At 40.0% G+C, this 288,358-nt stretch overlaps 1 protein-coding gene across 2 annotated transcripts; it reads right to left on the bottom strand.

Moving 5' to 3' along the window:
* Positions 1-84,986: 84,986 nt before the first annotated feature.
* On the bottom strand, positions 84,987-218,879 carry PRR16 (proline rich 16). 2 transcript variants are annotated; one of them, XM_020803631.3, is made up of 3 exons: positions 217,493-218,879; positions 138,094-138,992; positions 84,987-87,863 (listed from the first exon to the last, which is right to left on the bottom strand). In XM_020803631.3, the coding sequence occupies exons 1-2, from the start codon at positions 217,673-217,675 to the stop codon at positions 138,234-138,236; spliced, it is 942 nt and encodes a 313-aa protein (XP_020659290.1). In that variant the 5' UTR covers positions 217,676-218,879; the 3' UTR covers positions 84,987-87,863; positions 138,094-138,233. The 2 variants fall into 2 exon arrangements, with proteins under 2 accessions (XP_020659290.1, XP_072848527.1); XM_072992426.2 differs by lacking the exon at positions 84,987-87,863 and adding an exon at positions 131,504-136,572.
* Positions 218,880-288,358: the final 69,479 nt, after the last annotated feature.

Below are 288,358 nucleotides of genomic sequence, written 5' to 3' on the forward strand. Positions count from 1 at the left end.
CAACAAAAGGATCACACGGGGGGGGGGAGAGATTAACTGATTAGCGCCTAAAAAGTTATTGGGAGTTGTGTGCTCATTTTCCCCTCTCTTCACAACAGTCTTCATTGCTCACACTCATTGATGCAGGGCATTGTATGTATGCCCATGCATCTTGTGCAAATAAATGCCAGATAACACATTATTGCTTTGTGCAATTAATACCATTGAGGGTTCACCTTCTTGTTATGTCTCTTCCTTATGATTCTGACTTATGTAAATTGGGCCAAAAGTTCAATATAATGCATCATAGCAACCAACAGGAGAAATCATCCTTTAATAAAGAAGCTCAGGTCTCAAAACTGCAAAAGATGGACAGTTTCCTTTATAGCTGGAGATTGGCTTATGCAATGCAAATTCAATCAACTAGATAGAAGCACAAAAGAGTTTTCTTTATTTGATTTCGATAATTAGAAAGCATTCTTTTGCAAAGTCATGTCAGAAAGTAAGCTTTGGAAAGGGAAAAGAGGCAAAGTCTACTCAATCTTGCAGATGTGCGGTTGTTAATATGATAATTCATTTCACGCTCTGTTAAAAGTTAGTCTGACTCTATTGACATCTACACTTGTAATCAAAGTTTCAGAACAACTCATTATGTTTTTACAAAATCAAAGAATGATATCTGTTTGTGATGTGTGTTTTTCGCATAATCAAGCTCTGATTTTTTTAATTGAATGATTTCATTTGGTTTTTAATTTTTTTTAATGCTTTAATTAATCTGTTCTCTGCTTTCAACTTTTTTTCTTCATTTTATTGCTAACTTCTTGGAGTCCCATTCATGGTAAGAAAAGCAGGGTAGATATCAAGTCAAAATAGATATAAAGTCAAAATAGAGTTATGTCAACTTCAGCATGATTTCAGTCAGAACATTAGAACTGTAAAATATCTGGATTAGACTACATTGAAAACACAAGAAACAATTGTATTAAAAATTATTCCCTTCCCATATATGCTGCTTCTGCATGCTTTCTATTGTCGCATAGGTTTGCTTTCTCTGCATGGTATGTTCATGTAGGAAATAGGTCTCCAAAATACCTTGAATTAATAAACACTAATAAAAGTAATTCCTTTAATCAATACTTATCTTCTTCACTACACAACAAATTACTGTCTTCTAATGGTAAAAATCCTGTTGTTTAGCATAGTAATTTGCATTAAAATAAGTCCATTAATCAGTCTTTGTCTTTTTTTATTTTTACTTTGTTTTTGCCTGAAATGCTAGCACAGATTAACATGGTTACCTCTTCTAAAACTCTTACTTTAGCATAGTAAGTCACAGTTAGAATTGGTCTACTTCAACTAATGGAACCTATGAAGTCGTTGACTCACTAAATCCCCATGGATTCAGTGGGCTTAGTCTAGTGCAGTTTACTACACTAAGCAACAGTATTTTGGCTGGAATATCAGTTTTATCCAGACAGACCCATAAGAATACAGTTCACTGACATATATCCATTTATCTCTGTTTCTAGTTATCTATCTTTCCTCACACATAGTGATTTAAAAGCTAGCACATGAACCATATCTCTCCCAATGGATCCAGATAAATAGTTAGATCCTTGGAAAAAGTTTTTATATTCACAATTACTAAGGAGATCCAGGGATCTGTTCTTAAAGAACATCCATATACCTGTACATATACACAAATATGCTAGCTGAGCCCTTTGGTACGCCTTAGGATCCTCCTGAGAGAAACTAGCACAGTTTCTTGACTAATTTGGAGCAACTGTACACACATAAAGATAGATGACACTCCTATTTATTGTGCTGCATTACAGCCCTAGAGTGTAACTCGGAATAAGTTCCATTCAATCCAGAAGGGCTCACCTCTGGGTGCACAGGTACTAAGTTGCACTGCAAATGAGTTTTCCAAAGGCACATGGAAAGTTTCTGATAGGCAGAAAAGAGTATCTTAGAGGAATCATTTTCAAATCAGTTAATGGACACATAGATTTTGACAAACGGCACAAAACAGTTGACACTGAACAAAATGTCAATTGTTAGAGCTACAGCACCGAAAGACCTCCCATTCAGTGCAACCCATAAAGTCCAAGGCCACTGCTTAGAAGAAAAGGGCAGGGAACAACCTCCAGACCCCATGCTTTCTGATTTAACCTGGTGAATATGTGGATGGGGGTGAGGAGAGGCAATCAAAACTAGCAGGAGATTAAAATTGATGCAGCCTCAGTATTGGCTTCATAATGTGCTTAGAAGAGTTAAATTTAAGTTAAATTTAAGAAATCAGAGCACTGTTGTAAATAAATTAAGCAACAGCCTTACACACTATAAAAACTGTTTTCATTCCAGGCTACCACTCAGATCATTTCAGGGAGTAATTAGGACTTCTTCGCATACTATACTGTACTGCTATTTGCTCAAACAATAGTATTTATTTACTCTGGGATAGCTTAGGCAGTATATCTTTTGCCTACATTACCTTGTTTTCCACACATTGCAATCATGAGAAATATAATTTTAATTGCTGAGTTTATATGAGTGATTAATTGATAATTGGCAACTGCTCTGACTAATAACAGGCAGGACCCATTTACACAAACAATTACTCCAATGTAGCTCACACAATGATTCATTGATGGATTGATTAATACAGCTACCAGATGTCTGGGCCATCATGTAAAGAGATTAACTAGTTACTTCCAGACTCTGAGCATATTTAAAGATAATCCTAAAAATGGGCAGATATAATAGGCTAGCATTCACAAATGCTCTTCAAAATGAAAAGGGTTTTCAGCTGCTGGGAGAAGCTGAAATGGTTGATACTGGAGAGTGTCAACCATTGTTCTTAAGTCCATTGCGTTAGATTAAGAGAGGAATGGAGTACCTGAATGTAGATGGCTCTGAAGTTGTGTATGGTTAATCATTTTCTAGTTTCAAACCTGTGACAGTTTCTTAGTTCAATAACCTGCTCCCCTATATAAGATCATAGCAGAAAGGTATCTCCTCAGAATCCTCTTTGTCTGGTTTACAAGAAAATCACAATAAAGATGTGGTTTCTTTTTTAGCCTGTACCTTTAAAGCAAAGGTCCAATCTAACAGGTGATAGATCAACCATTTTCTACCACTACTGTTGCAACAGAGGCTCTAAAATAATACTTCCTTATGACTGACAGAAAAATGAGATCTTTCACATGAGAGGAAAAGGCCTTTTCAAGCTTGTTCCTTTTTTTTTCCTCCCACCCACAGACATCAGATAATAACATGCAATCAAATGCAGCAAAAGTCATAGTTGTCAATTTCTCGCCCAGCCTGGAATAATGAGACGAGACACAGCATAATGGATTTAAACTAGGGCCACAACTTTGTTAACTCTTCAGACTCAAAATTCCCCTTTCACAGAAAAAGAGTCCTATTGTAGTGCAAACAGGTCTGGAACCGGGCCCATTCCCAACATTCTGCTCCAGACCTCCTGTTCCAAAAGCATGCCATTCTGCTTTCAGTCCCCATGCAGGAGTACCCTGAGGCCGCCTACCACTGAAGCCTCGAGACCCTAAGTGCCAAGTATCCTTTGGGGTCACCCTGTTTCCCCTCCCCTCCTCTACACCTCTGTTAATGTAATTCTGTGGGGAGGGGTGCCTTGCACCATCTGGGTGCCCCCCCAGTAACTCACCTGAACTCATCCTTTTTGCACTACCCAGAGTTGTCACCATTTAGTGTGGTAACCTAACCTATGAGCCCTAACACACACCTGGCAATAAGAATGGGATGGGTGAAAACTCACCTGCACCTTTTGACCAATTCAGTGTAGGTCAAAAATTCCCATCTGGCCCTGAAGCGACCAGCTAATCTCACTCTTATTACTCGGTGGGCGGGTGGGCCACTGGAGAATGCAGGGGAGATGACACAACAGGCTAGGGCCAGTCTAAAGGCTCTCTTCTGCCCTGCCTGCTCGTCCGATTTGATGAAGCTCCCTGTGTTCGTCTCCTATTATCTATTATCCTATTACCTATTATCAAAGAAGCCCCGCCCAGGCAGCTTTGTGCATTAATGAAGAGGCCATTGTCACTGAATTCCATCTCCATAGATATCAATAGGTCATTAAAAGGAAGAGAAAATAGATCCTGAATAATGAAGTTATGTTTAAAATTGAGATGAGAAATATTTTTCTTTTTTGCATATTTATTTATTTATTTATTTATTTATTTGATTTATATCCCGTCCATCTGGTCTGGTCAACCACTCTGGTCTGGTCGACCACTCATGCATATAATGCATGAAATATATATATTTTAAAATAAAATAAGGAACTTATTAAAAATAAGTAACTACTGAGAAATTCAATTCACAATTAGTATCTGAACCCAAAATATATCTGCATCATGCAAAGCAATCTGGTTTTCAAGTACTAATGAGTACCTTTTCATTTTAAAATGAAAAAAAAACCATATTCTCAATATTTTGACCTCTTCATGGCAAACCATTTACCTTCTGATATTTGCAGTCATTCTCAGCAAACATTTCCTCCCATTTTGCCAAGTCTTGTGATAGTCACACACAGGTTGAGTTTGAAAGTATGAAAATCAAAGAGCTGTTCTACAGCATTAAGGTTCTGCATGAACACCACAATGCTATACAGCACTGAGAAGAATATGCCACATCAGGGGAAAAATATATGCTCAGAAATTATGAAATATTTGTGAAAATGACAGGGACAATACATTCTCTGCAAAAGTGCATGCAATGCATGGATTGGTAATGGAACTGATCCAAAGTATGAGATAGGTAAGGGAGGTGCTCTTTAATTTTATTTTATTTTTAGTGTGGAAGCTCTTGCAACATGGCCCTTTGTCCCAATCCGCACTGAAACCAGAAGATAATGTGCAGGTATAAATGGACACAACTTTATTAACATTAGACAAATGGCAGTAACAAGGTAACATGAAACTAATGTGGGCAACCTGTTCTTTAGATACACTGTCAGTCTGTAAAAGGCTGAAAACAACATGGCTCCTAAGGAGAAACAAAGCTATAGATTTGTTGCATTATCATAACCCGTTCATTATATGTTTAGGGGGCCTTGTTAGGTGAACAATAATATGTTCAGGCCGTAGGTGTTATTCAGTTCTTGGACCAAAGTCCAAAGATAATTCCCCCTTCTCTTGTCATTTAAATATGAAGCATTACCCAATGTCAGTCAAAGCAGTGGAGGAGGGACGAGGGAGACATGTGTCTAGCCCTGATTGGACATTTTTCTTATTCCCCCCCCAAAAGAATATAAAACCCTTTCCCTTTTCTAAAATGAAGTGGGTGAGTAAAAGTGCATTCCCCACCCAATCATGGGGAAAGAGTAGCATTTCCACATTGGTCTAGTAAACATCAGAATCCCCACAACCCTGCTTCTGCCATGTTTGTGCTCCTGGAAGCCGGGTAATCCTTGCACGGCAATGATCCCTACTGTAAATGTCTCCCAAATATCCTCAATAAATTTTCTGAGTGAATCCAGAAGTAATTTCTCTGTTTTGATTCCATAAGCGAAGGTAATACTGGTCTCTAAGAAAATTAGGCAGATTTTTTTTAATTCTGCAAAGCTCTTTGTTCAACTTACACATTGCTCAAATCAAAATAACTTTACAAAGGTCAAAAGAAGCCTATTGACACCAGGATATTTATTTACCATTTTCTTGAAGGTTACTAACATATTTACAATATACAAAACAATATACAATATATAAAACACAAATACAAATGGAAATGATAGTGCAGAAACAGCAAATGAAGGCACAACACTCTATTTCAAAGCTAAGAGAGTAGAAATCAGGCAGAGCCAGGACTCACAATTTTGGCATCCAGGGTAAGTGGTACTATCTCCCACCCACTCTGTCCTAAGGCATGAGCACAAATCCCCCATGAGAAAAGAGGAGGAAAATGTGTCATCATCTCACAAGAAAGAAAATGTTTGTGCTTTCAAAAAAAGAGGATAGTAATAGGGCTAGCAGCTGTTGACGTTTATTTTCCTAACATGCGCCAGTAGATTTAACTCTAGATTTTGGCACCCTCAAAATTTTGGTGTCCCAGAGCAAAGCCCTAGTTGCTCCACCCTAATTATAGCCCTGAAACCAGGACAAACAATTGCCCAAATGTGACACACAGGCATTCTCTATACACGCACAAGCTTCTTTATGAAGGCATGTCAACACTTCTAGAATGGAATAGCTGCTATCTCTGTTCAGTTGTTGAGTGGGGACAAGAGCTTTTTCAGGTCAAGAAGAGAGAGTGGGACCTGGGAAGGGAAATGTTAAGTGATTCAGTCCTGCTTTATTCTGAAGCTTCTTTTCTTTATCAATGAAGTTTGTCTGGCTGAAGCCTATCCTGCTTAGTTCTCAAAAGACATGCAGAAGTTTGCCTTGCTTATTTATAAGCTGACATGATTTTCTTCTGAGAAAACATACAGAAGCTTGGTCTTTTAGCATGCTGTGGAGCAATTTACTCTTGCTTTCTTTGAGTAGACTTATCACAGCATCTTTCCCCAATGTCAACTGCCCAACCCACCAGGTCATGTCAGAAGAGGCTTCTCCAGGTAGCCACCCTGATGGAGGCCCATAAATCTTCTAACAGAGGTGAGGGCTTCTTCATGGTGGCCCCATACTTGTGGAATCAGCTCCCAGACAAATTTCCCTGGCAATATTTAAGAGGCAAGACATGGCTCTTTAGGGAGGTCTTCTACTCTGACCCTAGTTGAGTGAGGCAATTTTATACCTCCGCCCAGTCATTTGTTATCTGTATTTTGGTTTTATTTTTTGTTTCGTGTGGCTTTATTTATGCTCCGGCACCTTCTGTTTTTATGTGATTAGATTGTTTATGTTTTTACTATGTTAATTGTTGGATTATGTATTTTACTGGATTATGTATTTTACCCAGAGTAGTGCTATAGCACTAGCAGGAGTGGTATATTAAATTGAAATAATTAATAAATAAGTAGACTTTCAGAGGTTTGCCCTACTTCTTAGCAGGTTCAGAATATTCTGCCTTTCACCCCACTCTCAAACAAGAGTTTTTCCATGTTGGAATTTAGCCAAAGCCAGGAGGGTGAGGGGGCACCCATGAATTTGGAGATACACACATACACCCATTGCAGTCCAAAAGCTACCTCTGAATTCAGCCACTGGACGTAATACCCTAGCTTTCATGGAGGTTTCCAAAGCAAAAAGGTAGCATTTGCCAACTGTATCTAGCTTAAGATTTCTACTTCACATTTTTTTTTATTTCATGTAAATGAAATGCACAGATTCAAAAAGGCTGCACTCTACCTATTCTCATTTTCTCTTAGTCATTTTTAGAGATAAATAATTAAATCATTCCCAACTAATCAGCTTGCTTTTGGAAAATATTCCTGAATTATTCATTGCCATGTTATAAACCATTGGACTGTATTCCAAAGATATAATTATAACCTGTTTCCCCAAAAATAAGACAGGGTTTTATATTAATTTTTGCTAAAAAAACACAAAAACAAACATTAGGCTTAATTTCAGGGGATGTTTTTTTTAATGTACAACAATCTACATTTATTTAAAGGCAGTCATGTCGTCTTCTTCTGGTTGCTGCACAATGGTGGAGGGCAGGGTTTCACTTCACTGGAGCTTATTTTTGGGGTAAGGCTTATATTACGAGCATCCTGAAAAATCCTACTAGGTCTTATTTTCAGGTTAGGTCTTATTTTCAGGGAAACAAGGTAGCTTTATTCCCCCCCCCCCCCCCAATGTTGTGAATTCATGTTTTACTTGTTAGGTTGCTGATGCTGCACCATATGTTGTTCTTTCTACCTGCACTAAATTGTGATGATGTCTGATCTGGAATGGGATGTCTGCCAGGAAGGTGTTGATACTCCCCACAATCCTTCTGCTATTTCAATGTGGAGTTTGTTTGTTTGTTTCCACATGAAAAGCTGTCTTCACTTTGTAAACCTTAGCCAGCAAAAGGTCATGTACTGCAAGGATGATGACTGTATCCCCTACCCCCCTTGCATGTCATCAAACAGCAGCTCTCATTAGCTTTGCTGTCTGGCAGTGGGGGTGGAGGGGCTGCAGCACAACTATGTCTGGAGATTATATGGTCCTGTGACACTGTGTCATTATGGCAGGCAGTATCCTGTTAGACATGACTAATGCCATTTAGTTCAGAAAGAGAACCTTAATTCACTCTTAATCCAACGTGAGGATAAAATGGAGCACCTCCTCACTGCTCAGGCAATTAGCCCTTCTCTCTGTGTGTCAGGTCTGAACTGTCAGTCTCCTTGCTTAATTCATGGCAAACATACTTGCTCATGACTTGTTGCGGCACAACAACAATGGATATGCACAATTAGAGGAAGACAAATGGGACAAAACTTTAATACAGTGGTGCCTCGTATAACGAGTGCACCGTTGAACGATGAATCCACATTGCGATGCGGATTTCCCCATCGCTAATGCGAGGGCATGCTCGCATTATGATGGGGGAACAGCTGTTCAGTGGTTCCAAAATGGCCACCGGAACACAAAAAATGGGTGCCGGTACACCCAAGATGGCCGCCGGGACTCTCAAAATGGCCACCGCTACACCCAAGATGGCCGCCAGAACACAAAAAATGGGTGCCGGTACACCCAAAATGGCCGCCGGGACACTCAAAATAGCCGCCGGTACACCCAAGATGGCTGCCAGAACAAGAGAAAACATCGGAGAATGGTGAATTTTGGGCCCATTTGGAATGCATTAAACTTTGTTTAATGAGTTCCAATAGGTTTTTTGGATCCGTTTTACGATGTTTTCCCATAGCGAAGGTTAATCTGGAACGGATTAACCTCGCTATGCGGGGCACCACTGTACAGTGTTCCAGTCCACCCAGCTGGACAACCTGGTTCATTGCCCTCCAGACGTTTCAGGCTGCAACACCTGTGAGCTCCAGCCAACATGACTAAAGGTGGTGGAACCTAGGAGGTGAAGTCCAAGACATCTGGAGAATACTACATTGGGGACAGCTCATAAAAGATTAGTGCTCCCATATAGGACTCCAGTTAGAAGCTTTGTGCAGTAGAACAGTTGTTTTACCTAGTGTTGTTCATGATTCCCAGGAGATTTGGTTTGAGGTTAGGGCCTCTTTCTACTCTTTCTTCTCTGACTTCCTTTGCTGTGTGTGTGTCCCAAACATGACAGTTTAAAAAACTGCAATTAAGATCATTTTATAAATACATACCAGAGTCCATGGGAGTCACTTTCCTATGGAATTGTTTAAAAATGGGCATCCATTGCAAAGACTTAGACTAATACGTAGACCTCTCACACTGAATTTGCACCCCAAAGGAAGGGAAGATATCAATTAAATCTCTTCCACACTCTTCAGAAATACTGAATTGCACTGCAGGATAATTAATAATCAGCATAAGAAAGGTAGAAGGGTAACAGTTTCACCTCTTTCTGAACAAGAGGCTAATTAACAAGGAAGTACAGTGGTGCCCCGCATAGCGAGGTTAATCCGTTCCAGATTAACCTTCGCTATGGGAAAACATCGTAAAACGGAGCCAAAAAACCCATTGGAACTCATTAAACAAAGTTTAATGCGTTCCAAATGGGCCCAGAACTTACCGTTCTCCGATGTTTTCCCTTGTTCCGGCAGCCATCTTGGGTGTACCGGCACCCATTTTTTGTGTTCTGGCGGCCATCTTGGGTGTACCGGCGGCCATTTTGAGAGCCCCAGCAGCCATCTTGGGTGTACCGGCACCCATTTTTTGTGTTCCGGTGGCCATTTTGGAATCGCTGAACAGCTGTTCCCCCATCGTAATGCGAGCATGCCCTCGCATTAGCGATGGGGAAATCCGCATCGCAATGTGGATTCATCGTTCAACGGTGCACTCGTTATATGAGGCACCACTGTATTTTGTTTTCTTTTAATATAATCATTAAGATAGTAGCATTCAACCATTGAGAAAAAGTAATGATGTCCATCTGTCTAGTCCAATGTTGATCTGATGCAACATAATAAAACTTTTCAGAGACTCGGTAATCATAAACTCTATATAAACACACTACCGAATTAGCATGGATTCTCAACATCATTTTCCAGTCATCTGGCTGCTTTGTACATTCTTATTCCCAAAGAAATCTGTGAATAAAATGAACTACTGTAAATTGATGAGGCAAGTACTGGTGGTAACCCAGGTTTGCTGTAAGGAATCTATGAGCCTCATCTACTTCATACATTCCTGTATTTAGTGAGCTATGTGGCATTTTAATCAAAGCATGAAATAATCTGTTCACATAATAGAATGGCAGAATGAAAACAGAAAAGGTCCAGATAATCATTATCTGTTGTATGCTCACTCATTAATCACTGACAAAAGGTAGCTAGTTTGCTACAAGGTTTCATATTGCTTATTTGGAAAGATGCCCTCTTCATTTTCTAATAATGTTCCATTAATTTGCTAGTTCTAATGTATTATTGATCCTCTAGATAAGTGTAAATTAAATGCACCCGTTAGGTGCAATCCATTGCGAAATTTAGTTTCTTAAAATTCCTTCTGAAAACACAGCTTGGCCACAATCCTATTGTTTGCTTGCATTAGTGTAAGTTCAACACCATAAATCACAGTTGTAAATTACTGCTAGTTAAGGAATTGCTTGCTTGCATCTCTTGTGACAGTCCTGTCATGTGAGCCGGTGTGTGATGAGGAAAACAACTGGCAACTCCTTAACTCAGTGTCCCTAAACTTTTTGGCACCATGGACCAGTTTAGCATGTGTGTGGGGGTGTCTGCGCATGCGTGTATGCATGCAGGAGTATGTGCGTGGGGGGGCATGTGTGCATGCATGCATGCGAGGGGGCATGTGTGCATGCGTCTGTGCATGCAGGGGGCAGGAGATCTATCTCTGTAGCTTGGTCCTGCTGGGGTTGGGGACCCCTACTAACTGAAATCAATTTGCCATAGTGATTTTTGCTATTGCACTTACATTTGCATGTGTAAGCAATAAGATTCTGATCCATGGCTCCCTTTCCAGTCAAAGCCAAGCAAAGTGACTGGCTTTTAAGCTTCATTTATATGTACCCCATTTGCATGACTCATTGAACAACAATATGGCTGTGATGAGATCAAAAATGAAATGGGTAACTGTAACAGCTGAATGGCCAGGTGAATGCTATAGAACAGTGGTTCTTAACCTTTGTTACTCGGATGCTTTTGAACTACAACTCCCAGAAACCCCAGTGAGGACAGCTGGTGGTGAAGGCTTCTGGGAGTTGCAGTCCAAAACTCCTGAGTAACCCAAGGTTAAGAACCAGTGCTGTAGAACAATGGTTCCAAACCTTGGATAACTCAGCTGTTCTTGAACTGCCACACCCAGAAGCCTTTACCATCAGCTGTACTGGCCAGGGTTTCTGGACATTGCAGTCCAAGAACACTTGGGTTATCCAAGGCTAGTAACACTGTTCTAGAAAACAGCACAAAATTCACAGAGGAGAAGAAATTGTTTCATATAAATTTTGATCCTTCTCCGCTGTTAAATTGGGATGGGTGAGTGAAATAAAAGCTGACAGGGTTATCCAACTGAGTTCTGAGTTCGTTCTTTCGTTCATTCATTCATTCATTGAGTTAAAATGTTTATATGCCTCTCTCACTTTGCACAATAAAACAATTTAAACACAGCAACAGTAAATGACACAATATAGCCACACAATGTGCCCTCAACTCAGAACTGGCCTGTAGTGACCTTAATAGGGTTTTCAGGGTAAGTGAGATATTTAAGGAGTGGTTTTATCAGCCCCTCTCCCTTCTCTGTTAGCTTCCATGGCCAAGCACAGAGTTAACCCAGGACTTCTGAGTCCCACGTAGTCACTCTGTCCAATATACCACTGGTTCTTAACCTTGGGTTACTCAGGAGTTTTGGACTGCAACTCCCAGAAGCCTTCACCACCAGCTGTCCTGACTGGGGTTTCTGGGAGTTGCAGTTCAAAAGCATCCAAGTAACAAAGGTTAAGAACCACTGCAATATACCATATTCAAAATTATGAAAATATTGTCCCCCGAATAAAACATGTAACAAAATAATGGTTGCCATTCCACTTAGCCTTTTTTCATCCAGTCTACCAAACCAAGAATGTTCAATGAAATTGTTATTTATAAGGGAGAAGAATAAATATTCTTGCTTTAATTTTGAGAGGGTCACCACTTAACATAATGAAAAAGTTTTCTAAGCTGAACCTGACACTGATCAGGTTAATAATGCCCTCCAATGTTTTTATGGAAAGGATACAGTTATTTAAAGAGAGAATCACTGGAGACCTTCTGCTGGGATCAGCCAAGCATTTTAAACTTCTTGCTGTCACCACTGAAAAATACAAACTGGGGAACCATTCCTAGATGACATCAGACTACAAGTAAAAGTTCATATAATTAACCCCCCCTCCGATAAAAAAATACAGTGGTGCCTTGCATTACGACGTTAATTCGTTGCAGCGAAATCGCTGTAAAATGAAAATGTCGTAATGCGATTTTAAAAAGCCCATAGAAACGTATTAAAACCCGATTAATGCGTTCCTAGGGGCTTGAAACTCACCGTCCAATGAAGATCCTCCATAGTGCTGCCATTTTAACTGCCTGTACAGTGAGGAATCCATGCCAGAAAAGAGCAGGTGGCCATTTTGTTTACCCAGTGGCCATTTTGAAACTGCCGGTCAGCTGGCCGAAAATCATCACTTTGCGATGATTGGTTCCCGAAGCAGGGAACTGATCATCGCAAAGCGAAATTCCCCCATAGGGAACATTGTTTTGTGATTGCTTTTGCAATCGCAAAAACATCGACGTCTAGCAATTTCATCGTCAAATGGAGCACCCGCTAAGCGAGGCACCACTGTATTATGATATGAAAAAGTAGCTGGGAGAAGGATCATAGTTTAGTTTTCTTTGGTCTAGAGAACCATTTCAATGTAGTCTCCTGCACAATTAGTATAACTAACAAGGATTTGTTGTTGCTTGCCTCCAACTTATGCCACCCCTATGAAAGAATGACCCCCAAAACATCCTATCAAAACAGCTCTCCTCAGCTCTTGCAAACTCAAAACTGTGGCTTCCTTATGCAGTCAATTTGGTTGCAATTTGGTCTTTATCTTCCCTACTGCTTTCAACTTTTCTTACCATTATAGTACCGTATTTGCTGGCGTACAAGACGACTGGGCCTATAAGACGACCCCCTCCAACATTTCCACTCAAAATATAGAGTGGGCAGCTCTACTGCGGTGCCAGTGGTGACTGTCTGGAACTCTGCCCGGGCCCGCCCTGGAAGTTTATGGCCGCTGATGAGGAGGGCAAGGAGGAGGGGAAGCGGCCAAGCGGGCGGCGGCAGCAGAGGAGTAGGGGAAGTGGCTTTCGGGCGGCGGTCAGGCGAGCGGGCAGCTGGCTCAGTGGCGCGGGGCAATGGGCAGCCTGGCGGTGGGCTCTGGCCGCTCAGGCATGGCTGGCTCTGCTTCCCTCCCTCCGTCTGGACTAACCACCTGCCTGCCCACCTGCCTTCCTCCCGGCCGGCGCGGCCCCACATCACTCACTCAACGGCGGCAACGGCGGGTCCTTCCTGGCCCAACTGAAGTGCACCCAGGATTCATTTGTTTTACAGCAACCCAGGATATCCATAAAACTCTCCTCCAGCAATGGATTTCAAACAAAGCACTTTTGTATCACATGCTATATCTGAATATAATCCTGAGCTTCACTGTCTAGTAAACTGCTGCGCTGATCAGTGGTTTAGGTATCTGGATGTAGAGTCAGAGGCTGGGAGATTCACTGTCTAGTAAGTAGATGTTGTGTTGTGTTTTCCTCAAGCTATGTTTATTGTACATGGATTAAACCAAAAACATCCTGCCGAAAGAGAGCCAGATAATGAGGCAGACAGAACTGCACAATTCATGAACATCAAATAAGACTTCCTGTTTGGTGGAAATGTACCGTTGGAAGATATAGGGCCTGTCCAGAATAGAAAACAACCCATTGTAGCCTTAGTCAGTTGACAATTAAGTGCTCTGAAAATGATCAGGGAAATGGCGTATTCAGATCTCCCCCCCCCCCGTCCCATTCTGTTTTCTCCCTTCCTGCTTCTCTTCCCTCATTCTTCCCCCACTTTCTCAGCTGCTCATCCAAGACTAACAGGATATATGGGGCTTGTTGTTTATTTGAGTGAAGGTTGGAGAGAAACTTAGGGAGTTGGAAAATGGGGCCAAGTTTAGTTCTTGGTGGGGAATTGCCATAGAAACCAATACATACCCCAATGTGCTGGAGGAGGTTTCCATGACATTAGCTCACCCAGAGTCAATGCTCTTGTGAAGGCTAAAAATACTCACTTGAGAGAACCTACCCATCACAAGGTAAGGGATTGGGGAAGGAAGGCAACAAGCGGTAGAGTGCCAAAGCAGGCATGTTGGTGGGGGAGAGGTGTAAACACCTGTAAAAGCCTCAGATCTTCTGGAAAACTCCCAGGGGTCCTGTTATGCAGACCTCAAATGGCTTACTCCCCCTTGGAATTTTTCCCTCAGTGGAATCTGCAGCCATGATGTGCTAAACCGGCTGAATGAGCATGCCAAAAAGAATGCATGCCCTACTATTGAGCCAGAAAGGTATGCAACAGTTCTTAAAGGGGAAGGATGGCTCAATCTAACTATAAACATGTGAGGACATGTTTTTTTTCCAATCCAAGACATGCCCTCAGTGAGCCATATATCATATCTGTGTGGCATTGTGGACATGCCCTATGACAGGGCAACACTCTCCAGAATTACACTTGGTGTATATACTGGCATAGGCCTTGTGATCCAATTGTTGTTCAACAGCTATTTCACCTTGTTCAAGATGACATTGCCCAAGATCTAATCCGTGCAATTCACGTACCTACCATCGTCTTAGAAGTGTTCATCCCCAACTGTGACAGCTGAAGAAGCATGGCCACATGTCTTTCTCAACCATGTATCAAAATCCAGTACTGCTACAAAGATGGAAGCATAAAGAAAATGTATGTGTGTGCTTATTGAGCACATGAATATCTTAATGCAGTCTGGTTAAAAATAACATATGAGCAAGCAAGTTAATTCCCTGATATTTCTAAAGCAGGTACTTCAAAAACAGACAACATTTTAAAGAGATTTACATGCCACCTGTTGGTACAAAGCCGTTTTCTCCTGCAGTGATATAACACGATTTTATGAAGCATCTGAAAATAGTATATTATTATGTAGAACACTACAATACAAGAGAGGTCATTTGTTAGTGGGCCAATCTAACACATGCTTTTATCACCCCAGGAATATTTTTTCTTGATGTGAAGTTGATTTTAAAAAACAAAGATAGTGGCAAAAGGAGAAAATGTACTCTATACAGGCCTGAAAATACTACACGGCCATGTGTGCTAGTTATCTCCTGACCTGATGTGTATCCATATATTGGTCCTATAGATGTGAACAAACCCACTCTAAGCTGCTTTGTACATGGCCTGAACTGATTTATTTTCAGGTTTTTATGTGTATTTTTGTGTTTTCGTATCATATCAGTGTTTTTTTTGAAAAAAATGCAAACAGTGAATGGGGAAAACCAAATGATAAGATTTGGGGTGGGGGTAGGGATTTTAGGCAGTACCATTAATCTTAGGAATGTGGTGAACTGTAAATAAATGGTTTGGTGTGCTTACATTTCAGACAGGCATGTGCCTGTCCAGATTTGATGGAGAGTTCCCTCCAAAGTAGCATTGTATACTAGGAAAAGAATAATTTACCATACCATTCTTAAGTTCAAAGTGGCATCTCCTCTTCAACCACATCATATTTCCACAGAATGCAGCAGCGCTGAATGATCTTTTCACCTGTTGAATTCACCAAGCTAAGTAAGTAGTATCTGAATAGGCCATCTGTGAATATCAGTTTTACAACTCAAATAGTTAAGAGGTTTCATTTACCTAATACCACACAATGTCTGAAACTTTGTTAACTTATTTCTGTGGAAGTGTTATGATGTCAACAGAAAGGAGTAATTTCCAAAATTAAAAATGACCTAATTTTATCTTGTGGTTTTCCATGTAATGCCTTTCATTGTGTGGGAGCCGTGGGGGCTGTGGGACAGGAGGAATAAGTCTTTAATTGTTGGATATCATTGTATCTGGATGATAGAATAATAAAATTGGAAGTGGTCTATAAAGGCCATCAAGTCCAATTCCCTGCTCAATGCAGAAATCCAGATCAAAGGAGATCTGACAGATGGTTATCCAATTTTCTCTTGAATGCCTCCAGCGTTGAAACACTCACCACTTCTTGAGGTAGTTGGTTCCCTTGTACTGATCTAACAGTTAAGACGTTTTGCCTGATATTCAGCCTACATCTGGCTTCCTGTAGCTTGAGCCCATATTACCAGGGAGATTTCAAAATTGCCATATTTATTGCTTATTTGCATGTAGTTGAAAAAGTGGTAACATTGAATGGATTGTTTATATCTTTGTGATCAGGCAACTGTTCATCTGTACTTCCTTGTTGCACGTGTACACAAAAAAGAGGAAAACATTAGGTTTGCTTGGAGCCTTTTTTTGCACAAATTACAAACAATGTGATTGCCTTTTTTACAAATTGCACAAATTGGTAAAAAAAATGATTCTGTGATTGATATCTTTGCCTCATGTGCAAGGTCTCAGTGGTGGTGAGGTCTTTAATGTGGGTTGGAGAATTCACAACAGCCCGTCCTGCCAGATTATTCTGAGACTGAAAGGAAGACACTGGTGAGATTTCTTCATATCCCTAAACCATGTATGGAAGGTAATATGTAGATTGGGCCTCTGTCTCTGGCACATGAGGCTCACTTTGCATAAACAAAAGATCCTGTGGAACCTATTCATAAGCAAAAGTATGTGGAGGATTTTCCACAATGTCACTAATGTAAACCGTAATACCCATACTATAAGATTATCTTAGTTTGATTTGGAATACCTTAAATATTTTAATGCAGAAGCCCAGCTGTAGGTGTAGTGTGTTTGCATCTGACTGGTGCTTAATGACACTAGATTGCGTGCTTTTTATGACTGGCAGGACTGAGCTCCTTGGAGGCACTCTTTGCTTTTGACCTTCAGCCTTGACTGACTTTTCTGCTGATTCAATAATGTGTGTGTCACACACCATTTTATCACCCAATATGACCATGTACACTCTGTTCTGGAGGTCATAAGATCAGACTTTCAGTAAACTTCCAGAGGGTAAAAAAACCAAATAAGAAAAATAATGTGGAGTTTTCAGCCTCCCCTCCTTTTGAAAAATATGTTAAGTGACTTGCTTTTATGTTAATCTTCTGCTTAGCTTTATTTCTCCTGATAGCTATATAACATAAATATCCAATGTTTTCCAGTGCTGTACCTACATAATTATAACCCTTGTAGCAATCAGTAACATCTTTGCTCTGGAAAACAGAAATCAATCCTGCGAAACTTGACCCTTTATTTCTTTCTGAGTTTCCAGTTTCAGCTTCCCTGAGATACACAGAGAAAGCTCACTCACTGGCTAGCGTATTTTTCTTGTTTTTTTAAAAAAATCCCATAGGGTTCTTGATATTTTTCTTCTGGGCGGAAAAGAAACAGCTATATATACTGATATACATAACAGCAGTGGACTATAAGATATACATTGTAGTCGTGAAGGCTTTCACGGCCGGGATCTAATGGTTGTTGTGGGTTTTTCGGGCTTCTTGGCCGTGTTCTGAAGGTGGTTCTTCCTAACGTTTCGCCAGTCTCTGTGGCCGGCATCTTCAGAGGACAGCAAACAGTTTGCTGTCCTCTGAAGATGCCGGCCACAGAGACTGGCGAAACGTTAGGAAGAACCACCTTCAGAACACGGCCAAGAAGCCTGAAAAACCCACAACAACCATTATACATTGTAGCTTTAATTATTTGTGAGCCACCTTATATTCCTTATGGTGAGAATTATTATTATTATTATTATTATTATTATTATTATTATTATTATTATTATTATTATTATTATTATTATTATTATTATTATTATTATTATTATTATTATCAGCATCAGCATCAGCATCAGCATCAGCATCAGCATCAGCATCAGCATCTCTGAGAATTCAGCCAACAAGGCAACCTCTGGCTCATCTAAACGTGTAACTTCCATAAACTCTACATGTATACTCAGGTTTTAAGCTCTACCTACTTATCACAATGGTGCCCAAAACTTTGGTAAGAGAAGAAGCAGCATAAAAGTTATGCGCCCAGCCTGTCTTCACTCCCAACCTCCCCCTGTTGGTAATAACAAAGATGTAATTGTGTTCTGCTACATATGGTTATAGTGCTGCATGTGAACAGAAAGCTCATGTCATAAGGGTTTCTGTTCACACAGGGAACTGTAATCTGTTTTAGCGGAAGTTTCAGCTGATATTAAGTGCACATAAATCCATCTTAAACTAATGGGACTTGGAAAAGTATGCATGAGCTGTGCGTTGTCTAGTAAGCAGAAAGTCTCACGGTCAGGACTGCAACCTTACTGTTGCAACCAGTTTCAATGAACTTACTGAGACTTCCTTCTGTGTATACTCATTCTCAGGTAGCACCTGTGGTCCTGTTGAAACTGGACCAAAACCAAACTTAAATGTGGGCTGACTTCCCAAGACTCCATCTTCCATTCTCTGTTTATTGCTATATTTTTAGTTAAAACATTCAGATCACACCTTTCAGTTTAGCAATAAGCTTCATGATGACACTGAGTGTGGTATCACACATAAGAAATGTAAAATTATTTTCCAAGTGGTGATTCATGAAGGCTTAATACATCTTATTTCTAGGCCAAGCACAAGGAAGTCTGCAGGTTGCATCTGGTCCCCAGAGCTAGTTTTGCAGCCCCTAGGACTAAGTCAAGCCCACCCACCCCCAAGGGGGAAAGATTTTTTTAAAGAATCCAAAATGTCCTTGGAAAAGTGCTTTTTCTGGTTCTAGGGATTCTCCTGAAGACTTCACCTTTCCAAATCAACACACACACACACCAGAAATGGCCATCCACACACCTCCTGTTTGATTTTTTAAAAATGATGTAGACCTGCCCTCCTCCTTTCCAGGTGTTGTGTAGTCCTTGCTGGGGGCTGAGTTTGGCTCCCAAGACCTGGTACTTTGCTTATCCCTTCTCTAGGCCTGTTGCCATGTTAGATCATTCCTCACTGTGTCTCAGCAACCTGTTTCCTTATAGTTTGACTTAATAATTTGCTAAATGAGACAAGATTTAGTTCTCTTCTCATTGATGCTTTCAGTGATGCATGGAAACATCACTGGCTTATGGGAGATTGTCATGGAATCCATTCCTTTTTTTATCAAGGTGATTCAGAACTTGATAAGTCCTAGACCTTTGGTTTTCCATTTTCCATTTCAGAGATACTGTATATCTTTCAAAAGACAGATATATCTGGTAGCAAAACTTGCTTCACCAGAATTAAATCTAATCAGGGGAAAAAGCATAAAAGCATCCCTCTTGTGTTCAGTATTTTTTAAAGTGCAATGATCATGACATTGCCCTTAATGAATAAAAATAAAAAAGAAGAGTTAGAGGGGGAAGAGATTGCATTGACTGCAATAGTACAGCAGCCAACAAAAATAATTTCATGAAATACAGGTAAACGAGGGAACTCTGCAAAACAGCCATGAGTTCGGTTCAGAGCTTGATTTGGCTGAGTATGTCATGATTCAGTGTGGGCTGGATCACATCCATCTGACTTGATTAAATGTGAAAGCCAAACTGAGATTCAGAAATATGGATCTTCAGGCATTGATTTGTATTTGAAACCAAAATAGTTGTAACCTAATGATATCATGCTGTCCAGATGGGAAGAAAGTCCTATATATCACCCTTTAATTTGAGGCATTATTCAATTCAGTATCTGCATCTAAACTTCTCCTTGATTGCTTTATTAATAAATTGCTAGATATGCAGAAAAAACCAATTTAACATGGTCATAAACTTCAAATTTTGAAGACATAATATTTTTGTGGTTGTTTCACATTCTCATTGGAAGTATTGTTCCTTGTGAAATCGAAAAGAAAATCTGCACATTGCCCACACATCCTATAGTTTCGTAAGATTCATGAATAGAGATGGGGACGAATATAAAAACATTGGCTTTTTTGACAAATATAGCTGATTTGTCATATATTTGTCAATATGTTTTCATCAAATTTTAAGTCTCAACAAATACGGCTTGATGAATATTTTCCCGGTTTTATTCATCGATCCGTCAATTTGTCTATATTTGTCTATATTTGTCTATATCCGTTATCCTTTTCGGGGCCTCTCTATACCATCTCTGAGCTTGCTGGACAGTGCTAATCAGAAGTTCTGGCCAATCAGGAGATCTTGGATTGGCATGTCAGGCAGCCAATAGTGCTTCTGAAAGAGCTGTGGGGTGTAACTTTTACAGAGGCTTTATAAGCTTTTCCCTTGCAGCCATTTTCCACTTCTGTTCTGATTCTCTCCAGAGTGAGAACAGTTGCTCTTGGCTTGTGTGCTATATTGCTCTACTTGCTTACTAGTGGTGGCTTCACTTCTGTGGCAGCAAAGCAAACATTTCGTTTTGTTTTTCTTTTCTTTTATTAATAAAACTTTACTGGGAATTTGGGGAGGGATTTCTTGCATTACAGTTAGCTTTAGGCTACTTATTTTTTGGAGGTTTTTGTTCATAGTAGGGGGGAACTTGCTGTGTGACTGTGTGGAACCCCTTCCCCAAAAATGTATTTCCTTCTTATTCTGAGTGTGTGTGTCTCTTCTGAGACTTAATTGGCGGGGCTTTAAGTTCAAAAGTTTTATTTTAGGAGGCTTGTGGTTGTGTCTTCTTCAGGCGCAGTGGGGGGGATCCCTTTCCCCAACACGATTTAATTCCTGGTTGTGTGTATGTGTTTGAGACTTTCAGTTAACTTAACAGTTATTTTTGGAGGCTTGTGTTCAGCCACAGTGGGTGCATGGAAATTTGGTGTGTGACTGTGTGCTTTTCCCCAACAACACTTACAGTGGTGCCTCGCATTGTGACATTAATTCATTCCGCAAAAATTGCTGCAGAACGAAAATGTCGCAATGCGAAATCAAAAAGCCCATAGAAACACATTAAAATGCGATTAATGCGTTCCTATGGGCTTAAAACTCACCATTCAGTGAAAATCCTCCATAGCGCGGCCATTTCTGGTGCCTCTTAAGCAAGGAATCCATCCCTAAACACAGCGGAAGGCCATGTTTTTTTGAAACAGCCAATCAGCTGGCCGAAAATGGTCGCTTTGTGATGATCGGTCATCGCAAAGCGAAATTCCCCCATAGGGAACATCGCAAAGTGATCACTTTTGTGATCGCAAAAAAAGTGTCGCAAAGCAATTTCGTCACTAAACGGAGCAATCACTATGCAAGGCACCACTGTAATTCCCTGACTGATTGTGCTGTGTTGTGTGTGTGTTTCTCAGAGACTTGGCAGGGCTTTGCTTTAAGTTTTTAAAACTTAGTTATTTTGGAGGCTTGTGTTCAAAATTCATTCTTCTTATTTCATTACAGTGGGGGTTGCTTTGTTTAGGCAGGTCACATTTTAGTTAGAGAAACAATTAGTCCACCACTTTCCAGTCCCCACCATCATTTAAAAAATAAAATTTACACTCTCTCTGACCTTCTATATTAGTTTCCTTCCCCATTGCTTTATTATTTGTTTAGTTGGTTTGGCAGGCAGGTATAAGGGCAGTAGAAAATGAAGGGAAGTCTCTACCATGGGGAATTGAAAAGGAAGATGCCTGTGAAGCTACATAGGCTAGGCAGTGGCACCACCACCACCATTCCTTCTCTGGTGGCCTTGAAAGCAGGCATGGAAGCGAAGCTTTCAGAGGTGACCCAAGAACTGCTCCTCCTCTTCCTAGAGGAATCTGAAGAGTTACTGGTTTCTGAAGATCCCCAGTCTGAGTCGGAACCAGTAATGGCAGGGCAGGCTTCACAATCCCCCCACCCCTTTCCCCAGAGTCATCTCTTCCCTCCTCCCAGACCAGCAGCACTACTGGGACACAGAGTTCTTCCCAGGCCAGCAACAGTTGGGGCAGGCAGTGGGTCATAGTTCTGGCAAACATGGCAGAGGGGCCATGTGGATCACTTCATAGCAGTCTGCAATGACCCATGGCTGGCACACTGCAATGCGTGCCTTGCGATGGTCCGGAGGGGGTCAGACCCCAGGCATCTGTCCTCCTTCCAAAAGGGCAGCCACGGGGGTTTCTGGGGCTGGGAACATGACACAGGCCACACTCTGTGAAGTGGCACCAGTTCGGTCTGCGATGACCCCAAGCCAGCAGTCAAAGGGCAAGGCCCAAGAGGGGGGCGCTTGTTTCATCATCAAGATGATTGACGTGCTCGGACTTCCACTGTCCACCATGGAAGCCCCAGCCTTCTGCCAGTTGCTGCATTTTTTTTTACTCCCTGGTGTGACCTCCCCTCACGGAGAACCCTCAGTTCTAGAGGGCTGCCCTCACTCTATGACTCTGTGAGGGAGGTGGTCCATGACCATATTTCATGTCTCTGCTGGTCCTCCTCGATATCTCAGCCATCTTTGATACAGTCAACCACGGTATCCTCCTGGGGAGGCTCTCCGAATTGGGAATTGATTGCCCTGAATTGATGGCCGGGTTCTTGCCTGGCTCCATTCCGTCTTGGAGGACTGTCCTCAGAGAGTGCAGATTGGAGAGAGTTTCTTGGCCCCATGGAGGCTCAATTATGGGGTTCCGCAGGGCTCGATTAACTTTCCAATGCTATTTAATATCTTTATGAGGCCGCTGGGAGGGGTCATAAGGGGATGAGGGTCCTCATGTCATCAGTACACTGAAGATACTCATCTCTACATCTCTTTTTTTCCAACAACAGTGAATGCTGATTCGTCCCTTGAGCACTGCCTGGGGGCTGTTCAGCAATGTATGCAGGTGAATGGACTGAGGCTGAATCTGGGCAAGACATGGGTCCTTTGGGTGGGCACCCCAGATATCAGTGGTCTGGGAAACTCCCTTTCTTTTGGGGGGGTGACTCTTACCACTGAGTGACATTCGCAGCTTGGGTGTACATCTGGACCCAGCGCTCACCATGGAGACCCAGGTGTCATCAGTGGTCAGTTCCACACATTTCCACGTTTGGCGGATTGCCCAGCTGTGTCCCTATCCTGATGTGGGGGTGCTCACCACTGTGGTCCATGCACCCTTTTGCTCATTGATGCTGAAGATTTCTGCCACTACACACCCAATGGGCAAAGCCTACTTTACTGCCAATTGCCTCAGTGCCCGATGCCTATACATGCTTTCCTGCCTACTTTGCTACCAACTACCTCAGTCCCCAAAATTTAATTCCTGAGTGGTTGTGCTGTGTGTGTCTCTACTGCCTCAGTGGGTTGGCAGAAGCGGGGACAAGCAATGGGAGCTCACCTTGTCACAAAGATTCAAACTACCGACCCTTCCAATCGTCAAGCCCAGCGGCTCAATGGTTTAAGCCGCAGCACCATGATCTACTTTGCTGCAATATGCCTCAGTGTCCAATGGGGGCAAAAAGCCTGCTTTGTTGCCAAATACCTCATCGCCTCCTGGGGGCAAACTCTACTTCATTGGCAAATGTGATGTTGCTGAAGACAAACTCAATGCCTCATGCCTCTGTGTGCCTGCCAGAGACAAACGAAGCTATCTCGGTGCTGAAGATCTCTCATTCTTCTGGGGCCAAATATAACTCCCTCAATGCCAAGGGCTTCTCTGCCATGTGGTAAACTATCCTGGGGGGGGGAACCCAATTTGTGGGTGAATAATTCAGATGTCCAATATCAAATCTTCACCGAACTTTGCAGGCATGTTGGGGGGAAAATAGGAAGCTTTGTTGGGATCTCAGGTTCTCTAAGTACCTGGAGGAGTTTTCCTGGGGGTGTCCTCCTTGTGACATTCACCAAATGTTCTGGACTTGTAGAAAACTGTCTGAGGAAGCTTCCCTTCAAATTTGGTGTCTCTACCTGGTTGGGGGCAGTTTTATAACCATTTAAAGCAAAGATGAATTGATAGATCGATTCGTAGATTCATCAGAGAATATTCATAAATTTGTATTCATTGATTCATTAACCTTGAGCAAACCATAGTTCAAAATGACCACTAGGGCCCTCTAGCCCCTGTGTCCTCCTGAACCCCTGAAGATTTTAACATAAAAAGTTAGAAATACCTCCTAGGGAACATCACCATGTTTTGAGCCTTTGCACACTGTTTCAGGTCCATGTGTGGCTTTTCTCAGTGCCACAAGTGACCAGAGGATGTTTTAGATTCAAAAAAATCTCCTCCCTGGGCCTCACACAGGTCAGGGGATGCCTAGAAACATAGTAGAATTGCCTAGTCACTCCTCCAACCCCCATGAAGTTGCAGAGAACCTTTTAAATTAAAAAGAAAAAGAAAATTGCATTCTGGGATGCAGAATATGTAGATGTCGCCCTCCAGGATTCAAGGAAGAATGTGCACTTGAACTTCTAGAAGTTGCTAATTTTCTTTTCATTGGGCTTGATCAGATTTACTCCATGACCATGCAGTCTTACATGTCTTTCCATGAGATACATGCTTTCACTCCTGTATTTGAATCTGAAATCTAAACGTGCCATGTGTACAGTGTCTTTTTCCCATTTCCAGTTTTCCATACCCATGCCATCCTTAATCACACAATCATGTTGACAATTGCAGTTTGTTGAATATGTCATACTCTGGTGACTCTGGTCTGTTAAAATAGATTTCCACTGTTCCATCAGTCTATTGGTGGCTAATCCTTTTCCATCCTCAACCTTCTGTTTCCTAGGAATTAATTTCAATTTTCTACTCTTTTGTAAATAATTTATCCTTGTACTTTCTTGGAAGCCCTACCAGTTCACTGACCTCTTGTGCCTTGTCATTCTGGATGTGATTAGTCCTGACAAGCTGTCAGACTAGAGATTAAGTAGAGCATGTACGGTATGTTAGAAATCTGTCTAGTAGCATTCCTTAGAAAGTAGCTGTGGAATTTTTAAAGATCTCAATTTCAGTAATTAAGTCTGTTCAGTCTATATGAAAAAGGTATGATGCAACTACATTCATGGTGAACATGGAATACAAACATAGATTTAAACTACCAGTACAGTAATCTTTTTTTTAAATTTTATTTTGGCTGCTTTCACTTTTAGTCATTTTCATGAACCAGTTAACATAGAGTACTACAATAACAAGTTGATGGGGCAGCTCAGTTGTTTATTTCCATTATGCTGGGAGCGCAGATGTGCTTTTACTACATAGGTCAAAAACAAAACACAGCTCCATGGGCCATGTGTGCAAAACCCCGAACCAGTGATTTTTTAATTGGATCGCTAAAATATCATGAGAAGACAACCTCTCAGTCCTACAGGACTTTTAATCAGGCTGGTTATTGCAGGGTTTGGCCAAGTAGAGGAAGAAACAGAAATGTTCCCAAATCATCCTAGGTACATATATATGTCAGGCCAAACAAAACAAAACAAAACAAAGAAGATAAACATTATGGCATGTTAAAAACTAACTGCTACTTTTCAATGTGAGCTTTCATGGACAAGTCCACTTCTTCAAACAGAAGAAATGTGCAGCAGTGGTCTGAAGAAGTGGACTGGTCCATGAAAGCTCACATTAAAATGCAGCAGTTAGTCTTTAAGGTGCCACAATGTTTTGTCATCTTTATTTATTTATTTATTTATTTATTTATTTATTTATTTATTTATTTATTTATTCCTTACATGCTAACACAGACTAACATGGCTTCTTCTGAAACTACTGGCTAGATATAGGAGCTGCAGGATTTGTACCAGTTACGGGGCAAGCTCCTGTGCACTTATAAACTCTACTGAAGATATTTATGCAACAAATGAAAGCATTCTTAACGTGGAGCTGGTGATGTTGGGTTCTAATGCATATCCTCATGGATGTGTAAAACACAAGCACTTGACTGACCCTTGTCAGAAATCAAATCTATAATCGAGGGTCATGGTATACCTTGTCAATAACTGAGATATTAATTTGTTTACAGGAAATATTGACATACAGTTTGTTTACAAGAAAACACAAAGACCCAGAGCTTTACAAACATGTAGTTGCATTGTAGAAGCAGATGGAAAGGGATACAAAAGAGGATGGGGAAATAGTAGGGTAGGAACTAATATTTGAACTGGTCTGGCAGTGAGCTCCCGTTGCTTGTCTCAGCTCCTGCCAACCTAGCAGTTAGAAAGCATGTAAATGCGAGTAGATAAATAGGTACCACCTCAGTGGGAAGGTAACAGCGTTCAGTGTCTAGTTGCGCTGGCCACATGATGACAGAAACTATCTATGGACAAACACTGGCTCTACGGCTTGGAGATGGGGATGAGTTGGACACAAGTGGACTAAATGTCAAGAGAGGCAACAATGTATTGGGGACTATATTATATATGGATTAGTCAGTATAGAGATAGAATGATTGAAGGCAAGGCAAAAGCAGTGTATTCCAGAAGCCATCAAGGGAGGAAGGAACAGGAGCTTTGCTGGAAATAAAGAATTTGGAGGCAAGGTGAGTGGTTAGTCAAGAAGTCTGCCTTTACACAATGGAGCACATTTGAGGCAAGTGGCATGGGGCCTGGGTTGGCCAAGATAATGAGGAATTAGATTTGAAGAAGATAGGAAGAGGGAGGGAAAGAGGAAGGTAAGGTAAGAGCAGAAGTCCTCAGAATTTGAATATTAGCCAGCTTTGAACAGAAGGATATCAGATCTTCCCTTCTTTACTTTACTTTATTGGACTTATACCCCATCCCCCTAGGCAAAGTCTACTCGGGGCAGCTTACATGAATAATAAAACACAATGTATAACATAAATAATAAAAACCTACAAACTTATTTCTATATACAGTGGTGCCTCGCTTAACGAGCGCACCGTATAACGAAGAATCCATATAGCGATCCCTTTTTGGGGATCGCTATATGGAGCTGCCCCAATCACTGCACTCGCTTTGCGACGATTGGGGCGTCCGGCGGCCATTTTGGAGCTGCTGAACAGCTGATCAGCGGCTCCAAAATGGCCACCGGATGACCCGAAATGGCCCCCTGTCAGTGTTTTCGCGCCCTCCCCTTGCTTACCGAGGTTGCGAAAACGCTGCGGGGGGCTATTTCGGGTCATCCGGCGGCCATTTTGGAGCCGCCGAACAGCTGATCAGCGGCTCCAAAATGGCCGCCGGACCAGCGAAAACATCGCTGGAGGGGTAAGTTTTGGCGCCTATTGGAACGCATTAAACTAAGTTTAATGCATTCCAATAGGCTTTTCCTGCCCCGTACAGCGATGTTTTCGCATAGCGAAGGTTAATCCGGAACGGATTAACCTCGCTATGCGGGGCACCACTGTACATTGTCAAGATAGAATAAGTAAAGAAACAGAAAATCAGTTAATTGACTGGAGGGAAGGCCTCCCTAAAGAGCCAAGTTTTTAAATGGCTTTTGAAAACACCCTTCTAAGAGGGTGATAATAGCGGAACACTGTAAAGAGATACACACTTCATTCCAGAGTTAATATTCCATAAGGCAGTAGTTGAGTGAATGGGGGAGGGCATGAAATGTCCTTTAGCTTGGGTGTGTTATGATGATTTTTGCTTAAAAGCCTGGATGCTGAGAGTTTCTATAAAACCACAGAGAGAGGCAAGTAACAAATACAGTATGCACTGAAAAGAAAAACAGAGCAACAGTGATGCACCTGGGCATTCATATGGGGATTTAAAAAAAATTCATTCTCTGAATATGAGAAGGAGGGTCACCTCAGAGCCAGATGCCACCCCTCTTGGACTCCCACCTGCGTTGGAGCTTCTTTTGCTGCTCTTTCCAACCAGCAATGAAAGGAAGAGAGCTATTTAAAGCCCAGGAATTGATCTCAGATATGCAGCCCACAGAGGTGTTGTTTACTTGTTACCTGAGATGTTATCTACATGCATGCATGTATAATGCTCACTCTTTTCTAAACTCTCAGTGTGGTGTTTTGAATAATGATTTATTGAATTTATTTAGTGTGCATCTTACTGTATGTGCTATATTTCATCTTGAATCTGCTGGTGTATAACTGAATAATAAAGGCAACCTTTATTGTTGTATTTAAAAATACTTTATTGTGTGAATAAATCAGAGAGAGAGAGAGAGAGAGAGAGAGAGAGAGAGAGGACAGAATTATTCTTCAGATCTAGTTCCTAATATTCTTTTTAATTATTTAATCATTTCCAGAACCAATCTCAAGTTTCTTTGCTATGAGAGATTTTCCCCTTCTAAATTAGATAAATAGCAACAGCAAAAGGGTTCCACTTCATGTTTCTCATCTTCTGTTATTGCCTATTCACTTCTGTTCACTTGCTTAGCGATATGTGTCATATTCTCTCTTTTTAAAGTTTGTCAGTTTTAAAATAAAAAGACGAACACATATACTAAGTTGCCTTTTTTGAAATATGAAAAGAAGAAAAGTTAAAAGGAAGAAGGGAAGGAGAGGACACTGTGATGCTGTGTGGATTTCTCAACACTTGCTAAATGACTTTCAAATATATTCAAGGTTACTATTCTATCATCAGGCTTATTAGCACAGGAGAGAATTTCATTCCTCGGTTGACAGTCTGATTTCAAATTGAAATATGACGGGGCCGCAAAGGAATTCAAGAAAGACATAGACCAGCAGGAGAAGTGAAGACACAAGGGAAGGAGAATGAGAAGAATGAAGAGAGACAGGCTGAAGGGCCGATCAGGGAACAGCAGAGAAAAACCTATAAGTTGTCGAAGACATTAAACGACAGCAAGCAAGCTAAGCAGCCAATTAAAGAATAGCAGGTAAAAACTAAGTTATAGAAACATTTCACAATAGCTATTGCGCTGCCTGTTACGAGTTTTTCCTTCCTCCACACCACAGGCTTTAAATGGGAAATAGAGAATTCTACTAAAGATGTAGATTGTGTCTCTAAATTTTTATGATACCACTGCAGAAAACCACAGGCACCTTATCCACTTATACTCAGGAACAGTTTAAAAGGAACACATAATTTTATCCACAAGGCTGTAACAAGGTCATAAACCCTAAAGAGTTCAATTGTCAGTATAAGCTGCAGTAGTAGCTGCAGTTGTATTTGGTGATGTACCTTCTCTGGACTTTGATACAATGTCATTTACAATGACACCACATTCAGGCATCCACTTACATTCCCCTTTCTCTCGCAAACAGCACACAAACTTTCCCATATACATCTCTCTCACTCCAGAAAAATACAATCTCTTTCATGATCTTATTCAAAACTGTCCAACGTAGAAGCTCTCACCCACGACATCCTCTGCCCCACAACTGAACAATCCTTTACACCCTTCCAAAGAAGGTAACTGGGCGGGTCTGTGAGGTAAAGAGAAGAGAGATGCTAAAGGTGTCTGTCACACTTCCAAGGCCTACAGGCTGAAAACCATTGCCCCTTGGAGGTCTCCGGCATGATGTAAAAAACAAGGAAATAGACCTTTTTGGCACACACATACATGCATTTATGTATTTTTTTCCTCCACTGTGGGCTATGGGGCAGCCATGGTTGTTATGAGCAGAGCACAGAAGAGCTTCATGTAATCCACAGGCACCATGCTGTCCACTCCAACTATAACAGAAAAAAGATTTTGACAAGGTGTTGTTGATCAGTCATGTGTGAGGACAAGTGCACACACATCGGATCTGTTGCCTTCTTTATATCTCAAATGACAGAAAATATTTCTGCCCTGCAGTTCTATAGCCACCAGACCAAACCCCTCCAAATTCTCCCAGAATTCACATCCATCTGCTTATATAGGCCTTCAGAATTAAAGAGGTTTCCAATTCCTGTGGTGTAGCTTTCCTACACAGAGTACCCAGAGAGTGTATCGATAAAAGGGGTGGCGGAGGGAGAGAAAGAGACAGAATGCAGAGGCTTGTCACTGTCAGTTATGTTTCCTGTCAGTTTTGAGCTGCTATTAATAATGAAAATGACACTGAGCATTGTGTTGAGTGGCAGCAATATGAAACTGATGAGATATAAACCAGTCCACTCATGTGATCCCTTCTCAGCCTCCATTCCTGATTAAGTACGGAAAAAGAATTGTTCATTTTCCCATCAAACTGTCTATTTTGCACATCCTGAAACTGGGAAGGAAATGGAAAGCATCTGTACCATGAGTGTAAGGTAAAGGTAAAGGTTCTCCTTGACATTTTCAGTTCAGTCATGTCCAATTCTAGGGAGCGGTGCTCATCCCGTTTTTCAAGCCGTAGAGCCAGCGCTTGTCCGAAGACAGTTTCCATTATCACGTGGCCAGCGTGACTAAAGAGTGCCATTTTACCTTCCCACTGAGGTGGTACCTATTTATCTACTCACATTTACATGCTTTTGAACTGCTAGGTTGGCGAGGAGCTGGGACAAAGCAACGGGAGCTCACTCCATCGCGTGGATTCGATCTTATGACTGCTGGTCTTCTGACCCTGCAGCACAGGCTTCTGTGGTTTAGCCCACAGTGCCACCACGTCCCACCATGAGTGTGCTTTCCCCTAATTTAGTACAACATTTCAAGGCAAGTTACGCAACATGCAAGAGAGCCCTGTTCTTTTGTTTAGAATTTGGGTGTCAGAAACTCCCAAATTCTAAACAGCTGAATGCCCTTTCCGGGAACTTTCTATACAAAACACTCCTATTTGCATAAGAATTGTAATTATTCTGCATCAAGTAGGGTTTCTTCTAGCAAAAAAAATGATGACCTGAGGAATCCCACAAGGTTTCCTGTGCGACTTCTCAGAAAAAGCGTACACTGAGTAATCTCACGGTAATGATAAAATATGTTGTTTTGTTTTTGCAGGGGGCAAGAGACTGCATTATTTGCATCCCTCCTATTCTGATGTGGAGAAAAGAAGATGAAAATAAGAGAAATATTTTGCCCTGAATGAAAAAGAACACATTTACTGTATGGTTAAATTTATTTTGTCTTCTAAACATGAAGAAATTGTTTTACTAATTGAGTTGGCTGTGGTGGTTAACTCTAATATACTACAGAAACAAATCCCTTTCCGATGTATACCTTCCCACACAGAAAAGCAAGTAATTAGAATCCATTACTGTGCAAAGTATGATAGAATGTACTGAAACAAAATGCCAAAACAAATATTACATTTGAAAATAGTGAGGATACTTATATAATGAGCTATTTTCTACTGCATTTCTGTTGTTGAGGGTTTTTTTATATGTTTTAATAAGCTTCAGGAGTTAATTTTGGCACATGGTCTGAGCAGAGAGGTGCCTCATTCTGACATGTTGTGGGGAAGAACCCCAGTCACAAACCACCCAAGTATTAACTGCCTAAGGATTCAACTGAACATGATAAGCTTAAGAAGTATTCATCTGAGCCTGACTTGGAATTGAATCCAGGAGTTTAGAAGGCTTACATTCAAACCAGAAAGCTCAAAATAAGGGTACGTAGAAAAGGAAGTTCTGTGACCTCTTGCCACCCTGTCACTTCCACCATCTAATGAAAGCTGGGATGTGAAGAATTCTCACAAACCAGCAAAACAGTCTGTCAAGAATTTGCTGACCTCCATGAGATTTCCCACTCCCAGTGTGAGAATGAGATAAGAACAGCTTACTCTGTGGAAGTTTCCACAAATTGTGCAAAGTGCTTATGTGCCACTTCAGTGTTTTTTTTCCCCTTCAGAAAACTAAGCACACACTCAAACACAGTAAGCACAGAGGATGGGCTAGTGGATAAAAAAATCACAGTAATAATAAAAATCATGTGCTGTCAAGTCGATTCTAATTTATGGTGGCCCTTTTCAGGGTTTTCCAGGTGAAGAATATTCAGAAGTGGTTTATTGTTCCATTCTGGGGATGCCCTAGGACTGTGCAGCTTGCCCAAGGCCACACAGGCTGGCTCTACTTAGCAGACTTAAAAACCCATTGCTTCTTGACATGATACTGTTTTTCACAAACCAGTGAATGTATCGCTGTTATAATTCTTCTACTAGATATTTTGTGTTTATTTTATTGTTCAGAATTTCTAGACAGGAAAAACAGAGCCTTATTTAAAAAGCAAAGCGTGCTGCTTATATACCGCCCCATAGTGCTGGGCAGTTTACAAGTTAATTATGCAGGCTACACATTGCCCCCCCCCCCCCGGTGAGCTGGGTACTCATTTGACCAACCTCAGAAGGATAGAAGGCTGAGTCAACCTTGAGCCAACTCCCTGGGATTGAACCCCAGGTCGTGAGCACAGTTTTGGCTGCAGTACAGCAGTTTAACCACTGTGCAATGAGGCTCTTTAGATGTGATTTGGTTTAATATTTTTTTTGTGTGTGTTAATAATTTGTGTGTGAGAGAGCTTTCTTCATTGTCCAGCTTTCACGTCCATACATAGTGATTGGAAATAAAAGAAAGTGGATGATCTTGGTTTTAGCCTCCAATGACACATCCTTACACTTCATGAAGATATTTCTAGTTTCTTCACTGCTGCCCTGCCCTTCCTAATCTCAGCGTTCTTCTAATTTCTTGGCTGCACTCTCAATTTGGACTGATGACTGAACCAAGGTATACAAAATCTCTAACTCTTTCAGTTTCTTCATTATCGGCGTTAAAGTTGTGTAGTTCGTCTGTTCTCATGATTTTTGTACATTACAAAAGTAATTTTTGTATATTACAAAAATAATGAAACACTGCAGGGCATACATTAATGGAGCCATCTATGCAATCAATTCAATTTTACATTTTGTCATAATACACCTGAGGCATAATGAAGTAGCCCATTAAAATAATTTGGGATGTTATTGCTGAGAAAAGAGTCTAACATATTGAAGACGATCCCTAAGGGAAATAAGTATTCAGCAGGGCTGCTTCCATACTTCTATCTTACCCACAGTATCTGCTGATGTTCCTCTAGATTGCATAAAGCTACAAAATGACCCTGAATGGAGATATCTCAGAGCAAAGCCTCTCTATTCATATGGAGGGCAGAATTTAACACTACTAACTTTTTGACTGCCGCCAAATTAAAAATGCTGTGTCATCACACAACTCTGGACCAGCTGAATCTGGAGGGAGAATGAGGCAGCTGCCTTACACAGAAGATTCTGAGTGGCATGAAACAGTAGCAACCAACATACCCTCTAACTTTCAGCTCAACTGGGCAGGGCTCCACCTCGCATACGTGCAACTTTGCTCCTGCACAAGCATGCGACTGAGCGCGTGACTCCGCCCGCTCCCTGTGAGCGGAACCTAATGCACTCGCTGCGCAGAGGGGTGAGACAGTTGCACAGAGGCAGGGAGAGGCACGCGCACGCACGCCCAGCTTAGAGGGGACCTTGGTAGCAACCCTACCTCAGCAGCAACTTGATGGCACATAACATATAGTGCTCACCAAGCCACTCTTCACAACTGACTTAAATAGTATTGACAATGAAAGGCTTTCTCTTTATTTCTCTGGCCATTATGGTAGCTATGTCTGAAGTTACTTGGAGTACGACATTTAAAATATTTCAGAAACGAGAGATTTGTAGTCCAAAAAGAGGGGGATTTCTCCTGACACTATGTGCTTCTTGCCAACAACCTGCCTCATGAGCCAGTACCCAAACAAGAATACTAAAAGCTGGTTAAATTGGAAAAGAATGTTGGAGAATTACACTAGTTATTGAAGATGGAACCTAATTTTGTTTTCCAGACTATATTTCAGTTCATCTTCAGAAAGTCAGCTTTTTTGCTCATCATCAGTCCTGAATATTCCCTGGTGCAATTACGGGAAAAATATACATAAAAGATACCAAAGCATCACAGTCCCAGAATGTATAATTTTATTTATGTAAGGCTTTCTTTTGTTGTCACATCCAATCAACTTTTTAATATGTATTTCCTTGAAATATGTAAGCATTCCCATAATCCTCTCAGGGAACAATTCTTTTGATTACTTAGTCCTTGTTTTTATCTACATAAAAGCATCTTTCAAAACACAGATAAAGAAAATCCTACACATGACAATCATATAGTTATTTCCAAGTACATCCCAGGCTCACTGTCTGTAAATTACTACAACCAACCTTTGCTAACATATTATAGATTTAAAGACACAAATATACACACACAACAAAAATAGAATCATAGAATGATTGCGTTGGAAGGGGGCTAGAAGGCCATTGAGTCCAATCCCCTGCTCAATCCAGGGATCCAAATCAATGTATATCCGACAAATGATTGTTTAATTTTCTCTTGAATGCCTGCAGTATTGGGGCACTCACCACCTCCTGAGGTAATTGGTTGCATTACTGCATTGCTCTAACAGTTTGGAAGTTTTTCCTGATATTCAACCAAAATCTGGCTTCCTGTAACTTGAACACATTATTATGTATTCTTCACTCTGGGATTATCAGAAACAGACTACCTTTCAAGTATTTGAAGAGTGCTGTCATATCTCCCCTCAGTCTTCTTTTCTCAAGGCTAAACATGCCCAGTTCTTTAAAGCAGCAGTCCCCAACCTTTTTGGGACCACGGGCTGGCTGAGCCTCTGAGGAAGGTGGGGGGACCCCCGCAGGTGTGCGCACTCTCAGGCACATGCGCGAAGCAGTGGGGGAGTGCCCACCCACAAGCGCCAGTGTGAGTGCTCCCCCCTTTGCACAAGTGCAGGGGCACCTGTAGGCCCACCCACCCCTTTGCGCGGCGCTCGGGCAGGCGGGGGAAGAGATGGAGCATGAGGTGAAATGGTGGATTGTCTTCCTGCTTTTGCTGCAGGGGAAGGAAAGGTGAGCAGCATGTTACGGAAAGCGGTGCTTGGAAGATCCCAAGTGATACCTTTGCTTCTTTTTTTTCTTCCCTCCTTGTAGCCCCTGTGAAGGAGGCATGTTAGGAAAATGTGTTTCCTTCTCTCCGGCTGGGGTGTTTTTTCCTCTTGAGATTTTGAGGAGCAAGGCAGGAGAGAGGAGACAACCCCTTGGATATGTGAGGTAGAGAAGCAGTGCCAGCTTCCATTCGTTACAAGCCGGGTTGGTAACACGCGGCCCTAGGAGTGCCCGAGTGCCCAACCCTTTGTGCGGGTGCTCAGGCACTCGGGCACATGTGTGAAGGGGTGGGGGAGTGCTCACGCCAGCACTGGCATGTGCACAAAGCAGCTGTGGGGAGGGGAGTGCACGCGGGGGGAGGTCTGTCTTCACAGCCCGGTCCGGCTCAGGCCACAGACCAGCACTGGGCCGTGGACTGGGGGTTGACGACCTCTGGTTTAAAGTCTTTCCTCATAGGCAAGGTTCCCTCTAAGGTGCAAGTACATGTGACTCCACCCCCTCCGCACAATGTACCTCCTTCTCTGTGCACCCACAACAATCATTTCCAGCCCCTTTGGTTCTGGCCATGATGTAACCCCGTGCAGAGGGTGGTGAAAATTAGAGGGAATGTTGCTCATAGGGCTTCATTTCCAGTTCTCCTTGTTGCCCTCCTCTGAACTTGTTCAAATTTGTTAGAAATCTTCTTGAAGTGCAGTATCCAGAATGGTACACAGTACTCAAGATGAGGCCTAATCAGTGACAAATAGAGGGAAACCAGTACTTCATGAGATTTGGAGACTATACTTCTGTTAGTGCAGCCTAAAATAGCGTTTGTCATTTTTGTGGCCATATTTCACTATTGGCTTATTGTCAGCTTGTGGCCTACAATCATTCCAAGATCCTTCAAGTTCTATCTTGTCAAAAATTGACAACAATGCAATTTTGAGTTAAATTCAGTATCTTTTCCAAATATATATCACATATTTCCTTAAAAATTAATTTCCTAAATTTCTGAGTCAATTTACACTCCCACCACATATGATAATATGTGCCGATTTCCTCATCACATTTCCAGCAGGCCTTAGAATAGTCTGAGTTTATTATGTTCAATTTCACTAGAGTAATATACTGTGGTGCCTCGACTTATGAACGTCCCTAGTTGCGAAATTTTCGATATATGAAAAGCTCCAGCCGCAAAATATTGCTTCGACTTGCGGCCAGAGCTTCGAGTTACAAAAGAAAAAACTGTGGGGGAGGCAGGGAAAGTGCAAAATTTGAACTTTCTGTTAACTGCTGGCCAGCGAAGAGGCTGCTTGTCTGCTAACTCACTCATCCCAGCGATTAGAGAGTGGATAGGGAGAGAGTCTTCAGACTGCCTGGTACTGCCTGGTATTGCCTGGTACTGTACAGTACTGCCTGGTACTGTATTGTACGGACTGTATTTTTGTTTTTGTTTTTTTATTTTTATTTTTGGATTTTTACTTTAAAAAAACAGAGAGACTGCTTGTTCTGGGTGAGTACATACACTGTACAGTATTTACTGTACAGTACAGGATTTTTGCAGCTTGGTGGGGGAGGTATGGCTAGGTGGGGGGTTATGTTTCTGTGCTCTGGGTCTTGCAGTGTGGATTTAAAATGTGAAAAGTACACTGTAATACTGTGTTGAATTAAAATTAAATGTGAAAATTAGTCTGCAATTTTAAAATGTAAAATTTATTTATTTATTTTTTCATTCTGTGGCTCCTAGGGTTTGTGTACTGTGACCTGTCTTTTGTTTTAAAAGGTGTGTTTAAAATGTGGCTCCGAGGTCTGTCTCTTTTAAAATCAGAAAATATTCTGTGAGGGGCTGTGGTGCTTGTTGATGCAGCCAGGCTTTAAAATGGAGTTTAGTGTAGACTCAAAGGTGCTTGGTTTTGTTTAAAAGCTGCTTGTTTTTAAAGGTGTTCTGTTTAGAAGGTGTTCCCTCCCTTCCCCCTCCTTTCCTGCCCTTTTTTTGACCTAAGTTCATCTTAGGTCAAAAGAAGAAAAAAATCTCCCCCTAGTGGTAGAGTATGGATTAACCGGCTTTGCATTAGTTCCTATGGGAACTAATGCTTCAACTTAAGAACGGCGCCTCTACATAAGAATGGAAAACAGCCGGAACAGATTTAATGGTTTTCAGTGCATTCCTATGGGAAATGGTGATTAGACTTACAAAAATTTTGAGTTGTGGCCACCGTTCCAATACGGATTAATTTCATAAGTCTAGGCACCACTGTACCACCTTAAACTATTTTTAAAAAAATCTCCTTTATTCTTACTGACATTTTTTTCCAATCCTTTGTTCTGATTTCTGTCTTTAAATCATGTTCCCAAATTGATTTCAATCCTTCTGTTTCAGTCTCATTTTCCACCTGATCCAAAACCAGGTTATAAATTCTACTTACTATTCCCTTCCTCAAAGCATCCTTCTGCATGTCTTCGTGTGATGACAGAAATTGTTCATACTTAGTACAGTGGGGTCTTGACTTGAGAACTTAATCCGTATTGGAAGGCGGTTCTCAAGTCAAAAAGTCTGTAAGTCAAGTCTCCATTGACCTACAGTGCATTGAAAACCGATTAATCCCGTAACAGGCCGTTTTTGTTCCATTTTGGTTTTTTTCTGGTCTGTAAGTCAATTCTCAGGCTGCAAGTCAAACCTAAATTTTGCGGCCAGAGAAGTCTGTAACTCAAAAAGTCTGTAAGTCAAGCCGTCTGTAAGTCAAGGGTCCACTGTACATTCTCTACATTTGCCATTAGTCCTCAACCATTTATTAGTCTGTCTGTCTAATTGGATATAATTATACCATGATAGTTTATTAGTTTGAAGTTTAATTATAATCTGATCCTTTGATCTCATTTTAATCATCCAATCCTTCAATCTGACAACTTTTTTATCCTTAAACAAATCAACAAAGCCCTTCAAATTTGCTGGGAAATTTTCTATTTCAGTCACTAATTGTAGTGGTGAAGTAAAAAAGCAAAACTTCTTTTTATATCTGTTCCAAATATTTAACATGTTTCTTTAAAAGGGGTTGTTCACCTACCATAATTTATTTTATTTCTTTTTATGACATTAAACAAATATTTTTCAATATTCCTGTGTATTTCTGAGGATTCCATATCCCACCAAATTAATCTTCCTTCGTTATATATTTGCTCTCCCAACCCCGGAATAAAGACACGAGACAACAATATGGATTACATATGTGCTACTTTATTAGAATTATGCTAAATGTTAAGACTTGCAATGTTTTAGCAAAAAAGAGGGTGCCTGCAGTAGTGCGGAAACAGGTGAAAAACAGGGGTATGCCGATACCCCTATATGCATAAATGGGCGAGTCCCCAGCCTCAAGTTCCAGCGGTCATCAGACAGCAGGAACCCGGTCAGCTGCTAATAAAACACCCCCAGACCTCAAGCCATCTTTAATTGAATACCATTGGTCCGGAAGTGGCCCAGTGCATCCATCCACCACAGGCACTGTAATCGCATGATCCGCAGTGTAGGGAGGTTGTATGCGCTGTTGGCTTTCCAGATGTTACAGCTGGGACATACCGAGAAATACCTGTTGTTTCCGCACTAGCTGCCACAGCATAGGGACTAGCCATGCTAAGTTCCATGCCCGCCACAGAGCCACTCGAGCTCGACCAGCAGGCCCCCTATGATGTCTTCTAAGAATATGACCAAGCCTGCACTTGACATGTGGGACACCATTGCTCCTGAATATTTCAGGAGTTGCAACATGGATCCTGTGGTGACATACCACTGATCTGAGGCCGCAACTGCAGACACGTCCATGTACTTCACTGTTAATGCTCTGCAGAACCTTGTTAGCAGCAACAGTCCTCATAGGCTAAATGAGGAATAATATGGGACCATAAGATCCACATCGTAGGATACCTGGCATTCAACCACTTAAGGTCATGCAGAATGTCCAGGATCAAAGCCTTACCTGAAATCCTAGGCAAACCTCTAACTGCTGAGCAGAGTCACTTAGTTCTCAGCCAGGTCCTGTCTAAATTTCTTCCTCAAAAGCCAAGCTCCTTTATTAAGAAAGCAACACCCACAGACAAATCCATGAGCTATACTCAGAATAATCTGGCTCTGAAACTTTGGTAGCAACCACACGTGGCCAATTAGACATTCAGCTAGTCTGTGCAAGAACTATACATGCAGATTTAATCATTACTGCTTTATTGAAAAGAATTGCTTTAGAAAAGATTTCAGTTGATAGTAAAATAGTTTAGTAGGTACATTTTCATATCAAGGCAAACGGAATACTCCACTCCCCCACTCCAGCTGGAAAAATAAAGAAATAGAATTATGCTAACTAACAAAAAGCATAACATAGTCCATCTCACGTGTCTTGGGTCTTCATAGGTTGATGTTAGATGAAAACCAGTTGACTTCCATCAGTCCATGGTAGGAAAAATAGTCCATTATGGGAAAAGCACGTGTCTGCCCTTTCTCAGACCAACTCCATCTTTTTTCCACCTCCTTACTAACTTCCTTCTTCTTCCCAGAATGCTTCATAAGGAACACCCCCTCCTGGGTCTTGTTGTTCCGCCTAACTTTCTCATCAAGCTTCAGTTGTTATCATACTTTGTGGCAGAATTATTTTGACTACGAAAGTCTCTGCTCTCTACTCAGCTTAGCAATGAGATAACCAGAGAGCGAAGCTTCTCTGAAACAGCATGTAAAACTTTCCTACTACAGAACAGACTTTAAATCAAAATGGATGCTATTGGGACAATCTTAGGACTACATATCCCATTCTAATACACATAAAAACACAAATCATCACAATATGTGCCCAGGCTCGAAGCCCAAGTCACTCCCCAACGGGGATGTGGAAGCATAGTGCTCTGCCCAGTAAAATGACTATGTCTGGCGATCACTAGTTGCCATCGCCTTCCAAACTGAAGGGTAACTGCAAAGACATCAGCCATGCCCCTACCTACCCATTAGGTAAGGTCCTGATGTATGTTTTATAACTTTCAGAAGATCATCAGCCTAACCATTTGATATCCTCTGGATCGCTGTAGTGGATGCCGCCCCTATCCTGGCTAAATGAGTACAGTGGTGCCCCGCTTGACAATTACCTCGTTAGACGAAGAAATTGCTTTACGATGAGTATTTTGTGATCGTTACAGCGATTGCAAAATGATGTTTTAATAGGGAAAATGCGCTTTACAATGATCGGTTCCCTGCTTCGGGAACCGATTTTTCACTTAACAATGATCAAAACAGCTCATTGTCAGGCCTTCAAAATGGCTGCCCACTGTTCAAAATGGCTCCCCGCTGTGTTTTAGGATGGATTCCTCACATTACAGGCACCGGAAAATGGCCACCCTATGGAGGATCTTCACTGGACGCTGAGATATTTCACTCATTGGAACGCATTAACCGGATTTTAATGCATTTCAATGGGCTTTTTACTTTCACTTGATGACGATTTCGTTCTACAGCGATTTTGCTGGAATGGATTATCCTCATCAAGCAAGGCACCACTGTATTGAACTGTAGGCCTGAAACTCCTGCCCTACTTAAGAATAAGTCGGTCACTTCCAAAACTGATACTTAGTCAAGTAACTGATCAGTGTGTTAAATATCCTACTTTACCCTTGCCTGGCCACATCTGCTTTTGCACCATGAACTGAGCGTATGCCAATGATGTTGCCTTGGGCCAAAACGAATTCCTTCCTTTATCCATTTGGTCGGCCTTGGATCATCTAATTGAACTCTCTATCGTCTAAGACTCTAACATCCTGCTGCTGTAATGCTGACCTCAGTTTGCCTGACTTACCCCCATCAACAGATCCTTACTCTTAAGGGCGCCGAAAAATGCCATTAGGGAAATTGCATTAACAAAGCCCACTCATAAAAATGTCTTCACAGGAGCACCCACTACTCACATGTGCGTACTAAACACAAAATAGAGATGGGGACTCAGGCATCCCTTGCTTTGCCCATCTCTTCCTCAAGCATTCTCTTAACTCCAAAATCTTCTGAAAAGCCCCCATGCTGATTCGTTTTGCGTAGAAGGCCTGGCCTATATCCTACCTTGAATGGTACCTGGGGCCAGCCCTTTCCCTTGAGAAAAAAACCTCTGTCATTTCCTTGGCTGCTGGAGCTAGCTCCCTGACCACTTCCATCTGTTGGTGCAATATAGTCTCAGCTTTTCTGATGTCAATGCCTGGAACGTAGCAGGCATGTACCCAATATTAAATGCAAAGCCCGCAATGTAAGAACCCTAACTAATCTTATTACCCGCAACATAAGGTTGCCTAAAGTATAAACAACTGCCACGTTGTCACGCCAGAATTGGACAACTGAATTTAATTATTTGCCAGCCCAAAGCTGAAAGGCACCAACAACTGGAAAATCCAAGATAAATCTCTCGTGGTGCCGTCCCAATGTCATTCTGACAAGTTTCTCTTCCTCCTTCTCATCCTCCATGTCCAGGTATTTATTATCCACCTCATTATTCATTAGGTGCACTAGCTAGGTTCTCCATTTGATCCTGCATGTTGGATACAAAATAGGGCAAGCCACAGGCACCCAAGTATGGCTGCCATTGTTCCCCACATTTCCGTTGTGACTGTCCAAGGGAAAATACGGTGTCAATTATGGATTTATTAGCTCAAAATCCACACTGTGGTTCTGCACAGACTCTGTCTGCAAGAACCTGGAGTCTCCTTGGCACATCATGGACAAGCAGCTTCCCTGCCACACTGAGAAGAGCAGTGTCATGGTATCGATAACGCTGAGAAGAGAGATGCCACAGATTGATAACCCTCTGCCATGGTAGTCTAAAATATCAGTTGCATCTAGCAATAGCTATACCTCTGGATGCAAGTTATTGGGAATCACAAAAGAGGGCAAGTGGCTTCTGATTGGATCCAAAATAGCCATTAATAAACTAGAATCACTGAATTAATGTTCTGGCATAGGGCCAAAACATGTTAGCCAGCCCCCATGTTTATGTTTTGCAGGATGTGTTTGCAGTGAATCCTGATGGGGAGCTGCTAGATGAAGGCCATGCATGTGAAGGTGTCTATGTGCCCGGTGCAATGGTGGACTCATGTAAAGACGTCATGGCCCTACCGGGATCCACACAAGGTTGTGGGGTGCTGAAGCTGACCTCCTCATACCCGTCTTGAAAGAGGACTGCTGGCTCAGATGCTACAGGCATAGATCAGTGTTGTTTCTCCATAGTATGAGCCCTCGGAGTTGCAGATGCTGTGTCTTCATCACCTAGCCATGGTCTCCGAAACCTGGTCAGCAAACTGTCCTCTGAAGATGCCGGCCACAGAGACTGGCGAAACGTTAGGAAGAACCACTTTCAGAACACGGCCAAGAAGCCCGAAAAACCCACAACAACCATTAGATCCCAGCCGTGAAAGCCTTCGCGAATACTTTGATAGATCTATCCATTAATATATGTCCTAACAATTTAAATCTGCCTTCATGATGCTTTAGTTTCCTCAGCTGGCCTATGTGGCAGGGCTTCACTCTACCATGGAGAATATTTGCACACCTGCCTTATTGGCCATGTATCCTCATTCGAAGAGGATTGAGGTGGTAAGAGCAGTGGTCAGAAAAGTCACCACAGAACCCAACTACTCATCGGGGTCACAATTCCAGGCCTAAATGCACTTCCAAAGACCTAAACCACTGAGCTATTCAGCAGGCAACCCAGTAGAAGCATGCAGATCTACATCTACCAGGTGCTAATAAACCACTAGCCAAACAAACAGCTGTTCCCAATATAAACTGCACAAAGCACATTTATTAAGTCTTAAATAATGTTAAATGTGATAAATTCACAATCTACTAATTGTTATCAAATTTCATTCTTAAAACCAACGAGCCATAATATATGCTCAAACAATTAATACTCAAGAAATTAGCTCTATAAGAAATTGGCTCTTTAGTTGTAGCAGTAATTAACACTGGTCCACTAGATAACAATGAAATAATAATTATGTAATTATTAATTAGTTGAGAACAATTTAGCCTAAATATTCTTATTATTTCTATTAACGTTTTAATATATATCCAATTAGAATTAACCTGTCAAATGAACTTAATAACATTGACTATCTTAATTATCCACTAATTAATAATCCCTATATTAGCGAATGACTAATTATGGTTGTGTAACTACTGAATTTAGCTTAATGTAAGTGGGACTCTCAAGCAATTAATAAATTTGTTATGCTAACTTAAATAACTAGTCCAACCAAATTGAATAATACCACAAAGTGTATAAATACTAATTCAAATTAATTCAGTATGTAGCTACTAAATATCTTTACTCAATGTATATTTAATATGGTTTTCTTATTTATGTTGTTAATCAATTTACCTATTTATTACCTATTCTAAATTCCCCAGTGCAATGCAGCTGGCAGGCCGTCCGGCCAAGCAGCCCCAAATTGGTGACTGTTAGTCTTTTCTGATTAAAATGCCACAGGAGGAAAACTAAAAGTGGTGCGAAAACAAACAAATTGGTGCTGAAGCAAACACCCCCGGGTAGGTGCCCTGCTCCCCTAAAGCTCTTTCACAAACCAAAGTGATTAAAAACAAAAAGAGAGGAGAATCGTGGGAAATAATAAAATTAAACACAATCCAGAAGGAGACCCTTTAATACAACATTGAACTGACTAGGCCCTGATTAGTTTTGCTTTCAACTCCCACTATTAAATAAATGAGCTCTTTACGTGCACTGATACTCCAAGCCCTCTGTGTTTGCACCCAAGCCTTTGACCATTAACAAAATAAAACCTTTCACACTGCGCTGCAGCGGTGTGAAAATGCGCCACCGCTTTGCCTTCAAACAAACAAACAACATTTATTAAATATTAATGGTATAAAAAACAGGTTAAAACAGCTAAAACAACAACTCTAAAAAGGTCAAATTAACCAAAAGGGGGGGGGGGAGCCAGAGCTTCCCTCCCAATGCAGTAATGAAGTTCACTAACACCGCTGTAACCAGCCAAGTCTCACAATCTCCTCCTTGCTCAGTCAAATGCTCCTCCCCCATCTGTCAGGAAAGAGCTGACGCAGTGAACCAGTGAGTCAGGCAGCACGATTCTCTACTCTCATTTGCCCGAAAAAACAGAGCCCTTAAATAACCTGGACTCTTCACCCCCAACACAAGATATCATGGTTCTTTGAACCAAGTCTTGGTCCTTTCCGGAGTGCCAGGCAAAGAGCGCTTACACCTTCAAAAGCCTGGAGGGACTTGTCAGCGATCGCTGCAATCGCCAATAAATTTTAGTTGATTCACTATATAATAATTTTTTATATTAGGAATACATAAACCTCCAATTTTTTGAGCCTTGTACCAATATCTTTTATTTATTCTTGATTTTTTACCTTGATTACAAAAGCCATTTATTAATACCTGCCAATACTGTCTTGTACCTCAGCGTAGAAAAATCTGTTCTGTTAAACCATCATTAACTATTATTTCTGAAGTATTATCTGAATATAATTGATTTATAACCCCAAGAAATCTTCTACCAAATCCCCAATGCTTTAAAAGCAGCTTTAATGTTAGCCATTCCACGCAAAGGCTTTAATATGTCTAATGATAAAACAATTGCCTTTCTTTTTTCCTTCTCTACCTCATATATAATATTCAAAACTCGCCCACTTAAATTATCCATTTGTCTTCCCTTTATAAAGCCACAGTTGATCCTCTTTAATATAATTTGGTATAAATCTATTTAATCTATTTGTTAATATAGCAGTCAAATTTTTGCATCTTGATTTATTAGAGATATAGGCCTATAAGATCCTGGGTTTATTAAATCCTTTCTGGGTTTTGGAATATGAATCATTAATTAATGTTTCCAAGAAGGTGGTATTGCCTCCCCTTCCAATATTTTATTATAAAAAACTTTTAGCTTAGGTATCAAAATGGAACTAAAATGTTTATAATATTCTGGACCCAGTCCGTCAAAGTCTGGTGTTTTACCATTTTTCAATGTATTAATGCTTTCAGCAATTTCTTCTTCTTTAATCTCTTCTTATAATATTCTTTTGTCACATTCCAATAATTTGGTTTTTAAGGTCTCATTTATATAATTTTCTATATCATCTTTCAATACATTGTTTCCTTTATATAATCTCTGATAAAATTTTAGAAAAATCTCCAATTTTTTTTTATTATATTACATCTCTTACATGTTCTATCTTTAATTATCCCGGCCTTTTAAAAAAATCTTCTATTTTTGCACATTCTAGCTAATAATTTTGAATTTTTATTGCTAAATTCACAAAATTCCTCTTTATATACATCAAATCCCTCTGAACTTTCTCTGTCTCTAAGTTTTCTAGTTCCTTTCTCTTTGCCTGAATTTCTTGCAATATCCTTCTATCTCTTTCTAAAAACAACTTGCTTTCCAAATTTCTCAATTCTTCTTCCAATTTATTGATATTTATCTCCTTGGGTTTTTTTTAGTTTGCAGGATTCCCTTATTGCTATTCATCTTGAAATTACTTTTATTGTATCCCACAACAGGACTAATTTCATACCTCCTGCTTAATTTATTGTCCATAATTCTAATCAATCTTTCTTTATCTTTTCTATTACCTCTGAGTACTGGAAAATGTAATATCCATTCTCCATCTTTTAGAATCTTTATAATGTTTTTAATCTCACTCTCCATTGACATCAAAGTATGATCTGTTATTTTTATAGAATTGACCTCATTATTAACTATCTTAGAAATTAAATCTTGATATGTGAACATAAAATATACAGCGGTGCCTTGCTAGACAGTTACTCCGCATGACAGTTTTTTCACTAGACATTGACTTTTTGCGATCACTATAGCGATTCGCAAAACAGTGATTCCTATGGGGGAATTTCGCTTGACAATGTTTGGTCCCTGCTTTGCAAACCAATTTTCGCTAGACAACGATTTTGACAGCTTCCTCTGTGCTCGCAAAATGGGTGTTTTCGGGACCTAAGCTTCGCAAGACAGCTATTTAAACAGCTGATTGGTGGTTCGCAAAGCAGCTTTCCTGTGGCTGATCTTCGCTAGACAACGACGATTCTTCCCTATTGAAACAGGTTTCAATGCATTCCAATGGGGAAATGCTTTTCGCTATATGATGACTTTGCTAAACAGCGATTTAAGTGGAATGGATTATCATTGTCTAGTGAAGCACCACTGTATTCTGGAATAACTATTATCTACTGCTGAAAATTAAGTATATCTTCTTTCATCACCTTTCATTACCCTCCAGATATCTTTCAAATCATTATGTTTTACCTTCTTGTTCAATATTGCTTGTTAAATATCTTTCTGTTGTTTTCAGCCCAGTGCCCAAGACTATCAAGATCTTTTTGTATTTTGTTTCTATCTTCCAGAGTATAAGCTATTCTATCCAATTTTGCAGCATCTGCAAATTTGATAAGCATTCCCTGCACCCTCTCATCCAAGTCATTAATAAAAATGTTGAAGAGCACCAGGCCCAGAACTAAGTTTTGTGGTACCCCACTTGTTTTCTCTTCCCAGTTTGAGAATGAACCATTGATAAACGCTCTCTGAATACAATTCTGTAACCAATTGTGGATCTACTTCACAGCTGTTCTATCCAGCCCATGCTCAGTTAGCTTGTTAATCAGAATGTCATAGGAGACTTTTTCAAAAGCTTTGCTGAAGTCAGGATATCTACAGCATTCCTACCATCTACCAGGGAAGTTACCTGATCAAAACATGAGATAAGATTAGTCTGGCAGGGTTTATTCTTAACAAATCTGTGTTGGCTTCTGATATTATTGCATTGTTTTCAAAGTGCTTGCAGAGTGACCACTTTATAATCTGCTCTAGAGTTTTCCTTGGGATTGATGTCAGGCTGACTGGTCTATGGTTCCCATCTCCACCTTTTTTGCATTTTTGGAAGATAGGGACAACATTAGCCCTCCTCCAATCATGTGGCACATCACCCATTTCTCCATGACTTCAGGAAAATAATAGACAATGTTTCTGAGTTCTCCAGCCAGTTCCTTCAATAGTCTTGGGTGCAGTTCTTTGGGCCCCGGAGATCTGAACTCATACAAAGTAATAAGATATTCCCTGACTCTTTCTATCTCAAGCTGCAATCCTGTCTCCTCCACTTGTAATTTGTATCTGCCTGGAAGGCCATACACTGTCTTTCGGGAAAATACAGAGCTAAAGGAAGAATTGAGCACTTCTGCCTTTGTTTAAGAACCATTTTTTCCATCCCTACTTAGTAATTGAACTACTACTTCTTTTCAATGTTTTTTGCTATGCGTCTACCTGAACAATACCTTTTGGTTGCTTTTAGCATCCAAATTGCTAACTGCAGTTCTTTGCTTTGTACTGTGTTCTGACCTTCCTTCCACTTCCTACATATATCCTTTTGTTTTCTTTTGCTTTGTCCTCTCTGAGCCTTTTCTGAAACCACATTGTTGTTGTTGTTGTTTTTCTGTCTTTCACCTTTTTTTCTTGATGGAGTTGTGACTTATGAATTTCTTTTTTAAACATACTCCCATTCCTTTTCTTGTTAGGATCTCCTGCCATGGGACTTACTTATTACACTGGTCTGCAGCCAAAATGTTTCCAAAATAAATGTAGTCAAACTTTACTAATTCTGGGTCACTGAGAATGGACATGATTCCAAAAATTGTTGATTGGCTCTAGTTTTTAAGAGTCAGTATATATGACCCTTGACCTGGGCATGGTGGAGGATAAGTGAGTTATAAATGGAAGGGATCTCAATTTAAACCATAAATGACTAAAATATATCTTTGACTGGACTGATGAATAAATCTCTGTCTAGGTTTGGACAATACTTGGTTTTTAGGCAGAACAATTCTAGCCTACCACAACATCAATGGTGTGATGGTAGCCCTCAACATTGCTTATGATCTGGATGAGTGGAGTGTTCACTGATTCATGAAAGAAGAGTCTTAAAGCTGTTTTGCTGCATAATGGCACTGTTTTTCCATCAATTCCAGTTGGTCATGCAGTCCATATGAAGGAAATGTATGACAACATGAGACAACTATTGAGGTGCATAAACTATGACCGACATCAAGGGCAGCTTTGTGGCAATGTGAAGGTTGTTGCTCTCTTGCTTGGTCTGCAGACCAGATACACAAAGTACGGCTGTTTTCTCTGCAAATGGGATAGTTGTAGAAGAGATTCCCACTACATCAAGATAGATTGGCCACTCCAACAGTCATTGGAGCCTGTGAGGAAAAGTGTTGAGCATCCACCACTTGTTGAATCAGGGAAGATTTAGTTACCACCCTTACACATCAAGCTGAGTCTGATGAAGAACTTTGTCAAGGCCATGGACAAAACACAAGCAGCTTTCAAGTACCTTTGTGAAAAATTTCCAAGGTTGTGAAGCTAAGATAAAGGAAGGTGTCTTTGCTGGTCCTCAGATTCATGAATTTCTTCGCAATGATGCATTTGACTGTGCATTTTGTGGCAAGGAAAAGATGGCATGGAAAGCCTTCCAGTTAGTGGCAATATTTTTTTTCTGAAACAACAAGGCAGACAACTACAGATTGGTGGTGAAAAACCTCATCAATACCTTGGTTGCAACATAGCAATAAAGATACTGCAAAGCAATGAGCAATGAGCACAGCAAGCAATTTCACCAGGTCATAGCAACAATGGAGAAACTCTATCAGGGAAATGGAGCCCACCCATGAATGCTTGCAGACTATTGCTCGACAGTGAGAAGAGAAGAAGCACCGAGTAGACACTGAATAGGACCAAACTATGTACATAATAGTTTTTTTGTCTTTTGTTTCATAATGCATTTTATTTATATAATCCGTTTGCTGATTTTTAAAGTGTTACATATACAGGACAGGTGAAATGTTATCATGTAAAGCAATCATAAACACATGAAAATACCTAGGTTTATGATTAAAATTGTACTATCTACACAATATACATAGATGTAATGTAAAATGTAAAAACTTAATAATTTTGGAAACAGTGGCCAATCAATAGTTTTAATTGTCATATTTAATTCAGCACATCAAAATATATAATAAATAGCACATTTTATTTCTGCAGCATATGACTTCTAAAAATGATTATTGTCCTGAGTCTACTTAAATTTCTTGGAAGGACCCCAAATTTGCCTCCCAACAGATATCAGAATAATTGAAATATCTCATTACTACTAAACTGTGTCCCTTTGAAATTCTTGCAATTTGTTTTTCAAAGGTTTTCTTTTCATCTTCTCCTTGATTGAGTGGTCAGTAGTATACTCCAACTTCCTTTTATATTTTTATTCCATTTATATTACTCCAGATGCTCTTGATGGGAGAACCAAGCTCATCATCCTGTATTTCTGTGCAGGAATATGTATTTATGACATATAGTGCAACTTCACCTCCCTTTGTATTCTTTCTGATATTTTTGAACAATTTTTAATAGCTGCATTCCAGTCATGGGAGCCATCCTACCAAGTTTCAGTGACCCCTATCAAGTGGTTTTATTTATTTATTTATTTATTTATTTATTTATTTATTTATTTATTTATTTATTTATTTATTTATTTATTTATTTATTTATTTATTTATTTATTTATTTTTATTTATTTATTTATTTATTTATTTATATTTTGTTTTATTTATTTATTTATTTATTTATTTATTTATTTATTTATTTTATTTTATTTTATTTTATTTTATTTTATTTTATTTTATTTATATCCCGCCTATCTGGTCGGTTACGATCATTCTAGGCAGCTGGTATTTATCCTCCTGAACTAAGATCTCAAGTTCTTCTTGTTTGTTTCACATACTCCTGGAATTCATATATAGGCACCTGAGATAGTGTGATTTCTGACTTGCTTTCCTTTGTAAATTTTTATGAAGACTGTTGTTGGGCCCCATTAGAGCTGCTCTTATTATGAATAAGCTTTAATCTATCTTAATGCATCTCCTTCCCCTTACAATTCAGTTTGAAGCCATCCTGATGAAGGTCTTCATGCCGTGGCCAAACATATATTTGCCAGACCTTGCATGCTGTTGATTTCAACACACTGTTGAAGTATTTATTTAAACTCTGTTTGGTTGAACTTTTTCTTTTAAAAAGTGCTATGCACTTTTATGGCTCAGTGAGTTAGATATCTGGCTGTGGAGCTAAAGGTTAGGAGTTCAGTTCCCTACTGCTGTTGAACTCTACTGAAGAGAGATACAATATGTGTTCTGAGAATATGACCCAGATGACATCCTCTAATTGGCATAGGCCTATGTTAGCCATGATCAACTGTAAAGATAAATGCAGAGAATCTAATAAAAAGTTAAAAAAAAAACCCAGCTAGTCTATTCCACATTATGCATTAGATCAATCTTTAATGTCCTTGGGACAATTTAGTATTTATCTAAGCAACTAAAGCAGGGCCAGCACTATTTTTTGGAAGAATAAGGCAGGTGCCCAGGATGGAAGATGCTGACAGACACCAGTGATAGCCTTCCCCAGTTCTCCCTCCTGAGCCCCCTGGCCATTCAGATCTCTTTGAGGACTGAACTACATGTACCACACAACTTGTCCAGCATCTCCTAAACTTTGAGGTGGCAGAGCATATTTTCCAGCTTGCACCTCAAAGTAAAGTTTACCTATCAGTCCAATTGGCTTCTGTATGACAAATGGAGGGCCCACCATATTATCATTTGCCTCAGGAAGGCATATGGAACTGCAACCATAGAAGCTGCTACAGCAGTCTAATGAGATGGTGGCCACGTGCTGCCAGCACTTTGTGAGACTGTCATGGCAGCCTCCATGATTGCAGTTCTATGTGTATGTAAATAGAGAACAGAATATCGCCCTCAGATCTTGGGGCAGTCCTGCATGGAAGACAATCAGAGGTTTTCCCTTTTTGGGTTCTGATTCTAACCTTTTTAAAAAAGAAGTGCACTCTATTCTAACTATGAGTGTATCTACATTTACAATGGTGCCTCGCTTAATGAGGAAATCGCTTAACGAGGAAATCGCTTGATGATTAGGTTTTTGTGATCGCAAAAGCGATCACAAAGATGGTTTAAATGGGAAAAATCCTCTTCACGATGATCGATTCCCTGCCTCGGGAATGGATTTTTGCATTACGACAATCTAAAAACAGCTGATTGTCAGGTTTCAAAATTGCCACCGGGTGTACAAAATGCCCCCCCCCGCTGTTTTCTAGGATGTATTCCTCACTTTACAGGCACCGAAAATGGCCACCCCTATGGAGGATCTTCACTGGACGGTGAGTTTTCAGCCCATTGGAACGCATTGAAGGGTTTTCAATGCGTTTCAATGGGCTTTTTTATTTTGCTTAACGAGGATTTTGCTCTACAGCAATTTCGCTGGAACAAATTATCCTCGTTAAGCGAGGCACCACTGTACCTTGCCCTGCAATAAGCTCCATTCTAAAAGGATTCAATTTAAAATCAAGTTGCCCTGGCAAAGTAGCCTGGGGTTGTATTTGCATAATGGAAACAACTCTTTTAAATATCGATACATTTGAAGTTAAATGCAATTTAAAATGGGTTTCTTTTGCCTATATAATCTAGACCACAGGATAGTTAAAAACAAAAAACAAAGCACATTTGCCAGCTAAACTTGCTAGTGAGAGAAATAATTGAAAGACCATTAATTATGGCTACCTCAAGCCGATCTCCACTACAGGAAATATATTGGTCTGCACAGATAATAGATTGTAAGGTCATATTGAATCAGTCTACTGTAATTTTTGTGCTGACTTATAGTCCATGTAAGAAGAGTGAATTATTGTAACTCTGCAAAAGCAGAAAGAATGATATACCTGCCAGAGGTTTTAATGAGACTTTCAGTCCCTGAGACTTCCATTCATTCTTTTTTCCTTCCATTAAGGTGGCCATTTCAAAATACAAACTCAAGGTCGACTAAAACCAGAAGATGGATCCTATATCCAAGCCCCAGAGCAACAAAATGTTCTGCCTTTTCTGTCCTTCCAGTCCTCCTCCCACACATCTTTCTCTACCTCCTCCATCACCACCCAAATACTGGTTCAGGAAGGCTTCCAGACCCAGGCATTGGGTCCATGAGTGACGACAATAAGGAAGCTGATTTCTCGATTCCTGATTATGCTGGTGAAAGTAGTAGCCCTTGGATGCTGGCATTATTTTCATGCTAACAAAGTGCTACTGTGGTAGTGTAATATATATATATGGATGTAAAATCCTTGTGTTACAAGAAGCAGTAGTATTACTTCCTGTCATGGCTCCCTATCAATGGGGGATATGGGCTGTTAGCAGCAAGTGAAAAAAGTTACCACATGCCATTTTATTCACTCATATATGGAGAACATTTTAACCTTATGTCTACCTTAATTTTATCTTTCCTGATTTGAAATAATGCTTTTTTCCTGCCTTTTCCCCCCAATGAAGCTTTTCTGTGAATGCACTCCTGGATGGTCTCCTTTGTGATCACAATCTGCTCGTAGGATTCTAAGTGATTTTCCGTAGATTATCACGTAAATAAATGTAAAATAGCTGCAAAATAGCACTATTGTTATTTGGATCAAATTCTGCTATTGAAATCAAGAGAAAATATAAAGTAATTGGGACTGACCTTTGGTTCAGTTCTGGTATTCAAAACAAGTTTCCCTGTGCTCAGAATCTTTTCATTTAATGTGAATACCTTTTGTGTCAGTCTCTAGTTGATTGATATTTGGGGAACTAAGAGAAACAAAATAGATCATGCAAGTCTAATGTTTGTTTGATGCCATATAATCACCACAGTACCCACCACCACTACTTTGCCTTGGAACTTTTGTCACTTGGCCAATGGAACTGCTTCCTTCAGTAGATGGATGGGTATCTCTCTCACACCTGCTGTCTCTAGACTCTCTGAAAATCCATTTCAGAGGACTGGGAAACTTTGCAGACTAGACAATCAAGTAGAATGGAGAGCTGTGGGGAGAAAGGGTGAGAGAAACACTGGATTTAACCCATGGTTTTGCATCTTTTTTTAAAGCATATAACTATGGACAGGTGGAGATAATTCACTAGAAGGTTTCATTTTTTAAAAAGGGGGAAAGTAATCTGCTAGAGAAATGTTTGTTATCATGATTCTGTAAACTAAACTCAGTTTCAAATGATTTAAGAGTGATAGGACAGGCCTCTATTGTAATATTATTTTTAAAAAATCTGTAATCTTTAAAAGATAGCACATTTTAAAGTATAATGATCAAACGCATTTGGGTAATCAAATTAAGTAAAAAAAAAGTCTCCAGTAAAATGCCATTCCTCAAGGGCCAAAGAAAAGAAAGGACACACAGCGTTTGAATAACATTTGTGAGAAGAAACAGGAAACGACTCATACATTTGCTTAACTAATTCATGTAAATGTACATCTAGCATTCTCCTTTGACAGCTCAGGGTGAATGCCATTTTAAATTTATCTTCATGAATTCATTCTTGTTTCCCTTGTGTAAGAGAGCAAGGGTCTCTATTTCTATGCCTTCCACAACCCCTCAGGGTACCTGTCAGGGAGAGGGCTCAGCTTGTCATCTGTCACCATAGCTCTGGCTACGCTGAACCCTCATTGGGAAACACCTCAACAGCTGCATGGGAACCAGAGGTGCACAAAGGTAGAAAAACAAAAAAACAAATAACCTTTGGGTGGGGAAGTGTAGGAAGCTATGGAAGGGGAGGAATCTGGAGCGGCAGGGAGAGCAGTAAAGAGGAAAATACAGATGATGTATGGGACCGATGCTCTGGAGCTCTAGGATGGCTCATGGCACCCAGAGGTCCTCTCCTACTATTGCTACACTGACTTTTCTGTAGAATGCTGTAGTGAACACCCTGTTTTATATCCCCTCTTTTATATTCCTCCTGGTTTTTCTGGCTCCACTTCCCAACAGCTCCCATCAGTGCAGGCCAATACCATTGAAGGGGTGAGTCAGAGTCTAGTCAGTTCAGTCAGAGAGACAGAGAAGAGAAACAGTTTGGGGGTTGAGACAGAGAGAGTGTTTAAGGAGTCAGAGTGTGAGCTGTATTAATTAAGATAGAAGAAGTTAAACTAAAATACTGAAGCACTGTGTAACTTTAAGAATGTGATTAAGAACTATTCCTAAAACAACTGATAATCAATAAACCTGTTTCTGTTTAAAAGTTCAGTACTGAATGGACCTCAGTCTTTCATAAGAAATATAGTTGGTGAAGAGATCAACTGGTGGCAGCATGTTAAAGGGTGTGTTGGGATAACTTTGTGAGCTCTGTGTTTGGTGAAACAAGCAGGGGGCACGGGGTAAATGTCATACATGCCCTGCTCCAGGAAATAGTAACTGAAGGGTCTGTGTGGCCAGGGCAAAAATATGCATTTTGGGAGGAAGAGCAGGTTTTGGAACTATCTGAGATGAAGGAGAGATTTACCATTCCCACAAAATAGTTTTTGTGGAAGTCAAATGAAACCATCCAAATGCATGAGTGAGTGCACCCCTTCTCACAACACTAAGTTTGGCATGCTAAAGCTTCTGTCAAAACATATAAAGTGTTCTCCCTCCAGTTTGAAAAAAAAAATGATTGGGACACAGCAGAGACATAGTACAGTGGATCCTCGACTTACGGAATTAATCCGTATTGGAACTGTGGTCGCAGGTCAAAAATTCCATAAGTGGAAGATCCATTTCCCATAGGAATGCATTGAAAACCCATTAATCCGTAACTGGACAGAGAAAAAAATCTGGGGCTTCCAAAGCTGCACCCGCTGACCTCTGCCTTCTGTCCCCACTGTCTGGGGGGACAGGAGACAAGAGGCCCTGGGCACCGGGGACAGGAGACAAGAGGCCAGTGGGTCCAGCTTTCTAAGCCCTGAAAGCCGAAACCTGAGACCAGGTTGTTTGAGATAGTGAGTCACACTATTGTAAGCCCATTGGATAAGTGGGGATTCGGTGAGTCAACTCTTCTTTAAGTTTCATTGATTCAAAGGAGCCAACTCTAGTTACGACTTAGTATGCTAAAGTGAATCACAACTAGACTAGGCCCATTTCAGTCAACAGAATTTAAAGAGGACTTTACTCATGAAATTCCCACTGTTTCAATAGACTTACACTACTGTGACTTGCAATCTCAAGAACAGGATTTCAGTCACTGAATGCAAGGTCCACAATAGTAGAAACACATTGTTCTTAATTTTCTTAAAGGGAAAGTATTTTGTACTAAAGTGCCAGTAATTTGCCGTTCATCTCTCAAAGGAGCTTGCATTGTCTACAGAATTAACTGATGGTTTCCCACAAAGGAGAGCCAAACTGGCTGTGTAGTTTACCAGGGAGCTGGCGACAATGAAACAAATGGGACATAGACAATGCTGGCAATGGTGGAAAACCCACAAGGAATCTGACCAATGCCAAAGAAGTCATTCTCCTCTGCTACTCTGCACAAAGTCACCCAGAGAAGCTTTTTCAAGTGATCAAGGGCCTCTTACATGTTGGTCTGCAGGAACAAAATGCAGACCACGCTATAACTTATTGTGGAGAATTTGCACAACACTTTGCAGACAAAATTGCTCAGATCTACTTTGACTTAGATGCTGTACTTGATACAGGCTCTGTGAATATAATTACCACCGCTATTTGCCCTGTGTTGATGGATGAGTTTCAATTTCTGCAGACTGATGATGTTGACAAAACCCTTGGAGAGATAAAGGCCAGTCCACATGTCTGCTGGACCCATGCCCTTCCTGGTTAAAAACAACTGTCAGAAAGAGACTGGTTGAGTGGATAAAACCTGTGCCGAATCTTCCTTGAAACAGGGCAGGATCCCAGCATGTTTAAAGAAGGCAATAGTAGACTGTTGTTGAAAAATGCCTTCTTTTTCAGGGCTGAATAACTACTAACCTATCTCTAATATTCCATTCTTGGGCAAGGTGCTGGAGTGGGTTGTGGCTTCTCAGCTCCAGGGGTTCCTGGATGAGAGTGATTCTCTAGATCCATTTCATTCTAGTTTCAGGCCTGGGTATGAGATGGAGACTGCTCTGGTTTCTTTGGGGGATGACTTACACCTGGGATTAGACAAAAGGAGTATGTCCCTGTTAGTACTACTGGACCTCTCAGCAGCTTTCACTACCATCAAACATGGTGTCCTTCTGGCCTGTCTCTCTAGGATGGGGCTTGGAGGTACTGATTGACAATCGCGCAGGTCTTTCCTGGAGGAGAGAACTCAAAAGGTGCTGCTGGAGAAGCCCTGTATGACATGGATATGGAGGGAATGTGTTTATTGCTGATTTTATTGGTTGGTTGCATTCAGCAAAGTTGGATCCAGACAGTATGAGGGAGGCAAAAAGAAGCCTGCTCACCCAGAATAGTAAAGAAATTTCCCTGTATGGAAGGTTGGGGCAGGGTCATGGTCTGGCCCAGCTCACATGGAAAGTTGGCTTGGACCTGCTTGCAAAGGGCAGAGAGTCATGGACTGGTTTACACCCACATGGTCTCCAGAGGACTGCCACTCTTGGTTGAGTCTTCAGCAGCTGCTGAAGCAGATCATGGTGGATATCAGGGCGGCACTTGGGTCTCTCTATTCATTAGATCCAACTCCCAATGCTGGACTAGGAACTGCTGCTATAACCAATAAAGTTGTGGCCTTTTTCTCTCAAAAAAGTTGTATGTTGTGTTCTCTGTACATATGTTAAAGAGGCTCGCCCCCTGCTCAGCAATAGGCTAGCAAAAGACTTGCATCACTGTTTAGAGAACACTTTGTGTTCTGGAATATGGAATATTCTTCTTTTTCTTAGTTCTGTCACTTGGTTTAGTTTACTGAAACTTCACTGAACTGTTACTGTGCTATTAATATGGAGTGCATGTGTGATTGTGGAAAGATTATTGTTGCATGCATTTGTGTGGATATCACACAATTCAAGTATAGTTCACTCCATATAACAGCTGTTTGCAAACTCTCATTTCATTTCATTTGTTTGTTTGTATGTTTGTTTGTTTAGGAAATCCAGAAATTGAGGACCTGGACACAAAGTAGGTCAGAACATCTCCCACAAGGTGTGGGAGGGGACTTACTCTCATCTGTACACCCTTTATAGAGGAGCTTCCCTATAAATACTCTACAAACACACACAAAAGCTACAGACCCCATCCAGTAGGCTTACAACCTGCAATCTCAGAAAAGCTTGATTCTGCAACTGTACGGACCTGATAGTGTCGAGTAGAAAATGTCTGCTCTCAGTGTCGTGGCAATGGTTCCCAACCTTGATTCTCCAGATGTTCTTGGACCAAAACCCCCAGAAGCCTTCACCACTAGCTGTGCTGGCCAGGACTTCTGGGACCTGTAATCCTAGAACATCTGGGGACCCAAGGTTGGGAACCACTGGTCTGTCTCCTTTTGTGATACTTAAATGTCAACATGAGACTTTATATAAGCACTGACATGGCCTTCTATTTTATTCATGTATTTTATAAGGATATGATGAATTCTCAAAAATAGACTCCTTCACAATGCAAAAACTGCCCCTTTAGAAATCACTGACCCCAATAGGACTTTTTCCCTACCAGTGTGAGAACAAAACAAGTAGTTTTTCTTCTGAAAAAAATTTATCTTCACTAAGCTATTGTTTTTTCCATTTCTGAAGCGAGGCGGCCCGCGCGCGCACACACACACGCACGCGCACACACACAAGGACAGAAAAGCTAGCTCATTGATCAAACAACAGCAAACTACCTCTATTCTGTTTTATATTTTTGAGGGGAAAGTCCATGCAACAAGGCAGCTGCTATCATTATTTTGCACAATTTATCCAATCTGCACAAGAATGTTTCTGATAAATGTGAGAGCTTTCATTAATCCAGACAGAAAATGTATTGCTATGTCTAAAGTGACAAGAAGAAATGGCAGTTTCTTATTCTTCTGCAGGAGAATGAGGCAAGCGAGTGTTTAGATCTCTCTTTTTCAATGTACTCTACAGCTGTCAGAGAATTCTGGTTATTGGCCAAGTTAAAAATTCAATAAATGTACTAAATAATGGGTAAATAATGTTTGTTTGTTTTTTAAACTCTATTGTGTCACTAAACTTATCTCTGAGAAACTGAGCAAATATAAAGGGCTTGCTCGCATGAAATAAGCATATGGGAGGAAAACCCAAAGCTTCTAGGTTGTATTTACAAATTATAATTTCATACTGCAGTAGCAAGAGTCCTGCATCTTACAGAGTCTTTACATTTTATTTTGAACATCTCTTTGAATCAGTGATATATGAACCCATTAGCATACAGCACATACTTCAGTCTTAATTATATCCCAGTTATTTAAATGTTTTTCATTAGTAGCTGCTTACACATAAGCATAGTTACAGCAGTTTAAATGCATAAATGGTCTGTGGATATAGAAAGAACTAGGGAAAAAAGCTCTCATGGGAACAATGTATGTTTAACTAACAGTTGCTGTTTCATGTCTGTTCTTGGAGTGGAAGATTAATGCTAATGTTGGACCTTGAGGCCATTATCAAAAACGTCAGCCATACTTTAATAATCTTAAGGCTCATTGAAATTAATAGTGGGCCTTTTTTCCATATTTATCCGCTCAGTAGTCCCCTTGCACATAAACAGATTACCAAATATTGAGGAGCTCACATAATTATAAATAATGACATCAATGAAGAAGTAGCAAATGTGCTTGACTGGAAAGCTCATAGACTAACAGAATAATGGAGCTGGAGGGTCCTATAAGAACATAAACTCCAGCCCTCTGCTCAAGGCTGGAATCCAAATCAAAGTATATATGACAGACAGTAATCTAATTTTCATTTGAATGCCTCCAGTGTAGGAGCATCAGCACCTCCCAAGTTCATTGGTTCCATCGCCATACTGTGAACTCTGACTATGTTTGAACTCCAGCCATGTCGCCTTGAGTAAATGACATATTAGATTGATGATGTCACTCTCATCACCATGTTGTCCTTTCCATCTCTTTATTAGCTCTATCCTTCTGCCCTTTTTTTTTTGTTTTGTTTATTGTTTCAGAACCAGCAGAAGTGGTTCTGAGACCAGAGTCAATGACTTGGTCTACATGTTCCAAAAGTATAGGATGTAATTGGGGGGGGGGGGGAGGAGGAAGTGACTGTTATAGGGGAGATTGTAGAAGGAGATAGCTGAATCAGGCTATATATACACATTCCAGAATATGTCTAAAGGCTTGAATACAGATTCTTTGCTCTTTTTCTGAAACAGTTTCTGGTATAGATACTTGAACATAAACAAGGCTGTAGATAAAATATATATGCGTACTGATGTCAGTATGCATCTATATTTTATCTACAGCCTTGTTTATGTTCAAGCATCTATACCAGAAACTGATTCAGAAAAAGACAGGCTGGTACCTGATTCAACATCTTTGCATTTCAAGCATAATTCCATGCTTCCCTAAGAGACATGCATGCATTTTAACAGTACTCAAGATGTTTATGCAGTCAACATTCTCAGGGCTCATTATTATGCGATAATCACTTTGGTACCGCATTTTCTGTCTACATCTATCTTCAGTCCTTTCTCACAATGTACATTGTATATAAACTTGTAGTGAAATAACTCACTTCATGTATCTCTTGAAATGATTGTCTTCCAGAAAAGCTCACACTGAAATAAATGGAAGTCTTTTGTTATGGGCCATCAAGTTGCCCCCAACATGGCAACCCTATGAATGAATGAATGACTTCCAAAATGCCCTCTTCTCAACAATCTTGCTCAGTTCTTATAAAGTCAAGCCTCTGGCTCCCTCATGGCACAAATCCATCTCAAACTTCATCTTCCTTGTTTCCTTCTGCTTTCAACCTTTCCTAGCACTATTGTCTTTCCCAAAGAATCTTGTCTTCTCATGATGTGATGAAAGCATGACAGCTTCAGTTTCATCAGTTTTCGTCCAGAGAAAATCCAGGCTTGATTTGATCTCTCTTTCTGGCAATCCAGGATAGCGGTCAAGTTCTCCTCTATTTGAAAAGAATCACATTTTTCTTGTCAGCTTTCTTCACTATCAAGCTGTCACACCTGTACATAGTAAGGAGGAATACAATAGCGTGGGTGATCTTGGTCTTGGTCTCCAGTGACACATTCTTACACTCGATCTTTTCCTTCTCATTCTAACTGTTGCTTTCACTCACCTGAATCCTATTTAGGTTGTTTTGGCAATTGCATTCATAGCGAGAAATGCCGCAGCCTTCGTGCTAGCAGTAGCCTTCTGGTGCTTACTTTGAAGGTCTCAAAGGAAAACACAACTATGTTTACCAGAATGCAATTACTAAGCTCTATGGGATTGGGAACCCTGCTTTTATCTTCATGCAGACCTCTGTTAGCATGTTCACTGGAGCGAAGCTACATTTTCCCTTCTGACCTCCTCCTGCCACTGAATTTTCTACTTTACAAAAGTATTGTTTTTATTTTACTTTCAGAGCTCAAGAGAAACTGGACAGAGAGGGGAAAAGAAGTCTGAACCATCTCGGTGTTTGTGAGAATGCCTCACATTTATTTGCAAAGCCTTTTGTGTCTTTTTTGGTCTCCAAGACTTGCAAGAAATACTTGCAAAGCACAGATTGTATGTGAGGTGAGGGGAAGCATCACCAGCCCTTCTTAAAGGTAAGGTTTGTTTCTTTGCATGCTTGTGGGGAAACCAATGAGGAAAGAGGTGCATATTTCACCTGGTTTCATTATTTTGCCCCCAAGGAGGAAAAAATTCTTGGAAGTTGTATTCCTTCAGGGTTTTTCAAGGAAAGATAATAAAGAAATAAATTTTCAAGACAAAATAGAATTTTCAAGAATATCACCATGTAGTGTGCTGCAACACAAGGCTTGATCAGTCAGACTCTTCTTTATTCTGAGTTTACCACCATAAAAAAAATAAGATATTAGAATATATGGAAACAAATCATTTGGAGAATATTTCACAAGGATTGCTTTTACATTCCTTCAACCATTCTCATTCAATGTAATAGAAAAGAGTTTCCTTCTGAAAAATATTCAGGGAGGAAAAATGTCTGAAAATTTCAAGAAAATCCATTGTGGAGTTTCACATCTTGTGCTTACCTAATGTGAGATACCAGGAGTATAACTGGAAAGAAAGAAAGAGCTACATACCTTTTAAAATGGATGGGGCCCAAGGAAGGTCCAGCTCCTGGGTGCACAGAGAACTGGATTGCCTGGACATCACTTAGATAGGTTACGGTCTGGATTTGGCAGAACTAAGGCGAACCCAAGAAAATGGGGCTTTTGCACTGACACAGTTTTTTGTGAATGTGGATAAGAATAGTCATATCTACACCTTAGATTAGGTATCCGTCAGCCTCAAGCTCAGTGTATTCTGAGCTCCTCAACAGGTGCTATGGGAAATTTGGTGCTAGCTGCCCCAAATGATCTTGATATCGTTACTAGACAAAAATTTCCTGATATATTTATTAACTGTATTATGGCGCTTCTGATGCAAAGAAAGAAAGAAATAATTTTGATATGGCCTAGGAATGTGACTTGTATAATTATTTCTGTGTGAACTGGTAGCCATCTTAACTTCCTTCTCATCTTTAATACAATTCAAAGAGATGTTTGAACTAACTCCTTCCCACGTGGTAATAGCATTAAAGGTTGACAGCCAGAGGGGCTACTGACTGATGGACAAATGTGTAATAAAAGGGGGGAACATATGCAAAGCACAGTCAGACATTTTGCAATTGTAAGGCAAGCTCAAAGGACACTGCCCAAATAAATTTCAAAGACATTCTGAATGGTGTCAAAAAGAAAGGACCAATTGTGCAATTGTTATCACATCCAACTTATCCCTTTGTATAGTGCATTATGAGAGTTTAGAGTGTACCTGTGTAAACGTACAAGGAACCTATGCACATGGACATAAGATGAGACCTAAAGCCTGCTGGATGAGACCTAAAGCCTGTATAGTTTAGTGTTCTATCCAGCCAGTTGCCTACCGGAAGCCCACCAGCAGGACATAACTGTAAATACTTCCTTCATCTCAGCAATGGATGACAGAGACATAAAGCATGGATACGGTAAATAGTCACCCTGAATTAGAACTATTGAGGCTCATAATGTCCACGTGTTTATCTCATCCCATTTTAAAGCTACCCATTGTGACATCTTGTGGTACTAAAGCCTTTACAAGTAGATGGAGAACCTCAGTAAACTGCCAATAACCACTCTTTTGTCTCTGTGCCAGAGGCAGGAGGGGCACTGCCACTGCAGGAAAGATATTTTCTTCCCTCTGATGGGCAGAGAGACCTAATAAACAAACAAACAAACAAAAAACAAGCTAGAAGTAGAAGAAACACTGGGTAGCTGGAGTTTACCTAAAAAGGAATTAAAGTTTGTTACTGGGAAGCTTTCTTTTTAAAATTACATTTGAATGGCCCAGTAAAAATCATAGAACAACTCTGATTCTGTTCATATACTACACATCTCTGTTTCATGTTTCTTTTTTTAAATAAAGTAGGTCATGAGGAGATAGAGACTGGCTAAAAGTCATTCAATAAGTTTCCCTGTCCCTTAGGAATCTGAGTCTGGATCTTTCAAGGCCCTAGTGCCACACCCTAATTCAATGTTAGTGACTCAGGATGGTTAGACAGATGTGTATTTCAGACAAAAAGTATTTCGTAAAAAACATCTGCAATTATATACATCAGGTATTTCTTTTACTTTGGTATGTACTTTATATGGATTACAAGTGTTTCCATAGGTCTTCTGAAAGCTACTAGATTTTACAAATGTAAAATATCTACTTTCCTAATATGAATTCCTTATTACTTTAGAAATGGGATGAGATATGAAATCAGCAATGAAGCTGCTAATCACAAAAGTGCTTTAACCCATTTTATGTCATGGGAACTGAACTAGTCAGTTTGCCAGCATTCCAAAAGGTTGGGTGGTGCTAGAGTTCCTCTTTTCAGATATGCCTTATTCAGACCTTCTACAACTCAGTGCTATGGACAACTTAGAGGAGAGTGCCTAGCCCTGCTCTTTTCATCATAGTGCTCTTCATGTGCCAGGTTTGAAGAACAGAATAGTCCTGTTTTAATGCAAATTGTGCATAGTAGCAAGAATTCAGACTACACACAAATAAGAACCTCTCTTCAGACCCAGTTCTGTCACCATGAGGGAGAAGAAAAGGGGAAAGGATAGGTGCTCCCCTTGTTCAAAGCATCAGAACACCTGAATAGAGCTAACAATCTTGAGATGTGGAAAGCTTTCTTTCCACTCACCTGTGAACAGGAAGAGAGAGGAAGTTTTACATTTCTTTTTAATTGTTGCTATCAGGCATAGTACCCCACAGATACATAGAAAGGGTTATTAAAAACAGAAATGGAAAACTTCCTCTCCCTTCCCATCTTTAGGTGAGTGGAAAGGAAGCTTTCCATTTCTCAAGATTGTTAAGCAGCTTAAGCAAAAGGACAGTTTAATCCATCCACTTTGGTTCAATCCCAGTGATCAGACATGCTGGAACCAAACCAAAACAGAGCAATCCTACCTGCACCCCAAACCTAACAAAAACAAAAAATCAAGGATGCAAAAAGATGTAGATGGAACATGAATAGGCTGCATCATGACGGCACATACCTCATTTTGGATGCCAGGAAAAAAGACTCAACCAACTCATTGCCAACCCAGCTCAAACTGTGGGACAAATGCCCATCTGATTACTCACGTAATTGATTGTAATGCCTATCTCATTACTATACCATTATCCTTTTTCTCTGCAGTATTATGAAACAAACGGGAAGGGAATGGTGAGTATAACTGATCAGAGGGAGATATTGTCAAGTATTTATAATGCTTGCTTCATTGCTATCTGGAATGAATGTAGTCAAAATAATTTCCAGACATCCAGACATTGTTTTCTCCTGATTCTGATCCAGAAATGCTACCAAAAATTAAATAATAGGCATCAATGTCATAGAGAAGTAATTGGCAGATGGAGCAAAAAGAAGAATCTAAAGTGACTCAAACAACCTTTAAGGATTACAGCCACTAAATGGCTAACAAGATTCTCAAAAGAAATATTTCATTATGTTGCAGCAATTCAATCCTGACCTAGATATTGGCTCTGCTCTAGAGGGTAGGAGGCTGACTCATTGGCACTTAATGTGAATCACCTCTCAACAAACACTGGGGGGGAAATCAATACCCACTTTAGCACTGTTCTAAAATGCAGCAATACAGTGCATGCAGAAAATATCTGTAAAACGTGGTGCTGGTTGCAAACCTTAAGTGTTCCATTAAGTAATTTTATTAGCTTGCTTCAAAAATAAATTATTGTTTGTAAGGAGGTGGTGTTATGAAATAGTATGGTATTTGAAGTACCAGACTAGTGTGGTGTGGCACTTCAAATGTTTGATTACAGCCAGGGAGAGTTGGATTCAAATTATCTTGGGACTGTTGTAAGGAAATAGGGAGCCGGATCATATTCATGGAAAATGTTTCTTTTTCCCGTGCAATCACCACTGCAGGTACCTTCTTCTGCCGAATTTCCTTAAGTGAACTTAAATTCCAAGTCCACTTTTAGGCAATTCTGACATTACACACTGATAGCAGGGGTGGGTGGGAAAAAGCTTTCCTTCCATGAATTTCCTTAAGTGAAGTTATTTTAGAGTCAGCCTGTTATCCAGTTGAGTATATTGGGCACCAAGAAAGAGATACCAGTGCAATACCCTCACTGTGGATATGTGACTCTGATCACAAGTGCAATGGTTTTGTTGCCAGCTGAAAACCTATTGTTTGCCAAGGAATTATAATCAGGCATTTGATTCAGGTTTGAAAATCAGTTGGAAAACAAAGTGGGGTTATTTGTTTCTGAATTGGTCCAGATTGAATCAAGGAAGCCTGTTGTGGTGCATGAATCAAATCAGTACAATAGAAAGCATCAAATATTGTTTCAGTGCTTTTGGGGTTAAAAGAGCTGAGAATCTATTTGATTGGGGGGGATTGGGGGGAATTATGGCAAACGAAAGAAAACTTAAACATTTGGACAGATGGGAACACATGTAGGAAGCTTGAAGATCATCTGAAATATGAAAACACCTTGTGGAAATCAATTTTTCTAATTGCCCTGCTTCCAGGTACAGTTTTGAGCAAGCATAGCATACAAAGAGGCAAATCACTTTGATATGAATTACCATTTCCCACAGATTTAATCTCTCTCCATTCTGACCATATTTCTTCACTTGTCAGGTGGAAGTGAAACATTGCAAACAGTTGGTGCATCATACAGCTGTTGATCTTGTATGAAGCACCAACCTGGTGTTCCATTTATATTAGCTGTGACAATGCAAAGGGGGAAAAAAACTTACAAAACTTCACAGTGCTATATGTTGCTGTAGCAACATTTCCAGAACATTATTGATTGTTTTCTTCTAAAAACTGACGATGCCAACTTTCCGGCAGAGAACTCAGTTTTCATAGCAGAACATGTGTCTTCTTTATAGGACTTATTTCTCACAAAACATGTATTTCAATATAACTTGATGCACATTGGCTTTAAGCTGCTTTCCAAACAATCCTGCAGAAAACTTTTGAGTAGGGAGTATTCAGCTGCTACAGTTCAGGTTTTTTCAATTCCACTGGGTAACAGTGTCCCGCTATCATGAACTGCAAACTGTTGTCACAATATAGAGAATGTGATGTTTTTATAACTTTATTTCCAGCATATTGAAAGCCATCCAGAAAGTACATCTGTATCTAATGGGAGACAGCTGATGAAATCAATCTTCTTATAAACAATGCAAATGGATTACCTCTGCTAAATGAAACAGAATTGAGAAAACATGCACTTCAATGCTCTAAAAAGATAACAAAACTCCCAAGTGAGCAATCTCTCTCTCTCTCTCTCTCTCTCTCTCTCTCTTTGAATGAGTATATAGGCATGCATTTTTTTTAAGCTGCTGCTCCTAAATGGATGCCTTCAAACAATAATGCTGAAATCAAATGTAACTGGTAATCAACATTTGCCCTGTTGCTTTGGGTGAACTCCATTGAAATAAATTTGTTTTGTTTGCAATGCGTATTTTGACACCTTATCTAAACCTGTCAGTGCTGTTTGTTCATTTGCATGTTTGTTAGCCCCCTGCCAGCTGCACTATTGTCATTTCAGGCAACAGTTTCCACGTTGGCCTTTGCCTTTTATTTGGAAGGATACTTTGGTTAATGAAAGATGACCAAACATGTCAGATTATATGGAGCAACAGCATTTTTACACAAGTCAGCTGAATGTTCTCAGATTTCAAAGCTGATGTTTAGCACAGGTTGTGGCACAGCTTCGTATTTCACTGCTTCCACGCTGGGCAAGCTTGAAATATATTTCAATTTGGACAATACAGATAATACTGTTATTCACCTCATTCAACTCTGACCAATTGTGAAAGCAAAACATGTGGGTAGGCTTCACTGTCATGCTGCCTGAGAAAAGAGGGAAGCAGCTGTCTTGGTTTATTAATCCTGTAATAATGTATCTTTTCAAAAATCTATTGGAAGATGTTTAGACAAAAGAACATTAGTTGGGTTAGATGTGTGTGTTCTGTGCTGTCAAGTTGGAACTGATTTATAGGGCTTTCGAGGTAAGTAAGATATTTAAGGATTGGTTTTACCAGTTCCACTCCCACAGTGAGTTTCCATGGCCACATGGTGATTTGAAACCTGTACTCCAGAGCCCAAGTCAGTTACTCTATCCACTACACTACACCGGGAATCTTAGTTGGTTAAACGGTCCACTTCCAATTGACCAAACACATCAACCATGCCTGTTGATAACCCCACTTTTCTCTCCATCGGGGAGACTCTTGCCTAAATAGTCAATAGATACTTTCTGAATGAAAAGAAAGTACCTGGATGACATGCCCCCTCCCAATTCCTAGCTAAGAATGATGTGCTCTAAGAATCAATGTATTTAGCCTGCATTTAGAAATGGTGCTCTCCCCAGTGGCAAAAGGCATCCTTTTGTCCAAGCATGTGTCTCCAAATTGTACATTCTGTCATGTTTTGTTTTATGATTGGTCACTGGAAGGTACACATGGGTTTAATGTACTGTATCTCTACATAAATCATACTGCAGAAGGAAGAATTCCCAGTCCTCTTAACATCTGGTTTGAGATGCATACATGGAAGTACTGATCAAAGACTGGTGATGAAATCTCAGTATGATCATGCATACCATCACATCCATATTACAGAGATTTCCCCCCCCCATTGTGTTACAAATGCACATTTGCATTTTTAATAAAAAGAGAAAGGAAAGATGAAAAACAGAAGGATCTGGATGTGGAATGCACACATTCTACTTCTGGAATGTATTTCAAAAATTCGTCTACTTTACGAATGCAATAAAGAATAAAATCAAGTATAAGAACAATAAAAGCTAAACTATTTCATGCCTAATTCCGGGTGGTTCCTTCAGCTCTCACTATGTGGAAGTGTTAGATATGAGGATGAGACAATAACTAGCACTCCACACAAGTTTTTATTGGAATGAACAGAATATGCGGGACAACAGTGATTCTTGGGTTGAGCCCACTATTTATGATTCTTTGGCTTGTCAGTTACATAATATACTGGAAGGCTGATTAGTTCACAACTTCACTTTTTTGGGGGGGGGTGAGGGGGTAACATGTTTCATGTGCTGCAGAGCAGCAAAGGTGATTTTTATCCATTGGTTAACAATCACCAAGAACAGCTTGTGTCTCTGCCAGAAAGATGAATGTTAGGGAAACACCGGACCTGATTTCAGGAGATTAGCCCAAGGTTATGTGTGTATTTATTATGGGGTTACTTTGCCCCCCATATCTCTCACTTCTTCCTTTTATTTGGTAAGGTTAATTCTCAGTAACTGGATGAATAATCCCTGATGTTTTCTCCCTAAGACTTTAACAGACACACGACACAAAAATCAATAATGTTCTCTTCCCTTGAGAAACCGTCTAGCTATCCAGCCATCTATCCATTTATTATTTTAGAGTACTTGACTAGTACAAATCCAGCATGTAAACACAGGTAATTCAGAGACAACAAGAATGATTCACTAAGCCAATACCATATTGAAGAAATAATCTGCAAGACTATGGAAGATGGGGACTGGAAACAAATATTGGCTAGCATCCCGTTTCATAGCCCTGCTGGTGTAGAAGGACATTACTGGCAGTAATTAAAGAATTCCTGCTTCAAATTTGGGTTGCTTGCCACTTTTGAGTGATGCCACATAGTGGCATGCAACTTGAAATTGAAGCACAAAACAGTGACATAATTCATTTATTTATTAAGTGTTTATTAAAATATTTATTAATACATTTATTAATTATTACTATTTATTAAATATTTGTTACCCCACCTTTCTCCTTAAAATGGACCTTAGCTTACATCCTTGAAAGATAATATTTAAAGCTGAAAACAATGAGTATACCATGGTGGTTTACATCATTAAAATACAATATTTAAAGCTAAGAACAATGAGTATAAAGAGGCAGCTTACATCATTAAAAGACAATATTAAAGCTAAAACAATAAGTATGCAAATGCTAAAAAGTAACAAACAATACCACTCTGAGAGATGGTAAACACAAGTAGAACTAAAGACCCAGTCAGAGCACTAATGCATAACAATCCATCTAAAAGTCACTCATACAGTGTACCCAGCCATGTAGCCAGTCACTTATGTAGGCAGTTACTGAGAGAAAGCTTACCTGAAGAGAAAGGTCTTTGCCTGCTTTTCGAAGGACAGCAAAGATGGGGCCAGTCTGGCCTCCTGTGGGAGGGAGTTTCAAAGTCTAGGAGCAGCAACAGGGAAGACTCTCTCCTGTGTCTCCATTCATGCTATGCTGACAGAGCTATGGGATAGGATACTGGTCACTGCCACCCTTACCCTGGAATAATGACAGGAGACCAGAATTATGGATTAAACACAGGCCACACTTTATTGAAATAATCAATGTTACCCATCCCTTGGCAAAGGGGACTCCTGCCATAGTGTGGAATCAGGTTTAAACTCTAGACAGATCCTTTAACAACAAATGGGAGAGTCCCTGCCCAAATTTTCGCAGCCATGAAGACAGCGAGAAACCCAGCCGGCCCAAATTTGATGACCCCTGGACCTTAAGCCATGCTCTCCTTGTTGGCTGTTGGTCCAGATATGGCCCCAGTGCATCTCCCCCCCCCCCGCCAGCACTGTAATCACACGATCCGTAGTGCTGGGAGTTCAGATGAGCTATATCTTACCTGAGATTGCTATGGGACTCACCAAAGAACCAGTTTTTTTCCGCACTACCCACCACAGCATTGGGACTAGTCACGCTAGATCCCATGCCTGCCATCGAGCTCACCAAGCTCCAAAAGCAGCCCCACCCCCCCGATGTCTTCAAAGAAAACCTCCAAACCTTGTTCGGATAGATGTACGCCATCTGACCGGAAAAATCAGGCCTATCCATGCGGATCCTTTGTTGACCAATCACTGATCCAAGGCCGCTGCAATCAGCTCTGCAGACTACTCTGCTAACACTCCTTCGTGCAGCCTTAGCGGGCCAAAAATGCCTCGCATTTATTTATCAATTTATTAAATTTATACCCCGCCCATCTAGACCGAATTCTACATCCCTCCATGCTGGCCAAAGGATGATCATTGACCATACAATGACCATAGCAGGGTATGTAACCCTCAACCATGTGAAGTCACGAATCGCCTCAAGGATCAAGGCCTTTCCACAGATCTCCTGCTCAGGTCATTATCACCAAGGTGTATTACCCACACAACTGGGGGATGTTGATCAAAGGCAGCCGCATGGCAAAGTTGGCCTCACAGCATCCCATGGCTTCCTTTCCATTCGATATGGGCTCTAGCTCCAAGGCCAAGACTGCTCCCCCATGGAGACGTGGCAGCATACTGAGCTGCCCAAAAAACATAGCTGTGGCCAACAATCACGATGTGCTACCTTCTCATCATCATTATGGCATCTGCAAGATAAAACAAACCAGGCCCCTGCCTAGAAGTTAGGGGATGCCTCATTAATTGGCCTTGGATCGGTGGATGTGAATCTGCACTGTCACTTTGACTACCCAGCATCCTGTCCTTGTAAAGCTACTCTGGTTCTGTCTCCCTTTCCAGTGACTAATCCTGAGGGCGCTGAAAAAAAGTTATTAAGGACACCACCCTGAAGAAAACAACTTCATAATCATCTCTACAAATAACCTGCCACTGCTCACAAATGCTTTCTAATAGTCCTGGTGATGTAGATATCCTCGAATCTTTAAATCTGCCTCTTTCCTTAGACCAACCTTCAATCATTTTCCTAATGCGGTAGGCTGAAGAATAATTCTGGTACCATGGACTGTAGTGTAGAAAGCCTGCACCAATAACCTACCCTGTATAAGTCCTGGACACGTAGGCTCTAAATCAACTAAGTTCCTAAGCTCCCTCTATATTCATTTATAAATTGATCTTTTAGAGTACTGTCCAGAATATACAGCAGTAATAATCCTTACTGGATTCCCTTAGTTAACTAATTAATTCTGTATTTAACTAATTATGTATTTATTTTTTGCTTGGTTAAAAAGCTACAATTGCAGTGAAGCAGCCTATTGCACAATCTGCTTATTTAAATAAGAGGAGTTGCTCCCGGTCCAAAGCATGCTCAACCGAAGGGTGAGCACGTGGTTCGAATTGAATGTTGGTGCCGCCAAAGATTTCCTCACAAAAGTTTGTGTGTGGGGAGTGCAGCGCCAAAAAGCTGATGAACCATGGCTGTATCCTCTCCCAATGCCCAGTAGCTGGGTCCCAAACTAACTTATGTATTACTCCGAGAACCTGGTCATCCCTAAAACTAACAAGGATAAGTGCCCAACGGCTGGGTCCCGTGAAGCCGACTCCGTTCTCCACTGCCTTGTGGACAAGCCTGGCCAAAAGGTAGCATGCCTGAATGCCTTGCTATGTTTACATTTCCTCTCTTTGTTGTTTGTTTTTGTTTGTTTGGTGGGCTGTTTTTTTAATTTACTTTAATCTCACTAGTTAAAATATTGCTCCTAGCTATCAGTCCAAATCACTCCCCTTCCCACTCAGTCGCTAATGAACAGCAATTCACACTACATGTGTCAATCAGGTCAACCAATGCAGGCAGATCTGTGTTATTATCCATGACTGTTCTCTGAATGGACACTATTAATTATCAAGGCCTGAATTTTCTGCACTTCAATTCCTATCTCACAGCTTTCACTCTCATTCCTCAACCTCCAGCCCTATTTCTGTTTATCTGCACTGTAATTAACAGGATGACATTTCATGGAGCTGATGAAACCTGCTGTAGTCCCAACTTATGGTATAATACATTGGGTACATCTAATAGACTTTAAATAGTCACAAGAACCTGTTGTTGTTTTTCACTGCTAAAATATATGGTTGAAAGGTATGGTTTGCAAGTCTGGAAACAGAATGAGATTAAGAATTTTTGAGTGTGTAAAACAGAGAGAGAGAGAGACAGAATCTATATTTATCCATACGGAAGAGGAAGAATATAAAGGGAAGAGAAGCAGTAGGGAGGAAAGTGGATAAATGTGTGATGATACAGAAGAAAGAGAAATATACTACTAGGCTCAAGGTTTGGGAGAGCAGGAGGTGGTAGAAAACTATACCGAGACCAAGGGTTATTTCCTCTCTTTTGTTCTTTCTCACCTTCTTTCAATTTATTTGTACATTTCCACCCATAGGTTGTTGCCTTTGCATGCATAACTGGACATCAGACAGCTCTCCCCACACAACCCATTCATATTACAACTAGAAATTATAAGCAGAAAAGAGAAGTGGAGCAAGAAAGAGACGGTACTGCACCATGTTGGATAGCAGTTGTCAACATGGGAGCCAGGGCTCCCTTCCTTTGAACTGAAATAACAGATGTAAAATACCAGCAAATGAAACACAGTCTCACAAAAGTTTCAGAGAGACAGCACAGTTTTATTTAAAAAGAACGTTCTGCATTAAAAGGCAGACTTTTATCAGTTCATTTACTGCCTAATTGAAAAGAAAGCAAAAGAGACATCTCTAAGCTTTAGTTTAGATTGAACACACGGGGCTTCTAACTTTCAGGCTCTTGTGCCTGAAAAACATGGTGTGCTACTTCATTGCAGCAAGCCTCAGCCATGATGTGAGAAATACTATTCTCTGTCAGTTCTGGAGCCCCCATCCAAAGCGTACTAGTGGCTGTGCCTCAGCGTTGTCTTTTCGCAGTAGGATGTGTGTGCTGTACAAAGGCGCTGTCCGAGCCACAGTATGGCCGGGAACAGTCTTCTGGTCCAGAGAGAATATTAAAATCAAGCGGGCCAAAATGGAATGACTCTAGGCCACATGTCACACAAGGCCAACCTTACCCATGAGGAGCCCACCTCAGGTAGCTCTTTCAGGTTGTGTGAAAGACAGACAATGCTTATTGTTTATTTTTACTCTGAGGTAGAGCCATGCATGGGACTTTTTAAAGTGACAAACTATCCCGACTAGTCTTGGACAGTATCCACCTTTCCTGGGTGGTTGGGTAGGGGAGAATTTGGTATTCTGCCTTTGGCAACAAAACATTTTGGCACTGCTGTAGTTACAGATGCTGGGAGAAGAGCCCCCCTCAAGCCAGACATCTTCTCTGTAATACAAGCATTTAGATGCCGGGCACAGTCTTTTACACATTAAAATGAACATTTTCCAGTGGGGCCACTATGGTTTGGCAGGCAGCATTATACAACTGTGTGGCCCAGTTATCCAGCTTTCATGTCTCTGTATTTGGAAGATTTGTTAGGTAGACTTGGTTGCCAAAGATGCCCATTTCATCAGCGATTCCTCCTTTTCTCTTGTGAATTCTGTTTGTACCATGCTGGAAAATGCAGTGCGGAAAGGGTATAACTCTTCTAAATGTGCATTGTCAAATTGAGCCATGCCTTGTAATGTTCCTGCTCTGCAGTGAACCACAGTCAGGCCCAATTATTAACCTTCTGTCTTGAACAGAGTTTGCAAAATGCCTCTGACTTACAAGTCTCCAAAGTTTCATTAAAATCCTGTTTATTCCTTCGTGCAGGGCATTAATGAAGACATTAAATTACATCAATTCCTCTCCAGTTCAAATCCTGGTATACTTTACACTGCTTGTTTAAATTTGTTTCTTTTAGATCTTGGGGAAGCTGGATTTTGTTTTTTGTTTTTGGACTACAGCTCCTAGAACCCCCTGGCCATGCTAGTTGCAGGGATTCTGGGCATTGTGGCACCCAAAGTAACTTTTGCAGGATATGATTTCTTTTTTAAAATTTCATTTATTTGCCCTTAAAAAAATACTAGAACTTTTCTTAAAGACATTATCTAATATTTATTGTTCTCAACCATCATAAGTTCCTTGGTTCATAAAGTAACACTACACAGGGGGAAATCTGAGAAACTGACTCCTTTTTTTCATCAATTAACCGCCTCTCACCCAAACACAAAGCAATTGTCAGGACTGTTTTTTGACAAGTATGAATAGTAGTGAGCACAAGAGGGTATCTTATAGACCATCTAGACTGCAGCCATTAGCGTTGTCAATATTCAAGCTGCCCTTTCTTATGTAAAGCTTGACATCTTTTTTGCTACTTGCAATGCTGACATGATATTGCGCAGCAATATTGGGGCATTTCTTGGCATTTTAAATAGCTTACACAGAAGCACAATATCCCACGTTCTGAAACTGGAAGGTTTTCGAAGAACTGAATTTCCCTGCTTTTTAAAAACATGTGACCAGTCCTCACCTGGCTAATCAACTTTAAACTATGCTTTACTTTCACTGGGCTTGCCTTAAGTCCAGATCATAAGAACCCATGCAGTTTAAAATTGAAACATAAAAGTAAGTTCTTTATTGAAATATAACAACTGGTGAACTGCATATCCTTTAGCTTGAGGTTACATTAACACCACATGCCAACTTTCCCACACTAGACCTTGTTCTACCTGTTACACAGTATGTCTCCTTCACAGTCCACTCTGAAAACCAACCTCCCTCCTTGGGAAATGAAATAAGACTGTGGTCACACAAGGGAAATGTTTTCTAGTTCTTATGATACTTTCTATACCTCTGTTGTACTGAACTGTGGGTACGTGCTTTATATCCCAGGATGAATGTCCCAAGAATTTTTATCAGTACCAGTTTATTTCATCCTATTTGAATCATGATGGCCAGCTGCACTGTGGTAGCAGTTTATTTTCTCTCTTGCTTCAAGAGGTAATTTAGCACCTTGATTTATACAAAATTTGATTTTGAAAAATAATATTTATTGATACATCAATTTATCAGGAACAAAGTTTGCTCTAAGGTGCACAACTGCTCATGATCCCACCCCCCTGTGCACCCAGATTTCATTTCCAGCCCCTTTCATTCCGATTGCAGCAGAACCCTGCATGGGGAAGCAGATTCGCATGTGCAGCAAGGCAAACCCAGGCATGGGAGGGTTCAACCCCCGACAAGCATGGCTAAAAATTAGAGGGCATGTTGATTGGGAAGGGGTTTTTGTTTAGGAAAGTGTTGCACTGGCTGCCCCTGCAGAAATGCATTGCACACAATGGACGTGGAATACCTGAGCGGCAGTACTGGCGATCACCCCTGTCCTGGATGACTTGGCATACCAACAATTCAATGTATCCTGCCAGAGAAATATATAAAAAATTACTTGCCAGTAATGGAATGGCAGCAGCCTCTCTGTGACAGACCTTTACCAACGTATCAGGCATGAAAAATATAAAAATATTAATATGTGCACCACAGTAATGGCAGCCGCCTTCCTGGCTTCAATTCTGAAAAGGAGCAGGGCAGGCAATCCCAGTAAAGAATACACCAGTACAACAAATGTACAAAACAACACAACCCTCCTGGCGATGGGAAAATGTTCCATTATTACACTGCTGGCTGGGAAAATGTCTCAATCTTTCCTGTGCATCATGTGACCAAGAAAAAAAAAGGCAATGAACTAACTGGGGAATGACTAGAGAATATTTCCCTCATGTGACCAAGATCTAACTTTCTCCTTTTGTCCTCTTCAGCTCTTCTTTATATACCCCCTTTATATACTCCTCTAGATTGACTCTTGTCCTACTTTATTCTAGCCAATCTCTTTATTTCTGTTGTTGCTGGGTAGATTTGGCTATGGTTCAAACACACATAAATATACATACTGTACACTACACACAAATTCCAACAGAAACTTCCGTTGTTTAGAATTATCCAATGCAAGAGGATCTCAGAAGATGAGCACATGATCTAAAATAGGATTGCTGGGGGGGATGGAAGCAACAATAGCTTGTATGCAGCTGTAGTCCCTCTGTGGCAAAATATTTTGGACTTAAAATGGTGAGGAAAAGGTTTGATTAAGTGCAACACAAACAATGAAAAAACATACACACAATAGGAAAGACAATACTGCTGCAAAAAGGGGACAGAAGGAGGAGAGGACAGCCTAGTACTCATATGAGACAAGTTGTCTCAATGAAGAAAGTCACAGCTGTTGGTTTGGGAAAACTTGATCAGAACTTACTGGAAAAGACAGCATTGTAGGAAGGGTGGGCACAATAGGAAGAGGGAACAACCTAACATGAGATGTTGTTGGTTTGCAAAATCTGAGAAGACCTGTTAATGAGAGGACTTTCTGGAGGTCATTATCTGATATAGTCACCATTCATTAGAACTAATTTGATGACACCTAACATTTTGTCACTGTTTTCTTAATTACCAGACAATTGAGCTGGCTGTATTAGTAAGGCAGCCCATAGAATGCATAAATATATCTACAATATAAGAGTTGCTTTTACTGGACACAGCCAGAGTACATAAATACATAGCAGGAGCATGGACCACAGGAGGTCAAGACAAGTTAGGACCTACATTAGTTAGTCTGTTCATTTCCCTCCCTGTCCTGGTGCAAGCAAGCTACAGGTCATTGTGACATGGGCATTTATCCTCTCTGTAATCCACCACTCCTAAAAGGATAAACAATTTTAATTCCTTAGAGCAATGAGTTGATTACTTCATTTGTTTGTACTGGGAGGAAAATGAAATATGTGCAAATAATGTACTTCAAGATTGCTTCTTACTCTGTAATTATTTTTCAAGCCACACCAGCTCAGATTCTTGATAAAAAGACTGGATAATATTTGCCAGAATAAATATAGTAATTGTACAGGGAAGATTGATGTTTATGTCAATATAAACACTATGAGATAGGAAAGCTGCCAGGGTATTTATTTCATACACCAGCTGGATGGGATTATGTTAGTATATCCAACAAATTGGGAAATATCTCAGAAAAATACATTGACACCATGGGGCAAGGGATATTATGACAATTAATTGACAATGTATTGTCACATAAAAACTAATTAATTACATGTAAACAGAATTTAAAATTTGAAGCTTTTCAAACAAAAGTTGTCCAATGCGAATCAGACCTATGTATAGATTTCTTACATTTTTGGGTTTTTTTTCCTAATGTGCTAGCAATTTTCTTTTAATCCATTTTTTAAAGAGAGAGTCTAAGCAGATGGTCAGGATTTTATATAACCTGCCATGGCTTGCTGTTATATATCCTCTTTGAAAATAAAAATGAAACTTAGTCAGATTAAATGAATCAAACATTAAAGGAACACAATCCAAACCCTGTGCTAAGCAAGTGCAAATAAAATTAAAAGCTGTTCATCGGAACCTCATCTTTCTTTCCCACATCAGCTTAGATTTTTCAGTAGAAGCCGGGACGGGATATAGACATTAATAATTTTAGATCAATGACTAATCTCCCATTTTTCGGTGAGCTGACTGAGTGAATGATTGAAGGTCCACTTCTGGATGATACTGAGTGGTATCATCTACTGCACTGGTTCTTAACCTTGGGTTACTCAGGAGTTTTGGACTGCAACTCCCAGAAGCCTTCACCACCAGCTGTCCTGACTGGGGTTTCTGGGTGTTGTAGTTCAAAAGCATCCGAGTAACAAAGGTTAAGAACCACTGATCTACTGTATTTTATCTGAGTTTTAGAGCTGGTTTTGTATGAGAAATCCACTTTGGTTGTGCTATGGGATAATCTTTGCTGGAACAAAGGCTGGGGCAAGTCTGTTCCTGTGGTTCTTCTAGATTTCTCAGCAGCTTTTATTAACCATGGTGTCATCTGGGGCAGTCTGAACTTAGAGGTGGAGTGCAGACCTTGTTGACAGTGTTCTTCCACTCCAGTTTTGAAAGTCATTTCTAGAAGGTGGTACTAGGGAACTATTTCCCTACTCAGTGATGACTGTTTCAGCTTTCTTCAGGGCAGTATGCGGCCACTCCCATGGCTTTCAGTATTTACAGGAAAACCAATAGGAATATTTTTCAGAGGAATGGAGGGAATTATTGTCAATATGTGGATGACCCTCAACTCTGAGTCTCTTTTTCATCAAATGCAAGAGGGGTGTTAACTATTTAAGAACTGATGCTTTGACTCTTTGATAGTTTCGATAGAGGGCCAATAAGATTAGGTTTGTTCCAGACAAGACTAAAGTGGCTTTTTGGAAGGCAACATGTCTGTCCAAGACCAAGTTTGCAATCTGGAGGTTCCATTGGGGACTGATTGTTTTGGACTAGTTGCCAGGCAGTTTCTGGACCCAATTCAAACTCTTATGTACTGAATTTTAAAGCTTCTAGTGATTTATAATCAGTCTACCTGAAGGAGAGCATTCTCTCATATACTCCCATATATTGCTCCTAAATTATTAAGATAATCTCTGGCAGTCTTGATGTTGTCACTGTGCATGTTGTTGCCCACAGTAGAGTTATAGGTGATTACCTAAGAAAGAGACTTCTCAGTAGTGGATTCCCATCTGTGGAATAACTATCCAAAGGACCTCTATCTGGCTTCCTTATTAGTAAGAATTGGATACCAGGCTAAGATATTTTGCTTATGACAGGTATTTGGACCTTGATTTACCTACTTATCTTTGATTTTACAATATAATTGTTATTGCTGTTGTGCTAATATGTTAATGTTTTATGAGTGTTTCATTTACTTGTTTTGGATTTGATTTCATTACTTAGGGTTTTTATATTTGTAACCTTCCCCTCTCCCCAGTTGGATGCTATATAATTCTTGGGCACAATGTAATATTTTAAAAACAAACTAATTAAAATGAGTCAGCAGGGCTGTAATGCATGCTGAGAAACTATGATGCTATTTTACAGTACAGTATAAGAAAGGATTGGGATCTTATGATGACACTCAGTGGAATTCTGATAGCCTGGCAGCCACTCAAAAGCTGAAGCTCCCACGTCCAGTGTGGTGAATTCTTTACATGATGTTTTGACGTTCTGGAAAGAATTAGTATATCACATTTCATTTCTTCTTGAAATTCCATTGGACAGTAAGCTAGGAGGACAGTAGCTCTTCTTTTCTGGAGGTCTTCAAACAGAGACTGGACTATCATCTATTGAGGATGCTCTAGCTTTGGATTCTCTGGATCATGGGTTAGTGGGTTATGACTTTCCTCCCAATTCTGTGATTCTCTGTTCTAAAATGTTATAATTGTAGTGTCAGTGTAACATTCAAAATACATATAAATACACCTAGGATCTCCTCCAGCTGTTCCACAATCTTCACTGGGTATGCGCTATTCAGTGTGCGCATGCATGTTTTGGATTCTAAACCCATTCTCCACTCTGGATGTTCCACCTGCTTGATCTACAGCTACATTGAGCTCTCCTGGAGAAAGATCAAGCTGGAGGACTTCATGGCCTGGGATAAGCAGAGTTCCAGACAAGCTTCCTCTTAGAAAAGGGAGTTAACCTGGTGCTTGCTGGGAAATCTATATGAAGACACACACACACCCCATCTCTTTACCAGAGATAATATTATTAAAATGCATGAGGACAGGAATGGTGGACACTTCCATAGCTCCTGTGTGCTCATCCACTAGCTGCACAAAAGTCACAGCTGTAAATTGTCAAGAGAATTATTATACGCATTTGGTAACTTATGACAGTTTTCAACATTCTGGAAAACCTGAGAACCAGCCAACATGGACCTTTGTACCTTTTGAGATATTGCAAATGTGTGTGTATGGGGCTGGGTTAGACTGCAAATATTACTGACATTTACCAGTAGGCCTGCCAAAATGTGAAGGACTGTCACTCAACAACTTTTTGATGTTTATACTGTAATATATGAAGACATTTTCCCCCTGAGGTATACACAGCTGCTGCATTCTGTGATAAGCAGGTTTAACTGTGGCTTTTCTCCACAGTTGTCATTTAAGTTGGCTATATGATTATGCATGCATATTAGTAATAATTAACTATTTATTGCTACTAACATCCCAATTCAGTCAAATAGTGCTGAGAAAGCAGCTTGATCGTTGTTAAGAAAATAATTTATTTAACGAAGAAGCCAGAGCGCCTACACAAATTTGCTTTTAACATCTTAAAAGCTCTGTGTTAAAATGTGCATGAATTTGACGCACACCTGTGAACTACATGTGAAAGGATGTCTCCTGCAGTGATGTAATAGTACATTTTGAAATGCAGGCACCTAATGTGACGGTTGCCATAGCTATATCCTCAAGAACAAAGCACAAGTGCAGGTAACCATATTGATCTGGACCAGTAAGGTTCTTGCAGTTTTCTTATCCATCAAAATCAAGTATTTTGTACAGCTGATAAGTTTCAGTTACCCATTTAGAACCAAACAGCCCAAAACATCTTTCTTTACAACAGAGGTAGCTCATAACAATGTACAGTACAATTCATCATTAAAGAAATGAATCTCTAGAAAATAGTAGCAACGGTTGCTTGATATTTTAAATTAAGTTTTAATTTAAGTACAATTTTTTATTATTCTTGAATTATTTTTTAAAAAATGCAAAAATCTTAAAAACCTACAAATAGAGAAGTAGGAAAACAGAACTAATAAAAATAAAGAACAAATTATCCAGACATTGAAAAAAGGAAGGGGGGGGGATAACACTTTTTTAAAAAACAAATTTTTCCCAGGTAAAAAAACAGACAAAAAAAATCTAGCTATACACTGAGATGAAAGTAGGCATCGGTACTACATATTCAGGCAGATACCTATATGTGCAGTTCTCATTTGTATGTTGCAGAATTGAATCATGTTGTGTTCAGTGTATGAACCGTAATTGGGAACTCCAAGGATGTTAGCTACCCCCCCCCCGTCCCAAACTCTGACATGAGGAACATGATGTGGAGCTACTGTTTTGCTCTAATGGAAAATGTCCACAGGGTTTTAAAGGGGCCTTAGCTATAATTGCAAAGCATGGCACCAAATATTCTAAATCAGTGGTTCCTAACCTTTGTTACTCAGATGTTTTTGAGCTGCAACTCCCAGAAACCCCAACCAGCACAGTTGGTGGTGAAGGCTTCTGGGAGTTGCAGTCCAAAACTCCTGAGTAACCCAAGGTTAAGAACCAGTGTTCTAAATCATATGCCTTACTCAATCATCATTTAACCAGATTTCTCATAAAGTATCAGGCCACCCTGACATATATCATATGCCATGACTAGTACATCTTTTTTTCACTTTTTTGAAAGGCATCTTAACAATTATTGTAGCAGGTATAGACATTCAAACTCTTCCACCTGCTTTTATCTTGTTCTTAGATTTATTATCCTGCTCACTGTAAAGTCTTTTCTTCCCCAGAAGAAAAAGAATTAAATTTCTTTTCCAAGCTCTAGACCAGAACCATTTTTCTGACTTGCTCGATTTGCAGTAGTAACCTATTTAGCTGGAGAAACTATGGGCAGGTTATATCTGTTGCTTTTGACACTTCTTCACTAGCTTTCCCATTAGTTTCAGGATCCAGCATGGTATTTGTGTACATGTTGATATATTACCTATGATTAAAGATTAACATCTGTATAAATCTTTGAGATTTAGACCCATCAAAGACATTATTTGTAACAATACCTGCAAATCCTTTCAAAACACTGCCAGAAAGATTTCACAGATGTTAATCTGCTCCTGCATAAAATTGTTTTAACTTGTAATACAGGCGTTTGCTCCCCTCTTAATCTTAGGTTTAGCAACAATCCAATCTGAAATAGATTTAAAATGCGACTTTATTTTACTTTCCAAAATCTTCACAATAATTGCAGTTGACCCTGTTTCTGTTGACCTTTCTGTAGTACTGTGTCCATTCCCATGGAATATGAGAAATGTATGGATCAGATACTGACTTTTTCAGCCAAAAAAGAGAGGTTTTTTGGTGCCTATCTTTTAAAAGAAGCTAAAATTTCTCAGTTCCCTTCTCTCTGTGCTTGAAGACTATGGGTTAGATTCAGCTTTAGCATCTTGCAGGATCCTGCTTTATGATCCACTGGGTGAATCTCAGTGGCACCATCTTCACTCATTTGTCCCTCCCCTTTCCCTGCACTCTGAAGCATTTGGGGACTTTTTGCTGCATCGTAGAAAGTGCTTGCAGAGAAGTGAGATTATTAAAGATCGTCTCTCCTTCTTTTCCATTAGAAGTGTCTGAATATTCCATTCAGTGGAGAAGATGAAGCCAACCCTATGGGCTTTATTTTTATATAAATGTGACTAGTGATAGAAAGTTATATTTGAATCTATAATAGAGCTTTGCAATTATTGAATTGCACACAAAGCTGTCATGTGTTCAATGTCCCTTCTAGCTGAAGTTAATAGCAGTGTAGCTTAACATTAATGAAATGTTTAGCACTATCAATAGCAATTAGCACAATATGGGTTTTTGCTTCAGTTGTCATTTGTAAGTTGTAAGTGGGAAGCGTTGCTTTGTTTAATGCAGTAACGAGCATACATGACAAATGCTACAGCACATCAAAAAATGAAACCCACTCCATCAAGAGAACAGCATGCAGAATACTATATAAGTACTCATGAAACACATGAAAGGTTTGCTTGGAATCATTCCGATATGTACCAGTGCTTCCAGAAAAACATCTACTATTATGCAACTGTAGTCACATTCGCAGTTCTGCAGGAGGAAGGCCATTTCACTTGATCATCTGTTTTCAGGTTGTCAGAATGTGTGATGTAAAGCAGGACAAGCTTCCTAAAAGAATCAGTAATAAGAGATTCAGGCAAGTTCCATAACTGCAAACATTATCATTTTTCTAATCATGTAAGTCATCCAGATCATTTTCAAAGGGATGCGTTTTGTAAATATGAGGCGTATCTCATTAGAAGATACACAATTTTGTGCTGAATTCATACGGTACCTCTTTAAGTATTATAAACCAAAGTTAAAAATTTCAGTGAACCCTTAGGGCCAATTCATCTGTCATATTTTAAAGATATAAATTTACACTAAAAGTGTTTATCATGCAAGCAGATTCATTGGGTAGAAGCCTCATGTATATAGCTGACAAATCTCAGTATATCTTTGCATCATATGTAATACAAGCACAAAATTAGCAGTATTGTGCCTTTTAAGAGTTCTCAGATAATTCCTGGATTTGCTGGCAAAGATTTAGGTTGAGACTAGCCTGGCATTTGTCTCACTGTTTGGTCCATTCTGGTGATGGGCTGATTCACTCCTTTCCCCAGAGACTACACAATATGAGGGGCATCACAAATCAGCCTGTCCTTTATGCCTTCCTACCTACACCTTTTTTGGCTCCCTGTTGGAGGCTTCTAGGGTTTTATAGGTGCAGGTAGGATCACTCCATTTTGGTTTGATCCTAGCACGTGCAGTCACTGGGACTGAACCAAAGCAGATGGCTTAAACTTTCCATTTCCTAATATCATTAAGTGGTGTAAGTCACTAAAAGATATAGAGAAACTGAAAGCTTAAGCCATCTGTTTTCAATTTCCCAATATTGATTATGATATTAGGAAACTGAAAGCTTCCTCTATGTCTCCATGGAGTGGCAAAGAGAGGAAGCAAAGGGTTTGTTTGCTTAGGGCAGCACTGATGCGCTATGCCTTTTAGATATTTTTTTCTATAATGGAAAGCTTCCTCCTAGAAAGAAAAGGAGATAGGAGGGGTTTTTTTCTTTGTTTTCTTTCTTTTGTCCTTTGCATTTAAAAGGACATGGCCAACAGGGTCACTTGAGCTGCAGTGTTCTTTCTTGACCTGAAACCACCCAATCCTTGAATATAGATGTAAGAATCGCACCAAACAGCATACTGTACTTCCGTGTGACTTTAAGTAACCCTATTCAGCCCAATCCAGTCTTCTCCAATTTGGCTGTCTAGCCAAGTCCTAAGATAGCATACTGGCCACTCCAAGAGCATAACTGCATTGCATAGGCTGAAATCCTGTTGCTTAGCATAGTAAGTCAAAACTAAAGCAGGTCCACTGAATGAGCAAGGATTTGGAGAGTCAACTCCTCCATGAATTGCACTGCTTCAATAAGCCTACTCTGCTTGTCACTAAGCAGCAGTATTTTAGCTATAGTATATTAACCAAATTCACTATAATTAATTTTATTGCTGGCACTCTTACCTGAAGGTTTAATGGATCCACATGCAGCATTAAGCTCCTATCTATATTTGAGATTTTTATTCTTTGAGCTACACATGCATGACTAGAGCAGTTCTCAGGTCACATCTTTCAGCATCTCAACTGAATGTGCAATGTTCAAAAAACTAAAAAATGAATTTACCTAAAAATAAGTAAAGATAGAATAGCCTTTTCAGTAGTAGCAATGAGAGTTATCTGTTTAGAAGTAGACAACATCAGAACTAATAGAAGAAATGTAAAGAGCACAGCCTGGAAAAAATATTTTGTTGACTGCAATTCTCAGAAACCCTCAGGCAACATTCATCTCAGGCTACATTGTCTATGGGATTCTAGAAGGTATAATTTGAAAAACAAATGTTTCCCGTCTGATCTTGCTATTCCTAGTGGGGGGAATTCAGCCTTCTAGTCCAGGTTTTGACAGTTTGATAAGTATGTTCTTTCTGTAAGACTCTCCTCTGTTTCTCCTCAGACTCTATTACCAGCTGAATGAGCATGGAATCTTGGTATTAAGTATACTTTATACCAAAAATCTAGGTGGCGAGGGTGCAAAAGAAATACTGTCAATTGTTTGGGGCTATTAAATTTCAAACTGGCATTATTCGAACTTAAAATGCTTGCTGAAATATGCTGTATATGATGAAAGCATCAAGTCAAGCAGACTGTCATATAAACACACAATAGGGGGCTTTGAAACTAACTCTTTTCTGTCAAATAAAAAGACAACTTGAAAGTAGTATCTTGCACGCTGCTTTTGCTTAAGCCAGTATTGTACTCTCAGTGAACATTTAAGGCCATGGAAGCCTTAACAGATTTCTGGAAATTGTGGTAAAATATACGTGGCAAAGTTGGGGACAAACTCCATTACAGTTTGATATAGAAAGTAGGTGTTGTTTGGATTCAAACAGCAATGCTGAGATATTCCTTGCATCTCAGTTCCACAGTAATGGAGAAGTGACTGACCCCCAGACAGTGCTTTCCTCTTAACCTGTTCTACCATTTCTATCATCCCCAGTCAGCACACTGCAAAATAATATGTGTTGTAGGTTAATACACCTGTAGATATAATAGGCAGGACCTTCTGCTTCCTCTTCTGACACTGCGCCATTAGAGACTTTAGACAGTTTTCCTCAGCCTGCTGCTCTCCAGATACGGTAAGACTACTGCTCCCATCATCCCTGGCCGCTGGCCATGAGTGGAGAGCAACAGATTAGAGAATGTTGCTCCATGTTTTAGAAACCATCCTGGAAACATTAAACATGTCAGAATGCTCTCTTTGCCCTCCAGAACTGGACCATAAGCTTGTATGGCTTCATTTATTTGGTGATTTTAGAGGAGCTGGTATTCTCATGTCATATTTTTATTCCCTCTCCCTCAACCCCCTTTGTGTGTGTGTGTGTGTGATAGATAGATAGATAGATAGATAGATAGATAGATAGATAGATAGATAGATAGATAGATAGATAGATAGATAGATAGATAGATAGATAGATAGATAGATAGATAGATAGATAGATAGATAGATAGATAGATAGATAGATAGATAGATAGATAGATAGATAGATGGATGGATGGATGGATGGATGGATGGATGGATGGATGGATGGATGGATGGATAGAGAGAGAGAGAGAGAGAGAGAGAGAGAGAGAGTTTATAAAATGATACGCAAGCTAGAAAACTCTGGAAAAAGGAAAAATATATTTTTATTTAAAACAACTTTAGCATCAAAGGAAATCTATGAACTGATAATAATAAAATACTGCATTGGGTGGATACAGTAACTCTTCCTGTTCACAGATTTTGAATAAGATAATCAGATAATTTATCATTCTTTGATTCCTCAGATTGTAACAGAACAAAACCAACAATTTCATTTTTAACAGCACCATGTGTTATAGTCTAGAAACAAGTCTAGACTGCTGCGCAAAACTCACATGATGTCATGTATAATTTAGGAATCAGACCATGATCAAAATGATTTTCACTTGTGAGATCTAAAGCAGGGATGAGCCACGCACAGTCACATGGCTGCATGTTACATTTTTGCAAGTAAATAGTGAACATTTGTTAGAATCCCAAGATTCTGAGTTGTTGCACAAAAACCAATTAAGCTTTTAGCCCTCATTGTTGCAAAGAGAAGACTGTAATGGCAATCAATAAAGAAAGGCTCAAAGTACCTGTATCTGAAGGAATAAAATATATGTAGAAATAATAATATGTCTTTGTATCCAAATTCACCTCTAAGGAAGGAAGGCTGATTGTAAAATTGGTTTTTAGAACTGTATGCATCCATAAATCAAATGAAAAGCCCACATTTACTAGAATAAGTTGATTTTAAAATGGCTCTTTTCTCCTTTCTAGATTGCACTGACAACATTCAGGAGTGACATATAAGAGGAGTATCACCTCTGAATGCACCTGAAATCCACAATAAGATTCAAAATATTTGAATTAAGCCTTCTGCAAGCTTTTCAAAACTAGTGCAATCAAAGCAACATGCCTACTATTGATCAGCATCAGTTGAAATCATAGCATGGGCTTGATCCAGCCCTTCTGTATTGGTGGGAGAAAGGAAATGCAGGCACTTATGCCCTGATAGTCATCGATCTGTGCCACATTTCCTGCTAAGGTCTGAATTGTCCCAACAGCATTCTGACATCTAGGAAAGTGTGTGCCCTGGCATCTTGGACCAAGCAACTAGGAAACCACCAGTGAATGGCTCCAGATGGGTCCTTCACAGTTGATCTGCCGTTCCCTTTCCAACTCCACCCTAGCCCTCACAATGCGTTATAATTAGGAATGTTCTATGCCCGCAATCTGGCCCAGATGACTAAATGCTCTGCTGGACTCCAGCAGATGAGTATATCTCGTTGTAGCACAATGGCTTGCTGTATAGGTGAAAGTCTATGACACATGTGGAACATACACACACTGTTTCTTTGCCCAGGAAACTAGTTCTTACTGTATTCTGCACTGAATCTTAGCATCCTTTTGAACATACATAGGCCTTGGTGCTGGATTATGACCTGTCTCATATGCATGCAGGCTGATAATGTTTGAAGTGGCTCTTTTCGTTGAAAACTCTCAAGTTCTTGAGCCAAGATTTTTTTTATATATAATTTTCAAGCAAACTAACTAAATACTTTTGTGGAATATTAAAAATAAGCTATGTACTGAAATTAAAGATTAAAATACAGCCTTTCTTGCTTTCCATACATATTTTCCAGTAGAAATATATTTTATGATAACTACAAACAACATTTTATATTAAAGCTTTCAGTCTGCAAATCATTATGATTTAACATGGCAAAACAAGTGTTTTGGTTCTTGTCTTGAAATCTCCCTTTTTGGTGAAGGGGGGAAGGGTAGAACATGGGCTAATAATGAAAATCAGCAAAAGTAAGTGATTGCAAATAATACAAACACCACATTTATTTAGAAAAATAAACTGAAAATGCCTGTTTAGCTGGTACATTTTCCATGAAGGACAGATAACGGGCTATAAAAATGTTATGTGTCAAATATGTAGTATAAATGGGTTTTTTCCTTCTTCCTTGTATTGACTGGGAGGATATTGTCAATGTTCATTAGGAACATGTGAGTTTTAAAGTAATTTCTCTTCTGTTACAATGATATAAAAATGTATTAAAAATTAGATCCACTCTGAAATCCACATTGGCCTGTTGATGCTTTTTAAAAATTATCTCAGTCTTAAGGAGCAGGAAATTTGTTGTGTGAGAAAGGATTCCAACTCTGAAGGGACAGGAGGGTACTAAATTTTCTTCACTTTTGCCGGTGGATTTCATTTCTTCTAGAAGCCCATCAAGGTACATTTTCCCGTAGACTAAAATTTCACATGACCATCTGTGCAAATGATGGCCTACTTCATTCCCCTGAATGGAAGTGACAGTGCAAATATTAGAAGTGCATTGAGATGTGATCTGTAACAGCTGGATTATTTTGGCAGAGGACTGGAGAACACCTCCTTTCAAGCATTTTAGAATCATTGGCCCTCTCTTCTATGGCTTTGAATTTGCAAAAAGGGACAGCAGTGGCCTTATGTTTTCATCCAAAACAATACCTTTTTTTTCCCGAAGGGAGTAAATATATAGATTTCTCTGGATTCATTCAAGTGCTTCACATTTTTGTTCATCTATTTCCAAACACAATCTTGGGCATTAGCTAGACCACATCATTTTTGTTAGCTCTTCTTGATTCTTAGCATTGAACTCCTTTAACAGCAGTCCTTGGCAATGGCTCTTTCTGTACAGGGGCAAGAAAGCAACTCCTCTTTTTTCATCAGTCAGAGTGAATGGTACTTAAGGCTGTGGCTTTTGTCAGGGCTCTGCTCGCAGCTTTTAGAGATGAGGCCAGTGGTTTAATGTAGGTTGCACCAGTGATCAGTTGTGCTCAGGCTCAAGGGTTTCCATGCTCTGAGAAGGGTCCCTGTTGCTGTAATCAAATATGGCCTAAAAGAAGTTGCAGGGTCAAATCTGTCATGGGGAGAACTGGTTAACATGCCTCCAAATGCTGACATTCCTTCCAGCTTGAAGGAGCTGCAAGAGAAAGAAGGGGAAATTTAAAATACACACACACATATATGTACACACACACATGTACCTTAAATATACCGGTTTTTTTGCACCATAAGACGTACTTTTCCCCCACAAAACAGGGGGGTGGAAAGTCTGTGCGTCTTATGGAGCGAAGAAAACAGATTATATTTGCCTGTTTTCTTCTCCTAAAAAATTGGTGCGTCTTATGGAAAGGTGCGTCTTATGGAGCGAAAAATACGGGTAGCTAATTCACAATTCCATCTCTTTTAGTAAAAAAACCCCCACATTCCTGATAATAACCTAGACTGCTCAAAATTATGAACCTATTCTACTAAACATTTCTTTCTAGCTCTTAGTGTTCTTAATGAGTCTCTACTGAGTTCTATATCCTCTACTGAGTTATATTGGCCAAAGTAAGCAAAAGGCATGCAGCAGCACCTACAGGACTGCAGCCTTTCTAGAATTCCATCTCAGTAACCCTCATCCAGCCCACCACTTAATCAAGCCATCAGTCCAGGTTCTGGATGGCCAACATTTCATTCACATGTAACAGATGAATAGAGCTGAGTGTCATCTGCATACTGGTGACAACTCCACCCAAATTCTCTAATTTCCCCCAAGAATTTCAAATAGATGTTTGGAAGTAGCAGTATTGTGACCAGTTGAGCCCCATAGCTCAATTGCTGATGGACAGTTCCCCAAAGCCACTGTCTGGAACCAACCCTATACCTGAACGAAGGCATATTTTAGATACTCATAATATCTTCAGAGATGGGAAACATTTGTTTTCTGGGCTACAGCTTCCAGAATCCTGGAATTCTGGGAGCAGTATGTTTTTTTTTAAAAAAAGTTTCTTATATGTTGCTACTCATAAGCATGCTCCACTGAACCTCAGGAGAGAGGTGCATGCCACTCCTTCTTTCAAGAGACTACTAAAAACGTGGTTGTTTAAACAGGCTTTCCCGGACTTTAGAACATCTTAATACAGCAGTGCTTTTTAACAATTACACCTTCAACCCCTCCATCAGGCCTTTTTATTACTTTAATTTATATTGCAAGTTGTTTGCTGTTGTATTTTGTTTTTAAGTTGACGTTCAATTCATCTTTTGTACTGTTGTTTATATGTTGTGGAATTTGTAAACCACCCAGAATGGACTTAGTAGCCAGATGGGCGGTATAAAAATCAAATCAAATAAAATCAATAAATAAATCTTACAAGCTAGCTTTAGCAGGATGTTCTTTATGACATTTTGGGTAGCATGAGATGCTATCTTTGGATGAGTTTCTCACTGATATCTAATACTTTCTGATCACAGACTAATCAGATACTTATCATGGAGAAAGTAGCAACTGTTTAATTCAAACCAAGTCTCATTTAGTGTAGCAGGGCTATTTTCAATAACACGGCCAGGCTCTGAAAGGATCTGTATGTTTAAATCAGCTCATAGCACTTTGATAGTAAAAACATTGACTTACTAGAGCGGAGAGCAACTGGAAAGTCAAACATCATTGGAAAAGGAGCCTAATTCCCATCTCAAACCAATAAGCCTTGGTACACTGCTGAATATAAATATTTCAAAAACACTTCCCATTAAATAATCCATTGTAGGAGTCCATTTATTCCCTCAGTCTTTTTCTATGCTAATGCTCTGCTGCACATGCCATGGGAAAAACTGTGATTTGTTGAGAGACTCCAGTATGCCTGAATCTTCACAAAGACGTATATACCAGTGCTACATGGAGGGTCATAATTTTACCATAATGACCTAGGGAAGCAATTTTGTTTTTTAAGATTTTCCAACCTCTGGGCAAAACTTTGCCAAATCTAACTCCAAACATATTTTTGCTGTGCCCAGGAAATATATCAGTGATTAGAGTGTGAAAGAACTATTACTTTCATTTCCCCTTGGTCCAAAGGCACTGGCCACTGCGTGAACCCATTTTTAAAAGTTTAACATATAGTGTGGCATCCACGCATGTCATGAAGCCACACCTGTGATGAATACTAAAGGTCTAAATATTGATGGGAAATAGGGCTCACGTTTGTCTCTAGAAACCAAATTATTCCAATTGCTTGCCACAACCCTAGATCAGGTAGGCCAGCAAAATACAAAATTCACCCTATCAAACAAAGCCTATCAGATTTATGGCAGTCCATGAAAACTCCCCAACACTCTTGATTTTGCTGCCTGTTTCAGACTTCAAAGACAGAGTGATCACCACATACACGGGCAACATAAAACATTGTGCTTATAGGCTGTATTGAGCTTACTAAGTCACACATCGTGCAAACCTCTTCCAGAATAAAATAGATAGGTGATCTCAGTTCACTGGCACCCACTGCAAATTCATATATTCTAAGGTTGAAGCTTATCTTTGATAGAAGCAGCAATTAAGGTCAAGAGATGCAAACTACTCAGGAAAAGACAGGACATAGAACCACCCTTTCTTATAGGTCTCTATAGAAAACAATTCAGGGCAGAGAATTTTGAAAGAATATGACAGAAAGTTAACATTCCTACTGACGCTGGGGTCGAAAGCTGAAACAATAAGCTGTAGCTTATCTTTAAAATTGTTCTGTTTATGCAAATGTCAGAGCACAATTCATTCTGATGTCTTTGCTCATTTTGTAGTCTTAAGAGCCAGTGTGATACCCAGTTCAAATACATCCACACCTAAAAATCCTATTTAGTGTCCGGGACAGCCAGTTACCATATCTCAAGTTAAACTACTTCATAGAACATAAGGAATTGCCATGTGCCATTCAGTGCTCACTACTCAGAAGGGGCAGCAGCTTTCCTAGGAATTGGGCACGTGCTTAGGAGTTGAAGCCATAAAACATAGAAATTTTCAGTGCCAAGATTTAGCTCTGCTATGGTATGTAACTATCCTGCTACTTATGATGATGATAACTGTATTTCTTTCTCTGTGTTACTGGTGCAGGAGGCAGATCCATGGGCCAAGACCAAAAATCAGAATTCCTCAAAATTCTACATTCTTTTTCTTTCTTGCCTTAATGTTTAGTAATTCTGTAATTTTTTTAACTTTTTGTACTTGTGAGGTTGCTTCTTGATATATAAGCTGCTTCTATAAGCTATGCTCTTCTTTGTGGTTTACTTGGAAGTGTAATATCTAGGGTATTAGAATGAACTGGTTTATCTCTTATAACTTGCTTATCCCAGCATAGCATTTCAGTTTTATTTTCTAAGACTGGTAGAGACTGGAATTCATGGAGGAAAAATGTGAATAGTATAATTTGTATAATTCGAATACTCGAATAATATGAATTATGCAAATAACATTAATTCGTATTTACGAGGGTAACTCACGTGTCCGCTATTGTCGCTGGCTCCGCTCTCCCTTCCAATCGCTCTGGAAGGGAAAGCAGAGCTGCCGCCAGCTGCAACAGTGGATGAATGAGTGGACGGTCCGGCTCCAGGGGGCCAGACGCTCGTTACGTCCACCTATGAATAATCTATAAAATTTAGACAACTGCTGAAAAACAATCTTAGCAAATTGGTTATGCTTGCACATATAATCTGCTGATGCTAGTTTAGGGTATCCTGCTATATGATGAATAGTTCTTTACAGTCAATGACAAGCCCTAAATATATCACTTACACTTTGCTTTATAATTATTTTTCGATAGTACTGAATCCAAATAACTTGGTTTTGGATTGTACATAATGTGCTCTACATGGGGCTGCCTTTGAGACTGATGAGGAAACTTCAGATAATACACAGTGCCGCGGCCAGAATTCTAACTGGGGTGAATAGGCACCAACATATTTCCCCCACACTCGCCACCTTGCATTGGTTGCCCATTCGTTTCTGCGTTGATTTCAAAGTTCTTACGATTATTTATAAAGCCCTAAATGGTTTAGGACCAAAATATCTGGCAGAGCGCCTTCTCCCACACATTCCTGTCAGAGACACTCGTTCTAGCCAGGCCAGGCAATTGAGGGGCCTAATGCTGAGGGAGGCCTGGAAGGAAAGAACGAGGAACTGGGCCTTCTCAGCAGTGGCCCCTCACTTCTGGAACAACTTGCCCATAGAGATCCACCTGGCTCCCTCTCTGGGTATCTTTAGAAGTAAAATTAAGACATGGCTATTTAGGCAGGCTTTCCCTCCTGCTGTATTTTAATATTTACATTTTTACATCTTGGATTTTTGCATGTTCATTGCTTCTATTGTTTTTAAACATTGTAATGCCACCTGGAGTAGACTATTTGTCTAGATGGGCGGGGTATAAAGCTAATTAAATAAATAAATAAATAAATAAATAAATAAATAAATAAATAAATAAATAAATAAATAAATAAATAAATAAATAAATAAATAAATAAATAAATAAATAAATAAATAAATATGTTTAAATCTCTGTTTCTGCCTGAATTAATTTTTTTATATTTACCAACACACATCATAGGATCCTCCTGAGCATTTGTGAAATTAAATTCCATCACACAGTTCCATCTTTCCAGCCAGTGATAGTACTTATGCTTTTTAAAATTAGATCTTTCTCTGAGTAAAGTGATCATGAACACTGGAAACAGAAAACCAAACTAGAACAAACTTATCCAAACCAAAAAGAGCGAGTGAGCGAGCGAAGCCCTGACAGGGGCTCAAAATGTGCGGGTAGGGGCACTCTGAGGACGGATTGGCTCACCTGAGCAATTACATCATCTGATTGCTGTAAAAAAAGTGTGAGCCAACCGACACCCACAGCAGACCAAACAGTGGAACAAAGGCCCATTTGACTGAGATTTAAATTTAAAAAGAGGATCAGATTATAAGAGAGGATGGAAGATAAAAGGAGTGTTTTGGTGGAGTGGGCCGAAAACTGGTTTTCCAAAATTTCAAGTACCAATTTCCTTCTTCCTAAGCCACTAACAAAAGAGTGGGAGGAGTAAAATAACATGTGTATTCTCGAAGACTTTGACAACTGCAAGGCTCAATTTCAGTCTGTCCCCAGCGATAGTGAGCAAAATGCATGTTTAGCTACAAAAAACAGCACCCACACCAGAAACAAAAAACACGAGAGACACTGCAGACTAAAACAACTGGGAAAATTGGCAGTAGTTGAACATGCCCTAAAACAAGCTGGACATGAAATTCTATTTCAAAATACTGAAGTATTGGACAACACCAGCAATCATTATGTTAGACTGCACAGAGAAGCCATTGAATTCCACAAACACCAGCAGAGCTTCAACAAACTTAACAAAGCCTGGCTCCCAGCACTGAAAAATACAGCCTGCAAAAGGTCAATGAACTCTACCCAGCTACAAGGACCAGTGATCATTGCACACAAAAGACCAGCTAACGACACCCATCAATCACAGTGACAGATAATCTCTCCCTCTTATCACAACAATACACCCACAACAAAAAGCACGCTGATCACCACAATCACCCATTTCCTGAAAAGGAGAAAATCTGATCCCACAGCTATAAATACTCAACTATCCAACTGCAGCAGAGCACAGAAATTCTGACTGCTGTCCTCTGAAGATGCCGGCCACAGAGACTGGCAAAATGTTAGGAAGAACAACCTTCAGAACACAGCCAAAGAGCCCAAAAAAAATCCACAACAACCATAAAATAACATAGGTTATTTCTACCTCTTTCAGGTAAGACTTAACTGCAGACACAAACTGAAACAGCCATTCAACATCCACTTAATTGCTAAAAAAAGTGTCCCCTCCCAATTTAAAATTACCTGAATTAGATTTTTTTGACTCAACCAGAGTTAACCAACAATTTTTCTTCTAACTTGCCCATCTTTGGGGTGGTGAGGGGAGTGGAAAATCATGTTGCATTAATAAGTGTCCACTGCCATGACACTGGATTTTGATCAAATGTAGTTCTAAGCTCTGGAATCAGAGATCTGCTACCTGGATCTGGCATAGCATGTTCTCTTCCAGTACACCAAGTATTCTGTTCCTAGTTTCTTGGAAGATGGGAGGAGTAAAATGAAACACACAGAGAGACATACATATACACATACACAGTTGCTGTACTTCTGCTTTCTTGAAAAAAAATGGAATCCTGGGCACATTTTAGACTGATTTGAACATTGCTGAACTTACACGTTTAAAAAAGGTTTCTGAAATTTCTGATTGCGCCTAGAAACAAAAAGTAAATGCATGTTTTTTACAGCTCACTTATTATCATCAATAATGAATATTCTGTAATTGGATCTTAGTTAAAAATTCTGTTGATGCAGAGAGCCAAGAGAGAATCCATAGCAGTTCCCTGCAGCTATTTTGGTTCTTCCTCTCTCCTGGGCTGTTAGGCAGTAACATTTCTTCCTTTCCAGCAAATAAAGGAGTGGGATTTGCATCACTAAGGCAGATTTCCAGAGTAATGTAAGAATGTAACTTATTTTTAACATTGTAGTTCACTGATTTTGCTTCCTATATATATGTTGATGGACTCCAGTTCTTAGACTCTTTGTTGATTGGTTGCATTTGCTGAGGCTTCTTGACACTGAAATCCAACAAGTGGTGGGAAGCACTGCACTAGTTGTTGCACTGATGTAACACAGTAAAAGCGCAAGGGCACTGTCGTTACGTGCTGTCAAGAAACGTCCAACTTACAGCAATGAGTGACCTCCAAAATATCCTATTGCCAACAACCCTGCTCAGCGCTTGAAAACTCAAAGTTGTGTCTTCCTTTATTGAGTCAATCTAGCTCTTATTTGGTCCTCCTTTTCTGTTGCCTTCAACGTGTTCCAGTATTTCTGCCGTTTTCAATGAGTCATTTTCTCATGATGTGCCCAAGTATGACAGAAGGCATCGCAGATCCACTAGATTCTACCCTAAACTCTAGAACAAGTTTGTGCAGTTTTGATTATACTAAAAGTGATTTTAATTAATTCACAATTAACTGAATTAATTCTATATTCACTGATTGTATGAATTAGTGTGGTGCAGTGATTAGAGAGTTGGACTAAGATTTGGGAGACACAGCTCCCAATCCCCACTCAGCCACAATATTCACTGGGTTACACTTGACCTGCTGTACTCTTTCAGTTTGTCTAAGTTCGCAAAAATATTATTTGGATAAAGGGAGGAGATTTTAAATAGTTCAACTGGAATGCCATGGCCTTGTTGTTAGCTATGCTTTCTAAGGCACACTTGACTTCACTCTCCAGGATGTCTGGCTCAAGGTCAGCAACCACACTATATGGGTTGTCCGCCACATCCAGATCTTTCTGGTATAATTGTGTATTCTTGCCATCTCTTGATGTCTTCTGCTTCTATGAAGTCCCTACCATTTTTGTCCTTTATCATGTCCATCTTTGCACAAAATGCTCCTTTAACATCTCCAATTTCCTTGAACAGTTCTCTGGTTTTTCCCTTTCTATTCTTTTCCTCTATATCTTTGCATTGTTCATTTAAAAAGGCCCTCTTGTCTCTCCTTGCTATTCTTTGGAAGTCCGCATTCAATTTTCTGTAACTATCCCTACCTCCCTTGCATTTTGTTTCCCTTCTCTTCTCTGCTATTTGTAAGGCCTCATTGGACAGCCACTTTGCTTTCTTGCATTTCCTTTTCTTTGGGATGGTTTTAGTTGCTGCCTCCTGTACAATGTTACGAGCCTCCATCCATAGTTCTTCAGGCACTCTGTCCACCAAATCTAGTTCCTTAAATCTGTTCTTCACTTCCACTGTGTATTCATAAGGGATTTGGTTTAGATTAGACCTGACTAGCCCAGTGGTTTTTCCTACTTTCTTCAGTTTTGCTATAAGAAGCTGATGATCAGAGCCACAATCTGTTCCAGGTCTTGTTTTTGGTGACTGCAGAGAGCTTCTCCATCCTTGGCTGCAGATAATATAAGAGAATACAATCAATCTGATATCAGTATTGCCCATTTGGTGATGTTCATGTGTAGAGTCACCTCTTGTGTTGTTGGAAAAGAGTGTTTGTGATGACCAGTTCGTTCTCTTGACAAAACTTTACTAGCCTTTGCCCTGCTTTGTTTTGAACTCCAAGGCCAAATTTACCTGTTGTTCCTTTTATCTCTTGACACCCTACTTTAGCATTCCAGTCCTCTATAATGAGAAGAGCATCTTTCTTTGGTGTCAGTTCTAGAAGGCGTTGTAGATCTTCATAGAATTGGTCAATTTCAGCCTCTTCAGCATCGGTGGTTGGTGCATAAATTTGGATTACTGTGATGTTGAAAGGTCTGCCTTGGATTCATATTGAAATCATTCTCTCATTTTTGAGATTGTATCCCAGTACAGCTTTCCACACTCTTTTGTTGACTATGAGGGTTACTCCATTTCTTCTACAGGATTCTTGCCCACAATAGTAGATATGGTGATCATCTGAATTGAATTCGCCCATTCCCATACATTTTAGTTCACTGATGCCCAGGATGTCAATGTTTATTGTTGTCATCTCCTGTTTGACCACATCCAGCTTATCAAGGTTCATAGATCTTACATTCCAGGTCCCTATGCAGTATTTTTCTTTGCATCATCAGACTTTCCTTTCACTTGCAGGCGCGTCCACAGCTGAGTGTCCTTTTGGTTTTGGCCCAACCACTTCATTAGCTCTGGAGCTACTTGTACTTGTCCTCCGCTCTTCCTCAGTAGCATTTTGGACACCTTCCGCCCTGGGGCTCATCTTCTAGTGTCATATCTTTTATCCTTTTGTTTCTGTTCATGGGGTTTTCTTGGAAAAGATACTGGAGTGGCTTGCCAGTTCCTACCTCATGTGGATCGCATTTAGTCAGAACTCTCCACTATGACCTGTCCGTCTTGAGTGTCCCTGCATAGCATAGGCCATAGTTTCTCTGAATTACTCAAGCCCCTTCGCCACGACAAGACAGCATAAATTACAGCAATGTAATTTATGTTTTCTCTATTCAGCATTTAAAGAATATTAATATTAAAACAAACAAATGTTATAATTCCCGAGTCTTGCTAGTTCCATAAATATGCACTCTTAGAAGTTGCTCAAATTTAAGTAAATTACATTCTTATGACTTATTTATTTGCCGTTGCTTAATGATATTAATGTTTGCTTTGTTTATAGAAAATACAATTTCATTTCATTTAGGCTACCCTCTAAAACAGAGGTAGGCAAATGTTAGCCCTCCAGATGTTTTCAGACTGCAACTTCCATGACCCCTTAACCACTGGCTGTGGTGGCTAGGGCTAATGGGGGAACCACATCAACAATGTCCCTTCCTCACAGTGTTCTCATATAGAGGGTGACTTACAAAACATTTTATCTTTTACTGTATTTTAGTTGAATTTTAATTGTTGTAAGCTGCCCAGAGACCTTTGGGTGGAATGGGTGGCATATAAGTTCAACAAATAAGTAAATAAACAGAAGAAAGTTCTTCAGAATATTACCTTCCATATAAGAGCAATGGAAGCATGTGTAGAGGGAGGCTTATATTTGCCTGGTTACCAAATATTTAAATAAGCTCGATGCAAGCATTTGAATTCATGCTCAGGACAAAACCAGGAGCTTGCTACATCCATTCTATATGTCAGTCAATCAGTAGGTCTTTATTTCCGACCCAATAGGATACATATATATAATACTTAAAATAGATAATATGCAATTAAAACATTTCAAGACAGCTAAAACAGTATAAATTAATAAAATAGATTACCCATATATTATTTTATGATGGAGTTAGGTAGAGGTCAAGATTGTCTTTCATATTCTTTGGGCAGAGAGAAGGAATTTGGCCACTGATTCAGCGGTTATCTTGTTCGCGTCGCATAATAAATATTTTGTATGCCAAATCAGAGTCCTACATGGGAAGACATTCATTATGGGCTTGAAGACTTTGATACGCTCATTTCTGTAAAAATGACACTCAAAAAGGATGTGCTACAAAGTTTCAATTTCTCTATCCTTACAAGGACACAACCTTTTTTCGTAAGGGATGCCAGAATATCTCCCATCTAAAATTGCAGATTGGAGACAGTTAAATCGGGCTCTTGAAAAGACGTGCCTGTATTTTGGCATAATCAGATTCTCCAAATACCTAGCACTTTGGGAGAAATTATAGTTTACGTCAAGGTGCAAGATGGAGCATGTTTTGCGAGCCTTTGAAATAGAATATTGAAAGTCCCTAATCCATTTTTTCTAGGGTAGAGTTGGCTGCCTTGGGTTCCTGGGCATAACGAAAGTCCATAGAGAGCCCTAGTAGATGCAGTTTGGCTGGAAAAGCTTTGAGCCATGAGCTATTATGGACATCTTTCTGTATAAGGTTAAGATATCCAATGAAGGGATCAGCATGTATTACCTTGTTCCAATATCTAAAAGCAAAGAGCCAAGCACTACATTCTAGTGATGTTAGACCAGTCCCTAATCATAAAGCAGCTGCAGGGATGCATCTTGAAATTCCCAGAATGGATCTTAGAAAAATTGAAAGAACACTTTCTATACTTGTGTGAAATCCGAGAATCCAAGTTGGTATACCATATAACAGTTGGGGAAGAATCTTAAGCTTAATAACTTGGATAACAATAGTGAATACTATACATAGCATGGTAAAAGGAAAAAATTCCAGAAAAAAAGTTTTTCACCATGTATTTCCAGAACAGGTCACTAGAGGGAGCCACGGACCATGCTAAGAAGAAGAAGACATAATATGGCTCTGGCTCCTTCTAGTAGCCAGTTGCAATAAATATATGGGGGAAATATGTATTTCTAGGTTTTTTTTTAGTATTTCTAATATTTTCATACCATGGATAAGAGAAACCACGGATACCGATCCCAAAGGGCATGCTCTTTCGACGAGGAAGATAAACAAAAGGTTAAACAGAAGGTATATTTGCGTATGGGAAGAACCTGCTCCTAACAATATTTGCACATACTAGCTATGTAATTTCCTAATATATTTCTTAAAATCAGCAGATATATTTATTGCTTTATATTTCCTGCTTTAAAGGAATGCATGCCATTGCAAGGCTGTAACAATCCAGTACTTTAAATCAACCAAGAGACAGTGACTTGGCAAGGTCACATAATTTTATACATACCTACTCAGATGTCAGTCTCACTGAATCCAGTGGAGCTTACTCTCTGGTAAAATGGCACTCGACTGCAACCTAAATAAACTTCAGCGGTAAATGGAGATTTGAAACTTTTGAGCTTTTCCTTTTGAAGTCCTAACATTAGCTGCTCCATTTTATGAATGTTTCATCTTTTGACAGCTACTTGTTTCTGCCGAGATACAACTGAACCAACATTCCACTTTGTAAAAACCCTAAGCCAAATTTACTTGAATGGAAAACAGCACTTTCTCCTGTTTTCATCCATGAAGAGCAATCCATGTGATTGTTTTATGACATGTTTTGATAATTATAATGACGATGTTATATTATTATACTTTATGATGTTTTATAACTGTTTGTATGCCGCTCTGAGTAGACTCTAGAGGGGCGGGGTAGAAGTCAAATAATCAATCAATCAATCCACCCATCCATCAGTAAAGACAAATGGGAGGTATAAAGCTATAAATGTTGTTTACTTCAGAGCCCAACATTTATCTTGTTGGCTTGATTTCTGTCACTGCTCTCTTCTTTTTGAACATAATGTTTTATACACAGCTTTTAAAACACAAACCTCTGCCACAAATATGCAGCAATATAATATGAGCAGGAGAGGCAGATTCATTGCTTTACTTTTCAGATATTTGTTGTCATCCGAGGTGTTCTCTGTGGCATTCATCTTCTGGAAGACAACGTGAAACTCAGTCTTTGTCTCAGCTCTAGCCCTATTCAGGCATTTTGTGCAAACACATAGAAGACTCTCATAAAGGAGTACCCTCTACCCATAGATCACTTTCCATAGGCACAGAGACCCTAGCTAACCAAGAAACACCATTTCTCATAATTTGCAAGACGAGCTGCTTGAAAATTCCACTTCCATACTCATTTCATGCTTTTCACTAATGGAAAGTTCATTAACTAATAAATGTTTGGAAACTACACATTTGGATAGACAACGAAACAAAATGCAGTTCCATAAGATGGATTTAGTAAAGCTTTCAGGACAGCTTGCCACAGAAAAACCAGCAATGAGGACTTTTATCCAAGCACTATATCCACAGTCTTTGCTGGATATTCCAGGATTTGTAGTCTAGAAAATATAATCCTTCCATCCCAGCTGTAGATATGCAAAAGACTGCATACAGCGGGCATTTAATAGTTGGATGATTTGCAGGCTTAACCTACTGTTTGCATATTTTACAGAGGGAGACCTCTTTCAGTGTTTCAGCCCAAGCAACGGTTCTTCTCAAATGAATTAAAACCCTTTAAACCAATCCACAGATGGTGCCCTTGCTGCTTCAAAGTCCTCATGGAGCATTTCATGCTCTTTGCAGGAAAAAGGGTTGGATCAGTCAGAGGATTCTGGCACTTGATTTGATTAACCAAGTTAGATGGCAAAAATCAATACAGCAGTGAAGCAGCTCTACTGAACTGATTATATGAATTGATATGAATGCATTTTGTTATACAGTACTTCTGTGCTTTCTATATACCTGCTAAGAGAGGCTGGAGACAAAGGATAACTAGACATATAAGAAAGCAAAGAACAATCGATACAGATTAAAGTTCTAGTTGTTGCCTCTTTTTAATCCCTAAGCCCCCTTAACATTTGTTAGCAACTGTTCTACACTATGGGAAAAAATGGAAAAGCAGTGGGGGTAAAATGAAAGATGCCCTTCTGTGAAAACCCACTTAAAACCATATCAATGAGGTAGCACAAGAAAACCATTGTTTAAAAGCATTTTAAGAAGCTACAAAGCCATTGGATATAAATGCTTTCCTCAGACAAAGAGAGAGGAGAGAGGTGGATATGAGATCATTATTAAGATGAACAAAATTATTATATCACAAACTTTCATAGATTACAATCTGTGTCCTCAGACACTTGGAGTATAATCTTAGAGGTTCAGGCACAGGCATAATGGATACAGTTGGGAGTGAGGCTTGAATTTAGAGTGGAGTTTGACACTGAAAGTTAAGACAGGATAATTCTATCACAAACTGTTGGAAGTAATTAGTACAGTGCGAAGCATTTCTCTCATGAGAATTTCAAGTGCACTCATTCAATATGAGAAAGGAAATTCCTTTCAAAAAGAGTTCTAAACAAGGAACAATTTCAGAGAAATTCTCATGAATGAAATTCAGGATTCTTCTCATTACTTTACTCATGACGTGGCTTCGCGAGTGCTTGTGTATGTCATGTCTTTCACTGTACAGTCTCTTCTGTGGCAGTTGACACTGCCACTCCCCTTGCACCAACCTGTCCCTCCCCACTTGTTCCATTAAAGACCAGAGGAAGAAGTCAGCTCTTTTCAAAGGGTTCAGACAGGCAGGGAAACTGAAGAATGATGAAGGAATTATAATCATTTTATCAGAAAGCAATTTTCTATGAAACATTCTGAAATTTCTTTTCATTATTCCACAGAAAATAGAAGTTCACTGAAGATTCCCCCAACTTAATAACTGCACCCATTTTGAGGTAGTGTATATCCAATGGGGTATAGTAGACAGACTGATGAACTAGGACTCTGGAGACCAGGATTTGAAACTCCACTTGGGCATGGAAACTCACTGGTGGCGGGGGGATAGAATTGGTAAAAACACTCCTTAAATATCTCACTTACCTTGAAAACCCTATTAGAGTCACTATAAAGTGGTGCCTCAACTTACAAACGTCCCTACTTACAACCATTTCGAGTTACAACCAGCTCTGGCCGCAAAATTTTGCTTCTACTTGCAACCAGAGCTTCCGCTTATGAACAGAAAAAGGCAGCAAAAAAAGGTGGGAAATTCAAATTGATAACTGTAGGTGGCGATAAGGCTGCTTCTTTGTAGCTCTTTCGCCCCAGCAGTTAGAGAGTGTGCATCGGAGGAGGAGTCTTGGGACTGCCTCCTTTTGCTTCTGAGAGTGTGTGTATGTGTTTGCAGGGAGGCGTTCAGGCTGCCTTGTAAGGTTAGGTGCTGTTTCCTGCTTTTTAAAAAAACTGTTCTGGGTGTTTTTGCAGTATGGATTTGAGTTGGGGAGATTATGTTTCTGCGCTGTGATGGGTCTTGGGGGTTTTGTTGCTTTTAGGATTGTTTTCCCCCAGTTCTGATGGGCCTTGGGGAGTTGGTTTGTTTTTGGCCTCCCCCCATTTCCGATGGGTCTTGGGGGGTTTTGTTGCTTTTTTGGTTTCCCCCCATTTCCAATGAGTCCTGCATGCTTCCCTTGCTTTTTCCTTTTCTTTGCATTTCTGACCTGCCCCCTTTGTTCTCTGTGCATTTCCGATCTGCTCCGTTTATTTTCTGTGCATTTCCAATGGGTCTTGCTCATTTGATTGCTTTTCTTTTCTTTTTTCGGCCGGAAGGGATTAATCGCATTTCCAATGAGTCTTGCAGTGATTTTTTTTTTTTTAATTTGGCTGGAACGGATTAATTGCATTTCAATGCATGCCTGTGGGAAATGGTGCTTCGACTTACGACCATTTTGAGTTATGTCCATCGCCTGGAACGGATTATGGTCATAAGTGGAGGCACTTGACAGCACATTGCTGCACCATATCGATTGTTAATGGTGAACATGTGAGAAACTGACACCATCTGTGAGATACTGTTGGCCAGTCTCTTTGAAACTGTTGGGATAATTTTTCTCTGTAATGGTACTCGAAATTTTTATGATTCTATGTACATATATGCAGCATGCAGAATTTTGAAAGGCCATTTCCACAGGCTTATAGGAATAATAGGCATATCTTGGCAATAAATAGGATGATTAATACATATGGTATCATAAGTATCAGTCATACAACATCTCAAAAAGAGGCTGAGCAGATGACAAGCTTTCCTAAACACAGTCTACTTTTATTTTGTAGCTGATGAGAAACTGATTACTGGTTTTAAGTGTCATGCTTCAGTCTTCTTTTCTCATGACCATCAGCTGGAGCAGTAATACATCTGTATCAAGTGGATAGGCCTCACCAAGCTGGCAATGTGACATGAAACATCATCCACTTGTCCTACTCCCGAAACAGCATGCATTCAGCGGAAGCCTTGGAAGAGAATTCTACATCTGTAGAAATCTCTTTTGTGCTTCTTGCTGAATATGCTATACTTGAAGGCAGGATGATCCTGTTTCTCCTGTTTTGGCACATATACGGAGAAAAGGTATGAAAATACCTGCAGAGTCAATAGATGATTACATTTCTCAGTCCATCATATTATCTATTGTTCTGCCTTAGATAAAAGGGAAAGAGTCAACCCACTGAAGGCACACAGAATAATTACAGCTCTACTAAAATGCAAAAGGAAAAAAAAAAGGAAAAAAAGAAAGTGAAAAGAATGGGCAAAATATTTCATTCAAGTCAAAATAAAGATATATGAGAGTTTAGTTTTATGACATGGATTAAATTCTTCATTAAGGACGAGAAACATTATTATTTGTTACAACCTTACTGTAAAGAGTTTACTTTAATGCAGAGTAATGGAAAATGACAGTCATATTCTTTATTGGGAGACCGTTAAAGATTCCACCCGCCATCTGCTCTTGCATTTTACTTTGTTTCTTCATTCAGTTTTTGTTTGTTCTTCAATAAATATTTCATAATTAGAGCTTATAAATCATAGATAGACTCTCCCATCCTTAAAAGCAGGGAAATAAGTTTTAATTGAGATCCAGTGACTTCCCTGTTACTTTAGTAATTATTGGATAATTTCTTTAAAAATATGCACACAAAACCCTAGCATAAGAAACAATGAAGTGGACTGTGATTTTATATCTGGAGTATTAGTGCTTTCTTTGCCTTAAATGTTTGCTGAGGTCAACTCGTAATTTATTCCCTTGCAAAATAGAAGCTGTTTCCATGTTCTGTCAGATTAAGATGGTGTTACCAAGTACACTGGAAGAAAACAGGGCTATTGATTAAATATATTTACTTTGTTATACTTGCAATTGTCCCAGTAATAAATGCTACATTAGAAGGATGAATCCCCTTAAAGTACATTGATCTTCCATACTAATTCGGCATAATCTGTCCTGAATAAAACAAGGGCATTAATAACAAAACACAGCCATCTATTTCTTTATAATTACAAGCTTCTCAGAGCATTGTTCACAGGATGCTGCTTTGCTAGAGAATGGAAGTCTGTGAGAAGGGTGTACTGAAAATTAAGAACTGCACCCTTTATCTGCAACGGACACATAAAAAACACTGAAAACCTTTCCAGACTTTGTCTACAATCAAGACTACTGCATATCCAGGCACTGCGCCCCAGGCACAAATATTCTGCAATGCTTTAAAAATTATTCCCCATTGAGGAAAAAACTGTTTTTAAAAAAACCAAACAAGATTACATTCCAAAGTTATGTGGAGAAATCTTAAATCACAGAAAAAAGAAACAGGATAAAGCAATTTAAGATAGCTTCTTGGCTTCTTGTCACACATTTAAAGAGTTTTGCCCTAACTGTCATATCCTAATAACTGGAAGGCACAATGTTTTTACAAGAAATAACCTAAAGTGACCTCCTGCTGTTTTCTTCAGTTGTGAGAAAGATCAACATTATGTTAGAATACAGATGGTAATAAATTTGCTGGGTTTGCATTTTCCAAAAAAATAATAATAATCATTTTGCAGTTCCTACAACTAAGCAAGGGCATGAAGTGCTTCACATCTTAAAAATCTATACAGGCAGCATGCTTCCTGAGGGTTGTGATATATTTCAGTGAAGCAAAAAAGTGCACAAAAGCATTCATATGTTTGGAAAACGTATATTATTAAAATGTCCAGTAGTCAATGGGAAAATGTAGTGTATAAAATGTATAAAAAAGAATATATATTTTTTTTAAAAAAAGAACAACACTACAAATAAATTTCTGGATGGGGACTAAAAAAACCCTTGCAAAGCATTAACAGACTTCATTTGACAAGAATGCTGGTGGGATTCTTGGAAATACAATACAAATAACATAAATTAATGTTGATGTCCCTAAATATGAACCAGAACTGCAGCATCTTGAAATCTGAAGGGAGTCTGTTTGTCTGATCACATTGCACCAACCAGCAACAGTTGCATAGGTCCTAATTATTTCCCAATTTGTACATCAACTAAAAGGGAACCTAATCAATATTTATATAAGTCAGGTATCTGCACAACTGAACAAAGCTTCAATCAGTATTTCAATCCTGCAAACTAGGGTTGGGTAAAGTGTGGCTCTCCAGATATTGGACTCCCAACATCCCTTACTGGTGGCTACACTGGTTAGAGCAGATGCAGTTCTATAGCATCTACCCATTGCCCAGCCCTATTCTAAAATGGTAGTAAATTATTTCCTCCGGTTCTCCTGAATTTCCAGTTCTCTTAATGAAACGGTAACAAGAGGCAAAAGAAAAGAACGACGGTTGAAGACTAACAGCCTGTCTTTTTTCTCCAGTAGCGATACTAGTTCCATTTGCCAATGGAATAGTTCTTTCTGTTCACAGAGGGGCAATTTTGTATTTAACCGGTGTTTTGAATAAAAAAAAAATGACTGAGAAACTACACTGAACAATTCTTGAAATAATAACAATATCCCTGGATGCAGGGAGATTTACTTATTGTACCATCCACTCATGCCGAGATGGTGGTGGTACAGCAACAGGATGTCTACCTGACTTCCGAGCAAAACATTAATGACTATTTAGAACAGAAGCTGCCATGATTTTACTGTACTTTCTTCAAGTCTCTGGCCCCACTCATCCTTCCAATCACTCCTGACCACCATTCTCTTCCTGGTTGGCTAGCCACTCCTGGCAGAGGAAGGGAGGATGAGTCTCCCTGCAAGGCTGCCGAGTGGCTAGCCGAGTGGTGGTCCAGAGCAACTGGAAGGAAGAGAGGAAGAGCCGCCACCCATGGATGCATGAGTGGACAGTCCGCCTCCAGGGGCCGGACCCTCGTTAACTCCAGCTACATACTTGTATTCGTATATGAATATCCCCATCTCTATTTATAAGTACAACAGTGACACATGCTGTCAAGGCAACTGGGTGTTAATTGCAGGTGGTAATAGTTACATGACTAATGAATAAGAAAACAATGTCCCCAAAAAAGGAATGTGTTTAAATATCTTTTACAAAAAAATAATTATCTACCCACATACCTCTTAGCAACCACAAGAAGAGCTGATTCATTCATTTAGTATCATATGCTGACCTAGTTTACTAATGATTAATTTAGTGGGTCATCAACTATAATCACCAACCTTTTCCACAACAAAGGAATCCTACAATGTCCAAAAATGGATGATAAAAGCTTTCCTTCTCTTGAAAGCTTTCTTCATTGTCCAGCTTTCACAATCATACATGGTGACTGTGTACAAGAGTGTGGGTGATCTTGGCCTTGGTCTCCAGTGACACATCCTTACACTTGATTGTGGGGAAATGCCCCTTCCCAAAGTTGCTAAGCTGTTGGCTCATTCTACAGTAGCAGGGCAAACCCTCCTGGATGATGCCACAGCTGCTTCTGGGAAGAGCTGCCTCCCATTCTTCTTTCTCATAGGTGACAGAGAACTTGCTTAATTGCCTTTCCTTGGGCCAATCATAATGGCGTTATGTAACCGTTGTCCTATCTGAACTCTGTCAACTATCTGTATACTGTCAACTATCTCTGAGCTTGTAAGGTTAATAAAACATAGTCCTCCTGGGGGCAGGGCAGACATCTTGTATGAGGTCCTCTCCTTCTAGTTGCCCATCAGGAGCACTGCTGGCAGACATCCATCCTTGTGTGTGGCTGACTTCTTTAACTTCTCTAAGACTATTTGCTATCCTAATTACTTGTGATTACATAGACAATCAGCCTGCTCATTTCGTGATTCCAACACTTGATAACCTTTCTACTTCTTTCACTGCTGACCTTCCTAGTCTCATTCTTCTTTGGATTTCTTGGCTGTGGTCTCCATTTGGATTGAAGATTGAACCAAGGTATACAAAATCTCTAAACATTTCAATTTCTTCATTGTCAACACTAAAATTGTGTAGTTCTTCTGCAGTCATGATTTTTGTGTTCTGCAGTCTCGCTTTGACACTTTCTTCTTTCACTAGAAGTCATTAGAAGACATTGCTACTTTCTGCCCTGAAGATGGTATCTGCCTATCTTATTGATGTTTTTCCACCAATTTTCACTCCTCCTTCATCTGAATCTAGTCTTGCTTTCCATATGATACATTCTGCATACAAACAGATAAGAGGATAAAACACACCCTTGTCCGACACTTTTACCTACAGGAAATCATTCTGTCTCTCCATATTCTGTCCTAACAGTAACTTCTTGTCCATAACACAGTTTACGAATCAGGACAATCAAGTGCTAAGGCACACCCATTTATTTCAGAATAATCCCTAGTTTCTCATGATATATACACAAAGGCTTTGCTGTAGTCTATAAAGCATAGACTGATCTTCTGAAATTCCTTGGTGCTCTCCAGTAGTTCACCTATATCACATTGAAAAATTAGCTTACATCTGCACAGCTTGATTCTTACTTTACCAAGAATGTTTTCGTTAGGATCTTTCCAATTATGTTTTGCTAAATAAATAATCACCCAAAAGCAAGTTCCTTAAATTACAGTTAGCAGATGAGAATAGTCTAGGAATAGTCTCCATGTTATATAAAATCAAAGAATCTTTAATTCTTTCTTTCTGAAATGCATGCATTAAATCCTTCCAGAGGACCATACATTCACTACTGATGCTATCACTAATATGGCACAATGCTCCCTGGATGACAAGACACACATTTGTACTGGCCACATATCCTATTACCACACTTGGAACAAATATATAAGGACCATAAACTCATCTCTTACAAATTTTCAAAGAAATCTTCTGCAGCCTGGAGCCAGCCAGAAGTGATAGCCAGGATCCTCACTGTCTTTTAGAAAAAGTTGGCATGAAGTACAACATCACTTGCTAGGAAGCAGCTACCAAACTGGGTGGGCAGAATGAGGAATGATACTGAACTATTCTTTTTTTTATCTCAATCAAGTATATGTGGAACAATCTGGTAAAGTTAATCTAGCAGTCTGTCCATTATATTCTTCCCATTAAATTTGCCAGTCGAGATACAAAGGCTTTCTAGAAAATACACTAAGTCTTTCTTCCAAAATCATCTGCTACCTAAAAAAAATAATCATTGTTTAAAGGACAATCAGTTGTTAAATGGAAGATGATAAAAAAGAAATGTGAGATAATAATTACCATGTAATATCTAAAGAGACAAAGACTAGAATCCTATTGGCAGGCATTCTTTAAACTACAATATCTGCTCAACATGGGAGAAAAAGCAAGCTGGCAAAAGACAGATTGGCATCCAGGAACAACTTGCTGCAAAACAGACCCAACAGAGACAACAACAGAATGTTGTTAAACAGTGGGATTTGATATGCAATAGACTAAATCCTGTGGTTGTTCTGAACTACAGAATACCCATTAATTCAGTGAGAGTTCCAAAAAAAAAAAAAAAAAAGGCAGAGAGAGAGAGAGAATCATTGTGGCCTCTTAAAGACTACCTGCTATATTTTAATGTGAAATTTTGTAGCTCAAGTCCACTGAGCCCTGATCTTCAGTACTGTGCCTAATTCTAGTCACAACCCGTTAGGAAGATGCTAAAAAATTGGAACAAGTTCAGAACAGTGGAACAATGATGATCAGGGACTGGAAACCAAGCTCTATGAGGAAATAAAGAAAGAACTATGCATGTTTAGCTTTGAGAAAAGAAGACTGAGCGTAGATATGATAGCACTCTTCAAAGCTGCCATACAGAGGAGGGGCAGGGTCTGTTCTCAATCTTTCCAGAGGGAATGGTATGCAAGGACATGTCCCCAAGTTGCAAGAACTTAGGTTTCAGCTGAATATCAGGAAAAGCTTTCTAACTGTTAGAACAATATGACAATAGAAGCAATTACCTCAGGACATGATGAGCCTTCCAATGCTGGAGGCACTCAAGAGAAGGTAAGACAACCATCTGTCAGGTGTATTATTACTGGGATTCTTGCATTGAGTAGGAGGTTGGACTCAGTGGCCTTACAGGCCATTTCCAACACCATCTGCCGGCCACAGCCCACTGGGTGAGAGGCAGTGGAACTGTGGTTGGACCCCTGCTGGCTGCCAGCTCATTCTCAAGGGAGCTGGCTCAGCCTCCCTCTGTGCCTGCAGGACTGGGACCAGCTGCTCCTGGCTGCCTCACCCCCCCTCTCAACATGAGCCACATGGCTGGGGGGGGGGGAGAGAAGGGGCTTTAGAAAGGTTTTATTTTATATATTTTTAAAACTTATTTTAAATTGTGATTAATTGCCATCAATTAAGAAGAGACCCACAGTGGATTTTAGGGAACAGGAAGGGGGGAGAGCGTTGGAGGGGGCAGCTATTGAGGTGGTGTTGGGTAGGGAAAGGAATGGCGTTGGGGGTAGAACATGCCCGCGTAGGAGGTTAGATATCTTACATCTATCCCCTCTTCTAGTCCTACCCCCAACCAGATGGCATCAAGTGACCATATCAGCAAACCCTTGAGCCACACGGTGCTGTTGATGAATGCCAGGTCAGTACAAAATAAAACTGCCCTCATCCATGATGTAATTCTGGATGAGGGTGCTGACTTGGCGTGCATTACTGAGACCTGGGTGGGAGAGGAGGGAGGTGTCCCCCTCTCCCAGCTGTGTCCCCCTGGGTACTCAGTCCAGCACCAATGTTACTCGGAGGGTCGGGGAGGGGGGGTTGCTATAGTCTATAGGAGTTCTATCTCCTTGGCCAGGCTTCCTATCCCTTTGAGAGGAGGTCTTGAGGGCCTGTATTGTGTGTTGGGCTTGTGAGACAGATTGGAGATTCTGTTGGTGTACCGTCCACCCTGCTGCATACCAACAGTCTCCCTGCCTGAGCTGACGGAGGTAGTCTCAGACCTAGTGTTGAGGACTCCCAGGCTGTTGGTGCTGGGAGACTTCAACATCCATGCCAAGGCTGCCTTGACTGGGGCGGCTCAGGACTTCATGGCCACCAGGACAACCATGGGGCTGTCTCAATGTGTCATCGGCCCGACGCATGAGAAGAGCCATACCTTGGACCTGGTTTTCTCAATGGGACTGGAAGATGGTGGTTTGGATGTGGAGGGGCTGGTTGTGACCCCATTGTCATGGTCAGACCACTTCCTGATCAAGTTTAGTCTATTAGCTTCTTCTCCCCTCTGCAAGGGTGGGGGATCTATTAAGATGATCTGCCCTCGGAGACTAATGGATCCAGATGGATTCCTGAATGCTCTGGGGGATTATCCATCTGAAATGGTCGGCGCTCCTGTCGAAGCTCAGGTCACCCTATGGAATAGGGAAATGACCCGGGCAGTTGACACGATTGCACCTAAGCGCCCTCTCCCTTCTCGCCAAGCCCAGACAGCTCCTTGGTATACTTCTGAACTGCAGGCGATGAAGTGAGAGGGGAGACTGCTGGAGCGCAGGTGGAGAAAATCCCACTGGGAGTCCGACCGAACACGACTTAGAGCCCATTATCGGGCCTATTTCGTGGCAATACGGCTGGCGAAATGGCAATATTTCTCCAGCCGTATTGCTTCCTCAGAATGTCGTCCAGCAGAGCTGTTTCGGGTGGTCCGGGATCTTCTTCAACCGGGAAATCGGGTGGAGGTCCTGGACTGCTCATCAGCTCGCTGTGATGAGTTTGCCATCCATTTTGAGGGAAAAATCACTCAGATTTGCAGTGGGTTGGACTCCACAGTTACTGCAGAATCAGAGGATGTGTCCAGTGCACCGTGCTTAGGTGAAGTATTAATGGATGAGTTTCAATTGTTGAGACTCGAGGATGTGGACAGGGTGCTTGGATCTGTCCGTTCTACCACCACTCCGCTCAACTCTTGCCCATCCTGGCTAATTGGAAGATCAGCCAGGGGGGTTCGCACCTGGGTCCAGGAGGCCGTGAATGCCTCTTTGAGAGAGGGAGTGGTCCCTACCGCCTTGAAAGAGGTGGTAATTCGACCACTCCTTAAAAAGCCTAACCTGAACCCAAGGCTGGTGGTCAACTACCAACCAGTGGTGAACCTCCCTTATTTGGGCAAAGTGTTGGAGCGGGTTGTGGCCGGGCAACTCCAGGCACTGCTGGATGAAATGGATTTTCTGGATCCATTTCAATCGGGTTTCAGGCCGGGTTTTGGTATGGAGACTGCCTTGGTTGCCCTGTATGATGTCCTTTGCTGGGCGAGAGACAGGGGGAGGGTGACGCTGTTGATACTCCTGGACCTCTCAGTGGCTTTCGACACCATCGACCATGGTGTTCTTCTGGATAGGTTGGCTGGGTTGGGAGTTGGGGGCACCGCTATACGGTGGTTCCGCTCCTTCCTGGCTGACCATGTCCAGAGGGTGGTGCTGGGGGACAGCTGCTCTGCCCCATGGCAGTTACGTCATGGGGTTCCTCAGGGATCAATACTGTCCACCACACTGTTCAACATCTACATGAAACCGCTGGGAGAGGTCATTAGGAGGTTTGGGCTGAGGAGTCAGCAATATGCTGACGATACTCAGCTCTACCTCTCGTTTTCCACCAATCCACGTGAGGCAGTTTCTGTGCTGAACTCGTGTCTGGACCTGATAATGGAGTGGATGAGGGTTAATAAATTGAAACTCAATCCTGACAAGACAGAAGTGCTGTTAGTGGGTGCTTCACCGGACAGGCTGGAGGGCCATTCCACTGCCCTGAATGGGGTTACACTCCCCTTAAGGGACAGGGTCCGCAGCTTGGGGGTGCTCCTGGACCCCAGGCTAACACTGGAAGCCCAGGTGGACTTGGTGGCCAGGGGTGCCTTCTTTCAGCTGCGGAAATTATACCAGTTACGGCCCTACCTGGACAAGCGGAGTCTCATGACAGTTACACATGCACTGGTAACATCCCGCATAGATTACTGCAATGCACTTTACGTGGGGCTGCCTTTGAAGACAGTCCGGCAACTGCAACTGGTCCCGAATCGAGCTGCGTGGCTGGTGCGTGGTGCAGCCGCCAGGGAACATATCAAGCCGATTCTGTATAAGTTACATTGGCTACCAGTTGCTGCCTGGTCCCAATTCAAAGTGCTTGTATTGACATATAAAGCCCTAAACAGCTGGGACCCTGGATACCTGAAGGACCACCTGCTTCCATATGAACCTACCTGGCAGTTAAGATCTAGCCAGGGGGCCCTTTTGAAAGAGCCGTCCCTTAAGAAAGTAAGAGGGATGACTTGTAGACAAAGGGCCTTTTCAGCAGCTGCCTCCAGACTATGGAATGCCCTCCCGACTGAGATTTGTCTGGCGCCGACGCTGATGACATTTCAGCGCCAGGTCAAAACCTTCCTGTTCCACAAGGCTTTTAATTGAAATAATATTAGCTGTGGGTCTGATGGCAATTTTTATATATTTTTAAACTGTATTTTAATTGTTCTAAATTTTATTGTATTTTAAATGTTGTAAGCCGCCCAGAGACCTTTGGGCGGCATATAAATTAAATAAATAAAAAAATTAATAAATAAAAAATTTAATTATTCTGTGATTGTATGATTCCATGAAACTTCACATTAAAATAAAGCAATGAGTCTTTAAGATGCCATCATATTTTATCTCTTGCTTTTTTTTCCTGATATAAAAATTCCAAACTCAAAAATGATGGAATTTTTGTGGGTTTTTTTTTTTTTTACAACCTCTCATGCTGCCTCTAGTAGGTGTGGCTGGGAGTGACCTTTCTTTGCTGGAGTAATCAGTAACAGCACCAATAGCTCCTTCCCTGCCTCTGACTTCAAAGAGAGCCCCACCTCTCTGCTCAGGGCTATATTGCTATCTGTTGACAGTCACGTTGTTGGGTCTGTTGCTGACAAGAGTCATGTTTTGTTCTTAGTTTTGCTGTTTGGTCTGTTCACAAGTATAAGTAAAGACAATGATTTTCATTGTTTCTGCTATTAATATCTCAAGAGTGATTTATTAAGACTGAAAGTGCCAGTTAATTAGAAGAACAGGTCTACTCTGGGGGACTTGAAGCTATTCTGCTCTGTGAATCCCAGCACTTCTGCTGTGCAACTAGAAGAATTTAACCAAAATTCAAAATTGCAACAGAAACATCCCACTCATTCATTTGTTCTAGTTTAGTTTGGGACTAGAATAGGATTAAGCTCAATATACTGCATTTTCATATGAAAAAACAGATATCCTGGGAAACAATAACAAACAAACATACTGAATTTCACACACAATTTTTCCAAAGATTTTAAGATCTGCTTTCAACTTCCTCCCCTCAAGAAGAAGAAAAGAAATACAAATTTCATGTAATTTTAAATTACTACAGAAAGGTTTTAACTTGGGAAGCAATCAGACTGGAGCTCTTATGCAATTTTAAGCCATTTGCATTGCTACTTGCTTCCAGCACCTTAACCATCTTTCATTGCTCATGAAGTATTAAAATCTGCATGCTCTCATCTAGTCTGCACATTTTATGTGGTATTACTTGGATGATCTAATCATATGTATATATTCTGATGTCTCAAAGAGCTGGGGTATAGATATAAAATCTATGCTCTGATTATGAACAAACTATCTTACAAAATTTGGTTCTGCATTAGTAATTAATATGGAACAACTTATATTTGACAAAATTTACAACAGATGCCTTCAAATGTGTCCCAGTGTGTTAGAGTACACACCACTAATAAATATTAATACAGTCTTGTTAGTAGGTGTCCCCAAAACAAAACAAAACAAAACACTTCTCTCTTTTTCAGTTAAAGTAGGGACTAGAGGAAGGAAAAACTTGAATACCTGGAAGAGACTTCAAGGAACTCCGTTAATATTGCACTGAACAAAAACATAGGCTTAGACAGCTGATGAGCAGCTGGTTACTTGTTGTTGTTTAGTAATTAAATTGTGTCTGACTCTTCGTGACCCCACGGACCAGAACATGCCAGGCCCTCCGATCTTCCACTGCCTCCCAGAGTTTTTGTCAAATTCATGTTAGTAGCTTTAATGACACTGTCCATCCATATCGTCCTCTAATGTCCCCTTCTTCTCTTGCCTTCACACTTTCCCAACATCAGGTTATTTTCCAGGGAGCCTTCTCATGAGATGGCCAAAGTATTGGAGCCTCAGCTTAAGGATCTGTCCTTCCACTAAGCACTCAGGGTTGGTTTCCTTCAAAATGTATAGGATTGATCTCCTTGCAGTCCAGGGGACTCTGCATATAAGTTAAATAAGCAGGGACACAATATACAGCTTTGTTATTCTCCTTTCCCAATTTTGAACCAATCAGCTATTCCATATCCAGTTCTAACTTGCTTCCTGTCCCACATATAGATTTCTCAGGAGATAGATAAGGTGGGGAGGCACTCCCATTTCTATAAGAACTTGCCATAGTTTGCTGTGGTCCACACAGTCAAAGGCTTTTGCATAGTCAATGAAGCAGAAGTATATGTTTTTCTGGAACTCTCTGGCTCTCTCCATAATCCAGCGCACGTTAGCAATTTGGTCTCTAGTTCATCTGCCTCTTTGAAATCCAGCTTGTATTTCTGGGAGTTCTCTGTCCACATACTGCTGAAGCCTGCCTTGGAGGATTTTCAGCATAACCTTGCTAGCGTGTGAAATGAGTGCAATTGTACAGTAGTTGGAGCATTCTTTGGCACTGCCCTTCTTTGGGACTGGGATAGAGACTGATCTTTTCCAATCCTCTGGCCACTGTTGAGTTTTCCAAACTTGCTGGCATATTGAGTGTAGCACCTTAACAGCATCATCTTTTAAGATTTTAAATACTTCAGCTGGAATGCCATCACCTCCACTGGCCTTGTTATTAGCCATGCTTTCTAAGGCCCACTTGACTTCACTCTCCAGGATGTCTGGCTCAAGGCCAGCAAACCACACTATCTGGATTGTCCGGGACATCCAGATTTTTCTGGTATAATTCCTCTGTGTATTCTTGCCACCTCTTCTTGATGTCTTCTGCTTCTGTGAGGTCCCTACCAATTTTGTCCTTTATCGTGTCCATATTTGCACAAAATGTTCCTTTAACATCTCCAATTTTCTTGAACAGTTCTCTGGTTTTTCCCTTTCTATTATTTCCCTCTATATTTTTCTACTGTTCATTTCAGAAGGCCTTCTTGTCTCCCCTTACTATTCTTTGGAAGTCTGCATTCAATTTTCTGTAACTTTCCCTATCTCCCTTGCATTTTGTTTCCCTTCTCTCTTTTTTGAGTTTTTTTATAAGAAGTTGATGATCAAAGCCACAATCAGCTCCAGGTCTTGTTTTTGCTGACTGTATAAAGCTTCTCCATCTTTGGCTGCAGAGAACATAATCAATCTGATTTGGTATTGCCCATCTGGTGATTTCCATGTGTAGAGTCGCCTCTTGTGTTGTTGGAAAAGAGTGTTTGTGATGACCTACTTGTTCTCTTGACAAAACTGTATTAGCCTTTGCCCTGCTTTGTTTAGAACTCTAAGATCAAACTTACCTGTCGTTCCTTTTATCTCTTGACTCCCTACTTTAGCATTCCAGATTATTCACAAGTGGAAAACACTCAAGACAGATGCCAATCTTTCCAAGAGTGGATGTCCAACAAATTCACCCCAAGGTCAGAAAAATTGTCAAAAACCTGAGAGTTCAGCTCAGATTCTACAGGCCTCAGTTAGCATGTTAAATGTTAAAGTTCATGACAGTACAGTTTGAAAAAGTCTGAACAAGTGTGGTTTGTTTGGAACGGTTGCCAGGAGAAAGCCTCTTCTCTCTAAAATGAACATGGCAGCAAGGCTCAGCTTTGCAAAGTTGCAGCTGGACAAATCGGAAAGCTTCTGGAACAATGTCCTTTGGATAAACAAAACCAAAGTGGAGATGTTTGGCCATAATGCTGAGTACCACACCAGGCAAAAACCAAACACAGCATATCAGTACAAACACCTCATACCAACTGTCAAGCACAGTGGTGGAGGGGTGATGATTTGGGTTTGTTTTGCAGCCACAGGACCTGGGCACCTCATTGAGTTGACCACAAAATCCTCTTATACCAAAGTATTATAGAATCAAATGTGAGTCTATCTGTCCAACAACTAAAGCTTGGTTGAAACTGGGTCATGCAACAGGACAAGGATCCCAAGCACACCAGCAAATCTACAACATAATGGCTGAAAAGAAAAGAATCAAGGTATTACAATGGCACAGTCAAAGTCCAGACCTCAAACTGATTGAAATGCTGTAGCGGGACCTTAAGAAAGCTGTACGTAAACAAATGCCTGCGAACTTAAATGAACTGAAGCAACATTGTAAAGAAGAGTGGGTCAGATTTCCTCTCTCACAGTGTGAGAGACTGATAAATTCATACAGAAAACAATTATTTCGAGTTATTGCTGCTAAAGGGGGTTCTACAGGCAATTGAAAAATAAAGTGTATTTAGTTTTTCAGACATGGCTTCTCCATTTTGACTTCATTTTTACAAAATAAATCATGACACCGTGTAATATGTCATGTGTTGTTGTTCATCTGATGTTGTATTTACTTTCCTGTGAAGGACCAGACCTGTGAAGGACCAGATGATTTTTATTATGTCCTGCTGCACAAAACCACAGAATTTAAAGGGGGTGTATTTTTTTTTCCACATGATTGTATAAGGCTAACATTTTTTCTTTTCAACCTGAAGTTTGATTCCATTCCACTTCTTCAGGCAACTCGATATCTGGGCCACAGATTTATATACAGTGTCTATGCAATGGGGATGAAAGTGGGACCAATAGGAGTGACAACTGCATATTAATACAAACTAATGAATCTCCTGAAAACTCAAGTCCTAAATCTCATATCCTGAACATCTTTCTTTTTTTTTTTCGGGATGTTATGCTACCCACACCTTGAACATTTCCCACCTCTTCTAAAAATGTCATCATCCCTCTGGAAGATCGTTGCTAGATGTTAACATGCAATTATTCTATTTGGTTTCATTCTCATCTCACAGCATATACTCTGTATGTAAACCCTATGGACCAGACAATGGTCTATGTGTTTGAAGAAGTTGGCTGCAACCCATGAAAATCACACTAAAATAATTTTCTTAGTATTAGAGTTGCAATGAATGATAAAGAAATCATATAAATAAATAAACATGCAAGTGATACTAACCCATACACCAGTATGTGTATGGGTTAACAGGAATAAAGTGTATGTGAAAACAGGAATAAAGGTCAATCTAGTGTTTTCTTGCTTCAGAATGCATGCTCTCTATATATAAGCAGTCAAAATAATTTCTCCGGTAAAATTATTAATAGTAAGAAACAGAAGTTAAAGATTACAAAAGGGTAGAATAGCTCAGGTTGTATCTTAAAAGGTTGTACTAAATTATTATGATAATCAATAATTAAATGTTTACTATCATTAAGCTCGTATTGCTTACATTTTTAAAAAGTGATGACACATCTGTTATGGCTTGCTGGTAAACAAACTTCATTCATGATAAGCCAGTCCATTTGTAACATTTTCTAAGATAAAGTACTGCTCTACTTTCCTGTAATAACTCAATGTGTTGAAATTGCTGCAATTTTTGTGACAACAATTTCCGCATATTCTGTTTAGTTTTCATAATAATTCATGTTATTTCCTGCATTAAACAGATTGTGTTGAAGTATTTATTGTTTTAGCATTACTGCCTTAATTAATGTTCCAGAACTTGTCCATTCCATGAAGCTATATCTACACAGTTTATAATTTGGTTTTGTCAGGTGCTGTCAGTCGAAGTATGAAATCAAGTTAGAAAAATATTATGTTCCAGATTATCTTGTTTACAGACTACTAGGAGCACAAAGCAAAATAACTGTTATTGTGATCTGTACTAGATAACTTCCCCTTCATGGATTGCTGCCTTGTCGTGGTGAAGGGGCTTGACTGCAAGGAGAACAAATCTATCAATTCTGAAGGAAATCAACCCTGAGTGCTCACTGGAAGGGCAGATCCTGAAGCTGAGGCTCCAATACTTTGGCCATCTCATGAGAAGAGAAGACTCCCTGGAAAAGACGCTGATGTTGAGAAAGTGTGAAGGCAGGAGGAGAAGGGGACGACAGAGGATGAGATGGTTGGGCAGTGTCATCGAAGCGACCAACATGAATTTGACCCCACTCCGGGAGGCCGTGGAAGACAGGAGGGCCTGGCATGCTCTGGTCCATGGGGTCACGAAGAGTCGGACACAACTAAGTGACTAAACAACAACATAATACAATAAATTACAGGGAAATAAAATTATATGAAATGAAAGGGCATTTACTTTTTCGTTCAATTTAAATTCCATTTTTCCTCAGAGTTACTGAAGGCAACACTCAAGGTCCTCTAAACAATCCTGCGAAGTGGGATATGTGGGGAGATCTCCCATTTACAATTTTTGGGGCAAAATAATCTACCTCTTTGCCTAGGGCCAAGAAGACAAATGCTAAGCTAAGGGTTAGCCAGTGAATCAGTGGCAGAGGGGTGTTGAAAAGAGTGTTATTTTCTCCCCTGCTACATATTACATGCCTCACACTACAGACTGTGCACAAGCCCTGACCCTAAGCACCCTTCTGCCCCTCTAAACCACTCCATGAGACACTGCTGGGTGACAGGGAAGCTTGTTCAAGAGACTCTTGGACATCACCAGCAGGTAGAGTGGCCAGCCTATCATCACTTTACTCTATGTCTCTGCCACCCTAATGACCTGGCAAAGGATTTAGTTTTTTTTACTCACATGCAAATTAGAAAGTAGTTGAGGAAATTCAAATACAGCTTCAAACTGTTGTGTTGTGATTTCTTTTTTTGGAGAACATGCGTGAATCTCCATTGCCAGTATTAATTTAATTTCATAGCATGGGCTAGAAATCTTTCCTTGAATTTAACTTTCACCAAAGCTAATGTCTCTGTTGCTTCTCCTCACTGAATTGGTGAGGGACTGTACAGAAAGAAAGGTCAAGCAAACACCTATGAACTGTTGTACTTTCTGGCAAGTTTCTACTGAGTGTGCTCAACAGTTAAGAAATGGCTCTTTTCCTGTTTGAAGGAGCCATTTTATAAATTTTTCTACAACTACTGGATGGATTTGCTTCAAATGAAAAAAGAGGCTAGGGTAATTACTGTAATTTCAAAATAAAAGTTAATAGTTTGTGACCTACTACAAGTGAACTTGTATGAAGACAGAATACCCAGTATTTTCCCCACCACTTATTTGGAAAAAAATTGAATAAGAAAAAATGAGAAACTATCTGCTATTTAATTTTTATTTTTATAAGACATAAGAGCATCTTTTGGCTATAGCTAGAGAAACAAGTGCTGGTATCCTTGATTCAACAGATGAACTTAAATGGAAAATGAACATTAATAGTTGATTTCTAGCGTTCAAGATAATATTTGAATATTTTCTTCCTTTTTCCATGATCTGATGTAGAATTAATTTTTCAAAAAAGCAAACAAGCCTTTTGGATAAACCAAGACACCTGTCCAGCAAAACCGTAACTGAAAGCACAGTCTCAAGCTTCGTATTCCAGCATTTTGTTATGTGGTGTAATTCTTACTGCTGAACTTAATAGCTGAGGAAGTAACATGGAATGCTACCTTGTAACAGTTTCATTTTAGAGTGACAACTGCTAATTTTATGTGATAAAAAGAATCATCTTTGCCTATCTTGGCAATTGAAAGATTCCCAACAAATCTGCTATGAGATCCACTTGAAAAGTTTGTCCTCACAGGTCAAACTGAAAAATTTCAAAACTTCTCTCATCACTCCATAAAACACAGACACTCTTATATCTCCTGCATTTTCATATATTAACTTGCTTTATTTTGCAAACAAACAAACAAACCCCAGTAATAATAACTGAGGCATTTTTGTGTGAAAAAAAAGTTGTATTTCCCACAAAAAACACACATCTTGTGCAAAATGCAAACATATTTATGCAAAATAAAATATCTTTTAAGGTTATATAGTCATGCTCCATCCACAAACACTGTTCATTTGCTAAGACTACTGATGCTTTAAAAAGTGCAGGCTTTTTCATTGTTGTGTTGAACTGAAAAATCTCAGTGTTTGACCAATTTTCTGATGGGATGTTTCAATGTGTAAAGGCACCCTTTTAAACCGAGGGTGAGAAGGTTTGCAAGTATTTGTCACATCCGTAGAGTGAAGAGGGGATCCTTCTGTTTTGGTCTACAGAGTGAAAATTTCAAAGCCTGGTGACAGGTATTTTAAGTTTTCAGTAAGAGGTTCTCCAAGGATTTTCCCCACTTTCTTTTTTCCTTCCTCTACCTTCTTTCTTTTAATTGGAAATAAAAGACTTGCAGACATGACAGAAGCTTGCCTGCCTTATATAGTGCCGGGTAGTGTCCCAGGTTCCTCAACAACTGTAGAGAACTCGTGGTTCTCCAGATGCTGTATTACATTTCCCACCATTCCAAAATAATAAATCCAGTCCAGTAACATTATGAGCACCATAAGCTACACTGAGACTGGATCATGAAGTAGTCAAAACAGCACATCTCTACATAATAGCACAGTCTTGCTGTCAAATGTAAGGATCAAGACTGATCTGTAGGCACAGAATCCCAACACTGCAGATGGTGGTTGTGGAAATGGAAAAAATATTGCTGGTTGTTTGGCATCCTAAATGAGAGCACACCACAATGCAGGATATTGATTCAAGTACCACTTGTTATATATAAGTAAGTTTTAATGCTTACTTATAAAGCCCTAAATGGTTTAGGACCTCGATATTTGGCGGAACGCCTACTCCCACCAAGCTCTACCTGGATCACCCGTGCAAGTCAGGAGGTGAGGCTGAGGGGCCTGACGCCCAGAGAGGCCTGGAAGGGAAAAACACGAAATCGGGACTTCTTGGCAGTGGCTCCTTGCCTCTAGAACAAACTTCCTCCGGAGATTCGTGTGGCCCCTACGCTGGGTATCTTTAAAAGCCAAGAAAAACATGGATGTTTATTCAGGCCTTCCCTCCAGTCAATACTTGATTCTCTCTTCTCATTTCTCTTTAATTTATTTTTACTCTATTTTCTTGGTTTCCACATTTTCATTTGTAGATTTATGTACCTATGTGTTTTTATTAATTGTTTGTATTATATTGGAAGCCGCTCTGAGTGGTCACATAGACCAGATGGGCGGGATACAAATCAAATAAGTAAATATAAATAAATAAATAAATAAAAAATAAAAAATAAATAAATAAATAAATAAATAAATAAATAAATAAATAAATAAATAAATAAATAAATAAATGTCTTCACATTTTTAATACTTTGCAAATATTTATTAATTCAGTCATAAAGTTAATCCCCTAAATAAACCAGTTAAGAGGAATTCCTGCATGTTGCAGGAAGTTACTCATTTTATTCTGATATTCAAACAGATAATCTATGCTAAATTAGACTTATGCTCCTTTACTGATCTTTTTTGTTAACTTAAGTTTTTTGCTGGTCATAATACTTGATAGAAAACTATTGAAAAGTCGAAGAAGCAATTGAAATCTTATTGTCATAGCGTGTATGATAAAGGGGAGTGTGGTTCTCTGTGGATATTTTTCTTTCTTTATCCTATTAAAATTGACTTTCTGTACTCCTTTAAACACTAAATGAATTGTCTGGAATGATTTTAGGTTTTGCAGGAGAAGCAGGAGAAGCTAACTTTAAAAAATGCCACACTGCATCATGGCGGAAATCTGCTATGAATTTGAGCTTTTACCAACATTTCTCTTTAGAATAAACTATTCCTATGGTTAGGTCAGTTGTTTTAATATTTATTTCCTCACAGCTAATAGCAATTGAGTCTCACCTTTTTGCCATAAATTACAAATGTCAGTACACTATGTTTGTACTTTGCAAACATAGCAAAATGTCAGTGATATTCTTAGTTACAACTACACCTTTTATTTTGTTACTATATAATTATGCTTTTTAAATATATTAATGCAACAGACTATCTCTGTTCTCTTGGGCATCAGAGTATATGAACACAGCAAACAATCCTATGCTCTAATAAATAAGTACTCATGGTAGTTTTTATTTCCACCCAGCACGGTTCAGTAAGAATTCATTCACAACAACATGTATTGCCTCAAGACATTTCCAGTAATGAAAATGTATTGTGAGTATCCAGTGGTTACATGCACACACAAAAAGCAAAAAGCGACAAGATCACATCCCCCCCACCAGATTTTTCTGCTGCTTGAGAAATGAATGGACTTTCAGTGTTTCCTACTGTTCAATATAAAACAAACCAACTCTATAATTGTAAATATATGTTCTGCAGCTAGGTTCAACGTCCGAGGTAAATCTGTGGACCTTTGATTTGTTTAATTCACAGTTCTGCAAGAAATTCCAGCATGAAATGTGTCCAATAGTTAGAACAAACAAACACAAAAAAAAAAGGTCAAAACCCAAAAAAAACACACAATACTTTCCATATACAGTTGAATCCCAAGCTGTATGGGATCAAAAAATACATGGGAAGAACAATCTTCACATTTTAGGAAGCTTTTCTATCTTTTTCCCCCTCAAGAGACAATATTTCCTCACATCACATTCTGCATTGACAGCCAACCATGCTATTTTCTAGAACCTAGCAGATTATGCCACTATTTGGCATGAATTCAGCATTGCTGGCACTGATGTGAGAATTATTCACTTCTGATGGAACTCTAGTACTGAAAAAGTACAGGTTGTGTTAGTTTCGAACCGGTGATGCTTGATAGTGTCAGCGGTCTTGCTAAGGAAAGAGCAGATGTTGGGTTTCTTTTGGAGGACTAAAGATGGGGTTTAAGGAATGAATACAGAGAATTTGTATCACAGGTGTTTTGCAGGTGCATAATAGTGCATAATGAAGGAGTGAGGAAAAGTTGGAGAGATCCATAATGTTAATTGTCAAAATGGTTGCCATATTGTCATTTTACTTCATCTCTGTGGCTAAAAGCTGGGTGCAGTTACTATTATTTATTGTATTTGTTAGTACAGTTGGTATTGCTAGTGAAATTGTCTCCAACAGATCCTCAGATGAATAACCGTGCTCTATGCCTGACCTAGAGTTTCAAGTGCAACATATTTCAGAAAGTAATTAGATATTTCCTTCCTCAAGTCTAGAAAGGTAACAGAAGTCTCATTTGTAAATGTTTTGTAGGCTTTTTCAGGCTACTGTAAAGTAGCCATCTGAAGAGCTAATTAGCTATATTAAGATAATTGAAAATTGTTTGTCTAGTTTTCTACTATGAGCAATAAGTTCTAACTATGTATTCATTGCTGAAAGTTTTGATAGCATTCTCTAAATTCTGGTTTTCTTAAGTTTGAGTAGGGCCGGAAAATAGAACTGACAGATAATTTTGCCTGGCATGGCCACTCAAATATAAAATGAAAAAAGTTAAATTTGTATCTGTTTTATATAAAGGATTTTTCTTGCACTTCAACTCCTAGGCAATACATAGCATCCCTCCGGAATCACAACAAGCTATTCAAATCTCCTAGAATATAGGTATCAACTTTATGCTCCACATTTTGAAGTAAGTCCCTCCATTTTTTGTTTTGTTTGTTCCTATTTTGGTATTGAAACAGCAGTTGCTTGAACAGTTCATCTGTCACATGGAAAGCAGAAGGAGGTGATATCTGAACTGTCCTAAACAGAACACCTCCTACAACTACCAAACATTCCTAACTAAAACAGTTGCAGTGTTTGTTAAAAGAACTACATACTACTCAGAACAAACTCTCAAATTTGCTTACAGACAGTGTCCTATCTTAAACCAGGAACTTATCAGGATCAGTCAACTGGTGCACAAATGCAGGAACCAGCTCAATAGTGAAAGTTTATCAACCTGTGAAGTGCGATGATTTTGAGAGCCCAATGAATCTGCTCTGAATTTTACAGAACCTATCCAAAATGCTGAACTCTGTCCTCAAAATGGATTAAGGCTAAAGCTGGAGTGCATTAACTGAACCTGCAATGTCAGGGTCACCAACCTTTACTGTTATGACCTCTGTTCCTTGAACAGAATAACCTGAGGAAAGTATACTATCTCTAAGATTAATGCTAATGGCTTGACCCGACCTACTGTTTTCTGCCACTGCCTTTTAACTATGGCATGATATTTACTTCTAGAGGCCAACCTTCGCACAATCTTAAGCATGTTTACTTGACAATTAAGTGTAACTGAGCTGAATAAGGCTCATTCTAATTATTTTTGCTCAGTACTGAATTGTAAATAGGGAGTATTAACAACGGGAAAACATAAGAAGCAACGTGTAGCATCTTCTTTCTCCATGTGTTCTCTCTGAGACATTAAGATATTGTACTTAATCTAAGGTCAAGAAATGACAATTCAGAAGTTAGAGAGAATTTTGTATATCATACATTAAACATAAGATTATGGCTATCTGATACTTCAAAATATGCAAATAACCCTATCCATATTTCTGTCAACATTATGCATTTGATGAATTAGACTGAGATATGTCAAAAAAAATCTTACTAGGCTTTTTACAAAGTTCATAGAATTTTCTTTTTTCTGCAACAGATGTATGAGCTGTATATTATAAAATTATCAGTATACCCAGGCTCAGTAGATTTAGGTCATGATTTAAGTCACGGAGGAAAAAACCTAACATTGTACGACTGATTTAAATCAGATTTCCTGTTTTGTAATGTATTTAATGAACAGATTTAACACAGATTGTTGCAACATATCATAACATCAGCTTGCAACTGAATTAAGCCTTTAAAACCATCCAAAAACATTTACAACTCTTGCTCATGCAATGAGATTTCTCCTTCCTGTCATCCCCTACAAACGTCCCTACCCTTGTAACTCACACAATCAACTAGGAGATACAGGGTAGAGGCAAACTTCATCTTCCCAGCAGTTGTAGATCATTTGGCAAAGAGACAGCAATGATTAATTAGCCCACATATAGGAATTTGGCAGTGAAGACAGAAGTTGGGAGTTTGATTCCCCGCTGTGCAAATCAGGAGAGCCAGACTGTGTGGCCTTGGGCAAGCTGTACAGTTCCAGGGTGGCCCCAGAAGAAGAGAATGGTAAACCACTTCTGAGTACTGTATTATTTACCTAGAAAAGCCTGGAAAGGGCTGCCGTATGTCAAAAAACACATGACAGCACATTGTTGTTACTGTTGATGTTCAAAAATAATCAAAAATACCAAGCACAATCAATCAAAATTATATAAAAATATTATATAACAGGTGCAAGTTTTAACCAAGAACTTAAATATCTGTTAAATATCAGTGCAGTACGTATGCTGTTCCTAATACTGCCTTTTTTAAAAGCTCTGATGGTGTCATTTCTGAGATCTGCAACTGCTTATAATACTGAGTTAAATTTCTTGTTTCCAAAGACCTGATGATAATGGGGACTACTGTGTGTTTCATCCACAAGTGAGAGATTTCAATTGCCAGGTCTCTGTATATTGTTAGTTTTTCCAATTCTTTATCTTCAACTCTGGCATCTTCTGAAACTGCAGTGTCAATGATCTAGAAATTTCTTTGTTCTATTACTACTATGTCTGGTATGTTATGTTCAAGGTTTCCATCAGTTTGGATCCAGAAAATCCACAAGATCTTGACGTCATTTTCCAACACCTTCTCTATCTAATGTTGCCATCATCATCATCATCATCATCATCATCATCATCATCATCATCATCATCATCATCATCATCATTTAAAATGGAAAGATTGCTGATTCATACCCTCTAAATATATTTATTTTATTTATTTATTTTGGCTCCCAAACACAGCTCCCTCCTGCCTCTGCTTCCTCTACAGGAAAGGGGCTTAGAGCTTCTGCAGGCACTAATTTAAAGCCAAAGCCCCGCCCCCTCAGACCATGTGGTCAAAGGGTCAGCCTACCAGGAAGAACTCACCAACTAAAATGGCTCCCAAGCACAGCTCCCTCCTGCCTCTGCTTCCTCTTCAGGAAAGGGGCTTAGAGCTTCTGCAGGCACTAATTTAAAGCCAAAGCCCCACCCCCTCAGACCATGTGGTCAAAGGGTCAGCCTACCAGGAAGAACTCACCAACTAAAATGGCTCCCAAACACAGCTCCCTCCTGCCTCTGCTTCCTCTTCAGGAAAGGGGCTTAGAGCTTCTGCAGGCACTAATTTAAAGCCAAAGCCCCGCCCCCTCAGACCATGTGGTCAAAGGGTCAGCCTACCAGGAAGAACTCACCAACTAAAATGGCTCCCAAGCACAGCTCCCTCCTGCCTCTGCTTCCTCTTCAGGAAAGGGGCTTAGAGCTTCTGCAGGCACTAATTTAAAGCCAAAGCCCTGCCCCCTCAGACCATGTGGTCAAAGGGTCAGCCTACCAGGAAGAACTCACCAACTAAAATGGCTCCAAAACACAGCTCCCTCCTGCCTCTGCTTCCTCTTCAGGAAAGGGGCTTAGAGCTTCTGCAGGCACTAATTTAAAGCCAAAACCCCGCCCCCTCAGACCATGTGGTCAAATGGTCAGCCTACCAGGAAGAACTCACCAACTAAAATGGCTCCCAAGCACAGCTCCCTCCTGCCTCTGCTTCCTCTTCAGGAAAGGGGCTTAGAGCTTCTGCAGGCACTAATTTAAAGCCAAAGCCCCGCCCCCTCAGACCATGTGGTCAAAGGGTCAGCCTACCAGGAAGAACTCACCAACTAAAATGGCTCCCAAGCACAGCTCCCTCCTGCCTCTGCTTCCTCTTCAGGAAAGGGGCTTAGAGCTTCTGCAGGCACTAATTTAAAGCCAAAGCCCCGCCCCCTCAGACCATGTGGTCAAAGGGTCAGCCTACCAGGAAGAACTCACCAACTAAAATGGATCCCAAACACAGCTCCCTCCTGCCTCTGCTTCCTCTTCAGGAAAGGGGCTTAGAGCTTCTGCAGGCACTAATTTAAAGCCAAAACCCCGCCCCCTCAGACCATGTGGTCAAAGGGTCAGCCTACCAGGAAGAACTCACCAACTAAAATGGCTCCCAAACACAGCTCCCTCCTGCCTCTGCTTCCTCTTCAGGAAAGGGGCTTAGAGCTTCTGCAGGCACTAATGGGAGCCATTTTAGTTGGTGAGTTCTTCCTGGTAGGCTGACCCTTTGACCACATGGTCTGAGAGGGCGGGGCTTTGGCTTTAAATTAGTGCCTGCAGAAGCTCTAAGCCCCTTTCCTGAAGAGGAAATCCTCTCACTCTATTTTTTTTACTTTAATCTGCTAAATAGGATAGCCAAATAGTATTTCTTACACCTGGCGGCAGGAATGTTTCAGGAGTAGGATCATACTTCCACACTATTAGGGAGCAGGCCGGGTAGGTGGGACTCGTCAGCCATGTAAGGCAGCCCATCTAGGAGAAGGAAAACTCTGATTTCAAACCTCCACTGCCTTGTGGCTATATCCACTCATGGGAAAGGCTTCAGGAGATAACCTCGAGGCAAAATCCGGAGCCGGAGTCCCGTAGACAGTTCGTGTTGTTCTGCCAACTCCTGCGACGTCGCTGGAACCAGTTGTATTGGCTCTTGCCTCTCCATTGGACTATTTCAGTGACGTGGAGAGGGGGGATTTGCTGCTTGGGTAACAGCCTATCCTCCATATTATTCTACCCAGGCTTTGTGCTCTGGAGAGGACACTCCAGCTTTGCATACAGTGTCGAAATAACACAGGAACTAGCAGTTACTGGTTATACGTTTTGCTCGATTGGCACAGAGCATGATGCCAGGGACTACTGATGGTCAGAGAGCCGAAAAACAGATCAATAACCATGCACCACGCAACAATCAAAAGAAAACATCTGCCCTAAAGTTGGGAACCTGGAATGTTCGGACAATGACCCCTGGCTTTTCTGACAACCTGCAGGAAATAGACGACGTGCGCAAGACAGCTGTTATCGACATTGAACTGAGTAGACTGCGGATGGACATTGTTGCCCTGCAAGAGACGAGATTGCCAGGCATGGGATCTGTCAAAGAAAAAAACTTCTCATTCTTCTGGCAGGGAAAACCATTGAACGAGACCAGGGAATATGGTGTTGGCTTTGCGGTCAGAAATACTCTGCTGAGATCCATTGTTCCACCTACTGTGGGGAGTGAAAGAATCCTGTCTCTGCAGCTCCACTCATCAGCGGGACTGGTCACCCTCATCAGTGCATATGCACCAACACTGTCATCCACAACAGAAGTCAAAGACAAATTCTATGACGATTTGGCAGCTACTATCAAAAAAGTCCCTGAGAGAGAGCCGCTGTTCATTCTCGGAGACTTTAACGCGAGAGTTGGTGCTGATCACAACTCTTGGCCCACCTGTCTAGGCCGTTTTGGCATTGGGAAGATGAATGAAAATGGCCAACGTTTGCTGGAGTTTTGCTGTTATTATGGTCTTTGTGTCACCAACACATTCTTTAATACAAAGCCTCAACACAAAGTTTCCTGGAGACATCCAAGATCGAAGCATTGGCATCAGCTTGATTTGATCCTCACTAGACGTTCTAGCTTATCTAGTATTACAATCACACGCAGTTACCAGAGTGCTGATTGTGACACTGATCATTCCCTGGTGTGTAGCAGAATAAAACTGCAAACAAAGAGATTGTATCACACTAAAAAGGAAGGAAAACCACGTATAGATATCAACAAGATTCGCAATCAAAGAAAAGTGGAGGAATTTGCCCAAGCGCTTCAGGAAACCCTTCCAGGCCCGGCTGATGCGAATGCACCTGAACGATGGGAACACTTCAAGAACGCTGTTTATAACACTGCCTTGTCCACATTTGGCAAGAAGACCAAAAAGACGGCTGACTGCTTCGAAGCCCATTCAGAGGAGCTGATTCCAGCCATCGAGGATAAGAGGAATGCTCTAGCAGCATACAAAGCCTGTCCTAGTGAGTACAACTTGCAGGCTCTTCGAGCTGCTCGTAGCCAAGTCCAACAGACTGCCAGGAGATGTTCCAACGATTATTGGCTTCAGCTATGCTCTCAGATACAGATAGCAGCGGACACAGGTAACATCAAGGGAATGTATGATGGTATCAAGCAGGCTTTAGGTCCAATACAGAAGAAATCTGCTCCCTTGAAGTCTACTACAGGCGTGATCATCCAGGATCGAGCACAGCAGATGGAACGCTGGGTACAGCACTACTCTGACCTATATTCTAAAGAGAATGTAGTAACGGAAGAGGCACTAAATAACATTGAGTGCCTGCCTCTCTTGGAAGAGCTGGACAGTGAACCAACTTTAGCAGAAATAAAAGCAGCCTTGGATTCCCTTGCCTCTGGCAAGGCACCTGGAAAGGACAACATCCCCGTTGAAGTTTTGAAGTGTTGTAAAGAGATCATCACCACTGAGCTGTATGAACTCTTTTCTCTTTGCTGGAGAGAAGGTGGAGTACCACAGGACATGAAGGACGCAAACATCGTCACATTGTATAAGAACAAAGGCGACAGGGGCGACTGCAATAACTACCGTGGTATCTCTCTTCTCAGCGTTGTAGGGAAGCTGCTGGCCCGTGTTGTGCTGAAGAGACTTCAGGTGCTTGCAGACAGAGTGTATCCAGAATCACAGTGTGGTTTTCGAGCTAACAGATCCACCACTGACATGGTATTCTCCCTCCGACAGCTGCAGGAGAAATGCAGGGAACAACAACAGCCACTCTTTGTGGCCTTCATAGATCTCACAAAGGCCTTTGACTTGGTTAGCAGGGACGGACTTTTTAAAATACTTCCCAAGATTGGATGTCCACCTCAACTCCTTACTATCATCAGGTCCTTTCATGAGGAAATGAAGGGCACTGTAGTTTTTGATGGCTCAACATCAGATCCCTTTGACATCAGAAGCGGAGTAAAACAAGGCTGTGTCCTTGCGCCAACCCTGTTTGGGATCTTCTTTGCTGTCATGCTGAAGCAGGCCTTTGGAACTGCAACAGAAGGTGTCTATCTCCGGACTAGATCAGATGGAAAGCTTTTTAATCTCACTAGATTGAGAGCGAAGACCAAAGTCCAACTGAAATGCATGCGGGACTTCCTCTTTGCTGATGATGCAGCCATTGTTGCCCACTCTGTTGAAGACCTCCAACAACTCATAAATCATTTTAGCAAGGCCTGCCAAGACTTTGGACTAACTATCAGCCTGAAGAAAACACAAGTCATGTGCCAGGGCGTGGACTCACCTCCCTCTATTACTATCTCCATGCAAGAACTGGAGGTTGTTCATGAATTTGTGTACCTTGGCTCAACAATCTCTGACACTCTCTCCCTAGATGTCGAGCTGGATAAACGCATTGGGAAAGCAGCTACCATGTTCTCTAGACTCACAAAGAGAGTATGGCTTAACAAGAAGTTGACGGCATACACCAAAATCCAGGTCTATAGAGCCTGTGTCCTGAGCACACTCCTATACTGCAGCGAGTCCTGGACCCTTTGTGCACGGCAGGAGAGGAAGCTGAACACCTTCCATATGCGTTGTCTCCGACGCATTTTTGGTATCACCTGGCAGGACAAAGTTCCAAATAGAGTAGTCCTAGAACGAGCTGGAATTTTCAGCATGTATACAATATTGAAACAGCGCCGTCTACGTTGGCTTGGGCACGTCGTGAGAATGGCCGATGATCGGATTCCAAAAGATCTCCTGTATGGAGAATTAGTGCAGGGAAGCCGCCCCCGAGGGAGACCACAGCTGCGTTACAAGGACATCTGCAAGCGGGATCTGAAGGCCTTAGGAATGGACCTCAACAGATGGGAAACCTTGACGTCTGAGCGTTCAGCCTGGAGGCAGGCGGTGCATCATGGCCTCTCCCAATTTGAAGAGACACTTGTACAGCAGACCGAGGCAAAGAGGCAGTCCCGAAACAAGCAAAACCAGGGAGCTGGACAGGGGACAGATTGGATTTGTCTCCAGTGTGGAAGGGATTGTCACTCTCGAATTGGCCTTCTCAGCCACACTAGACACTGTTCCAAGACCTCCATACAGAGCACGATACCATAGTCTCTTGAGACTGAAGGATGCCTACACATTTATTTATTTTATTTATACCCCGCCCATCTGGTCTTGTGACCACTCTAGGTGGCTAAGATACTAAGCAATCTCACTCATGCGAAGCTAAGGTTGCAACTCTAAACATCCCAATAGATAAAGTAGGCCTCTCTTCTCGGTCAACAAGCAAAAGATCAGGATGCAAGTATCCAAAGCCTTTCACCAGCATATGTTGGCAGTCATTGGATGGAATGGCATGTCCCAGTGAACGAGAAAGTAAATGCCGGTGCTATTTTTAATAATAATTATTTGTAATTTGACAACTAAGTCCATTAGACTGCTCAGGAAGTTGGATGAACAAAAGAAGAGATCATTCACATAGGCTGTCTGAATAATCCCAGGACAGATGCTTATCAATCTTTATTTCTATCTTGTTTCTAAGGCACGAACCAAAGTACCTGCAGGGACTCACTATTCACTGTGTCTAGTAGAAATGTCATGACGATACCTATAATAACTCATTTATAGTTATGTATATAATGCTAACTGTAGCATTCATGTGCCCCCAATGCTATAGCTTCTTCTGATCCTTTACAAAGAAATGTGACCATCAGTGTCATGTGTTTAAAAGATCATCACTATATAATTTTGACTGGACACAAGTTAAGTTTTCTCATTTTAAAACAGGTTTGTTTTTTCAAAAAAAAAGAAAAACTATTAATGATATTTAAATAAATAATTTTTAAAAGACTCTTGATATTGTTACGTATACACATATACATACATACATCTCACGATGTCTGTTGTGCCTGTGGTTCACATTTTTTAAGGTTGGTTAGTACTATGGTGGTATCAAACATAATTCTCCATTGTACAAAAATTTGTGCAACTGCTTCTACTACATTTCATGCAAATGGAGAATTTCTTGTACAAATCCTTATGTAATGCTGCAGGCCAGTGTAAATTGAAATTCATAGGTCAGCCATTTAAAAGCAAGGCAAATAAGAATAATCTCAAACAGACTAGTACATGCAGGGACAGATTAAAGACCTCATTGCTACTATACAATGCAACGATGGCATGCTCCATTGCTGTTTATAGAGTGATTTATCATTTACTTCTTGTTGCACATGCCACCACACAGAATTTGCAACCATGACTGTAATTTTGCTAGAAAAACCATAAGGAAAGTTTACATAATGCTTATCAGATTTGCCAGATAATTTTTTAAAAAATAGGAGAAATATGTGAATTCCAAATATTTATATATAATAAACAATATAATAAAACCTGATTGCCAGTCTAAATCACACAAGATTGGAAAGGACAAAGCCAGCACAAATAAGGAATGCATGAGTATCTTCCTTCTAGCAAATTAGATGGTAACATATTCAAACAGGCCAAGGTAAAGGCTCTACAGTCATTGCGGAATTCTGTGTTACAAAGGTAATCTGCCAAGTTTAAGATTCTACCACTGGATAATGCAAGATTTGAGCTCTGTCCATCTGGAAAACATCCCGTATCCATTGTTGGATCATGTCTTTGGCTCTGAAGTGCCCGTGCTGCAGTACAATGGATGGACTGAACCCATAAGTTAATCATTTTTCCTCAGTGGCTCTCCCTAGACTAAAGGGTGGTTATCTGTTAGAATCAGGGAAACTGATCTGAAGAGTTAAAGCTTAGTTTAAACTAGAGACTGATATTGTTGGAATCAAACAATACAATTACTATCCTTCCTGATTCTGTTCTTATTAGGACAATAAAATGAAGGACACCAAAAATTGTAAGAATTTATATTGTATCACTCCAAGATGAAGAGTACATAACTGTGACCCATACATAAGTTGTGCCTTCCACCTTTAAATGAAAAACATTTAGGATGGATGGCATATGTGAACCCCTTGTGAGAAACAGGATATCAATATGGGAGTAAAAGTTCTTTGAGCACTTTTAGTGGCCTGCTTGATCTGAGATGTTCAGTGCCTTGTTCAATATCATGTCCCTCTATGGGTCAAACCCAATAATTTTATTTAATTTTATTGGTATTTAATAATAAGGTGCTTCTCTGAACAGTAAGCTGTAAATATCCAAAGTGCTCTCCTAAGCCCTATTTGTGAGGTGGGTAAGATGTCATTTGCATAGACTAAGGCAGGAATTGATCTATTCACAAATACTGCTGTATGGATAAAGTTTTTACAAGTTAAATTGCACGGTGGCCAAGACACATTCCTGTTTCCTGCCCCTCCTGACTGGAACTCTATGGGATGATTAACTATGTAGGGTACACTTCATTCTCAGCAAAGTATTGTAGTGTACTGAACAAATAATAAGAAGAAATCTACAACGTAGGGAAGTGTTTTGGAGTCTGGCCCAAAGTCTGTCCTGAGGGAAACTGTTAAATGCTGATTACAATCCAGTGTAATTAACTAGCAGGGATTTTATATATGTGTATGCATGCTGCTTTGAGAAGCAAAACAGGGAGAACAAGCAAAGAACAGGCTGATTATTGAAAGAAATGCAAGCATTCTCTCCAATGCTTCTAATCTTGAAATAATTCATGCCATGAAGTAGCTGCCTCAATCAATTGCCACAATTTGCACTTAAGTGTTGTTTTCATTAAAGCACTATTTGCCCATTTTGGCTTAATTTGTCCCAAAACAGCTCCTTTTCTCATTTCCTTTCCATTCAAAGAAGTCTACAAAATACCTAACTGTATTAAAAGGAATAAGAAATAATGTTGTGGTTTCTTATTTTTGTCTTTGGAGATGAGACAGCAAGGATTTGCATCCTTAGTCAAAATTTGTGATGGAACAATGAACTCATCTGAATTTGTCATGGAAATTACAGCACATGTTATTTGGGGATGCATATTATACTGAAATGTCACATACAGGAAGGACGTTACATTCAAACAGTTAACTTAATTCCCTTTTGTACATTAACAAGTGAATGTATCCGTCTGCTGACAGAGACAAAGAACGCACACAGAAGGAGCTTTGGGATGAGGGAAAGACTTCAATCTGGCCACGAACTGCGGCCAGATTACTGCTAGCAGTCGTGATTCCAGCAGCAGTGATCTGGCAGCAATGTTTAGCTATTAAACATAAAAGGGAGGCTTAGGAGCTGGATAGGTTTAGGTATCTAGCTGTGGAGCCAGAGGCTGGGAGTTCAATTCCCCACTGTGCCTCCTTGACAGGGGCTGGACTTGATGATCCAGAGGGTCCCTTCCAGCTCTGCAGTTCTAAGGTTGTTGTTGTCGCTGCTGTTACTACTTCAGTGTAAGTAGCATAACAAGATTTCAGCCAGTGTTACAGTTTATTTGACAGATCAGTAATAGGAAGAAGAAACTACTACCATGACAATGATCATGGCTCATTAAAAAAAACAAGCCAAATAGCTAAAATTACACACGTACACATGAAATGTTTAAATAGTTAAAACTGTACAGGTATCACTAGTGGAATATTCCACAGATTATGAACAGCTGATGTTTTGTCTGTTGCGTCTGCTTAGTTTCAGACTTGTCCGTTACTATCAAACCAAATTATAATTCAAAGAACTATTAATCTGCAAATCTGTAGCAACCTTATGATCTGGGAAACAACTCTTGGAAAAGGGATGAGCTTTGCCTGGAGACTTGCTGACAGAGCTCATAAATCCCGAGTGGATTCTAAATCAAGCTAACAGAGCTCACCCATCAATATCCAACTGTGATAAAAATGTTATTATTGGTGCACAAAGGTGCAGCAATGACCTTGTGCTGGCAGAGCAAATCAACATTCAATAAGGCCATTCTAAAACTGGGGGCAGCCCAAACAAAAAACAGTAGCTTTTAAACTGGGCTTCAGATCAACACCAAAATTGGCATCACAGTAGCAGCCAGCCTGTTCTTGCTCTGTGCCAAGCTTGGGGAAGTGTGGGCAAAGGATTTTTGAGTTACAGTGTTTAAAATGTTCCCCTCATTCAGAAATAGGCAAACAGATCACATAAATTGAAAAAACACCATAATCTTGCTTATTTTTAAATAGAATGTTTTGCAGTACGTGCTTTTTTTATTTCAAAAGAAACTGGACTTCAGGGACCGGGGGAAAAAGGCCTTTAAAGATGGAAAACAACTACTTTGTTATAAGAACGCATGGTGCAAGAAAGCCAACAGGAGCTTCATGAAATGAAACACTGTATACATCCCTGGAAAAGGCCCTGATGTTGGGAAAGTGTGAAGGGGCGAAAGAGGATGAGATGGTTGGACAGTGTCATTGAAGCTACCAATATGAATTTGACACAACTCCGGGAGACAGTGGAAGACAGGAGGGCCTGGCATGCTCTGGTCCATGGGGTCATGAAGAGTCAGACATGACTTAATGACTAAACAACAACAACATGCATGTCCAGGCAAGGGAGGGAAGAGAGGGAAATATTTAGAGAGAAAGGTCACAAAAACAGACTGATTAGATAGATTTTCTTTAAAGAGGAAGAAACAGAGGTTTGCTTTAAAGAAAGTAATGGAGTAACAGTCTTACAGAAAGAGGGATAAACATTCTCTCAGGATTTCTGAGACCAAACAGTCTCCTCCCCTTTTTTAAAATGGGAAATAAGATCCACCACTGGGGCAATCTAAACTTTTTTAGACCCTGACAATCAGGATGCAACTGGCTGACACTTAGCTTTTAAAGTCCTTCCTGGCCAAACAGACTTATCAGAATCATGCTCACAAGGGGATTCTGTGTCTGCTTCTGTATCTGACACAAAGAGAATATTAAAAATGTGTTAAAATACAGATACTGAAAATATTTTAATATATATTTAAACAAAGAACAAATATTCAGAAGCTCGCTCATTGAAGCCGTGAAATTGTTTGCTTTGTGGCTCGCGATGGTCTTATTTGCTGTTAGCAGAGCTTTGGTGCCTATATGTTGTCATGGCCTTCCATAGACTATCTTGACTGCTGACATAAGTGTCAGGAACATTCAGGCTGCCCTTTGCGATGTAAAGTCTGGAACCTTTGCTATGTAAAGTTTGAAATATTTTGTCCTGCTGGCAAGCAAGATATTGTGCAGTAATATTGGGGCATTTCCTGGCATTTTGAACCATGGGTAGAGAAACACAATATCTCACATGCATAAAATGAGTTACACTATTGTTCACTTAATTGAAATGGCAGTTTTTGCATTACTTATATCTTTCCCTTAAACATCAGTAGGATTTAAAAGGCTGAGGTCTGATGTTAGTTTTTTACTCTGTGTGTAAATCTGAAATAACAAATGTTCGAATGATACATATTTTGCTTATTACTTTCAGTGCCCAGGAATATACAATAAACACAACCATTTTCCTTTTATAAAAGTATCAGTCCATGCTTTCTTTGTGAAGCCTGCGAAGGGATAGCCACATTTGTACGAACACCTCATTATTTCAAAAACCTCAGTTCCTTTTGATAGGGGATCTGTTCCATCAGGCAGCAGAGGGGGTCTTTGATATATCAGAGAAACAGAGACAAGGAAACATAAATGGGGAGTCTAGATCACATCATAAGGTATGAATACATTCCCTGACATCATGAAATCTGTGGCTCTGCTACACATGTGTTTTTTTTCCAGTTTAGAGGCAGTAAAGCTATTTTTGAGAGGCAGGTGATGCAGGACTGTTTCCAGAGTTGTCACGTGGGACTGTGAGGCCTTTGGTGACTCCACACCCTTCACCTCTAATCCATTTGGAAACAATGGGAGGGACGCCCTCTGATTTGCCACTGTATTTTCACTGCAAGTAACATTGAAGAATCATCGCTATTGACTGATCATTGGCAATAACAAAGATCCCTGTCTGATTTGCATTCAATATTGTAAGGAAAAAATGAGGGGATGATAGACATGTAATTTGTTCATCCTCCTGAAAGCTTCTTAGCCCTGCTGGCAGGAAGTTGTAATCCAAAAACGTAGACAAGTACAACATTGTCTACTATTGATAAAAGGTCCTACATTTTAATATTAATTTGTACAATCTCATACAATCCCCATACACAGAATATACTCACCATCATTAAGGGTATTTCAGGATCCTTAGTAAACAACAAAGGAGACTAACTTCATATGCTCCAACTGTAGATGAGCAAGCCTTTCTCATTAATAATTGTTTAAAAAAGGGAACAAATCAAAGACAATTTGAGTTACTGTCTGAGCCAACTGGAATGTAAGAATTTCGAACCTTTAGATCTTTTTAAAAAACTCCTGAAGATTGTTATCAGACATATATTGGGAGAACTCTGCTAACTCCACTAACATCTCATACTTGTTGGGACAGATAACTGCTTATTATGTGGTCTCCTAGCACTCATTTTTAAAGCCAGTAAGACATCGCGCTGGCACAAACGTCTCATACAATTATGATTAGAGCCTGTCATTCTAGTGGGAACACTCTCGTGTGTTCAACCATGTTTGGCACACTTAGTCTTTCTGCCACCACAGTAGTGAATTAACAGTGCTTACGCACTGAGATTCATCCTGTAATATGTAAAATGCCATAAAAGGCTACACATAAGCACCAACAGAAGAAGGTAGATAACTGAACTAATGACCAAGCAATAGGTTGAGATGAGGACACCCAAGGTCAGAGGGGGTACATTGCTTGGGGTGAATATTAAATTGAGAAAGGGACCCTATGTATTTCTACTCCCACTGAATTCAATTGTACTGATTCCCAGTATGTTACACAATTGTATCCTAACAGTCTTTTTATTTGGCAACCTTTGCAGAACTGAACAATTTGGCTTTCTTATGAAGCATGTATGACTTGTTTTAGTTATGAAGGCTCAAAATGGAAGTTGGTTTAAACTAATAAATCTAGAGTTGGTGTAAAACATTGCATCACAAACACTATCATAGTAAACTACAATGTTTTCTTTCACTAAAGACACTGAACGTAAATAGTCTGAGCGGTAAAATTGCAGTTCATGTGTTCCTGAAGAAAACGTTGTAATGAAATAGTCTATAACATTTTTTAAAAAAATTCCTACAGTGTTGAGGGGAGTAAAGTTCTTTGCTGTTTAGATCATTTTCTGTCATTGTACATTATTTTTCTATTAAAAAGTGTTTACTTTCCTATCTGTTGCTGCCCATGTCAGGTTCCCACATGAATTTTTCAACACATAGGCTATGGCTAATGATATCTTGCTTTAGCCCATATACCAGTGATGACCTATGCCACAATCATTATATCAATTTCAAGAATGAAGTTTTTGCATGTTTACAACAAACAGCATTAAATAATTTCCTTTGTACTTACCATATAATTTTTATGCCACTTCACAGAAGAAGGGGTGTAATATATTTGGGCTTTTTATTGCTTGAGTAGAAAGTGCTCATTACCTCTTTTTTATGTTCATACATAAGAAAAAAAAACCACAAAGTTTTCCAAGTGGGACATCACACTGTTGTAGTGGTCGATTTCCTCAAGATGGTCTTCTGGGGTTTTGGTGCAGTTTGTGGAGGCACAGTTGCAGGTCTGAGTGGGGGAAAACTACTACTAGGGCTTATTCCCACCCCTCCATTTTCTAACGGAAAAGGAGGAAGTGGAGGAGGTGGAGGTGGTAAGGGAGGACATTGGGGAGGAAGCTTTCCCGGCATATGAGTAGGTTCACTGTGCAAATGGACCTCCCTGTTCTTAATATTATATCGGACATCACAATCTGCACAATAGCCATGGTACTGCACATTTTCGTTAAATCGTACCCGTTCTCGTGTTCCAGGCTGAGGACACCTGTCCTTTTCAGATCTGTGCATCAGAGGTTGCATTGGAACTTTGTCCACGTTACTATTAGACATACAACATATATCTCCATTTGGAATTTTATTTGGTCCCCCTGGTAAACCTCCATTTCGTAACAGAGTCCCATTAGTCTTTACAGGGTTGGCAGGAGTAAATGACCGGTGAGAATCTTCACACTTCACAGGAGTCAACCGTGGAGGAGGTGGAGGTGGATTGGGCTTCCTTAGTACAGTGAGAATGGCAGATGGATGGGCTGGAGGCCTGATGAGTGGTGCATTGGTTCGCACCTTGATTTTTTCCAGACTTGATGCCGTTGTGCTACTTGAGCTGCTGTTCAATGTATCTGTTTTTGAACTGTCAGTCATCTCATCTTCCAGCTGCAGGTCAGAAGTCAATGTGTCAATCTGGTCAACTACCTGCATGAAAACCAAAGACAGATTATAATCAAAATTCATGAGAATGAAAGGGAGAGCAGGAGTCTGCATACACAAATTTTGCCTTTTGTAAAAGTATAATTTTTTTTATATTTACTGTAACACATAGTTTTCTCAAACATATTTAACAGAACAGTAGCATATACATTTTATATTTTAAAAATTCCAATGAAACTATCTCAAGATTTTGTCAAAAATAAAGGTGAGGGAGAGAGATAAAAAGGTAAAAATACCATAGCACCTTAAAGTATTTTTTAAAAGAGTCTTTAAATTGCTACAATATTTTCCCCCTTTCTTTCATCTTCTACCTTTACTTCTGCCAACATTTTGGATGTTCATACATGTTAAAATATCAATTCATTTTCCTTGATATATCCACTAATGATTCACTATATGATCACTGCAAAAGAAACAGTTCAACTATGTTTATTTGCGTAAAATTATTTCTAAATACGTCTAGCGCAACAGATAATTCAAGACATAGCACTAGAAATCAAGGCCTTTCTTGAAAATATAAGTGTGTTCTGAGTTGGAGGATGAGGGAGAAGATTATCCAGAACAAATTAATTCAAGTTTACATATAAGTAAAAAGAAGGGGTGTCCATTTTTAGAAGCTGACAGAAAATATCTACATTTCCCCCTCTCAGACATGATAATAAATCCATGAAAGAAGTGTCCCTGATGATGTTTGGAGATATTCCATTATGTTAATTGTTTGTGTGTTCAAATCTCAATGAATTTTAGGGTATAAAAAGGCCTGAAATATCTATGATGGGACTGCATCCATGAAATCTCACACTGAAATAAATGTATTAGTCTTAAAGGTGCCAGAATGCTTTTATTTCCACTGTTGCTAAAATAGTCTAACACAGCTACCTGACTATTATTATACTGTATGTTAAGTATATCTGAGCAGATTAAAATATCTGAAGCGTCTCCATGAAGACACTCATCAAGCCAATGTTAATGCCACAAAAATCTTGTTTACTTTGCACATTTCTTTCTGCTAAACGGCTTTATATGTGGGCTTGGAGGTTCACACTGTAACTCAACTCTCAAAAGCCATCTTTAATGAATACTCACACTGTAATTTGACCACCATAATGTCAAGCAGAGCAGAACACCATACTTTTACTACTGTGGCTTTCCAGGTATTGATAAACCCCATTTTTGCGATTTTGCAGCAGTGCTAGTACTCAGTTCATACATGATCATAAAACATCGACTTTAAAATGGAATCTTGCTACGTGGGATTTTTGAATTTGATTCAAAGCAGTTTATGCCATTACCAAAAATGCCATCTCAGTTGCCACAAAAGCAAGAACAACAGAACGTTGTCAGCCACTCGTATAGAGCTGGCTTGTACTAAGTTGAGTCAGTGGCAAATCTAGGTCAACATTCCTTACTCAGGTAGCAGCAGCTGTCTTAGATTTCTTGTGGGTTCACTATTCAGAGATTAAAGAAATGCATAGTGGTTTATGGAATTAGCAGGTATGGTGACCTCATCACAATATAATGTAGGAACACTCCTCTTCCTCACTCCATGAGGTACAACAATGGACAAAGTCGAACGATGATCTGATAAGGCAGATTCCTACATTCCTAAAAATAAAAAGTCAATCTTTTTGCTTTTAACAATTCTTTTTCTTTGCTTTAGGTCCAATTGCTTTCCAGTTCTAATTTCTCTCACACAAAGTCTGACATCACTTACTCCAGATGTTCTGGACCACAGTAGCCACCAGCCTCAGCCAGCATGGGGTGACTGAAGTTATAGACTATGTGGAAGGCTGCAAGCTGCCCACTCCAGAGATTCAAAAATAATTTCAGGTTTGAATAAACTGTGAAATTCACAACAAAAATTCCACAACACAAGTTTCTTCAAGCTCCATCTTAAAAAATAAAAAGTCATAAATAATGCATGTTTCTCATGTAAAACAACCTGAACATAAAACTACAGTAAAAACAATGTGGGATAATTTTACCTTAGGGTAGAAATCATACATCAGTCATAATCAAAGAATGCCATGTTGACTTATTCATTCTATTCTGAGGTACAATTTCACTGTAATCTTCTTATAAGTAACAAGGAAACAAATGCACCCCTAAACATAAATCCTCACACACCCCTCTATCTACTCTAGCAAAATCCAGCAATTCTAAGACCATATTTTCCAGATTTTATTTACTCTCATGTGGATATTCAAGCACATTTTGGCCATGTCTTCCTTCCATGTCCTCAAACATCATAATCATACTGTACCATGATGTATTCTAGCTGGCTCACATGCTAGCAAGTAGTCCAATGGATAGTCCACATTGGAAAAGACGGATTTTTATCTGCAAAGAAGAAGAATGCATAATCCTCAAGATGATGCTGGACTGCAGCTCCCATTATCTCTCACTGTTGGCTATGCTCACTATTTATTTATTTATTTGTTTGTTTGTTTATTGAATGATTGATTGATTGATTGATTGATTGATTGATTGATTGATTGATTGATTGATTGATTGATTGATTGGATTTCTATCCCGCCCATCTAGACCAAAGGACTATTCTATGGCTAATATGAGTATCAGACCAAGAACATATAGAGGCCAAGAATAAATGGAGGCCAACATGTTCACTGCAACATTCCACTAATTGCATGTTCTTGCATAACTGTACAGTTGAGTTTGTAGAAAATGTTATATAACATTGTCGTTGTAACAAAGAATTCACAGAAAACAGAGCTCTATGTAGAATGTAGAACAGATTATGTGACTGTAGGCAGGTACTCTTCTGGTATAACATTTATCAACATAGTTTAACTTGTGTTTAATGATGTAAGTGCTGTGCTGTATTACAATATGGGATGTGTACTATCTCCAAAATTTGAATTAGGATTTGGAATTCAGAAGTGCAGTTCTTTGGAATCAGAATTTAGAACTGTAAACATTTAGAATACCAGGATACCCAGAACTCTTGTTACAGGCAATATGAATACTATATAGTCAATATTTTTCCCTTTAAACAAACACAAATAGGCAAACATTTTTCAAGGATTTCTCTGTGGTCTCCGATGCCTTCCCAGGGATTGTGGCAAACAAAAAAGAATGCAAACTATCCAGCATGTTAGTCAACAAGTACTTCCTTCCTCTCAGGTGATCATATATTAATTTGTATGTTGTATTCCTAACAACTCCAGCACTTCTTGTAGTGCATGCACATGCAGCAATGTGAGCATCTGTTGCACACTGTTGAAAACATTTCCAGATTACAGTGGTGCCTCGACTTACGAACATCCCTAGTTGCGAAATGGCAGTACTGCTGCTGCCGCCAACACTAAGTGTCAATCTGAGGGCTGGTGCCATCCCTGTCCTTCTCTGGTACATCAGCTCTTTAGCAGAAAACTGCCTTTTTCACCATCTTTTTTGGCCCCTTGCTATGGCTGCCTTGACTGGATTGCACAAAGACATATCTGGAATATGTCTGAAGTTTACTCATATCTGTCCCATCTTGAGTTAGAAACTTGTCTGCCACCTCTCTGGCACACACGCATACACATGCATGTGTGTACACTGTACTGCTACCTGCTATTCTATCATAGTGTCAGATTTTGTTTTGGGTCTGTGGTAGGCAGTCTTCTTCCTCTTTCCTCTTCCATTCCCCTCAGTAGAAGCTGTTGCAGTGAGGGCAGACAGCATTCCTGCAGTCTTCCTCAAGTGCCTACTTCTGCTACCAAACCCATGTGTTATTCTGCCTGAAAACTCTACCTAAAGAACAGTATTTGATTCTGCTACAGCAGAACACAAATTCTTCCAGTGAAAATCACAGACACACAGAATATATCAACTTAATATATTTGTATTTATATAACAAAATGCTATTCCCCCGCCTGATCTACTCAAGAGGCCTAAAACTAATATATCCCTGTTGATTTATAAAGTAAGAATCTATGAATCTGCTAATTCTAAATCTTATTCCTAAATGTATTAAGTAAGCAATACATCATGAAATGTAGAGAATGTAAATGGCAGTTGAGGGTTCAGAAAAGGGAAAACTGCTACAGAGTAGGCTTGCACCAGAGTATGTCCTAAAAGCAAAAGCTCAGGGGATTGATAAGCAGATATGTCTATCTTTCAGTGTGAAAAAAAATGCTTTATGTTGTCTGTGCCTGCTTCTAGATTTCATGGGTGCAGACAGACATCATTTGCTGTCATCCTAGCCCCCCTCCCTTGGGAAATCCATGGCAACCCTAATCAGAAAACACTGAGTTTTCTACTAGCAGTAACCTTGATGCCAGAGTGTCTTTAAGTTTTATTTCTCATGAAATCACTCCAGGACGTCTGAGAAACAGGATTCACTTTCACTTCTTCCTCTAGCAAGCAGAAGCCTAGCCTTTTGCTTTCTAATCTATAAAAGTAAATGGGACTCCAAATATTAAGAATTATTTTTACAAACTTTCAGATCTATTAAATTTGGATTCAGATATATTCAGAACTATCTAAATATGACATTATTTGTTAAATTCCAAATATTTCCAAATCCGCAAGCACCTCCCTTATTACAAGATAAATATTGATGTGAACAACTTCTGCATTCCTGTGCAAATAATGAATAAAGATAAATATTGAAAAGAAGGATATACATTAGCCTGTCATTCTTTAAAAGTCTGAAATAATTGATATTTTATATCTTTTGAAATCTTGTTAAACTAGACTGACACTGTTCTCTAACCCCTTACAACTGAAATTACTTTATAGTCCCAACAGAAACCCAGTCACTGTACATATTAAATAAATTATTACAAGGAAGAATAATGCTGCTAAGACTTGATCATGACTCTGTTCCAAAAATGTGTAAACTCCAAGGAGGTAAAATATAAAGATAAAGTAACTAAATCTAAATGAAGAACCTGATTTTTAAATTTTTATATATCCCTGAGTATGTTACCTTAAGAAATACTTTAAATAGTAGGTTGCCATGGAAATTATTTGTAAAATATCTGTTGTTCATGTGAAATGCATAAAGTCTAAATTACAGTAAAGAAAAATCAAACCACTTTGCCTTAAACTTCATCTGTACACATAGGCTTGGGTACTTATTTAGTCGTACAGTGGGGTCTCGACTTACGAAGGGCTCGACATACGAACGTTTCGAGTTACGAACTGCTCTCATAGGAATATATGGACTCGACTTACGAACTTAGATTCGAGTTACGAACTCTTCCCCCCCCCCTTTTTTAAAGCTAAGTCATCTTAGGTTAAAAGAAAAAAAAGAAAAAATATCCCCCTCTAGTGGCAGAAGGTGGAATAGCAGCTTCCCATTAGTTTCTATGGACAAAAAGAGCAGATATGGATTAAATGGTTTTCAATGCATTCTTACGGGAAATGAAGATTCGACTTAAGAACTTTTCGACCTGAGAACTGCCTTCCAATATGGATTAAGTTCGTAAGTCGAGACCCCACTGTAGTTAGAAGAGCCCTGCTGAAATCACTGAGATTTACCTCAGTCTAGAGCAAGTTACCTCACTGTTTCTGAAGAGTTTATCCTAGGCATGACTAAACATAGAATAAACTAAGCCCCATGAACAACATTCATTCAGGGTTTTTTGTTTGTTTGTTTTTCTTATGGTAAAATCAGGAAAAGGCTGCATGGTCATGGAAACAGCACAAATGCAAGAGCAGGTGATACCCTTAAACAACCATGAAGAATATAAAACAAAAATACAAGGTGAGTTTTCAATGATGAATCTTCTTCTTCAAGGTTGTGCATCAAGTTCTTGTGGGTAGTTCCAAACTTATATGCTGTTATTAATGTCCCAAATTCACATGGCTTATGATGTTGAGGCCATGTTTGCTTCTCAGATGGAGACAGCTGCAGTATGCAAGTTAGTTTCAAACTTGTCCTCAGCTAGCAGTTCGGAATTTATGGTCCATCTCTTAAAGGAATTGTAACAATCATAAAGATAATATAGGTTGCAGGTGTCAGCATTCAAACAAGACCTATTTTCTCACACAATGGGAACAAAGCTGTGGCTTCATCCATGGCATCCTTATCTATGGACATTAGGCAAGTATCCTCTTACATATAACAATATGCAATAATATTACTGAGCTTTTCAAATGCTCACAATGGTAGAAATACATTCAAGTACAGTAACAGGGACTAAAAACCTCTCCCACATATATGCAAGTGAATTGCACATCAAAAAGCATAGTAATTGTGTTAGGTGGATTTAAACTAATCTATATGGGTCAATTTCTCCTACTATTCCTGCTACTCCTGCCATTTCCACAAGGTGGAAGCAGCTAACCCTACACTTTTAATTTGGTCTCTAACAAACGAAAATAAGAGATCTGAAACAAATTTGAGCCTACTTATAGTTCAGTCTGTACTTTTAAGCAAACTGACCTGATTCATAGTTCCTTGACTAGAACTGCATTGAAATAATTATCCTTCAGACTGCACATTTCAAATTTTCACAGTTCGAAAAACAGCCTGATCTCATAAAAATGCATATTTTAGGATGAAAATGTCTCTGAAAATGTATATTTTTCAAAAATAGATGTGAAAACTGAACAGAAGATAATTATAACTGGTAAAGGTAAAGGTTCCTCTCGATATTTAGTCCAGTCGTGTCCGACTATAGGGCACGGTGCTCATCCCCGTCTCCAAGCCATAGAGCCAGCGTTTGTCCACAGAAAGTTTCCGTGGTCACGTGGCCAGCATGACTAGACACAGAACGCCATGACCTTCCCACTGTAGTGGTATGTATTTATCTACTCGCATTTACATGCTTTCAAACAGCTAGATTGGCAGGAGCTGGGACAAGTGATGGGAGCTCACTCCGTCGTGTGAATTCGATCTTACGACTGCTTGGTCTTCTGACCTTGCAGCACAGAGGCTTCGGTGGTTTACCTGCAGCACCACCACATCCCTATAATTATAACTGAGGACATGCAAAAGTGACACAGTGGAAAATTATTGATCTGTCCATCTTAAAACTAATACAGTACGACTGCTTTAATATTATCAGAAATAAATTAAAGAATATTACTTATTTGTTATGGTGCCTTTTATATGTTGGATTTGGCTACAGTGACACATGCCTTAATTACATCCCGTTTGGATTACAGTGGTGTCCCGCATAGCGAGCTTAATCCGTTCCGGATTAACCTTCACTATGGGGAAACATCGCTATACGGAACGGGGAAACCCATAGGAACGCATTAAACAAAGTTTAATGCGTTCCAAATGGGCCCCAAACTCACCGTTCTGTGATGTTTCCCCATCCGGCCGCTGCCATTTTTGGTGTTCCGCCAGCCATTTTGGGTGTTCCGGCGGCCATTTTGGGTGTTCCGGTGGCCATTTGGGGTGTTCCGGTGGCCACTTTGGAACCGCCGAACAGCTGTTCCCCCATCGCAATGCGAAGAAACATCGGTATGCGATCGCATTAGCGATCGCAAAATCCGCATCACTATGCGGATTCATCGTTAAACGGTGTGCTTGTTATGCGAGGCACCACTGTACTGTAATGTGAAGCTGCCTTTGAAGATGATTTGGAAACTTCAGCTGGTGCAAAACTCTGCAGCCAGACTACTGACTGGGGCCAGATACAGGAAGCATATAACACACCTGTTACAAGAACTGCACTGGCTACCTGTCCGTAGTGCGGGTCATTACCTATAAAGCCCTATACAGCTTGGGTCCAGGCTATCTGAAGGATCATATCTCCCTATATGTGCCTTCTCTGCAATTAAGATCAGCAGAGGAGGCCCTCCTCTCAGTCCCATTGCCAGCACAAGCACAGCTGATGGGGACATGGGAGAGGGCCTTCTCTGTGGCAGCTCCCAGGCTATGGAACACTCTCCCTCAGAAGATCAAGATGGCCCCTTCCCTTTTATCCTTTCGAAAAAAGCTAAAGACCCATCTCTTCAGGCAGGCTTTTAACAATTGCAACTGAATCCTTGAACCGCATTTTAGAAGATACTGTAGTTTTAATCTTTTCCATGTTTTCTGTTTTAATGTTTTAATTTTATTTTAAATCATATATTGTTTAATTTGTCTTTTAACATTTAACTTATTGTGTTTCTAATTGTGTGAATTTTAATGCTGTGAGCCACCTTGGGTCCCTTGTTGGGAAAAATACAGCATACAAACAAATAAACAGACAAACAAACAAACAAATAATAGTGCTGTTATTTAAATTTTAACCAGTGTCTGGGACAAGTGGGCCACCCTCTATAAATTCTGGGGTGATGTCCTCCCCTCCATCCTAGTCCATGAAACATCCATGGGCCTTGGTTTATTTTACATGCAAATATACATAATAAATTCCCTAACTAATTCTGTGCATTTTTGTTTGTTTGTTTCAGTTCACTGTACCAATTACTTTTTGCCCAAGAGGCTGTTTGATTCATGTTTGCAGCTGAACCCCATGGGAAGAGAAGTTAGAGCAGCAGCTTTATACCAGAACTGCGGGCGACACAAACATATCAAATTTAGTTTAAATTTAAATATAGTACCGGTAGTGACTCCAGATTTATTGTAGGAGCACTGCTGTAAGAATAGTATTTAATGAAATGCCAAGAGAAGTCCTATCATCCATTCACCCAAACACCAAGTTTCTTAAAAAAAAAAAAAAAAAAAAAAAGCAACGGTCAGTTTCACAGATCATACGTTATTCCATCTCTGATGCTCTGCCTTCGGCTTTAGCTAAGGTTTTAACTTTTAATTGAAACTGTAAATAAAACAAACCCACCCACTTCCTTATGAAACATATATGTGATATTTCACTCCAGTATTTTTTTGCTATTACCATTTGCCCAGCACTCTTTTTGGTAATAAAAAGCCAGAAGCACACATTTTAAAATAATGTCCACTCCTTTAAAAAGTTGTAAAAGCATGTTCTATGGCATTTACAACCAGGTGAGTTTCAGAGCAGCAGCAGTAATAAGAATAATTTCCTGAGCATGCATTAACAGAAGGAAATTAATTTCCTTTTCATGGAGCGTCTCCCCTGCTGCCTAGAACCAACTGCCTTCATAAAGATCGGAACATGCCTTACTTGCTGTTAACTTTAATATCAAAAATATTAGCAGTCAAAAGTTTTTTCAGTCAATTCCTGTGATAGGCCAGAAAAACTACACCAGTAATACTAAAATGACATTTTATCTTTTGATTTTATAATTGGATGGCAAAGCACACCCTCAGCATTGATTTGCAGATGACGACAATCCAGACTTCTGAGATGGTTGGTGGAATATGCTTTATTTGTTTTTATTCCAAAAAGCTTCAAAAGCTCACAAACAGGATACGTTGTTTTCTTCCTCTACCACAAGGCTTTCAAAGGCTATCCAACTATTCAAAGAACAGAGAATGTTTGTGATTACAAATAATTCTCCTCCTGCCTAATACTATACATACAGCATAGACAATCACATCAAACCCAATTGAACTACTGTGTGTGAAATATGCCAGCAACCATAGGTGGCATTCCTCCTGATTAATGGAAACTATACATGAAAAAGGAATAATTTAATAATAATAAAAAAGAAAAAAAACTTTTCAACTATAGCAGAAAAGGGTACCAGCTTTCTCAAGCAGCACCCAAATTAATTAGTATCGCAATATTATTTGTTTCACTTTTATCATGGTCCAACTCTAGGAAAAACCTAAGATAACCAAGACTAGAAGTCTGGTTGTGATTTACATCTGCCTAAATTGTACAGCAGAGGCAAATTACTGCTAACAAATGAGGCACTGGTCATGTTACAAAACATGTTCTCACCGCAAAACAAATGACTGACACGTAATGTGGCCCACATTTCATTAGTTAGCAGCAATTGACCACAATGAGTTCACAATTTAACTTATGCATGTGTAAATCACTAAAACGATTTTGGACATTAGCTCTATGCAAGGGTTATTTAAAAATGCCCTTAACAAAAAGAAGTTCCCAAAAAGAATAAGGTATTTTAAACCTCAACATGTCAGAAAACTAGATGTTCTGGGTGGGTGGGGAGGTAAAAGAGACAGAATAAGGAGAAGCAGATGGTTAATAAACCAGAAGACACCACTGCAATTTACAAGAAGTACTAGTTGTCATAAACACTATATAGAAATCCCATTTTGGAGAAGTGGGGAGTGAGGGAGCCAGTTTCAAAGAAGGAAAGTGACTTAATGTCCTCCTTGCGAGCCACAGTGCCACCAACTATTATAATAAATCACAACTCCTTGGACGTTTATTTCTTATTCTGGAAATGGACAGTTCCAATGGGCAATAGAAGATGAATGGGATTATACTTCTGCAATGCATACTGTTGACAAAGGCATTAACTGACTTGTCATCTGTTGCCAGATACTATTCAACAGTGACCCTAGTTAATCATCTCCACTGAGCTGGTGTGTGTGTGCCCTGAGGATACAGAGCTCCAGGAGGGTCCAGCTAGCAAGTTAATCAATGCTTTGAACTGCTGCTTCGGAAGGGAACAATAACAGAAGCTACTGGGATATGGTTTTCTACTTTTTCTTTTTAGCTGTGGCTTCAGAATTCGCTGTCACTCTGGCCTACTTCAAATACTTCAAATACAAACTACCTACTTCAAATACAAGCCGATTTTTCTGCTTTCATAGTGGAATGAAAAAGAGCAGATGGTGAAGAGGAACAGAGTAACACACTAGTTCCCAACCTTGGGTAATCCAGGTGTCCTTGGATTGCAACTCCCAGAATTCCTGGCCGGAACAGTTAATGGTGAAGGCTTCTGGGAGTTCCAGTCTGAGAACACCTGTGTTTCTCAACCTTGAGAAACACTGGACTAACGTCCAAACTGCTCTTTTATCATGTAGGAAAACTGAAGCCTTACATAAATATAGGTGAACCACAGGCAGTTATTTTAGTGCAGTGATTCCCAAGCTTGGGCTCCCAAATGTTCTTGGACTACAACTCCCAAAAATCTTTGCCAGCACACCAGTGGTGAAGGTTTCTGGGAGTTTTAGTCCAAGAATATCTGGACGCCCATGTTTGGGAACTATTTCATTGCTTTAGTGCAATGAATTAGTTTATTTAATGAGTTTAGATGGTCTTGATTATACATAATGAACTGGATCTGACTGTAATGTCAAAATATAGTGCTATTTGGATTATATCTCCAAATAAAGGGCAATTGAAGCTATATTAGCTTTTAAAAATTTAATATGACACCCTCATGACCTGATGGAAAAGTGTCTGCTAGCTACTGCAAAACTCTATTTAACTTCTTCCTGATATATAACATAATTTATTTGATATTAAATTATCTAGTTGGTAAGGTTTGGTATAAACTCTTTTTTTTTCTTAATAAAGAGGAATTATCAACAAATACTACTGCCAACAAAGGTCCACAAATGTAGTAAAGAATATGATTCTGATTAACTTTAAAAATAATTTGTTGAAAGTTTATATGAAATCTTACTGCACATAAGATTAAGAAGATACATTAACTTATTGTATAACTGGAAATTTTAAGAGCAAATGTGATAATTATATACACATGTTGAAACTATGTTAAAATCAACCCAAGATAAAATCTTTTATAGAAGCAATGCATAGAAGATTGCATGTCTAGGCTAAAGATCTATTCCACACTGATGCTGAAAACTGAAATAAGATCTCTATTCTTATTAACGTAACTCGACTATATGTATAGCTCAGAAAATTCCTAACAACTACCTATCCAGCTGTGCCTGAGGAAAACTTAGAATTCGTAAAGAATTGTTAGTAAGCTCTCTATGTGACATTGGCCAAAATCCTTTTACTTAGCTACGCAAAGAGTGTAATGTTTGGAGGCAAATTTCCCAAGCTAAGAACTAACTCACTGGAGACATTATTACTTGCACACTGAGCCATACAATTCAATATGCAAGTGGTAATGTCTTAGGTGATTTCTTAACTTGGGGCAATTTGCCCCCCAAAATTATGCAGTTTGTGCGATTTGGGCTACTGTAAGTTTAGTTCAATAAAATGAATTTCAGAACAGGTGTACATTGCTGACTGCAAAAGGACATCACAAGGAAAGGTGACATAAAATTATGGATTATTTTGCTGCAGAGCAATCATTTAGATATATTTTAATCCACTCTCAAGAGATAATGCACTGGTTAGATATGGGAGAAATGATGGCTCGCTCAGTATGTCAAAATAGGATCCACTACCAGCACAGAAATTATTTATTCACAAAATTTTTCATCAAATCAGTTCTAGCTCATTTCCAATATATGCCTATTTGCACTTATTGCTGCCAAAACAGAGATTTCCATGCAATGTTGTGAAAACAGACTTCCTGATCTACAACAAGACATCTCTCTTTTCCTGCCTGCATTTCCAGTGCACCCTGATGCTCTTAAGTACATGTTTTTCAGCATTAGACTAGTGGGTGAGGAAATCAACTCCATACAAAGATAGCCATTGCACTGTGGGTGAATGCCACTTCATTTCATGCAATTAAACCTACATTTTTAAATATACTTTCATTCACTGTGATGGAAAACAGGCACACACATCTTTTTCACTTTGCATCCCATTGGTTCATTGATTTCTTTCACTTGTAGTAGCCTTGCAGTTATTGCATAATTCTTCACATTGTCCTCACCCCTTCTTTGGTCTTATGACTTGTTTTATGGTGCTGTAGTGTCTTCCACTCCAATGTGGATGTATTCAGGAACAAATGAAGCCATGCCCATGACAGCCATAGCCTCCCTGCCCCTGTATATGTTGCATGTCATCTGAATTCATGTCCGTGATGGCCAAGGTGAATATGAGGAAAAGTCAGAGTAATACCATGCTTCCTTTCTGTCCTGTAATCATTAGGGATCAACCTTAGAGGTTAACTTTGATGGGGGGAAATTATGAAAGAGGCTCTCTTTTCGATTCTCAGATTCTTCTGTGATTTCTGATGAAGAGTTCCTGAAATCCATTTCAATCAGTTTAATGAAAGAGAGTATCACAAAAACAACCCAAATTGGCCTGAAAGAGGTGACCCCTTTTATGATAAATAAACAGAGGAGTGCTTTAAAAATCCTAAAATGAAGGAGGCACTCCCCTCAGGGAAAAAAAAAACCTGAACTGAAATAGAAATGAAAGTTCCCATCGTGAACATCCTTAGTCATCGTATCATCAAGAAATGCACACAGGGAATCAAACATATCAAATTCACCATCAGGCCAAAACCTGACATTTGGATCTCAAGCTGTGTGCCCAGGGCCAGTTAAGATTTTCACATCAATTTACTGATATGTTGTCATGATGGCACACACAGTCAATGCCAGTGGGAGAGAATAAGAGTACACTTGAACTGGAGATGTACCCCGATGAAACATGAAGTAGCAGGATTTAGCTGTGGTGAGAATGGAGGCAAGGGTCCAGTAGCAGACTTGGGAAAACAGGAAGACAGACCAGAACTAGGAATGAAGATGCGGTCCAGGAAGAGACTGTATCCTCCCCAAGAGATTGCAGCACTCACTAAAGAAATGTGAAAACCATGTCGTCATAACCCAAAATAGAAGAACATGCCCAGTAGAATGCTGAGATCTTGCATAACAGAAAGTCAAATGATCACCCAAAATTTTAAAAAAATCATCACCCACTGAGGTAGTTCGCTAGGCTGCGTCTTTTTGGTTTAACCAATTACAGTTCGCTGCACTGTATACATCTGAACAAGGCATACACTGTGTGTTTCCAACCCACCTGAAAACACTTCACAAGGCTAAAGTGCCGGTAGTCTTCCCTTGTCTTTGATTATATTCCCTTTCCTAGAACTATCCTACTCAAACTTTCTATTTCCAACTCAGAAACGTCTCATGGAGAAAACTATTAAAAACGAACAGAGTGCCAACTAACATCCAAAATGTTTTCAATAGGAAACACACCAGTTCCCTTTCCAAAAATACTCATAGTGGATTAGCTACATCTGCTTCTGACAACTTGCCACAAAAATAATCTGGCAATTTTTTTTTTAATTCGCAATCACTATAGTCTGCTTTTTCTCAAAAGTTCCTGCGTTCATTATTCTAAAACCTGACAGGTATGATTTCCTCAGAGGAAAAAAACAGTCCTTGCATATTTCATCCAGTTCTGTGTAGAAACTTAAACAAAATTGAATTTTAAAAAATAAAAATAAAAGGTTCATAGCACCAGATGCCAAATCTTTCTGTCTAATGTTTGGTCAGTATAATCCCTTCCTGTGGGGCTACCATAACAGCAAATTCTGACATACAAATAAAAAGGTATAACTATTTCTTGTGTTTCAAATAACAGTTAACAAAGTTGACAGGAAAAAAAAATTATTTGAAATGTGGTGCTGGAGAAGAGCTTTGATACCCTGGTTGTCCAGAAAGAAAAGAAGCGCATCCTGGATCATAATCAAGCTTAAACTATCTCTGGAGGCAAAAATGTTGAAACTGAAGCTGTTCTACTTTGGGCACATCATGAGAAGTTAGGATTCTCTGGGGGGAAAAAAAACAATAATGCTGGGAAAGGTTGAAGACAGCAGGAAAAGAGGATGACTGAAAAAGAGATAGACTGACTCCCCAAAGAAGTCCCCAGCTTGAATTTACAAGAGTTGAGCAGGGCAGTTTGGGTCAAGGCATTTTGGAGACCACATAAGGTCGCTATAAGTCTGAGACAGCTCAATGGCACATAACAACAAGAGGAGGCAAAGATTTGGATTTCAAAATGAAAATCAGGATGCAAACCCAGGTTTGACCAGCCGTCCTCTAAATCTGTTCAAACTTAATTGCTTTCTGAATTGCCAAATCAGGGTCCAAATAGAATCATGGGTCTGGTACATACAGTATATCTATGAACATCAAACATCCAGGTATGTTCCTATGCCAATACCCTTTTCCCTGCTGATGAAGAACAATTGACCCATAGGACAAACATCATCACCCAACTGCTCATCAGATCTTCTTTTTCTTTATTGCTGCTCCCTTTCCTCATTTTCAGATGAACTAATATTTTTTTTCCTCTCTTTGTAGGTTATCTGTGTTATTTTGTGGTTTCTCAGTTGTTTCCTTAAAATAACTGAGAACAAAGGCTGGCAATACATTCATTAGCCCACTAAATTCTCACAAAGAGTTGCTAGCTTTCAGGTTCTGTGGGACCTAAGATCAAATTGGGCACTGCAGAAGAAAGGGTATGCCAAACCAAACCATATATGTCCCACAGAACCATGACCGTCTCAGCAAAGAGACAGAAAAATCTGCAGCACCCCAGCTGGGTATGGCAGCACCCTGGTGCACACTTTGGGAACCCCTGTTCTAAGTCATAAAGGGCTTTAAAGGCCACAACAAGCACTTCAAATAGGGCCTGGAAACGAACAGCCAGCCAGTGAAGATGTTGTAATGGCAGCCATATGATCCCAGAAACCCATGTTTTGGCCTCAACTATGCACTATGTGCAAAGCTAATGTGTTTTGACTTACGATATCTCAGGAGCATGGCAGAATTTTCTTGCTTGATATTGCAAACAGTGTTTATTCTTTTCACACTTCTGAGACACCAGTAATTGGCTGAACTCTCGGTCTGCTCAGAACTTTTCTCCACACTTAAAAGTATGCAAAACATACAGATTAACTTGGGGGAGGGAGAGTACAGCTGCCTGGAACAGCTCTTGTGTGCAGTTTATTGCTCAACCCTTTGATTTCAAAATCAATATTGTCAATGACTAGGAAAAAATTTTCGCACATGACCACATGATCTATTACTTAATGGTCTTACAATAACCTTTGACAGTAAGTGATGTCTCCTTTCTATCAGCCAATTAAACATTGTAAAGATGGGTTAGTAATGCAAAGCTCCTATGCAGGTGTGGCTGGATTTTACTTTTATTTCCTCTTGGGGGATGGAAAAATAATTGATTTTCAAATGTCCTACTAAGATTTTTTTTAAAAAAAAATCATAATAAATCACACTTAATAAAGCACCATAAGCAATGAAGACTACACAGATTAAAGCTGTATGCTTTTATCAGCATTTTTCTTTTTATATCTCTATTCTGTCCCACATGATCAATTATTCAAGCCCACATTTATTGTTGGGCCATAATACTGTACACAGAGGAATTCATGTAATCTCCCCTGTGGAGATTGTTGAGTTTTCCAAACCCAAGAATTGGGGGTGGGGGGGAATCAAACAAGTACCTTTGAATTGTTTTTAAAATTACATCAAGAACTCTGACGATCTTCACAAAACATCACAGTGATGCTTCTTTAAGAAGGCATGTAGCTAGCAGTTGCAAAGAAACAGGCAGGAAACAGGAATTACAGAGAAAAGTGAAGTTCTAACAACTATGAACACAGCTGTAGCACTCAAAAAGAAACCCAAGCTTTCAAGTCATACTCCTACTAAAGTTTGTAGCTGCTGTTTGAAAATATGCAACAGCAGCTCTCACATGCCTCAAAGCAGCTATTCTCCTTACTGAAAAACTTATGACAAACTTTTTGGGCAGATGACTTTAATGGTTTATCTAAGAAGGCTGAATTAATAACATGGGAACAAAACGTAAAGTTAATCATATTCTGCCTCATCTCTCTGGAGCCCCAGCTCTCATGCTGCCACTCCATACATTCCTGAATGTCAAGGCAGCTATCAGTGCAAAGAGGGGGAAAGTAAGATTAAAACAAAATGAGCACTCACATTTGCAGGTCAAACTTGAACCAAACTATTAGCTTTGAAATGGATAGGAGCAAAGAATCCATAACAGCAGCCAAGGCAATTAATTACAAAAGATAAGATGACAAAATTCAATTGGTATTTGACAGAAATATTCATGAAGAATGAGACTCAATAATGTCACCAGCTATAACAAATGGTAGAAAGTCTTATTAATTGAAGAAAGAGCAGTAAGACTGACATCTTCGGAACTAAGAACCACAGCAGAAAAAAAACACACTCAGCAATGCACAATACACAGAGAGCATAATATATATGCACCTCTCAGACCCACTAATTTCAATGGGAGATTTAAGTTTACATTTAAATTTCTTCCATTCCATGGGCACCTTCACTGCATCTCTCTCCCTGAATTGTGTCATTAGTTTCAGTAAGAACTGATAATCAGAATTGCGATACCGGCTTATGGCAACCACTCCAGGGTTTTCTAGGTACAACGTGCACAGAAGTGGTTTATTACTCCTTCCCTTCTGGTAACAACCTGGAATTGTAGAAATTGCCAAAACCGTACAGGCTGGCTCTTCCAACTGGAGGCACAGTGGGGAATCAAACCCCTGAGCAAGTGCTTCATCTCAATGAGCTATCCAGCCAGAATCATCAGTTTTGGGGTTTGTCAAAAGGTGGCGGTGGTGGTGGGGAAATGTCTTAGGGGAATATGCCTTAGAAACACAGCCTGAGTCAGAGATTGTTCTTCCATACAGCTGTCATCTACTGTTGTGGTGGGATATTATGGGTGCTTCCAGACAGAAGTCTCCAAGTGCTGCCAATAACGGCTTTCACTCAAGCGAAAAGGTGGTGATCAGAGAGGACCAAGGAAAAAAGGAAGGGGGAGAGGAATATCTCTGATTTTGACTGTTCATACTTCAGGAAGGTGCTTTTCTCTATCTTCTATCTACATTATAGACATGATATATCTAAGAAGAAACAAAGCACTCCCTCACCCTCTTGTCTGAGCCCTCAAGGTCATCACATACCCCTTCTTGCTCAAGTTTAAATTTTTTGACCACAACTCACAGAATTCCCAGAAAGCATGGCTTCTGGCTGCTTCTGGAAATTGTTTAAAACCTGTTTTTTCCCCCCAAGGGCTGTTCCCAACCTTGTAAGTGGCTATTTTTCAGTACAAGTCTGTCTGTCTGTCTGTCTGTCTGTCTGTCTGTCTGTCTGTCTGTCTATCTATCTATCTATCTATCTATCTATCTATCTATCTATCTATCTATCTATCTATCTATCATCTATCTATCTATCTATCTATCTATCTATCTATCTATCTATCTATCTATCTATCTATCTATCTATCTATCTATCTATCTATCTATCTATCTATCTATCTATCTAGTCATCCATCCATCCATACGCTGCCTTTCTCCTCAAAAGGACCCAAGGCAGTTTACAAGAATTAAAAGACAATATTTAAAAGCTAAAAACAGTCAGTATACAAATATTTTTTTAAAAAAATGAAATAAGTTTCATATTTAAAATGGTCAATAAAATCAATACTAACATTTTAGGGCTTTATGGATTAGAACCAGCACTTTGAACTGTGCCTGGAAATGGATTGGCAGCCAATGGAGCTGTTGTAACAGGGGAGACCGTATTTTTCGCTCCATAAGACGCACCTTTCCATAAGACGCACCAAATTTTTAGGAGAACACAGGAAAAAATTATCTGCTTTCTTCTCCTAAAATTTGGTGAGCCTTATGGAGAGGTCCATCTTATGGAACACACCCTAGGGTCCTAGGTTCCTAGGGTGTGTTCCAGGACCCTTTGGAGCCTCCCCCTGCCTCCCTCGGGGGCCAGAGGGGGTGAAATCGCCACCTTCTGGGGCTCTTCTGAAGTTTCCCAAGCCTCAGAAGAGCCCCCAAAGGTGGCGATTTCATCCCCTCTGGCCCCCAGGGGAAGCAGGGTCAGTCTCCAAAGAGTCCTAGGGTGTGTTCTAGGACCCTTTGGAGACTCACCCTGCCTCCCTCGGGGGCCAGAGGGGGCAAAATCACCACCTTCTGGGGCTCTTTTGAGGCTTCTCGTGAGGGGTGGGGGGGAGCCTGGCAATGGTCCTGGGAGGCTCCCTTGGACCCTTGCCACCCTCCCCACACCCCCCACGGAGCCGGGGGGGGTAAAATCACCAGCTTCTGAGAGTGTTTGGAGGCTTATCAAGCTTCCAAACACTCCCAGAACCTGGCGATTTCGCCAGGGCTGGCCCCGTGGGGGGTGGGGGGAGGGTGGCAAGGGTCCAAGGGAGGCTCCCTTGGACCCTTGCCACGCTCCCCCACCCCCCCATGGGGCCGGGGGGGTAAAATCGCCAGCTTCTGGGAGTGTTTTGAGACTTGGGAAGCCTCAAAACACTCCCAGAACCTGCCGATTTTGCCAGTGCTGGCCCGTGCGTGGGTGGGAGGAGCATCGCAAGGATCTGAGTGAGCTTCCAGGGCCCTTGCGACGTTCCCCCCACCTGGAAGCTGGCGATTTCGCCAGTGCTGGCCCCGTGGGAGGGTGGGGGAGCCTCGCAAGGGTCCTGGAAGGCTCACCCGGACCCTTGCGACGCTCCCCCCCCACGGAGCCAGCAGCGACGAAATTGCTGCATTCACACCATTAGACGCACTGATTTCCCCACCCACATTTTGGAGGGGAAAAAGTGCGTCTTATGGTGCAAAAAATACGGTATATGTTCCCTGTAACCAGCTCCAGTTAGCAACCTGGATGCAGCATTTTGGACTTGCTGAAGTTTCTGAAACTTTCCAAAGGCAACCCCATGTAGAGTGTATTGCTGTAATCCAGCAAAGATTTAACTAGGGCATATGTCACCATGATCAGGTCAGACCTCTCGCATCATTAGGCTGCAAAAATTGAAACTTATCCATCAACACCAGACAGGCAGGGGCCATGATGAGGCACTGGAGTGCATCTTGGTTGTGCAATCAGATACCTTACAAGGCATGCGATTCAGATATGCCCAGGATTTTATCACTTTATGGCTATTACCTACAGCAAGTTATGCAAACCTTATGCAATAGGGTGTTAGTCATTAGACAGTATCCCCATTTTTCTTTCACTTCTCTCTCTATAACATCAAGTCAATTAGTAAACACGGAACATGTCACTGTACTGCAAATGCTTATTCCACTTATTGCCCTTTTCACAGACAAATAGACAAATCCGAAGATGCACTTCCTCACATACACATTAGTTTATAAGTGGTTGTAAGGAGAAGGGGAGCAATATCTAGTTTAAGCCTATGAAATTACTTTTGAACTGTGCAAGTTTTAAAACAGACTACTGAAATATTCATCCCAATCTTATTTCTGAGCAATAATTTAAACTTGGGGGAAGAAGAGATGTCTCAAAGTGTAACCAACATTTCCCTTCCCTACAAAGTCTGCTGTTTGACAGTAAGGATTCAACAACTGAATAGGCCAGCATAGTATCTTTTGAGACTTTATTTATGAGCATCAGGCAACGAATCTGCTTTTCCTTACCACCATGTTTCTTTTAAAGGTTTATTGTCTAGAAAAGCTTTAGAATGGGATAACTAACATATGTGCATTATACTGCCTCATATCTCACCCTTTATGCATCTTGTTAGTTTATAAATGTTGATAACATTTGAATATTTATGCCTACTTCAGAGCACATTTTAACATTACAGTATCTGTTAAAATATTCTACAGATATTTCCTTGGAAGTAAACAGATTTAGGATTACAGCTGTGCTTACTCAAATAGTTACATACAGTTGGGAGATATTCATGAACACATCTGGGTGTACTGAACAAAGTGTAGCCTATTTAGCAACTTTTCTTTTCATATCAAACAGCCTACCCACCGTCAGCAGAACAAAATAGCAGTGACGATGGAGTGCTCAAGATGTTGATCTGTGGCTTTGTTATACTTCATTTGCATGCTGTATTTTAAGAAAGTAATATAAATGAAGCCCAAAGGTACTGTTTACTGATCAGGGCATAATTTATATCACTGACACGAGCATGGAGATACAGCATTGAGACATGATTAGGGGGCATATTTTGTAACCAATTTCTTTGGCTATGAATTCATTTTCCAGCTACATCAGAAAGATCACAGTCTTCATAACACAAACACAGTTTTCAGGCTTGTGAAGTCTAGTAAGTGGAGATGACTGTTCGGATCATATCCCTAGAACTATTACCGCCATTCTGTGATTTCTACCATCAAATCCCCTTAATGAATATATTTTTATACACTGTAGAACATGTTACAATCACATATTTTTGGAAAAGTGCTACATAACATGGAGACAGTTACAATTCATCCAACAAAAATTCAAGTTACATATGTGTCATAGTTGGGCAGAGGAAGCAAAGATGACCCTCCTTTGTTTCCTTATTATTCCTCTATGCTTCTGCTTCTTTACAACATTTTCCCATTCCTACACAGCTTTATTTCCCAGCAACCTGGTCACTCTCTTCTTCTCCTTCCTGTCCTTTCAATCTCTATCATTCACTCTCTTCCCCCACCCCACCAGAATTTTTCTTGAGCTCCTCCTTTCCAGTCTTAGCTTCATATTACCTCTTGGTTTTGAGAAAGAGCCTTTACGTTGGAACTTGGACAGGATTCCTAGAGTGGGTGATATGAATAAATGTCACAAATAAAGTTACTGGCCTTCTAAAGCAGTCATTCTAATACACATTGCTGAAACCTCATTGAAATCAAATGTCGAGCACATGGAAGAACAGGAAGCATGGTAAGAGAATAATATTGGGATATCCTCAATATGCCAGTTTTGGTAAACATGGTAAGAGAATAATATTGGCATATCCTCAATTCAACTATGGTATCTGCCTTCCCTTACATTCTATTCTGATTCTCAGCACCAGTTACAGACAAGAATACAAAACTGGAATTCCCCCATCTCAGCACTTCCAAATTGGTTCACACCAGTCCATGAACCTTTGCCTGGTGGCAGATGCTACCTCTCTAGCTGGTTCTCTTCTCCACCCTCCTCTCTCTCTTTGGTGTCTCTCTTCTCTTTGTTAGCGCTTCCTCTTTCTGGATAATGGTAAAGGGATGTTATTTTCCTCTCTCCATCAACACCTCTAAAGCTGTGCAGCAAACTCCAGGAGCTCTGGGGATACATTGTTTTGCCATGGTGGCTAATGTAGTAAACTTTAAAAGAAATGAAAGTTTCCAAGCCCGCCATAAAGATATCTAGTCCGCATTGTACAATCAGACCAACAAGATCACCCATGACAGAATGATACCATCAGCACAGGACCAAATATTGGCCAAATATCAAACATTCTGATTTCTGGAATATATCATATTCCAAGGAGGCAGGGGGAACCAGACTTTCCATATGTATGAAACATTAAATCATATTTCTCAAATCACTTTCTAGATTGCTTCAAACATCACAGCTTAAAGAACTGGATCCAGACATGGTCACACATAGAAGACATTTTGACTTAATATAGTCAAAATGCTATTGTCCCAACAATTTCAATGAAGTTCAATAATTATTCTGTAAGCATGACAAGTTTGGGTCCAGTCCACAAACTCCTCCTCTGGAAATGCCTGTGTGTTGTTGATGCAGCACGGAAGAGTCGCTTCACTTTTCTTGAAATTACTGGCAGTGAAATTCCCCATTGCTATGAAGCAGACAGACGAATGTTTGTGTACGATGCAGTCATTTCCGAGGCCTACTGTGGCTCTTACTATCCCCATGTAATCTCCAAGCAAGACATTTCATATTCAACCTGACACAACGAGATAGTTGTATCAGTGGAGATTAATGGCAACTGCTTTCAGCAGTCTCACTAAAATCATGGTCCATGCATTCAGAAAACATGAACGCTTGCTATCAAACATGCACTGATAACCAGCGAGACAATACGCGGCTGCATTCCTTTACCTCCTCAGGAGAGGCCTCTTCCACCCATTCCATATCCAAGAGGAACATTATTATTTTCTTTACAATCATTTCAAAAATCCAATCTGACATCCTGTAACATCATTACAACAAACAACCATCAACTGAGCTGGCTCATGTACTGTATTCAGGTGCTTCAGTCTCGACAATAATTCAGTCTGGCAGTGATTACTACTTCAGCTCTTTAGGAAGATATACAAGTAGAATAACTTCCTTTGGCAACTGCCTTGGCTTTATACTTTTCAGCTCCTGTAACTGCGGATAGTGTTGGCAAGGGACATGTGCTTCTCCCCCATAAGCACATATCTTAGCACACACATACAGTACCTCTCCCTGTGCTCCTGCTCTTTAGCAACATATGCTGAGATGTTGCTAGCAGTTGAGTAAACATCATTCTGGGAAGTTAAAACTGAGTTTTCTCCAACTCTCAGTAATAAAAACTGTTGGTGTAAGTTGGCAGAGTTTTTGTCCCAGTCCAGGCAGTCTAAGTGATTCACACAGACAAAGACAGCTTCTTCCAGGTGTATTTACAGTATATATAGAAGTTCAGCAGTACAAGCCGACAGCATAACATTCATTAGAAAAGATCCATACATCTTCTCCACAGGTCCATACAGTTATACCCATGCACATTTACATACAGCAAATCAGTGCAGACATTGCATCATCCCAGACTGCATGATTCAGCATTTTTCACACTTGTCAAGTATGGCTGCTGATTATCATAGGTCTTGTTCTGCCTCAGTGTGGAAATTATCCTTGACAAAACCCCTAATACACCAGTAATGATAAACAACTCATATGAACACCGTCTAGAAATCCTTATCCACCAGTTCAGACTCTGAGGACTTTACAAACTTGCAAGGCACTATGTCCTCACAACTGAGATACATCTTACCTTAGGTAAAAGATAAAGGATCCCCTTGACAATTTATCCAGTTGTGTCTGACTCTAGGGGGCAGTGCTCATCTCTGCTTACAACCCATAGAGATAGCGTTTTGTCTGAAGACAATCTTCCGTGGTCATGTGGCCAGCACAACTAGACATAGAACACTGTTACCTTCCCACTGTGGTGGTACCTATTTATCTACTCACATTTTGCATGTTTCGAAGCGCTAGGTTGGCGGAAGCTGGGACAAGCGGCAGGGGCTCACTATGTCATGTGGATTCAATCTTACGACTGCAGGTCTTCTGGCCTTGCAGCACAGAGGCTTCTACGGTTTAACCCGCAGCACCACCACATCCACATCTCACCTTAAATGTCCTATAATTAATTATCACCTATCTATCAGAACATTATAGAAGTTACGATCAACTAAGGACAGAATCCTCAAGTCTATAGATTACTGAAACGATAAATCGACCATTTGAAGTTTACAACCCTAATATAATAATTTGGTATCTTTATTCAACCACTATTTTAAAAGTAACTGAAATTCCTGAAATGGAAACTAGTCAAAGCTGAAGTAACTGTGGTTAGCTGGTCTTGTTTATGATCTCTAGATTGAGTTCCATCACACAAACCTCCACTCAACCAGGAATATCTTCCTGATTTCCCCCTACAATCTTGTTAATTTAATCTTATCTCAAGCTCCCTAACCAAATACTATACCTTTTTTTTTTTTTTGCAACATAAGATGTGCTAGAGTTTGCTCTTTTTATGCGTCTTGAACCTTTTAAAGTCAAAGCTATACCAGGTATGATGGTGACATTCCAACATACTAGGTGTTTCATATAATTTTTAGAACGTGAAACATAGCTGATTATATCAGGATTTTTATTATCATTCTTGCTGGCAACCCCCCCCCCTCTCTCTCTCTCTCTGTGTGTGTGTGTGTGTGTGTGTGTGTGTGTGTGTGTGTGTGTGTGTGTGTGTGTGTGTGTGTGTGTGTGTGTGTGAGAGAGAGAGAGAGAGAGAGAGAGAGAGAGAGAGAGAGGAGAGCACACTCTTTAAAAACCTCTATAATACAGAGGGAATTTTTAAAAATCTTGTTCTGGGAAGACAATAATGCAACTGGGAAAACAGGGAAAGAATAGCTCTCATTTTGAAGTCAACAAGCAACCCATATGGCTTGTATAATTATTTATTATGAAATAATTAGCCACATATCTCACTGTGCCATCTTAATATATTTTTTGTTTATATAAAGACCAAAAACTACTGAATAATTATTAGTAACGTGCCACAACAAATGTAGAGACCTCTGTGAATTATTCAAGTGTTTCCCCCCACAAATAAATGCTTTGTATAGCTACAATATCACCCTTGATCATTTCTTTTCTCAGAAAAACTGATCTCAGACACCATGTCTAATCTGCAGAGTAGCCCTGCTTTCGCTGGCATATAAAATGGCAGTATTATTCCACTCTCTGTACAGAGCACTGAGCTCTTAAAAACAATTTTGAATATAATATCTACAATATTAGTTTTTAAAGCAATCATGTTTAGCCAGAAGCAGTTTCTGATAGGGACAACAATATTATGAGCTATTTTCAATTAAAAATTTTTTTACACAATTATTCAAAAGGCAAATACAAATAATAATAACAAAACAGAGAGAAACAGCAACAACAAAAAGAAAGAAAGAAAGAACATCCATGATAAAACCTCCCCTAAGTCGTCTCTCATCTCCCAGTTCAACTGGTCCCAACAGACCTCTCTTCAGAGTTCCATGTGGATCTATAAGTTGCTGCCCATTTTCCTGCCTCTGCTTGGTATGCACTATAAATGGAGGTCATGTCACTTCAAAGTCATTCAACTCTATTTGTTTCCTGGCCCTTCAAATTTCATGCATTAACCTCTCAACTGGAGCCACATCCCAAACACATTTATAACAACTATTTATCACGTACAGCTTCTCAAGAGTTATTTAGCAGCTATTCAGAGAGGAGTTATTTAAAGATGTCAGGGAAATTATACACACACATACCAGAATACAGTTCAGACAAAGTCCTTAAAACAGTGGAATATTAAGTTCCTTATCTACATTTCATTCTTCTTGTTAGAGATTTCCACAAATATACCAGCTATCATATACATCAGTAACTTGAACCTTGGATCTCTCCTGATTTCCGTTACAAAAGCAGCAAAAATTGCTACACAGCAGAAGCTTTATTTATTTATAAAGCAAATGTCTCTGGATGGATTTTCTCAGACCAGTTCACAGTATGCTTAAACAGAGCCAGTGTGTTACTTTGGATACATGGTCTTGTTTCTCACCTCTGGCAGCAAAATGTCTTGGGGCAGTCTAAAGTGGAATCCACATGGAACCCACCCTGCTCTTAACACGATCTGCTGCCTGAATCGGATGCAAACTTGTCTTCATGTTCTACACAACACCATCCATTGTGTAATGGGTAAAAACAACAGAGAGACAATCTGCCTCAATGTTGCAGCCTCACACTCACAAAAAGTATGCTCCAGAGAGATGGAAACTTCTTCAGAATGTATATAGAGCCAGAGAGAGAGAGAGAGAGAGAGAGAGAGAGAGAGAGAGAGAGAGAGAGAGAGAGAGAGAGAGAGAGCTGTATGAGGAAGATGTCAAAAATTCTGATGAGCATTACACAGGATTTAGACTTTCATTCATGGTGGGGAAAGGTGAGCCAGATACCTTTGCACTGCTGCACAGCAATACAAACTTAGCCCTTGGGATGAATGCAACTTGATTGTCTTAAGCAAATCATTACCAGTAGGCCTCCTGAAAGTTTCTGTTAATTGCAAAAATACAATTACTATTATTTCCGTTATTATCACCAGCATGAGATTAAAAAGAAACAGAGACTTATATACTCCAAAGACAAGGGTCCAATATACAGCTGGTAGTGAAGGTTTCAGGGAACTGCAGTCCAAGAACACTTGGGTTACCCAAGGTGAAAAACCACTGCTCTAAAGCAGTGCTTATATTTCTAATCCAATAACCTAAAACATTCAATAAAATTAACATACTATGAAACTGAGGCAGATAGCATTCAGGATGCATTATGAGGCTGATCTGCTAAAAGAGCCAAGCTGAGATACCACTGGATGCATGTAAATTTATCAACTACTGTAATTTCTTTGGACAAACACAGATTAAAACCAGGTCCATTCAAAAGAGTTGAACTATATGCGAGGGTGGAGCTGCCTCCATGTCATTGTACTAGAAATAAACAAACAAAACTCTTCCACCAACAACAGCAGGAAACTGTGCAGCTGAATTCCCATAATAGACTTCTGATAAAACAGAATGAGTAAATGGTTCTGGTGTTGATACAGCATTTTCACAATTAACAATAGACAATGTAAAAACACTCCAGTTTTGACAAGTGCCAAGAAACAGTCCATAATGGTTTGGAAGAGGTCATTGACTGCAAAAAGAATGCTTGTGCTTAAATATTAAGGCTCTTTTATTATCAGTATTATGAGTACATGGTTAATGTATTGCAGACTAAGAATCAGAGCTCATTGACAGCATTCTTGAGATATTCTAACTCACTACTGCCACTTTCCAACTGTACACCTTGTCACAATATGTCATCCAAAGTTGATCAGTCCACCTCCAGCATAGTCTATATGCAAGCAAGACACTGATATACATATATAAATATTCAATATTTAATGTAAAATATTAGTGGTCATTGATAAAGAAGGGGTAGATAGTAATAATATGTATAAGTACAAAAAGATAGGAAAGTGATAAAAACCCTGATAGAATTTTGTCAGTAACAACAACAAAAAAAAGATTATGGGATTGCCTACTCAGTGTAGACTCTTGACTAAAATCTTAAATTACTGACTGTCTCCATGACACCCGATCCTCCATGTCAGTGAGGTATCAAAAATAGTACTGACACTGACAGCTTTTAAAATTCAATCACAGCACAAACACATCCTGTTTTGGATAGGAGTGTGATGAAAAATGTTTTGCTTATACTTTTTCTAGGTTTGCTGGTCGGGTATTTTCTTCCCACAAAAACAATCCACAGAACCAAGGGTTGAACTTCTACTGTAGTTGCTGAAGTCTAAAGTTACCCCTGGAAAGGTTTGTGAGGAGTTCTGTCCAGGCAGTCCACATGTCTGACTGGGCAACCGGCCCCACAACCCATTTCACAATGAACTGTGCACCTGCAACTGCACAACTGCTTGCTGGATATGACTTTGGTTTTGATGCAAATTTCACAGTGGCTTGTGTAACCTTGAATAGGACCCCAGCTTATGTTCCTCCTTACTGTTAACAACTTTTGTTAAATGCAGTTTACTACAGTTCTCCTTGATTCATACAACCTCTCTTTCAAAAGAACTGGCTCAGAAACACCCAGCAAAAATTGTACAAAAAATTAAAACATTATAGCAGAAACAGATAGTGTATTCTCTTACTGTATATCCCTGCTGTCACATAATATTTATAGAACCATATCAGATCTTTTTGACACCACACCTTCTTTATTCTGTGTGATAAAGGAGATTCTTATAGATACATGTTTATCAGGCAATAATTATCTGACAGTGCATTCCCATGTATAAACCGAAGTCATAATGGGTTACTCCTGGAAGGCAGGCACACATCTGCTGACCAAGTGACTACAGGGCAATGTGTTTTACAGCTGTATATTGCATCACCATACTTGGATGTACAGTAATCTGTAACAAAGAATATAAACCTCTGCGCAGTTTTTGCTACAAATATTTGTGCCAGTGTTTTGCTACAAATATTTGTGCCAGTGTTTTTGCCATTGGAGAGACAAGCTCCTTCTTAAATTGAACAGTTTGTTCATTCTGGCCTTGTATCAGACACATTAAAGCCTGTGTTGCATACATAATTATCTCCTGCACAATAATAATCCCTCTTACGAACTTGGTTGTATCCACTGCCCAGTTAGGTTCCAAACATGATTATATGTGAAATCAACTTCCTAAATCCTGCAAGATTTGAGGCAGGGCCTTGCATGAGTTACCATTATGTTCCTGAAAAATTTTTCGGTGGCATCCCAGCCATTTGCACCAAGGATACTGAACCATAACAGCTGAACATACTTTCAGCAATACTACAGAGGCATTATCAAATGTGATGAGCAATACAGCAGCTGTCTTGCTAAGCAATGTTTAGAAATCTATAACAGTAGACATTAGCATAAAATACCATTCATTTCTTTAAACAAACAAACAAACAAAAGAACTATCATGCTGGCTCTCCTGAATTACACTATGCCTGCTCATAACTGAAAGTTCTATAATAAATGTCTTGTTTGATAAACAAATTGTCTTTTGAGTTTGCTCCACACAAGAAAAAAAGTTAATTCTAAGTTTATGGCAGTGGCATGTTTCTTTGTAAAGTTTACAGTTTGTTACTGTTTCTACATCTAAATGGTTTAAGACTTTGGAGATATAGCAGATATTTTTGCTTTAAATGGTTTAAGGCTTTGAAGATATAGCAGATATTTTGCTAAAACTGATACTGCAGCAAAATAAGATTTATCATTCAGAAGTCTGAATTTCCTTTTATGTTCTCTTTTCAGGACAAAAGTTTCTTAAGCCCAAAAAATTGAAGTGCAGTTATTTCTTAAGACATTAGATTTTGTATACTAGAAAACTTATAAACCTCGTCTCATTCCTTGTTTTAAAAAACCTGCATACATTTGGCAAGGAGATGAGCGAGTATTCTTTAACCTTTTCTGCTTACACTATAAGATATGGAACTACATCATGTTTGTATAGCATATATGGAAGTTGAGTCATGGCAACTGGACTTCTTATTAGGTTGAAACGTTTCATTGCTCATCCAACTCTCTTAAAACTGAAAAAGCTACTTGGATGAGTAGCAAAATGTTTCAACCTAACAAGAAAGAAGTCCGGCTGTCTTGACTCAACTTCCAGATAACCTCACCTGGATGACAGAATCTTCACAGATGTTTTTATAGCATGTTTATTACAAAAACCTCTGTAAAAAAAATAACTCTACCACTATGCATTTTCTGTGACAAACCTGTCTGATTTTAAAATAGCTGTAAACAAGGATGTATTTAGCTAAAACATGTTTGTTTTAAAAAGACAAAAAAATGCTATTACCTTTCTCCAATTTTTTGATGAAATGTCACTAACAATGAACAGTTAAATAATATTTTGAATATAGTAAATTGATACCTTTAAAACATAGTATCAATATTACAGTGTGTAGCAATGGGAGCTATGGTTGGTTTAAGACACTGCTACCATTTAAAATTAAGACTAGAAAACACACTGCTCATGTAACTTTATAATATTTTATGGTTTCTACTTGCAATCACAAATTTATCAAGTGAGTGAAATCACCAGGTATTTTGTTTGTTTTAAATTTTTTTTTCAAGATATCTTAAGCATACAACTAAGTCTTGGGTTTGCAGACTCCCATCTCCCCCTTCACTCATCATCATACTACATTTAAAAATAATTTACATACCATGAAATGTCACATTTATTTATCACAGTTTGCTGACCTCATAAAGGAAAAGCCATTTTCTAGCACTTTCTCTTACATGAGGTCATGAAGATCCCACACTGAAATAAGCATGGAACATGAGTAAGAGTGTGAGCTACTGACTGGGTGCATGCGAAGGAGCAAGAAACCCTATTTTATATCACCACCCATTCCAGAAGCGAATTAACATTTAACAGAAAGTCCATGCTTGATTTAATGATCAGTCTGACAAAGTTATGATACTGTGGAATGTGGAACATCCCTGTGACGTGCCCCTGCGTGTCCCCAGATTATTTCACTAGCTTGAGGCCCACGCCATGTTCCCTCCTTTACACTGCCACCAATTGAAACATTTATTGGATACAGTTCACATAAATGGGTTCCTTAAAGACTTTAAAGTATTCAGTAGTTTTGTAATAACTTGTTTCACACTTAATTCTCTGTAAGTTCCACACTCTCAACTGCCTCCCTTAACTCCTCACTCTCTAACTGACTTCTCACGTCAGACTCTCTCAATACCTAACTCTAATTCTCTGACTAATTGACCAACTGGTCTTATCTGCCTCACACCTCCCTTCCAGTTTCTATGGCTCCACCTCCCAACAACTCCCATTGGTGCATGCAAATAGCCTCATACATAACCAAAGCAGGGTGATCACTACAGTCCCCTTATAATAACAATCCATGAAGTGAGAGAGGCCTGATGATGCCAGATGTAGAAGAAGCTTATGTCAGTAGCCTAGGTCAGAAGCAGAGAGACTTTAGAACAACAGGCCAAGCACTAGTATCATTAGGCAAAGGTAGGTAGTGGCTTCAGGCAGTAAATCTGGGATGTCATGAAAAAGCAGCAAAGGGATAGTTGCTATGATACTTTTAGCACCAAGGTCAGGAGATCTGCATGTGGGATTTTCTGCCTCATGCCAAAAATACTTTGGTAGATGGTAAGTACCTGCAGAGCTTCAACAAGACAAACACTGGCCAACGTCCTATTGAGGTATTCCCCCACCCCATCTACCCCCCATATGCTCCCTGACAAAATTCTGCTAAATGAGTAACACTTTCAACCAAATTAGTGGGCTCTCATGGGCTTATTCTTGTAGTTTTCTTTCTTATAATATCAAACTGTGGTTTGGCAATACATGTGACTGACACCATAAAGATCTGTTCAGGTCCCCTAACTAGCTAGTTAAAGGAGAATGCCCTCCCTTTAAACCAGTGTTTCCCAACCTTGGGCAACTCAGGAGTTGGGAAACACTGCAACTCCCAGAAGCCTTTACCACTAGTTGTGCTGGTCATGGTTTCTGGGAGTTGTAGTCCAAAAACACCAGGGTTACCCAAGCTTGGGAACCATTACTCTAAAGTAAGAGTAGGATGCAAAGTGTTGACTGATCCAATGTCAAATGTAGCACTACAATAAGTATATAAAAATGCCTCCTGCCTGCTAGCCTAGTTCCATTCCCAGGTACTGTAGAAATCTTTGAGTTAAGGAATGAAGAGAGCATGGCAGTTTAGCCACAAGCTGAAGCCACATGCTTTTAAGAAACAAGACCCAGCCCATCTTCTACAGTCCTAGCATACACAAAATAACTGGAAGGGGAGATAAAGGGAAATGACAACTAGTGGCTTTCAATAATGATATAGTTACTTTATTTTTTCCTGCCACTCCCAACTCCAAGTAGGAGCAACAATGTTATCTGATCTAATGACTTGACTTCCAGGTTTAAAATACATAGGCCTTAGAAAGCAATTCCATTTAAAAAATCTCACTGTCCAGTACTTATAAGTAACACTGTAGCACAGATGCTTCATTTCTAATTTCTGACAGCTGTGAACAGCTGCTGTGCCAAAAAAAATTTAAGGCAATCGTGCAAAAAAGAAAATTAAAAAAGAAATATGGGTCTCAGGAGAGAAAGTTGACACTAGGATAACTAAAGGCAGATTCATCATGCCATACATTTGTGTTAAGGTGCCTCAACACAGGTTGTCTCTTTGGACCCACAAATTATTTCAGTTCTTGGTAGTAGTTTAAAGAGAAGTATATCCAGAAAACTAATGTTGTCTTTTAAATCCACATCCTGAAAGGTTCTTGCCATCCTAAGTATTACCACATACCTGTTTGCAGACAAAATTATTCAGTCCTCAGTAAATTCACCATGAGAACCTGAAGCCATTATATTATTAAATGATTATATGATCCTTTCATGCAACCTGCTAAAATGTTAGACCAATGTTTATGACAATTTAGATATTTAAAAAAGGTCATGATGCCTTTCTTACCATCGAAAGCAGATTTGGACACAGTACATGAGATGTGAAGTATATTTGGGGCAAAATCATTGTTTGTAAGGAAGGAACGAAGGGCGGGCGGGAGGGAGGAACCTCGTGCAGTTGCATCTGATTGCAAGGAAAAAAGCTATCTTTTTCTTGTCAGTTTTCCACCAACCACCAGAAGCTTGCAGTCTTGTTCTCTAAGCAGGAATAATGGGGGTTTTAAATAAAGTTTTATATATTTCATATTCATTTATTTCTTCATTTTGTTCACAGGGGCAGTGTAGTCACAGAAAGCACACTGATTCCCTGAAATTGCTGCAGATAAGATTCATGTCCTGTTTTTAAAGCATAGCACAGGACCAGATCATGCAATACCATCCAAAACATCTCCTCTACTGAGGGAGACTGTAGTAAGTCACTGTCACAAGAGCTGCTTTAAATCACATTTCCATTAACTTGGCTGAAACTGAAACTCAGAACCTAATTTTAAGGATACCTGCAATTTAAATGGAAAACAAATCAAGTACTCCAGCATCCATCAAATTATACATGATGTACAGAATTAAAGTTACTTCTCTGCCTCCTTTTGGAGACTGCTCTCCTCTCTCAAAATGGAGGCAAGCAGGTCCCCCACCCACACAGAAGATTTAAGTCTTAAAACACTGTGATATCACAAACATGACAATGGGCAAAATCCTGTTGGCTGAACTTTGTGCTGGTGTAACCAAGACTGGGCACCAGAAACATTTAATTTAAACTCATGGAAAGTTTCCTATCTTCCTACACACACACCTTCAGGTTCTGAGGTTTTCTATTGCTCCCTTTTGGTCTATGAAAGTCTTTGGAGACCTCAGAAGAGAGGGGAGCCTTTAATAGTTACCCCTCCAAAACAAACAAATAAACAAACAAAAATCAGCAGCCACATCACTCCCAGTGGTCTTGATCATAGTGATAGTGATCCAGTGGTGATTTTTTTAAAAACTATTGAAGTCTTCTTCCCTCCATGCTGTGGCTCCCAAATGCTTCTGTGGGGCAAAAGAGAGAGCCTCAGAACCTAAAACAGGGGATAGGAAACTTTCCATGAGTTTAAAATAAATATTTACAATATCTGATCCAGGTTGCACCAGTTGCACAAGAGGATTTTGCCCAATATATCAGCAAACATTTTATTATTTTTTCAGTCTATCTACATTCCATTCATGCTTGTTAAACATTGTGTTACACAGGGTGCTTATAATTGTTTTTTGTGTCTTGGTGTCTTCTTAGTTGTCTCTTCAAAACCTATACATTTTTTAAACATTTAAACCATTCATATGTGTATTTTAGTATACAATATTGGCTACTATCATAATATTGCTCTCAGAGTTTACAATGTTCTCAAAATCCTCTAGAAACATATCTAATAAAAGTAATTCCAATTCCAAATCTTTATAATTTTGAGGTGATTTAACCAACAAACTTTGTATTTTATACCAATAATAACTGAGTATGTTCCTAACACATAATAGATATTATCTAAAGCATTTTATACAGATTTTCTTTATAAAATTGCTTAGCCATTTCTATATCCACATTTTCTATCATGTCTATATCAATATCATTTCTACTGTACATTCATTAAATACTATTTGTTTTGCCCCATCCTTGTATCTAGCTTCAATTATGCCTTTATTTACTGTGATTAATGATCCCTTATTTCAGTTTAAATCCCTTTTTTAATATATAAAGCAAAAGCAAAGCAAAAAGCAAAGCGTGCTGCTTATATGCTGCCCCATAGTGCTTCAAGCACTCTCTGGGCGGTTTACAAGTTAATTATGCCGGCTACACATTGCCCACCCCCAGTGAGCTGGGTACTCATTTTACCAACCTCAGAAGGATAGAAGGCTGAGTCAACCTTGAGCTGGCTACCTGGGATTGAACCCCAGGTCATGAGCACAGTTTTGGCTGCAGTACAGCAATTTAACCATTGCACCATTTGGCTCTTGTGTAAGGTATGCCCCTTTACAATTCCAGAAGTTAAGTCTATACATCTTTCAACGTTGAGGCCACCTTAATATTTTTCCCTTTTTCATCTTTCTAAGTGACTCCTTCTCTTATTTGTCTTTCCCTAATTCTTGTTTCTATCTCCCTAAACATTCTGCCACATTTTACACACTTGATCTGTCTCCAATAGATCTTTATGCACTTGATCTATCTCCAATAAATTTTCCAGGGTAATTTTTTCAGGGGGGAAAAAGGAAAGTCAAAACACAGTTCCCGGTTTGAGTATTCAAGGTCATGTTCTGGGCTTTTTGACAACCTGTAGATAACCATTAAAGTTTTACTCCCAGCGTTGTTTGGCTAAAATAATTTTAAGAGTAACATTTCTTAATTTTAACACCAAAGTAATACCAGACTTCCTTCCTTGAAGTATCATTAAGTGTTTAATTAATGTCCAATTTATTTTCTTTGTCTCTCTTTGAATCTCTTTCCCATTCTCCAGATCCACCGCTGCTCAACTTAGTGGTTGGGTTAGAGATGCTTTTTTTTCTGTTAAGGGGTTATTGTTGTTGTTGTTTAGTCGTTAAGATGTGTCCGACTGTTCGTGATCCCATGGACCAGAGCACACCAGGCCCTCCTGTGTTCCACTGCCTTCCAGAGTTGGGTCAAATTCATGTTGGTAGCTTTGATGACACTGTCCAACCATCTTGTCCTCTGTCGTCCCCTTCTCCTCTTGCCTTCACTTTTTCCTAACATCAGGGTCTTTTCCAGGGAGATGGACAAAGTATTGGAGCCTCAGCTTCACGATCTGTCCTTCCAGTGAGCACTTAGGTTTGATTTCCTTTAAAATGGATAGGTTTGTTCTCCTTGCCATCCAGGGGATTCTCAAGAGCCTCCTCCAGCACCACAATTCAAAAGAACCAGTTCTTCAGCAGTCAACTTTTTTTATGGTCCAGCTCTCACTTCCATACATCACTACAGGAAAAACCATGGCTTTGATTATTCGGACTTTTGTTGGCAAGGTGATGTCTCTGCTTTTTAAGATGCTGTTGAGGTTTGTCATGGCTTTCCTCCCAAGAAGCAGGCATCTTTTATTTTCGTGGCTGCTGTCACCATCTGCAGTGATCATGGAGCCCAAGAAAGTAAAATCTGTATTAGCGAAGGCTTTCACGGCCGGGATCTAATTGTTGTTGTGGGTTTTTTGGGCTCTTTGGCCATGTTCTGAAGGTTGTTCTTCCTAACGTTTCGCCAGTCTCTGTGGCTGGCATCTTCAGAGGACAGCACCCTGGTGTAATTGGCTTGGGAGTGCAGTATTTATGGCTGTGAGATAGGCTTATACATGGCTGTGAGACAGGACTTGCCATAGTTTGCTGTGGTCCACACATTCAAAGGCTTTTGCAGGGATAGCCATAGAGTAGCATAATTAAGATTTTGTATCTCACCCAATCGTAATGCTGATGTTAAATTGCCAGATTTATCGCTTATTCTTTTGCTGGCTGCTGTTGACCTTATTAATTAATTAATTAATTAATTAAGTAATTAATTAATTACTTTATTACTTACTTACTTAATTAATTAATTAATTACTTTATTTATTTATTTATTTATTTATTTATGCTCCGCCCCTCTAGACCATGTCTACTCGCAAGGAAGCTAATTCAGCTGCTTGTTTCCACCCACTGGTTGATTGGAGAGTTTCCTGGATCAAACATGGGAAACCGCCATCTCCCCCCCCCATGATCAACAGGCTTGTCCCCCATTTCACCACCTCTTTGGGGTGGTTTTAACCCCCCGGGGGGGTCCCAAACAGGCTCCATCCTCCTGCTGGTGTCTTGTCTAAGTGTCAAGCCAGAAGTCTAGGATTTTGCCCAATATATGTTAATCAGTATTGCATAGACTGAAAATCTTGGGAAGATCAATCTACGGGCAAATGCAAAGGACCACTAACAGGAAATAACCTGCAGTCCTACGTGATGCATAAACATCTTTGCAATTGTAAAGAAGATGTAGGATCATTTCTGAAGTAGCAACAATTTAATTAGGTCAATGAATATATTGAAACATCACATCTAAAGAAGAGATTTTTTTTAACTTGCACAGTGAATTTTCTCTCTTACTAGCTAGCCTAATAAAGGCATAACCACAATGTGGATTTCTGAATTAGCCTGACGGCCAATGCAGCTACCACTACATTATTTATGAAGTACTACCCTGCTTGCTCAGAAGCACATGTATCTGAAAAGCACCTTAACCTAATTCTCTGCAAGTAGCACTACTCCCCAAGGAACAATTCGCCACTGTGGAATTAATGTGGTACTACGGGAGTCTCTGTAGCTTCTGCCGGTGCTTATTAAGAACAGGCCAGAAAACTGTCCAGAAAAAACAATCGAACAACAACAACAATGACCAGTAGTCCATCAACAGGAACCACTGTACTAACATGGAGCAAGGCATCTGAGAAGAAGAAGAAAAGGAACCAAGACTTCAAGACATGACCAGTTAAGAGATTACTAAAAGAAAAAAAAAGAACCAACAGCCACAATTTATAAATACTTCATTACAATACATATTGAAGGTATGACATTAAGGAGGGCGAAGGAAGAGAAATGAAGAGGAGAGGAAATAGGAAGAGGGATTCAAGATGCACTAAGAACAAGAAAGGGTGAGAGAATAGCATAAGGGAGAGGAAAAGGCTTGTTACTACAGATGGGCATGAAACAGAAAATGGTGATTCATTTTTATTTGTTATTCATCAAGGTTGACAAATCACAAATTACAAATTTACAAATTTTTCTAACAAATTGACAAAATTCCTCAATTTGTTTTTGACTTTTGTTGTTGTTTAGTCGTTTGGCCGTGTCCGACTCTTCGTGACCCCATGGAGAAGATATTGGAGTGGCATTGCCAATTCGTACTCCAAGTGGATTGTGTTTAGTTGGAACTCTTCACTATGAGCTGTCCATCTTCGGTGTCCCTGCACGGCATAGCCCATAGCTTCTCTGAATTACTCAAGCCCCTTCACCACAACAAGGCAATCCATGATGGAGAAAAAGTTTTTGACTTTAAAAAGGTCCCGAAAATCGCTATGCAAATTTCTCCATTGGAAACATCGCTAAACGGAGTGCAAGATCGCTCCAAAAACCTCATCGCTAAGCAAATACATCGTTAAACGAGGCAATTGCTAAGCGAGGCACCACTGGTGGCTTCCAGGAAAGGAAGGATGGGATTGACTGTTTATTACAAATAGATATTTCAAGGGAAACTGCTTCTGAATGAGAAGCTATGAGACACTTGATGGGGGAAACGTTACTAGACTAGACAGTCAGAATAACACAGAATGGCAGGCTTGTCAATTAATGACTTCCCTGATTCTACCCTGATCATATCTGGGTCCAGGGAAGAGAATCTGTCTGGGAGCTCCACTCCTTTGAACATTCATCAGCTAAGACACTTGGATATCCATTCCACTGGGATCTTCCAGGTGAGCACTAACCACAAAAAGTAAGCAGTACTGCTTTAATCTGTCAGCCTTTGCCAGTGCAGTAGCTACAGAAAATCAAGATGGAGTCTTCAAGACAAAATGGGAAGGCTCTAAAGAACCAAAACCACAGGTTCTTTACTCAGCGTCCAAATCAAGCACCCAGCACCCAACCATAATCAACTAATGTGTCAGGGACCTACAGCAGGATCCCGCTATCCACGGAGGATTGGTTCCAATAATCCCCTGCAGATGCCAAAAGCCATGGATAATAGCAAATGCTATACATAGCATGGTAAAAGAAAAAAATATATACAGAAATATGTATTTTCACCTGTATTACCAGAACTGGCCACTTCAACAAGACGAATACATAGCATTTTCAGATTGCAGATAACTTAAACCATGGATACTGATCCTGTGGATAGAGGGGTTCAAAAAAAGTAAGTGAATTTTGACAAAATGATAAAGTAGTGCTACAGTGGATCTTTGTTTTTAGGTGTTAAAACCTGTTATAAAACTAAGTGCCATACCATCTCCAACACATCAATATATCCTAAATCAAGATCCAGAAATTAAAAGCCCTCTCATTTCTACTTCATAATGTTATAAGCTTTTGTAACACTTGAATGAAAATTACAGCAGCACCCACCACATCAACATTTTTATTGCAAATGGGACAGAGCAGTTCTTACCTACATTTAGTACATTTTTTCTGCACTAAAAAGTAGTATATTTTTGTATGTAGATTTTTAGTTGCTCAATTTCAATCCATACTACCATTATTTACTGTGTCATCTTTTTATGTCCCTGACATGGAACTGTTAGTCATATCATAACAATGTGACTCTTTAGGATTATATAATATTTTGAACCACACAGCTAAGATTTCTTTAAAGGTGTGATAAATCTGTTTTGTCCAGAGCAGTTAAACCTTGGCTCATAATAAATTATCCAACAGAAAAAAACAGGGGCGGGGATCCACCAGATTTAACCCTCCTGAAAACTTTGGCAATAATTTTTCATCAGTTAATTAAGCATTAGATCTGATAAAACTGATGCAAAACTGTTGCTTGAAACCCGTGCTTTGCCTTAATCCACGATTTTGAACGTTACAGTTGTTGTGAACAAGTAATGATTAAATTAATTTCCCTTCCTATCTGCAAGCAGATTCTACTACTGTGTCCTTTCATATCATTTATGGAGGCATATCGTAGCTCAACAACCTAAAGTGTAGCTCCATTGTACTTCTGGGATCTCAATTAAGTCAACAAGCCATGATTAGCATTACCTTTCACAATGTCTACATCACACCAGAGAGTGATCAAGAAAAACACAAGATAAACCATGATGCTAATTCCATTCTTTTATGCTTGCCCTTGGCTCTTTTCCAGTAGCTTCTTCTTTGCGCTACTAGCTAGAGTGTCAGTCTGTTACCTGTGAGAGATCCTCAACCAGCCTCACCTTCTGGTACCACTGCTGCCCAATAGCTGATCTCAGAGATTCCTCCACACCATCACCATTGGAACTACTCCATTCTTTTCTGCTGATCTGGCTTTTACTCCTGAAGAAGGTGTATGTGTTTTAGTCTTGTGCCTCAGCTGTGAACAGTCCACTTTGGATGATCCTGCTAGGAGTCCAGGCTCCTAAATGGAGTCTAGGATCCTAACAGCACTACGCTCAGCTTCTCTGGCATCCTCAAACCCTCTCACCAAGCACTTTGGATTAGTGGTTGTTGTGGGTTTTTCGGGCTCTTTGGCCGTGTTCTGAAGGTTGTTCTTAACATTTTGCCAGTCTCTGTGGTCGGCATCTTCAGAGACTGGCGAAACATTAGGAAGAACAACCTTCAGAACACGGCCAAAGTGACCAAAAAACCCACCAACAACCATTAGATCCCGGCCATGAAAGCCTTCTTGAATACTTTGGATTAGGCTTATCACATTATCATTGTTCTATCAGCAGCAGAAGTGGACAGTCATACTTTCCCCTTTCACCCCGTCAGCACATACAGTAAATGTACTGTATATTATCTTTCATTCAAGAATAGTGTTATCATTGTAGTTACTTTTTTTCCTCATTTGACAGGACTGGGGTAAAAACTGAGTAAGGTTTGCTGTGAACCACCACTCAGCTGTCATTGTTTCTCTAGACTCTTAACCATCAGAATTCCCCAATCAACACAGCCACTGGCTAATGTTGGCTGTGGAATTCTGGGAGCATTTGCAAATTAATTTTCACTCTGCCTTCCCTAAATCTGCCTCTGTCCCAGTAATACACACAGATCCACATGCATAGTATATCTTCCATTGGAAAACCATGGGTTGGATCTTGATTTAGATTTGCAGAATGGGACTGATGGGGAAAGATTCCTCCCCACTTCCCCTACCCACAAAACATATCCTGCTGGAAGAGATAGGGTGCAAGGAGAACTGCTATACAAATGGCAGACCCCTTAAATATGGGTCGATGCTCTTTCTGCGACTCCTTCATCAAGAACCCCCAATTCTCTCTGTAGCATGAGGAAAAAACCTGGGGATATTTACTTCACTAGCCTGACTGCACAAACGTATTTAGATTGAGTTTACTCAAAACTCTCCTGAGAAAAAAATTAGGGGGTGGGAGTGGAAAAATGAATGCTGAAGATATTTTCACTTACAGTATTTTCTGTGTAGAACTTCTTTCACTGAGAAAAAGGAAGGACTTGACAGTTAGCCAAAGAACTTGCATATATTCCAACTCTTGATATGTCATACAGTTATTAAAACTTTTGTTCAAGTGTAAGGGAACATTTGTGAATACAACAAAAATTACAGGTTACCCGTAATTCTTTCCTAACATACAGTACAAAATAATATGTTTGGGAAAGTAAGACACCCCTTTCACCCTGCTGTGTTGCTGCTATCGGTTCATTATTGTTTTATTTTCCTGGGCATTTAACAATATTTACAAATTCAACATGACATGTAAATGGCTCTAGCTGATTTATCAGAATTATCGTCCTATGTCGTATCCTATTATTTCAGGGATTTAACCAAAACCTCCTTGTGTTATTTGTTCATGTTCTCTTGCCTGACACACATCCTCTTTCTCAAGCATAATTGCTTCCAGTGAACTCTCTAATAAAGCCATCCAGGAATGACATTTTATCCAGTTTGAGTTCAACAGGATCATTAAACTTTATTTAAAAATAAGGTAAGGAAATTGGCCTGTGGAATAGAATACAGGTTACTTTATTTAGACTTCTCCTTTAAGCAGCCTAAGCAAGTATATGGTTAATTATTTCCTAAAATACATGTGGGTCTTAAAGTAATCTCATACACCCGCCTCCAAAGTAGCCATTACAAACAGATTACAGGAAAAACTGGTTTTGTCAATTTTATCAATGGAATTATTTCAAAGTTTTAATTTAAAATTACACTCACAAGTGAAAAATAGTTCCCCTTATCCCTTGTATATATTTTAACCTCATATTCTGGCTCACTGTTTATACAGGGATTAGGCAGAATCAGGTGGGAAGTGCTGGAGTGTGTTGAATACTTGGCCACTCCCTCTGCTGGAGAACACCTGTATGTACAATGTGTCCAGTCCTAAAAGCCTTAAACCAGGCTTGTCCAACCTTGGCCCTCCAAATGTTCTTAGACTAGAGCTCCCAGAAGCCTTTACCAACACCTATGCTGGCCAGGATTTCTGGGAGTTGAAGTCCAAGAACATCTGGAGGTCCAAGGTTGGACACCACAAGTGCCGTCAAATGTGATTCCAGATGTTTTCACGTGGCTAGTACACAAAGTTACATTCAAACAGTGTGAGTTGTATTGCAGTTAACTTAAGACCCTTTTGTCCATTACGTTTACTTTTGTTGGAACTAACAAGTGAATGTATCTGTCTTGTAACAGAGACAAAGAACGCATCCAGAAGGAGCTTTGGGATGAGGGAAAGACTTCAGTCCGGCCACAGATTGCAGACAGATTACTAGCAGTCCTGATTCCAGCAGCAGTGATCCGGCAGCAATGTTTAGCTATTAAACATAAAAGAGAGACATAGGAGCTGGATAGTTCAGTTGTTTTGGAATCTGGATGCAGAGCCAGAGGTTGAGAGTTCAATTCCCCACTGTGCCTCCTTGACAGGGGCTGGACTTGACTGCCTCCTAATTAAGTTATTATACATTTTAAAAAGCCCCTCCCCTACAACTCAGTTTTCTGTACGGAAGAGTATTCCGTCATGTGAGTTTCCGCAATGATACAGCCTACACAAGCCGTGAACATTAGGCTTAAATTAAAGCTAACAAATCTGTCAAGAATGACTGCAAAATCTCCAACTGATGACTCCAACAATTAATGATAGCTATATTAAAATGCTGTTCCTAATTATTGTGTTTCGATTCCTTTCAGTGTATGACTTCATACAAAGCTGTTTTACCTGTCTAACATTTCTGTACTGCTCTGAATATGGAAATTCATCAAAAGTAACATTATTTTTACAATTAGACAGGGCCACTGAATTTCCCATTAACATCTTCCCAGGATGTTACACAAAGTGTTCAGTATATTCCTTTAACCTCTTCTATACTTAACTGATAAAGATAACACTCTGACTGTAAACTCACTAAAATTTCTCTCTGCTACAAAACTCCCAAACTCTCTCTGTCTCCTCAAACTCTCCACTCCTTTTTTTCCTCCATCTCTCACTCTCTGCTCCAGCCCCCCTACTATGTAGCTGGCTCTGCCTCCCAACAGCTCCCTATTGGTTCATGCAAATACACTTCTGAATACACATGACAGGGTGACCATTACCATACGTAAATTGCTTGTCAAGATGGCTGAAGCACTATGGCTGATAACTGTTTAAGTACAAAAGCAACAACTTTTCAATTACCTACCAATGCAATTTAATCAGATGTCTTGCATGGAAGAATGGGATTAAGATTATATTCCACCTTTTCTCCAAAAATAAAAAAGTAAAACAAGCTCATCATTTTCCTCTTGCTTGCCTCTCCCCCTTCAGTAACCATTCTTGATATAGTTTAGAAAGTACTGTACATGCTAATGTGGCTTTTATATAGTGAAGGAAAAATCTAAGACCTCAAAACCACTGAGACTGAACATTTTCTTCTTTGAGTGTAGGAAAGATGCAACACACATGATATTGAAAAAAACATATGAGAGTATAAGAAAATGAAGCATCTTCACATTACTAAATACTTGCATTTTTTCCAAAAAGGCAACTTTTCTGACAGTCAAATCATGTCCCCCAACTATTTTACAATTTCAACTGTGCAGGTTTGTAAATATTTATCATAAAATGCCACAAAGGAGCTGTGACAAAATTAAGAAAAACCATTCATTTTGCAGTGAAAAGACAGAAAAGTCTTTTTTTTTTTTGGGCTGTTTGTGGTTTTTTTTTGGGGGGGGGTCAGGAGTAAACAATGCACTTGGATAAAAGAAGCCTGCACTTTCTGCCCAGCTCATCTAGTTTTGTATCAAGGGCTCCCTCTCATGTTACTGCTTAAAGACATGAAAAAGCATCCTTAGAATTATCACACACATCCTATTTCAAGATTTGTACGGTATTAAGTTCTGCAGAGTGTATCTCCTGGACATTCTCTTCTGATGAAAAACTGCTGCAGGGCATAGTCACTGGAATAAATCCAGTTTTATCTTACACACCAAAATCAATGAAAATTGCTAGTATAACAGTGAATGCTAGTAAAACGGAATAAATTCATGACAGTGCATTTACTCAGCATTTGCCAGAAAGAATGAATAGGGTTATTATCCTAGTAGGGACTGGAGCATGTGTGTAAACCCCACTCCTGCATTCCCTTCCACTAAGAAAGCAGTCAGATCTGCATGCATTCAGTGTGAAGGTCTGAAAAGGATCTTGCAACAGTTCAGCGGAACACCTTTTCAAAGCTCCCATAACTGGGAACCCTGCTAAGGCTTCCAATCAGGGAAGGCCTGTACACATGTTCAGCTGACTGTTCCTCTTCCGATCCTCACATAAAATAGATCTATGAAAAAGAAAAGAAATTTATAAGTCACCGCTAACTTTCCAATGATTCAATGAATCTTTTCTACGTAAGTCTAACATTGGATTTAGCTAACAATGTTTACAAAGTAGTGAGGCTACATGCAAGAAAGATCGTTTTCTTCAGATCCTCACTGCTCAATGAGCAAATTAATGAGGCAAAAGAGAGGGCTAGCTTCTCTCCTGCAACTATGCTGAAGAGTCCAGATTTCAGATGATACAATAACGCCATAGTTGAAAGAAAAAGAAGGAAAAATGATCTAGTCCAAAATGGCCAAAATCCTGTTGTTTAGTGTAGAAAATCACACTTAAACAGTGAGTCAACTCCTCTGCTAGTTCAATTGATTCAAATAGGCCTACTCTAATTGTGACTTACTAGGACTAAATTAAATTGCATTTAGTGAGGGCCCATTTGAATCAATGGGACTTACAATGGAAGTGACTCACCTCCATGGGCCTATTTTCACAGGAATTACTATACTAAGTGTCAGGATTTTAGCCACTGTTCTAAAGTGGAAAGCACTTTGGATTAGGCTATACTAATTACTATGATTGGTTTCCAGAAGCAGGCAGATCTCTCCACCTCCTGAGGCAGAAAACGTTATGTCAACCATGAAGTTCAATGGATAACACCAGATTAAGGTTATCCTTAGGAAAAAATAGAGGGTAGAGAACTGCATATATTATTTGAGTTCTATGGAAGAAAGGCACGATAAATACAATTTTCCTTGTGTCTATGCATCATACCTTCAAATGTTTCTTTTAAATTTTAGGCCTTCCAACTAAACACCAAATTCTTCTATTTTTAATACTGTTCTTTTATACTTTTCTCCCATCTGGCAATCACTGAAACAAAAGGTATTCACATACAAGTCCTTTTTTAAAAAAATCATATCCAAATGAGTTGTACAGAGTGTGACAGTCTTCTGTCATTTATTCACACTGAAAATAATATTTTAAAAATGCTGTCAGGATATTTCTCTGACTTCTGAAGACAAGCAAGACAAATTTGATGGTGAATGATTCAACAATTATTCAGTATTGAGATACTGTGACAAAGGTGAATGTAACAAATATCCTGGCAGGTGCAAGATAAAGAATATAAATATTGTAATAATCATGATCTGTTAATAAGAACATGCATACTTTACTGTTAATTACAGTGTGGCAGATTTAACATTCTAAGACTTCAGCAGACATTCTGATGCCTGACCTATATGCGAAAAATAGGTAATTTCACGATGTAGTTTTTGAAATCTTAAGAAAAAGGTTCTCCCTTCTATGAGGAGGCTATCAAGGAAGATTCTTTGCTTTTTCTGCCCATGAACACTGCATCCAACAAAGAAACTAGTATTCTTCTGAATCGGGTATATTCAAAACTGAAAGGTATAAAAAAAACTGCCACCCAGAAAGATTTGTGCCATTATACTTCAGATGTTTTGTACTGCACTTCCTTTAATTCCTTGCGATTGGTCAAAATGTTTTGGAACACCAAAACCCCCAACCTTGACTAAGGTTAAACAGGACAGTTATCACGCAGAAACAAGGTGTCAACTGACTCTTAGGAGGAGTCCAGATTAGCATTCACTATGATTCTAGTGTGAATGCATTGTGGACCCAGCAGGACAATCACTTAAAAGAGAAGTCCTCCTGCAATTCACCTTATAGTTACAACTGCCTCATCTTATTGCTGGCCTCTTCACAGAAACCACTGTTAGAAGAAGAATGAAACTTTGTAAGAGATGTATCAAGAAGAACATTGGCACAGTATGGAAGGGCTTTACATTCAGGCGACTTCCCATTATAATGAATCAGAATGAAAATTATACTACAATTTCTAAAGAAAGGCAGTCCACAGCTGTTCTCAACAGGGGTTGATGAAAAATTGCACTGCAATGAGAAGAATATAAGGAAAAAGAAAGCAGATGGAATTCACATTGCTTAAATAGTCTACAACAGAAGTAGACAGGTGCATATAACATATTTCAGTGTCAAAATCTAGTAATGAAAAACACTCCCTAGAAATTAAGGTGTTGACAATGAGTGTTCATCCAAACTATACACTGGAAGAAAAGCCACTGCTTCAACTGTAGCAAATTACTGACTCAGTATATATCGCATGAGACTACAGGAAAAGTGTAAGAATTTGGTCCAGGGCATCTCACCATAATATATTATGACTAAATGCAAGCCAAAATCTTGAAGTATATAAGCACATGGCAAAGAAAAGACTAATACAAATATAAGAGAAGTACATTTTCAAATGATTACAATTTGTTATAGGAAGCATTTGAGTGCATTTTATTGTTATGTCAACATTATGCCTCCACATTCAATCTAGAGTGACAAATTACACAATGTTTATATGCAAGTCTTGAAAAAGTATTGATTACTAAAATGTAATGTGTGTTAGCTTCCCTTTGGAAAACTCAAGATTTCTTTACTAAACACAAGTAAGAGGTGCGGTATTGCCAAGTATACAAATCCTAAAATAGTCAAGACCTGTGTGCCAATCTAAATGGGCTTTATGCAGCTAAAAAGCTTTTAGAATCTGCTAATAAAAAGCCATTCACAACTAAATGCAGTAAATATCTAGGAGGATGGAAGACATTGGGGAATTCTAACACAAAATTTACTTCAGGTATAAATTAGCTGACTCTGAAATGAGTATTCACAGAAGAAAAATAAACAAGAAAACTTCCAAATACAACACACATTAGACTGCCACCTATTAAGGGTTATTTTGTTGCACAATTTTTTTTCATAATCAAATATTTATACTGACTCTACAAAAAGTCCCTCAGTAAGCCTCGCCTCTTTACTGACCTAATGTTACCTTTTCTGGCTTAATGTCATGCCTTTTCAATCAGTAACATCTCATCATTTCTCACCACCCACTATATTAGCATTTTTCTTGCTCACCCCCACTGGTCCTTCTTCCATTCCACTCTTCCTTCCTTCATGTACCTTTTGTATTCCGTTACTTATTTTCTATATGCAATATCTTTATTTTACCAGTTACTCTACCAAGGTCTTAACAAAAAAAGAAGTCAGAGGGCAAGGCAGATGGGTTGCTAACTACTCATACTAGCAGCTGCAGACAGCAGTGGCAATCAGAAGCAGATGCTTGCAGACTGACTGCACAGACTGCTATCACATTCCATCAGCTAGCCTCCCTGCTTTTCTTCTCTACACTATATCTCTGGATCTCTAGTGGCCTGGTCCAACTTAACTAATCAGGCCCCTCTGCTAGTCAGTCCTTCTCTGACGACAATTCACTCCTTTTATCTCTCTTTTTTCTTCTTTTGTTGTTGTTGTTGTTGAAGTATGGAAAATACTTCTGCTTGTAATATTTTAGCAGTCTAATGAAGGATTCACCCACTCTTCTCTTTGAAGTGAACAGAAGGACTACAAGACTTTGCTGGATTATGCAAGACAGCCTGAGTAACCAATCAGAGCAGCCCTCAATTGCCTTGAAAAAGAAAACATGGATGTTGCAACCTTCATATTTCTTCTGTGCCATAAAACCAGCTCTGTACTGCTCAGCCAAACAAAGATTCTTGCAGAGGAAAAAAAAACTAGATTCTACTTGAGATTTTCGGTGGTCACCCACCCTTATAATCTAAAATACATTTAGCAGCATAGATTATCCCTGTCCCGCAAGAGAACAATTTGTCAGGTGGAATGGAAATCCCAAATATTAATTGATGGTGAAAGTCATCTGAAAGCGGGTTTTGTTTCTTTGGCAATTGTTCAAATTATATGTGCTTTACTTTGTGAAAATGATATTCTTTATCAAAACCACAATTCAGAGATACCATACTTTTGCATATGAGTAATCAAATAAGTCATAATAATTCTTCATGATTAATTGTAAACAATTTTTGAACACAACCATAAAAACCTTAGTGCTGTAAGATTCTCCAACCCTAGCATTTCTCTGTATCACGATAAAGGGATCTCAATTTTTTTAAAAAATGCATTAATTAACCCATATCCCCAAACCAAACTATTTAACTAGAAATGATATACAAAAATGTCCTTTCAGAAATGTACTGTCTGGACTGTTGAACTCAAGATTCTTTAGTTCTGTGTCCAACACCGAAAAATACACTTTCTACTGACACTTGCTGCAATAATTAGAGCTTAATCAAACAGCAGGCTTGATATTTGACCATCAGAACTGTGCCAAAGAAGGCATGTAAACAGTTGACATCTAATTGAAATGATTTCAGCACATTTGCTCATGTCAATATGCACACATCCTTGATATCAAGAGCAAGGCAAAGCTGAATATTTTAACTAAACATTTTCAAATCTGCTTTTCATTACATTTGTTGTCCATTGAAAATTATCATGGGAAACTGTCACTTCCAACTGACAAAGAAAATGCCAGTTAGCATTTACATACCATAATTCTTACTACAGTATATGGACATATTAGAAAAGGAAATGGCATGTATTAAACATAAGATCAAACTTCTCTAGAGATCTTCTAGCCACACGGTCAGATCAAGTTCTATCCAATACTGTTAAAAGTGCTTTAAATGTTATTTTTTTGCACACGGGGGCAAGTGTCCTACCCACCTCCCATGAAAGCTGGAGTGATTTCTCCATATGCCTGCAGGGCATTTGCATGAGACAGCAGTAGCTGAGAGGCAGCGCTCACACAAATGCAGATTGCAGAGAGAATAAGGGAATTACAATAAATGAGTGTTTACTCTGACACATTAGACTTTTGCAAAGACAGCAGAAACGACAAGAAATCTTATGCACATTTGACTAAGGGTCTGTCCATGATTGATTTTATTTAAATCAAATTAAGTTAAATTACGATTTTTAAAAAATATACCACACTGGCATATACTGTAGATATAGTATATGGATTGCTGATGGCTCAGTTTGGATTTTTTTAAAAAGGCCTCGACCACAAGTGTTTCTACTGAGAATGGTCCATCCTTCCCCTTTAAGAACTGTTGTACACTTTTCTGGCCTAGTGGTAGGGCATACATTCTTTTTGGACCCTAACTGTTCAGACTGTTTAGCTGGAAGAAGCAGGCTCCAGCCACTGTAGTAGTAGATTCTGAGCAGAATGAGATAATGGAGATAGGGTGGGAGGGAAGAGAAGTCGGGGGGGGGGAGAGATAAAATGGAATGGTACCAACTGAGGGAGAGAGGAATGATGTCAAAAATAACACACAATAATTTCACTTCCCTTGACCTCTGCAGAAAATGGGGGGAAGCACTTAATTGACAGCTGATCAGGCTATAAGTGGACATTTGCTGTTTGGATGAGAAGATCATGCCGAATGGTGCATCACTCCTTCCACCCACACACACACCCCTCAATAAAACCTTTGTAACCCAATCCACCCCACACAAAAAAGAGCCAGCCTGGACAGGCCCTAAATCAAGCAAAAGAGCAAGACTCCATTCTCATGCCTTAGAATTCCAGGAAAGTAGGTCTCAAAAGTGACTAACTAACTTGTGGATCAATGCTGTGAAATTACTATTAAAAAAAAAATTACTGTTATTTTCCCTATGCCTTTAGAAATTGTACCCCATGTTCACATCTCCTAGAGCAAGCACTCCAAGTTAAACAACACAGTAAAGACAAGATTACACATCATGTGAATAATACATCTGCTTTTGCTCTGTTTCAAAAATGGTATGCAATATTCAACCAATACAGAATATGATTCTCTTAGGACTGCATTACTAGGCAAATGGCTGCACTAAAATTTGCCTTTTCTGTTCTGTGTTTTAGGAGCGTTTTACTATCCAGTACTATGTACCTCAAACATTTCTCTTTCTAAAAGGTAGGCATCTTAAATCAAATGCTGTTGATAAAATGAGTAGTTTTGATTGTTCCATGTCTTACAAAAAAAACATAATAAGAATTCATAATAATAATAAACATATAATAATTCAGCAAGCATCAAGTTGCAAATGAAAGTATGCAAGTGAAGAAAGGCAATATTCCTGAGTTCTTTTTTGAAAGAAACAAAGCAGAGAGACAGAAGGGAATGCATTAGAGTGAGGGCATTCTTCCTTTCCTTGATGTTTTCTAGTCTCTCCATCCATAACCTCTTCCCTACTTCAGATACAGAAAGAAAATGAAGTGCAAAACCAATGAATCCCTGACAAAGCCAGATTTCGTTCAAGTTCCAAGATATCAATGAAATAATCTGCCATCAGGTATATGCAAGGTTGCCTCACAATCCACACATTTTGCCAGAAAATACAGGCCAGGGTTTGAAGAATGTCCAGAAAGCTTCTAGTACTGTACTTTGAACACAATACACATTTTATGAAAAAAAACACGATTATAGAGCACATTAAGGCAATCTAAATTGTTCTACATTCCCTTTTTAAAAATGGATCCTTTCAAGGAGAAAGGAGGGCTAAAAGTATTTTAAATAAAATGAATAAAATAAACAGATAATGGATTACTAAGGAGCTAACAACAATAACATACATTTTATAGTATACTGGAATGTTTTTGTCTCCAACATAAAAGTTTCTACACATTTTTATCAGCCAAACTAGCTGGTAGCAGCTATACTCTTAGAGGGCTCTGTATGTAAATCAATTCTTTTTTTAAAAACACCTCTAGTTCATGAGTCTGGGATACTGTGTTTCTCTATCCATGATTCAAAATGTGAGGAAATGGTCCAATATTGCTTCATAATATCATGCCCATATTGCCAGCAAAAAAAAAAAAAAAAAGATGAAAAACTCTGCATAGCAGAGGGCAGCCTGGATGTTGATGACACCAAGGTCAGCAGTTAAAAAGGTCTACAAGATGTCTTCTTGTACTTGCTACTATTCACAAAGAGATATCAAGCAGGGGGAAATCCCAGAACCTGACTCGGTTTTTAAAAAAATCTATTAAGCACGTCTCACCCAAACACAAAGCAAATATCAGGGCTATGTAATGAAACACAATGTTCCAGATTTAGGCCTTTGAGGTCTTCATAGCTGAATAAATTAGAGAATGCACCTGAAGAACTCAATAAAGTGCTTCAAATCAAACACAACTGAAGGAAGAACAGATGAAGCCTGAACCTACTACATCAGTAGAAGGGAAATGCAGTAGAAGGAGCCTTCCTGAAGAGTGGAAAACCACTGCAAACACACGTAGGCATCCCAGGTCAATGGCGTGCAGCCAGCAAAATCTTCAGTTCCAAAAGCCTTGCACTGGAACAGCACCAAACCCAATCACTTCATAGACCACGCTCTTGACAACGGCTAAAATCTAGGAACAGTTTTCTGCACGCATCTCAAACTCTGTCTGCTTCTGGTCAAAAACAATATCATTATCTTAACATTTTAATTTATTTTTATTTTGTTTTACCTATATATCATATGTGTCCATAATTTCAAATTGTGCAACACTCTAATACAAATAAAGATAGCTACATCAACATCGTTCATATTTCTTCACATACTATTTTTGATAAAGGAAAGATATTTCACAACCTGAGCTATACATACTGTACTTTCAAAGTCTGTGGGTAGTGGGAAAAATCTATGAGAAGTGTTTATTACCTGCCAAGCTTTATATCTCTCACCATTTTAGAGAATAAATACAACCAGGAAGAAGAAATTTTAAAAATGTTCTGTTGTTTCTCTCTTCTTGGCCTGATTCCAACAGTGTTTTCCTCAACATTTACCTTCCAGAATTCTGCCTTTCTTTCCCAAGCTTTTTGGCCATGAAAAACCATGTTGTGAAAAGTCACACAGTTGTTCTGCACAGACAATTAACGAAATGTTTTACTGGTAACAGCCTGATCCTGGGGTATGTAGAAGAAAACAAAAGAAAACCTACATTATGAAATATCAAAGCTACACAAAAAGCAGAATTTCTCATAACAGCAACCATTACATATCCAACATGCTTTGTTTTTGGGAGAAAATGCAAAAGAGAGCTGAAGACACAAAAGTAATTTTTGCAAGTGTAACAGAAACCAGTATGAGAGGAATGTTCTCCTTAGGGGTAGATGGTCCTGCATATATTCATATTCAGATTTACTTGTTCAAACGTTGCACAAATAAATGTGTTTCTTCTTCCTCAGATAACAATGTCATTAATTTTGCATGGTGTTGTTCACTAAAAGTGTATTTGCATGGTACTGCTACTAAAATCTTTCTCCACTCTGAATAACAATTTTGATATGCCATCTCTCCTACAGCTCTTTGGCACTCCTTCCACCGCAAGTGGAAGTATCCAGAAGGATACTGTTTTATTCTGGGCATTTATCTTCAATGCATACATTATTATTGTTCCCATGAATCTCTAGAGGTGGTTGTTGTAGATGCATAAGCAAAATAACGGGCATCAAGACAGAATGTCCTGAAAAGTGTGTGGAATTTGAGACAGGAGAAACAGCTTCTGGAAGGGCAAAGGCATCAGGGTGCGATCAGAGAGAGAAATAAGTTGCAAGGAGGAAAAGGAATGAAATACTAGGCAAAATCCTGTTCGTAACATAAACTTATGCCTGTATAAATGGGCCCAACAACAGAGAATTGTGGCTACTGAATTGCAGTTGCCTGCCATCCCTGGCATGACCAATTGTCCAGGGTGCTGGCAGCAGTGCTTCATGGATAGCACTTCTGTTTCAACATTAGTATTACTACCTTGGGCGCAACTTCAAGTTTCATATATGTAGTGGTGCAACTGGATTTTTGGCAATGTTTTGTGGCTACTGCGAGTCAGATTTTACTATACACACCCTAGGACTTGCAAAGCAACTTTACTGACAAATGGGAAAACAGTTCAGAACCCAACATTAATTAGTTCATTGCAGAAAGTTAGAACTCAAGAGTGTGAGAAAAAAAATGTAAGAATAACAGAGTTTAGCATACAGAAGGGTAGCTGCCCCAGAAATAATCTATATTTGCATAAAAAGTAAAGACACAAGCATTTTGAAAATACATTCAGCACTCAGAATATCTTTAAACTTGTAGACTTTGTCTAAAAGGGTGGGATAGAAATCAAATAAATAAATAAATAAATAAATAAATAAATAAATAAAAAGAAAGAAAGAAAGAAAGAAAGAAAGAAAGAAAGAAAGAAAGAAAGAAAGAAAGATATTACACGGGGGAAAATCTGACAAAAAATTTGAATCCAGAGAAGTTAAATCATTGTGATCCAACTGATCTTACACACTGCATCTACAATACATTGAACAGATGATTAAAGAAAGAAAGGGAAAGCTCAATTGATACAGTTACACAGTAAGGATTAGATTTTATCTGTATCATTTCAATGGCTCAAGCTTCTGTTTTCTCCATCCAAGCTGATCAGAGCACTCTATCCAGCTCAACTGCGCAAGGAAAGGAGGGACTAATTTGTTTAATTTGCCAATCACTGCTGGGGCCAATTTATCAACAGCAGCACTTTGGATAGCTTTACCCTGCTGTCTTGCATGTAACTGATGACTGGATCTATCTCTATTTAGCTTAAAAATCAAGAAATCACAATGAAGAATGCAAAATGAGGGGAAAGTTGCATTTTTATGTAATAGGCAAAGACCATCTTCACATATCCCAGAGTTTAGAACTCCTTCCCACCAAAGGTTAGGCTGGGCCCATTTGTGCTGTCTTTCTGCAAGGAGGAAAAGAATCTTTTTCTCTTCAGGCAAACTTTCCCTGGCTAGCAGGGGGAGGATTTTAAATTGATGTATCTTACTGTTCTGAATGTGTTTTGCTTTTGCTTATGTTTTTATATGGTATTTGATCCTTTTTCATATTTGTATACTCACTGCAGTTAAGTTTAATATCGTATTTTAATGATGTAAGCTGCCTTGGGTCCTTTTAAGGGGAAAGAAGGGGTAAAAATATTCTACATAAATAAATATGCCACTGGTTATTGGCAAGGTTGAAAGAAACAATTCTACAGTTTTTAAAAACTTATTTGTAAAGAGAGTTTGTTTCCAATGACTTTTTCCTTCCAGATGCTTCTGAGTCTTCTGCTGCTGACAACAATCTTTCAGAACAGACTGCTATATTCAAAGGGGTCAACAAAAGGTAAAATGTTTCCTAGCAGTGAACGTGACTGCTTTGAAATTTCTTGTTTTTCTTATAATCTGATTTAAAAAAAACCTTCACAGCTTTTTTTGTTTTGCTCATTATTTAGGAAATGAAAGGTTACTGGATCCTAGATTTTATGAAACAGTTTAGAATCTTCCCCTGCATGCATTCTCATTGTTAAAGAATATTGGTGCGATCAGAGTGAGAAAGAATTGCATCTGATTATGCTAGAAAATGTTACTGGGAGCAATCTCTAATAAAGCAACCTTTTATCCCTATAGGAAGCACTCCAACCTGGCCCCCAATGAATTGCCCTGTCATTGACCCAGAAATGCCATTTTGGGACACAAAATAGGTTTGGGTGGCTCACAATCTCCTGCAAGTTGTGTGATTGCTGGAAAATAGCTTGCACCAAACCTTGCCACAAAATGCAAGTTATTTCTCTGTCTGATCACATCCTGAGTTACATTTTGTCCTTATAGTTAAAGTCATTGAGATTTTTTTTTATTTTTATTTTTTGGTAATCTAGCCAATCCAGCTGGAATTGCTTGGGGGTGGGTGTTTGTAACTTTTCTAGTTTTGACAAGGAAAGCAAACCATACTTCTAGAAAATCCATATTTTCAAAGGAGCTTAGAAATACATATCTAAGACACCACATAAGTTTAGAGATTTAGTTCAGCTGCCAGTTCTAGTTTCTTTCATGAATCTGCTTTGTTGTTCAAAGCAGATTTTAGACCCAACTGTGAGACCCAGTGCAAAATTTAACTTTCCAATCGGGGTAAGAAAAGAAGAAGTAAAGAAGCACCTTGAAATATTTTGAGGCTCTGATTATTAGTAACACTACAGGCTGATCGTAAGGAGACATCTAGCAGATGCTGTGTCTTTGTAATAGCTTAAAAGCACTATTTGCTAGGAATTTTGGAGAATAAAAAAGTGTAAACAGCAACTGGTTGGAAAAGAGAGCTTTTCAGAAGTTGGGTGAAAAATATCATTTGTGTGTGCATGCATGCACATGTTGGAGATACCAGTTTCAAAGTCAGCAACATTGTAACAGAATAGCAAGAAAAGATACTGTCACAAAGATTTCCTATGATCCAGGGTTATTTATTTCATTGATATACTGCCCCATTAGCGCACACAATACTTTGTGAGGTTTACAAGTTTACAACTGAGTCTTTTTGATGCTGTTAATATTTTATTTTAATTTTATCTTTTAAAAAATGTTTTCCCCTTTAATTGCCATATATATAAGATAAAATTAAAATAAAATATTAACAGCATCAAAAAGGCTCAGTTGTCAAAGGCAGCTTTGAATAGTTCTATTCTTAACCATTTCCTAAACATAAGGAGGGAAAGAAACTGCCTTATTTCTGCTGGTAACCTGTTCCAGAGAATAGGGACCACCATCAAAAAAGCCTAATTTTTCATCTTCATCTTTCTGGCCTCCTTCAGTATGACCACAAAGACTGAAGTGTGTGTTTGGTTACATGTCAGGGAGAATCCTGTGGTGTTCATGTAAAGTGCATGAAACCTGACAAGGTTAATTCTGGCTAATTGATGAGGGGTGAGATACATTTTAATCACGCAACCAGGCATACAAGCAGGCATGTGACCAATACATGTTCAAGTACTTTGGCGATTAGCCATAACAAGTTACAGTGGTGCCCCGCGTGATGACGATAATCCGTCCCATTGAAATCGCTCTTTAGCGAAATCATCATCATGCGAAAACCCTTTCCCCATTGGAATGCATTGAAACCCGGTTTAATGTGTTCCAATGGGGAAAATACCTCGTCGTCCAGCGAAGATCGCCCACAGGGAAGCCATTTTGCGAACACCGATCAGCTGTAAAAATGGCTGCCCTGCGAAGCATGGGTCCAGAAAACACAGGGCAGCCATTTTGCAAAGCCGACGATCAGCGGAAAAAAATCGTCATCTTGCGAACAAACAGTTCGCGAAGCACGGACCTAATCAACATCCAGCATAAATCCCCCATTGGAATGGCTGTTTTGCAAATCGCTATAGCGATCGCAAAAAGTCATCGTTATGCAGATTCGTTGTTTAGCGGGATTGTTGTCTTGTGAGGTACCACTGTATTCGAAATACATGAACAGCCAAAAGATGCTGGCCAAGCAATTGTTCTGTTAACTGCTACTGTAATTGGGGAGAAATATGGAGACAAAACCAATATTAATAGGGCACTGTACTGCCTACTTAAGCTGTGGCCTTGAATTTGTAAGATGCAAAAAAAGCTGTTATTGACAGGATCTTCTAAAGTTCAGCTAACTAGAAGGGTCAGCTAACCTGGAATTGACTTGATAGCATGTAAGAGCAACAACAATAACCACCTGTTGGCTTTGGCTCTAACTATCATTTTATCCACTCATGGCTGAGATGAATCTGTACTTTAAATGTTCACTGTCACTTTGCTTAGTGCCTACTCTGTCTGTCAGACAGAATAACTGATCAATGGATAAGGATGATTATGTCCTGTATTACTACAGTGAGTAATTTGCTAATGCCTCAAATTACTTTGAAATTCTAACATGTAATTCAATGTTATTTTTTTCCTGAATAATATTAGTGTAGACTGCAAGAAGAAAAATTGGGAGTACTTCATTTGTATTAAAACAGTGGTGCCTCACTTAACGACGATAATCCATTCCCAGAAAATCAACGTTAAGCGAAAACATCATAAAGCAAAAATAAAAACCCCATAGAAATGCATTGAAACCTGTTCAATGCATTCCAATGGGGTAAAAACTCACCGTCCAGCGAAGATCCTCCATACGGCAGCCATTTTCGCTGCCTGTATAGCGAGGAATCCGTCCCTAAACCCAGCGGGGAGCCATTTTTGAAACCGCCGATCAGCTGTTTGAAAAACGTCGTTTTGCGAAGTATCAGTTCCTGAAGCAGGGAACCAATCATCGCAAAGCCTGGGGCAGTAACAGGCATCTTACTTCTTGATTGTTACACAGTTTGCTGGCCTCTGTGTGTGGTTCTTCACTGTTCTTTGTGACCTCAGCTGCTGTTCTTGACTACAACCACCTTCAGATACAGAATGCTGGATCCAAAACAACTTCTACGGTCATTAATATGTGTTTTGAAAAAATTCCCTTATAGTGCCCAAAGATATCACTGACAGTTGAAAACCAACATTTACATAAACTTTTGAGAGAAATCTGCTACAATTAGTCATAAATGCTAAGTAGGAAAGTGTCTTCTCCAGGTACTATTAAAAATAATTAGCAGCTGTGCAAGTGCCAGAAGTTGGCAATTACTCTCTTACATGCAGGCATATTGACATTTTATCTCTCTCATTAGCAGACCTAAGGCATCCTGTTAAATGTTCAGCATTTACAACTTGTTTTAAATGATCAGGTCAAGCATCACTTCCAAAACATCATATGGTATGAGATGGTATGAAATCCCCTAAACATGTCACTTGACCAAACTAAGCAAATATGTTGGAAGATGCTCCGTGGCTCTAACATTAACATTTCACAGATCTACAAGTTCATGCCCTCCCATCCTCTTTTCCTGAATTCTATAGAAGGGTCAGGAAAAAACATCTGAAAAGACATGCTTCAGTTTACAGATATAAGAACATTCGAAGCTGCCTTGTACGGTCAGAACAGTGGTCCACCCAGGGTAGTTTCTCAAGTATCTTAAGTAGTAAACTTAGGGTTCCATGTAATGAGCCACATCTGGGCAGGCATATGCAGGATTGACAAGAAAGAGACACCCATAAATGACCTTTTATGGTGCTTGCCATTCTGAAGACTTACTGTTCATCACTGTGAGACCTGGGAGTAGCGTATACATCACTGACATTGTTAGGTCATAGCAATGTTTCCTGAATAAGCTCTGGACAAAGTTGGCAGACGGATCTGACACAGGATCTGAATCCTCTGTACCTCAGTTTGCAATGTCCACTGTTGCTAACAGGTAATATTTTCATGTTGGGTGACTGTAACCAGATAAAAGCACACCATATAATCTGTGAGGGAGATGTGTCATAGTCCAGAATGGGCTACAGTCCATGATGTAGTCTTCAGTCTGCAAAAGTGTGTGTCTAAATAAATGAAACTAATTGGTATTTAAATTGTCACTAGACTCTGTTTTTGATAGTGTGTATGAGTCAAAACTAAAACAGGTACAGTAGTCAAACATAAATGAATAAAATTTAGCCATTAATGATTTATATGACCTATTAACACTTCCTGAGTTTTCAGTGGACATGCAAAATAAGCACGGTTTATTTCTGGTCCAGAGCATGCAGGCATTGCTATTAGCAGTTGCATTACCAAATATACACCAGTTACTTTTCCACATCTTTGTGTATCACATACTGAACATCAGCATTCCGTGCTGTGTATTTAAATATTATCAGTTGTCATAAAAGTATTTGTGATTCTCAGTGTCTCTTGATGTTAGTTGTCTTCTCTTGCAAGTGCATCAACACAAAGTTCATGGATAACATTTCTAATTCAAGGTAAACCTCCACAGGCAGTCATACCCACACTGCACCAAAATCCCTGTTGTTGCATGGCTGACAGCTGCCAGACTGCATGAACACAGCACTTTTCAGCTCAGAAGAATGCTTTGCCACAGCAGCATTACTTTGTTTGAGAACCAGAATTTATATGCTCTAATTAGCTCACAGTTGTACAATATACAGCACTTTGAGGTACTCTGCAGTCGCACAAAAGGTTTGAGTGCAGCTGACACAAATGTTTAGAAAACAAAATAGCTCACACAAATGTGACAGCATGCAGCATTCTGTCAGGCTGTATGATGTTCATGAACTGCACCAAACGTATAGGCTGGTCTTTCTTTTCCGTGCAGTTATACTAGAATTAAGAGCCCTTGTGGATTGGGGCACAGTGCAGGCAAGCTGATTTCAGTCAGCTTCGGTTTAGCAACAAATGTGTTTGTGAACTTCCTGAACCATGCACAAAGAGGTCAGAGGCTACTTGTGAGCTTGGGTCTACATTCATGTTGCTACACATCTAGAGCAGCTGCATACTAATACACTCTTAACATGCTTCTATGCATAACACAATTGTCTCTAGATTTCCAGAGCAGCACAGTGGCTGACCATATTAACAGCAGTGACAAAATGTCAGGTAAAAGGCAGCGGGACACATTTATTCAATTCATGTAAGTCATGAATTAATTGACAACTCATCAGGTGAAGCCAAGAGGAGGGCACAAAAAAGGAGCAGAGTCCCAGGAAGATAATCCTTTGTAAACATATCAATTGGTACAGCAGCTTTGCACATTCTCTTTGTGTCTGAGGCAACAAGGGAAGTACTGATGCCATGCACTACTCCTCACAACACTTGGGGGGGGCAACAGTAGTGGTGCTTTTCCCACTACCACTAACTGCATGAATAATACCTTGGCCAAGCCATTATTGCATAGCCAGCTGAGGACTGCTTAAGGGTATACAGGCGAGTGATGAAGAGAAGGAGGCTTGGGCGGTGGCAGTTGTCTCAGGCAGCAGAGATTGGTTGGCAACTCTGTCACTGCACCAAGGGGTCTGCCACGTGAACAACCACGAGCTAGGCCAGTCCTGTTTCATGAGCTAAATGCAAGAAAGATAATCCTGCAGGAACTTGATTCTTGAAGCTCTGCACTAGGAAGTTGCTGAAAAGTTCATGTCCTCACTAAATGAGACACTGATTCTGCATTAAAAAAAACAATGTGCCTTTAGAATAAACAGTATTTTGTTCTTAGTATAAGTTTGCCTCAGTCTGCATTTTGCAAATTAGCTTACTTTTGTTTCATAACTGGTCCACTAGGAGATTAGTATGGCTTTCTTTGCATGTCACACATCTCAGGCAGGTAGCTCTGAAGGATTTTCATGCCGAGATGGATAACATTGTAAGAGCAGGAAGTGCACATTTTCCTTAACTGTATTACGACCCTGAGACTCTTGGACTGAACCCATACTCGGAAAGGGGCTAGAAATGTAATGCACAGTACTAAACTGACAGGGGGTTGTGATGCACATGCAGCCAGTGGCAAAATCATGATCTTCATTTTCAATTGATACTCATTGCAGGCTCCGTTTCTAGCTACTTAACCGATGCTTAAAAGGTAAAATTTAGATATAGACTTCAGATTAATATAAGGGTTCAATTGTCTACTCAGTTTTTTGAAACCAACTTTATAAACAAAACCATAAGTGTGGTTCAGCCCCCCCCTCCCAATTCCCAAAGTTACTCAGCTTATATCATCTCCTTTATTTTCTATCAGGTGAACGAAAATATCAAATCTCAGGGGTCCAACTTATCTATTTCCCTCTCACTAGAGATTAGCAAAAAACAGCAGCTGTTTCATAAGCAAGACCATCTTAGCTGCAACAAACATTGGACAATTATAGGCAGGGGTATAAAAGTAGGACAGATTTGCAAAGAAGCCCAAGGAGAAGCTGTGTGACAGACCATCTTCGCCTCAGAGTATATGCATGGTAAAAGGCAGTGAAGCACATATACAAGGAAAACACCTGTAAGGGTTTAGCAATAGGGAGGACAGTGATGCCTGCCCCCCTACTTCCCTGTCTTTCTGACAGCAGTTAAATACTTGGAAAGCTTTTTCCCCCAAATAACAAAATAATAATAAAAGCCAGTCTATGTAAGCAGAAAGTCAGCAGACATTTGGGCATTACATTCCTGTCTTCTTGTTACAGCTAATATTGGAACTCAGTCCACAACCATCCCACAGATGTGAATGGCAGGTCAACAGAAGAAGATACTTCCATACATTGCTGTACAATGCAATGATGACAACATAGATGGCTTTAAAGGAAGATTATACAAGTTTATAGAGAATAAATCTCAGAACAGTAGCTAGATATGATTACTGCCAATTGGCACCTATATGCCTCTGTATAGCATCTGGTAGAAAACCCAATAGGGAAAGTGCTAACATACTGATATCCTGCGTGTAGATCTTCTGTGGGCATATCACTGGCCACCGTAGGACAAAAACTATAGAACCCTTTGATCTGATCCAACACAGGTCTTCTTAGGTTCTCATGAACACAAAACAGATTTCATAATGGCCAAATTTCACCTAATCTAGGCAATGCTTGCTTCTCACATATTTTAACAAACAAGTATCTGCCAGATTTCTTCTTAGCATAAGGAGGGGACTGCAGATTCAATAAGCAGGAAGCATGCAAAGCAGAAGAACAGCCGTAATACTGCCAAAGTTGAGAATAAGAAGAGCTTTGAGGAACATAAAGATCGAACTGAGGTCACAAAGAGTCATAAAACTCTGTGTGTAACTGGCAGATTACAGCTTTCCTGGCTAATGAAAAAGCCATTAGCAAGATTCTGATTACTGCAAACTGATTATTGGGTTCTAGACACAGCATTTTGAGCTAAGCAAAATTCTCACGGTGATCAACTGTTGTTATGTGCCATCAAATTGCCCTGACTTATGACAACCCCTGAAGGAATTATCTCCAAAATGTCCTGTCCTCAACAGCCCTATTCAGCACTTGCAAACTCAAGCCTTTAGGGAATTAATCCATCTCGTATTGGTCTTTCTCTTTTCCTGCATGTTGGTCCTCCTCTTTCCCAGCATTATTTTCTTTTCCAAAGAATGTTGTCTTCTTGCAGTGTGCCCAAAGTAGAGCAACCTCAGTTTCACAATTTTTATTTGATCTACAATCCACTTGTCCATCTTTCTGGCAGTCCAGAATATCTACAAAGCTCTTCTCCCGTGTTGTATTTCAATCGAATCAATTTTTTTCTGTCACCTTTCTTAACTGTCCAGCTTTAACACCCATATATGGTGACTGGAAATACAAGAGCATGGATGATCCTGGTCTTGGTCTCCAATGAAACATCCTCACACTTGATGATCTTTTCTAGTTCCTTCATTGCTGCCTTTCTGAGTCTCAGTCTCTTTCTGATTTCTTGGCTACAGTCTCCATCTGGATTGATGACTGAACCAAGTTATACAAAATCTAGGACTATTTCAAATGTCTTCATTGTTAACATTAAAATTGGGTAGTTTTTCTGTAGTCATGATTTTGGTCTTCTTAATATTTAGCTGCAGTCCTCATTTGGCATTTTTTTTCTTTCACTTTCACAAAAGTAATTTCAAGTCATTGCTGCTTTCTGCCACTCAAATGGTATCATCTGCATATCTTAAATTATTTCTTCCACCAATTTTCACTCCTCCTTCATCTGAATCTAGTCTGGCTTTCTGTATATATTCTGCATACAGATTGAACAGATAAAGGGATAAAATGCACCCTTGTCTGACACCTGTGCGTCCACAATACAAGTTACGCACCAGGACAATCAAGTGCTGAGACACACCTATTACTTTCAGAACAACCCATCATTTATCATGATCTACACAGTCAAAAGCTTTGCTGTGGTCTATAATGCACAGACTGCTATTCTTCTGAAACTCTTTGGTGCACTCCAGTACCCAGCAGCAAATATCTGCCATGTGATCTCAAGTGCCTCTTCCTTTTTAGAATCCAGTTTCAACATCAAGCATTTCTCACTCCATATAAGGTAACACCTTGCAACACCTTGAGCATCACATTGCTTGCAGGAGAAATTAAAGCAATGGTCCAGTAGCTACTGCACTTTTTGGCATCTCCTTTCCTGGGAACTGTAATATATATTGAGTGTTTCCAGTTTGTGTGGCATTGTTTATTTTCCGTATTGGCAATCAACTATCAAATAATAAATACATCTACTCAAAAGCTACTATGGATGAGACCCAACTGATATCCAAAGCCACTGAAACTGAGATTTCCTTTCCCTAGCTCTCTTGCTGCAGCATTCAGCAATGCCTCCTCCAAAAGAGAGAGAATGAAAGAAATAAATTTTCCACAGCATTCTCAGATCTCTAAAGCTGGCTCTTAGAAGGAAGATAGGTCACAAATCATAATGGAACCACACAATGAGATGTTGACCTACATATGAAAACCATGTCAAATATACTATATCCTCTCAAATTGCTCAGTTTTAACTACAGTTAGATTCAAACGAGGTACAAAGAAAGAAAAAATGCATGTTAAGAATAGTGATTCACAGTTACTTCTTAAAAACTATACACAAAGTGTGCAAGCACACATTTCCTGAATTTCTAAATTAATTTTTATTCTGCCTTTCTTCCTGCAATCTCACAACTAACAATATAGCTAACGTAATAGAGAATGCTAAAAGTGTAGCCTAAACCTAAAATAAAAGTAAATGCTGTGTTAATGTAGCAATATTGGAAACAGTAGTAAAATCCACCATAAAACCAATGTTCTGGAACAGTCTGCTGGAATAAAATAGTGATTAGCTGAACATACAGATATGCAAAATTCATTCAAAATACTTGGTACAGAACAGGTCTTGGGTACTCACATCCTCTCCTCTGCCCAGAATGGTGGCAGACCTAAAAGTCCAGGTGTGATTTTTCCAGGAAAGGGTACATTTGGCCTTAAAAAATACACCTGACAAACAATAAAATAAACAAAAAGCCTTTCACCTGGGATACATCTGGATCTAGGAATACTCCTGAGCTGTGAATTTTATAGGGTAGTGCATCCCCTTCCAGAATGAGTTGAACACCTAATCCAAAACCAACAAACAGCACTTCCGCTTTGTCTGGATTGAATGTCAACTTTGTGTCATAATACCCAATTCCTACCATAGGTTTACATAATAGGAAATACTAATTTCACAATAAGGGCAACATACAATTATCTCCGTACAACACAGGTAAGCAATATATGGGCTTGCAGGTTTCAAACAGCTTGTCAAGATCTTTTTTTTTTCCCATGCAAGCTCTGCCTCTCACTGGATATAAGTCTATAGCCAGTTTACACTTTATGTTGTCGTACACATAACATAACAGCAAGAGAACACATAGAACAGGAGTAATGTACCATGAAAGTGACTTATGGCAACCCTAATAGGGCTTAAAATGTAAGAAGGATATTTAAGGAGTGGTTTTACCAATTTCACTCCTCTAGAGAGTTTCCCTGGGTGAGCATGAAGGGCAATGTGAGAGACAGTCTTCTCTGTAGCTTCCCAGGTTGTGAGGTCCAAAAATCTGAACCCTACTCCATGACCCTTGGGAGGCTAGGTTGGTCCTTTCTTGTTGTTCTTAGAATGACAGGTGGACACTATTCTTTTTAGACAGGACGTTAACAACTAAGTAAGCAGTGAAGAATTTTGATTAGGGGTGCTACACTTCATCATTAGTCTACATGTTTTAAGTGTTTTAATGTCTTTCAAATAGTTTTATATTACTATATATTTAATTGTTTTTAATGAAATAATTCATCATAGTTTTAGTTGGTTTGATCTCAGTAATATGTGAGCTTTCACTAGGAGAAAGCAGAATAAAATGCAATAAAGCACAGACATAAATAAATCCCTATAAATAAAATCAAACTACACAGGTAAAACACACAAAAATACTGGTCTTAGGTGCCAATAAATTGCAATATACTCTGTATATATTGGAATATACTGAAGATAATTTAGTTCTTCTTGGAGCATTAGACAGTGTATGTTTCAATGTACAAATGTACGTGGCTACAAATCATTTGTGTAAATACATGAGAAAGTAAAGAAGTGAACTGACATTCTTTATATTTTTTTGATGGGTGACCGATCCCACCTCCTCAAATTGGAAACTGAGAAATGTTTAGAAATTGAATTATTCCCCCCTTCTTCCCCCCACCCCACCCCAAAAACAAAAAATCTTGAAAGAGCTTGGCTCACTCTTGAGCCCCTTTGATCCTTCAATGTCTTCAAAGCCTGAACTTTACTCCGTGACCATAAATCTCAAAATCACTTTTCCCATGAGTTCATATGATTGCTGGCTTCAGTGGTGATGGCAGCATGTCTTGCCATCTACACAAGTACCATGTACAAGTGGCACCTAACACTTCACACACAATTAGACCTAGAAAGGTTGTTTACTATAGGGCTATTGGAGATGTTAGTGTCTTGTGGGGGGGGATTCTTAGGGGTGAGTAAGAAGCTTGTTCCATTCGATTTTTGATAGCAATTTCCAATATTTGTATATTTCTTCATATATGTAAATAAAATGACACTGAGGGGAAAAAGAGAAAAAGAAACTTACAGATTCGCCTATTTAGGCAGAGTGCTCAAAATGCCTAGCTCTTAACTATCCTGGCTTGCATACATGTGTATTCGACCATGTCGCAATGCTGATAAAGAGTTGCCACCTCTCTTCTTCTGAACTGCTCCTCATCTTTTAACAGCTCCATGACAAGCAGGTACAACATAACTTCCCCATGCTTGGAACAGTTTAACCTACAATATTGAGTCAGTCAAGTTTTATTGAGTAAGAAGTAATCAGAATTCCAGCACTCCAACATGATCAGGATGGCAAGAACTTGGGAATTAAAAATCTGAAAATGAGAAAAAGTGAAAATGATAAATTTCTCCATCCCTCACACTGGCTGAAATCCTGTTGCCTAGCATAGTAAGTACCAGCTAGAGTAGGCCCAATGAATCAGAGGGGATTTGGTAAGACAACTCCTCTGTAAATTCTGCTGATTCAGTGGGTCTACTCTAGTTGTGACTTACTAGTCTAAAGAATAGAATTTTACCCACTGTGCCTTCACACTGAAAAGCAAGAGGAGACCCTGAAATTGGAGCATCCTGAAAATGGTGGCCATCCAAACAAATGTTCTCGTTGCTGAAAAGGATGACATTACATTTCCCTGAACTCTCATCACAAACATAACAACTACTGCACTCTGAAAATTTCCTTTGTTGTCTTTACCCTCTGGTTTTATTTATTTGGGTGTAATACTATGAACCGCATAAACATCTTCTATTCTGTCCCTATTCATATACTGATGTTCCTAAATATAAACACCTGGAACACATTTCAGTTTTTTATATGAAATTGTGTACATAGTTTCTGTCCCTAAACTTCAGCTCATACTTTTTTCTTCCTTAAAACATTTATTGCAATGGAAGAGTCAACAACTTTAAGACAAGAAAAATGTTCAGTAACTCAATCAGAACAGAGCAAGACTGAGGCATAAATGGAAAATTCAGTGATGCACAGAAACCACAAGTTTAATGGCAGGCAGTCAACTGAACAAATTGCTCATGTAGGCAATCCTTTCATGAAGCCCAAAATAATTATGAATACTAGTCATTATTTCTCTTCTACATCATACAACACTGATATCCTCCATTTTGGATTGATTTCTACAGATTACTGTCAAAAGCTACCATGTCTGGTCTCTTTGGATAAAAAGCTAAAGAACACTCATTTGCTTATTGAAAGTTATGCAAATGTTTCACAAATAATAACTTTCAAGAATTTGTTCAGGTTGATGGGGTTTTATATCGACAAAAGTATTTAACAGGTCATGCGATGCACAAAAATTCTCTAGTGCAATCGACTGAAAAGCTAAAATATGCACATTATCAGAAAGCTATGAGTGGAAAGGAAGGGAAAAAAACCCTTGAAAATGTCAGTGTCAGAAAAACCAGCTATATGTCTGGCCCACAGTATTACATCTCACTTAATTTTGTTTAATTTGTTTGTGCATTGACAGATTCATTACCTCCAAATCACAAGCTCACACTTTTGAAATAGTAGATATAGAGTCTGTATCTAATCTGCACAAGCAGCAAAAATCTGCATGCAGAAATCATTGACACTATCAAGCTCCAAAAACAGGATGGGAAATATACCAATTGGTTGAAGATGCATAATCATAATCATATACACATTATTGCCTGGGACTAAGCCCTACTAGACTTGCACCTCAGTCAACATGGATGGGACTGCACTCGTGGCACAGTGGTTAAACTGCTGTACTGTAGCCAAAACTGTGTTCATGACCTGGGGTTCAATCCCAGGTAGCCGGCTCAAGGTTGACTCAGCATTCTGTCCTTCCGAGGTTGGTAAAATGAGTACTCAGCTCGCTGGGGGGGGGGGGGGAGCAATGTGTAGCCTGCATAATTAACTTGTAAACCGCCCAGAGAGTACTTTAAGCACTATGGGGCGGTATATAAGCAGCACGCTTTGCTTTTTGCTTTAAACTGGATGAAAAGACTGCAGATTGAACTATCATCCTAGTTACAAGCACAAGGTGAGTCCCATCTCTACTTTCTCACATAAACATTGTGTGTGTGCTGCTGATACAGACATAAACAGTACAGATATGTTTTTTTTTTTTCTTCTCTGGAAGACACGGGTTGTATGGGACTTCACCCAACGCCTCTTCTATGGACTGGCTAATGCCAGAATTGAGATAAAATAAAACTCCATAAAGCAATTTATTTGTGTGGTCAGGGAGTGTGATCACTTTGTAGAAGCACACAGAGCCACCACTGAGATTTAGACTGAACTAAAATCCAAACATTCTTGTGGCCATACCAATGCCTCCCACCATGACTGTATACAAAAGTGCTGCCATCACCATAAGAATGTGGCCACTGATACATGACACACAAAGAAACACCTGCGGCAACTCCAAGTGAACTGGCCTTATCAGTCTGCAGTCCAAACATGATATTGGACTCACATTCATAGCACTACTGATCTTTTTCAATTGTAAATATTAGATTGTTGCCAAATACATAAGTCCATTACGGCCACATTTGAGACCCACTCTTCTCGGCAGTTCAAACAACAGTACAAATATTTTTCTAAGGTTTGCTTGTCCTGAAATATCTCCTAAACTATGGGAATCAGAAACACAAATTTAGCATGGATACTACTGATGTCCCAGTTTAAATAACTGAATAGATTATATTTGTTTCCCCAAAACCTAGTTTGGGCTCACTCATTACTAGTGCATGACCACTGCCAGATTCTTCTGTAAAATATGTCAAATGAGCTTGCCCTATGACAGGGGTGGGCAATTAATTTCTATACGGAGCCACATGAAAAATCTGAACTGTGTTCGGGAGCTGGACCAACTTTACTTAAAAATAAAAGATAAGCAACTGATCAACTTTAGACAAAAAGCTATAAATGGTTTTGGTGTTCAACTTGTTCAATGAGAGAAATCCAGTCTGTCTTGGGCTTGAACAAGTGCTTGAACACCAGACTGGAGCAACGACCGGCAGGCCAGACAGGAGCGGCTCACGGGTTGCATGTGGCCCTCGGGCCGCACTTTGCCCAGGTCTGCCCTATGAGTTCCTTTCGTTGTGGCTACAAATAAGCAGTTACAAATATCTCTCAAAGTTTGTCACGAAAGATCTCTGATATAGTAACAGCTAGAAAAATATAAACATGCACAGATACTATTGATGTCCCAAAATACCTGGGTTGTTTATATCTTGAAACCAGTTGCCCAGAGCCCTAGTTAGGCCCAGTGGTAATTAACTTTCAGAAGCATCTGATCAGAGGGAAGTGATCAACTCTTCTATTAAGCATGACACATAATTACTGGATGGCTCAGTGGTTAGGTAGCGGTTGGCAGTTTGATTCTCCACTGTGCCTCCTTTACTGGGAATCGACTTGATGATCCATAGGATCCCTTCTAGCTTAGTAAACAGTCTTCCGAACTAATACAACATCTCTAATTCCTCTGACACAACTTCTAAATTTCTTACAGATTCTACATATGACTGAAGAGTGTCTACAAGTTGTTCACATACCACACTATACAGAAAAACTGGTTTAGACAATAAAGGTATATTCCAAAACTGACGGATGTTGAGAAGAAACAGACCAACATACATCTATAATAGAGCATTTTATTACACATCAGTAAAATCCACAAAAGGTTATGAAGGAAGAAGCACCTATAATCAAAGTATTTTATTAAAAAAAAAATTAGGCCTCTGTTCATCTGATTTTCTTCTATTTTTGCTGCCCATTTAGTTTAGATTAATGACATAATCCTAACAATTTAGCATCAAGTCAAATCCCAACTTATTCAGATCATTTCCAGGGCTTTCTAGGTACAGAATACTCTGAAGTAGTTTACAGTCATTCCCTTCTTCTAAGGACATTATGGGATCATGTAGTTTACCCAAGACCCCACAGGCTGACTTTTTTTCCCATAAGGCACAATAAGGACCCAAGTGTTTGACCAAAGCTTTGAAGCCAGATGCTCCAACTTACTGAGTTATTTAGCCACACAGAGATCCTCTTTTCTAATCCTGTATGTTTAAGCAGTGTCAAGCCACACTATATTTATGGAGTAACATTAAAAATATATAGGCCTCAGCTATATCAGGCTTACCATCCAGGTACCTATCCAAATGTTCTATTTGCTCCTGTTTAAGAGGTGGTTCAGTTCTCTATCGATTCAGATTAGTTTAACAAATCTACAGGATATTACTAAAAATTCAGACCAATCCCTCCTACTTCCCTTCCATTTTATGGTCATTTGGCCCCACATGGGAACTTGTTTTTTATTGCAGCCTGGGCTTTTCTAGATTTGCTATTCTTGTCTATTCCTCCCTCTCAAATAACATCATTCCTATGGAGAGGTATACAATTAAAACTCATTCTGACATCAAGTGTGTTGCCAGTGTAGGAGTAGTCTCCTCACCATGGAGCAGGGTTGACTCTCTAAATGAGGGGCTCTGGGGTTTTTGTCCCCAGCATAACTGCTTCTCACCCTCTGCTTCATACCTGGCAATATCAATGTAACATGCTGTTTTACCAGTTATATATATATATACTGTATTAGCTTTAAGTTCTTCAAACTCTGCAGACATTTCTCCTTCTTAGGAAGAAACCAACAGTCCCCTTGACAGAATAGAAACCTTCACTATCAATTCAGACAATCTCAAGTGAGGGAAACAGACAAGGGATGGAGATAAGGTACAGAATGGGAACGGCATGAAATGGGAAGAGAAAAGAGGAAGGGGATGTGTAATGGCATGGAAACTATCTGAATTATGCTGAAGGAAAACTGAATATAGATATGAATGTTTGGTGTGAATAAACCCATATCAGTGGGCGAAACAGACCAGCATTACAATCCACACTGATGCAAAGCAACAGTTTATTTGGAAGGGCCCAGAAATTCAACATATAAAGGCAATAAACATATGGATGGAAAGTAGAGAAAAGAGTTTAAAAAAATGAAAAAAAAATCACTCAGTTCAATGTATTAATATGTTATATACTTCATTTCAGGAAAGGAAGGGTTAAAATACTATGATTGTTTTTTTCCTGTTCTCCTGAGAATGAACCATTTCAGTTTTATTCTGCTTTGTGGTATTTTTCATCTGGGATTTAGCTTCAGCTTAAACCTTTAAAAACTATCTCATCTACAACATTGTACTCTACAGGTAGGGGGTTACACGAATGCTTCCTTATATTTAAAGCTTTTTATTTGTGAAAGGTAACTTGCCTTGCAAAAGTAAACTGTTTGAGGAAAGGCTACCTTAGGATACTGGATATTAGAACTGTGAGTATGAAATGATGTTCTTGTTTTCTAGATATTGTAATTCAAGTAATAAAGGTACTATATATCAGCCTCAAGGACCAACTTAGAGTGCATAAGCAGATGGCTCCCAGATCCTGCAGCTATGACTCACCCTTCTTAACTGGCTTGGATGCCCACTAGCATTCTTGAACATGATAGTATAGCCAGATGCTCTTGAACCTTTGATATATCTACCTGTTTGAAAGCCCCTTTTCTCCACAACTATTAAAGTTGCAAGAACCAGGTTCTTTTTTCAAACACTGCCATCTTTTAATGACCCTCAAGGGAAATCTGAAAAGAGAAGTAGCACCTTTCTAATCCTAGTGATCTATGTATTTGGATGACTTTTTCAAACACTCAGCTTTAGTATAAAGTCCTACACAAGCCTATCCAGAAAAAAATTCCATTGATTTCAGTGGGGTCTAGATAAGTGGGCATACAATTGCAATCTTACAACAGCACCGTCTTATTCTTTTACATTTTAAGTCATTGTGCCAACATTCCCTTACTTGCCTTGATGGGCTAAATATTGTGTTGCTTCCCCAACCAGGACACTAAGGCAGATAGCGTAGTGAGTCTAAGCTGAAATTGCTTTGTAGTCCCCTAACAGTCTATCTGGAATCTGACTTCCCATTCTTGTTCTTGTGGAATGCTTCCTGGCACTATATGTGTGGCAGCTGGGTTCTATCATCTACATCAGTGGTTCTTAACCTTTGTTACTCGGATGCTTTTGAACTGCAACTCCCAGAAACCCCAGTCAGGACAGCTGGTGGTGAAGGCTTCTGGGAGTTGCAGTCGAAAACTCCTGAGTAACCCAAGGTTAAGAACCAGTGATCTACATAACATTTTTCTCCGACTATATAAGCCCCCTATCTTTGGTCTAGACCAATGCAGTCCAGATGTAGATTTAGTACCTCTGAGAACTAGGCACACATCAAAAATTCATTAAATTCATGAGCAAATCCTAGTCTGGTAAGCCTCACAAATCAGATTTTATTAGTTTGCGGTCCTGAGATTTTACATAAATCCTTCCTGATCTTTTAATATTGACATGCAACATACTACCATTATCAAGTTACTCAGTTTGAAGGATGTCATATTACTTTTTTGCTGTGTGGCAAAGTCACTTGAAAATTCTAAGAAAGAAGCCATGCTTCCAGTGCACATTCATTTAATTGTTTTCAGAATTGTTCAGTGGTGCTAGGCACATGTTTAAGAGTAACTGATAGGATATTTAGAAAAGAAGAATGTAGAAAGAGAACATTATTGACAGAAAGTATGAATATCTGCCCAGTTTACAACATATTTCAATCCCAAAAGAGAGATGTATTCCAGTTATTGCACATCAGGATTACTATAGTGATTTCATATCTGGGGTAAAACAGGGGTGGGGGAGCAAAACATTCTGCTCCTCATTTTTTTGTTTGTTTTGTTTTTCAGTTGATTTGCCACTAAGCTAAACTCCTGAAATAGTGGAACTCAGACCATTTAATTTAATATGACTGATTCTAGAGTAATCATACAATTAGGTTAGGCACTGGTTTCTATAAGACAATACCTTTGTCCATGTTCCAAACCTGTAATGGTATTTTAACCAGAAGCCTGAAGTGAGGCCACCATCTGGGAGTTATACCTGAGAGAGCAAAACAAAGCAAGGAAGGCCTGGGCTGTTTCTTATTCTCTCAATTATACTTTTGCTTCTTCTGTTAAAAGGGAGAACAGCTTTAACTGCAAAGAAAAACAAAACAAAGACTGATGCTCAATGCACTGGTACCTCATGCCCTACTTATCATCATCATATCATCATCTTAGAACTGCAGAGTTGGAAGGGACCTTATAGATCATTGGGTCCAGCCCTTGTCAAGGATACATAGTATGGTATCTGCCCAGAGCAAACCAGCTTAAAATATTCTTCAGAATTCTCTGTGTTAGATTGGTCTGGTTAATGGAGCAGCCCAAATCATATTTGCATCTTCACTGTTCTCTGCATGTCCATCTGAAGACCCTTTCTCATTGGCATCATTCAACTCCTTGTCCTTTCTTCCTACGTTTAGAAAATATCTGTCTCCTGTGTTTACTCTTCCTTTCAGATTCTCGTTTCTCAGTACACCCTTTCTACAGCATTTTGTTCCTTGTGCTCCCTGTCCATTAGACTGTCTGACTCCCAGAAGGGTTCATGCTCAATGTCTAGTTTTGGGACACCATTAACTTGTTTTCCACCCTTACTGTCTACACAGACAATAATCCTAGAAAGCCGTGATTCCCAACCTTGGATGACCCAGGTATTCTTGAACTGCAACTCTCAGAAACCCTGACCAGCACAGCTGGTGGTGAAGTCTAAAAACACCTGGAATTGCAGTACAAAAGCACCTGGGCTGCCCAAATTTGGGGACCACTGCTATAAAATGTTCTATTATCCCCTTCCTCTATAGAAATTATACTGTTCTGTGCATTTTATTTCTGAAGCATCATCTTCTCAGAAGATGATATTATTTAACATCACAAAAGGTCATGCAAAACATGTCCAAAATTTTGCTATTACTGATTGCCTACTCATGGAACATTAAAGCATAGCTGCTATTTGCAGTCCCTCTCTTAAACAAAGGAAGGAAATACAGTTTTACACAAGATTTGTATGACAGATTTCACTTGAATAAAGTCATGAGATTTTTAGAATTTGTAGAGTACAAACCCTAGAAGTCTGCAGAAATTTCCACCAGACAGACTTCTGGGGGCTTAATTAAAAAAAAATCAAAGTCCTGTTTACAAATTCTTAAACTTTGAATTCAGATTCCTGCAGCCATTTTCATTCTACAGAAAAGACAGGGAAAATAACTAGGTGGGGCTAAGCTCCATGAAACTACAAGGCATGGACAGTTTTTTTAAGAGCCTTTATGTGCAGTGCTAGTGAGCAGAGACTACTATACCCACAATCCCTCGTAACCTCCACAGAGTTTAGCCCTGCCCACCCATCTTCCCCACAAGATGAAAATGACTGCTGGAGCCTGAATTCATTAGCTTTAGAATTTGAAAACACCTCTCAGAACTTTGATTTCTTGATTAATGCCCCAAGAAGTCTGGCTGGTGGAATTCCTACAGACGTCCGGGGCTCGTGCTCCATGATTAAAAAAAAACCATGCCTAAAAGATTGTCTCACATTACTGATGCACACTTGTAGAAAAATAGAAGCACCACAGTCCCTGATTCTAAAGCTTAAGATCCACTGAAACATCCATGTACAAAAAATCTCAACACAAAATAGTAGAAGGCAATGCAAAGTGGACATTTAAAGATGCAATCAATACCAAGGTTCAGCATAGACTACTATTCCCCAATATGCTGTTCTGAGAAATCTGAATTGCAAGTTGTTACTGCAGTGCTGACATAGACCAACACAGCAGGTGTATGCAAACTAAATTGTGGGTAGAGTAAGTGCCATTTATACAAATACCTTTACGGTCTGACCCACTATCTGGAAAGCCAAAATACAGTGGTGCCTCGCATTACGACGTTAATTCATTCCAGCAAAATCGCTATAGAACGAAAATGTCGTAAAGCGATTTTAAAAAGCCCATAGAAATGCATTAAAACCTGGTTAATGCGTTCATATGGGCTGGAAACTCACCGTCCAGCGAAGATCCTCCATAGCGCGGCCATTTTCACTGCCTGTGTAGCAAGGAATCCATCCCAGAAAACAGCATGCGGCCATTTTGTTTACCTGGTGGCCATTTTGAAACTGCCAGTCAGCTGTTAAAAAATCATCGCTTTGCGAGAATCAGTTCCCGAAGCAGGGAACAGATCATCGCAAAGCGAAATTTCCCCCATAGGGAACATCGTTTTGCTATCACTTTCGCAATCGCAAAAACATCGACATCAAGCGGTTTCGTCGTTAAACGGAGCCCCCGTCTTGCGGGGCACCACTTTACAATATAAGGAGGAGATCAAACAACCTCAGAAACAGAATTATACTTCAGATAACCAAGGGCTTTTCATGTTCAAAATAAGTATGTCACAGCACAGTTAAATGAGGAAAGTCACAAAGCTGCTTTAAAGTCATATTCTTAAAAGCAAGTTTATATCCAGCTTTCTTTTAAAAAGAAAGAACACCTACTTGGTTTTGACCATATATTATTCCATTATTTTAACTATAAAAGGAGAACAGATCAAATATTTTCCAGATGAATACAAGGCCAGGTCCCTAGCCTGCAATGAGATTTTCTGTATACTTTCTAGCTTACATCTATGACTACATCAATAATTAAAACTTAGGTATTAAAATGAACTAGCAAAAACTATTAATCAAGCAGTTCATAAGTACTTTAACACACCTTAGCTACAGTACACTTTCTTCAAACTATAAGGAATTTTCCAAAATCTTTCAAAGTTAATGATAAATATGATGCACATCAGATATAGCAGTTCTTAGATTTACACTGGATGGATCCAGATGCAAGGCATATGCTTCCTGAGTAAGAGAAGCATCACTGGCTCCAACCCAGTGTTCACCACCACCATACATTCCTCTTTTTGAAACCAAACACAAGGTCAGAGTATTTTCAAAGAAAGTTGCAGAAGTTGCTAACAAGGAACTGGACATTTGTGCAGAAGACTTTTTTTTAATGTGCCAAGCACATTAAAATTTCAAAGAAAACTTATGCTCCAATTTAAAGATAACACACGAACTGTGAACTACTGAGCAATGATTTCAAAGTGACAAGTACAGTGGTGCTTCACAAGACGAATTAAATTCGTTCCACGGTTAATGTTGTCTTGCAAAAAATTCATCTTGCGAAACGTGTTTTCCCACATGAATGCCTTGAAATCTAATTAATACATTCCTATGGGCAAAAAAAAAGTCAGAACAAAGTCAAGTTTGGTTTACATAGGGTATCATAGAAAAATATTTAAAAATCAGCAAACATGAGGCAGGAACAAAAAACAGAAAACATTCGTCTTGCGAAGCACTGCCATAGGAACAGTTGTCTTGCGAGTCATCAACCCCATTGCCAAAACCATTTGTCTTGCGGGTTTTTTGTCCTGTGAGACATTTGTCTTGTGAGGCACCACTGTATTTTAAACATGACTAATCTAGGTGCACAAAGTTATGACTGCAAGCTGTAAATTTCCTGGAAAGGCTTTTACAGTGTATCTTCATTTCTCCCATGAAAGGCACCACAGTTGCAGCCAATCTAGTCCTGGCATCATAAAGCAAATGTTATAACATTAAAAAAAAAATCAGTGGCACTGGCACAGCCAGTGTTAACATGCTTGATTCCTTAAAATGAAGTCATGGTGAATCTTTAACAAAATTTAAATTCTATTTTATGTATAAATACCCGGCTTAATTTTCAGAGAGAACTATCAGAGACTACACATAGAATGGATCACACAGATGAGTTAGAAACAGTATAGATGCTACTGTAGAAGTGGTAGAAACTGTAAAGAAGTAATGGCACATTTGAAATTGCCAAAATGATACTCTTAACTCTGCTGCAGTCTTCTACAACTTGTACACTCCATACGATTTGGACATTGACTCCCATGATCAATGACCATTTTAGCAGGGGTTGGTAAGAGTTGCAGTTCAAGACATCAGGTGGGGGGAAAGCTATTCTAAGCGTTCATTTGAAAACATCAGGTGTATCTAAATATTTGAAGACTATATGTCCTCGTATTCAGGTAACAAACACACTATTGACATATGTTGCAAGAAAAAAAATGTGTTGAAAGAAGAACAATGAGTTGTAAGGTAGATACTTTCTGAAGGTTTTATGCAAATTTCTTCAGAAAATGAAAAACTGGCTCTAAAATTTCTTAAAGGAAAAAAAATATTTTTCAACCTCTATGAAATTAGGAAATGGCCTGGGAGGGTTGTATAATGTAAAGGATTAGAAGGAATGCTTTGGACTTGATTTTCAGTGTCTAATCCTACCATCTGTCCACTAGTTGTGCCACCAAAACACAGATACACAAAGGACATTCTCAAAAGGATATGTAAGTGCATTATTGAATTATAGTGTTTTGTTGCTTCACAGTAGCCTTTCCCCCCACCCAACCCATCCCAAAAAACCTCCCCATCTATAAATTAAGCTATAGGAGATGACAGTTGCCACTGACTAAGAATATGCTTCAAATGTGCATGAGACAAAAACATGAGAGATACAACATGTATTCTGTTATACAATCCTGGAAAAGAAAATCCCACCTGTTTCTACTAATTATATTTCCAAAACATGACTAGCGTCTGTTGCCACTTACAATTGCTCTATTCCACACCCCAACACGTTTACAGCCCATAAACTGATCATCCAACTGAGAAGCGCTCAGTTTCTAATAAGGGTCATAGAGAAAGATGGGAAAAGTTACTTTTTTAAAAAAAAAATTACAACTACCAGAATGTCCCAGCAAGTTGGAGTAGTCTGGGAACCATAACCCAAAAAAGTAATCTATCTTGTAGCCTTTGTAGAAAAAGTCTCAGCTTGTACTTATATGTACAGTATTCGAAATCACTCTTGTTATTGAAATTTCAGCCAACTCAGGCATGTTAAAGTTGCAACATAAAACAATGTAATAGAGTGGTAATGTCTCTCCACTTCCTTTTAAGCAGAACTCAATGAATGAAAAAAAAAAATCCAGTCTACTGAATCTCCATAGCAATTGCTAATAACGTATTTCAGCAGTTTCTTCTGCCTCAGTTGCTCTAAAAATCCCACGTTTGTCACAGCCTCAACCATCACAGCAAAGCAAGACTAATTTTAAAAAAAGTCTTCTACAAATAAGTATGCAAAACTCAATTGGGAAAAAGAAAAACTCTATCCCCCCACAACCTAAACATCCATCAAGATCACATCCAACCATTGTATTTCATGAAATCTGGGGAAACTGGGAAAGGAATATTTGTACACACACCCTTTCCGCATGTTAAAAGTATACTTTTATTTAGCTTGATATGCTGAGGCAGTCCCTAAACTGAGGGAAAACTACGTCTTGTGTCCTGCGATCCTTTCGTGCACGTTCGTTGTGTTGGTTTTAAAGATCACGGGATCATGCCGGTCGTCACGCACGGAAGGCGACGTGGAATTTAAGAAATCCCTCGCGTCCAGAGAGCACCCCACCCTACCCCGATCCGGTCAAAATCCAGCACAAGCCCCGCAGATCCGGTCTGCCTAATTGGTCCCACCCTCTCCCCCTCCTCCCCCTCCAGGAAGGTCCCCCTTTTTTGCTTAAGACGGAAACTTTAATGAGTTTGACAGGCTCCGATCGGCGACCTTCTCCCTGCGCTTCTTTTTGCCAACCACCTAAAAATAACATCCGCGCCAGAACGAACAGAAATAACCACCCTCGGAAAAGGAACCCAAGGCGTGAGAGCTGCGTCGCTCGCTGTCAGCGAAGGAAGCATCTCCTTAGTTAGCAAACGGAGTGACTAAACGCTAAATCTGGATCCCAAGACGGCGGGGAGGGGAGGGGAGGGGAGGGGAGGGGAGGGGAGGCAGGAGAGAGCGAGAAAGAAATGCCCACACAGCCCTTCGGAGGAAGAGATGGAGAGCCAAGCAACTCCTCCCTCCCTCCCTCCCTCCGCAACCCAAACTCAGGGGTGGGCGGAAAAGGGGAGCGTTTCCAAACCCACCCACCCACCGACCCCGCTGTTTTCTTGCTTCGTCCCAAAACATCCATCCCTCTCCGAGCAAGAAATTCGGAGCCCGGGGTGGGGTAGGATGCTGTTAGTCATCCCCCGAGGAAAACTGAAGCCTGCGCCGCCTTCCTCTCCTCCCCGGAGGGCTTGATCGCAAGAGACATGGGAAGCGGGAGCCGAGCGAGCAAGCGGGGAAGCGGTCCAAGTCGGCTACAAGGCAGCGGGGAAAAAAGGGGGGTGGGGGGGACAGCGAGCGAGCGCGAAAGCAAGCAAGCGCGCCACGCTGCTCGGGCCAATCTTCCTCCCTCGCTCGCTCGCTCGCTCGTTCCCAAAGAGGGAGCCACTAGTTGATCGCTGGTGGCCAGGCGAGCCTCGAAAGTGTAACAAGTCTGGCCACGCGCGCCCCCCCCCAAACTGCCGCCGCTTCTCTCGAGTTGCCAAAGAGTTGACCCAGGTCTGCCTGGCGAAGGGTCGCCCTCCCAAGCTGCCGCTTCCCCGGCCCAGGTGAGGAAGCGGTGGGCTGCTTGGGGTTCGCCTGTCGGCGATGCTGCTCCCATTCACTCACTCCGCCACCCAGCGACCCACCCACGCCTCCGCCTCCTCCGCCGCTCACCTCTTTCAGCTCCTTCGCCACGTCCTTCAGGTCGCCCAGGACTAATTCCAGATCGTCCACGATGATCTTGATCTGTTCCTTCACCTTGGTTTTGGAGGCCGCCGGCACTCCTTCGGCGGGAGAGGAGACGGACGAGGAGGTGGCCGAGGAGGAGGAGGTGGTCCCCTTGGACTTCGCGGACATTCTTCGGGGGGAAGCGCCGGGTGGGTGGGTGAGGGGGAAAGGACCGGCGGGCAGGTTAGGGGAGCTGCTCGGGCTGCTGGCGGAGCACCCAAGGGCGACAACGACGCCCGTCCCCGTCCCTCGCCAGCCCGCTGGAGGAGCTGCTGCCGCTGCTGCTGCTGCCGCCGCCGTCCTCCGGGCTGCCCATCTTGGGTCCCCGTGGCGCTCTGCTCTGGGCGCGCGCTGGCACTGCCATCAACTCCTCAGCAACTGCACTGAGCGAGGGAACCCGGGCTGCGGGCAGGCGAGCCGACGGGCGGGCGTTGCGCCTGCGCCTGCCTGCCTCCTCTCCCTCACACAGGCGCACAGGCACGGGCATGCAGGACCCCTCCGCTCGCTCGCTCGCTCGCCCGAAGCTCGGCCAGAAGGCGGAGGAGGAGGCGGCGGTGGACGAACCCCCCCCCCCCCTCAGCCAGCGAGCCAGCCAGCCAGCGGGCGCGCGGCACCGGGCGCGGCACGCGCGCGGCTTCCCTCAGGGCTCTCGCCGCCACATGGGCTGCCTTCAGATCCCTCCACCTCACACACACACCCTCCCCGGGCAATCCGCTCTAATCCTCCGAACGACCCGCCGATCGCCCTAGGGGGCGGCGGACGGGCTCGGAGGAGGGAAAAGGCGGAGAGGAGGGAGAGGGGGAGAAGGAGGCCGCTCCTATGCCGGCCTCCCGCGTCTCCTCTTCCCGTCACTCCCGCCAGCCCTGAGCAAAGCAACAGTAACGCTATTCACAATAAGTGTTTCCTTCTCTTAGAAAGCCCCTTTTCCCGGAGGGCGGGCGGGCCGGAGGGGGGTGTAGAGGGTTCCTCCGGAGTCTTGGAAGAAGAGCGGGCGGGGGTGTTTCTTTGCTGTGGTGCCTGCGACCGGGCAGAGGTGTAAGTGCGTAAAAGCTGAGGGGAGGCGGAAGGAGGAGGGGGGAAAGCATTCCTCCACCAGAAGGCTCGCTTCCCGCTCTTCCCCGTCCGTTCCCCCTCCTCCTTCTCTCTCTCGCTCTCTCTCTTTCTCTCTTGGCTCCCCTCCTCGGCTGGCTGGCTGGCTGCCTGACAGCAGGCACGGCGTCCCCGGCTCGGAGGAGCACGCGCGGTCGGGTGCGGATCCCGAGGCGCGCGAATCACCTCCGTTTCGGTGCCTCCCTTGCGGTCGGAACCGCTCGGGCGAGCTTCCTCCAGTGCTCTCGGGGTTAGAGGGAAAGCCAAGCCAGGAGACGAGGCGGGCTTTTTTTTTTTTAAATGGGTCCGGGAAGAGGCAGAAACGGGACTTTCCGCATCCCGGGTCGGGGCGCTGCCTTTCTCCTTTCCTGAAAGAGGCAGCCAGATCGGGAGATCGGAGGGGGGTTTTAGTGGGGAGGGGGGCATGGCCAGGGACAAAACTTCTCGAATGCCCCCCTCTGCGCCTCTGCTCACGCTCTCTGGCCAAATGAGAAAGGACGCCCCGATGCGAAGTTGTTTGTGATACAACCTCAAGGCTAGGGAATGGATGGGTATGTTATGATGATCACGTTTGCGAGAGACCGGCGGAGCGAGAGAAATAACAAAATCTCTAAAATGAAATGATGGGCTGGGTGGACATGGAGATAAAATATTGAGGCTGGGAGGGCAGGGTTCATTTTGACGTAAAAACTGCTGTTTAAAAAAATAGCACTTTCCGAGGAACTTTCTGAGGTTGCAGAAGGATCAAAAGGAAAAGCCGTCAGTGGGAAGGAAGGAAGCCAGCCGTCATGTTCGGAGGAAACCATAACGGAGGTCGACGGTGAAGCAAAGTGAGATAAGAAGAAAAAGAAGCGATTGTTTAAAAAGAAATAGTAAAAACCGCATGACTGCCATGCTAGGAGAACAAATCATGTTTTTTTGACATTTTAAATATACAATATAACAAAGGAACATTAAATGGGATACTCTTCAGAAGCTCTCTGAAATGCTCACTGACAGCTACAGAAGAGAAAGAATTCCAGCAGAGTAATTTCAAAGAGAGGTTCAGATTGCCAGCATCCTGCCAACTTCTAGGGAACTGGGTTATTACTAACCGGATGAGAAACAAGAGGTTGTTTGCTGAACAATAAAATGTCAGTGGTGCAACAGTAGGAAAATATAACAGGGAAATATTTCCTGCCTTCAAGTGGACAATCAGAGAAATTAGTAGAGAAAGAATACTTGTTAGCATTCAACTTTTTTTCTTGTTTTTCCATTACTTGCAATAACAAGATGTGCCCAAAGTATTCAAACAAGAATACTGAACTGAAGATTATTCCTAAAACAGTTTGGTAATATTCTTCAGTTCCATCAGAACTTTTTACCAAACTAACCTATTTGAATAAAGTAACCCATAAAGCTGCACCTGGCCTTATGCAGTGTGCAGACTTCCAAAATACAGACTTTGATTTCTGAAGAATGATGAATATTAACATATTTACAGCCGAATTCTGTAAATTCCTAGTAGACCCCCCCCCCCAGTGGTATTTTGGATGTTATTAATCAAAATAAGTTTTTATCTATATTCATGTTGTTAACTAGTATTTGACCAGAGACTGTAGACATTTCAGAAAAGGACAACTTGTTTCTTAAATGCTTAACAAAGTTAGCAAACTTTCTGTGTGCCATTATTTCTTCCTATATTGCCCAGCATACAATATGGTTTTGTCAATAATAGAGTTGCTCTCACCAAATGTCCTAAATACAACACTGTGTTAACAGCAGGATGGGACCTGTCCCTGCTCCCTCTGCCCAAAAATCTGCTCTAGAGCAGTGCTTCTCAAATTTGGGTCTCCAGATGTTCTTGGACTGCAACTCCCAGAAATCCTAGCCAGCACAGCAAGTGATGAAGGCTTCTGGGAACTGCAATCCAAGAACATATGGGAGCCCCAGTTTGAGAACCACTGCTCTAGAAGATTTTGCAGCCCACTGAACCATGTTTACAGGGTGTAGGATAAGGTAGCAAGCAGGGGTAGGACAGTGAGAGGAATCATGGTGTTTTGTTTAGACCACTGCAAAGATTATCATCTAGTCTAGCCATTCTCAATGGGGGCCATAGGGCCCCCGGAGGAACCTGGCACATTTGAAGGAAACCAAAACTGGAAATAATTCTTCACACACTACCTCACATGGTTTGTTATGCGGTCACACTAACAAAATGTTTTCTAGTACTCTCTCTTTAAATTTGCATTAAAATGTTCAGTCATATGATGCACGGTCATTCGTGTATCATCTACCCAGCAAGTGTGCTAGCTGCAGACCATTTCTCACTAGGCAAGAAGCTTCTACTTTTTTTGTTGCGGACCTTTTCAAAAATATGTTGCATAGCTCTGTGTGTGAACAATTTTCTTGCAGCTTTTTTGAACTACAGTCACCGTGCATGTCCTTTTAAAATGTTTTAAATTTTTTAAAAAAATTCTGTGGCATTTGTGTCAATGCATCAGTTAACATTTGTCACATGATCTCAACAAGAAGCTCTAGGTGTTTACTGAACTGAAATGAAAAGACTTGGTAACCCAAAAACACATTGAGATGCACATCCTGGAATAAATATCAGGTGACCTCAAAGCATGACAGGAATACAATTCAAGTCGCATAACCACAGGGGGACATTTCACTGGTGTGACCACAGCCTTATACAATCCTGATTTGGCCTGTGTTTCTTTCATATTGTTTTTATGGCTGTGTTCCCCCCCCCCCCAAAAAAAGGTTGAGAATGGCTGATCTAGTCATTCGACCCTTCTGCATAAACACACAAAATTCCACTGTTATTTTGATCTTTATAATGCAGGTTCAGTCAAGGAAAAGTCTTGATGCATGTATGAATCTGTAACAAATTATGTGCCCTTTAATGTGGGAGGTTTTGTGTGTAAAAAAGCAATTGTTGAAAAATAAGATTTAAAAATCAGGTGATTAATATTTAGTATTTAATCACCAAAAAGTGCAATTAGAAGCTTCACTAATCTTCCAACAACAGAATTTGCAGATGGCCACATGGCCGCAATCCAGATGATCTTAGAAGAACAGAATTGATCTTAAAACCTCATCCTAATAAGCTGTTTGTGGAATATTGTGTAATAAATATAAATAAACATGTCTAATGGATGCCCGTTAAATATGTCTTGTGTACAACAAGCCCCTGACAACTGTGGTTTCATTAACTGTCATGAGCTAAGCTAAGTTTACACTGATCAGTAACTTGGATGACTGAAACTGTATAGTAACCAAGTGGATGATTTTTTTTTCCCAGTAGCTTCCCAGTTGAACAAAGCAGAATCAGTACTACATCTGACAGCAATGATACTGAATAATCTGAGCGCAGGACATTAGTTTTGAAATCAAAATGAACTTAAACAACAAATAACTATAGAATTTACTCTGACCTTTGGCCACACACAGAGAGACACAAATAGGAATGGGTGATCTGGAATGCAGTATTCAATAGTTCACCTAAGAAGTGAGTCCCACTGAGAGTAATTGGATATAAACTCAAATAAATGAGTACAGAACCACAGCTTTTTAAATGTACTACAGCCAGAATATTCTCTCAGAATTCCACTGGCATGGCTAAAGTGATAGTAACAGCAAACTGTAACTTTTAAAGTTCCTTTTAAAATTATGGAACGTGTGCAGGTCATGTGCAATGAGGCAAAAGTTGTGTATACCCTAAAATCAAAAAGGAGCTCTCTTTAGTGGCAATCTGCCACAGTCAGTCACATCATTCCCATTGCAGCAGCAAAACTCTTAGCACCTTATCTTTTGATTCTCTGTACTGAAAACAGCCTTTCAAGAGTACTGCAAGGTGGTTGAGTTGGGAAAGATATCAAGAGACTACCTCATTATTTAAAATTTGCTCATGGATGGTTCTCATACTGAACTGTTCAGTAAAGAAAGGATGTTGACATTATTCCTAGACAGTGATAAATAATTACTGCATAAAGAACTGATAACTTTTTAACTTGCTGCACATCAAGAAATTGCAAATGACTGGAAAAACAGTCAAAATCTTACCATTAAAAACTGGAACCAACAGGTTTGGAACTTTAACACTACTGGAAAAACTGACCAAGGGAGGCAGACAGATCTTGAAACATATGTTTGGATAACTCAAGAGTGTCACGACTTACCATAAAGACTGTGATAGTCAGATATGAAAATATGAGATCTATACATTTAAAAGACAAAATTTATATTATATTTGCTGTTACAGATAAAGTTGTACTGTTATTGCTATGTCATATGGCATTAATAATAATTAATTTTAAAATTCACAACCACCACTATGAAGGGGGGTCAACTTATGGTGTAAATAATTCTACCACATTTGTGGATTTCAGCCTTGCAAAATCTGAATCTCCTTTTAGTACCTCTAAAAAGCAGCAAATGCATAACTTTTTATGCTGTATCTCCTTTTCTATTTAATGTTGATGGTATATTCTTCCTTACTGTTGTGGGTTCAGTCTTCAGTGTTACTGATTGTAGAATTGTATAGTTCAAGGATTTTGTATGCTGGAAGAAAACAATATTAAGTTGAAAGGGACGAGCACCTGAAAAATTATTTTATCTGATCACAAGAATCATCTAGCTAGCGGAGAAATATAGTCCAAAACAGGAACTTTTCTAAGCTCTGAATGGCCCCCATGGTACGGGTTTTACAGACTTCAGATGGGACTGCACTGGAAAACTGAATCTATTTTATCTGTTTTGGAATTGGGTTGAGTTGCAACCTCCCATGGTCCTCAGATTTCTGTTACCATCCTCATGGAATTGGATCGAGAATCAACACGGCATAGCTTAAAACGCTGCAATTCATGATTGGATCAACCCCCGTTGTTGATGCTACCCTCTTTCACTGCCCTTCCTTTTATGCACATAAGCACACATACATCAGAAGTACAAAACTTTGGTCTAATTCCTTGAGATTTTTTTAAAAAAAATCTTGCAACTGCTCAAGCACTAATTTGATATAACAAGCCCTTGTACTATTGCAGAAATGGTTCCCATGGACATCTTCCTACCAGACATGGCACTTCAATGTAAATATTATGTTCAGGTACACTCTGCTGCTAAATACTGGCCAATATTCTGTGGATTGTAAATCACATTAGAGTAGGCCCATTTGAGTCAAAGGAGTTGATTTACTAAATCCACATGTATACAATGAGCCTGCTCCAGTGTGATATGCTGTGCTAAGCAACATGATTTTGGACATTGATTAATAGATAAGGGGGGGGGGGAGAGATGAAAAGAAGAATATTGCTTTCATGTCCATGCCTGTGGGCTATTGTGGTGGTTGACTTTTGTTTGAACAGGATGGCTCTTTGATCAATGCAGTAAGAAATTCTACAGAAGCTCCCTCAAAATGAGTGACATCTGTGCAAAGTTCCCATTTATTGCAACAGATGTGTAGGAATGTGTAAGATAATTTCTTTTTGTCATTTGAACTTGAGCACAGTAATTTTAACATGACATTAATGGGAGGACAATCCTTTTAGTCAGTGCGAGGCTACTTTTAGCTTGCAGGACCTACATTTATTCTAGAAAAGATCAGAACATTTCTGCTACTAGCACATGACGATCAACTAACTGGATACCAAAACAAGCATAACTTTAGTCTTCAAGCATTCAGAGTACAGAACAGCACAGCACAGAATTTTGTTTTGTGTGTGCCTCATGGCACAGTAGAGGGATGTGGTGGCGCTGCGGGTTAAACCGCAGAAGCCTATGTCCTGCAAGGTCAGAAGACCAGCAGTCGTAAGATTGAATCCACACGATGGAGTGAGCTCCCATCGCTTGTCCCAGCTCCTGCCAACCTAGCAGTTCAAAAGCATGTAAAAATGTGAGTAGATAAATAGGTACTACCACGGTGGGAAGGTAACGGTGTTCCATGTCTAGTTGCACTGGCCATGTGACCATGGAAACTGTCTTGGAAATGGGGATGAGCACTGCCCCCTAGAGTCAGACTAAATGTCAACGGGAACCTTTACCATGGCACAGTGGTGAAACTGTGGTATTACAGCCAAAACTCTGTTCACAGTCAGCGTTCGATACTAATGGATCTGACAGCTGGCTCGAGGTTCACTCAGCCTTCCATCTTTCAGAGATCGGTAAAATGAGTACCAAGCTTGGGAGGATGTGTGTGCAATGTGTAGCCTGTATAATTTTAAAAATTGTAAACCACCCACTAGGCACTATGGGCAATATATAAGCAGCACACTTTGCATTGCTTTGCTTTACCAGAACAGACCACTGTGTGGATAGAATGTAGCACATGGTCTATCCCCAGATCTTCTAATCCAGCATTGTCCTTTTTATGTTTTTAATTTATTTAATGGCAACGCATACCATTCTTATATATAACCTTACATTTTACTTGTTTCAGTGGTACAAATTGGGGTGACTGAAAAATTATTTTGTTGTGAGTGGTAGTTACATAACAGAGAGTCATAAATCATTGGCAACCTAGTCCAGTCCTTCTCAGAAGCCTCCTTATGGATCCAGATCTTCTTCCCACTCCTGTTCTAAACATCCCACTACTAGTTTGTTTTTGTTTACTGAATAACTGCCAACTACCAAATGCCTTCTCCCCCCCACTAAGAAAGAGAAACTGGTTGGTGTCAGATGTAAACTATTTCCTGTGGAAAAGTACCCTGTTACCATGGACATTCATTCAGTTATTGCAAACATCTGGAGCTGTGCAGGGTAATGCTAACTGTGTTCTTTCCAAAAGCACCATAGTAAAAGCAGGCGAAGGAGGAAAAGAAAAAGATTGCATGGGTAAAAACAGGAAGAGGATGTGGGAAAGAAGGGTATGGCATTACATTGTTTATAAGAGTGGCAGAATAAACAGAGTGTAAGCCATAGCAAATGTACATGCAATTTCTCACATTCCATTCTTTTTGTATCATTCACTGTGAAACTGTGGTAGAAAGGCAAACATTTATACAATGTAATGGAAAGGTCAGACATATAGATTCCTTTCACATACTCTCAGCATTTCCTTCCACAAGTTCCTGAAATCTAAACTATTTCTAAGCATGACATACAAAATTAACATGAGTTCCTGCAAATACATACTGTGTTAGTTGTTACATGCTGTGAAGTTGTCGCCAATTTATTGCAACCCTATACTGTCCTGCCCTCAACAGTTCTGCTCAGCTCTTGTAAACTCAAGCCATGGTTTCACTTCTGGAATCTCATATTTGGTCTTTCTCTTTTCCTGCTACTTTCCACCTTTCCCAGCATTATTGTCTTTTCCTTCTCATGATGTGCCCAAAGTAGGACAGCCTCAGTCTCATCATGATTGTCTCCAGAGATAGTTCAAGTTTGATGTGCTCTAGAGTGTTCATCTTGCTGGCAGTCCAGGTATTAGAAAGCTCTCCTCCAGCACCACATAGCAAATAAATCTATTCCACACCCCCGTTAGCCTTCATGCCCATATATAAGGATCAGGAATAGACATATTTACACTTGATGATCTTTTCTAATTCCTTCATTGTTGCCCTTCTGAGTTTCAATCTTCTTCTGATTTATTGGCTGGAGTCTCCATCAGGATTGATAACTGAGCCAACATATAAACAAGTTTTCAACAATTTCAGTTTCTTCATTGTCAATATCTTAAATTACAGTGGTGCCTCGACTTACGAATGTCCCAACATACGACCATTTCGAGTTATGACCAGCTCTGGCCACATAATTTATCTTCGACGTGCGGCCAGAGCTTCCATTTATGAACACAAACAGGCAGGGCAAAAGGCAGAAATTCAAATTGCTAACTGTAGGTGGCGAAGAGGCTGCTTCTTTGTAGCTCTTTCACCCCAGCAGTTAGAGAGTGTGCGATTGGAGGAGGGTGCCCGGTAAGGTAAGGTGCTGCTTTCTGCTTTTTAAAAACTGTTCCGGGTGGGTTTTGCAGTGTGGTTTTGGGCTGGGAGGGTTATGTTTCTGTGCTCTGATGGGTCTTGCTGGGTTTGCTTGTTTGTTGGGTTTTTTTTCCCCATTTCCAATGGGTCTTGGGGGGTTTGGTTGCTTTTTGGAGTGGTTTTTCCTGTTTTCAAGGAGTCTTGGGGGTTTTGTTTGTTGGTTGGTTCCCCCCATTTCCGATGGCTCTTGGGGGTTTAGTTACTTTTGGGGGGGTCTCCCCATTTCCTATGGGTCTTGCATGCTTCCTTTGCTTTTTACTTTGTTTTCTTTGCATTTCCGATGTGCTCCCTTTGCTTTTCCCTTTGTTTTCTTTGTATTTCCGATGGGTCTTGCACGCTTGTTTGCTTTTCTCCCCCCCCCTTCGGCCGGAAGGAATTAATTGCATTTCCAATGGATCTTGCAGTGATTTTTGTTGTTTTATTATTTTTCTTCAGCCGGAACGGATTAATTGCATTTCAATGCATTCCTACAAGAAATTGTGCTTTGACTTATGACCATTTCAAGTTAGGTCCATTTTCTGGAATGGATTATGGTTCTAAGTCGAGGTACCACTGTATCGATGTTTCTTCCACCAATGTTTTACTTCTTCTGATGTGGGGGTGCTATTCCCAAGGTTGCTAAGCTGTTGGCTGATTCTTAAGTGTAAGAGCAAACTCTCCTGGATGATGTCATAGCTGCTACTGAGAGGCATGACTACCCACCATTCTTCTTTCTCATAGTGATAGAGAGCATGCTTAAAGGCCTCTTCCTAGGCCAATCATAATGGCATGATGTAACCATTGTTCTATCTGAATTCTGTAAACTATCTGTGAGCTTGTAAGGTTAATAAAAGCACCGTCCTCCTGGGGGCAGGGCAGTCGCCTTATTCTGCCTCTTCTACTAGTCGCCCATCAGGAACACTTTTGGCAGACATCCCTGTGTGTGGCTGACTTCTTTAACTTCTATCTTTAAGAGACTATTTGCTATCCTAATTACTTGTGATCACAAAGCCCATCAGCCTTCTCATTTCGTGACTCCAACAAATTGGTGCCCAATGTGGGACCAGAAAAGAGACATTGCAAGCTGTTAATTGAGGCACAAAAGACAGGCTCCTGAGAAACTCTCTATCACCTATGAGAAAGAAGAATGGTGGGTAGTCATGCCTCTCAGTAGCAGCTTTGACGTCATCCAGGAGAGTTTGCTCTTACACTAAAGAATCAGCCAACATCTTAGCAACCTTGGGAATGGCACCCCTACATTCGGAGTCTAGTCTGACTTTCTGTATATGTCTTGCATATAGATGGAAGAGATGGGAAGATAAAACGCACCCTTGTCGGACACCTTTGCCTATAGGAAACCATTCTGTTCCTCCATATTCTACATATTTTGTTCTAACAGTAGTTTCTTGTCTAGTGAGCACAGAGTTCTGATTCCTGTCCTCTGAAGTTGCCAGCCACAGGGACTGGTGAAATATTAGGAAGAAAAACCTTAAGAACGTGGCCAAACAGCCTGAAAAACCTATAACAACCATTGGATCCAAGCATGAAAGCCTTCGAGGATACAATAATCATTTTTACTCACAATTAACTGTTTAGTTACAATTAGAAGAGTAAGGAATAATAAAAGAAAGGAATGTCAACCTCAGCCATTGTGGGAGGTTCAGTTCATATGACAAAAAGTCAGAAGCAGAGAGAAATCATATCTGCTCTCAGGGAAGAAGAAAGGGTAATAACACTCTTCCAAAAGTAGAAACTAGCAAGAAGAGGGGAGGGACAAGCCTCAAGCCCAGGAAAATAAATTCTGTTAAGTAATTAGGGGGGAAAGATCGTCATGTTAGTTTGTGAAAAATTCTCTCCTCCCACAAATTCAGTATTAGGTTTCATTCATGATTATTAATTATTCCAACAGAACATCATGTACAGAAGCTGATCAACCAGATTAACAGATCTATCTTAACTTCAATGCTAGCAAAGGAACAATAGTCAACCGCTGAATCTGAGGGTGCAGTTACACTGCAGATTTGTATTGATTTCATCTCCAATGTATTTTAAATTAATTTACAGTCATGGTTTTTGTATCGTTGTGTGTGTTCACTTTGAAAACTATTACTCTGATATAAAGTAGTGCTTAAACCACTTTAGGAAACTACACATGAGATTTAAAATCATGTCATTTACCAGCACATTTGCAGACCATTCTTCAAGTGTTGTAATCCATTTAGAATTGTTGCATTTGAAGCTTTATCGTGTGCCTGCCTGCCTTCATGCTGGCTGCCACTCACAGCCATTTGCTGCTACTGCAGTGAGGTTATTTTTAATTTTTAATTTGTTTATTTCCAAGCAGGATAGCAATAGGCTGACCATAGTTCTTTGCAAAGTTAAACTGACCAGAGAAATGTACATTCTTTAGGGTGCCATCCTGTTCAATTTGTGATAGAAGGGGGAGCAAGAGCAGATACTCAGTTGACTTATTTAGATTAGGCATCCTTTAGTCTCGAAAGACTATGGTAGCGTGCTCTGTATGGAGGGCTTGGAACAGCGCCTAGTGTGGCTGAGAAGGCCAATTCGAGAGTGACAGTCCCTTCCACACTGAAGACAAATCCAGTCTGTCCCCTGTCCGGCTCCCTGGTTTTGCTGCTTTTGTGACTTCCTCTTTGCCTCGGCCTGCTGGGCAAGGGTCTCTTCAAATTGGGAGAGGCCGTCATGCACCGCCTGCCTCCAGGCTGAATGCTCAGATGTCAGGTTTTCCCATCTGTTGAGGTCTATTCCTAAGGCCTTCAGATCTCGCTTGCAGATGTCCTTGTATCGCAGTTGTGGTCTCCCTCTGGGGCGCTTTCCCTGCACTAATTCTCCATAGAGGAGATCCTTTGGAATCTTGACTTATTGCTGCTGTTGAATTGCAGAAGGAAATAGCCACTCTTTAGATGGAGAATAAAGAAATGAGAAACATTCATGCTTCAAATGTTATTACAAAATGAAGTTCTACCTGTGACTTCAACTAAGAAGACAAGGAATCTTAAACATTAGCTATTCCGTATTATTAATATTATTGCTAAAAACAGAATTAATTAATGTATTAATATTGGAGGATTATTTCTTTCCATTTTAAGCCAATATAGTCCACAATCCTATTGTGTAATTTATGCCATGCGATTTGAATAACGTCATCAAATGCAATTGTTTGGGAGCAATTTAAAACTTTCTGATCATCTCCCACAGGTTCTGAAGATGTCTGGGAAACGTGCAGAATGGGGGAAGGGGAGGGATGATCTAAAGCTGGAAACTTAATTGCTGCCCATTTCAATCCAATCACCACAACAAGCAGTGGCAGTTCTCACCCAAGTTTCAACATTATCCGGGTTGGGTAGCATAGCTCTGCCAACAGAATTTTAGCTGTAGAATATTTTGGAGTATTCTGCAATTGCAAATCTGCTCATCCTACTTTGACAGAATTATCTGAGTAGCATGAATGCTGGCCCATCTTCTCTCTCTCTCTCTCTCTCTCTCTCTCTCTCTCTCTCTCTCTCTGTGAAATACTGTCGAATTCCCACCACCACCACCCCAACTAAGATGAATGGAAGGTGAGTAAGGGAAAGGTCAATGGAGCTTACATTTCAGGTGAGAATGTACAAGTAGTCTCATTGCCATTTTATACAGGAGCAGAAGCTCATAAAGTTAATGGAATATAATGTACTATAAAGTGGTGGATGTCAACAGATCAGTACAAATCATTGAGTTTTTTTGGATATACTTTGCTTTTCACTTCTATCAACAGTGCGATACTTATTTCAGATTCCTAGCTTTCTTCTAATTGCAAAATGAGAAAACAAATTAAAAATAAAGAATTTTCCCTATTTGGTTGATTGCTGTTCTTGTTTTGCTATAACCTGAACTTGGAAATTGTACTTTTTTGGACCACAATGCCAAAGAGCATTGCCAAAGGCTCAAAGAGCCTTTTAGCTATTGTCAAGGGGGTTCTGAAAGTTAAGAGTACAAAAAAAAAAAAAAAGCAGTATGCCTGGAAACCCCATTAGCAGTTTTCAGACACCTGGCTATTACCTTCCTTTTCTAGTAGGCAGTTTGTCCCTGTTTTTATTACTGGTGCTACAATTTACATTTCCTTGCTGTCATTTTCAGTGTATTAAGTTTTTAATACTTTTAATATATTGATTTCATTTTTGCTGTTTTATAATTTTTTTATTCCATTATTTCTTATTTGTGGTTTTATGATTTCAGTTTTACTGTTTGTCCTTGCATGAAACTAGAAGACACCGGAAATCTTGCATTTTTGACTGAAACTCAAAAGAGGAACAAATGAAGATTTAAAATCCTACTACACTTGCCAAAGGATTTCAAGGCAGTTGTATGATCACTTTTTTACCCAGCCGATGGAGAAGAAAAGTATGAAAATATTTAGTCCACTTCTACAATAATAATAATAACAACAACAACAACAAAACAACAAAACAACAACAACAACAAAACAACAACAACAACAACAACAACAACAACAACAACAACAACAACAACAACAACAACAACAATAATAATAATAATAATAATAATAATAATAATAATAATAATAATAATAATAATAATGACATAACCACATCCACATATGCATCACAATTCTAGTTCTCAGATCTCCCCACCATTCACCAGCCTTCAGTTTAAATGTTGTTGCAAAGGTTGGTTTTCTCAGTGTCACAAGAAAACCTGAGAATGTCCACACAGGTCAGATTAATAGACCATCTAGTCCAGCATTATTGCTGCATGAACATGCAGTGATATTATGCAGCAGAATGAATCAACATTCTACAAGACAAATCTAAATATGGGAGTAGTCCAACCAAAAAATTATAACATTGAATCTGGACTTCAGATCAGCATCAAATTTGGCATAGTTGTAGCATGTAATCAGATGTTGCTCTGTGCCAAATATGAGGAAGTTTGGGCAAAGAAATTTTCAGTTATGAGATTCTAGAACTAAAACTGTTCTCCCACTATTCAGAAATAGGTGACCCCAAACTACCTCAGATTTAGAATAGCTCACATATATTGAAAAGACTAGTCCTGCTTATATTGAACGAGAATTGTTTGCCCCACTTGCTTGTCTTCATTTGGAAAGAATTCAGGCTTTAGGGGCTTAAATATTGGTCCTCAAAAAAAATCCCTTTCAATTGGCGGAAACAGCGATTTGTGCGAACACTGAACATGTGTGATGTAGGCTTTTGAGCAAGAGCTTTCCAAATGATAAGTTGTAGCTTGATGTACTGCAGGTCAATTAAAGTTCATAGATAAGCAGCCATGATGACTGCTTTGTGTTTGGGTAAGAAGTGATTAAATGATTTTGAAAACCCTGATGAATCAGGTCCTGGGATTTCCCATTTGATGTCTCCATTTTAATCCATATTACAGTGGTGCCTCGATTTATGAACGTCCCTACTTACAAACATTTCAACTTACAAACAGCTCCGCAAAATTTTGCTTCAACTTGCGAACGGAGCTTCGACTTACGAATGAAGGTGGGGAAAGCGTGAAATTTGAACTTTCAGTTAAGCGTTGGCCAGCAAAGAGGCTACTTGTCTGCTACCTCGCTCGCCCAAGCAGTTAGAGAGTGTGGATACTGAGAGAGACTTCAGACTACCTGGTATTGCCTGGTACTGTACTGTACAGACGGGGGGGGGGGGGTTGGCTTTTTATTTTTTATTTTTGGATTTTTTATTTTCTTTTTTAAAACAGAGACTGCCTGTTCTGGGTGAGTACACTATTTACTGTACAGGGGTTTTACAGGTTGGGTTTGGGCTAGGTGGGGGGTTATATTTCTGTGCTCTGATGGGTCTTGCAGACCCTTTCTATTTTTGTGCTGAGTCTGTTTGCTGGAATAATGGTTGCTGGATTCTGTGGCTCCTAGGGTTTGTGTACTGTGGCATTTTAGTCTTTTGGATTTAAAATAAAAAAACATTTTGTGCTAGTTGCTGGGCTCTAAGATGGAGTTTAGACTCAAGTCTCTCCCCCCCCCCAATTGTCTTCTCTCTCTGTCTTCTCTCTTTTTGTGCTTAAAAGCACAATCTTTTGTCTGAGGGGGTCTGTGTGCTCCAGTAATGACCTTTTTTCTTTCCTCTTTTCCCCATTGTTCCCTCCCTTCCTCCTTTGTTGGTCTTTTCTGAACTATGTCTCATTTCATAGAATAATCTATCTGAAGAAGTTGTTCCTTTTATCTGTCCTGAAAGTCTCACAATTCAGCTTCATTGGATGACCCTTCATTTTAAAACCTTTCATCTATTTTCTTTACATAACTGTTACATATTTCCATCTTCTCTTTACGGCTTCCTGGTCTTACCATCATAGGCATCCTTCAGTCTCAATGGTAACGTGCTCTGTATGGAGGACTTTGAACAGTGTCAAGTGTTTTGACGCTGTATGCAAAGTTGGAGTGTCCTCTCCAGAGCAAGAAACCTGGGTAAAATAATATGGAGGATAGGCTGTTATCCAACCAGCAAATCCCCCCTCCTCACGTCACTGAAATAGTCCAATGGAAAGGCAAGAGCCAATACAACTGGTTTCAGCAATGTCGCAGGAATTGACAGAATGACATAAACTGCCTCCAGGACTCCAGCTCTGGATTTTGCCTCGAGGTTAACTCCTGAAGCCTTTTCCATCAGTGGATATAGCCACAAGGCAGTGGACATTTGAAATCAAAGTTTTCCTTCTCTTAGATGGGCTGCCTTCTAGGGCTGATGAGTCCCACCTACCCAACCTGTTCCCTCATGGCATGGACAATGATGGCAGCACCTCAGTGGGGGTTTGAAATCAGAGTTTTCCTTCTCTTAGATGGGCTGCCTTGCAGGGCTGATGAGTCCCACCTACCCTTCATTTTAAGACATTTCATCTATCCTGTTTACATAACTGTTACATATTTCCATCTTCTTTTTATGGCTTCCTGGTCTTACCACCTGACCCGTATTTCAAAAGTAGACAACTGCCATAATCAGGACAGGCAGAAATGTATTACAGACAGATAGAACCAGTATCTTTGTAGAAAGTGAGCTCACTGTGGTCTAGTATATTCACAGTTCAGAAGGATCTATTGCATGGAATTCTTCTCAAAAGACTGAAACTAGGTATGGCGAACAGTTTTTCACTGTATAGGTAAAGGTAAAGATTCCCCTTGACAATTTGTCCAGTCATGTCCCACTCTAGAGAGTGATGCTCATCTCCGTTTCCAACCCATAGAGCTAGCATTTTGTCTGAAGACAATCTTCCGTGGTCAGGTGGCCAGCGCGACTAGACACGGAACATTGTTACCTTCCCACCATGGTGGTACCTATTTATCTACTTGCATTTTTGCATTTTGCATGCTTTTGAACTACTAGGTTGGCAGGAGCTGGGACAAGTGACAGGAGCTCACTCTGTTGCGTGGATTCAATCTTACGACTGCAGATCTTCTGACCTTGCAGCACAGAGGCTTCTGCGGTTTAACCCGCAGTGCCACCAAGGTCCCTTTTTCACTGTATATATGAATCCAATCTTAGATGTGATCTGCAGGGTAAATGCACCCCCATCACTCCCACGTTCAAGTTATCAAATATGGTCAAATCTGTTGATGATTATTTCCAAGAAAATGGATTAACACCAGCAATGTGTATCAAACTTGTGAGAATGTCAGTGGTGAGATACATCTAGATCAGAAGTGAGATTTATATAGGCTATCTTTCCTTTCCGAGTTCAGTTGATATGGTGTTTTGTGGGAGGAATGGGAAAAAGTAATTGTTGCAGTTCCTCTTTTCCTCTGAAGTTCCTGTCCCTGAAAAAAATTACTCCAGAGGTGTGGATGATCTTTCAAACCAGCAGAAGAATTCATGTTAGGGCCTGTAGAAGGATAGGGGTATAGAACACAGTGGCAAATGGAAAGAAGACTCTACCATCCTCCAGCAGAAGGCTCTGTTGCATTAGATAGCCAGCCATAAATGGAAAGCCTTTCCTTTTTCAGAAAGCCATGTCTGGATCTAACAATCACTAGATTATTCATTCTCATTCTCCACCTGTTTTGAATTCTTCTTTCTCAGTTCCTCTATGTGTGGGCGGGTGGGTGGCTTACTATTTTTCTGTTACCAGTGAGAGAGGAAAAGAGAGAGAGAGAGAGTGCGTACATGTAAGCAACTGTGACATTTTAATTGGATTAAAGTTCATTTAGGTTTGTCCGGCTAATCTCACCAGTGGCTGACTAAGACATGCTCAAAGTCATATGCACTCTAAAAAATGATGCCACTGAAATTAGTTCATTGAAGATAATATAGTTTCTGTCTCTTGAATGAATGTCTTACAGATCAACAGGTATCAATTTAGATAAAACATAATAATGCTTCTATAGATTAGTTCCACTTTTAGAGAACTAATCTCTAGAATGCGTTGCCTTATTGGGAGGAAGACAACCTATAAATAAGACAAATAAATAAGACAAAATGAAATAAATGAATTCTTATGTTACCAAGGTAAATCCTTTTCAAAATAAATCCACTGTTAAATGTGCCTCTTTTTTTACCTCATTCTTTTACATATCTGAGATATTGTATTTCTGTCACATCATCAATCAAGGATGTTCCAGTGTTGGGAAATAGAGATATATTAAAATCTGCACTTTCCCCAGGTTATATGAAAAATGCTGGTAGAAAATATACAAAGAAATCTGGGCATTTAGCCAAACGAGCAAATACACCACATAAAGAATTAAGGACCGACACAGAAGAATTAATTAATGATCAGAGGTAGGAAAAATTCCTTTTCTAGACCGTAATTCCCAGAATTCTCCAGCCATGCTGTAGTCCAATAAAATAACATTTTCAAGTTTTGTCTTGGATAATTTTAATTGCCTTTCTGCATGGAGGGTAAAGTGCTTTGTATCAGTGGCCCACACTTTTGAAATCATCCCACAGCACTGTCATAGCCAAGAAAGAGGCTCTTTTTCTTACCACACAGCAACTTTTTGTGTGCCAAGACACAGGAAATGGATTATTGTGTTGCAGTTTCTTCCAGCCCATAGCTCACTATTGCGAACATAGGTGTAAGCAGAGACCATTGTCTCTTTCGCTTCTATTCATGATTATGAATTTCAACAGATTTAACATCCATTGCTCATTTAGAATAATGAGCTATGCATAGTCTATAACTCAACATACAATTTTAAAGTATTTGCTAACAGAACCATTTTGTGAATAACTTGGAAAAATGATTAAGCTTTGGTTTTCTGTATATTGGCCTTGTTTGGATCAATACTAAATAAATTGAATCAATTGCTAAATTTCTAAACTCCCTCTGAAGTACAGAGCATGCTTCAATGTGTGTTTGAAACATAAATTGTCCTCAGAACAACCATCTCCTTGATTAGGGCATATCTATTTCCCACCAAAACCTAGACAAGCTCCTGCTTTGTCACATAAAGCTGGACTTAGTCCTTTATAATTAGTTCTTCTATACATCATCCAAGGACAGAGATTCTATCTCTTTAAAATCTCAGAGATTTTATCTGTGCAATCTCTCTTGGAGTCTCAACATCTTGTATAGCTCACGAGAAGGAAACCACACCAAAAGAATCCGGACCATTAGCATTCTTATGCCTTACCTTCAATAGCATGTTTTGTGACTGTTTTCAAAGGACATCATCACATAATCATGGACCTTTGCACTGAATTGCCATGTTAACCGTCTTAAGCAACTAGAAACCCAGTCTTTCTGAATAACAAGTATTATTGTTTAGCAATGTATTCGCGAAGGCTTTCACGGCCGGGATCTAATGGTTGTGGTGGGTTTTTCGGGCTCTTTGGCCGTGTTCTGAAGGTTGTTCTTCCTAACGTTTCGCCAGTCTCTGTGGCCGGCATCTTCAGAGGACAGCACTCTGTGCTCTGGTCTATTGTTTAGCACTTTCAAATCAATCTGATTTGAAAGTGCTAAACCCCAGAGTTAGCCCCTACCTAACTCACTGAATATTTAGCCAGCAGGTCTGTCTAACTACCTTGTGTCAATTACCTTTTTTTTTCTCCTGTCACAGTGGTGGTTGAAATATTGCTTCTCTTTTTCTTTATCAGAAGCCATGTGCACATAACATAAAGATACATGTAAGAAGAAGGTAAGGAGAAGGCTATGTCAGCTTCTTGCTACTAGGATAAGGAGAGGGGGAACTATGGCCCTCCAGAGGCTGTTAGACCTCAGTTCCCATCATCATCAACCTTGCTATTTGGGCTGAAAGGAGATGCTGGCCAGGGTTGGGGCATTGTTTTTCCAGTCTTTCAAGAAGACCATACAACTGAAATCCAGCCTCTGATCCTGACAAAGCAGCTGGAAACCATGGCTAGGATCTTGATCTATGCTGCTCCCATGGCATCTGTTGTATTAGTTCTACATTCTCCTCACTCATGAAAAGAGGCATGGCAGGCCTCCTTGTGCAAGTCATTCATTTCTGTCACAAGGCAAGATGACTTGCTAGATAGGTAACAATTAAGTGGCCAAACACAGTTTTGCTCCCCACCCATAAAATGCTACATAATGCCAATATTGTTCACCATGCCAGCCAAATTCCTCACTTCTGCCTCCATGCCTACTAGGGGCTTTTCACTCAGCTGGTATTGAGTAGAGAATCTGAGCTTCTGTGTGTGCTGGGGGGGCACTCCAGCCCTGCTTTCCTCCTGCCCCATTGGCTAGTACAGGTCCTGACAGAAATATAGGGAAGTCGGTTGTAATGGAATAGCTTTTCAGGATCACAGAAACCACAGGGAGAATGAAGAAACTATAAGATTGACAAAAAATAGGCAGATTCAGTGTTCTTCAATGACTTTTGTGATTATAAAGTTCTTACACATAAATGATTGGCCAGTGGGAAAAACACTAGATAAAAGGCTGGTGAATTCCATCAGCACTCTTATGTTTTTACCTTGTTGGAATTCTAGAAGAGGTAGCCATGCTAGTCTGTGCAAGCATATCAGGCAAAATCCAAAGAAACAAAACAAGACAAGACAAAAATAGACCAAAAATACAGGTACCACATGTTTTTGTCTGTTCTGTTTTGTTTCTTTGGATTTTGCCTGATACCTTGTTGAAATGCATGTGTGTGAAAAGCTTCCAACCCCTACCTGAAAGAAAGAAAAAGAAAAATATGATTACAGCTGCCACATCTCCTATCACAGAGTCATATGAAAATGAAAGCTACAGTCCCTGGATGTTGTCTTGTTTTCAGAGGAACAAAGTCCTGGATGGAATGTACTGAAGCTGCTTCTAGTAAATATTGAAAACGCAGTTTATCCTCACGTGTGATATTTCTTGCTGACACAGATACCTGCGGTGTTGACTGGTCTGTTATATGACAACTATGGTCATTGACATGATTTTGTTTGGCAACAAATCCAGTTAACTCACTAGTTCACTTGCTATGAAACAGCAAGATACGCCAGGTATTGGAAAGATTTCTTCGATCCACATCTTCTTAAAGAAGATGATTTGCCTATTCCTCAAGGGTTTTCTTATATTGTAAAGCACTGGATTTTCAGCTTGAGCAATGCTTCTGGCTGCAGCTTTGCTCCCAGAAGTGCAGGTCACGAGCCGTGGCTGAAAGTATATTGTACCAAGTACATTAGGTATATCAGCTGTGTCTTTTCTTGGAGTGCACTTTAACCCATGCTTTGTAATTTCATGCACTGAGCACTGCGACGAATTTTATCTGTGTTTGCCCTTAAAAGGAGTTCAAAAACCTTAATTGGTACAAAATGAAGCAGACTATTTTCTAGTAAATGCAAAAGAGAGAATATAGGAACAGAAAAGTAAAATATGTGGTACTTCTATGAACAAGAATTCCCAGAATAACCCAGAGTGATATTTTCCCCAGTGACTACAAGCTGGAGCACTAATGTTGCCTACAGGGTGAAGTAACAGTCCCACAGATATTTCATGTTCCATCTGGGATTTGTGGGATTGAGATGTTTTCAGCCAAAGATGCCCAGTAATTTGAACTGAGGAAATGGAAATCGAAAAACTCAAGCTAGCACCCTAGAGGAAGACAAGTGATCGCTGAACCATCCAATAAAGCCGAAGCTCTCTCCTGGACACTCCAGCTACTAAGAACCCAGAGGGAGCTCAAACTGAGGTCCCTGCATACTTTATACCTCCTTGTAGCCACTTCAACTGTAGGCATCCATCAGTCTCGAGATACTATGGTAAAGTGCTCTGAATAGAGGTCTTGGAACAGCGTCTAGTGTGGCTGAGAAGGCCAATTCAAGAGTGACAATCCCTTCCACACTGAAGACAAATACAGTCTGTACCCTGTCCAGCTCCCTGACTTTGCTGGTTTTGGGACTGCCTCTTTGCCACGGCCTGCTGAACAAGTGTCTCTTCAAATTGGGAGAGGCCTTGCTGCACTGCCTGCCTCCAGGCTGAACGCTCAGATGTCAAGGTTTCCCATCTGTTGAGGTCCATTCCTAAGGCCTTCAGATCCCGCTTGAAGATATCCTTGTATTGCAGCTCTGGTCTCCCTCTGGGGCAATTTCCCTGCACTAATTCTCCATACAGGAGATCTTTCGGAATCCGACCATCAGCCATTCTCATGACATGCCCCAGCCAATGTAGACGTCGCTGTTTCAGTAATGTATACATGCTAAAAATTCCAGGTTGTTCCAGTACTGTTTGGAACTTTGTCCTGTCAGGTGATGCCAAAAATGTGTCAGAGATAACACATATGGAACGTGTTCAGCTTCCTCTCCTGCCATGCACAAAGGATCCAGGACTGTACTCAGGACACAGTCTCTATAGACCTGGATCTTGGTATATGCCATCAGCTTTTTCTTAAGCCATACTCTCTTTGTGAGTCTAGAGAACATGGTAGCTGCTTTGCCAATGCGTTTATATAGCTTGACATCTAGAGAGAGAGAGTGTCAGAGACCGTTGAGCCAAGGTACACAAAGTCATGAACAACCTCCAATTCTTGTGTAGAGATGGTAATAAAGGGAGGTGAGTCTACGCCCTGGCTCATGATTTGTGTTTTCTTCAGGCTGATTGTTAATCCAAAATCTTGGCAGGCCTTATTAAAATGATTCATAAGTTGTTGGAGGTCTTCGGCAGAATGGGCAACAAGAGTTCCATCATCGGCCACTGCATCAACCATTTGTAAAAGGCAAAGTAAAAGCCTTGCATCATCACTGCTAGCTAGAATTCATGCTCTAGAATTTTCTTTCCTATCTAGGTTAGTTTACCAACAGGTTTAGTAGTATTGAGTGTATATGTGATTATAGATGAATGCCTGTATTTCTCTCCAATAGGCTTTGATTGGCTAGATCAGAAATAGTGTGCTAATATTTGTTTTTCCTTCCTTCCTTCCCTTTTGTCTTCTTTGCGGTGGTGCAAGCCCACTGCCTAATGGGCTTTATGTAATCACTTGAAGTTTTCCTGTGGCCAGAAATAAAATCCTCCTGTCCTCCATGTCCCTGAAACCAATGGCATTGTTCAACTCCCAAGCACATTTCAGATAATTTGTCATTATGCATCATCAAGTTGTTTCAAATTTATAGCAACATAATGAAGCAGTGTCCTTCAATACATTCTATCATTAATAATCCCACTCTGGTTTTGCACACTCATTGCTGTGTCTTTCTTTATTGATTCCTCCCATCTCTTATTTAGTCTTCCTTTTCTCCTGTTGTGTACAACTTTTTCCAGCAGTAATGTCATTTCTAATGAATATTATTTTTTCATGATGTGCCCAAGGAATGATAGCCTCAGTCATTTTTTTTCCATAGGGGAAGTTTAGGCTTGCTTTGATGTAACAGTCACTTATTTATCTTTCTGGCAATCTATCTAGATTTCCCCAACCCCACATTTCAAATGAATTGCCTTTTTATCCCATTGTGGTTTTTTTAAAGTCTTGTTTCTACATCTCTACATCATAGAGCAATATCATAATATAGTTGATCTTCTCCTTTGTCTCCAGTGGCACATCCTTATACATGAAGCCAGCTTCCATTTTCTTCACAGCTGCCCTTCTGCATCTCAGTCTTCTTCTGATTTCTTGGCTGCATTGACTGTTGATTGGTGTGAGGTATAGAAAATTAATGTTGACAGTGAAGAAATCTGTATGTAAGTTATGTAATGAGTTGGAGCAAGTGGCTGTTGAGTGAGCAATTGAGGGTTCAGTTCCTCACTGCAATTCCTGGGAGGATAGCTTGGCTGTGTAGCCTTGGGAAAAAGCACAGTTCCAGAGCCCCTACTCCCAGAAGAAGGAAATGGGAAACCACTTCCTTTATGGGAGTGTCATAAGTCAAAACCAACTTGAGGGTACATGTTCACCATGATTAGGAGTTTAAAGATTTGTTTGACTAGACTGTCCTCAATTTTGAAATGTTCTACCAAACTTACAAAATGATTACAAAAAATGGGAATTTCCTTTAAAAATTGTATTTTTTTTTGAATGAAATAGTCTGCATTCCTTCATTAGAAGTGCTTACATTACATTTACATTGCAGAAGATCTCCAGGTATTTAAAGAATGACAGTACACCAACACTTTCATATATAGCAAGCCAAAGTCTACAGATTATGACCAGAATCCTGTTGGTGTTCACAGAAATATTATATCACCTGCCATAGCTACTTGTGGCTAATAATAAAAGTGCTGGGGTACACAAGTAGCACTGTTGGGTGCATGACAGGTATGCAACTGAGATGCCCATCATTTAGCTGCAATTAACCGTGGTAACCATCTGTGAAAACCAGTAGGACTCTGACGAATATGTGTTTTTTATTTGTTTGTTTTAAAATTTAAGTGAGCCATCCCCTCTGAAGATGAAGGAAAGATCTAGCAGCAAAGAGAGAGGTCCAGATGTTAAGAAACTGCAACTGCTGCTGCTGCTCTCCTGCAGTACTCTGAAAACGGTGGCCCCCAAAACAGGGCACATCACAGGAAGGAATGCATAGATTTACAGTGTCCAAAACCACCTCATTCCATGGATGTACTTCCCACCCTACATTATGCTAGCCCTGGAGCTGTTACAGTCACTTCCCTCCCATTGACATCAGTGAAACAGAAAGGGGGGAAAGAAGAGGAAGAGGAAAATTGAGGAAGAGCTGCCCTCCCATTTTCTACTCTCACCAGAAGATTTAGGATCTGTTTCTAGCTGATTCACCAAAGATTCTCCTCTCCCTCAGCCTATTTGTATTGCTCTACGAGCTGCATTCATTTTCATTAAAATTTGTTTGTTTGTTTGTTTGTTTGTTTGTTTGTTTGTTTGTTTGTTTGTTTGTTTGTTTGTTTGTTTGTTTGTTTAACCTATATGCCACTCACACTACCCAAAGGTCTCTGGGCGGCTTATAACAATGTAAGTGCGATAAAAAGATAAAAAGATAAAACAATTAAAATGCAGTTTAAAATACAGTACTCTAAAATTGCCATCAAGACCCACAGTTGATATTATTTCAGTTAAAAATCTTCTGGAACAGGAAGGTTTTGACCTGGCACCGAAATGTCATCAGTGTGGGCACCAGATGAATCTCACTAGGGATGGTGTTCCATAGTCTGGGGGCAGCTGCCGAAAAGGCCCTTTGTCGACAAGTCACCTCTTACCTCCTTGAGGGACGGCTCTTTCAGGAGGGCCCCCTGGCTAGTTCTTAACTGCCGGGAAGGTTCATACGGAAGGAGGCGGTCCTTCAGGTATCCAGGGCCCAAACCATTCAGGGCTTTATATGTAAAACAAGCACTTTGAATTGGGCCTGGGCAACGACTGCAGCCAATGTAAATTAAATAGAATCGGCCTGATATGTTCCCTAGAGGCCCCACCACTCACCAGCTAGGCAGCTCAATTCTGAACCAGTTGCAATCACTGGACTGTCTGCAAAGACAGCCCCACATGCAGCGCATTGCAGCTCCATGTACAGCACATTGCAATATGGGATGTTGCCAGTGCTTGTGTTACTATCATGAGACTCTGCTTGTCCAGGTAGGGCTGCAGCTGGTATAATTTCCACAGCTGAAGGAAGGTGCCCCTGGCCACCGAGTCCACCTGGGCTTCCAGAGTTAGACCGGGGTCCAGGAGCACTCCCCAGCTGTGGATCCTGTCCCTTAGAGGGAGTGCAACCCCATTCAGGGCAGGGAAATGTCTAGCCTGCCCAGCGAAACCCCCACTAACAGCGTTTCCGTCTTGTCTGGATTGAGTTTCAATTTATTAATCCTCATCCACTCCATTATCAGGTCCAGACACAAGTTCAGCACAGAAATCACCTCACCTGGATTGGCAGAAAATGAGAAGGAGAGCTGAGTGTCATCAGCATATTGCTGACTCCTCAGCCCAAACCTCCTGATGACCTCTCCCAGTGGTTCCTGTGAGGGTTCGATATTAGCCTCCAATTTTTGCTCAAATAATACAAGAGTCATTTTCAAACCAAAATCTGAACTGGTATTTATTTCTTTAGTTAATGGTAAAACTTCTCTTAAAGTGTCCCTTTGCAAAATCTCTTACTGTGCCAACAGGCCGCGCAAGGGTAACTAAAGTTCTGAATCAAACGGGTTCAAGGATTGAATGTCCCAGGGTCCTGACAGAAACAGGTCATAACTGGGGATGTCAGCTTCTGCATCATCATCTCTCAATAGTGGTAATGTTTCTTCATCTCCAGCCTCTCTCCATACCTCGTCTCCCTCTTTCGCGAAGGGTCCCCATGTTCCTGGAGGTATGCCATCCTCTGCGCCTTCTCCACACGCCATGCCCGGCATTCCTCTGCTTCTTGGGCAACTGCTTCCCTTTCTTCTATCAAATGTCTCCTCCACTCCCTCTCCTCAGACTCCCTCCAGTATGAGGGACACTCGGGAAGCCCCTTTCTCCAAGGATAGTCTGCCTCTTCCCTTGAGACTTTTATCTTTTCCCACTTCCCAGTCCATGGGTCCTCTACCCAGATGAGTTCCCAACCCCAACCCCCCAGAATATTGTTGTGCTGTCTTATAAATAAACCCCCATTCCCGCCTCCACTGCAGACCTCCCCCATTCTTCTCTTCCAGCCAATTCTTGTTCTGTCTGCTTCACCACGGTCAGACCCCATAGGTTTGTTTCCAGCTCCTGGGTGTCTATTCCCTGGTGTACTTTCCTTGGAGGGGTTGGAAGCGGAGTGGTCTGCACCTCCTTGGATATCTTATATGGGGATGGCACTCCTACAAGAGCTTCTATGCTCTCGTCTCATTTATCACAGTTCCATGCAGATGTTAAACAGCATGGGGGACAGTATCGAGCCCTGAGGAACCCCTTGACATAAACACCAAATACTAAACAACAATATGTTTCATTTCTGCTTCTCATTGATATAGATCTACAAATTATCTGATTAGCTATCTTTTCTTTTCTTTTCTTTTCTTTCTTTTCTTTTCTTTCTTTCTTTCTTTCTTTCTTTCTTTCTTTCTTTCTTTCTTTCTTTCTTTCTTCAACAAATGACAAGTTATTATTGAGTGAAGTACCTTTAAAATTAAAGAAGTGATGTCTACCCACAAGCTTTTATGCTAAAGTTTAGGATTTTTTCAATATTGAAATCCCCTCAAAAATGACAGAAGGTGCAAATATCAATATGGAAGTGATTGATCAGGTAGATTACAATCATAGAATAATGGAATTGGAAGTGGCCTATAAGACCACTGCTTCTTCCGTAACACCAGAAAAATCACAATATTAAATTTCATATTCAGCTGTAGTTATTGTGATGTTTGGTATATCAAGTTTATTTTTCCCTCCTAAATGACTTGCAAAGTATAGTAGTTCAAATAGTTATGATAGTGCAATTAATAGTATAATATTTTATGCTATTCCTTTATTACCCATCCATATTGTTTATTTTCGTCACAATGTAGAAAGCCTAATTTTCTTGAATCACATTTGCATTGATTAAAACTCTCTCATTTGCACAAAAGAGCAATAGAAAATTAATTTTGAAACACTTTTGGTTTCACATATGTTTTCCATAAAGCTGTTATTTTAAATTGGCTTAATTAGAGGCATTTGTCATACTTAGTGGAAACTGGCATAGAGACATGGTTCCAGCCTCTGGATTTAGGCAGTGAAAGGATATACAGAGAGAAGATGATGTCCTCTAAAATGTTCTTTGGCAGTGAATACAAAACATATTCAATTTAATTGCCTCTAAAATGAGTTGATAAATGCATGTGTCTTCTTGTCCTATGAGGGCCTAGTATACATATACACAGATTATCAAATTTGATTTTGTTTAGCAAATCACGACTTATGGGGTTTATAAAAGCCTCATATTGCAGTTTATATAGTAGTTACTGGCAGGAGTTGTGAAGAGGTGAAGTAAATCTGGAAACTACAGAGACTTACCCTGATACCATGGAACAACTGCTTCATTGAACAAAGACCACCACCAACCATCCCATGCTCTAAGACAGTGGTCCCCAACCTTGGGCCTCCAGTTGTTCTTTGACTTCAACTCCCAGAAATCCTGGCCAGCAGAGGTGGTGGTGAAGGCTTCTGGGAGTTGCAGTCCAAGAACATCTGGAGGCCCAAGGTTGGGGACCACTGCTCTAAGATACATTTTAGAAGATAATGGGTAGTGGCCCACAGCCTGTGGAGATATGTTCCAGTTGGTGGTTTACTTAGAACTACCATTGATTTCAAGCCTTCCCAGAAGACCTAAAGACTTACTCATTCACCTTGGCTTATAAATGAGCTAGTTCTGGGTGCCCTGTGTACATTGGGCTAGCTGGTTCCAATTGTTAGATTTTCATATTTTATTTGTACTACTTCTATCATTGTTTTAATCTGCTTTGCAGTTTTAGTTTTATATTCTTCCTCTGGAGGCTTCTTGCAAAAGGCAGCTTATTTATCGTGTGTGTGTGTGTGCGTGCGTGCGTGCGTGCGTGCGTGCGTGTGTGCGTGTGTGTGTGTGTGTGTGTGTGTGTGTGTGTGTGTGAGATAAATAAGCTCCCTTTTGCAGGAATGTAATTTATATGAATATGATAAATAATAGATTGGTTACTTAACAACAGCTGCTTTGTTTTCTCACCAATTCTACTCATATGTATTGTTTTCTCACCAATTCTACTCATATGTATTCTCAAATTTCAAGGGTTAGCAACTGACCAGAAGACGAAAAATTGTTTGATGTGCAGAAATATGCTTGTGACTGTAATGGCTTCACACCAACAACAGATCAACCTCTTCCAAAGCAGTGATAGCATCAAAATACTAGAGCAGTCCTACTGTTTTCTAATTCCAAAGAGTTGGTGTGGACTCTTCCAATGGATCGGAAGTCCTAGAGAGCTCTGTTCCACCAGACATTGACTACTCAGATGCTCCTTTCTCCTTCTAGAAGATGTTAGTCTCTGCCAAAACAAGAAAAGGAAAAGGAAAAGCGCTACCCCCTTAAGAAGGATAGGTGCAAAACAGGGATTCAGAGGATCTTAGAAGGACTGTCCTAGCCACTCTATACAACCATGGCATTTACTCCAGTCCAGAGCTGAAGTCACTTGTCTTCTTCTTTAGCTGTAGAACTACTAGCCAAGGTCATGAATCCAAGCTAAGAAGTTGGCTTTTATTACTGTCCAGGGTACTGAACCTTTTCTTTTCTTACATTGTTCCCTTACTCTCCCACCTCGGTCATTTCCTCTCTGTCAGTGGAAACTAGTAAATCAGGACAGTTAAGATTTCCATAGCATAGGCCAAAATCTGAAAACTGTTCCAAAACTAGATATACAAGACATGGGAATACAAGACATGTTCCAAGACTAGAAATACAAGATATGGAAAGTGGCTGAGATAGATAAATGCATCACATTCAGAACAAGGAATAGGATTCCCCTAGATTCCTGTTGCTACACACTGCAGATCAAATCACTGTTAAAGAGGTAATAACAAGACCCAGCAAGGTGCTAATCCCATCATACCAATTGTCTCCTGTTCTACACAAAGAACTGGCAAATTTATGCGCAGATGTCATAGAAGTGTTGATAACAGAAGCATAAACTTGCAGGGGAAAAAAGGAATTTTAAGTATTCTAGACCAGATTAAAGCCCCTCATTTAGGCCTATTTGGTCCTTATTTATACAGTTCTGCCTTTATTTATTTATTTATTTATTTATTTATTTATTTATTTATTTATTTATTTATTTATTTATTTATTTATTTATTTATTTATTTATTTATTTATTTATTTATTTATTTATTTGGATTTCTACCCCGCCCATCTAGACCGAAGGTCTACTCTAGGTGGCACACTCTGGGCGGCACCACACTCAGCTCCCAGCCCTTCTCCTTCCTCCCATCACTTCTCGACATGGAGAACAAAGGATCTGCAAAAGAGAGGTCCCCACCTGTTTGTAGGATTTTCCTGAGCAACAGCCCAAGAAATGCCTAAATAATAATAATAATAATAATAATAATAATAATAATAATAATAATAATAATAATAATAATAATAATAATAATTTATTGTCGTTGTAAGTATATACACATACAACGAAATTCACAGACACCCAGAGACCAGACACATGCACACACATAAAATTCCCCAAACACTCCCCACCCACTAAAAGTCCCCCGCTAAAAATACAAACATCTACACCGCAGGCCAAGTAACACAGTCCAACTAATTATTCACTGCTGGTGGTCTTTAAGCTCATTATTAATTGCAATTATAGCTCTGGGATAAAAACTATTGAGAAAACGTGTGGTCCGAGTCTTAATTGTTCTATATCTTCTGCCAGATGGTAACAGTTCAAAAAAGTTATAAGCAGGATGGGAACAGTCTCTCAGGATGCTATGTGATTTCCTTAGACAGCGGGATGTGAAGATGTCATCCAGGGTTGGTAGCTGGAGCCCGATGATATTCTGGGCAATTTTAATGGTTCTATGTAGAGCTTTTTTGTCCGCTACAGCGCTACTCCCAAACCATGCCAGAATGCCATAAGTTAGGACACTCTCAATGGTGCTACGATAGTATGACAGAAGTAAATGCTGAGATAAATTTAACTTGCCGAGCATTCTCAGGAAATACAGCCTCTTCTTTGCCTTCTTCATTAGCATGTTGGCATTTATAGTCCATGAGAGGTCCTCTGAGATGTAAGTACCCAGAAATTTAAAACTACCAACTCTCTCCACTTCCTCACCGTTTATGTACAGTGGTAAATGTACATTTCTCTTCCTCCTAAAATCAATTATGAGTTCTTTAGTTTTTTTGATGTTAAATGTGAGCAGGGAGCTTTTCTCTACAGACATGGCATTGTCCAGACATATGGACAAAAGGGTGACAGAGAGGGAAATTCCAGCTAACCATGTACTAGATAAAATAACTTAAATAGTGCTTATAGCTAGACTGGTATCATGCTAAGTCAATTTTTTTTCTCTCTCATAAAGATGGAGGAGGGAGACCAAATTAAACGTTCATAAAATATTTTCATAAAAACAAATACCATGTGCCATATAGTTTTTTTTTTTTTTAAAGGGAAAGCATCACCTCTGGATATTCTAATTTTTAATATTTTGTTTTGTTTTAACCCTGTTTTTCTCCCTGTAGAAGGACTCAAGGCAGATTATGAAAGGTATGAAACCATAAATATTCTAACAATTGCAAATATAAAATTGCATTATTAAAAAGAATCAAACCTATAAATTATTAAAAAGCACGATCCAAAACTTGCAAAAACAAGTTTACGATGCATTTTGAAATAATAAAAGAACAATTCTCCTCTTAAGAACTTTTCACTTGCCACAGTTTACATATTACAAGCCTTCCTGAAAAGTCTTTGCCTATCAACAGTAGAACAGAAAAGAGGAGGCCGGCCTCTGTGGCTGAAAGTTTCATATCCTGGGAGTGGCCACTAAAAAAAAAAACTTTTACGTCCACATGAAGTGTGCCTGTAAGGGATTCTGGGAACAAGAGAAAAGCCTCCTGTGAAGATCTTAAAGCTGTAGTACAATTTTGGAGAATCTAGGGTGGCAATTATTTGTCTTATGAATGATTCAGTCCTTTCCCAGCATATGAGAATCCCTTGATTCATATGCTTCTAAGGCCTGCTTTCCATCATTAACTCTGATTTCATGGATTTTAATGGTAGTGTTCAGTGGCAGTAAATACTCTTCATTTTTCTAAATTTTTTATAAGAATAATCTCTCCTTATTGTTCTTAGAGGCTTACTGGGACATTTTCCACCTATGGATATCAAATACAGTGGTGCCTCGCTTAACGAGTGCACCGTATAGCAATGTTTCCGTATAGCGATCCCTTTTTCGGGATCGCTATACGGAAACATCCCCGATCGTCGCAATGGGGAAAACCCGCATTGCGAAGATCGGGTATTGCGGCGGCCATTTTGGAGCCGCCGAACAGCTGATCGGCGGTTCCAAAATGGCCGCCGGAAGCCCGGAAATGGCTGCCGGCAGCCGTTTTCACGCCCTGCCCTCGCTTAGCGAAGGCGCGAAATTGGCTGCCGGCAACTGGAATCCTCGCTGAACGGGTAAGTAACAAAGGTATTGGAACGCATTAAACTTTTCCCCTACCCGTTTAGCGACGATTTCGCATAGCGAGGGTTAATCCGGAACGGATTAACCTCGCTATGCGGGGCACCACTGTAATGTATTTAATTTGGGACAAACTGCACTTTCTCATACAGTGGGGTCTTGACTTAAGAACGGCTCGAGTTAAGAACATTTTGACTTAAGAACCACTCTCATAGGAAAATATTGACTTGACTTACATACTTAGATTTGAGTTAAGAACTGAAAAAAAAACCACGTGTGAGGCAGGGAAAGTGCAAAATTTGAACTTTCAGTTAACTGTTGGCCAGTGAAAAGGGTGCCTGTCTGCTTCCTCACTCCTCCCAGCGTTTAGAGAGTGGATTGGGAGACAGTCTTCAGTCTGCCTGGTACTGTACTGCCTGGACTGTATTTTCCCTGCCTTCCCTGAACCTTTCTTGACCTAAGAAAAAAAGAAACAAAATATCCCCCTCTAGTGGTCGAAGGCGGAATAGCAGCTTCCCCTTAGTTTCTATGATCAGAAAAGAGCAGATACGGATCAAATGGTTCTCAATGCATTCCTATGGGAAATGCAGATTTGACCTGAGAACGTTTTGACTTGAGAACCGCCTTCCAATACGGATTAAGTTCTCAAGTCAAGACCCCACTGTACTCATATTCACTGTGCATGACTGATTCACGCTATGGATCATGGAAACAATTTCATGCCAACTGTGGCATTCAGTTTTGCTTGATCCACCTTATTTAAGCCCCCTTCCAAACCGTTCACCTATTACTGAGAATTGGAAGTTATTCTGAAATAATATGGAACATGGCATAGAGGGCTATAACAGATATGAAAGACTGGCAAAAACTGTGTTCCCCAATTTACAATTGGACAAGTATTCTGTTAAGGCAAAGTGGTGCATTGTCCTCCATTTTTTAAAGCTAGATTCACAAACTGATTTGACAACATTTTACCTTTCTACATTTCCTGTCATTTCATGGATACAGCTGGTATCAATAGGTTTATAATTTTTCTGTAAATCTTTAAAAATTGAATTCTGGGTCAAGCTGATTAGAAATTCCTCTGTGAGCAAGATCCACAGATCTACTTCTACCCGAAGTAGGATGAGAAACCACTGAGCATTGTTTATGCCCTTCTTCTAAATGTCTCAATCAAACTGTCACTAGCCTTGAATGAATAATGAATATTTGTTTCCTCTCCCCCACACCATGACTCTCTTCTCTCACTCTCTCTCTCTCTTCTCTCTCTCACTCACTCACCGTATATTTCTTCTAAGACACTTATGCCTCTGTCAAGGTTGAGATGGGCTTGTATCTCATCTAGATATAAGCCCAATCCACCTCAATGGTATTCATTAGTTTCTCTATGAGTATCTATGGAATACTCGTTGCAGTATTCCATACTCTATGGAATACTGCAAGGAGCTTGTGCAGCCAGATGTTATGAAAAATTTCCTATGCGAGATAAGCATCTTTAAGGTCCCATATCTACTAAACAACAGGACACATCAAGTTCAAATTAAACAAAAAGCTTGTAGCAGGAATCATTTCTTTTTGAGAAAGCAATGGTTGGCATTTGAAAAACAACCACCACGCTCTCTATGAGCCAAAAACAAAAGGTAGCTTAAGTGTTGATTGTAGGAATGTTGTTGTTTTTTAAATCTGATGTCTTTAAAAGCACTTGTCAACATTCTCCAGATCTGGCACAGAGCAACCTCATACTGTGTACAACTACTCTGCCACATAAGGTCCTTATTAAAGAATCCATTCAAAAGTTAGAGCTTTTTGTTTGATCTGCCCCTCCTATCAGAAATGGCTTGTGGAATGTTGTTTTGACTGGTCATAGAGGATTCCTATTTTTACTTTCCACCCCACACTTAACATTTAAAATAAGTAAACATTTCCTTCCTTCCTTCCTAATTCTGAAAATTAGAATTAGAAAACTTTAAACACCTCCACTACTACACTATGCAAGTTTTAGTATGTAAAGAGAACTGCAGTCCATATGAAACAATTGATCCCTGGGAAGAAAAAACCAGGTTCACATCTGCCAGGCAAACTAAATAAACAGTTGAACTCTATGCTCTGTTTTTAAGCCCCTCTGAACTCTCTGAGGTTTATTTTATTTATTTAAAATATGTTTACCTTGCCTTTCTCATTAAAAAGGACCCAAGGTGGCTTACATCATCAAAATACAACATTTAAAGCTGAAAACAGTAAGTTATGCAAATACAGTAGTAGAAAGGTCAAATAACACACTACAACATGGCAAACAAGAACAATTTCAACAGCTGTAATGAATAACTATCTGTTTAACACTCCACTCAGGCAGCCAGTCACTGAGGGAAAGCTTGCCTGAAGAGAAACGTCTTTCACCTGCTTGTGGAAGGACAGCAAATATGGGTTTTGCCTGGTCTCTTGTAGGAGGGAGTTCCAAAGTCTGGGAGCACGAACAGAGGCCCTTTCCTTTGTGACCATTAAATGCACCAATGACAGTAGTGAGACTGAGAGAAAAGCTTCTCCTGATGATCTTACACCCAAGCAGGCTTATAAAGGGAGATGTGGTCCTTGACATAGCTTGGACCCAAGCCATTTGGGTCATTTGAGTAGACATGCCCTTGATTACATTGTAAACTAATTATATTTTGATTGCTTCCTCCATCAGAGTTGGCCATAAGATATCCAACTTTTAGTGCCCACATGAGAAAGGAGGTTGCTAATTAAAGTTTTTTCGGGAGTGGGCAGAGAGAAGAGCCATGAGAGCAGCCAAAAATATGTCAGAAACCTCAAAGAGAACACAGTTCAAATTCCCACACTCCTACCAGAGTATGAATCATACTCAGCACTTATCTTGATTCTGTTGCTGAAGTCTTCAATTTATATGACAAAGTTAGGGAAAGCAACAGCACTGGGCAGCATATGGATATTGTTTGGATGAGTCTCATAAAGCCCACAACCAATGACATGTCAGTGAAGGAACACACTTATATCTACTGGCAAGCATTTGATGAATTTCTACAAAAATATTCTGGCAGGTGAAGCATCAGAGACTTTTGGAAGCCTGGTAGCCTAATGATGGATGGTGAGCAGAAACTGGAAACATTTGACTTCAGAAAATAATGTGACTGATGCAGTGACAAGGCAAGGATGGATGATTGTCAGATATTAGCGTTAGTACATGTCATGTTCCATCAACTGGAGTTTTTAACCAACAGCACTAGAACCTCAGTGCACAAGACAACTCCTCCCCCTGCCCACTAGTTTCTCTCTTGGTGGCTGACTGCTTCAGTGAGTTAGGTATCTGGCTGATTGCCCAGGTATGCTTCCTAGGAGAAGAGTCAGGCTGTGTAGCCTGGGGTAGTATGCAGAGTACCCACAAAAGAAGAGGAAGGTAAACCACTTCTATTCATCTGTAACAACTGAACTCTTAAAAAGAGAGAAAGAGAGAGAGAGAGAATGCACCCCAGTGAACTTTCAAGTTGAGGAAGTGTTGGACTCAGATCTTTCCTGTCCAGGTATGTTCACAATGCTCTAATCGGGACTGGAATTCTGTGCATGTTCACCTGGTAATAAGTCCCATTGGAGTCAGTGGATTCCTCCTAGGCAGACAAGCACTGGAATGCCAGAGACCCACTTGGTACAACTCCCCAGCCTATGCTGTTTACCCCTGACATGTTTCTAATAGCAAATCTTCAAAAATTACCATGGCCTCCAAAACCAAGCAATCTCTTTTTACTATTGTTCATTCACCACCTTTTTTCTTACCCAGCTGGAAAAGATGAGAAAATCCCTGAAGACTATATCCTGCCTTGATCTTTTTGTGCAGCCGCTCAACACTGTGTTAATTTTCACCCTGGTGGCTTTGAGCTACTCTTTTCTATTTCTCACAATATGCTGATGGGAAAATTCAAATGGTAGTGTCAAGTCACCTAGCACTGATGGAAACATTTACTTCTATTTCTTGTTCTTCCTGTTTCCTGTTTCTGTTTCCTGTTATGAGGCAAGTTAACTGGGCCCCACTGACATGGAGGAGGCCTCACTGGACAAAATGCTCGTAGCTAGTGGTCCCCTAACATCTGAAGCTTGCTCTTACCAAAGAGGATGGTTGTTGCTTTCACGTATTGTTTTTCCTTAGCATGGAACTGCAGGACTGAACTCTGTGTGTGTGTGTGTTTGTGTGTGTGTACCTGTGTACATGGGTATATATGTACAGTCATGTATGCGTATGTGCTGAAATGAACAGTAGTATTAATTATGCAACAGGTTTTTGTCACAAAGAAGCCCTGGCTCATTTCATTGACAAAACGTATAGAGATTTTATAATTAGATCAATTTTTATTTTTTGGTGGCCAAGCACCAAACCAGGCCAGAATAAAGCATCTCAACACAGTTTTCTGTGAGTATATTAACTAAAGCCATGACTCAGAAATTGCCACTATAATGTGATCAGACAGCCTGACTCTTCCCATAGGCATATGTGTACACATGCATACACAAATCTTTGAAAGCAGCAGCTAACCTCATTCCAAAACACATTAATGCTTTCCTTTTCAGTTTGCCCTTCAGAGCCCTAGACATTCTTCCCTAAATTGAATCCCTGGTCTCCTTTTCCAATTCTTTTGACTTGTCACAATCTCTCTCTCTCTCTCTCTCTCTCTCTCTCTCTCTCTCTCTCTCTCTCTCTCTCTCTCTCTCACACACACACACACACACACACACACACACACACACACACACACACGTAGTTCTTCCTTATGTTTTAGACAAAAATTCCTTTCCCATTATTTGAATCCATTATCTTCAGTCTTACCCTCTGGAGCTACAGGAAAAAATGTTACTTCATTTCCCACATGACAGCACTTCAAATATGCGAGGAGGGTTATCATATTGTTTCTCAGTCTTCTCTTCTCCAGGTTAAACCTACCCAGCAGTCTCACTCATTCTTCATGAGACCTGGTTTCCAGACCATCCTCTTCCAGCTTGTTGATATCCAGAACTGGGCATTTCGGGTGACATCTCAACAAAGCAGTATAAAAGGTAAAGGTAAAGGTTCCCCTTGACAATTTTTGTCCAGTCATGTTCGACTCTAGGGGGTGGTGCTCATCCCCGTTTCCAAGCTATAGAGCCAGCGTTTTGTCTGAAGACAATCTTCCGTGGTCACATGGCCAGTGTGACTTAGACACGGAACGCTGTTACCTTCCCACCGAGGTGGTCCCTATTTATCTACTCGCATTTGCATGCTTTCGAACCGCTAGGTTGGCGGGAGCTGGGACAAGTGACGGGCGCTCACTCCGTTGCGTGGATTCGATCTTACGACTGCTTGGTCTTCTGACCCTGCAGCACAGGCTTCTGCGGTTTAGCCCACAGCGCCACCCACGTCCCTATACAAAACAGTACAGAATCCTACAATTACTTTGTTTGATCTGGACACTACAGTTCTGTTGATGGAACCTACAACTGCATGCTCTTTTTTGTCACCACATCACTCTACTGACTCATGTCTACTAAGAACACTAGATCCTAGGTATTACTCTCACCCATCTGATACCTGTGTACCTGGTTTTTTTTCCTGCCTAAATGCAGAACTGTACATTTTTCTCTGCTGAAACCTAGTTTGAAATTCAAATTTGTCTTTACCCAGTTCCCCAACCTGTTTATTTCATTGTGAATTCCAGTTCCATCTTCTGAAGTACATATAAGCTACCTCTGCCAGTTTGGCATCCTCTGCAAATTTGATTAGAATCCCTTCCATACCTTCATACAAATCATTTATACAGTGGGGTCTCTACTTAAGAACTTAATCCGTATTGGAAAGTGGTTCTCAAGTTGAAAAGTTCTTATGTTGAATCTGCATTTCCCATAGGAATGCATTGAAAACCATTTAATCCGTATCTGCTCTTTTCCGTCCATAGAAACTACTGTACTAGAGAACTGATTATCTTAGCCACTTGATCCAGGCCATTCAAAAACTGACTTTAATGCTAATATGTGCCATGGGCATGTCTCCTCTGCTTGCCTTTTCTCCTTCCTTCTCTGAAGAAAATTTTAAATAAGAACACTAATTTCTTTTATTTAGTGCACTGGGTTTTTGGAATCCAAACATTGTTTATTGTTTGGTCGTTACGTCATGTCCGACTCTTCGTGACTCCATGGACCAGAGCACGCCAGGCCCTTGTGTCTTCCACTCCCTCCCGGAGTTTGGTCAAATTCATGTTGGTTGCTTCGCAGACACTGTCCAACCATTATCCAAACATTACTAAAGGCAAATTGTCACAGTTTGGTTCTTCATTGTGCATAGACTTTAAACATATAGCAAGGAAAGTCCCACTTTTGTTAGAAGCTCAAGTTCAAGGATATGATGGCCTATGCAACAGCCACTGAAGAGATGATGGCTTCAGTCCTGTGTACTCATACTTGTGAGAAAGCCCCATTGATCTCATTGGGTCTTACTTTGAACTAACAGTGAATCAAATAATTGTACAGCTAAAAAAGTCCAAAGTGATTTCTAGCTGTTGTTACAGATCTCAGCAGAAGACAGTTGTCAATAGTGGTTTATCAAAATCAATTAAGATTTCTGCCCTAAAAATCAATTTCATTTAAAAAAAAAGATGTTGGTATTTTTTCAGGTGACTACAATATCAGGAAAGGTTACAATAACTTATTTTCATAGATCACAAATGGATCAATTATATATCCTCATAACAGCAATCCAAGGGTCTGGATACTAAGTTGCAAGCTACAGAGTTTTAGAGGGGAAAACAAAGGTTATATATTGTCATAACATGGCTGAAATCTTTCTCCAAAGGAACGACCTTTGGAGAGGAATTGCCTCAAGTTAAGAAATCTCTGTATACACAGTCTATTGCATGCTGAGTCACTTGACTCAGTATGCAACAGATTGTGTCTACAGAGACTTCTTAACTTGGGGAATTTAACTTCCCAACGTTACTCTTTTTGTGTAGTAGCACAACAGGATTTCAGCTAATAAATCTTGTAGAATCCTCGTGTTGCTTCTAGATGCATCTTACTCTCCATCCCAGGAGTAAAGAGAAGTGCATGACAGCATATGGTACACATTCAAATAATGAATCGTGTGTGTATGGACTAAGTAAGTTCCATTTTCATCAGTGCTCACAAGCAGAAACCTCAGAGACAGGCTAGAAGAAACCCAGGGTGCATGACAGAAGAAGCTGTCAGGAGAAACAAAATGAAGAACTATAACCCCCAGCCGATAAGACTGGAATATATGTGCTTCAAGGAGCCAGGCTCTCCATCATTTTTGTCTCCAGAGAATTCATTAGAATGTGTAAGCCAATATGAGGCAGACAGCACAATACTCTGTAACAATATTATAGGAGACACTAAAGACACTATGAGAACATCTTGCCACATAGGCCCAAAGTCTTAGTGGCAACTTGGTTTCACAAATGACCCTCAAATATCTTGCAATACTGCAGTCACTTTTCTTACAGTTTCATTAAGAGACTTCCATATTAAACAAGAATGAAACAAGGTTGTCCTCAAATATCATTGAAACTCACTCTAATCAGTAATACATTTGTAATCCTGTAAAATGCTTTCCTCCTAATATAAGAAAATGTATATATTAACATAACTTTGGGATTTAAATTTTGTTAAACCTTTGCTTTGATCTGATCTTTTATTTTAGAGCTTTAAAAATCCTAATGGAATTGTAATTCTTCATTATGATTGACAACTCCCATAAAATCTGGTCCTGTGTTTATAGAAAATGGCACAACACTGAAATAATTTAATAATTAGCACAATTGGTACTAATAAAAATGGTTTGTATTTTTAAATGTATCATGCGTTTCTTGTAAAAAAATATTTATTAAAGGCTTCCACCACAATTTAACAAAGTATTTTTTAGCAAAATCAAATAAGCAAATAAGGAATATAATACATTGGCAATTAGCACAACCAGAGTTACAAAGAAAACTTAATAAGCACAGCCTAGCCAAAGCAAAACATGTTTACATTCCATTGATTAAATCTTAAAGCTCTTCATTTGGTATGAGGTGGTTTCACAATGCTTACTTGGGCTGGATTAATCCCTACTTATTTCAAACGTAGCGTATTTTAAAATAATATTATTAAACTATTTCTGGATTGTCTTTATACATGCAAAAATAAGATACATACTGTATTAAGGTTATGCCACTGGAATATTTTGGACTACAGCTCCCAAAATTCTCCAAGAATTTCCCAAATAAAATTCTGGGAACTCCAACATACGGATCCACACTTAAATTCACTTTCAGACACATCTACATTTCACTCACCTGGAAAAGGGCCTAGTTTCTGTTGCAGAGATTTAAATTTCTGATAAACTTCTCCTTTTGTTACACACTAGATGTACAGTGACCTACAGAGGAGAATAACTTCAAGTTCCCCAGAGTCCACCCCTTTCTCATTAACTAGCACTTAATGTCTTAATAATTTACACGGACACATTTGTAGGTGAAAGAATAAAGTGTGTTTCTTTACTTACAATTGCTTAAAAATTACAACTTCCTGCTTTCTTTCTTTTGCACATACAGTGGTGCCTCGCACAACGAGTGCCTCACACAACGATAAATTCACACAACGATGGCTTTTTCTGAAAAATTTGCCACCTCACACAACGATGTTTCCTATGGGGAATTTTCACACAACGATTTTGGGACCATGCTTCACAGAACGATTGCATTTTGGGTCCCCTGTTTCACTTAACAATGTTTTCAAAAAAGAGCGGGAAAGGTGGCTGTTTGGCAATGCTAATTTGTTCTTCTAACTGCCTGTACCCAGGATGCATTGCGCCTGTGCAGGGAAGGGATAAAAAACCTTCCCCATGCATCCTGGGTTTACTTTCCCACATGCAGTTCCAAGGTTGGCTTTGCCTCTTTGCTCTGTCTTGTGGGTGCTTTCTGTGCTGGAGAACTTTCAAAGGTAAGCTTGCATTTCTTCTCCTGGGTGGGTGGTGGGTTTTACAGTGTATCTGTACTGTACTGTATTGCAAAACTCTGATGATTTTTGCAAGGGGGAATTTGGGTCTGTCTGGCTTTGGTTATGGGTTTTTTTTCAATTGGGGAAATTGGAGAGGGTTTTTTGGCTGGGGGTTTCTGTGGATTTGTGTGGGATTTGAATGCCCAAGTTCAAACTTGATTTTAATTTTTTTTCCTGCATGCTGCTTCTTGGTTGCGGGGGTTATGCTTTGTGTGTGTGGAATTCTGCAAGGAAATGGTTGCTGTTCTCTTGTGGCCATGCCTGCCTCTGGGATTTGGATGCCCAAGTTCAAACCTGATTTTAAAAAAATTTTAACTGCTGCCATGCTGCTTCTTGATTGGGGGGTCTATGCATCTCAATGGGGCAGAAATTTTTTTACCAAAAATTAACGAAGACTCAGAAACTGTTTTAAATGCTTGGACTTCTTAGTGCAGCTTGTGAAACCTTTGCAAACTTAATCTGGCTTTGTTCTGAGTCTTCGTTAATTTTTGGTGATTTTTTTTCTCCCCCATTGAGATGCCTTGAAGCCTACTCAATGCATTTGAATGGTGGATACATTGTTTCACACAACAATGTTTCCTATGGGGATTTTCGCTTAAGGACGGCAATCCGTTCCAATTGGAAGGGATTATCCGGTTTTCAATGCATCTCTATGGGAAATAGTGTTTCACAGAACGATTTTTTCACAAAACGGTTTTTTTTTTGGAACCAATTAACATCGTTGTGCGAGGCACCACTTCTATTAGCAACCAAGTGAGCAGACCAACAACAACAAACAAGTGCCATCAACTGATAACAGAACACTCAGCAGAGAAGTAGTGATCTATTTGAATTTAAAAGCTGGAAGGAATTATTGGTTATTGCTGGATAGACAATTACCTCAGCCCAGGAAAGTCCCCATCACTCACTCAGATTACGGATAACATGTGAGGTTGTAAATAAAATACTAATAGCTTGGATGCTCCATGGCCTTGCTCTAGCGTAGTTTGAAAAAAGAAGGTGCCCTGGTGCTATACGGGAGTCACAGGGCTTTCTGAGAAGTCTTATTCTGCACATTAGGCTCTACAGAGGGTGATATACAACCTAATGAACACAACCACTTATAGCAGGGGTTCCCAAACTTTTCAAACTCTAGAGCAGCAGCAGTGGCAGCGGATCAGGAGGAACCGTGGGAGGTTCTGGGGGGAGGAGGAAGCAAAGAAACCCAAAAGAGACCAAACTGTAGCTGTAACAGCAGCAGGAGCACCAGCGACACTGGCTCGGCGAAGAAAGAGAGTGAAAATTTCTGCCATGCTGCTAGCTGAGTTTGGCAGTGTCCTGATGCACAGTGGGGTGCCACAGAGGCTGCTGTGTGCCACAGTGCTCACTTTGGGAACCCCTGTCTTATAGGATTGGGAATATGGGACCTAACTGCAATGCCAGATCATTTCTGATATTATCCATCTTGATCTGGAGCCAAGGGCCGATATAGTAGCATCTCTCAGCTGAATAATGTACAAGTATGAAATTTTAAGAATGAACATGTCTAAAGTCTCACAAAGCTGGCATGTTTGAAACCAATTCAATATTTGCCTATTTACCATACCCGGGGGGCGGGGGCGGGGCGGGGCGGGAGCAGGACCAAAGAGACTTGTGACACCTTAAAGGCGGGCATGTTCTATGTGGCATCAACCTACATGGAACCTGTTCTTCCAGTGCATGGAGTATAGTCTTGGTCAGCATTCCCTCTAAGCTGCAGCACTGCATCAGTGCTGTGCACCCACAGCAAGTGCTGCAGCCCATTTGGTCCCAGTCGTGGCTGCAACCCCATGCGCACAGGGCAGGGCCCCCACCCAGCACTGGTGGAAAATTAAAGGGAACGTTGATCTTGGTATACAGTTCTCCAACATTTAACAACAACTATTAAGACCATTCACTATGCTAGATATTTTGCATTTCAACTACTGTTCACATTTCTCTCCTGCTGGGATGTATATGATAATCTCTCTGTAAATCTTAAGAACTAGGTTGCAAATGACTGCACTCTTATTTCTTTAAGGCACATGTAGCTAAGAGGGCTGTCTACTCATAGATTTAATTCATAGTTGTAAGCAAGACAGTCCAGGAAATCTTCCCTCTAGATATGAAAGACAAGATGTTTACCCTCCCCAATGATGACCTTACAAAAGTCAATCATTCTCATGCCCAAAGGGCTGAAGCTACTTCAGGGGTGTGGGGCAGGCCATGTGGCTCTGCCTTCTCACTATCCTTCCTTGCCCTACTGCATCAGCTGCCAAAAGTAGCCACCTCAGTTTCCCTAGCAGTACTGCCAGGTTCAGTACTAATAGTAGCATGGAGGTATACAGGGCAAATGTCCTGTAAAATGTGGTTGCTCAAAAAGCCTTATTTCCGCATCAAATCTCAGAAAGCAGACCTCAGGTGTTTCAGCTGAACTGCCACGCATAGAAATATAGGTCACAGCTCTCAATGATGTATAGCTGGAATGTTTCCCTTGGTACAGGGAGCACAAGAAAGAAAAGCTATCTATTTCAGAATTTTAAGGCTCAATATGCTTACAAAGTCATTCTGTACAATTAGACAGTGTACAAATTTGCTATACTCTAGTAACGGTTCTATCTAATCAAAACAAATGGGCTATAATGTTCAGATTGTATAGCTAAGCCTATTAATGAAGGTGTATGTTTGCATTTCACCTCTTTGAAATAGCCTCCTGGATTAACAAGATGGGCTGTTCCAAGAGCAAACCTCATATAAATTACTTTATTTTATTTTTCATTCTGAGCTTCATTATGGGAGGTTAGTACACAACCTTCCAAATCTTACTGCTAGCATGGCAACACGGTGGACGTAGGCTGGGTTATTTCAGGTTAGGTCAGGTTAGGCTGGGTTATGTGCTGTCAGGTTGGAACTGACGTATAGTGACCCTAAGAGGATTTTCAAGGTAAGTGAGATATTTAAGGGGTGGTTTTACTAATTCTGCAATCCCAGTCAGCTTCCATGGCCAAGTAGGGATTTGAACCCAGTCCACAGCCATAAACACAATATGAAAGAAATACAGGCTGAATCAGGAATATGTAAGTCACACCATGAACCTTAGAAGGTGGTGTATGGAAAAAAAATGTTTCCAGTCTATAGCCGCCTTCAAATGTGCCAGGGTCCCCCAGGGGGGCGTATGGGCTCCATTGAGAATGCCTGTACTATACCACACTGGATATTAGAACTGAAGAATATCAGGCTAATAACTCACCCTTTCCTCTAATAATTCAGGGAGGCCAACAGCCCACATAAAACACACAGCTGAAATCACAAATTAAAACACACATTAGAAGTATCTCGAGAGAGCAATTTCATATTATAAGATTACAAAACAAAGAACAACAAATGAGTATACAAAATATTTGCTACCTTAAAAAGAATTTTGCAAATGGGTACTGTAAGGAAATGGAAGGAAACTGGGAACTGTAGTTATACCAAAATGGAGTCTGTTAGGTTCGTTGTAAGATGAATTTAAAAGAGATGTTTTTCAGGAGCTTGTTGTGCAGAGTTGTTTGCCGAATTCACAAGGTCAGACAGTCTAGGAAAAGGAAACACAACAAAAACCACTAATTTGGATTTTACCTCAGTTTATTTTTATATGTAAACTGCCCAGAGTAGACACATTCTAGATGGGCAGTATAATAAATACATAACTTGGAGAAGATAAGACACCTGGAGCGTGGATCATGAGAATTTGGGGCAGTGAGCGGAGTGTTCTGAATTACACCTACTTGGACTTAATTGGTTGACAGCTTGAAAGAGTAATTAGGAAGGAGGTCCTAAAATATGTAAAATGAGAGGGTTTGTGGATGAGAAAAAAGGTTTGGTGAATGCTGTGGAATGTGAGACCCAGAAGCTTGTTTTTCTTTAGAAAGAAGAAGGGGGGGAATAGCCCAGCTTCTAGATGCCAGCATGTAGGGGCATAGAGCAAAGATGATTACCTAGCTGTTTTTACTTTAACTAGAAATTGTAAGTTTATTTAAACATTGCAACAGATGGATATGCTCAATGCTTATGCTTGAAAGCTACAACTGTATGCTAATGAATCTATTTTATTTTCTTAATAAAGCAAATATAATTCTTCAACAGAGGACTAGTCTTTTGCTACAGTAGGGCAATATCTAAATCCAGTGTGGATGGAAGAAAGGTAATAGCTGCCACTGTAAGTTAAAAGGTCCTACTGTCCTACTTTGCAAGGCTGGTGTGTGTTCTAAGGAAGCACATTGTCTATGGTTTATTGCTTTGGAAGCAATCAAAGGTTACTTTTAAGGTTCAGGCTTGTCTATGAAGCCTAGAGGACCTACATATCTCAGGAAATGAAGGTGGAATTTTTGCTCCCAGAGGGACTCCCTGACCGCAATTGTTGTCTCTTTAGGGAGACACGATCATTACAGGTATATTTGGATGTCTAAAGAGAGAACAGAGGCCAGCCAGAGGTAGAAAAAAGAACTTTAGCAATAGGATAGTGGAAAGGAAAGAATCCCTTTAGGTCCTAAAAACCTCCCTTCCACTGATACCCAGTGTTACAAAGTATGCAAGATTGTTATTATCTCACCACCACCGCCTCTACCACCACTAGATGCAGAACTATCCCAGCTGATTGTAAAGCTTCAGATAGGTTGGTACTGAGTGTCTGAACCCTGAGCCATTTATAGCTCTAAATTTGCGTCTGGAACTGTGTCCTGTATATAGACATATCTAATGAGTCAGCATGAATCCATGCTGACTCATTAGATATGTCTACACATGGACCCTTTGCAGTAGCTGCTGCAACCAAATCATCTTCAAGGAGAGCCCCACATAGAGTAGATTGCAATAGTCCAAATAGAAAGTTATTCTCTGGCGGACTATCATGGCTAGGTTACCTTAGTCCTAGGGTACATGTTTGCCTGAAGTGCCAAATCCCCAGATGCCATCTCTAGGTGGTTTCGCACAAGTATTAAATGGCATACAATACAAGCTAAGAAGGAAACGAACAGGACCTTCTGTAATTCACAGGGTCACAATGTGGGCATTCTTTCAGCACAGTCCTGCTCATAGACAGTTAGATGGATATGGTGGTAGAATTGCCATTATGATCTTATGATGTTTTACCCTGCATGTTTTCTACCTTGAGTGCCACAACAAAGCACAAGATATTAATGGTTTGAAATAAATAGACTGAACTCAAGATGATAACTAAAAACTGTATTAAGTACATTTGTGTCCAATGAAAATGTGCCAATTTTGATAATTATTCATGAGAGGTTCTTGTATGCTCTTAATAGGTAGACAGATGAGGAGCTAATCCTACGATAAAATGAAGCAAACACAAGAACGTTTTCATTGTTTTAATGCTTGATTTATTCCATCTAAGCATGTAAACTGTAAATTCTGCTAAACCGTATGTATTTGAAAATAACTTCCAGTTATCCTGGGGATTTGTGACTGGCATGATTGACAACTTTAAAGAAGGGTGATACAATTTCCTATATTAATTGCTCCCAAGAAAAGAAATCTCCTTCTAATAAAAAATAACAAGGGGATATTCTAAGAGCATATTTAAGAGAATTTATTATTGCCTGCACTGCCTTTTAAAAAAAATATCTGAGAATGATTATCCTAGGAATCAAAGATAATTAATCTTTTCATACTTCAATAACTCACCAAAGTTAATGCTTTAAGACAAATATTAGGTTAATGGCCTGCATCCTGATCAAGCAGAATTTGACCTATCCTACCCTTTCAGTTGTTCAAGTTAAGTGTGCAATTCGCACACAATGAGGAGAGTGCACCAATCCCAAGCCCCTCTCTCATGGCATTGAACATGGAAGAAGGGAAGACATCTGAGTGAAGAAGGGGATGTACCACAGGATCCAACAGCCCCCCCCTCCGAATTAGGGTTCTGGTGCATGTAAAGAGGTTCCCTGGGTAGTTCTCCACAGGTACCAGAGGAGCCTCTCCTCTTCATAAATTTACTTTCAGCACAAAGACAGAGAAGGTGAAGCTAGCACATCCCTCTCAACGTGTGCAAGTTTCATATGCTTTGTTAATGACTAGATAGGGCTCCTGTCATGAAGAGAGGCCTGCTAAACTACAGGGCTCTTGAACTACAGCACCCTCAGTCTCCCAACCAACATGGCCAATGACAGTTTTTGGTGTTGTAGTCCAATGTGTGGTGTAGTGGACAGAGTGATGGACTAGAACTTGGGAGAACAGGGTTTGAATCCCCACTTGACCATGGAAACTCACTGGGGGCAGTGGAACTGGTGAAACCACTCCTTAAATATCTCACTTACCATGAAAGCCCAGTTAGGGTCACTATAAGTTGTTTCTGCCTTGATGGAACAGAACACACACACACACACACACACACACACACACACACACACACACACACACACACACACACACACACACACACACACACACACACACACACACACACACACACACACACACACAGAGTCCCAAAATGGAATATGTCCAGGTTCTGACTATTAGCATTCTGCTTCAAATAGCCACAGTAAAGTCTCTTATACAAAGGAGGCCAGTCTTCAGACCATTTGCTCCTCCAGAATGCTCCTCTTAAAGCTCATTAATTCAATTATGTGGACGCGAAAAACCTAGAAGCCAGTCTCTTCTCCACAAATCCCATTCATGTTTACTATTTGTGAACATGAAAACCTGATTGCTAGACTTGAGGCATTTTACTGATGGATCCCATTCAGTATCACGTTTAGAATGATATATATTTTAAAAAGGTATTGAATTCAAGAAACAGAGCAACTCTCAATTCAGAGAAATTATTATGCTACAGCAATGGTCTGTCTTTGGTCTGGGACCTTGCTAGATACAAAACCAGATGATCAATACAATCCTGAGTGAGATAGACTTTCCAGTGGTCTGCTTTAAACATTTTCAACAGTTGACAATATAACTGGCTTTGTCTGCAGTAAAAGGCATGGGGATGTGGAATTTATTACATCTTAGAGAATGACAGATAATATGTTATAGTTGTTGTAAGTTTGTAACCTGAATATATTATGGGAAGCACATCTTCTCCAGCCTGGGACTCAAAGGTGGTTGCCTTTATTCTCCTGTTTTAATGATTATGGCGAAGCACAAAGACACAACATAGCATATTATGCCACTACATGGAAAGGGAATGCATAGAACAGCCAATTTTGATATGATTACGGTGCAATGTTTATTAGCCTACCTATTTCCTACAGCTGTTTTCCTGACATTATTAAAGTGACCAGGGATTTCCCTTTTTATATTAAAGGAAGCAAATTAAGCAATAATTTTAATTTTATGCTTGGAAAAACACTTTTGAGACCTTAGAAGCCGATTTTAACCCAACCGGGATCCTTTTAATCATTAATTTACTGCAGCCATGCAGTGACTTCCTTATCTACCAATGAGACAAGCAAAGAGAGACTTTTATTCATAAGGTGTTCTGGGGAGGCTTGGCTGCATTTCAGATCTGAATGGTTTGGCTGGTTTCCCCTCATTTCTGTTTCTGTGCAGGTAGCATGCAGACAGTGTTCCAATTTCAGACATTGATGAGATCAGGAATCTTTCATCAGAAAAAGGCATGATTGCTACAACAATACTTCATGAGCTAAACCATTCTGAACAGCGACCCTGGCCAAGCTCATACAATATAGTAGGAAATCCAAGACAATAAATTGCACAGTTCTTTGATTTTCTTACCAGTAAGAACTCCACTGGATGTTCTGCTGATGAGTGTTGATATAAATCATTTAAGTGTAGGCTGGACTGGTGTCTGACAGTGGTGAGTTGATACTGCTCAACCATGTAGTCCTTTCATGGCAGACAACATGAATTAAGAAACTTCTTTTATTCTTTATAGTAGCCACAGAGTACTGGAAGCCATTTCCACATTTTGGGACTTGGCGTTTCAGATACATCTCCTCTTTCTGTAGCCCCCAAAGCTACAGTATCGACAAGAAAGACCTTCAGATAATAATCAGTTGAAGACAAATTGATAGCTTCCAATCTGTGTAACCCATCATAGAAGAGCAGACCTAAAGTGGACCTAAAGTGGATGGGAAAAGAGGAAAAAGAGAGGGGGGCAGAATGAACACAATTGAAAATGGTGGCAACTTTGCACTAGTAAGAAGTATTTTTCCCTTGTGTAACTTGTCACACAGAACTTTCGCCAGCCTTCCATACTGACTGTAGCTCTCTCTCCCATTTCTAAAGCTATTCCAGAAAGTTCTTCAACCCTCCAGAACAGGGATTGTTTGTTTGTTTGCTTGCTTGCTTTTTTAAGGACAGCAAGAGTCTGTGGTGGGAAGAGAGATTAACAAAGATACCCCACCATTATGGATTTCCATGTGGGAGGCAAGACAGGACTCTTTTCCCACCCCAAATTGTAAATTTTGTATTTCCTTAACTGCTTCTTTTTCAGCACCACATTATGGTGGGTAGTGGGTGGTTCATACATCCAATAGTATAAAAACTACAGTGAGGTCAATAATCCATCAATATCATTAATAGACTTTGAGCCTCCCTGAGAATTATTGCTGGGGAAACTCTTGCCTTCCCTGTACTAGCAGCAGTTCTTTCTCCTACTGTAATGTCTTTATTCTTCTTGTACTTTTGTTACCTCAGGGAGCTGTGAACAAGAAGAAACTCAATAAACATAGAAGATTTAAATGCAAGAAGGAAGGAACATGCAGTGCATTCATACAATACAGATGTGCCAATTTGCAGGAAAGATATTGACAGAAAGTGGCTCATCAAAACCTTTGGCAAAATTTGAAACCTTTTGTACTGACCACAGGAACCAGGGGACAAGTATCTCACATATCTTCGAAGTTAATATGGAAATAAAATGGTTCAAAAATATGTATTCACGAAGGCTTTCATGGCCGGGATCTAATTGTTGTTGTGGGTTTTTCGGGCTCTTTGGCTGTGTTCTGAAGGTTGTTCTTCCTAATGTTTCGTCAGTCTCTGTGGCCAGCATCTTCAGAGGACAGCACTCTGTGCTCTGAAGAAGCCGGCCACAGAGACTGGTGAAATGTTAGGAAGAACAATCTTCAGAACACGGCCAAAGAGCCCAAAAAACCCACAACAACCAGGTTCAAAAATAGTTTAGGAATTGGATTTAGGGTTAGCGATATCAGAAATTCGGTGGAACAATTTGTGCAAACCTACCCCCCTCCACAAATTAATATCAGCAAAAGTTTTTAAAAATAACAAAATCATACACAGATGGCACTTGAGCCCTGCAGTGAGCTATCTCAGTACCATAACAACAACAACTATGTGGAACCAATTTTGACTTATGATTACTCTTTTTCATGATTTTTAGGTAGACTACTCAGACGTTGTTTATCATTGCCTTCTTTGGGCTGGAGTGGGGGTCGTGGAACTGTGCATCTTGGTCATGACAACACAGGCTGGCTCTACTCAAAGGAGGCGCGGTGAGGAATGGAACTTCCAACCTTTGGCTCTGCTGTTAGCCTAAACCACCGAGCTACCCGGCCAACTACTGTAACAATACATTACCAATAAGCTGGCGAGAGTGCAGTCAGAGTGGTATACTAATACATATGCCCAAAAGTTGATGAATCCTGAGGAAAGTTGGTAACAATAAAGGACTAAATAATAATAGGGCAAAAATCAACTATTGTGGTGAGCTATTATTATTGCCAGTCTTTAAGGATACAAGGAAAAAACTGATTCATGGACAATTAACCACTGGATAGTTCAATAGTTTAAGTATCTGAGGAGCCGGAGGTTGGGAGTTTGATTCCCCACTGTGCCTCCTTGACATAGGTTGGACTTGATGATCCACAGGATTCCTTCCAGCTATGTAATTCTCAGATAATGATAATGATGATGACTTATTTTCATTTTTTTCTGGCAATAGCAAGCATTATAACAGAGAATATAATACTGGAAAGAACTTGAGAAATTTAATATTAAAGTGTAGTTGAACCAGGCATGGGGAATAGTATTGTCTGAGAAGATGACCCACAGATTAAAGATTGTAAAAGGAACTGAACGAATTGACAGGTTCATTGCAATATGGAATGGCTTCATTATATTTGCCAACTCAGACATCATATGGAGTACCAAGCAAACATTTAAAATGTTGGAAACAGGACTTTTAAAGGAACCTTAAGATATGAACTTTGAATACTAAAACTACTGAATTCCTGACTCGATGGGACTGAAGACAGAAACTTAAGAGCATGGCTAATGGTTTATAGTTTAATGTCTGCAATTTATTTGAATGGATCATAAAGTTATATATTGATTGTTATACTGGCTGTTGTGAAGATAGAAGTATAAAGAAACCATGGAAAAGGTGGAGAACAATAAAACTTGCTTGTGAATGGAAAATGCATGTAAAAAGGGACTATAAAAAATGGCAACACCATCCCTGAATGAGAAAACCAGAGGAGGAGGAGGAGACACTTCTTTCCCTCTCCTGAGCTGTTTGGAATGCTTAAAAGGGGTGGATGGGAGGCAGGATGAAGCAAGCAAGCATATTTTTCCCTTTGTTTTCCTGCTGATATTTCCAAATTGTACATTTTTGTATATGAACTATCTCAAGCCTTTAAAAACGATCAGGCAAGAGCTGGAGAATGACAACAACAACAACAACAACAGTGACAATTAGAATTAAAACGACAATGTCAATAGCAAATGCACCCATGTTAATAATGGTGTCTCTCATGACTGTAATTATCACAGTCGTTCACCCTAATCAGATTTGATTCTCCGTGCCAGGAGTGGGGGAAATATGACCCTCCAGATATTGTTAGACTACAACTCCTACGTGGACCATGACGATTTGGGCTGATTCAAATTGAAATTCCCCACCCCTGGATTAAAATCAGACTAGTTTACGGAAAAACAGAAGTACATAGTCACTGATGGGTGGAAGATGTGTATTTGCTCTAGCCATTGCACTGGAGAATATAGATGGCGGCATCTATGTAGAACTGGGGCATTACATCGGTAAAATGTTGGTACTTACTTTAAGTGGAGTTTTCAGCCTCAGCAGGTAGTTGGATGTGATGATCTGTGGGTTCCCTTCCACATCTGTCATTCTATGATCATTTCATGCTGTATACTAATTATTATGATTTGCTAGAGGAAACTGAACCAACAGTTATGCACCATTCAGCACAGATTACCAGTCATTGCCAACCAAAGCCTGAGAAGTTTGATATAAGCCATCATCCTTCTTTACAACCCCCAAACCAAATATTTTTAAAATAGTTCTATCCCACTAGCCCAGGTTAACAAAGCATCTTAAACTTTATGAAATATTCCCGTCTCAGGATTGTTCTTTTTTTCAGGATTCATTGCATTAGGTTGAACTATTACTTATAATACCATTATAATACCATTATAAGCCTCATATCATAACTCTGAGTATTATTCTTTAGAAGTCGGTACTATTGGTGATAACAGAGCTGACACACACACAAAAATGGTTTTAGGATTATGAGCAAAGTTAAATATATGGCCAAGTACTTTTAAAACACTGAAAAATAAATCATGATTCAGCATCATAGAATCGAAGGTGATTTGATGGAGTTGTTTTGCCTTCTTAGCATGTAAGTGCCATGTTCCCACCTGTCCCTTGGTTGTTTCACCAAGCAAAGGCACACGCTACATGTCGTTCAGCTGCCACCAGTTGATTACATCAACTTTGCTCACTATTAATGACAGAGGTTCAGGCAATATATCACTTAAGAAGCAAGTAGAAATTGTTTATTATGACAAGTGATAAAAGTCCAGTCAATATCATTGACTCTCAGCTAAACAACCTTCTTCTTCCACTCTCAACTGCCTACTCTACCTCTCCCTCTCTCTTATTTTCTTTGAGAGAGCAGTTCAAATATAATGAAGCTCTATTATTAAGAATAAAAAGCAAGAATCTAACCAAGTTAAGTTATGGATAGCTTTTGTTTTCTGAACAAAAAAAGCTTTATATAATTTGAGGAACACTTAAACTGGCATTGTGTTGAAGAATCACAGCATGAGATAAAATAGTAAATATAATGGATGCAATCCAAAAATATTTGAATCAATAAGAGCTTTTGCCTTAACTATAGCGAAAGTGAACTGGGGCAATGTATTTATGGTAAATGTACTGAAATAGCTATTGAAACCGATAACTTGATAATAAGTACTTGGGACAAGGGGATTTCTCAGACAATCAAACCATCTGTTGCCCAAAATGTCTGCAGTGTACATTCTTACCACAGGAGTAATTTATATAACATCTAATTATCACACAATGGAGTATTTATTTATTTCAATAATTATTTAAATTATTTTACCCCACCTTTCTCCTAAGAAAGGACCCAGGGCAGCTTAGATTATTAAAACACAATATTAAAACTAAAACCAGTGAATTATTTAAATATTAAATGAATAAATAATATTATATTAAGAATTTCAGGTAAAGTATTACTAAAACAGATTTAGATGCAACGAAATGCAAACCATATCATTTTCAAACTTCTCCTAGACAGCCGGTCACTAAGAAAAAGTCTGTCTGAAGAGAAAGGTCTTTGCCTGCTTGCAGAAGGTCAGCAACAATGGGTCCAGCCTGGCCTCCTGTGGGAGGCAGTTCCAGAGTCTGGGAGCAGAATGCTGAAGCATTTTGGCATGGCAGCAGGGAAAGCCACATGGCTGCTCTCATTAGTTACACACAAAAAAGGGAATATAGTGTAAAGCAAGAGAACAGAGACATAAGAAAACAGAAGAGGTTCAGGAGCATATTTAAGACTAAAAAATTCATTGAAGCAGTTGGAATCATCTATGGTCCCCGGCCTGTGAGAATGTCACCCTTCCTCAGTTTTGTGACCACTCAGTACCCATTACAGAGGAACCACAAATTTTGCAGAGATGAGTTAAGCCTTTTCAAAATATGCTGAACAAACCATCTGAATCTGTGACGGAATGATAAACTTGGCTGAATGCCAGGAATTAAAAAGGCTGCAAAATCAAGAAAGAATTATAAAGACAAGAAACAGGCTTTTGGACATCAGCAAAAAAATACATGTTTCAAAAAAAAAAATACTGTAAGGGATTAACCTCCCATGGAGCTACATTTCTCTGTTTCTCTCCTCCTGCACTAACTTTTTACTAGTTCCAAGATGTGCTACTTTCACTAGCCTAACTCTCTAAGTTCCATTGTCCAGTCTTTCTTTGTTCTTCTCTTCTCCATCTACTCTAGCATAGCTCCTAATAACCTTTTCTACCCTGAACCTTAAGATTCCCAGTGTGGGGTAGTGAATAGAGTGATGAACTAGGGCTCTGGAGAAGAGTTTAATCCTTGCTCAGCCATGGAAATTCTCTGGGAAAGTGGAACTGGTAAAAACCACTCAAATATCTCACTTACCTTGAAAGCCCTACTAGGGTCGCTATAAGTTGGTTCAACTTGACAGCACAGAACACATACACACCCTTAACCTCAGAGCTGTCTTTGATGCTTTGGTGTGTGGATCCTGCAGAAGGGAGGTCTGGTATGGCTCCGCCTCTGATCATGCCCTTAATCTTTTGATGCTCCCATTCAACTCTGAATAGCTTCCTTCCCATTCAGGTGTGTATGCCAGCACCAGTTTGACATCTGCATATCAGAGTCCCCTTTCAACAATACTTCCCCAGCCAGGCTGGTGCCTGTTTGAATTCTTTGATATGCTTGTTCTTTGAACTCTTGTCTTCCCATGGGAATCTACTTTTAACTAAGGCAAACCTTGATCCATAAATTCAGAAATCAAATCATGAAGTCAATGTACATCATACCAGTTTCTCTTCAGCAAGGAGGCAAATAGCAGGCTGCAATAAATGCCAGTTCCATGGACCTCCCTCTGTCTCTGAAAGAAACACTAGGTGCCATTAAACAACTCTCCAATGGAAAAGCCCAGGGACAGATGCAATTCCAGCAGAGACCTATTAAAAAGGTGGCAATAAATTCTTCCAACAGGTGATGTACATATTTAAAGAAATATGGATACAAGGAAAATCCTTCAGGACTTCAAACATGCAACAATTGCCCACCTTTATAAAAGGAAAGCAACCATTAATATTGTGACAACCACCAAGACATCTCACTTCTAAATACTGCTGGTAAAATTTAGACAAGAATCCTTCTGAATCACCTCACAGGACACTTACCAGAAACTCCTTGTGGCTTCTGGAAGGTCCTACCCCCAACCAGATGGTATCAGGTGACCATATCAGCAAACCCTCAAGCCACATGGTGCTGTTGATGAATGCTAGGTCAGTACAAAATAAGACTGCCCTCATCCATGATGTAATTCTGGATGATGAGGGTGCTGAACTGGCATGCCTTACCGAGACCTGGGTGGGAGAGGAGGAGGGTGCTCCCCTCTCCCAGCTGTGTCTGCCTGTGTACTCGGTCCAGCACCAATGTCACTCAGAGGGTCGGGGAGGGGTAGTTGCTATAGTTTATAGGAGTTCTATCTCTTTGACCAGGCTTCCTATCCCTTTGAGAGGAGGTCTTGAGGGCTTGTATTGTGTGTTGGGCTTACGAGACAGATTAGGGATTCTGTTGGTGTACCACCCACCCTGCTGCATACCTACCAACAGTCTCCCTGCCTGAGCTGATGGAGGTAGTCTCAGACCTGGTGTTGAGGACTCCCAGGCTGTTGGTGCTGGGGGACCTCAACATCCCTGCTGAGGCTGCCTTGACTGGGGCGGCTCAGGACTTCATGGCCACCATGACAACCATGGGGCTGTCTCAATGTGTCATCAGCCCAATGCATGAGAAGGGCCATACCTTGGGCCTGGTTTTCTCAACGGGACTGGAAGATGGTGGTTTGGATGTGGATGGGCTGGTTGTGACCCCAGTATCATGGTCAGACCACTTCCTGGTCAAATTTAGTCTATTAGCTTCTTCTCCCCTCTGCAAGGGTGGGGGATCTATTAAGATGATCCACCCTCAGAGACTAATGAATCTGGATGGTTTCCTGAATGGTCTGGGGGATTATCCGTCTGATATGGTTGGCACTCCTCCCAAAGCTCAGGTCACCCTATGGAATAGGGAGATGACCCGGGTGGTTGACACAATTGTGCCTAAGCACTCTGTCCCTGCATGCAGAACCCAAACAGCTCCTTGGTATACTTCTGAACTGCAGGCGATGAAGTGAGAGGGGAGATGGCTGGAGTGCAGGTGGAGGAAATCCCACTGGGAGTCTGATCAAACATGACTTAGAGCCCATTATCAAGCCTATTTCATGGCAATACGGCTGGCGAAACGGCAATATTTCTCCGGCGGTATTGCTTCCTCAGAATGTCATCCAGCAGAGCTGTTTCGGGTGGTCCGGGATCTTCTTCAACTGGGAAATCCGGCAGAGGTCCCGGACTGCTCATCAGCTCACTGTGATGAGTTTGCCATTCATTTTGAGGGGGAAATCACTCAGATTCACTGTGGGTTGGACTCTACCATTACTGCAGAATCAGAGAATGTGTCCAGTGTGCTATGCTTAGGTCAAGTATTAATGAATGAGTTTCAATTGTTGAGACCTGAGGATGTGGACACAGTGCTTGGATCTGTCCGTTCTACCACCATTCTGCTCGACCCTTGCCTATCTTGGCTAATTGGAAGATCTGCCAGGGGGTTCACACCTGGGTCCAGGAGGCTGTGAACACCTCTTTGAGAGAGGGAGTGGTCCCTACAACCTTGAAAGAGGCGGTAATTCGACCACTCCTTAAAAAGCCTAACCTGGACCCAAGGCTGGTGGTTAACTACTGACCACTGGTGAAGCTCCCTTATTCGGGCAAAGTATTGGAGCGGGTTGTGGCCAGGCAACTCCAGGCACTGCTGGATGAAATGGATTTTCTGGATCCATTTCAATTGGGTTTCAGGCTGGGTTTTGGTATGGAGACTGCCTTGGTCTCCCTGTACAATGACGTTTGCCAGGAGAGAGACAGGGGGAGTGTGACCCTGTTGATACTCCTGGACCTCTCAATGGCTTTCGACACCATCAACCATAGTGTCCTTCTGGGTAGGCTGGCTGGGTTGGGATTTGGGGACACTGCTTTTCAGTGGTTCCACTCCATCCTGGCTCACTGTGTCCAGAAGGTGGTGATGGGGGATAGTTGCTCTGTCCTATGGCGTTTATGTCATGAAGTTCCTCAGGGCTCAATACTGTTCCCCATGCTGTTTAACATCTACATGGAACCGCTGGGAGGGGTCATCATCAAGAGGTTTGGGCTGAGGAGTCAGCAATATGCTGACAACATTCAACTCTCCTTCTCATTTTCCACCAATCCAGGTGAGGCGGTTTCTGTGCTGAACTCATGTCTGGACCTGATAATGGACTGGATGAGGGCTAATAAATTGAAACTCAATCCCAACAAGACAGAAGTGCTGTTAGTGGGTGCTTTGCCGGACAGGCTGGAGGGCAATTTCCCTGCCCTGAATGGGGTTGCACTCCCCCTAAGGAGATAGGGTCCACAGCCTGTGGGTCCTCCTGGACACCCAGTCTAAGCCCAAGTGGACTCGGTGACCAGGAGCACCTTCCTTCAGCTGCGGAAATTATACGAGCTATGACCCTACCTGGACAAGCAGAATCTCATGACAGTTACACATGCACTGGTAACATCTCGTATAGATTACTGCAATGTGCTCTACATGGGGCTGCCTTCGAAGACGATCCGGCGACTGCAACTGCTCCAAAATTGAGCTGCGCGGCTGATGAGTGGTGGGGCTGCTAGGGGACACATCAAGCCGATTCTGTTTAAATTACATTGGCTACCAGTTGCTGCCCAGGTCCAATTCAAAGTTCTTGTTTTGACATATAAGGCCCTAAACAGCTTGGGCCTTGGATACCTGAAGGACCGCCTCCTTCTATATGAACCTACTCGGCAGTTAAGATCTAGCCATCGGGCCCTTTTGAAAGAGCCATCCCTCAAGGAGGTAAGAGGGACGGCTTGTAGACAAAGGGCCTTTTCGGCAGCTGCCCCCAGATTATGGAATGCCATCCCAATTGAGATTCGTCTGGCGCCCACACTGATGACATTTCAGCACCAGTTCAAAACCTTCCTGTTCTGGAAGGCTTTTAATTGAAATAATATCAACTGTGGGTCCTGATGGCAATTTTGAGAGTATATATTTTAATTGTATTTTAATTGTTTTATCTTTTTTTTACTGTATTTTAATTGTTGTAAGCCGGCCAGATACCTTTGTGTAGTGTGGATGGCTAATAAGTGAAAGAAAGAAAGAAAGAAAGAAAGAAAGAAAGAAAGAAAGAAAGAAAGAAAGAAAGAAAGAAAGAAAGAAAGAAAGAAAGAAAGAAAGAAAGAAAGAAAGAAAGAAAGAAAGAAAGAAAGAAAGAATTCCTTGACAGTATATAAGCTCATGTCCACAACAATAACATCATCTTTGATCACTTTCCTGTTACAAGCAGTATAAAACAAGGCTGTGTTCTTGCTCCAATTCTTTTCAGTCATTTGTTTTTTTTGATGCTCTGGTATGCTTTCAGGGAAGAAAATGCTGTTGTTAATCTTCAAAATCACACTGACGAGAAGCTGTTCAATCAGCAGCACCTGCAGGCCATAGCTCAAATCTTTTTTGCACAATGTGTGAGCTTTTATTTGCCGATGACTGCACTCTTAAGATAACCATGTTTCTGGATAAGCAAAGAAATCTTGACTTGTTCTCCTCCACCTGCAACAGTTTTGGCTTGAAGAGCCATGCTGATAAGACAAGGGTGATGTACCGCCCTGTTCTGGGTGTATCTTCTTCTTTTTTTAAAAAAAAACATTTTATTAGTTTTTCAATCTATCTACATTGGTTTGTGCTTGTCAAACATGTTACATATTTTGCTTACAATTATTTGTTTTTTACATCTCAGTGTTTTTCCAGTTATCCCCCAAATTCCAAACATCTTTCAAACATTCAAACCATTCATGTACATATTTTGATATATAATATGGCTACTATCATAACACTGCTTTCATAATATACATTATTCTCAAAGTCTTCTAATAGCATTAAAGGTCATTGCACCTCCATACTCCAGTTTTATATCTAGTTTAGTTTACCTAAAATGAAAACCCACCATATTACATCTTTATCCTGATTAGGGCTCCCTTATTTCAATTTAATTCTCCTTTTTAATATAAAGAATAGACCCTTTTATAATTCTCGATGTTAAATATATACATGTTTTCCAACATTAAGGGGCCCCTTCTTGTTTTTCCCTTTTTCATCTTTCTAAGTAATTCCCTCTCTCATTTCTCTCTTTTCACTTTGTGTTTTTTTGTTTGTTTGTTTGTTCTGGGTGTATCTTCTGAGGAACCAGTTCTGAAGATCTAAAACAGCCCTTTACTGCAGTGGCTAAGTTCACATTATCTTGGCAGCACCATCGCCCACTATGTTCTCATTGGCAAGGGAAACATGGAACTAATCCGCTGCAGTAACGGGTGTTTATAGACCTCCAAAATTGATTCCTCATGAGGTACACCCAAAATAAGTTGGTACATCACCACTGTCTAATCAAGTAAGTGGCCTCATGAATCTTGAAAGCCAGCATTTCTCTGTGTGAACTGATATGGAATCAATCTTTCTGTTAAGCTGAATATCTACAAAGCTGTTGTTCTATCTTCTCTAATTTATGGAATGGCAATGTGGACTGTCTATCAATGCCATGCATTGCTCGATCATTTTCATCTTACCTGTCTTTGGAGAACTCTCAACTTCAAATGGCAGGATAAATTCGTTGACACTGAAGTCTTGGAGCAACCACAGTTGATAGACCTTCTTACAATAAAACACCTTCAGTGAGCTGGCCATGTCATCAGAGTATCAGGTGACTGTCTCCCAAAATGTATCTTCTATAGAAAACTTGTTACAGATGCTCAGCTGCATGGTGGGCAAAAGAAACAATTCCAAGATACACTGAAGAGAGCACTGGAAGATTTTAACATTGACCATGTCGATTGGATGTAGTTTTAGAAAAGGTAGCTGTGTTACTTTGTGCTAGTTTATCAGGCCAAAAATAAAAGCAAAATAAAAAAAAAACAAAGAAGGCAAACATTTTGGGTCATCTTGAAGTCTAACTGCTATATTTTAATGTGAGCCTTCATGGATCAGTCCACTTCCTCAGAATTGAAGTGGACCTTTCTGGGGAAGTGGACTTGTCCACAAAAGCTCACATTAAAATAGACCAGCCAGTCTTTAAAGTGCCATAACAATGTCATTTTCTTCATACTTTATTTTTTTCCCCAATATATTTTACTTTTAATTTTGCTTTTGTTTTTGACCTGACATCAATTGTGAACTCTCATTCAGAACCAGAGTGTCTGGTGGAACAGTGTCAAATAAGGAGCTAAAGAAAGTGAAATGAAATGGATCAAGGATGCACAAAGGAAGAGAGAAGTGAGAAAGTGAGGATGTAACTTTTCAATGGCCCAACAAGCCCTGGATCAGCTTACCTGCCTTCTCTGTTGCCATATTTTCTGGCCTCTTATTGGGCTAGTTAGTCACCTTTATATTCATCAATGTGCTACTGCTCAATCTTAACCACTTGCTGCTTCTCTTTTCCCCCTAAATGGTGAATCCGTTGGAGATGGTAATCTTTGACGTTCAAACTATGGCTACTACCAACTGCTCAGTAACCTCCCACATGTCTCAATTTCAAAGCAAGGCATCTGCAGATAAGTACTTAAAATATTTTTGATAGCAATGTGCTTTTTTTTCCAGAGGTGGAGGTGGGAATTTCATATCGATATCCCATTCACCCTTTCGGGGTCAAACATCCACAGAAATATAAATCTGATCTTAAAGCTTAAGCCAGTTACAAACCATGTACGGCTAAGTGCTAGATCAGGAATATTACATCACCAGCCGGAGATGCTGGTTCCCAAATCTGGGCTCCAGGTGTCCTTGGACTATGACTCCCAGATATCTGACCATTGGCTGTGATGGCTCCAGCATCCAAGAGATTTAATCCAGAAAGCCATTGTCCTTTGAAAAATAGAGGTATTTCACCACTTGGGAGAGCACCTCTGCAAAAAACATAATAACATTTCTGTCTCATTTGACCCAACCAGCAGCTCCTCCTAATCTAGAGTCCTATGTCCATGGAGACAAACAAGCACTCTTTCCACTAACATGAATAAAGCAAGTCTGCTGAGACTTTTTAATGCAACTTCTTGAATTAAGTATTTTTATGGCAATAAATTAATCATACGACTTCTTTATCATTGTACTTCTTTAAAATATCAGTGAGAATACAACAACAAAGATCTTGAAGCAGAGTCATACTCTACAACTGTGTAAGGAGATCAATTGAGATGTCAGAAATCAATAGGAAAGACAGTGTGCATTAGTGACCATTATGATAATTGAAAAACATTGTTCACATTATTACCCTGGGATGTTTTCCAGAAACCCTGCCGTCTGTGTCTGTGAAGCAAGTCCCTCTGCTGAAATGAACAGTGAAGCCCTTGCAAATGAGTGGCCGTGTCAAAAGAGCCCCAGGGCTCAGGAAAGACTGCTGAATAAGGAGAATGGTAGTCCCCCCCCCCCTTTAAACATTGAATCTTAGTAAAGTAAGTGACCAGTTCCCACTGCATGTAAAATGGTAGTCACGTTCCCGCTCGGCCCTTTGTTGTTCCACCAATCCCAGGGCACACACTACATGTCGTGTCGCTGCCACCAGTTGATGACATCAACATTGTTTATTTTTAATCACAGAGGTCCAGGCAATGTGTCACTTTCAAAAGAACCAAATAGAAGTTCTTTATTATTACAGATGATGAAAGTACAATCAATGTTGTTAACTCTTAACAGAACCTCCTACTTCATCTACTCTCAACTGCCAAGCTTCTCTCGCTCCACCCCAAACTCCAAAATCTGCAATCTCAAACTCTCCAATCTCTCAATCTAATCTCCTGCTTCTCTTGCAGAGAATCTTATATCTCTTGACTCTGCCTCTCCAGCACTCTCATTGGTCCATGCAGATAGCACATTAATATTCATGACCTGGGCGGATGCCACAATGGCTTAGTGGCTTTATTGCTCATCCTTTTATCTTGGATCATTTCTTTGATGGGGCGTAGACAGATATTATAGGTGCCCTCAGAATAACTCATCATTGTTCATTCATCCTACTTTTGTATATGCCAGGAATGGGTGGATTTCTGCAATCCTTTCCTTAAAATGAGGGCAAATGTCCCATGCTGAATCATAATGTAAACCACCCTTTATAGCTACCAAAAATTGAACATTTCCTTGAGTGCAAGTGCCATCTGTGAAGGATGGGGTAAAAATCATAGCACTAGACATTTGCAATGGCTGGACTGGATAACCTTCAGTGTCCTTTCCAAGCCCATGGTAGTAGAATTCAAAGACTCTACTGTACATAACAGAAAGCACACCCTTAGAAGACAGGATATCTTAAGTCCAGAAAGATACATAATTGTCACAGTATGAGCTTTTCATATCTTTCACCATTTGCAAAATAGCTTGCTTTGTTTCATGACTAGTCTTCAGGAGGTGAACAGGCTCCATTTGCACATTTAAATGCTCAGACCCAAATACCTGCTAGAATCACAGCTCTGGAACATGGATGGGCATGCTATCTATAATGTATAGTTTGACCCTAATGCCCTGAGGTGGAAAGAAGTGTAATGTGACGTGATAGATTTTCCTATCAGAGCGAGTTTCTTTGAAGCAATACCTGCCCAGTGACTTGGACTTCTGAACAGCCCAGCAAGATGTTGCCATGGAAACTAAGTAGTTATCTGATTGCTCTCAGTAACTGAATGACTGGAAATTTATGGATGGGGAACATTTATTCTGCCTTCAGTCCTGGGGAAAGGATGTTATAATTTACATCTCCATGTGAAGGGAGAAAAGAATGCTTTTTGAGACAGATGCTGAAAAAGATCAAATTTGAGTACTGAGCTCTGGGAACCTAACAGCAAATGTTTGTGGTCTTCTTACTGAACTTCAAGGCCAAGGAGAAAGTTAAGTAGATACCACAAAACCATAAGTTTGGACAGGGAACCGTTCAGCTATACTGAAATACATTTGTTTTTAAGTTTAGTGGCAGGGCATACTTAGTGGCTGAAGAATAGTAAGCACCACAAATGAATGCTAAACATGTTCTTACTTTCAAGGAGGCATAAAAAATTGAATGGAGCATTTGAAGTGGAATGAAAACAGGATGGTGGGAAGTGATCTTGGTTGACTGTGTACTACTGGCCTGGGAAATGACTAATCTGGCCCCAGGTTCAGCAGCTACACTGGTGGAAGAAATTATCCAGTTGCACATTTCTGTTACCAGAGTTTGGAAATAACCAATTACAAATACTAATTACCTTAATTAGTTCTCCCTCCCTCCAGTAACAAAGGCATGGTTACATGAGAATTGTAATGTGGTAGGGAAGAGATGCCACTCATTTTATATCATAACTAAACATTTATTATGGAGATTAACCTTATATTACGGGAATGAGTTTGCGAAATGGTAGAGGAAGACTATCCCTTGGTTCAAAGGCTCCTTGTGTTGTGCTTCGTCCTGTTGTCTCATGTTCTGTTGTGTGTGATGAGAAAATAGGTAGGTAGACAGGTTAAGATGGTGGATTGTACTACAGGCCAGCAGCTTCTAACATCCAAATTAATTTTAATGTAACTCAACATATAATTATGTTTATTACTTTAGAGAAATGGGAAAGGGAAGAGTAACTTTTTAAAATTATAGTGATATGGGCAACTAAACACTTTGTAACTCTAAAGCTATAATTGGTTAATACTATCAGGACAAATGGTACTTACTCCAGCCTGGGGGCAGGATGATGAATCTCTCTGCTCAGCTGCTGAGTGGCCAGAGGAACAGGAAGGTGTAGAAGTGGCAGCTAGGCTTTGTTGGTGATTGGCTCGATGAACAAGATGCCAGCCTTATCCTGTGTGGCAACCCATAGGTGAACAGGTCCCTTAAGGAAAGAGGGCCTGGGGATCCCATTTATGAATATGAATATCCCATATCTAGTACTTACCAATAAGAGACATGGTGGTGCTGCGGGCTGAACTGCAGAAGCCTCTGTGCTGCAAGGTCAGAAGACCAGCAGTCGTAAGATCAAATCCACACAGTGGAGTGAGCTCCTGTCACTTGTCCCAGCTCCTGCCAACCTAGCAGTTCGAAAGCATGTAAAAAATGCGAGTAGATAAATAAGTATCGCCTCGATGGGAAGATAACGGCGTTCCATGTCTAATCACACTGGCCACGTGACCACGGAAGATGTCTTCGGACAGACGCTAGCTCTACGGGTTGGAAACGGAGATGAGCACTGTCCCCTAGAGTCGGACACCACTGGACAAATTGTCAAGGGGAACCTTTACCTTTACCTATATTGTCCTCTCTCTCTTTTTGGTTTGCATTCCGTTTCATGATGTTGAGAGAGCACTGGCTGTTGTTCTTAGCTTTCAGAAAATAACTGAGTGCTGAAGGTATGAGCTGAAAAAAGAGGGGAAAAACAAGGATGGACTTAGTTATCCTAAGGGCCACAGTAAACACAACACATTCTGCTACTAGATGCTATTTGTTGTTGCTGTTATGTATTGTCAAGATGCCTCTGACATATGGTGATCCTATGAATAAGTGATCTCTGAAATGCTCTGTCCTTAATAGCTCTGCTATTGAAAAATAGATACTATAAAGTTTTTAAAAGTTTGATCACTTTAAAATAATGGAATGCTAGTTGTAACTACTGTAATAAGAATAGGAGGTGAAGTACATGACTCTGATTCTAATTAATCACTTTCTCCGAAGATTCTTGAGCCCCAAAAAGCAGGCAATGCCATGAGATGGAGCATCCTCCAATTATCCCATATAGGTGAAAGCAGAGTCCGACTTCAATTGAAAGAGAAAAGCAGAGTGAAAAAAAAGCTATGTGATTTAGATGCAAATTTCAAATTATGTTACCCTGGAGAAGGAAGACAAGGTGCTTTAGATTGCATCTTGAGGCACATGGCCCCCTGCAACATTCATCCTCTCTCAATGGTCTGGTGGCCATGCTGAGTGGACATGGTGGGAGTAATATTTATTTATTTATTTATTTATTCAATTTATATGCCGCCCAAACTACCCAGAGGTCTCTGGGCGGCTTACAATAATTAAAACAATAATAGTCTAACATCTGGGCATATCAGTTTGTGGAAGCCTGGTATCTGCTTTTAAAGTTTCTGAGCACTTTGAAGCCAAAGAAGTTTTGGAAGAAAAAAGCAGAAAAGTGGGTGCTGAGTTAACCAAGCCTGAACTCTCACTAGAGTGAAAATGAGTTACCTATGCCTGATGGCACATAGCATCTTTGGAGTTTTTTTTTCTTAATTACCTAACAACGGTATAATGACAACATGGCTGCAATAGACACCAAAACTCTGCTAACATAATGTAAGACCATCCCCAGTCACAAAGCAAAACAACCCCAGTAACTGCACAGATTAAATGAGTGAACTTCTGAATATTTATTCTATATTTTTTTAATATACATATTTAAAATACTTTTATACCAGAATTAGAAACTCTTTTTAATGTCTATTTGTCCAGGAAGGAGTTATAAAATTCTTCTCCTGAGAGTCATTTAATTTTATTCTGACTGGCAGGGTCAAAAGATCAGATTTCCCTTGGGGTTTTAAATGCTTATGTTTAGAATGTTCATCCTGCTAATAAAGGCAGAAAGTCAGAATTTCTCATTGAAATTGCTTTTCTCAGATTCAGTTTAATACCTCCCCCCCCCCAAGCTTGGACACTTCCCAATTTTTTAAAAAAGAGGGCTGGGACTGACCATTCTCTTTCAAAATAAGCAACTTTGGTCTTTTCAATATGTTTGAACTATTTTAAATCTATTTTAAATTTGCAGACGGAAGAGTTTTCATTGTCTGCATGGTGGGGGAGGGGAAACAGTTTTATAATCATAGATAGAAAAACATTTCACCAAATATCCCCAAAGTTGACAGAGGAAGAACAAACTGTCTGCTACCTGTGTCAAATTTGGTGCTGATTATACTTATAAAAACGTTGAAACTGGATCTTGAATCAGCACCAAATTTGACACAGGTAGCAGACAGTTTGTTCTTCCTCTGTCAAATTTGGGGATATATATAAAACTTTGAAACTGGACCTTGAATCAGCACCATATTTATTTGGGGTGCCCCCATTTTTAGAATTGCCTTATGGGATGCTGATTTGCTCCATTGCACAACGCCTATTGCTGCACTCACATGCAGCAATAATCCAATGCAAAATATTTTCCCGTCTTATTTACTTGCCACTGCAGACTATCAACACTGAAGCACTGAAGTTCCTTGCTGCCACTGTGGACATCAAGAAACACACAGGAGCTCTTACCTGTAACAAGAAGGGAATCCTTGCATACATACAAATTAGAGATGGCAGATGCTGTTCTCTGTCAGGTGATTCTGTCTAACTAACACAGCAACAAGATAGACATTGCCAAGCTTTAGAGAGGGAAGAATCTGTCCATTACTCCCACATCTGACATTTTTAAATCCCACTTTTTTCACAGCCAGAATAAGAAGAAAAGTAAACATGTTGGTAAATTGTTACAGACACTGAACTGAAACAAAAGATGGGAAGGTTTTGTTGCCAATGGCATCAAAAGCACAGTCAAGATATAGGGAAACTGTACTATGCAAAACCCTGTGGCCACCATCACGAAAACCTCCACACTGGCATTCACTGGTGGACAGGTTTGTTGTTGTTTAGTCGTTAAGTCATGTCCGACTCTTTGTGACCCCATGGACCAGGGCACGCCAGGCCCTCCTGTCTTCCACTGCCTCCCAGAGTTTGGTCAAATTCATGTTGGTTGCTTCGATTACACTGTCCAGCCATCTCATCCTCTGTCGTCCCTTCTCCTCTTGCCTTCACACTTTCCTAACATCAAGGTCTTTTCCAAGGAGTCTTCTCTTCTCATGAGATGGCCAAAGTATTGGAGCCTCAGCTTCAGGATCTGTTCTTCCAGTGAGCACTCAGGGTTTATTTCCTTTAAAATGGATAGGTTTGTTCTCTTTGCAGTCCAGGGGACTCTCCAGAGTCTCCTCCAGCACCACAGTTCAAAAGCATCAATTCCTCAGCGGTCAGCTTTCTTTATGTTCCAGCTCTCACTTCCATACAGGGAAAACCATAGCTTTGACTATGCAGACTTTTATTGGCAAGGTGATGTCTCTGCTTTTTAGGATGCTATCAAGATTTGTCATTGCTTTCTTTATGGTCCATACAAACATCTCTCACTTCCATACATCACTACTAGAAAAACCATAGCTTTGACTATGCGGACCTTTGTCGGCAAGGGGATGTCTCTGCTTTTTAAGATACTGTCTAGGTTTCCCATTGCCTTCCTCCCAAGAAGTAAGCATCTTTTAATTTCATGGCCGCTGTTACCATCTGCAGTGATCATGGAGCCCAAGAAAGTCAAATCTGTCACTGCCTCTATATCTTCCCCTTCTCTTTGCCAGGAGTTGATGGGGCCAGTGGTCATGAACTTAGTTTTTTTGATGTTGAGTTTCAGACCATTTTTGGCACTCTCCTCCTTCACCCTCATTAAGAGGTTCTTTTATCCCTCACTTTCTGCCATCAGAGTGGTATCATCTGCATATCTGAGGCTGTTGATATTTCTTCTGGCAATCTTAATTCTGGCCTGGTGGACAGGTACTAACACATAAACTTATCCAAACATCAAACCAAACCAAAGCGTGCTGCTTATATAGCACCCCATAGTGCTTCAAGCACTCGCTGAGCGGTTTACAAGTTAATTATGCAGGCTACCAACCTCAGACTGATAGAAGGCTGAGTCAACCTTGAGCCAACTACTCAGGATAGAACCACGGGTCATGAGCACAGTTTTGGCTAAAGTACAGCAGTTTAACCTCTGCGCTACGAGGCTCTCACCAACCTGAGGAGTAGAGGTGGTGGTTGCACTCATTTTTTTTTCTGAGAGGAATGGTAAGCATCTGAGTCAGCTAATGGTATGACTAGATAGCCTGCCTTCAGTTTGGGAACATCATCCTCACCAGCTACATGACACCAGTTGCACCAAATACCAGTAGTCTCCAACTAGAAGATCAAGCAAAAGAGGATCATAATGATTGACATGCTTAGTCCTTCTTTCCACTTGAAAATAGTGTTCAAGCTAAACAGAACGTACCAACATCATGAAATGGAATGCAAACCAAAAAAAGAGAGGACAATATAGGTAAAGGTTCCCCTTGACAATTTGTCCAGTGGTGTCCGACTCTACGGGGCCTAGCGTGGCCTAGGCTCTGCAGCTCCCTCCATTTCTTCTTATTAAAGAAGAACAGTCTTGATAAAGTTTCACTTCTTTTGAATCCATGATAATAATCAGGAATATGACATTTTAAAGAAGAAATTTAAAGTGTGATGGAGGAAAAATTTGAGGTGGACAAATTACCATATTTTTCTGTGTATAAAACACTTTTTCCTAAAATAATGAGAGAAAAATTGAGGGTTGTTTTATACATGGAAAGCAGCAGGAGGAGTCAGAGACTGAGGCAAAGAAACAGCCGGGGTCGTCCGCCTCTCGCGGCTGCCCATGGACTGCTGCCACCGTTGCCCAATCAGAGTGATTGGGCAGAAGAGAGAGGTGGCCAAGCATGGCTGCTTCTTTACCTCTGTCTCCGCCTCCTGCTGCTGCTGCCACTGGTTGCGGGCTCAGTGATCCTGCAGCCCTTTGATCCCTGCTTTTCCCTTCCTTTTGCTAAGACCTGGGTTTAGGAAGTGGCGGGGAAAGCAGCAATCAAAATTTCAAATATGGGGTTAGAAAAGGGGGTCGTCTTATACATCATTGTCATCTCATAAACGGAAAAATATGTTACCCTTTTCAGTGACCACTGAGCATATAGTGATAGAAATGTAGATGAGAGGGTGACTTTTTACTCTTTTTATCTCTTCAATTATCAAAGAGCCTGTTTGCACTTACAGTGTAAGATTATATCAAGGTGGGGCACCCATTAGTATTTCCTACTCTTATAACATTTTCCTTCCAGAAACACAACTTCTTCAAAGCTATGTGCCTGAGTTAAGACGTTCGAATGAAGTCCAAATTTATCTCCTGATGACTAATTTTAGAACAAATGTAAGCTAATTTACAAAATAAAAATCCAGGCATGCCGATGTTAGAATAAACAGATCGCCTTTTTTCCCTTCAGAAATCTAAGCTCCTAATTACAAATCAACTGTATTGTCTAGTTCAGCTTTCTGTCACAATGTTGAATTTCTCAACATTTCTCAGACTGTAAAGTCTATCTGAATTTAGTGTATTTGGGATATCTCATAAATGTAGTCCCTTTGCATGAATGGACATACCTAGAAACTGAAATTCGGTTTCTGAAGGTCTGCATCTGGTTATTCCTGATGTGCCCTTGGAAATATTATTTTCTATTCAAGTTCTCTCTAAGATCCCAAAAGCCCAGGGTTGTGATGTGAATCTCTCTCTTGCTGTCAAGGACAATAAAATAAAGTAAAATCTTAGTAAATGAACTGAAATTAAAAGTCTGCTTTTTGCACCTTCAGCTGCAAGAGCAGAAAATGAATAGGTTTCTATTTTTAATTTCTGACTTTCAAATTGTCGGAAATAACAACAAAACTCTGAATCATAGTCTTTCACAATATGCAGTTTGGTTTTAATAAATATAAGCTGCACCATCCACATGGTAACTTAATGTGATTAATTTATGTTTTGCTCCAAGCAGTTTTTTTTTTTTTTTTTTTTTTTTTTGGTAGTTTTGCAGTACTCAGTACTAGCTACTTTGGCCATATAAATGCATGCAAGGACATTTATATACATACACAAATGTATATATTGCCATTGCATCATTATAGATAAGTGGAAAAAGTTATAAATTAATTTAAAACTGAACCTTGGGAATATTTACTTAATAAGATTACCTTTTCCCTGGAGTTATGTTCTGGAAATTATTTCTTTTCAGTGTTGGGGTTTATTATGTTCATTATGCATCATCCCTCTGGTTTCCACAACACTTTTTTGAAAATGCACTGAATGTTCAACACTAGTACTGTACATTCATTTCATTTCAAGCTGAGGCACAATAAATCATCTGGTGATCATTGTGCTAGAAAGCTTAACTTCCTATTTTAACAGTTGAATTGATCACAATCAAGCCAGTGTTAAACTTTTATAAGCCCACTTATTTCAACAGGAAGTGTTTAAGTACACATTTAATGTGTTATTTCACACATTTAAATAGATTTATTGGAAAGATACTTAATGCTTGCTAGGTCACAGCCTATATTTTTATCTTGAATCTTGTTTTCAAGTTATCACTCCAGTAACTAAAATCCAGAAAGAATTTGAAGAACATGTGATTTCACTCTGAATCAAATCAACTACCACACCTGCTTGCACAACCTCATACCCAAACATGCTGTTGCAACTCCAGAATTGAGGATCTGTAAAGAATTTTCCAATACCAGAAGAGCCAGATCTGGGCAATGTGTACAGCAACAAATGCTGATGGGCCAAGGACATCCACCAGAGTTTAGTTCCACAGTTTTCATCTGGAAACACAAGTTATCCAGATGATAATGAGATTCTGTTCTAAATTTAGCCTCTTTCCCTCTGAAGCAATCAGCATTCATACACTAATAGTTCAATAAGTTGAGATAATTCTCCCAATCACTGCATTGCAATGCATTCCTATGGGAAACGGCTTTTCGCAAGACGAAAATTTCTCAAGACAGCACTACTTGTGGAATGAATTACTTTCGTCTTGCAAGGCACCACTTTACTGTATATGCACTAAAGGTTAGTTCACTGGGGTTTCTTTCTGTTCAAAAATGATCCTTTTAATGTCAGTGGGCATATGCTCAGGAAACAGGGCAGACATTGTCTTGTATAAGGCCAAGAGTATTGTCATTTGTGCTGGACTATATTTTTAATTTTCCTAGATAAAAAAGATGACTTATTTTTTAAGGACTTGCACAACACTTAGATTCAACTCAGACCTCCCCCCTAATTTTAGTGCTTCAGAACATTTGGTGCTTCTGCTTGGAGCAATTTAGAACCAGTGCTCCTTGATTAGTTTTGGAAATACTAAAATTTCCATTGGCTATTACTGGAAAAACAAAAATGGCAATCATTTTCATTGAGCTGATCCAAACAACTCTAAATTGTATAAATTAATGGCCACTCTCTAATATCCCATTCTTGGGCAACGTGCTGGAG

The sequence above is a fragment of the Pogona vitticeps genome, chromosome 2, assembly GCF_051106095.1.
Source record: "Pogona vitticeps strain Pit_001003342236 chromosome 2, PviZW2.1, whole genome shotgun sequence".
NCBI classification, from domain to species: Eukaryota; Metazoa; Chordata; class Lepidosauria; order Squamata; family Agamidae; genus Pogona; species Pogona vitticeps.

Excerpts from the sequence above, each read along its gene's own strand:
- PRR16 (XM_020803631.3), bottom strand. The coding sequence starts at position 217,675 with ATGTCCGCGAAGTCCAAGGGGACCACCTCCTCCTCCTCGGCCACCTCC. Across the intron at positions 138,993-217,492 it reads TGGCGAAGGAGCTGAAAGAG|GTAGTTGACCAGATTGACAC; the intron begins GTGAGCGGCGGA and ends GTTTTCATGCAG.